General features: G+C 39.7%; 4 protein-coding genes across 8 annotated transcripts; 3 read left to right on the forward strand and 1 right to left on the reverse strand.

Annotated features, from left to right (window-relative positions):
* Positions 1-20,792: 20,792 nt before the first annotated feature.
* On the reverse strand, positions 20,793-136,745 carry TRAPPC8 (trafficking protein particle complex subunit 8). 3 transcript variants are annotated; one of them, XM_075213466.1, is made up of 31 exons: positions 136,359-136,745; positions 133,542-133,736; positions 124,144-124,227; positions 118,474-118,563; positions 116,293-116,467; positions 115,444-115,597; positions 114,742-114,832; positions 113,446-113,696; positions 112,931-113,046; positions 111,367-111,517; positions 111,074-111,174; positions 110,595-110,700; positions 107,333-107,464; positions 102,875-103,099; positions 101,351-101,459; positions 99,323-99,517; positions 98,642-98,802; positions 98,280-98,354; positions 97,925-98,051; positions 96,409-96,566; positions 93,677-94,119; positions 88,088-88,235; positions 87,912-88,008; positions 84,980-85,051; positions 80,707-80,765; positions 79,434-79,607; positions 78,179-78,280; positions 77,652-77,797; positions 76,987-77,076; positions 21,908-21,969; positions 20,793-21,039 (listed from the first exon to the last, which is right to left on the reverse strand). In XM_075213466.1, exons 1-31 carry the CDS (start codon positions 136,513-136,515, stop codon positions 20,942-20,944), a joined length of 4,344 nt encoding a protein of 1,447 aa, XP_075069567.1. In that variant the 5' UTR covers positions 136,516-136,745; the 3' UTR covers positions 20,793-20,941. The 3 variants fall into 3 exon arrangements, with proteins under 3 accessions (XP_075069567.1, XP_075069566.1, XP_075069568.1); XM_075213465.1 differs by lacking the exons at positions 20,793-21,039; positions 21,908-21,969 and adding an exon at positions 69,167-70,067 and having other exon boundaries at positions 136,359-136,743; XM_075213467.1 differs by lacking the exons at positions 20,793-21,039; positions 21,908-21,969; positions 124,144-124,227 and adding an exon at positions 69,167-70,067 and having other exon boundaries at positions 136,359-136,743.
* Positions 136,746-143,348: 6,603 nt separating this feature from the next.
* On the forward strand, positions 143,349-170,766 carry RNF125 (ring finger protein 125). Its single transcript, XM_075213468.1, has 6 exons — positions 143,349-143,684; positions 157,867-158,020; positions 159,564-159,658; positions 160,748-160,847; positions 162,799-162,903; positions 166,157-170,766. Exons 1-6 carry the CDS (start codon positions 143,551-143,553, stop codon positions 166,241-166,243), a joined length of 675 nt encoding a protein of 224 aa, XP_075069569.1. The 5' UTR covers positions 143,349-143,550; the 3' UTR covers positions 166,244-170,766.
* Positions 170,767-184,688: 13,922 nt separating this feature from the next.
* Positions 184,689-232,977, forward strand: LOC142157819 (E3 ubiquitin-protein ligase RNF138-like). 2 transcript variants are annotated; one of them, XM_075211352.1, is made up of 6 exons: positions 184,689-184,828; positions 187,857-188,000; positions 194,840-195,005; positions 212,404-212,522; positions 212,748-213,124; positions 232,847-232,977. In XM_075211352.1, the coding sequence occupies exons 2-6, from the start codon at positions 187,861-187,863 to the stop codon at positions 232,885-232,887; spliced, it is 843 nt and encodes a 280-aa protein (XP_075067453.1). In that variant the 5' UTR covers positions 184,689-184,828; positions 187,857-187,860; the 3' UTR covers positions 232,888-232,977. The 2 variants fall into 2 exon arrangements, with proteins under 2 accessions (XP_075067453.1, XP_075067455.1); XM_075211354.1 differs by lacking the exon at positions 212,748-213,124.
* An 8,352-nt stretch (positions 232,978-241,329) lies between these two features.
* Positions 241,330-259,467, forward strand: LOC142157821 (E3 ubiquitin-protein ligase RNF138-like). 2 transcript variants are annotated; one of them, XM_075211355.1, is made up of 6 exons: positions 241,330-241,519; positions 245,643-245,808; positions 247,701-247,813; positions 254,703-254,808; positions 256,450-256,557; positions 259,109-259,467. In XM_075211355.1, the coding sequence occupies exons 1-6, from the start codon at positions 241,413-241,415 to the stop codon at positions 259,175-259,177; spliced, it is 669 nt and encodes a 222-aa protein (XP_075067456.1). In that variant the 5' UTR covers positions 241,330-241,412; the 3' UTR covers positions 259,178-259,467. The 2 variants fall into 2 exon arrangements, with proteins under 2 accessions (XP_075067456.1, XP_075067457.1); XM_075211356.1 differs by lacking the exon at positions 247,701-247,813 and having other exon boundaries at positions 245,643-245,813.
* Positions 259,468-288,358: the final 28,891 nt, after the last annotated feature.

Below are 288,358 nucleotides of genomic sequence, written 5' to 3' on the forward strand. Positions count from 1 at the left end.
CCAACTTGGGTGGAGGTGTTTGGTTATGCTGGAGACACACCGATCAGACAGTCTGCCCAGTGGCATTGGCCAAGATATTCTCACAAGTCAGGACCTCTGGTGGCACGGTGTGGCTTCTCCATCTTGATGGAACACCGCTCACCAAAAAAGCAGTTTCAATTTATATTTAAGTAAAGTGCTCGGCATTATGTCCCTTGTGATTCCGAAAGTAGGGTAATTAATGTGTGAGATGATGTGTTTTGACCGATGGCGCATGATCAGTAGAAGTGTCCATGCACGCGCCGCACTACCCGCGCATGTGCTGCGGAACATTGTACGTGTGGGTGCGCGCACACCGCGACCCCCCTTCACAGGCCTTCTGTTGTTGGAAGCCCGACACTACATGTAAAAGTTACCTGTCCCTAGATTTGGTGGTGAACTAAAACAAAAATAAAGAGAGAGAGAGACCCCGATAATTTTCATTTCTCTCTTCCTCTCCATACCAACTATGGAGAAGATAAAAAAAAACCTCTTGTATTATTGGCGCACAACAGGATAAAACCTCCTAGAGGGGGAACCATAAAATCACCCTTTCCCCAAGGGTGTGAAGAGCAGGAGAGAAGAAAGAAAAAAAGGAGAGAAAAGAGAGACAAGAAAGGAGAAGAAAAAGTGAAAAAGCACAAAGGAATAATAAAAAAAGACATTCACATAAAGCAATTCGCGTTCCCGCAAAGTCCGTGATGCCCGCAAAGTCCATACCCCCATTCTCTTAATAGTTCATCATTTGTGTCTTTTAGCCTTCATAGGTTGTTCTTCAGTATGCCAGTTCAATGTGTTGTTTAGCCAGTCTTTTATTAAAACAAAGTACTTGACTAATACCAATATAATGAGAACTATTACGGGATTAATGAGAAGATGATACTTTAGCATCATGTTCCAGCTTGATTGTAGCTTGATTCCCAGCAAGTTTCTGCAGCATGTCGTCTTCCTTCCCGAAATCAAGCAGCCAATTTTTGAGTTCTGAACCAAAGCCAAGTGGAATTTTCTGAAGCCTCACAGGAGTATCTGGATGGGTACCTAGTCGCTTCTGTGGGGTCACTGGTGTTCTTCCCATCTCCTCCGCTACATCCACACGTAGGGGTAAATGTATCAAGCTCCGATTTTGAAGATACAGCAATTTACTCGGGAGAGTTGAAACTCGCTGATGTATGAACCTGAGATTTGAAGTAAAATCGGCAGAGATGTGTTTTTGTCAAAATCGCTATTTCCAAAATTGATAGAGATCAAAGTCCCGACTGTTTGCCACTCTAGTTATACAAGTCTCAAATGTATGAAGCTGCGATTAAGCAAACTCTCCTGAGTGCTTTAAAATTTGCTAGATACAACACGCTGTTTCCTAACTGCGTGATTAGTAAATACATCACTGCTACACTGTCTGTCTATACAGCCGGAGGACCGGCAACTGTCAAATGTTTTGAAAAAGATAAAAAAAAAAAAGCGTGGAGTTCCCCCGCCTGACCATTATTGACCCTAGTGCTGCTAGCCTACTGCTGGTTGTGTGGAAAAATTTGCGTGGGGTCCCCCCGATTTTCACTCAACCAGCACTAGGCAAACCAACCGGGGTGGGTGGCGGGAATTTAAATAATCGCAGCCTCTTCAGGATGCATCATTCCCCATTCCCATAACTCTTTGAGCACTGAAACATGCACCAGTGGTTTATTCTGGCTGTCCACGAATCCGCGCCTGTGCCAGGTATCCAAGTGTAGTGTCAGGGACCAAACTACATATGAACTGTCGCTATATATAGTAAGTGGTCCTGAAAATTGGAGTAATAAGGCTTCCTTTACTGCCTCCAATTCTGCCCTTTGTGCCGAAAGGTAAACAGGTAATTTAACAAGACTCTGAAGACCTGTAGTCTTATCCATAACCTGTCACATATTTTCCATCTGTGTGACACCGAGACCCGTCAACAAAAATGACTCTGTCATCTGGATGTGCTATTTGTCTAAACAAAGTCATTGTTTCATCATATGGCATTTGTCCACAGTCGTGTTCCGTCCCTGCTGTGTTCAGCAATTGAGACAATACATATTTGGCCTTGTGTCTCACTTTGAGATTGCGCCCACTCAAATCCATTATCCATCTCCCAAACCTCTGTTGAGAGACTCCAGGCAGTATGTCCCGGAGTAGTAAAAGGGTTAATGGAGAGTGTGGGGTTTGTATAGTGAGGGGTCTAAAACCCACAATATGTTCTGTCACTTTGACAGCATAATGTATTGCAGACAGTTGTTTTGCACATTCATTCAAAACCTCTTTACATAGGAGAAAGAAGTTTAGAGAAATACCCTATTGGTTTAGTCACAGATCCTACTTCTTGTATCATCACTGTTGATATGGACTCTGGGCCGGCTTGAGCCTGAATTGCCAGTTCACCCGCTGGATGTGGAGTTGCCAAAACTGGGGCAGAAGAGAGGTCTCTTTTCAGAGTAGAAAATGCCTCTTCCTGTGCTTCTGCCCATCCTTTCAATGAAGGTTCCTCACCTCTGAGCAATACATACAGAAGTTTTGCTTTTGTAGTAAAATCCTCTATGAACTCCCTCATGAAGTTTGTAACCCCAAGGAATTTGCGCAAATCTTGTAAGGTATTTGGTCTAGGTCATTTGACCATTGCTTCAACTCGGGCGGCCATTATGCCTTTTGTCCCATGAGTGATCATGACTCCCAGAAATATAACCTCTGACCTAGCCAGGTTTGCTTTGTGAGGACTCAGTTTGAGCCCTGTATGTACAAGGAGGGCTAAAAATTCCTGTAGGAGTGTCAAATGTTCCTCCATAGTCTCTGTATGGAGTAGTAAATCATCCACATATTGCAGCAGGCATTCTGGGTGTGAAAATACACTCAGTACTTGTAACGGATTACTGGATAACACTACTAATCTTGATTAGCGCTGGCTTACCTGAGGTGCGGAGTCTAACGATCTGCCCGGTATTCACCAAGAACCGCCACAAGGCGGGATGGGTTCGCTGCCAGGAGTCGCAGGTTGCGGTCCTCAGGTTTGCCCCAAGATGCAGTACAGTGGAATAGGAGCAGGTTGAGAGTAGTCGGACAGGCCGGGTCGGTTCACAGGAAGGCAATGCAGACAGAATCAGAAGGCAATCTCGGAGTCAATCAAACCGGGTCGGTACACGGGTCACCAAAACAGATGCATAGTCAGCTAGCCGGGTCGGTATACATGAATGGCAGATAAACGCGTAGAGAGAGGAACGTGAGACATCCGAGTCAGGAGCACAGGCAATCAGGGTGGTCAGCAAGCCGGGTCGGTACACAGGAGAAACGGAATCTAGAAGGGTCTGCAAGCCGGGTCGGTACACAGGAGGTCAAAAACACAGGGAGCAGGCACAAGGAGAAACCGGAATCAGGAGCCAGGAACAGGTAAGTTGCTTTGACACTCCTAAAGTGTCAGAGGGCTGTTTATATAGAGAGCCCCTGTTTGAATTTCCCGCCCTTAGGTCTGGCGGTCATGTGACCGCCGAACCCGGAAGTGCGGCTTCCGGGTCCAATGAAGCGGCGGGGGAGTGAGGAAAGGTAAGTATCGTTACAGTACTTCTGCTAATGCCTGATGGAAATATGTGGGACTTCTGTGAAAACCTTGGGGTAATACGCAAAACATGTATTGCGTATCTTGCATGGTGAACGCAAATTTGTATAGGCAGCTTTCTGTCAATGGTATCGAAAGGAAACCATAGGCTACATCAATGGTAGAGAATACCTACTTTTTCCATTTATTCTTGCTAATATGTCTGGCGTCTCTGCTACCACCTGTGCTGACATGGGGGTATATTTATTGAAAACCCTGAGATCAATTGTGAGTCTCCAGGTGTTAGTCTCCTTCTTCTTGACATGCATTAAGGGATTATTGCACTTGGAATTTCCCTTTATGACCACCCCCTTGCTTCTTAATCAGTCACCTCTTCTATCACTGGTTACATAGCTTCAGGGAAACAATATTGACGGTGTGGTGGTGGATCTGGTCCTTGTATGTCCACCTGAATGTCAATTATCTTTCCACAATCATTCTTCCCTTGAGCCCATAGCTCTGGGTATTTGTACACAATAGGTTCAAGGTCTGTGTTATGTGAGACCTCTGGCCATTTGTGTACAACCATTTTGACTGTTCCACCAATTTCATGTATGAGTGGTCTCAAATGATTTTTCTTTATCACACAGACCTTTGAGTTTCATAGGGCCTTCTATACCAGTTTGCTAGATCTAAGGTCGAGCCATTCTGTGTCATTACATCAGTTCCGATTATGTTATCAGAACTACATAGGAATTTTAAAGGTAAAATCATTGTTGATTTCCAAAGTGACTTCCTCAATTCTTTGGGTTATTACCCCCCCTTGTTGGTGATCAAATCCAGTCACCACACACTGAAGGCTGTCTGGCAGTAGTCATGCTCTACATTAGTGATTAAAATTTCTGCCCCAGTATCAAGCATAATTTTCAGTAATTCATTTTTTACTCAGGCCATTATGTGGGGTCTCCCTGAGGAATCGAATCCAATATGATATTGCTTATTGGTGCCAGATCCTTCGGGGTCCCTAACCTTCAATCTAGTTGCACAAGATTCCAGTAGGGACATCTGATGTGCGAAATGCTACCTGTGCTTTCTGCACATCACAATTGTTTACCTGTTCTAAAGAGTTCTGTGTCTGTAGAGTCACTGAGTTATGTGACTGTATAGGAGACTGTCCTGTTTGGCCAGTATGTGTAGTTGCAAGCGACACACATTTTTGCATCTGATTCAGCTGCTGCAGTTTTGACTGGGTATATGTTTGCACATCTAACTCTCCAACGTGAGACTTTTTTTAAAGCCATTGTTATTTGCCAAGTGTTCAGAGTCACTTATATACTCTTTGCGAACATCTGGTGGACAGTTATGTCTTACATAGCCAAACTTTAGGCATGCATAACATTTAACATTCACCCATTTCTCCTGTGGAGGAGCTGTAGGGGTAATATGTGTCTGTCTGCGCACATTGCCATATGTTTGTAACAGTTATCTTGTGGTCTGCCATTTACCACAACATATTCCATGATCTTCAGTGACTTCCTACTTTTTAGCAAATCTTGTCTGTACTCTTCTATAACCATTGCTGCGTCTGCAAGCGTTGGTTTCTTAGCTGCACTTAAGCGAATTGCTGTGTCAACGTATGGAAACTTTTCCACAAACCAACGTATCATGCCTTGTGAAACTTCTGTACCCTTGATCTTGGTTACTTTTCTATAAATAGCTTCAAACCTTCCACATAGAGACAGTGGCTCATCATGAATGGTTGGTTTAAAGTTAGATAGGATCTCTGGGGTAACTTCCCAATGACCAGTTGCCAATTTCATGAGGACAGAAAGTCTCTCTTCCTCATCGTGAAATGACCATTTTTTTGAGGAGTTTTTCCAGTTGCTGCATATGTCTGATTGAGGTGAGTGGGTAACGATAATTTAAACAATTCCATGCGATGTTCTGGGGTGACACTAAATTTGTCACAATGTCCCTCAAAAATATCACAAAAGGGTCTATACTGGGATCATATTTTGGAATTTCCTTACGGATTTTCAACAGAAATTGAGTCTTCTCCATGCTATAATTTCGATGGGGAACATGCAATTCTGTGCCATCACCTTGACTTGTTTGTGGTGTAGGAACGGTATGTAAGGTTTCCCAACTGCTGCCTAGGCCAAAAACTTGATCATCCAAACATTGTGCACGACTATTAGATCCATTCACTATAGGTGTTGTAGAATAAGTTAATGTGCGTGCTACAGGGTATCCAGGGTCAGCCACTGAGGCTATTTGATCTCTGTGATCTACCACAGGAGTAAGTATGGACATATTATGTCCCATACTCCCTGTTTCATTGCGTCTCTTATCTGTTATACATACCTGCTTTCTAGTAATGGATGTATTATGTGTTGTGGAGAAGGGTGATAACTCATTGATTATTTTTTGCATATTGTTTATCATCTGTGCTCTATTGATTTAGATGCTACCTTATCCCTGAATACATTGATCTCTGATAAGGAATTAGTTCTGCTAATTCCTTATCAAGATCTGTGTAATATTTTTCTCTCTCTAATAATTGAGAATTGAGCATACAAATCTGCCTTCCCTTATCTATATTGGCCATATCTTGTCCTTCAATTGTGCTTCAACATTGGAAACACTTTTAACCTTTTCAATGCAGCACTGACAATGAAAATTTCCATCCGCACCCTTTTTGTTTTTAACTAACATCTCAGCGAGTTCAGATGTCCAAATCCTATCTTCGTAAGCATGTACCAATTTAGATAACATTTTTTAGAGACGTTCAGTTTTGTTGTTGAACACGGTTCTCCTGTTAATACACAGCGTATCATATGTATAAGCCTGTTCTAAACGTGTTGCCCATAAATCTTCAGCAGATGTGTAGTTATTAGGTATCACTGGATTAAACATACTATTTGCTGACAACTTCTCAATGGTAATAAAATTCAAACTCGCCTGTCCAGATACAGAAGTAATTTTTGTTCTGTGTTCAGTGTTACTTCTCCCTGTAGTAATACCGGTCCCCTTAAGCTTCCGAGACTTAAAAATGCTGCTTCCAGAAAGATCCTCTTCAGTTCAGGAACGTCTTTTTCCTCTCAGCAGGACTCTTCCAAAGGACTGTTGCAACCTTGAAAAATGAATCCACGTTTCTCACAAACACTCACAGTGCAACAAACCGTTCCTTTTTAAAGAAAGAAATAAAACAACAAGTATCCAAGAAACTTTAAATTTTAACCTGGATTCACTGTAATTAATTGTATTTCTTCTAGGCCTCAAGTAAAACAATGTTATCTGTCCAAACCTTTTTTCCAGAAAAAGCGTACGCTAATAACACATAAGTATCACCTTCCTCATGTACCTATCCTATTCGTCCCCGCCCCTCTACTGAATTAGGTTTACAATATAACAATTTTTACTACTACATCCTAGTACAAATATCACAATTAAAACAGTTGAGCAAAGGGTCGCCAATGTAAAAAGACCTGTGGTTACGCCCTAAATGCGCACATTATCCTCTTATTCTGTTCTCAGATACACTTGTTATAAAACTCATACTTTTATAAAGTTTTCCTTAAACAATGTTGCCTTACTGAGTCTCTTGACCACACTAAATAACACTTAAGCTTTACAGAATTATTTATACAATAACCACTGTATCTCAGCAGTACTTCACAATATATATTCGTTATAAATAACCAATACTCACAACATATTTATGTATTCAAATCAAAGTATTTTACTGTTAACACAGAAAACCCTGTATTCACAGTTCACACATATATCATAACATTGTTCAACTGTCAGGCGCCGTCCCCGCACTCATCATCAGTGCCAGGGACGGACGCCTTCCTCTGTTGACAGCATGGTCCTTTGCTAGGCAGCTGGATGCCTCGGGATTGCTGTGCACACGTGTGTCTGTCTCGAGTCCCCGTTTCCTAGCAACGGGACTCTTCTCTTTACTTCCTGTCTGCAGTCAGCTGTTCGGACCTCCTCCTCCACTGCCACCAATCAGCGATAGGGTACCTCTATTTAAACCTGCCTCTGACACTAGGTAGACGCCAGAGTATCTAGGTCTTCCTATGCTCCAGCATTCCAGCCTGTCTCTCTGCTCTCTGACTTATCTCCTGTGTACCGACTCGGCTATCTCTGGTTCTGCTTCTGGATCTCCCTTCGGCTTGATTGCTTCCGCTGTATCTGACCTTTGGCTTGCTGACTCCGAATTGCATTACCCCTTGATACCACGTTTGTCAGTACGGTTTGACCTCTGCCTGCACGACCACGTTTGTTCACCATCCACTCCGCTGATAGCTAACTTGGAGGGTAGCTACCTGCACGTCCCTTGCAGCAAACTCCCTTGTGGGGGTCCCTGGCGAAGACCAGGGGCGTGTTTTGACTCTGCGCCTCCTAACTTAGCAGCGCAAATATCAGCAAGTGGCCTATAGTCCCTGTGACTCGTGACATCAACATAACATAGTATATCAATATAAACTTAACCCTAGGTTCACCACCTTTATTACTTACACTATCCTTGCACTATTTTCTTTACATATGTATCTTAAATAAGAATTAATATTTATAATTTTGATTTAACTATCACAGATATCAAATAATAACTACACTGTTATATGTATATAAATAGTTAAACCAACATTACAAACACATAACTTTATAGATATATATTATTATCAATAATAATTATCAAATCCTTGTATCCTGGATCCAATTCTTTGTCCACAATGTAGGGAACGTTTCTGTAGTATAGAGTCCTTTTCTGTAGCGTAGTGTATATTTTCTGTAGTATAGTGTATTCCTATCCTTTCCTGTAGTGTAGTGTATATTTTCTGTAGTGTAGTGTATCCCTATAGAATAGTGTATTCCTATAGTATACCCTTTTCTGTAGTTTATGTTTTCTGTAGTGTAATCCTTCCTTGATTCTTCCAGGATTGTAGCTCTAATAAAGACCTCTTATAGAACTCCTCCTCTGGGTTGTTCTTTTTGGAAACCCCATCTATAACACAAAATTCACAATTGGGCTCATGCGTAAAAGTTTACTGGCCATTCAGGAGTCAAGAAAACCTAAACCCTCCTGATCTGGTATTCTTGGTGGCCTTCTATCTGCTGCAATGTTTGAAAATTTGTATCAGCTTGTGACACCTACGCCCAACATAAAAGTCCTAGACATTCTCCTCTTGGTCTTTGACATCCTCTTCCGATCCCTGATCGCCTGTGGTTCAGTTTATCAATGGATTTTATCATAGACCTCCCTCCCTTCATGGTTGTCCTCAGTAAATTATTTCTAACTGTGCTGTTTAATTCGATTCACGCTTTTGGAAAGCTTTCTGCAGAAATTTGGGCAGAAAGTTACAATTCTCTTTGGCTATCATCCACAAACTAATGGCCAAATGGAATGGGTGAACCAGGACCTGGAGAATTTTTTACAATGCTTTTCCTCGGAAAATCAAGATAATTAGATTGATCTTCTACCCCGGGCTGAGTTTTCCCATAATATCCATATTCATCAGTCTTCTGGCTTCTCCCCCTTATTTGTGGTTTTCGGTACCCACCCCATCCTGCCTGTCTTTCAATCTGATCCAACTTCTGCCACTATGGCTGCTGATTCCTTGTGTTGGGACTTTTTCGCATTTGGTCTTTGACCAAGGAAAACTTGCTGAGATCATCTCTGCGTTACAAACATTTTGCGGATTGGCATCGAAAGTATTTTCCAGTTCTTCATAATTGCAATAAGTCTGGTTATCTATTCGGAACCTAAGGACACAAGTTCCTTCTATGAAACTAGCACCTCGCTTCATCGTTCCTTTTCCTATAGCCCACTTCATTAATCCAGTAACTTTCAAACTGCAGTTGCCTGCTATATAACACCTTTCATATTTCTCTTCTTAAGCTGGTAATGCTCAATGAATTTGTTAATCGGTCTCCCCGTCCCTCTCCTGTTTACACTAATTCTGGCAAAGATTTTGAGATCATCCATATTTTGGATTCTCACATCTCTTGGGGACAGCAACAATTTTTGCTCCATGGGAAAGAATACAGCCCTGAGGAGAGATCGTGGGTTGACAAAAAGACCTTCATGCACTACTATTATTGAAGAAATTTCTCAAGGCTCTTCCGCAACCCCAGAGGAGTGAGGGGGGTACTGTCAGGTGCCGTCCCTGTGCCCCTTCATCTGCACAGGGATGGGCGCCCTCTCTCCAGGATGTTGCACCTGATTGTCTAGCAACTGCACATGCGAGTCTCAATGCTAGATAACGGGACGCTATTCTGACAGCCGTTGGTGGCTGCTGATGTCACCGCCACCAGCGTTTCCCAATTCCCCTGCCTCTATTTAAGGAAGACTCTGGCACCATTAGGGTGCCAGAGAATTAGGTCTAGCTCCAAGTGCCAGGAATTTCTTTGGGGCATTTATCTTTGGTCTGACTTCCTGGTTCTGAACTCGACTATTTCTGACGCTCTTCTTGGATTCTCCCTTTGGCTCTTCAATCTCACTCTGGTATTTGATCCTTGCCTGCCTAAATATTCTTTTGTGTACTGCGCTGACTACACGGCTTGACCTCAGCATTCCTGACCATCTGATTATCTTTACCTATCTCGCTGATTACCCTCCAGGAGAACCATGACCTGCGCGTTTCCTGCAGCTAAATCCAAACTCTCTTGTAGGGGTTGGACTCCGTGCCTCCAGAGAGGGTAGCACAAAAATCAGCAGAAAACTGGCACAAAACTAAAGGTGATAATTAAGAGGAATAACAGCTTGAAGAATCTCTTTGCCCACAGTGTTTTGAAAGCAACAGCTAGTAAACAAGTGAATAGAACCTCATGGTTACCACTGATACCGAATGGATGTTTTAGATGTAACAAGAATACCTGCTTGACATTTACATTTATTGAAAATGGTGTTAAAGTAATTAAATCTACAACCAATGACACAGATCATAAGATTACACAGTTTATTAACTCGGGATAAACTAAAGTAATGTACGTACTGGGATGTTGACTTAGTACGTAGGGCGAACAACTCGTCCACTAAAAGTTTGATTCAGAGAACATATATTGAAAATTAATAAAGGTCTATTAACACACAGTGTTTCAAGACACTTTTTAACTAAACATGGGGCAGTTCATTTACAGTGAAAGGGGTAGAGAAATTTGGGCTAAACCCTAGAGGTGGAGACAGGTATGAAAACTTATGCCGAGGTGAAGCATCATGGATATTCAAACTACAAACACTATCCCCTGATGGGCTAAAGAAAGTAATAGATTGTAATGATTAGTATTTATAACTAAGGTATTTATTCTTTATTTTTTATGTTTGGTGAATAGAAATTCCTTAAAAGTAAGGAGAGAAAGGAGGAGAAGAGAGAAGAAAAAGAAAACAACTTTTCATCTTGATTTTTTATAATGCATATACAGTAGGCTGAATCTTATGATTCTGAGCTCTCTGTTTATTTCCATCTAGAAAGTGTTACATAAGCAATACAGGCATATTTGTGCATGTTTCTTTATTTACACCCAATAGAAGATACATTGTCATGTCCTTAGTAATATTATATATTTTCTTTTTGATAATGAAAGCTAAAATGTTTTTGACATGATTTATGTTTGGGTTGGCCTCAGCTGTTAAGAAGTTTGATTCTTATTTTACCTAACTCTCTGCTGTTGGTAGAAATTATTTTCTAAAAAACCTTGTGTATTTATATGTGATTTTTTTATGTATGTTATATTAATCCCTTAAGGGAAGTGGAGATGATAGATCTAAGGTATATCATAATAACAAGTCTAATGAGTGGAAATTGGAAAGATCGCTATGGTTTTATTTTAGATTTTCAATTTTTTTTTTAAAGTGATTGTACCTTTATTTCTATTTTTTCAATATACGTACTTAGATTAAGAGTATATATAATATATCATTATAATATACAGTACTGTGCAAACGCTTTAGGCAGGTGTGGAAAAAATGCTGCAAAGTAAGAATTTTTTCAAAAACAGAAGTGTTAACAGTTTATTTTTATCAATTAACAACATGCAAAGTGAATGAACAGAAGATAAATCTAAATCAAATAATTATTTGGTGTGATCACCCTTTGCCTTCAAAACAGCATCAATTCTTCAATTCTTGTAGATACACTTGCACACAGTTTTTGAAGGAACTCGGCATGGAGGTTGTTCTAAACATCTTGGAGAACTAACCACTGTGGATGTAGGCTTGCTAAAATCCTTCTGTCATGTAAACCCAGACAGACTCAATGATATTGAGATCAGGGCTCTGTGGGGGCCATTTCATCACTTCCAGGACTCCTAGAGCCTACATCCACAGAAGATCTGTGGTTAGTTCTCCAAGATGTTTAGAACAACCTCCATGCCGAGTTCCTTCAAAAACTGTGTGCAAGTGTACCTAGAAGAATTGATGCTGTTTGCTGTTTTGAAGGCAAAGGGTGGTCAAACAAAATATTGATTTGATTTAGATTTCTCATCTGTTTAGTCTCTTTGCATGTTGGTAATTAAAAAAATAAACTATTAACACTTCTAGTTTTGAAAGCATTCCAGTTGAATCCAGGACAGATTTTAAGCGGTTTAGGGACCCGGTCGGACCTCCCATTGGTGTACACTGGCCAGAACTTTGACCCGCAAAGCCTGTTCTGAGCCTTCCACTGGATGGATTTGGACAAAATTTTCAAAAGACTTTTAACAATGGATTTCAGAAGACATACTAGGGGGTGTAGGTCTCAGCTGAACCTCCAGTTGGTGTACATTGGCCAGAACTTTGACCTGGGGAGCCTGTTCTGGGCCCTCCACTGGATGGATTTGGTTTGTTTGCATTCAGACAGTCCTGCAACCGTGTCACGGATTCAGAGTCAAGATGGGCCTCGAAGTCTGCCCAGGTGGATACTACCCCCAGAGAGGAGCGGAGTCTAATGGATGAGAAGTTTTCACCAGGGATCCCCGCAAGGGGATATGGGCTTAGCGGCTCTCTAACAGCAGGTTGCGGTTCTCTAGGGGGGCAATGACCGAGACTAGATGGATGATCAGGAGATAAAGGTGGCAATGTGGATATGTCAGAGCGATGAGGCGGGTCCAACAGGTAAGTGGTAGCTCTAGATAGCAATAGAGAACAACAGTCTTTGGGGTGCTGCTGCACTGAGGTTCTGGTGAACAGGATGGCCCTGGAGTAGGATCGGAGAGGCACAACTGTCTGTAGAGAGACAGCAGCGTCTAGACTGCGGAGAAGGTGAGTCAGGTATGCACAAAAAAACAAGGCTGCAGGATGATGAAGCGCTGAGGTCCTGATGAGCTGCAAGCCCTGGAGCAGAATCAGAGGAGATGCTCAACGATCTGCAGATTGGTGGCAGCATCTTGGCTGCGGAGAAGATACAGGTATACACAGAAGAGTAATAGGCTGCAGGATGATGAAGCGCAGAGGTTCTGATGAGATGGATGCCCTGGAGCTGGATCAGAGGTAATTTGCAATGATCTGCAGAGTGGCAGAAGCGTCTTGGCTGCGGAGGTGATACAGAAGTACACAGGAGAGCAACAGGCTGCAGGATGGTGAAGCACTGAGATCCTGATAAGTTGGAAGCCCTGGAGCAGCATCAGAGGAGATGCTCAACGATCTGCATTGCGGTTGCTGAATCCAACGAATAACGAGATGGAAGCAATAAACAGGGGCCAGAGGAGGAGACATCCTAACAGGTAAGGAGACCTGAAGATTTGGCACCTTAGTAGGGAGACAGGTGCTTTAAATACATTGGCTAATTGTCTGTCAGCCCTATCAAGTGAATGCAGGAAGTTTTGAAAAGACCAGGTGTGCGCATGTTCAGTTCAGACCAGCAAGTGAATGCAGTAAAAGTGAAAACCAGGGGAAACAGGTAGGAACAGGGACCACAATGAATGGTTAACTGGTGTGATGTGTGACACACTGATTGGGATGAAACCAAGTGGTGTATGCTGGGCAGAACTTTGACCCGGGGAGCCTGTTCTGAGCCTTCCAATGGATGTATTTGGATGAAAACTTTACAGATCGTTAAAATTGGATTTCAGAAGACATACCAGCGGTTGAGGTCACTTCTGCAAAACCAGCAACATGTTCATGCTTTCTTAGGGATGTGTGAGTACTGTAGATCCTGAACACCAAGTTTTTTATATTGGCTTTCTAGTGCAGGAATAAGACCACTTCACTTAGCCCAAGTAGCTAAACTCGTGGTATTGCAAACACCATGTGAGTCGGCAGAGGGTAAATAAGTTAATATATACACTGACTCTAAGTAAGCTTTTGGGATAAGGCATGACAATGGGGCTCTATGGCATCTTAGGAACTTTATGACAGTGGCAGGCACACCAGTAGCGCACTCACAACACATAAAAGGACATCTAACAGCATTACAACTACATAAGGAAGTAGCAGTTATCAAGTGTAAAGCATACACATATGACAGGACCACATATCACTTAGTAATGATAGAGAAGATAAAGCTGCTATGAGAGCAGCTGGCTCAATCATAAAAACAAATTTAATCAAATTAATGACTTTTGAAGCTCTCAGTGTACAGAAATTACCGTATATACTCGAGTATAAGTCGACCCGAATATAAGCCGAGGCACCTAATTTTACTACATAAAACTGGGAAAACTTATTGACTCGAGTATAAGCCTAGGGTGGAAAAGAGTGCTAATTTAAAAACCTAAATAAAAATGATAGGTTCAATCTATGAAATCATTTTTAGCTAGATGACAAGGAACATTCATAAATGATTATAAAATCATTGGGTACAACCTAACCTAAATAAAGGGGTATATAAGGGGTAGGGATATAAATGTATGAACATAGTGGCTGTATTGTTTGTTCATTATGTAATTGCACTGTAAATTAAACAAAACAAAAAGGAGAGAGAGAGAGAGAGTGCGAGGATGAGAGAGGGAGAGAGAGAGAGAGGGACAGAAAAAGAAAGGGGTAAAAAGGGAGGGGGAGAGAGAGCGCATGGGGTGAGAAAATAGAGATGGTGTAAGGAATGAGGGAGTGAGAGAGAAAAAAATGAAGAAAGAGAATGGGGTGGAGGGTTGTATTTGTAACTTGAAAGTCTTATCCTAACTCAGCCCACAGTTTTATTATTTCAATGTCAATCAAACTGACTTAAGAAATGAACATATTTTAAGTATGGTACTTTTTTTTACTGAACACAGAAATTGCTATTTGCATTTGAAAACCTTTTCAAACCTGACAACCTATATATCTTTCAGGAACTTGCCTTACAGTTTCCCTTTCAGAGCAGGTACTGTAGATCTTCATTGTACTGACATATCTAGAACTATCGAACCAACCCGAGTAAGATACTGAGTGAGATCATCAGACCTATGTTGAGAGGTGATAGAACTTCTTACGCGCATATTAATAGCTAACACGATAGGAAATAAACGTTACCATGTTCTGGTAGGAGATGGGAGATGGCTGGGTGGGTCCTTCCGGGAAGCACAGATATTGATTCTGGAAGACGCTAATGCTGGAGTCTGTGACAGTGACAGGTTCAAGAGTGGCATCCAACAACAGCTGATTCAAATAACTTTCCTCCTGAGCTTCATAGACTGGAAACTGTCTGGTCTGTTGGTAGCTGGGTACAGATGGTGCAGGTTCACATGCTCTATACATTTCTAAGGATTAAGAAAAGGCCGCGGTTAGTTTTTAAGTATACATTGTAATATTTTTCAATTACCCGGCAGTGGAACGCATATGCGTTCCAACTACAGGAAGTTCGGCATTTGGAACGCAAGTTTGCGTTCCAAATGCCGAACTTCCTGTTGTTGCAACGCATATGCAGAGGTTGACAGCCGACGGACCGGACACCAGGTAAGTTCACCCGTGTATAAGCCGAGTGCCCTTTTTCAGCATACAAAAGTATGCTGAAAAACTCGGCTTATACACGAGTATATACGGTAATATAAATGCAGATTTTGTGACCCCCTACAGGAGAAGGCTGTACGAAAGTCGAAGGGATGTGGTCACGGGTCCTCTGGACTCTGGAAAGATGGACAAGGTAGTCAGTGACTCCCAAGGCATATCCTCCAAGCTTAGCAGAGGCCAGACATGGTCTGACTCTCATGGGTAAAGAAGGTATGTGCATATTGGTAAGAACATATTAGTGTGCATCGGGCTTCTCTTTACAGGCTATTAAGAGGACTATGTCTTGTTTTCTTATCTGCGAAAATACGGGAAGAGCTATATCGACAGAGCCGCCTCACATTCCTTCTACAGATAGACCTTTCCAAGTCATACAAATCGACTTCATCCAATTACCACCCTGCAGAAATCTCAAGGATGTGTTAGAGTGTACCGATGTTTTCTCTAATTGGATAGTGTTAGAAACTTACCTGCTCTTGTGCTGCTGATTACTCTGTCTCTGTATACAGCTCAGCACTTCCTGGTTCAGGCGGTCACATGATTGTGGCTGGGAGGCGGCATATACAATCTGCAGCGGATATAAGACTCACCTTGACATTACAGCTGTGTCAGAGCAACAAGTTACCACTTGGCATCTGGCTCTCCTTGTGCTGCTTCCCTATGTGTGACCTTTTGGCTTGTTAGACCTCTGCTTCTGAATATCACCTCTGCTGCCTGTGCTCCTGTGTATCTGACCTGGCTATCCATACCGACTACTCTGCTGCTTGTGCTCCTGTGTATCCAACCCAGCTATCCATACTGACTACTCTGCTGCCTGAGCTCCTGTGTATTCGACCCCACTATCCATGCTGACTACTCTGCTGTCAGAGCTCCAGTGTATCTGATCCAGCGACTCTCATGTGTGCGGTGCTTCTTCAGTGTATCCGACCCGGTGGTCCACTGATTACGGCTTATAATTATTCTGTTTGTGCTGTCCCACTTCAGCTAACTAATCCTACTTTGCCTTGCTGTACTACACTACAGCTACAGAGTCTGTTCTCCTTGGTTCAGCCCAATCTCTTGCCAACCGTCTTATCACCTATCACGTCCCTGGGCTGAACTAAGGGCCACAACCTGCAGATCTCCAGCAGAAAAATCCATCCCGCCTTGCAGCGGTTCTTGGTGAAGACCGGGGGGGTTCATTAGACCGTGCCTTGGGAAGGCCAGCGCTAACACTGACTGATAGAAATCTCCTGAGAAACGTAACAGATAGAGGCTTATCCAGCTGCTTCTAATACTGCTATTTTCACTGCTAAGAAAATCATTCAGGAGTTTGTTTAGGTTTGGTATCATTTAAAACAATTGGGGAACACATTTTACTGGTGCATGTTCTTGGGTATTGATAGTAAGTTACACACTCCCTATAGGCCACTAGCTAGTGGGAAATTAGAGAGGGTAAATAATACTACCAAGAACAAATTTAGTAAAATGATGGCTGCAACTGGATTGGTGTTGCTGCAAGCATTGCCACTAGTCCTAAACAGCATCAGAAGCACTCCTAGGCCACCTATTAACTTGTCACCTATTGAAATACTTTTTAGCAGACAAACTCACTTGATGGTAGATCCCCAAGATGATTTAAAATGCAACAATGAAGTGAGCAAATCTGATAAAGGGTGAGCAAACAGTTGAGACAGCAACAAGGGAATTTCAAAATACTGTCTCCTGCGGTGGTAGTCACATTTCCGACACTGATACGACGTTACAGATACAGATGAGATATTACCGAATACCTTAATTGCGACTAGAAATAAATCACGACAACAAAAAAATAGACATGAAAGTATCACTGACATTATTAAATTACGACAAAAATACTACCTACACAGTTAAAATATGGACACAATACATAGCGACACTATATATAGAGAAATGTTCATAAAAAAGACATACACACATAGGACACATATAATTCCTACAACAAAACAACATAGACCTGAAAAAGTTGGACAACCAAAAATACCTACTTATCTTTCAAAAATGACATACCAACCTTCCCTACACAGATTGTTCCGATAAAAAAAAAAAAATACTCTTTATTTGCCTACAAATATAAATACTGACAAACATGTCACATGACAAACAAGTTCCCTTAATAGAAATTCCGACATCTAACATTCTGACACAGTTAAACCGTCTACACTATTAATGTAGGCAATCACTATATTGCGCCCCAAATCGTAATCTATACCCCCACTTTAAAGTTATTTATTAAATGCATATATGTCCGATAGTCATGCTTTAACAATGTGCAGCTGTGTCACATAACCAAAAACTAATATTGTGGCCATTTTTTTCATACAACCCCTTCATATTACTTAAAGATATCAAATCAATTACATGTTATTGGTATTAAACCCACGTATAAATCACAGCATATAAAAATAATTATAAACAAAATTTTTAATAGAAGTAAAATTTTCAAAATTTATTTGAATTATATATCTTTTCTAGAACACTTGATAGCATTGTCATATTAATAAAGTCTTAATTGTTTTAAAAAAATGACCAGGTAGTTGTGGTCCTAACACAATGATGACATCACTGAAATACAAATATTTTAATGGTATCCTATCAGATGATGAGGATTAGCATAATATTGATACATTTCACGTCTGCGACCAGCTCCAATAAAAATGTTAGGTATGAATTTGTACGCTGCCATTTATAAGATTTTGCCAAGCTTGCTGGTTATTGTGGTGGATCTGGCTTTGCTGACCCAGTTCTTGGTTCCAGAATTCGTTTTTTTGTTTGACCTGAAATCGCAACAGGATTTCCTATATACACAACTGCTTGTTTCAAAGCAAATATTTATATTTTTTTACATTAACTGTTTAATATATAGTATGTCTAGGGACCGCAGGAGATGAGGAAGAGCGACAAATTGAATATTCCAGTGAGGAGGAAGAGGTTGTCCTCAGGCCAGAACTTATTCCAGTCATTCTCCTTTAAATTTATGAAGATTTGCATTTTCTAAAGATATAGAATCTATTTTATATTATGGATGAATAAAATACCATTTGCATTTTTATACCATTTGTTGTAAGTGTGATATCTGCCATTATTTGATTTTTTTAATATATATTCTTTAATTTGATCCTATTATTGGGCATTGGATTTCTTAGCATTGCTTCCCCATCCCTTTTTCTGTATAATACTTTTACTAAAATGTCCTTTTATTACAGTGTCACGATCTGCCTGCAGCTTGCTGCTTTGTATTGGCAGCTACTGTGTCCAGGACGATTAGACTTTATTATTTGTGTTTCTTTTTATGTGTTGCAGCAGTACCTCTATTCTAAAGTGGGAGGCACATATAGAAACCGTTGTAATTCCTACACCGTTCACCTGATTTGGATGTAAATACCCTCAAATTAAAGCTGAAAGTCTGCAGTTAAAGCACATCTTGTTAGTTTCATTTCAAATCCATTCTGGTGGTGTATAGAGCCCAAAATATGAGAATTATGTAGATGTCCCAATATTTATGGACTTGACTGTATAATCCAAGTAAAATAGCCATCAGGACAGCCAATGTCTAATATGATAACCAAAAATGGCCGTTGGGCTTGTTAAAGTCCATCGCACATTTTGTGTCCTTGGTAGACCATTCTAATAGGGTGTGCACATGTGCATTGAGTGGAACACTTGAAGCTATTATATTTGCTCATTAAATGTCTCTGATCTATTTCAATATGGCGCCCACATGGATTGAGTCCTCATATCTGAACTATATATTATGCGCAATCTAGGCACAAATTTTAAAATATGCTTTAAGATTTTAATATCTAATTACATTTTCCAATGGTTCATGTGTTTTATTAAGATTTTGTACATACATGGACTATTATATATATATTATATAGTCATTGCATATATTATAAATTGTTTCTTTGTTAAGCATATATTGTGTATACGTGGTTTTTAATGATCCCAGTGAGCACATAAGTAATGGAACCTCATTATCATAAATAACACAAAAGTACATTGGGATTTTATGCTATTGAGAAAGTCTAAAATAGAAGAAACATTCAAAGACCTATCTGGACACATCTCCAGATTGTGTGAACTTTCTTCTCACTAAGAACCTGGAACATTAATTGTGACTGATTGCTGCCAGAGAGCAGTGAGAATTTCAAGGACTGACAGATGATCTCTTGTTTTACTAATTTTAAGTATGTGCATATATCATTCTTTAATTTTTATTTTATTTTTTTACAATATCTTTATTTGTTGTGAAGTAACATAATATTAGAAAATCTGCTAACTTTATCTCTATATTTATGAAGGTGTGGTATTAGAGTGCATATTAGGAGAGGGAAATCACACTTCTGTTGTTAAGAAAGTAGATATTATGCTCAATTTGGAATAGTTTTCTAGATGGAGCTGCTTTGGGATTAGAGTGAACAAAATGGTGTACTTGCAGATACTGATAAAATTTAGTTTTGTGGAAAGAGTGTCTCTTCTGGATTTCTTTTAATGATGTTTAGGTAAATTCCCAATTATGTGGTGAAAGCAAGTTATCTCAGCAGCTTTGCAGTCATTTGCCATATCATGGTTTTGTCCCAGGGGAAGAGAGGATTTTCCCAGATAGGGAATAGTGGAGATGGGTGGACTGATAGGTGGAGATTTCTATTAATTCTATCCCAGGTGCTTAAGGTTAGATTCACAGTTGAAAGAGAAAGGGCTGTTTTTGGTCTAACTCGTGGCACGAGCCATGGGATGTACTCCAAGGAATTTTCAGTTGCTAGGTAATTTTCTATGTCTACCCATCAATTTTAATGTTGTGGGCTGTGCCACGCAATAAGCTTTCTGATACACATAGCATTCTAAGATCTTTGTAATAGGGGGAGCCCCAGTTCCCCTATCGCAGATGCCCTGATCAGGATCAAATTTCTTATTTGTGTTGTTTTTATATATACCACATTATGTAGTTTCCTCATTCCTGTTCTGTACTCTCAAGGATGGTGAACTTTCCATAAGGATCAAGGCTAAGGACCTCTGGACCTAATTTATTCAGATAAGCCTGAACTTTTATTACCTTTGGTGTGCATGCACCAGCTCAGCTGTTTATTAAGCTCTATTTGCACTTTTACAATTACTACACATCAGGCATCTGCATATTTTTTTTTTAAATCAGGTAAGACTTTATTGTATTTTTTATCTTTTCTTTACATTCTAAACACTACAACAAAAAAGAAAGCCCATAACAGAAGGCTAAAGCCCCAACTATATCCCACACAGTGATACAGGTATCGTAAAATACACATACACAATAGGATAAAAAAAAAAAAGCATTGACATTCAGATTTTCAAGCCAAGGTATGCACACCTTCCACATTTTCAAGATACAGTAAAATAATACATTTTTGATAATACAGAATATAATCGTTGACTTTAATGACATATTACTAAGTGGCTGGATGTCTGCCCCAAGCATTACATTAGGAGAGCTCCACCTCCCTCAATCCTTCCGTGACATATGGGGATATCCTCCATCTGTACCATATTCTCTCGTACTTATCCACTAGGTTCCTGGCATCTGCATATTTTAAATAAATGGAAAGAAATACAAAGTCAAATGTGCCAATTTCCCTACCCATATGTGTGGTTAAGTTAATAGCAGTTTTTCCCCATGTATGGCCAAAGAAGGAAATACAACATGCTGAGTTTACAGTGAATTTTCTATATAACAGAAGATTCCAAGTTAAGATGCCAACATCTACGGGATTTTATTCCAGATAAGCATGTTTTAAAAAATATTGCTTATCTTATAAAGTTGAATAATTTCCACATAGGTTATCTAATATAGTAAACTGCACTTTCTTGTTCTCTGTGTTTGCATTGTACAACAGGTCTTTTTCCGGTTAAGGACCATACATAATAGCAGCTGATCACTCATCAATTCGTTCCACATGGCATTACGAAACCCCCACTCTACATAACTTTAATATACCTGCCAGAAAACATTAATACCACCCTCCCTGCATAAAAATAATACACCCTGCAGAAAACATTAATACACACCCCCAGATAACATAAATAGAACCCCCCGTGGATAACATTTATATACCCTCCAGATAACATCAATAAACCCCTCCTCCATCAATAACGTTATTACTCCCACTAGATACAGACCTGTCCTTGAGTGTGGAGGAGAGCAGTAGTGTTAAGATAAAGAGGTAAACAGGTGGGTTGGAAGGGAGAAGGGGAAGGAACAGATCTTTGGTCCATATATTGTGTATTGGTGGCTAGTACTGGGGAAAGAACAGCCTCCAGGAAGCAGAGCAGTAGAGGGGTCGGACCCCTTTTAGGCCAAAGCAGACCCCGTAAACACAAAAGAATACAGAAAAAAAACATTGCTCGGCCCTATTAGGCCACCAGCCTAGTGGGAAAAATCCTTGTAATACCTGTGGCCAATGCGATCCTGAGAGTAGCAATACCGAGGCTAGGAAAATCCCCATCCAGCTTCCTGTCAGAAAGAAACAAATTTGCACATTTTAAAAGGGTTGAGGTGTCACAGTAGCTGTGTAACACAAGACTGTAATGTTTTAATGTATGAGGTCATTATATAGTAACTTTATGTTAATCCTTGTATTGTTAACATTTTGCAACCTAAAACAAGAAGTAAAATAAGTGAATTTTTGCCATTCCAAGGTAAAGTTACATTTAGACAGAGACAAGATAAGTTACTGTTTTTAGGTATTGTTCTGTTGTATAAATGGTATATATCACAATTTATACAACAGATAGATATATATACATATATATATATATATATATATATATATATATATATATATATATATATATATATATATATTATGATGTACAGACACACACACACACACACAATACCAGTCGAAATTTTTAGAACACCTACATTTTTCCAGTTTTTGTTGAATTATTTTATTTAACAAAATTTTATGTACATTTTTGACACTTCAATGTAGCAAATTTGCACATATAATCATGGCATTCTTTTGACAAAGGATATCAAATATTGTTCGGTAAGTTCTTTCCAACAGTGTTGCAGAACTTCCCATAAATGTGTTACACTTGTATATTACTTTTCTTTCACCTTTCTGTCCAGTTCATCCTAAACCAGCTAGATGGGTTTTACGTCTGGAGACTCTGATGGTCATTCCAGGATTTCAAGCCTACCATCTTGTTTTTTTGCTCAAAGGTAGTTCTGACATAGCCTGGAGGTATGTTTTGGGTCACTCGGTCTAGATTTGCAAAGACCTAGCAAGGCGCGGAGTCTAAACCCTGGTTAGACCAAGAACCACCGCAAGGTGGGATGGACTTAGCTGCTAGGGGACTGCAGGTCGTGGTCCTCGGTTTGGCCCCCAGACACGAGTGAGATAGGTGAAACTGACAATACAAGGAGTGGAAGTAGATACCTTTGAGAAAGCTGTGGTATTCACTGGTGAGCAGGTAGGACAAGCAGCACGGAGCAGACGGAGCGCTGGATGCGGACAGGTGGTACACAAGGTGGATAACAGGTGAGCGGCCTTTACAGTCAAGCTGGTTGGTACTCAGTTCTGAAGGCCGCGGAGTAATGAAGTAAGCAGGAGGATGGTCCGATATACTAGTCGAGTCGGTACACTTTTGAGAAGACTGCGGTGCAATGGAGTAAGCAGGAGAGTATTCGATTAAACAAGCCAAGTCGGTACACGGTTCAGTTGACTGCGGTGCAATGGAGTAAGCAGGAGAGTAATCAGTTAAACAAGCCAAGTCGGTACACGGTTTAGTTGACTGCGGTGCAATGGAGTAAGCAGGAGAGTAATCGGTTAAACATGCCAAGTCGGTACATAGTTCAGATGTCTGCGGTGAACTGGAGTGAGCAGTAGAGTAGTTGGTTAGACACGCCAAGCCGGTACATGGATCAGATGTCTGCGGAGCACTGGAGTGAGCAGTAGAGTAGTTGGTTGGAAACGCCAAGTCGGTACATGGTTCAGATGTCTGTGGAGCACTGGAGTGAGCATTAGAGTAGTTGGTTAAACACGCCAAGTCGGTACACGGTTCAGATGTCTGCGGAGCACTGGACTGAGCAGTACAGTAGTTGGTTAAACACGCCAAGTCGGTACACAGTTCAGATGCGGAGACCTCACGGAGGAGGATTGCAGGAATTGAAGCAGAAGCACCAAAGCAGACAGACAGTCTCAGAGAGCTCAGGGAACACAAGGGTAGTCAGAAGGATAACCTGTTGATCTGACACAGGTATGATGTCAGATCCTCCATTTATTTTGGATTCCCCGCCACAGGGTCACATGATGTTCCAACAGAATTACATGGGTTCTTAATCGCAACCCAGGCTAGCGACTGACATGTGCTGGAGAGAATACAGGTACGCGCTCTTACAAGGATGAATCCATGAACAACTAAGCGTAGACCAGAGGGTATTGCATGGTGCTGTCAAATGCCATAGTAGCCCTTTTGCTTAAGGATGCCAGTCACTTCGTGCAATTTGCCGACTGTGAACTGAGACTTGCTTAGTTCGACCACTGTTAAGCTGTGCCTTAAGCTATTGTCCTGTGAGCTACCTATCATGTAAGCTGTTCACTCTCAGAAAGGTGTCTTCTGCTTCTGTTGTAGCTGCCAGACCTCTTCTAATCAGAGTTTTCTTCAGTTTCCAAGTGCCTTTTGATGATGTAGGTTACTACTAATTGTCACATTGACCTTCTTTGCAATTTTCCTAAAGGAACGACCTACACTCTTAAGGGTTATAATGGTCTTTCTTCCTTTTGTTAAATGCATTTTTCTCACCATAATGATAGCAATAAACTACTTTCTGCAGTATAATATTGTCTAAATAATACCCCAGAGGGGGTAATAACAGTCTGTTCCAACACTGCTTTTATACAGACAGGAGGTTTGTAATCAAGTAATCCACAAAAGTTAGGACACCTGTAGGAAGTGTGAGCTTTCAAGACTTAGGGCTAGATTTACTAAACTGCGGGTTTGAAAAAGTGGAGATGTTGCCTATAGCAACCAATCAGATTCTAGCTGTCATTTAATTGGTACATTCTGCAAAATGACAGCTAGAATATGATTGGTTGCCATAGGCAACAGCTCCACTTTTTCAAACCCACAGTTTAGTAAATCTTGCCCTAAGTCTAGGGCTAAGGTCTAAGTTTAGTAAATATACCCCTTAATGTACTTCCATTGCTGCAGAACAGCTGTAAGTTGTTAACCCTTTACTTGTTCCCTGAAAAAGGGCTTTACTGCTTACCTTTCCATCGTTTCAGGTTAATCATTAGTCTTAAATTGCACTAAAAACTGGAAAAATGAGGGTAGTCTTAACATTTTTGACTGGTAGTGTATACTATATAGTATAATATACATATATTATTATTATTATTATTATTATTATTAATAATAATCTTTATTAATAAAAGCGCCACAAGGTATACACAGCACCACATATATTACAAACAATAGACCAGTATCAGTGACGGAGCAGAAGTTGTAGGTATAAAGACAGGAGGGAAGAGGGTCCTGCTCGTGAGAGCTTACATACTATAGGGAGGACAATATATACATATATATATATTATATAGACTAACTTTTCTTTCTGTAGAGCACATCTTTGCATATTTGGTATTGCCACTTACACATCATTCAAATGGCAATCAAGTTACTATCCATCAACATAAATGGACTCCCGTCTCCAAGGTCTCAAATTTTTCCAGACTTTCTTCACCTTTGCTGACTGTAAGAAATGGGGATAGGTGATTTTGATACATAGTAAGATCCCTGTTACTCAAATTAAGTCACTACCTGACCCAAAAGGACACTTCTTAATTGTGCCTGGCACTCTCTATTTCGAAACAGTTACCCTGGTCTCCATTCACGTTCCTAATCAAGAACAGGCTCCTTATTCACTCAGACCATTTGGTGCATTGATCAGATTGCACAAGATCACATCCTTATTGGAGGAGACTTTAATGTAATTTTAAAGCTGACATTATATAAAACAAGTCCCCCATCAGCGATGGCAGTAACCATCCACTCAAGGGACTCTTGATGATCTGCTCAGGTGGCTGAATCTATATGACTCCTAACATTTGGAAAACTCCGCCACCAAAGAGTTTTCATACTAAGTTATTCTCGTATAGATATGGTATTTGTCATACAACCTTAAAAACATGCGTTCACCGATTCCAGTATAATCCATCGCTCTCTGGACAAATCATGCAAGGATGTACTTATTTTTAGATCTAAATAAATTACCGCCTCATAGAGAGACCTTCCTACCAGGGTAGAGTCACTCAAAGGTCAACTTAACAAAGCCACTAATACTTTGAAACAATTGCAGAATCATTTTTATGGCAAAGGTTGATTTTTTTGTTATCTAATAAGCTAAGACAAAAGAGGATACTGGGCCTGATGGTAAGATTACAATGAAAAGGCTACACAAGAAAGATTCTGTTAAAATTCTAAAGAATTCAATACTGCTATGAATCCTTGTACAATTTGTATATTTTATATAACTAATGAAATATAAAATAAGCAACTTATATCTGTCATTTATTCCTTTCCCTTAAAATCATCTATGATAACCTACACAATGGGTTAACTCTCTTTTAGCTTGAGTAAGACCACAAAAGAATAAACAACCTCAGATGGCATATAGTGCAGCTCCTCCGTCTCCCTGGTGTCTTTGAAATATTTCCCAAACTGACTCTCAAAAATATAAACTGACAACATGTTAGGTTGCTTTGGAGTATTTAGAGGAAAAGGAATTAACAGTAAATATAATTTGCTTATTTCCTCTTCAATCATCCATGGTAGCTTACACATGGAATGTGTCCAAGCAATGTGTGACCAGTAGACTCAAACCCCCCCCCAAAAAACGAATCACTTGTAATGTGTAACTGAAATTTTTTATTGCGTGAGTGCCTGAAGAATTCTTCTCCCAAACTGGTCATCTGGAGATATCACATCCAGCAGATAATGGTTGGTGAAGGTCCTACAAGCCCATTAAGCTGCCTTTGCTGTCGTGGAGTAAGCTTTACGAGTTTTTGCCACCTTGCAGCTATTACTCTTGTATGCCTGTATGATGAATTCTTTAATCCACTATGCAAGAGTCTGTTTGTATGGGGCGAGTCCTTGACAAGGTTATATCGGAATGACAAAGATCTGGTCTGTCTTCCTTCTTTTGTTCTAGACAAATAGAAATTGCTCTGACTAAATCCAAAGTATGTAGTTCTTCCTCTTTTTATTTTCTGTTTGTGGCTATAGAGATGAAAGTAACATTTTCTGATTAATATGGAAGATAGGAAAGAAGGGTTAGTTCTCTATAATACCATGTCTGTTCAGGAAAGGTTCTTTACAGCATAAGGCATGTTATTCCACAATTCTATGAGCAGAGTAATTGCAACAAGAAACACTATCTTGAGTGCAAGCATCCTTAGGAAGACCTCTTTGAAAGGCTCAAAAGTATCAGCCACTAAAGTGTCCAGGATATTATTGAGATCCCAATGTGCCAAGAAATATCTGATAAGAAGCCGAATTCTTTTCAGAAAATTGACAATAAGATCATTAAATGCTAGAAATTTGGTTGTTGGGTAATATTCTGAGATGTTTGTGTCTCCCATAAAACAGGATAAAAATGCTGAATTGCTGTCACTCACCGGACCGTGAGTGCCTCCTCCCGGACATTTAGGAACCGTGGTCGTCCACCATCCTGAGGGTCTGCGCATGCGCAGCCCTTTTCTATACTTCAATGTATACCCCTTTAACTCAATTGGCAGATCAGGCAACCTCCCTATATTAAGCACCTGTGGTCAACACCACGTTGCCTGATCTTGGAGTCTCATTCCTCATGAGTCTCTGAAGGTGTTCCTGTATTCCTCGTGTATTCAGCGCTGCTGATTCCTGTGGTTTCCAAACCACTTCTATTCCTGTGGTTTCCATACCACTTCTACCATCAACTGTATCATCAGGACTGTTTGCTGATTCCTATCCGCTGCCTCCGTGCACTACAGTCTTCTATACCACTTCTACCATCAACTGTATCATCAGGACTGTTTGCTGATTCCTATCCGCTGCCTCCGTGCACTACAGTCTTCTAAACCACTTCTATTCCTGTGGTTTCCATACCACTTCTACCATCAACTGTATCATCAGGACTGTTTGCTGATTCCTATCCGCTGCCTCCGTGCACTACAGTCTTCTAAACCACTTCTACCATCAACTGTATCATCAGGACTGTTTGCTGATTCCTATCCGCTGCCTCCGTGCACTACAGTCTTCTAAACCACTTCAACGTTATTTTATATCAATGTGACTGTTTGCTCATTGCTATCCGCTGCCTCCGTGCACTCCAGCTTTTACTTCACTCACCTGCTTCTCATCAAGTCTGTTTGCTGATTCCTATCCGCTGCCTCCGTGCACTACAGTCTCCTGCTTGCAACTCGCCTGTGTTCATCATCGTGACTGCCAGCTGACTACTATCCGCTGCCTCCGTGCACTACGGGCTCCTGCTTGCAACTCGCCTGTGTTCATCATCGTGACTGCCAGCTGACTACTATCCGCTGCCTCCGTGCACTACGGGCTCCTGCTTGCAACTCGCCTGTGTTCATCATCGTGACTGTCAGCTGGCTACTACCCGCTGCCTCCGTGCACTACAGTCTCATCTCATCTTTGCTGTGACTTCCTCGAGACTGCCGCTTTCATGACCATCTGCTACACTTCGTGATCAACAGCTCCTGCCCTGCGCTGCACTCCTGTTTCCCATCGCTGTTGGTTCCTGTGGTTGCTACTGGTTACCTCCGTGTGCCGCTGAGCCCTGCTGCTGTGGTCAGCGCTATCGTCCATCTCCTGCTGATCCACTCTCCACGCCTTCACGTGTTCCACTGGTCTCTACCCTCCTGTCAGCACTGGATTTGTATCTCATCTACTACCCTCTGCTGGATCATCTCCATTCTCCTGGGTCTCCTATGAGTCCAGTTCCACGTGTTGCTGACTCCTGTGGATTCGTGTCCCTGTTGGTCTACTCACCTGTGCGCTGCACCTGCTAGACCTCTGCCTCACCTGTCCAGGGACTTTCTATCCAGTCGGTCTCTAGCCGCTCAGGTACCGCTACTATCCCATCTGACTGCTACTGCTGAACCACGGTATGCATACTTCTCATTGACTGTGCTGTGTATTGCATATCTTGCTGGACTGTGTTTGGTTCTCTCTGGAGTCTGCTATCCGCTGAGTCTATTGCCATCATTGACTGTGTTATCATTGTGCTGGACTACTTCAAGAGACTTTCTAGATTGCAGACCTGCTCAGTCATTTATATATATATATATCTATATTGTGCATATTACTGTGGATCGTGTATAAGGTGCCTGTGTATATCCTGTGTTGCAGTCTTCCCCCGTGCACCTCCTCACATATATATTCAGTGGTACAACTTGCTGATGTCAGACCACTGATCCCTGTTTCCGGTATCACCTGTTCCATCCTCCTCTCACATAGCAGTGGTACAACTTGCTACCGCAGACCACTGACTACCTGGATACCTCCACTTGGATTCCATTCCTTCACTCAGACAGCGGTACAACTTGCTACCCGCAGACCGCTGACTCTCATCACCTCCTTGTTTCTGTTGGACATTCCTCCTCACTATAGCAGTGGTACAACTTGCTATCGCAGACCACTGACTATCTTCACGTGTCCTTGTCCATACAGTTCCTTGTGTATTATTATCTCATTATTACCAGTGTTGCTAGTCATAGACTTTCCTGAGCATCTCATCGGCCATCATTTCATGTTCCGTGATCACCCAGCTACCAGAGTACCCTATTACCATCTACATTGCTCTGGTAAGCCTACCATCTGGTGATCCCTGGGTAAAGACTCCTAGTGCCCGTGACAGTAAGATCAGGCCATGACAGACCCAGATGCGGAACCTACCGCCAAAGAGATGCTGCAACATCTGGTTAGCCGTGTGGAACAACAGGATGCCCGCCAACAGCTGTTACTTCAGTGTTATCAGTCATTAACCTCCCAAGGAACATCTGGACAGACTGTGACAGCTACTACTGAAGCTCCTGTGCTTTCCTCCGTTTCCCCATTGCCATCCCAGGTGCCTACAGCTTCCACGCTTCACCTGCCTACTCCGTCAAAGTACGATGGAGACCCCAAAACTTGTAGGGGTTTCCTTAACCAATGTTCAGTTCATTTTGAGCTCCAACCTCAAAATTTTTCTACCCATCGTTCCAGAGTGGCCTATCTTATCTCTTTGTTTTCAGGACAAGCCCTGGCTTGGGCCTCCCCTCTGTGGGAGAGGAACGATCCAATATTACAAGATAGTGCCAAATTCATTTCTACATTCCGAAGTGTGTTCGATGAACCAGGTCGTGTGACCTCCGCTGCTTCCAGCATCCTCCGTCTGCGACAAGGATCTCATACTGTAGGCCAGTACGTCATTCAATTTAGGATCTTAGCCTCTGAACTTCAGTGGAACACTGAAGCCCTAGTTGCCGCCTTCTGGCAGGGGCTTTCCGATAAAATTAAAGATGCACTGACTACTCAAGAGCTTCCTTCGTCCCTTGAAGATTTGATCTCTCTATGCCATCGTGTTGATATGAGATTTCGTGAAAGAGAGGCTGAGAAAACGACTTCTGCTAAAGCACCTCTTCGCTCTAACCCTCAATTTCGTCCAGTGTCACCTGCTGTGATTCCCATGGAGATAGGACGTTCTAAGTTATCTTCTGAGGAGAGGAGACGAAGAGTCAAGAATAGACTCTGTATCTATTGTGCTGATTCCACTCATGTCCTCAGCTCCTGCCCCAAGAGATCGGGAAATGCCAGGCCCTAACTAGTTCTGGAGAGGTGAAGTTAGGGTCCCTGGAGTCCTCTCCATCGTCTATGAAATCTAAAGTCTGCGCTTTTGATGTGACTATTTCCTTTGCTACCAAAACCTTTGAGTCACAGGCATTGATTGATTCCGGAGCAGCAGGAAATTTTATTTCCAAATCGTTAGTAAATCAATGGTCTCTACCAGTGATTACCTTAAAAACTCCCATTACTGTGACGGCTATCGATGGATCACGTCTCATCAACGGTCTCATCACCCAGAGTACGTCTCCAGTAACCCTTCAGATTGGTGCTCTGCATCATGAAGAGATATCGTTTTTAATTCTTCCTGTTACGACAAGTCCGATTGTCTTAGGCCTTCCATGGCTTCAGTGTCACTCTCCTCAGATTGACTGGCGCACCCCTCAAGTCACGTCTTGGGGGCCTGAATGTCACCATCATTGCCTTTCCCAAGTCATTCCTCTCAAGGTACAGCAAGCTTCCATCTCAGCTATTTCACCGGGACTCCCTCCTCAATATGCTTCATTTACCGATGTTTTTGATAAAGCTCAGTCTGAACGTCTTCCTCCTCATCGTTCTTGGGATTGTCCGATTGATCTTCTTCCTGGCAAGACTCCTCCCAGGGGCCGGGTCTATCCACTCTCGTTACCTGAAACTCAAGCTACATCTGAATATATACGGGAGAACCTCCAGCGTGGGTTCATTCGACCTTCCACCTCGCCCGCTGGAGCTGGGTTCTTCTTTGTCAAAAAGAAGGATGGATCATTACGCCCTTGTATAGATTTTCGTGGACTCAATGCCATTACTATCAAGAATCGGTATCCCATTCCGTTGATCACTGAGCTATTTGACCGCATCAAGGGAGCCCGTATTTTTACTAAGTTGGATCTTCGTGGTGCCTACAATTTAATCAGAATCCGTTCCGGTGACGAATGGAAGACAGCGTTTAACACCAGAGACGGGCATTACGAATATCTGGTAATGCCTTTCGGGCTATGTAATGCCCCCGCTGTTTTTCAGGGCTTCATCAATGAAATTTTCCGGGACTTATTATATGTATGTGTCGTCGTCTACCTGGACGACATATTGATTTTTTCACAGGACCTGCCTTCTCACCACCAACATGTGGCAGAAGTCCTCTCCAGGCTACGGAAAAATTCATTGTTCTGTAAATTAGAAAAATGTTCATTCGAATTACCCCAGATTCCATTCTTGGGGTATATTGTTTCCGGAGTTGGTCTGAAGATGGATCCTGACAAAGTAAATGCTGTACTACATTGGCCCCAGCCAACTACTCTTCGTGCGATCCAGCGTTTTTTAGGTTTTGCCAATTACTATAGACGCTTCATTCAAGACTTTTCTTCCATTGCATCTCCAATTGTGGCCCTGACTCGAAAAGGGGCTAATCCTAAGCAATGGTCTACTGAGGCTATTCAAGCCTTTCAAACATTAAAAGAGTCCTTCTCTTCGGCTCCAATCCTTCGTCAGCCTGATGTGACACTCCCCTTTTTCCTAGAAGTAGATGCCTCTAATGTGGGCTTAGGAGCTATTCTCTCCCAACGCTCGGAACAGCAAAAATTCCACCCTTGTGCCTTCTATTCTCGGGGTCTCCTACCCACAGAGAAGAATTATACCATCGGAGACAAGGAATTACTGGCTATCAAAGCCGCATTAGAGGAATGGAGATACTTGTTGGAGGGAGCTCGCCATCCGGTGACGATCTTCACGGATCATAAAAACTTGTCATATCTCCAGTCTGCCCAATGCTTGAACCCTCGTCAAGCAAGATGGTCTCTTTTCTTTTCCCGTTTTGAATTAATAATTACCTTCAAACCAGCTGCCAAGAACAAAAAAGCTGATGCCTTATCTAGAGCCTTTGTTACGTCCTCTGATATAGAAGAGGTTTCCAACCATACCATTCTAGACCCCAAATGTATCTCACTGGCTGCTTCATCCACCAAAACGCTACCATTTGGGAAGACCCTCGTGCCTCCTACTCTAAGGAGGAAAATCCTTTCGTGGTTCCATGCCTCTCGTTTTTCTGGACACGCCGGTGAACACAAGACTTTTGAAATCCTCTCTCGAAGTTACTGGTGGCCTTCAATGAGGAGAGACGTCAAAGAGTTCATTGCTTCCTGTGAATTATGTTCGCAATTCAAATCCTCCCGCAGAACCCCAGCAGGGTTGCTGCGACCACTACCCATTCCGTCCAAACCATGGACCCATATTAGTATGGATTTCGTTACTGACTTACCACCTAGTAAGAACCATAACACTATTTGGGTGGTAGTGGACAGATTTTCGAAGATGGCTCATTTCATCCCTCTGTCTGGTTTGCCTTCCTCGTCTATCCTGGCTGAACATTTCATTAAAGAGATCTTCCGTATCCATGGATGTCCATCTGAGATTGTGTCTGATAGAGGAGTACAATTCGTGTCCAGATTCTGGCGAGCCCTTTGTAAAACCTTGGGCATACGATTAGCACTCTCATCTTCTTACCATCCACAATCCAATGGACAAACCGAACGTGTCAATCAAGATCTTGAGACTTTTATAAGGATATTTTCATCAGCCAATCAAGACAACTGGGTAGAGTTACTCCCTTGGGCTGAGTTCGCCCATAACAACATGTACCATGAGTCATCATCCAAAACTCCATTCTTTGTGGTCTACGGTCACCATCCGTCTTTTCCGGAATTTCCTGCCCTCCCGCCCACCCAAGTTCCTGCGGTGGAAACTGTTTGTCAGACCTTTAAAAATATCTGGTCTCAGGTCAGAACCTGTTTAAAGAAGACATCTGTCAAATATAAATCTTTCGCTGATAAGAAGAGGCGGGCTATTCCACCACTAAAAATTGGAGATCGTGTCTGGTTATCCACAAAAAATATTCGTTTGAAGGTTCCATCCATGAAATTCGCCCCTCGTTTTATTGGTCCATATAGGATCATTCAAGTTATCAATCCAGTATGTGTGAGACTCCTTCTTCCTAAGAGTCTTCGGATTTCTAATGCCTTCCATGTATCTTTGCTCAAACCTCTTATTATCAACCGTTTTTCAACTCCTCCCTCAGCTCCGCAGCCAGTTCAAGTTCATCAGGAGGAGGATTTTGAGATTACCGAGGTACTAGATGCAAAAATTTCGCGAGGAGTCCTCCACTTCCTCGTTCATTGGAAGGGCTTTGGTCCTGAGGAGCGCTCTTGGATCAAAGCTGAAGATCTTAATGCTCCTGCCCTTTTGAAGAAGTTTTACTCCAAAAATCCGGACAAGCCCGGTTCCAGGCGTTCTGTGCCCACCTTTAAAAGGGGGGGTACTGTCACTCACCGGACCGTGAGTGCCTCTTCCCGGACATTTAGGAACCGTGGTCGTCCACCATCCTGAGGGTCTGCGCATGCGCAGCCCTTTTCTATACTTCAGTGTATACCCCTTTAACTCAATTGGCAGATCAGGCAACCTCCCTATATTAAGCACCTGTGGTCAACACCACGTTGCCTGATCTTGGAGTCTCATTCCTCATGAGTCTCTGAAGGTGTTCCTGTATTCCTCGTGTATTCAGCGCTGCTGATTCCTGTGGTTTCCAAACCACTTCTATTCCTGTGGTTTCCATACCACTTCTACCATCAACTGTATCATCAGGACTGTTTGCTGATTCCTATCCGCTGCCTCCGTGCACTACAGTCTTCTATACCACTTCTACCATCAACTGTATCATCAGGACTGTTTGCTGATTCCTATCCGCTGCCTCCGTGCACTACAGTCTTCTAAACCACTTCTATTCCTGTGGTTTCCATACCACTTCTACCATCAACTGTATCATCAGGACTGTTTGCTGATTCCTATCCGCTGCCTCCGTGCACTACAGTCTTCTAAACCACTTCTACCATCAACTGTATCATCAGGACTGTTTGCTGATTCCTATCCGCTGCCTCCGTGCACTACAGTCTTCTAAACCACTTCAACGTTATTTTATATCAATGTGACTGTTTGCTCATTGCTATCCGCTGCCTCCGTGCACTCCAGCTTTTACTTCACTCACCTGCTTCTCATCAAGTCTGTTTGCTGATTCCTATCCGCTGCCTCCGTGCACTACAGTCTCCTGCTTGCAACTCGCCTGTGTTCATCATCGTGACTGCCAGCTGACTACTATCCGCTGCCTCCGTGCACTACGGGCTCCTGCTTGCAACTCGCCTGTGTTCATCATCGTGACTGCCAGCTGACTACTATCCGCTGCCTCCGTGCACTACGGGCTCCTGCTTGCAACTCGCCTGTGTTCATCATCGTGACTGTCAGCTGGCTACTACCCGCTGCCTCCGTGCACTACAGTCTCATCTCATCTTTGCTGTGACTTCCTCGAGACTGCCGCTTTCATGACCATCTGCTACACTTCGTGATCAACAGCTCCTGCCCTGCGCTGCACTCCTGTTTCCCATCGCTGTTGGTTCCTGTGGTTGCTACTGGTTACCTCCGTGTGCCGCTGAGCCCTGCTGCTGTGGTCAGCGCTATCGTCCATCTCCTGCTGATCCACTCTCCACGCCTTCACGTGTTCCACTGGTCTCTACCCTCCTGTCAGCACTGGATTTGTATCTCATCTACTACCCTCTGCTGGATCATCTCCATTCTCCTGGGTCTCCTATGAGTCCAGTTCCACGTGTTGCTGACTCCTGTGGATTCGTGTCCCTGTTGGTCTACTCACCTGTGCGCTGCACCTGCTAGACCTCTGCCTCACCTGTCCAGGGACTTTCTATCCAGTCGGTCTCTAGCCGCTCAGGTACCGCTACTATCCCATCTGACTGCTACTGCTGAACCACGGTATGCATACTTCTCATTGACTGTGCTGTGTATTGCATATCTTGCTGGACTGTGTTTGGTTCTCTCTGGAGTCTGCTATCCGCTGAGTCTATTGCCATCATTGACTGTGTTATCATTGTGCTGGACTACTTCAAGAGACTTTCTAGATTGCAGACCTGCTCAGTCATTTATATATATATATATCTATATTGTGCATATTACTGTGGATCGTGTATAAGGTGCCTGTGTATATCCTGTGTTGCAGTCTTCCCCCGTGCACCTCCTCACATATATATTCAGTGGTACAACTTGCTGATGTCAGACCACTGATCCCTGTTTCCGGTATCACCTGTTCCATCCTCCTCTCACATAGCAGTGGTACAACTTGCTACCGCAGACCACTGACTACCTGGATACCTCCACTTGGATTCCATTCCTTCACTCAGACAGCGGTACAACTTGCTACCCGCAGACCGCTGACTCTCATCACCTCCTTGTTTCTGTTGGACATTCCTCCTCACTATAGCAGTGGTACAACTTGCTATCGCAGACCACTGACTATCTTCACGTGTCCTTGTCCATACAGTTCCTTGTGTATTATTATCTCATTATTACCAGTGTTGCTAGTCATAGACTTTCCTGAGCATCTCATCGGCCATCATTTCATGTTCCGTGATCACCCAGCTACCAGAGTACCCTATTACCATCTACATTGCTCTGGTAAGCCTACCATCTGGTGATCCCTGGGTAAAGACTCCTAGTGCCCGTGACAATTGCATTCCACATTGCTCTGACTTCCAGAATGTTTACTTGTAGTTTTGTTCTATTCTGAGACATTGCATCCTTTACCACTCTTGTAAGTCTGTGGAACTGGAATCTGTTGTGAGAACTATTCCTTCAAATTTAGATCCTGCTGCCAGTTGAGGGACTCTGTTGTGATTCTTGTCAGCCAAATTACTTGATCTAGAGAGGCTTACCCGGGATCACATCATGTAAGTAATCCAGTTGAAGGTCTCACATATGCCACATTGCCCAATTTAGAATGCCTATGGTGGTGCAAAACATCCCCAGAAGATAAAGACAAGTCCTTATCAGGATCTGTTTTTTAGATTGAAGTCATCAAGCTAGAATATGAATGTTAGTTCGCCTTTCTTCTGGCAAAGATAGACTTGTGCAGTGACTTTTAGAACACCCAGGAACTTTAGCTGCACCAGATCACTCTTTGCCATATTTATGATCCAGCTGTGTTCCAACAGAAACGCTATTACCTAAGCTGTTCTGACCCAAATAATGAGTTCCGGCTTCCCTGTCAACAGATGAGACCAGAGAGTGATTTCTTGCTTCCTCAATTCTGCTTAAAGCTTGATTATGGTGCTCTGAAATGTAGCAAGACCCAGAACAAAGAACCTGAGGACTTGTTGGTGTTGCCGTACAACCAGGATATTAAAATAAGCATTCTGCATGTCTATGGATATGAGGAAGTCCCCTTTGTCTACTGTGGTGAGAATAGAGTTCACAGACTCCATGCACAAATGCCTGGTGTGAAGTAACTGATTGCATCTTCTCAAATCCAGAGTAATTAAAAAAACCCTGATGATTTCCTTACCAGAAACATCCTGGATTAACAGCCTGTACCTTGTGGGTGGAACTAAGAAGATCACCTGAGCCATCTGCACCAAAGGCTGAAGGACAATGCTCTAAACTCCCCTATTATCCCCATATTGGCAATACTGAACCAAACAATCTTTAATAGTGCATTTCCAAATGTTTCCATAATCTGCAGTCCTGCCTCCAACATAGATAATGTGGGCTGGTAGGACCACATTATAGTCCTGCCAGCTTCAATAATCATAGAGATGTCCTTGCCTCCCTTCTTTAGCTTTAAAAGCTCAAAAGGGATGTTTGGATGCATAGACACCACCTTGCTTACCAGACCTACAGCAAGGTGAGTAGTAAGCGCAATATATTGCCCTTCAATTTTTTGGTAAATGGTGAGATTTTTCCCCAGTGATCTTTAGGATCATAGTGGACCACCAAAAAGTAGAGAACCTTCAGGGAAATGCTGCTAAATTATTCTTTGAGTAAGCATTTGCTGCCCATGGATGAAGTGAGAGAACTCTTCTAGTAACCACTACTGAGGCCTTAACTCTAGCGGAAAAGACAATAGTATGTGATGCCTCACAGAGGAATTCAATAAATATTTGTATGGTATTAGTTTTTACTGTCTAGTACTTTTCTCTTAGATATCTGTATGCAGGGTATTAGCCCACACCGTGAGAAACTGAAGCAATTGCTACAATTGATTTCAAAATAGTTCCAGAGGAAACATAAAGTTTCTTAAAACAGTTTTCTGTATTCCAAATGGATGGTGGTCCTAGCTGAAAGGCTGGCTATTGCTGCATCAACCTTAGGGACTGAACTCTATTTTGCAGTCTTTGAAAAGATGCATGTGATCAGTTCTATTAAGGTTAATCTGATGTTTATCCAGTTGGTCACTTTCCTTGTAGCTAAAATCTTTTACTACCCAGTATTCTGGGAAAGTTCCACTTTTCTTCTTACGATCCTCAAAAAAAGAGTCTTGTAGCATTAAGAGGAGACTGATGTTTCATCAATTCCCATGGTTCCATTAATTTAAAAGGAATATCAATACTTTCCAGGTTGAATAGCGTAGAATCATTGTTACTCTCCCTGGACTCACTCAGCTATGGACCCCACAGACCTGGTAAAACATCCTCTAGGTTCAAATTTGTCTGTACTCTAGCTCTCTTCATTTCTGCCTCCATGAATCAGATATGCCCACTGCACTACAGAAAAAAGGCTGTCATGTCATGGAGCATTGAAGATGAAAACATTTATGTTTGAAAGATATGTAATCAAATATAACATCTACCAGACCCATCTGACTAATATTCAATGCAGTCTATTCTAGTGACCCACATACAATGCAGAAAACAATCTAGTATGTGATACAGAGAACTTCCTAATGATCTATTATATATATATATATATATATATATATATATATATATATATATATATATATATATATATAGTGCTATAGTGAATTATAGTGCTATCTGTACAATACAGAGAGCATCCTTATAAGCAAAACCCTTCCTGTGGTCCCTGCTGTCCCTCCACACACTTGATTTGAAGATTGCCTTTGCCAGGATACTGTCGCTCTTACTTACTAGCCTTAGGACCTCCTGACACTCTCATTGGTGAATGTCCAGCACCACCCACCAAGCCATGTTACCCAGTAACTGTGGGCACACAGGTCATGGGCACAACTGGTTGCCAAGAGGCAGAGAATACTCCACAGTTATTTCCATTAAGACACAAATGTCTGTCTTTTGTGAATTGCACATTTCTGACAAAGAGCACAAATTGTACCAGTCCAGCCTGGCCCTGCCTGCAGTCTTATGCTTTCATGGAACTCCTTCAGTGATTCTAGTATCCTTTTAATATACATTAGAAGTGTACATTGTCTTAGAAATAAAAAAAATGCCAAATGCATAATAAATACATTTTTTTACATAATGTTTCACTATTATTTCATACAAACTGTATTGTCCTTTAAATATATATGGTTTGATAAGGAATCCTTGCAGCCACCTGCTGTACATTAGTAGTACTCCAACATATTTATAGCATATTTATATTTACTACAAATAACCATTGTGGGGTTTAATCAGATTGCTCAGTTTACCACTTACAGATAATATTCTATGCAGAAGTCTCCCATTACATGAGTTTTGGCAGCAGTTAAAGCAAACTAAATCCCTATTCACTCTTTGGGCTAGATTTACTAAACTGCGGGTTTGAAAAAGTGGAGATGTTGCCTATAGCAACCAATCAGATTCTAGCTGTCATTTATTTAGTGCATTCTACAAAATGATAGCTAGAATCTGATTGGTTGCCATAGGCAACATCTCCACTTTTTCAAACCCGCAGCTTAGTAAATATACCCCTTTGTGTTTGTTCTGTATTTTACTAAAAAACCCTTATATGATTATATGATATGCCTACTTTATGCTCTTAAATTGGCACATGTTGTTTCTGTATACCTTCTATTGCAGAGTGTAAATTGTCTAGGAAGACATTTCCTATATGATTATCACATTACCTAATTGCATTGTGTCCTTTATAAAGCAACCCATTACAATTACAATTAGTTGAAGGAAAAAATACCAATTAGTTGGTAACAAATAAGAAACCTGCTATTATAGGACACTATACTTTTGAGACAAATGGTGGTTTGGACATTCACAATTACTAAACAGGAAATAATATTTTCTTTATTTTATATGGAAATATGACTATAGTTTCACACTGTAAACGGTAGGGTCCACACATTAAATATGCTAGCTGAACATTTTTAAAAACTAGTCCTGATTATGGCAAATAAAATATTTTTTTTCTGCTATAATTAAGTTACGTGTTTTGGGATTCACAGCCCTTAATCTGAGTTCAATGTGCAGTACACTTGGGTCTGCCCCTGTTTGGAAGTTCCAGGACCAGGAACTTAAAAACAAGAAGGATATGTTTTTAAATAAAACATATCCAGATCCATAGTCCAGATCTATGGTTTCACATAGACCTTCAGGTATGCAATGTTTAACTTAAGTTTTATTATCTGTAGGTGTTATAGAAATAAGGAATGTTATTAAGCAGTGAACTGCACCCCTGTCAATTATTGCTGTAATATTTTAAAAGAGAATACAAACAGCCCGTAAAATATGCAAAGCAAATGAAAGAAGAGGTTCCAGCATCACTGATTGTTCTTACACACATAAAGAAATACAAATAATACTTATATTTTCTTGAAGACTTTTTTGGTCTTTCTTCCAAACAATGGTGGTATTCACTCAAAGTTTTCAATGTGATTTAACATAGGTGAAAAAAAGAAAAATATAGACATAGCATAATACCGCTACATCAATAAAAATGTGTTCAAACACAACCCTTCAAAATATGTGAAGTGATTGGTTAGTATCCAAGTGAACTTCGTTTATCTTATTCCCCCATTGGGAATACACTTACTAGATTGAAATAAATTTCAGTGGCTTATGAAAAAACCTCCTTCTTTTCTATTGAAACACAACCTTCTTCCTTCATCATATATCACCCATTGTGAATGTACTTACAAACACTGGGAAAAAATTAAAACAATGTATTCCAAATTCATGGCAGCTCTGTTCCTATTGGTTACTGGTATGTTCCTCCCAATTATAACAGTTTGAAATGTGGTATTCTGTCTGATATTGTTTAAAATATCATACTTTAATAAAATTGGTGAATAAATATACAAAACAACTGAATTCCTAGGGCATAGTCACATATAGATGGCTACTTACCAGATGGAGAAGATGGTAAGCTCTTTATAAAACATTGGGGTTCCAGGGATTGTCACAATGTGGTCCTCCAGAAGATGGAAATCTTGGTAGCAATATTTTCATTTGCCCATGGAAAAACCTATAAATCCAACACATTTTAGGTCTTTTGTAAGGATAAAGGCGCCAATGTTAATTGACTTCCTTTTATACTGACAATATCCAGGTCTTATGTTCATCATTTCTAATTTACAGATATATACAACTCTGATACAAATTTATCTAAATGTATTTGACATTAACCAGATCCAGATGAATTAAACAAATTAACAAAATACATAGCATTCTATTTGTTTCTTCAGGTGAATCAGTGTGTCCGTTTGTGTTTATAATATATTCTTCCAATTTTGCTTATGGAAAGAGTATGTGTACACAATTATACTTCAAAATGAAGTTTGTTGCTTCTAATCAATAACAAAAATATATTAGAAGTGAAATATACTTGAAAGGATGTAAATCACCAGCCGGGAGTGAGGTAGTGACATTTGCATTCCATTGTGTTTTGTGGTTACTTCCAGTTTGCGTTTCAACCTCAGTAATTAGATGGATGTATGTATGCTTTCATCACTGGACTAATATACTTCTGGTTTGCAGTCCACATCATTCCGGTTTGCGTTTCAACAAGATGTTTGTTTTCTATATGTATATATATTGAAGTAACACAAATAGTTATTATGTTCTTACAATTTATGAACAGTATATTCTTGGATTTAGTACGGACTTAACTATTCAACCTATTTCGACATATATTTTTATGACATCACTCCATTGTACATATAATGTCATATGGAATGAATAATAATGCAAATGTTGTAAATATCAACGATATATGCCATGTGATGAATACAATACATTAAAAAAAACGAATATATTTTATACATGCACATCTATCAGTCACAGAAAATCTAATAAATGGATGCTAATAGATAACATGTTATGTATATCAGGCACAGAGGAAAAATCTAATATATGGATGCTGATGGATGTGTATGTGCCAACATATATTGTAGATATTGTATGCACATATTTAAAAATATCTACAAATAGAACTTGGAACGTGATATTTATCCATAAAATATGTCCATAGCGATGAATGGGAGAAGAGGAGTTATTAATACTGCAAAAAAGAGAAGAGGTAAAGGGTGGAAAATGGAAAGACAAGGTTAGCTTAAGAACCATTTTAATTCAAAATCCTTGTTTAATCCATATGGGACTAACATATTTATCTTGTAAATCCAAGTAATTTCTGATGTAGCCAACATTTTTTTCTATATTTATTTACATTTTCTACATTAATCGATATTTATAATTTATCATCTATAGTTCCAACGGTTTGTATGCCCCAAAAATGAACAAGGCTTCTCCTGGAACAATTGTGTATTTGTTTACAGTGGGGCGACACAGAATGTGTATATTTTCCTGTTTTAATGTTATAAAATGTTCAGATATCCTTTTTTTGAAAGGTCTTGATGTTTTATTTATAACAACCCATGACAACATTCTAAAATGTATATCAGATTTTTTGTATTACAAGTCATGAATTGGTTGAATTTGTACATAGTACCATTGTGGGTGAATTGAAGAATTTTTGAGTTATTATTTTTAATGGTCTTGTATCCATTACAGTCCCCACATAGAAAAAAAAACCTTGTGTTTTAATGGTTTTTTTTTTTCTGAATACACCTTAAGAGGTCCTTTTAACTAATCCTTCTTTCAAAGTAGGAGCTCTTCTATATTTGAAAGTGGGTTTGCACAGTAAAGTTTGATGAAGAAATGGATCTTTGTGTAAAAGTCCCTGGTATGTTTTCACATTTTTTTCCAATTATTTATAGTGACTGAATTGGGTGGTAAAAGAGAATTCAGAAATTTTGGAATTTCCATTTGTTAGATGTTCTTTTCTTTTTGTGAATTAATAGATCTGATCGATTGATTTTTAGAACTTTCACTTTACCATTCTCTAATTCTTTTCAGTATAGCCTTTTTATTGAAATTCAGATTTAATTTCTTCTAGCTGATCTAACAATATAGATTCATTGGTACAATTCCCCTTTACTCTAAAAATTGGCTGTATAGCACACTTTTAAGCCAATTCTCATGATGTTTGCTGTTTTTCAACAAATATGAATTAATATATGTAGATTTTTTTGTATCTTTTTGACTGAACATGCCCTTGGTCTATGTTAATATCTAAGTCTTGAAAATTTACTGTTTCCATACTAATGTAAAATGTGAATTGAATGTTGTACTCATTAGTATGCAAGTAAGTACAAATAGACTCTAAAGAATTCATATCTCCAGTCCAAATGAAAAAAACGTTGTCAATATAGCAATACTGGGACACCAGATTTGCCCCCAAAGGGGTTATGAACCCCTAGATTGTAATGTTAATAAGCCATAAATGAATTAGCATAACTTGGGGCAAACCTGGTGCCCATAGCTGTCCCCGTAGTTTGGAGAAAATAATTGCTATTGTAATAGAAGGAGTTGTTCTCCAAAATAAACCGGATCACCTCCATTAAAAATTCAATTAAGCTAGTGGAGCAATCTGTCTATTGCTTTTAACTCTTTTTTATGTTGTATTATCGTGTATAATGCAGTCATGTCTGCTGTTATTAGAATATAATGCTCTTGCTATTTCATCTTTGATAACTTATTAAGGATATCCCCAGTATCTTTTAAATAGGCCCGGGGTTTTTATTACCAATGGCTGTAGATGGAAGTCTTTAAAACAGGGGTGTCCAACCTTTTAGCCTCCCTGGGCCACATTGGAAGACGACGAGTTGGTTTGGGCCGCACATAACATACACTAACAATGATAGCTGATCATCCAAAAAACATAGAAAACATAGTTAACATATATATATATATATATATATATCACTCTTTTTTCAAATCCCCCTATACTTAGTTATACTAAGTATAGGGGGAGTTATACTCTAGTTATACTATAATCACTTTTTGTATTGTTTCGATGCAATATCAATAAAGTGCATTTAAGCCAGGCATTGTATATCAGGGTGCCCTGACCAGGCCTGCGGTACCTGACATATACACCACTGTGACCCCAAATTGTCACCTGTTTTGATAATTACACCACTATGTTAGTTAAGGGATAACAACTTATAATGGGCCAAAGAGAATAATATATAATGCCCCATTAGTAATACAAGTAGAAGTATGTAGCAGGGAGATAAGGTCCATGATGCTCTAGGACCAGGTGACTTTTATTCACTTGTCAGCGTCCCTTGAAATAATAAAAAAAATCCCCCTTAACTTACCTTTTAATTGGCTTGTTCTCCTGTCCTCTTCTCTTCTTTTCTCCAATTCTGTGCTGCTGATTGTTCTTCTCGCGCGGGTGTTTCCTCTGAGCTGCGCTCCGCAATGGATATTGGGCATGATGACAATCACTGCGAGCACCGCACGGAGGAGGAGACAAGGGGAGGGAGCCAGAGTACCAGCTGACATGACCGCGTCACCGCAATGTAAGTATTTTCTTTTCTTTTTGCAGGATTTTTTTTTTCCATTAACAGCGCTGCCCCCTTGCCACAACCAAAACTCCTTTTGGGCCACATTTACAGGCGCGCTGGGCCGCATGGACAACCCTGCTTTAAAAGGTGCTATCTATACCCGAGTTAATCGATCTACCTGGGGGCTTAATAGTAATTTTGTGTATCTATGGCAATATGTAAATATATAAGGTGGTAAGTTGAGGTACCTGTAAATATAATAATTCATCTTTAGTTAACACTTTTTTCCCTCATATTTTTGAATAAAGTTAATATATTTGTATTTTATTTTTAAAGAGGGATTGTGTTTGAGTTGACAATAAGTAGTGTGATCTCTTAATTGTCTCACTATTTCTTTCATATACACTCCTCAATCTAAAATAACCATACCCCCCTTTTATCTGAAGGCTTTATAATGATTGTATTATCCTTTTGTAAACTTTTCTAGTAAAATGATGGTTTCTTATTAAACTTAATCTATTATCTCTATCTTCTGCTTCAGTTATGGTTAGTTTGTTTCCTTTTATCTGTTTTTCTTTTAGATTAAAAAAAAAATAAAGTTAGTTTGCGAATGTATTTTGGAATGTGTATAAACTTTTTTTTTTATAATCAAATATTTTTATTCAAGTTTTGTCATTGCATAATATATTACTACTCTCAATATACATAATGTATATAACATTCAATGCAGTATAATATATATTTTGTATGTTTTCAAGTTGCTAATATAATAATAACAATATATGTGAATTTGACATTAAGGATTTCAAGCTGTTTGTTTCCAGCTTCTTACAGAAAAGAATAGCATATATTAACACAATATAAATACTAGTGTACACAATAACTTCTATTTAGTTAATTTTATTAAAGATGAAATAAATAAGCAGTAAGAGTGAAATGATAAAAATAGTATGAGTAATTTAGTGGTATATCAAGGGGAAGGAGGAGGGATAAAAGGGTTTCTAGTCAAGATCAAAATCAGCTGTTAGGGATCTTAGTGTGTATATATCTATAAATATATATATATATATATATATATATATATATATATATATATATATATATATACACACACTCTAAATGGGTTGGAAGTATTAGTTGGAGAAAATGTACGTCCTTTAAGAAGAACAGATGTTTCATTGTCTAGAACTTAAATTGTAGATTTTATCAGTTACAGACCTATTCTATTTCTGGCCTTCTCTTCTTATATCTCCTCCTCTTTTTTGAGAGTTTGTCTCCACTTCTTTTCCTCCTTTTCTTAGCTGGTATGGCTAATAATGAATCCCACCCATCTCTTTCTCACTCTTCTTAATGGGAGTGGTCTTTGATCTAAAAAATTGTTACAATACAATACAATTTCATATATATGTACTGGGAATGTGACAAAATTCCTCTATTAGAGTCCCAGCTAGTTCTTATTTGGTGGGGTTCTCTAATGGGGAAATCTCTCTTGAGTTCTTCTTTTAGATTTAAAGTTGGCTTTCCAGAAGCTACCCTCTTTTCAGATGAATTGTTAAGGTATTAGATGAGACTTTGGAGACTTATAGTTGCCCTCTTTTTAATACTTACTTTTCATTTCTTTTTGTAATTTAATTTTCATTCTCCCATTTTTTTATTTTTACCGTCCCATCCCTTTATTATGTCTATTGTATTTTCTTCTCTCTGTAGCTGTTTGTCCCATCTATACTTTTTTCATAATTTTTTATTTTATTAAATCTTGTCAGGAACTCCTCCAGCTAGCACAACAACACTCGGAGTCTGCTCTGACAGTCTGGTATTCACTGGAGCCCCTAGTGGTGGGGACAGACTTGGCCGCAGATTACAGAGGGTCGTGTGATGTGTACCAGCTGCGGGGAATCCAGGAGCAATGGCAGGCAGCAAATCCAAAGAACAGGCCGAGGTCAGGGGTCACTTGCTAGGAAGAATCGTCAGGAAACACACCAGGGGTCGAGGTCACGAGCAAATCAGCATAAACGAAGGTACAAGCCAAAAGATCAAGGGCACAGGCAAAAGACAAATCCAGAGGTCAGGCAGGGGTCATACACGGCAAACAGAGGTCCAAGGTTAAACACCAACAGTACAGCAGCAGGCAGCAATACAGGGGTCTGGAAGCTATAACCGGCAGGGAGGCTAAGCCCTCCCTGCCTTAAATAGTACAAGCAGCCAATCAGAGCCTGGCTCTGAAGTCACACAGCCCCCTGCATAAAATTAATCATTTCATTAATTAGCCCGCAGGCTGGTGGGGCCAATTTGCGCACGCACCCGGCTTTCATTCATTGCCGGGACGCGGCGCTGTGGAGGAAGCGTCCGGCCATGGCCTTGGCAAAGGTCGGGTCACGGCCGGGACTTCAGGGAGACCGGGAGACCAGGAGACGAGTCGCGGCGGAGGTGAGTGCCGCCGCGGCTCTTGAGTGGCGTCAAAGGACCCCATCAACCAGGTTTTCCAGGGAATTGTCTGAAAAATTCTTCGATGAGTTTGCGGGCATGCAAGAGTCTCCACGGAATCCAGGATCTTTCCTCCGGGCCACGATCTTTCCACTGAACCAAGAAGTGGATTTGCCCCTGGATTTTTTTGGGGTCCAGAATCTTCTCCACCAGGAATTTCTTGTGGCCCTCCGGGATGGCAGGCTAAGATTTCCGTAAGTAACGGAGCCGCCGTTGTTACGAGCCGCGGCTCGTAACAAATCTTTAGTGTTCTTTTCTATTCTATTTTCTATTGTGTAAATGGTTTCCATCGCATGTTCCAAATCTTCAAATGGGCTGATAAGTATCTGCAAATTTTGTATTTCATCATTCATTTGTCTCAACGCCATCCTTCTTTTTTTAGAATTAATTTGATAAGAGAAAAGGAACAGTCCTGGAGAAGTGAGTCCTCTGTAGAACTAAATTAGTGTGTTCTTTTAATCTTCAACCATTTAGGAACAATATGGTCCACTTAATACATTTAAAAGGTGACAATCTCCTACCATGACCTATTTTATTTTACTAGGATTTTTCCATCTTCTCCAGGATTGTATCTAAATCTTCATCAAATACATCTATTTCAATAGATCCTTGATTAAAAACTTCACTTGAGATTATTTCCCGCTGTTCTATGTAGAAACATGGCGCAGCTTAATAGGTGTGGTAAAACGTTATGAAAATAAGTAATGCTATTAAGCAGTGGACTACGCCCCTGTAAATTGCTGCTATAATGCTCTAAAAGGAACACACACAATCCCATTAAAAAATGCAAAACAAAAGAAACGCAAACCAGAACGATGTGGAACGCAAACCAGAAATATATTTAGTAATAATAATAGTTTAGGAATGGAAGAATATATACCTCCTGCTAACCATGGAGGTTGGACCGCAAACCGGAAGTAACCACAAGACACGGAGGAACGCAAATGCCACTATCTCGCTTCCAGCTGGTGATCCGTATCGCTTCAAGTATATTTCATTTCTAATATATTTTTGTTATTGATTAGAAGCAACAAACTTCATTTTGAAGTATAATTGTGTACACATACGCTTTCCATAAGCAAAATTGGAAGAATATAATGTAAACACAAACGGACACACTTATTCACCTGAAGAAACAAATGGAATACTATGTATTTTGTTAATTTGTTTAATTCATCTGGATCTGGTTAATGTCAGATTCATTTAGATACATTTGTATCATAGTTTTCTATATGAATGTGTAAATTAGAAATGATGAACATAAGACCTGGATATTGTCAGTATAAAAGAAGGTCAATTAACAAGGGAGCCTTTATCCTTGCAAAAGACCTAACCCAAGGGTTAAATCGTGTTGTGTTTTTTTCCCCATGGGTATACAAAAATATTGTTACCAAGATTTTCATCATCGGGAGGACCAAACATTGTGACATTCCTGGGAAATCCAGTGTTTTATAAAATGCTTACCACCTTATCCATCTGGTAGGAAGCCATCTCTATTTGACTATGCCCTAGGAATTCAGTTGTTTTGTATATTTATGCACAAATTTTATTAAGGTATGATATTTTAAACAATATCACACTTGATACCACATGTCAAACAGATATAATTGTGAGGAACATACCAGTAACCAATAGGAACAGAGGTGCCAAGAATTTGGAATACAATGTTTTCATTTTTCCCAGTGTCTGTAAGTACATTCACAATGAGTGCTATATGGTGAAGGAAGAAGTTTGTTTCAATAGAAAAGAAGTAGGCTTTTTATAAGGCACTGAAATTTATTTCTAACTAGTAAGTGTATTCTCATTGGGGGAATAAGAAAAACGAAGTTCACTTGGATTCTAACCAATTACACCACATATTTTGAAGGATTGTGTTTGAACACATTTTTATTGATGTAACGGTATTATGCTATGTCTATATTTTTATTTTTTCACATATGTTAAATCACATTGAAAACCTTGAGTGAATACCACCATTGTTTGGAAGAAAGACCAAAAAAGTCTTCAAGAAAATATAAGTATTATTTTTATTTATGTGTGTAACAACAATCAGTGGCACTAGAACCTTTTCTTTCTTTTGTTCTGCTTGTAGGTGTTATGCGAACAGCTATTTAGAACAAGTCTGGTTAGAGGAATTCACCTAAGCAGCCATTTTTCCTGTATAACTGATTATGTTCGGAGGTACTCAGATGCCCCCAGGACTTCACTCTTAAGTAGTAAAAGTTTATCAAGAATAACCATAGTGCAGGATGGAGGGTAACCAAATACAGAGGACAGGTACCAGAGACAGTCCAGTGGTCGTGTGTCAGTAGCGAGTAGGATAACAAGGAAACAGGCTAGAGGTCTGGGGAGGTTGCAAACAGGGGTAATCCAGTAAACAGGCAGAGGTCAGGGACAATCAGGGTTGTAGATCAAGTAGAGTCTGAGTCAAAGCCAAAGTCACAACAGGAATCAGGTCAAATGCAGAGTATCCACAGGACATAGCTGGTCAGCAATTGTGCAGCACACAGACACTATAACCGGCAAGGAGGCTAAGCCAGTTATATTGACCAATCAGGAACCATTGCTCCATAATAATAATTAGCCCCAGGAGGTGATTAATAAATTTACAACTAATGCGCATGTGCCCGCAGTTGCCGGGAAGCGGCTCTGATTAGGAAAGCATCCCGGTCGTTGCCATGGTGAAGGCCGTGACAGAGCAAGAGGAAAACCCTAGCCCTCAGTTTTGACCAAATTAATCTAAAATTTTCATAAACTGCCCCTCTCGCAGATCCCTAGTTAAAGCCCTGCCATATGGGACCATTCTAAATAGTTTGCATTGCAAGAGATGCAAGTGTTGGTGTTTTGTAGCACTATGTAAAAAGGGTGTATTTTTTCAAAAGTACATAGAGTATTATAAAATCTAAATTCAATTATTTAGGGACTTTTTTTTTTAACATACAAACCGTGGACTTCTTTAGCTTGTTTTATCTAATCCAATGGTTTTTATCACTTTCAAGCTTTTATGCTTCAGAATGCCTTTTTTAAACTGGTACACAAGGGTTAGTATGTTTTACTTTTCATATTATTTCAAGGAATTAAAAAAAAACCCTCATAGCTGCTCAAAATTTGATTTGATGTGCAGAGGCCTTCTGACATTACATTATTTCTCAGTGTATTTCCATCCTCATACAACAGGGAAAAAATTCCAATGAACACTCCTGAATTCTAGTACTGCATTTACTATGTAGCAAAAATTGAGCATGCGCAGGACACCAATGTTCAGGAGCAGCATTAAAATGGTCTAATGTTGATTCAATTTATTTTTTCTTGGTTTGAACTGACCACCTGTTTTCCACATTAAAAATAATGGAAATAGAGGGTGTTGGGTAATGGGACATGAGAGTGTAGTCACCAAGGACTTTTTTTTCCCACTGAGGAAGAATACAGCTGCTTTAGAATCACTTTGTTTTTTTTAATTTTGTTTAAAATTCAAACGTGGTTATTAAGAGCGTTAATGGTTTGGTGCCATTGGTCAATAGTTAACATTATTCAAAATAATGAGGTGCCCTTGATGCTGGGATACAGGCTTGAATGTTTTGATCAAAATATGAACCAATGCCTCATATTTTCATTTTGCTAGATACACATAGATATGCAGTGTTAAGGATAACAATTGTCTTATTATTAGCAATAATATCAGTGGTCCATCAGGGGCTGTTTGTGCACCATTATTTGGAAACTATAAAGAGGCCCAGTTTGGCTGATCCCCCATATCTGTGTATTTAGTCCTGCCACATCTCCTTGATTCTAAGGTGAAAACTTGCTCATAATGGAGTATTGCTATTAGCTGGACCTGTATTCAAAGATCTTTCATGAAGCTTTATTTTTCCAAGGCACAGCACAACAAAGTATAATAGGAATTCAATGAGCAATGATTGGTGTCATGATAGGGCTACAGGAGGTGCTACCGACTGGTATTGACACAACTAAACAAGGAGGCGCGGAGTCTAACGCACCCCTGGTATTCACCAGGGACCCCACAAGGAGGTTTGGACTTGGCTGCATGAAGTATGCAGGTCGGGATTCTCCAGGTTAGTCACCAGTGCGGTAGTGTGGAACAGGAATAGTCGAATGGTCCATGTCAGAAGCCGAACAGGAGTAGAGTACCCAAGGATAATGCAGAGAATGGTCAGAGGGAAGCCACAGGTCAAAACCAAATAGACGAGAATGGTACCAGGGATAACACAAGAGTAGTTCGGGGATAAAGCCAAAGGTCAATGCCAAAACACAGTGCAGGAACAGGAACTGAAGGCTGGAGCTGGTGAACCAATACTCAGGCACCACATACAGCCAGAAGGAGGTTTAAATAAAATGAAGTGCTCCCTGATAGGCAGGGGTGATTAGGCTATCAGCTGCAGCTGAACCGTCGGCAAGCAGGAGAAGCACTGCACATGCGTGCGCAGCTTGGCCGCCCGGTATCAGGAAGAGCATTCCGTTGCTATGTAATGGGACACTATCAGTGAGAACAGACAGGCGTCCATCCCTGGCACATAGCTGAAGTGCAGGGATGGCACCTGACAGTTGCTTGATGGAATGGACCGATTGTATAAGTTTCTACCATCTTTTTATTCTAAGTGTCTATTAATGCATTTCTGCAATGTGCATGATTGGTTAAATTATTAATTCTTACAAGTATATTTTATTAGCCTAAACAATCATCAATAAAATTCATGCCCGTGTACTAACCTTTTAAGGATCTGAGCTCAGTTTAACTTTCAATTCAATGGACTATTTGTTTACTTTATTTAAATATCTGATCTGCAACAACTCCTCAAGTGTCTCCTTCTCTAAATCAACTTTAGGCTGGGTACACACTACAGTGTTTTCAGATGATTATCGGGCCAATCACATGTTAAACGACCGTTCGGCCCAATAACGCATTAGTGTGCAACAATGAACGATTATCGCTCCAAAGCACATCGTATTGTTTCATATGATTTTTAAACCGGACTAAAAATGTCATTCAATGATGGAACAATCCTGCAGTGTGTATGCACTCACGACCAGCAGTGTACATAGATCTCTATGGAGTGTGCAGAGTCACAATCTTTTCAGCCGATGGTTGACAGATGAAGAGCACAGATCTAAAGTTAAATCGTGTAAAACATGTATAGTGTGCACACATGCTGATCGGGACTTTTATTTTGTGTTGTTGGTAAAATCGTTAAAGATGTCGCATTGGGAGAAATTATTTGTAGTGTGTACCCACCATTACCAAACACTCAAAACCTATAACCTTCGCCTTATCATCATTTGTTTATATAGTGCCACCAATTCTGCAGCGCTGTACGGAAAATATTTGCCACTCACATCAGTTCCTGCCACATTGGAGCTTACAGTTTAAATTCTCTAACACAAACACTAGTATGTTTTTTGAAATATGGGAGGAAACCCACGCAAACACAGGGAGGACATACAAACTCCACACAGATAAGGCCATGGCCGGAGAATTAAACGCATGACCCAAGTGCTGTTGAGGCAGAAATACTAACCACTGAGCCACCGTGCTGCCTTCTTACATACATTCTGCTGACTAAATCAAAAGTAGAATATAATTTAAAAATTAAGGAGTAATAAAGTATTCCGAAACAAAATGTAGTCGCATTCTATAGCAGTAAAAAGGGCTGGAGAAAATTCAGAAATGTTTCCAATATCCACACATTCTGGCTCTTTAGTGGTAATTGAAATCCCTTGAAGATGCAGGAACAGTGCAGTATAATAATATATTTACTTGCTCATCAATCTCGTTTGAGAGGCCAACCCTTATATTAGATTGGTTTGTCCCCCTACCCTCTCCCCGTAGGAGTCCCGCAGGGCTCTGTTCTTGGACCTCTACTCTTTTCGCTCTACACTTCCTCCCTTGGTGTTCTCATCTTCTCCTTCGGTCTTCAGTATCACCTTTATGCCGACGACATTCAACTCTATATCTCCTCTCCTGATCTTTCCTCCACCCTCCTCGCTCGGGTATCCGACTGCCTCTCCGCTATCTCCTCCTGGATGTCCGAGCGCTTTCTCAAAATCAATATCTCTAAATCTGGACTCATCGTCTTTCCTCTGCCCAGACTCCCATCCCACCATGACCTCTCTATTGTTGTCAATAACACCACCATCTCCTCTGTCACCCAACTTTGCTGCCTGGGTGTCACCCTCGACTCCTCTCTCACTTTTGCCCCCCACATTCATTCCCTTGCCCAAGCCTGCCGCTTCCAACTACGCAACATTGCCCGCATCTGTCCTTTTCTCTCTCAGGATGCCGCCAAAACTATCATCCATGCACTCATCTCCCGCCTCGATTATTGTAACCTCCTCCTCACTGGCCTCCCCCACTCCCGTCTCTCCTCCCTCCGCTTTATACTCAATGCGGCCGCAAGACTCATCTTCCTCTCACGCCGCTCCTCCTCTGCCTCTCCTTACACTGGCTCCCCTTCCCCTACAGAATCCTTTTCAAACTCCTCACCACCACTTACAAGGCTCTCTCCAACTCTACTGCCCCTTATATCTCTAATCTCCTCTCCATTCACACTCCTGCCCGCTCCCTGCGCTCTGCCAACGACCACCGCCTCTCCTCCACTCTTATCACCTCTTCCCACTCCAGAATCCAAGACTTTTCCCGTGCAGCCCCCCTTCTCTGGAACGACCTCCCTCGTTCCATCCGTCTGTCTCCTACTCTGTGCTCCTTCAAATGTGCACTCAAAACTCATCTATTCCTCAAAGCCTACCAAACATCTACTTAACCCCCATCTCCTCCCTTTAGCTCGTCCTCCCTTCTCTCCTCTTGCCTCAACTGGTTCCTCTTGCGCCTGGTCTGTTTACCCTCCCTTAGGATGTAATCTCGTATGAGCAGGGCTCCCTCCCCTTCTGTCTCCATAGCTGTTCTTCCGCTCCATCTTTACTGCATATGACTGGCCGGAGTTTCTGAAGTATTGGTACTTTTTGTTCATTGTTCTGTATGGTTTCACCCTGTATAGTCTACTGTCAGTATTGTGTGCGGCGCTGCAGATACCTTGTGGCACCTAACAAATAAATAATAATAATAGGAGTATATAGATCATATGCATTCTTATATGATACTCATACATCTGTTTTTAACTTGACAAGTAGATGCAAGGTCATTTTATAACTTGTGTGAGACCTTGTATTTTTTTGTTACCTTACTGTAATACATATAAAATTATAATAAAATGTTATATTATGATACATAATTTAGAGTATGTTACTACATTCAATCACTGTATATTCAACTTTGAGTAGTTTTATCAATTATTAAATGTATAAGCGTTGGGGAAATTTATGCATATAAATGAAATTAGGGCATATTCACCCACAAATGTCATAAAGCCATAAAATGTGCATGGGAAGAAGGATTACAGAAAAACCTGCAAGAAATACAGGAGAGGCAATAAATGCATAGAATATTTAAAATGTTTTAAAAGGTGTTATAAATGTTTAATGAAATACATAACAAGGAAGCAAAGCAAAAATATACAGACTTCTGGGTACAATGAACATTGAGATGAGCTAGGGAGATTTTTCAGCTACAGTCTCCATGGACAGTATGCAAATAAGATACACCAAAAGGATATTAGACATTTGGGTAATCATTAAAGGAAGCCATATGAGTCAATGATTTAACAACTTGTAATTCAGATCATGGGGTTATATTAGTACAGAATATCCACCTACAAACAGCCTGTTTTGCCTTTGTTTGGAGTCCTTGGTGCGATATTGGTTGTTTTGGACGGCACGTGAAGTACTAAAGTAAAACAATAAAAACCTTTTCATTCACATATAACTTTATAAATGAATATTCATCTTAATCTCTCAATACAGGGCAATGATATTATTACTACAAATGATAATACTGAAACTACACTATTAAAGTCAACATCGTAGATTCCTAAGGAACAACTTAGTTGGCTTAGAAGAAAATGCTCTAGAGACTCAGGCTTTTAAATCAAGCACAGATGAGGATGTCTAATTTGACATTACATGGCTATATTTATCTTCTACTCAAGGAAACCCTTGATTTTGCTACCAATTTGAGAAGAGACTTTATTAGTCCCCGAATCTGAAATACCAAATGCCTGTGAAAAAACTGGGAGAGCCAATACTATCACTGATAATTGGGTTCCTTTTAGATCAAAATTTAATCAAAATTAAGTAAACTTTTGAACAAATATGATTAGGTGTTGACAAGATAAAGAATACGTGTGAAATACTAAGAAAGGACACAATTTCATATAAAAATCTCTTATTTTTTATTATTATGAAGATACATATAAATAATAGATATACTGTGAAACACATGCTCCTAAGAAACATAGTATATTAAAGTGTTTTTATCTTCATCACTTAGTTTTCAGCTCCCTGAAATTTTTCTGCTAGCCCATCTAAAGGACTGATAAGCGATTTTTAATTAACACATTCTACTTTTTTCATTTATCTTTATATTTTAAAAAATATTTTGCCAGTTACTGCCTAGTCATTTTTAATTTAAGTTACTAATGGGAGTGATTTTAATGGGAACATATATGGATATAATGAACTAGGAGTGTCTACCCTTTCAACTGTATTTTGTATGGAAATATTTTGAGAGGTAAACCAAGAATAATTTTAGAAATAATGCCAACATAGAATCTTTACTGGCTCATAATAAGATTAAGACAATAATAGAGACACAAAATTCAATGGATAGGAATTGGCTCCTAAATGGACCAGCGGCAGGGCCATAACTAGGGCTGTGCAATAGGTGGGAACACCCAGGGAGCAACACTGAAGGGGTGGAGCAGTTTAGGAATATTTTACGTTCATTTGGTTAAAATTGAGGGCTTTGGGGGGCGGCCTTTGTCTTTCTCGACCCAGGTGCTAGAATTTACGGCTCTGCCCAGCGATATTCTTTAAATGTGGTGAATCGATTTGTTTATTCTGTGATTATAATAATATCAATAGGAAACATTGTATATTACCTCTTCTGTGAACAAATTAATTTTTCGGATTCATGATTTTATCAACTGTGAATTAATTTATGTTATAAGGGTATTGGAATGCCCCTGCTTAGTACAATATGTGGGTAGGATCACTAGGAGTTTGAAGGAAAATGTCAGGGAACATAGAAAAAATGTTATATATATATATATATATATATATAAATAAAATGCCTTCAAAACACATAGCGTATCCAAACATTTTTCCTTGATTCATAATGGTGATCCTAAGGGGCTTCAAGTCACAGGAGGGGAACGTGTAAAAAATCCAAATAGAGGCAGGGGCCACTATCAAAAATTATGTCAGAGGAGACCCTTGTTACTGATGCATGCAGTAAGGACTCACACACAGTTGACTGTAGCCATGTTAAAACAGAAACAGAACTCGAACACATCCAGGTCAAAGGTAAAGTCTGGTAATATTAACCAATAACATTGCACCACAGGGTGGGGCCAGACACAAGGATAACATCTGTAACATCTTTTTTTGTGTATTATAACAGCTAAAATTCTACAATACATCTATAAATTGAGTCCGTCAGGGGTCGATAACTGACGCCCACTCTGGAAATAATCAGTGCTCAGTCAGGCAGGGGTCTGTCTGCTTTAATAGGTGTTGATGAGTTGTACGGAGAAATCCACAATGGTGTGTGTGTAATTCTCTGCCATAGTTGAATGTACCATGTGTTTGTTCTGGCAGCTCTCTGGTATAATAACGTGGTCTTTTACCTTCCTGACCCGATAGTGGCGCCACTGGACTGTGTAGTACCACTGTCAGGCTAGGAGCAGAATGTCTGGCAAAACACAATTGCGCCTGTAAAGAGTACCTTCCACGTCCACAATATAGGAGCGTGGTGCAACCTCCCCACACAGGAACCTAGTCTCCAGCGGCCTATGCGATCTCCAGGAGGGGGCTTCATCCGGACTGTTTTGCCAATGTAAAGTTCCGGCAGTTCCTTGGCTATGGAATCATATCCCAATTTTTAAATCTGCTTCCTCTGCTGTAGTTTCTCTGGTACAAATTTGGCTGAAGTAATGTGTTGGCAACTGTCAAGGGTGTCTTAAATCTCTTTGACAGCAGGCGCTGCACTGGACTACTTCCTATACCTTCTGTTAGTCTGTTCCTTCAATGCAATATGGTCTTCCATGTCTGTATTGTCACTGTCAGCTTTTTTTGCATAGATTCTTCACTATCTTGACAGCCGATTCAACCTTACCATTGGATTTTGGACGGCACGGAGATAATGTGACATGTACAAACTCCAACTCAGCGGCAAACCGCCTAAACTATTCACATGCAAATTGTGGTCCATTGTCTGAAATCCCCTGATCAGGCTGGCAGGACGACTGCAGAGGCTGCGTGAGAAGGAAGAGGAAACCTGATGTTGGAACGTCTTATGCTTTGTTTTAGTTTGTTAGTCAGGAGTGACTTGTATATAGTTAGTGACGGACAGGCAATGTGGTTCTGTTGAAGGTTTTTTATTTTCTTGCTCAATAAAACTGGCTGAGGTCAGTTGTACCTAAAATCTTGGACTTGTGTTTATCAGCTGCTGCACACCACAATCAACTCAAGGTGATGACACCTGTTCCCCTACCCATGTCACAGTGTCAAAAAGACTGAAGTTAGCAATGTGCTTTTGCAAAATAATATTAAATTATTATTATTGTCACCACCCAGGAAAATCAAGACTATGTAATTTAAGTAGATATGCAAAAAAATGTAGTGTGATAAGCTGGCCTACATCAGGAGCATATATATTCACTATTGTGATGTTCTGATGTTCTACAATCGTAAAGTAAAAGGTACCGTTTTGTAAAACAAAATTACCTATCTGATGTGCTTCAGCAAATAGGAGAAGTAGAATGTTTGCGAACCTTTTGGAGGAGAGTAAAGAATTATTTGAATTCTTAAAGTGAGTTTCCTGCAAGAGAATAATATATCATGTAATTTGTAAATGATAGAGAATAACAACAACCTTTTTTGAGGAGAGTTTAGCCTTTTAATGTTCAACGAGAGAACATTGAAGGGCTTTTTTAGAGGTAGTTGGGCTTATACAAAAAGATTTTGTCGCTAGCTAAGATAAAAAATACTTTTACATATATTGAATTATCAATTGATATAGGGATTAAGAAGTATAGGTGTAATTACGGGCAAGACAATTTTCAGAATCCTCTACAATGAGGGATTGGCTAATGAATAGTTTGCAGCAAGTATGTAAAAGTTGTGAACTCAGAGCTGGGAGTAAAATAGGTGTATATTACCTTTTCTTGTATTTTAATGTTTCAATTGTAAGGGGGCAAGGGGTTGTTACCCTCGTGGCTTATGAGACCAATCACCCACAAAGTAAGTAAATAAAAGTATGTTGGGAGAGTTCAGGAAGGTAATTAGCTTCTCAAGAATCAAAGGGGAAGATAATATAGAGGGGTTGGTGATCACTAGAAAGTCCAACATAAAAAATGTGAGCAACAATTATAAACAAACATAACAACATTGTGCATGGTTGCAAGTGTGACAAAGATGAAGCTTTAGATACAGTTTAACAAGCTAACAAAGAACAGATATCTGTTACATTCATCAGTTACAATACCAGTAACAAGGTGATAAATTGTTTTAATGATTATCAGACAGTAAATTAAAGTAATATTCCTCAATTTACAGAGATAAAATCTTGTCAAAGGTGAATGTTCGGTAATATATGAGATCAGCAATTTCTAAAGTAGGTAAATGAACCATGAAATCTTTTGTTTCATCAGGCAAACCTCTTATTTATTTACTTGGGAATAGTTTGTGGAGTACGCGGTGTTAATACGTTCCTTCAAATGCGGGAGGAAGTAACTTAGGATGAAGAGTAGATCTTTACCCCCTCTGGGGTCTCGAATTACAAGTTTGTTTCCCATACCTACTATTAGTTTAAAGGGAAAGCCTCATTTATACTTGTATCTCTGAATGGAGAGCGCAAGTTGTATATATCAGAAAATGCTGTTTTGCAATGGCTGTTTGAGCCAGATCTTGAAATACCTGTAGTCTCGCTCATTTAAATAGTATATAGGGTTGGTTTCTGCGTGTCACTATTATTTTGTTCTTTACTTTGAAAGAAAACAATTCAGTGGAATTTGTAGTTCATTGTACGACAAAGCTGTCACAAGTTTTGGGCATTTCTTTTACACCAGACCAAATTTCAAAATGTTGTGCCGACATCTTGGTGTCTTGGGAAAGCTAAGCTTTTTGCCAGCTGCATTTTCCAAAGAAACTGAGGGAGGAGACATTGTTGTGTCATGTACCACTAAATCTGTATGTGGCTTTAACTTGAGCAGTTGCAGTGATGGCCGTCAAATAGGTATTTCCTACTTGGGACTATAACTATGGAATAAAGAGTCCTTAGGGCTTGACTTAGTTAAGAGGAGTTTGGGTATTACAATTAGAGATGTTCACTGATCCCTGTGTTTTAGTTCTGTATTAAGTTTGTATTTTGTAAAAAAAATTGCTAAAATATGCTAAAATTACATAAATAGTTTTTTTATTGTTCCTACATTATTATTAACCTCAGTAACAGTAATTTCTAATCAATGTTAACTACCTCCCAGGTCACAATATAATTTCCATACACTTTCGGCCACAGACTGCAGCAAGCTGGCTGGATGATAAGCGATAGAGCAACAACACAAACGCACGGCAGTTCATAGCACATCTAGGCAGGAGAGGGCTGCCAAATTTTAGCCCGGGGGGGGGGCAGGGGCGCAAGACTCCACTGAGCAGGAGCATTTTAATGGAAAAATAATGCTGGTGGCCCAGTGACCCAGCCAAAAGCTAGCCCACTGTGGCACATGCCCTCCTGGCCAGCCTGCCCCTGCATCCAGAAAACATAGCCACATGGCAGTGGCAGAAAAGAAAAGTGGTGCAAGATGGAATTGTTCTTGGTACCCAACACCCACCCATATGTTAAAAAGCTTTAACAAACTCACACAAACACAAGGAGTAGCAGGTTAACAAAGCAAGCATTTCAGCGACAAGGAGTGCCGCTTTGTGTTTGAAGTGCATGGTGTATTTGGGCCCCCACAAAACAAGCCAACTATGGGCTTGAGGCAGCTAAGCTAACAGTGCTACCAATGAACTGTAAGACTGCAGCAAGAGGTTGGTTAGAGCAATGGCACAAATACACAGCAGTTTATATCACACCTAGGATACATTACCAGTGCCACACAACAGTGTCATGAAAAAAAAAAAAAAAAAAAAAAAGTGTTGCATGATGGAATTGTCCTTATGCCCTCCCACACACCCTTATGTTGGTTATTAAAAAGGACATATACAGTTTAACAAACCAAGCACTTCAGCGACAAGGAGTGCCACTTTGTGTCTGAAGTGCTTGGTTTGTTTGGGCCCCCCACAAAACAAGCTAACAATGGGCTTAAGGCAACTAAGCCAACAGTGCTGTCAATGAACTCTACAATGGCAAGATTTTGTGGTCATCCTCAGTCTTATCGTCACACAATATTAATTCATCCCCACTGGAATCCAACATTACAGAAGTCTCTAACAAAAATGTAAAAAACGAAAATGTACAAAATAAGCTTTTACCTCTTTAAAGAAAAAAGCCCCTCTCTAATAAAGATGAAACTTTACTATAGAAAAACATAAAATTGTCAACATGCCATTATACCCAAAATACTAATAAGCATTACAGCATCAGCTAGCTTCCTTCTCTCAGCTAGATCCCATCACCTGCAATCTACACTCTCATCAACCTCAGACAATACTAATTCATCCCCGCTGGAGTCCACCATTACAGAAGGCTCTGTACATTGATGTAATTACCGGTAAAGGCCTTCTTCGTGGAATTTGTAGTTAATTTTGATGAACATCATCTTTCCCATTTATAGGAAGTAGCCTCCTACACTGATCGCCGACAAGGTTCCTGGCTGTGCTGTAAATGCTTTCCGTGTACACACTGAAGGCTGGGCAGCTTAAGAATTGCAAAGCAAGCTTGTACATGGGTCTCCAAATTGTCTTTTTCTTCCCAGTATGTAAAGGGACTGTCTGACGTGTTTATTTCTATGCTGTTCTTAAGATAATCCTCCACCATTCTTTGGATGTTGATAGTAGGATCAAGTGAAGTTACGGCAGAGGTGCCACGATTTTTGGGCAATTCTTTTAGACCAGATGTGAAAATGTTCTGCTGACTCATCTGCATCATCCCTGGGTCTCTTGGAAAAGCTTACTTTTTTCCTAGCAACAGTAGCCTAAGAAATAGGAGGGTACGCCGTCGTGTCACGTCACTTCAGCTGTCAACTTGCTCACCAGGATCTTGTGATCGGGGGCAGTTGGAAAGAAAGAGAAGACATAGCTCTTAAACCTAAGATCAAGCATAGTCTGCAAAATGTAGCGATCCAATTTAAAGATGTTGATAACTCTTCGGTCATGGCAAAGCGCATACTTGATCTACAAGTCCAACACACTTAGCATAATTGCTTTGTTTAATCTCCAATTTCTCAAGCGGATTTTCCAAAACTCTTATTAATGGAATTACTTTGCTCAAGGTAGCAGGGTCTGAACTCATTTCACAGGAGACTACTTTGAATAGTTTCAGCACCATGCACAACATGGACAGTATTCTGCACTGCGCTGGACTAAAATGCACTTCCCCTCCTTTTCCAAAGTCTTGGCTTGTGGAGTAAGAGTGGATGGCTTTTCGCTGTTCCTCCATCCTCACAAGCATATAAAAGTGTGAAATTCCACCTTGTTGCCACCTCTTACTTCAGTTGGTGGCAGGGCAAAATAAATTGTTTTTGCAGCTGCTGCAATTTTCTACATGCTGTTGCAGAATGCCAAAAGTGTCCCGAAATTTTCCAGGCAACAGACAGCATCTCCTGCACATCCCTGTTATTTTTAAAAAAGCTCTGTACCACCAAGTTAATTGTGTGAACAAAACAAAGGGAATGTGATGGAATTCACCCAGCTGTAATGCTCACAATATTGGTAGCGTTATCATAAATGACATATCCTCAGGAGAGTCCAAACAGGATAAGTCTTGTTGCAATGACATCCCTTAGTTTTTCTAACAGGTTGTCAGTGGTATGTCTCTTAGTGAAACCATTGATAAACAAATTGAGGATACCTGGCATTGTCGGGTAGTTTTCCCAGTTCCTCTTGTCCACACATCTGTGGTTAAGTGTACAGTGGGCAGAACGGCATTTTGTAGCCCAATAATTACATTTTTACGAACCTTCTGGTAGATGCAAGGAATTGCTTTTCTAGGAAAATGGTGTGGTGATGGAATTTTGGTAACGAGGACACAGGACCTTAACTGTCTAAAACCAGCTGCATTAATTGTGGATATTGGACGCAGATCTGATACTAGCATAGTCGCCATGGTGTCTGTGATCCGCTATGCAACTGGGTGACAGCTTTCATACTTGCTTCCTCTTGCAAAGGATTGATTGACAGTCAATTGTTGTAAACTACTTGATGTCTTCTTCTTGGTATACTTCTGAGTTGAAGATCCACCAGCAGAGGGACTAATGCTCAATAATTCTTCAGAGGAATTCTGGATAGGGCAGAAGTCCTCTAGCATTACCAACTTGAATGCAGAACTAACTCTGATCACTAGTGAGGATATTGATAAGAAAGGTGTTGTCGGTGTGGTTTGATAAATGGCTAGATAACTGTTGCCAGGATTGGGTAAAAATAATTCCACACATAAAAGGTGGATTTTTTGGTCTTATCTAGGTCAGAGTGATGTCCTCCATACTCAAACAGCACCCCATAGGTGGTGAGGCCACTGGAGATCATTTGACACACATGCATAAGTCACACCCAGATATCAAGTGAGGTGTGCAGGGGTTACGATCGCTGTGAGTGATAGACCTCAATCTGGAGTTCAGGAGTGTAGATCCCACTATGCCAGATGAAGTGCAAACTGGCTCTGCAGATGACCTGAAGCAGAGGTAAGCGTAAAGTGGGAGTTTAAGAGCTCCACTTCAAAATTAGCTTTTAGCAGTGGCAATATATAAAAAAGTGAGTGTGTGTGTGTATATATATATATATATATATATATATATATATATATCCATATCTCTCTCACATGGGGGTTTCCCCCTGCTCGATTTTTTTTTTTTACAAGTTGCCGTTATACATCTTGTAATTTATGTCAAAATTTTCAATGTCAACTTTAGAACCCTGTCCCCATTTTACACTTTAACTGTGTTGACATTATGAACTCGTACACATAAGGACTGTCAACAATATGGTGTACAAATTTTGACTGACAATTTTTCAACTCCATCCCGATCTTACTACACTGGGGGACACTGCGTTACATTGGGGTATAGTAGGTGGGACTGGAGTTAGGCACTTATAAACTTGTTTGTTTACCTGACTCCTCCCCCACTAAGCCCCTCCTTTGTAGCGGACTTCAGTTTTGCACAAAAACCCTGCATTTGTGAATGCAAAGGCATGCAACAAAGAAAACAATATGCAGCAGAAACAGACACTGCCACTCTGTACAACTGCGCCATTGAATGACGCTGTTATGGCGTACAAAAAGCTGCAACCATCCTGGAAAGTGCACTGTAAAAGTCACTGGAACCTGCAGAGGGGTACAGACAGAGTGTTTGTCGTGATGCAATGGCAAGAGACCACCTGGATCTTGCCCCACCTCCTACGCTCTTTAGCGCTAAAGAGGCTAAAAGGACATTAAATTCCTAAACAGGAACTGTGCGAACAAGAGCACAAACTATCTCCCATCGGAGAAACGTTACACAAAAAGAAGAGGCACAAGAAAATGAGGAAGAGCCATACACACTCTCGCCCCAGATCCCCTACGAGATGTGACATCCAAGGGAGCAGCCTGCATTGAGCTAACAACTCAATCCACTCAATGATATCCAAAGGATCACCATATACACTGATGCAACAGCTTAAGCCACTCAGCGATATCTAAGGGAGCACTGATACAGTGCTTAAACCATTCAGAGATAAACAAGGGAGCACTCATTCCATGAGCTAAATGGCTTAACTAACTCAGCGATATCTGAGGGAGCACTCATATAGAGAGTAACAACATAAGCCCGACATATATACCAGGAAGCACTCATACCATGAGCTAACAGCTAAACTAATTCAGAAAGTCACCGGAGGCCAAAGCAAGCCCCCTGATGACGAGAACTAGACTCCCTGGAAATTTACTACCAACCAAAGGTGGGCTGAGCATAAAGAAACCGCTTAAGCAAAACAATCTTCCGCTGAGCTAGACAGAGAGCCACGGAAGCTGCACGCTGAAAAAAAGTAGGGCGGAGACCCAATTGAAGCCAGCTGGTAAAGAAAACCTTTTAAAGATTCCTGAGTGGGACATGTGAAATTCTAGGAATTTACACCAATCGAATATAGTTTCTAGCCCAAAGAAAACAGCTGAGGAAGAAGCTCTACGGCTGAATTGAAGGTAGCAACCATCTCCCTGCAAGGATTCTCTAGCCCAAAAGGTTGGCCAACCGATGCCACAGCGACAAGCCAGATGATGAAAACAAAAAGAGCCGAAGAGATGAGGCCGCTCTGGAACCGGGAAAAGAGGGATGACAACACAAGTCCCCTAATCCAGTAGAACACCGCTTTGCGAGAAACACGGCGGACCACCACACTAGCTGGGATGTGCCCCCTCCTAGAAACTCTTGAATCCCCATGAGGAAATTGGACCTGTGAATCTCTTGTACACCCCCCTAAGTTCTAGGGAGACCCGACTTGGCTCTGGACAAATACACCTGAGGGTCATTAGATTGAGAGCCGATAGAGAAAACAGGTTAACATGTGAAAAGAACCTGGGCTCCCTCTCAGAGAGCCCTATGACCTAACCAGGAGAGCACAAAGGTATTACCCTGAGGTGACCCACTCTACCTGGTAAAGAAGTGATTGCTAAGGCATTCGGCCCTCAATAATAATAAGTTGGTCTAGCTTGGCCCATAGTATGGCACAAGGAACACCCCTCCGACCATACACAGGTCGACCTTTATCCTGCATTAGGATACGGGAATTGCATAAGTGCTACAAATATGCAGCAGCACTGCATTTTGAGACCAAATCTCTACAGGTTTTCTGACCCTCTGTACAAGAAGAACAACTGATCCACTAATAAAAACATTGTGACTAAGCACCACCCGAAAGGTAAATTAGTGAATCAGAGCAGAGGGGTGCTATGCACGTCCAAAACAAGGAAAGCGGCCTCCCTTGATGAAAATCTCCCTGTTGAGACATGGGAGATGTTACGAATAAGGAAAGCCAAAGATACAAGTAGAAACTTGGTATCCTATTTTGCAAAACAGAAACTCCTGTTACTGAAAGGAAATTCTGCCAGGAGCATTTTGTAACTGTGTAGAAGAGAGATGAGCGTGTTCTTCGGTAGGAAGATACTGAAAACTCCAATCTAGAAGATAAGGCAAAAGCCAACGCTTCTAGTGTGGTAGAATAAGCAAAGAGCTGGGTAGGCTCAAAGTGACCACCTGAGAACCCAATAATGCAGCCCTACTGCTTGCCGAGAGGCTGCAAGAATAATATTATGGCTGAAAACATCTAGCTGTAAGCCAAGCGTTGGATGTAATAAATACCTTCCACCTCCGGGGAGTGTCCCCAAAACTATGAATGTTTACCTGACTGCCACAGTACATAACTATAACCACCCTTGTAAGGCTAAGCCTGACTCGGGATGTGGCACCCTGACCTCAGATCAACAGAGAGGATGAACGGATTGAACACATAAAACATCATGGCCTGGTGTCGCAGACATAAAAAAAAGAAAGCACACCTACTGCCAGAAGCCTTTGGATACTCATTTGTAATAGTGCAAATTGAGAGTTCCGATATTGGAACGTAGTCCTGTAAGCATGTGGCTAACTATTGGTATCATAGCTGAAAAGCTGTATGCCTACCAGCTATGATGCTGCTGGGTGAATACAAACCACCCCATTAACCCTTAATGTAAATAAAGGCTAGAGCACTTCTTCTGTCCGAAAGCCACTAGATAAAACCCTTTACCAGCCCCTGCTCTGTGTAGGACGACTTCTTTGTCTGCTCCCGCCGGGGACAGCTGCATAAGAGAACTGAAGAGCCACAGGATTGTCACCAACAGGGATTACTTCCCTTGTATTGACTCTGGAGAGTTAGGGAATGTGAAAATATAGCCCGTCTATTACTGTTTACCTGGTCTTTGACTAAAGACAGACACCGAGTCTAAGATATGAGGTAAAACATTTTCCCAACTAGGGTGTCACTAAGGCTTAGGTTGAAAATTGAAAACCAAGTATAGACTGTTTTGCAAATGCGAAAACTGTGTACAGTTTAAGTTGGGATTACCCACCTCGTGAGTGTAATCAGCAAGAATATTCCTCTTGATAGTAAAATAAGATGGAGATAGACATCCTCTGGTGAGGAATGAACTACATCCTTATTCTGACTGTGGTAACAGTCAAAGATAAAATCCTCTCCATCTGTGGAAGATGGTGAACAACAGCATCTTTGTCTGGATGGTTTTATACCTGAACAGCGTAATGCCGCTTCTGTGTTAGCTGACAGATATAAGCTGTGTGGGTGCTTAACCAGCACAGTGTAAACATGTGTAGAAGCATGAAAAAGGGTATACTCACGTACCATTTCGAACTTAAAAATCACCTTAATGTGTTCGCGACAGTGATTTAGACCAGACCTGTTTCTGCAAAACAGCTGACACCGAAATGGGAGCACCCTGTTTGTAGACCCTAGCCCCGCAGTCTGTGCTGAGGCATTCGGGCTAGGCTGTGGAAAAGATAATTTAAAAATTACATTTCGCACATATATAATGTCACTCCTATTTCCCAGTTGATCCATTAGAAAACATAAGGAAATGGTAGACAATCTTATTTCCTGTTACTTTGCCTAACAATTATTTTGAAGACACATATACATATAGATATATATAAATACATATATATAAATTTTTGAGTGTGCCAACCAGCGAGTATTCTACTCCTGGAAGACTCACCTATTGTAACCTGATACAACAGCAAGAAAAAAAGACACAGAATAAATCTGTTCTATCTTTTAAACAGGTAATATATATATGTGCTATTAGGGAGACTAAACCCACAACACCATGTAATCAAAACAGTGTATACATCAAATGAGCCCCAGCTCCTGATGTACACATACATATATACATTTACGCACACATATACACATTGCAATACAGGCCAACCAGCCTACCACGGGATAACACTGTATATTATTTTTGTGCCACATAAATAATGTAGATCATATAAAACAGCTTGATTATTACCCCCTAGGTAATTCCTGAGACATACCGCATATTTGGAAAACTGTATAAAAGTTAACCACAATACTTGGGAACACAGGCTATACGTAGCAAAAGGGATTGTATATATACGGAACTCCCTTTACCAGACTTATGGAAAAAGTCCATCCCCAGTCAACATATGGAATATTATACAGATATGTATTCCCATATCAATGTATATCTGCCCGAAAAGCAAAATATGTCACAGGAGGATAGGAAACTACCATATTGTCTAATAGGTAATCCTATAATATATACAGCAGTCACAGGATCCTGAAAGAAAGGTCCTGACTGTGTGGCAAACAGGCTGACAATCGTTTAAAAATATAATTAAAAACAATACCACATTACCCGGTGAAGAGAGGCAGAGTCAGGAACAGCATGCACTTGATGTGTGCGCTCCGGATCCAAGATGGCCGCCGTCCGCGCCATTAGGGAGAGAGAGAGAGAGCGGGAGGTGTACTCCCCTCCCTTAACATGGCCGCCTCTGCTCACCACCGCTCAGCCCATATACAGAATATGGCTGCAGTCGGGGAAAGTGAGAACCGCCGCGCTGCCATGCCCAGGGTGCGTACGGTCTCACTGACGAATGTAATTGCCTCCAGAGAGAGAGATTCTTGTCCTTCTCCCCCGCTGCTCGTTGTCTAGGGGCGGAGGAGGGAAGGAGGCTGCCGGCAAGTCGGGCGGGCGGGGAGGAGAGGCAGAGACACCTTCACTCCCGCCCGCCTGTTTAAATGTGGCTGCGGCCATCTATAATGCTGAATATAATAATTATATGCCCCAAATAAAGCTGCCTTTAAAGGCATACTTGCAAATAAAACATGGCCCCTTTACCCCTAGAAAGAACGAGCAGACTGCCGGCAGAGGTGCGAGGGAAGCGTGCTTAAGAGCTGCTTACCTGCGCTGGAACTCAGAGTGAAGGAATCCCCGGGACTATTCACTCCTCTGGGTCTTGGCATGGAGTCCAGCGCTGCACCTGAAAAGGAACAAAAATAAAAACAGGAAAACCTAATGCTAAACTAAGTATAGGCAGAAGCCTATACAGAAGTGACCTTTCTCCAGAAGGCACTTACAACAACTGAAGTCAGCTACAGAGGAGGAACATAGTGGGGAAGGAGTCAGGGAAACAAATAAGTTTATAAGTGCCTAACTCAAGTCCCACCTACTATACCCCAATGTAACGCAGTGTCCCCCAGTGGTAGGATAGAGAAAAATTCTTATAGAACTCACAATAAGCTAAACAATTTGTAAAACATGTTACACAAGCATAAAATAGCCTTGATCTGTCAATTTTCATTTTGTCCTTCATTTAAGACTTCATTAGATAAGTCAGCGCACTCAGAATTTCAAATGTGTGGACCATAGTTTTTAAATTTATTCTATAGTAAAGTTCAACTTCAGAAGGACTAGGTCAAAAATGTGAATTTTGTGGTTCCATATATGGCAGCAAATATCATAAAAGGGACCAACAGAGGCCCCAAGATCTCAATCCCTGGATCTGAAAATATCACAATCCTATTTACCCTTATACAGTGTACCTCCCATCAGTACATTTTTTTAGAGCAATGAGCAGTTCAGATGATAGGCAGGCACTTTAATACTGGCCTGTCACCAGGATTTTTTTCTCCTTTGAAAAACAATGAATGATGTACACAACAATCCAATGAGCCAATGGACCATGTGATAATCATATATTATTTGATAGCTTCCTTCAACTGGCAGTGCTCAGTTCTAGAAGCTGATTTTCATAGCTGTTCCTTTGCATCTTGAATTATGCATACTTTATTGATCTCAATAGAGTACAGGTGACAATTATTAGCACATGATGACCATATACATTCTGAAAAAGTTCATTGTGCTAGTGAAGACTATGTTTAAGATCCACTATAACATGATGATAGCCAAATCTATGTGCATTATAGAAGGTAAGTACAAAGAAAGGGTGGGTGACACTACACGACTGCCTATTGCACTGGCACAATTGAGTGGCTCACTCAAGCAAAACATACCCACATTCTACCACAAAATGTGAGGTGATAAACGCCTTTAACATAATTTAGTTATATTTTGTTTTTTTAACTTTTTTAATAAGTTATGAAGTAGAATATCATATATATCTCTATATCTCTATATCTATATATTTTTTAGTTATTACCTTAAATGCATATATCAAGTTTTTCTATAAAAAAAAAAAATCAGATTCATTTATGTGCATTATAAAAAATAAGACAAATATAGTAAAAAATATTACAATTGTTTACTCAGACTTGTTAAAACTTTTAATGTACATTATTTTAGATTATTAACATACTTAACAAGTAGTATATATTATGACCCTTGATACATCCTATTATATGCAAGAAAAGTCTTTAAAACAGCAAATATGGTGTATGTTTTATTCTATTTACAATACATTTGTTATAAATATAATACATCATTTATTGAAAAGCAGACTTTTAATCATATTGAGGCGATCAACTGAATTGTTACAGGTTACAAAGTTACATAAATTGGAATAACGAAATTTGAATGACAAATGGTTGAGGAAATTAGTGCATTCAGTATTGAAATGAATCAAACTGCTAACAAATACAATGCAAAATATCCAATAGATGTAGCTTTTGCTTACACACAGTAAGTGTATTCAAAGTGTAAAACACTCCCAAACAAATCTAGTTATGGAAAAAAAAAAACTTGGAAACCCAAAATTATATTAATACCCAACATGAAGGTGTTTAAAGACAATAGTTATATTGAATTCAAAAAAAACTTCTGAACCACATTTGAAACCATTTAGTTTTGAGTTAGTATGAGGAAATGTCCTTTTCTCTGATACAATTAAAATGAGTTAACTGTACAGAACAAGTAGGTGAATTGTCTGTTCCAAGTTGCATAAAGAAATATGAAGTTGACAGTCTTAATGTTTACTACTCGATTCTATGGAATCTCTTGCGCATTAGATATTGAGGAGGAACTTGTTGAATGCTTCAATCATCCCAAAAACGTGGAGATTTACGTATTGATCCATATTGCCTTAGCATTAAGCAGTCAAATGCTATTTATGACTATGAGTGCTGGCATGGAGTTCTGCTGATTGGTTTCAAAAAGTGTGACTTGGTTGGCCAGCTTGGCAAACACTCTTGGAGTCCCAAGGTTGTAGATTCCAGTGTGGACAAAACATGCTTTGAGATGCAAACTGAACACTTCGTGACTTTTCAACTGAAATTTGTATTGGGTCTGCCCCAACCAAGTAAAAGAACCATGGATTTCTAACGCTTCAGGGCTGGAAAAATAAATAAATAATAAAGTTCAGCAATATGACCTTATATTGAGGACCATGTTTATATGTGAAGGGAATTTGGTTTTCTTTTCTTGATTGTACATGGAATTAACTGTTTGTTTTTAGATATTTACACTCATCATTACAGATGTCAATGCTGTATTCAAAATGCCAATTGCTCTTTCAGAGTTTATTATCACCTAGTAAAATGAGCAGCTTTTAAGTACACAGGTTAAGAGAAAGGAAGTATTCTCACTAAGAATATTCAATATTTGCAACCATGAAAATAGACTCTAGAGGATAATATACAGAAGACTATTCAAAGAAGCATACTGCAGACACAACAACATTATAAAGGAGAGAAAAAGGACTAAACTAAATAAACATGTAGTTTTCACAAGAAAGACCATAAAAAATTGTCAAGATTTTGGCCCTTATTTAGATGTTTTTACTTCCTCTGAAACAAAGAATTCAAATTACCCCAAGAGGGGGATAAACTATTGCTATACACAGATGTTTAGGAATTTCCACTTGCACAGCATTTTGAGTTAATGCTTTACCCACTGGATTTTTAGAGATTGTGCTCACGTATATCTTTCGAGTCTCTTTTGACCTCATGGAAACTTCTCACTGCAGATCATAATTTTCTACACAGCATATGAAATGTTATAAATGGTATAAACCAACACTCTTCTCCCCAGTATGAAAGTATTGTCCCTAGGGAGTAGCTTAAAGATCTCCCAAACTCTTGTCATTGCTTCACTGAGATTGCCTATACCACACGCTGACCAGAAATCTTGAACTAAAAAATATACCAACAAGGGTTAACAGTGTCTGTATCTAGATATTCTGTATGGCAAAACCCAGCATCATACTCTAAAAAAAACCAAAACCTAGTGGGTAAAGTATTGACTGAAATTGATGTTATGTAAATGAAATTAAATTCCAAACATGAAAAGAAAAAAAAAAAAAAATATCTTAAAGATCTACATAACTGATTTTTTAATATGTGTTTATTAAATCGCAGTGACCTGTATTTTCTGCTTTATTCTGAAAACACCAGCACTTTTGTTTAAACTATGTATTTAATGTCAATACAAGTTCTTGTGACATGCTTTTACTGTATAGAAATCTCCTGCAGGAGAAGATTAAATCACTTTTGTGGCGTTACGTTGTTTGCAAAGACCAGATCTTAAACAAGTTGGCAGTTTTATGTTTTGTTTTTTTCTTGTACAGGTCATGAATATAGTGACAATCAAATGATCATATTCCCCTTAAGTTCTGTCTCTAGCGCAAATAAAACACTCGGACTGAATTGTTTCTAGAACTGCACTACATATTCAATATGAGTCTATGCTAGCACTATATATATCTTGTTTCCAAATAAAGATTTGCATGTGTATTTAGTTAGACCAAATTAAAAGTGATTTTTATACTTCAGGTAATCCTCTTCTCTGAATCCACTGGGGGACACTGAGACCATGGGATATAGGTGCTCTAATTAGTTAACATTGGCACTTTAAAAAATGTCATAGCTTTTGCTCTTCCTTGTCTATATCCCAATCATGTAGTTAACTTACAGTCCAACAGGACAGAAATGAAGAGAACATAACAGAAACAAAAATCCTCATGAAAACAGTCAACATTAGAGTAAAGGAGTCAACCACTCGGTGTCCCTTAATGGATTTGGAAATAGTATTTAATGTAAGTATTCATCCAATTGAGGGACATGACCATGGGGACATCCCAAAGTTGCCCCTCTGGGTGGATATGCTCACAGAGTAGCGGTGCACAGCACACAACAAGCAAAACTGGTGTTCTGAGACATAAAAACCCTGTAAAAGAATGAACCGAATAGAGTGTCTGTCCAACACAGTTTCCTAGTCGAAGCATGTAGCAATCTGATAAAATGAGTCTTCACAATTTAAGGGAGATGTTTCCAACTTCAGTATAATTGAGACAAAACAAAATAATCCAACTAACTATAATCTGTTCAGCTGCCAGCCAACCGCTTTAGAATCATCATAGAGGACCAGATGATCAACAGACGTTGAATCATATAATGTTCTAAGGACATATCTTGGTGACCTGACAACATCCAGAAAAAATGTCACACAAAATATAGAGGAAAAAAGGCTCTGTTATGAAGGCACATTTGCCCTTTTAAAAGGTCAAACTCCACCGCACCGAGTGATAACCGCTCTATATGTATATAGTTTTATTAATATCTGAGTGGAGGTTTACCCACATACTTGTTAACATTCAAAAGGAGACTTTTCTATATCTTCTGATTCCCTCATTTTTCACTTCATTAATTGGCAGCTTTATTATGAATTACATTATATTCTTATATTAATGCTAATCTTTTTTTATTACACTCAAGTTAATTATGTTATCACTAATTTAATATTCATGGATTTACTTCTAATTTTTATTAATAGATTTTTTTCTATAATATGAGTTATTATAAGCTCTTTGTAATAGGCATATTTTTAATTGTACAATATTAAAATAGTAGTGAGCGCTCCCCAATGTAAATAGGTACATTCAACTCCTATATATAGACCATAGTAATAAAACAAATAGTAGAAGTGCAAAAAGGAGGGAAAGCCACTAGATTAGTTGCACTGTGACTGTAAAACTAAATGAAAAATATAACAGACAGCAATTTAACCACACTATAATCATTATCCAAATGCAATATCAGTTTTTTATTGGAATAGGTGGAAATATCATCGGCAGGCATATAGCCCCAAAAACATTTCCATTGATTGGAGTCTTACCCTATCGCTGTCCCTATATTCCTATGCCAATCCGCTGTTGAATTCTTCAGATAATTCTTCTTATAGTAGACAATGTTCAATGCATTCCCTGCAGGCGGCCCGAGAACCGCTTATCCTCCTTTATGCGCTTCTACTATTCGTTATATTTTTAATTGCATGCCAGGGTTAATAGGATGTGAACATTATAATATTAGCTGTTTTTGTACAGTGTCACAATGAAATAACTATAGTTATTGGTATCAATAATTTAGTCAATACCTAGTTTATTCTTCTTCTGGTGGAAATTACTTTCTATTATTTATGTGCTTCTCTACGAAACCTATGTTTATAGGGATTGATACATTTTACTTTCATTCACTGTTTACCAACATCACTCAACCAATCTGCAATACACAGAGGCAGGACCGTGGATGCTATATGCGGTTCCTTCAGCCGCTCAAGGATAACGAGATGTAATATTATGCACGGCTGGGCGGGATACGTCATTGTTGGGGGGGGGGGGGGTGTCCCTCACTATTTAAGACCAATCAAGGCATGCCATTGGGTTGCCTTGATAAAGCCTATAACGAAACACGCGTTGGAGTTTGCTGGGCTCGCTGTCTTTAACAAAATATCAAATTAATATCCAGCTGATTTACAACAGGGCTTGGAACGAAGAGTTATAATTTAAGTCCATGAAATTGACCAACTGATACGCAGCACATTTAGGGGTGTTTTGAAATAGAAGAGGATATTATTCTTGTTATCTAGTGAGGCTAATGTGATCTAAGGGGATTTTTATTCAGACATATTCTCCTCTATTGTGCAGCAATATAATGCATCATATTTATCCTAAGTTTAAGAGAAACTGGAAGTAAATACCACACAATATTTAATGTGGATATTTTCTCCTGCAGATTAGTGTGGTTAACCACGCTGCAGTTACAATATTATTTTGACTACCTACATTATAGCAGCACGATAAGGCAGTCTAGGAAATTGGAATTAGATATACCCTTGGAATACTACAATATTTAGATCTTTATTATACTCTAACCGGTTGTATTCATTTTTATTATATCTTTGCACTGTACTTGGGATATTACTTTGGGGTATCTATAGTCTACCAAATTTTACACCTATTTGGATACTAACCCAATATAGAATTGAGATCGTAATTACGAAATTAAACAGTTAAAAAATTAACGGATCAATATAATATATAATCATTGGGACAGCGAGTAGTTTTACTACCTTTTTAAGCAGTACTGGGTATTATTCAACACGTCATTATCATTTCTCCCTTTTTAACATTTTGCTATAATTGTTTTTACAGCATCCCAATAAAAGATATACTTTTTATATTGGATTATTATGTATGAAGAAAAAAAAAAACCAGAGTGCCCTAAAAACACAATTCTTCTTTGACTCCTTAGAAAAATCTTGCAAAAGGACAAATGTTCAATTTCAACAATAATTTAGGGGAGAATGAACAATTTTCTGCCACCTGCCCAATATCTCTTTGCTATGTACTGAGCTGTGTTACAAAAACATAAGTCCTTTCTTATTATATATTGCCCCTATGACCCATCAGTATAATTTTGTGATGTAACATATAACACAGTTAATAGGTTATTAATACCAAAATGTTTCTAAGAGGATTGGCGTCATATCTTTGTATTCACTACTATGTGTTTCAAAATTATTCCCCTCTTGTAACAGTCTCTCATATTAAGTTGGGGAGTATCACAAAATGATCCTCTTCTAGTGTAATTATAAACACCTTACAAAAATGAATAGTATTACTTACAATGATACATAAATTCCAAATTTAGGAGTGTAAAGTAGTATCATACATGAGAGGAGGTATCATGAATACTCAGCACTTTGAATAGAAGCATTGAAAGACTGAATGTAATCAGCATCATTATTCCATACCCCACCCATTTCCTTCTTGTGCTTCTAATTGGTTATATCTGGAATAAATGTACTTGTTGTTTCTTGGAAAATAGCTGTGCTTAATAGAAAACCCTTAATTATTGTTGAACTTCAGAGTTAACAGTATTTAGTAATGCTGCACTGCCCTGGTCTGTAATATGATCGCTACTTTCCTTAGAGGAGCTCACAGAGCACGAGCTATGTTGTTACTAATTTGTACTTCTATCTACACAGTTACAAGTAGTTGTATCAATTTGGATGTTTAAAGAGTTCCCCAGCATTGTGACACCATTATCTCTAACTGTGTTTATTTCAAATTAATGAATAGGCGAGAGCACTCTTGTGAGGGAGCAATTCAATATGTTTAGCAATAAATTTTGTACTTCAGAGCCACAGTGCTCTGATCATCACAGCTACTGCATTATCAGTCTGCATTATTCAGCTTATCAGACCCTTATCTTCTGAGGACTGACTCTGAACTAATGCTGGCATCAAAATCCATGATCTAAGCAGAATCTAGAAACTACCTTGGGCCACTCTCCTTAAAATGGAATCTTTTCAGCCTAAAACTCGTGAAAAAAAACCCAGATAGGAGGATCTGCAAGACAGTGCCTCAGAACCAACACCTACCAAGCTGAGGAAATGGCCAGAAAGAAAACGGTCAAACCACTGAGTGCAGTAGTTGAAAAGGAGCCTGTGTAATGCCTAAAACCCTAAACTGAAGTCTCAATGACCAAAAAGAGGCCTGAATGGTGATCTTAAATGTATCACCCTTTGTAATAAGGTCTGCAACTCCGAAAGAGTGCTAACCTCTTCTTGAAGAAAGAGTGTGCAGAGAACTGAACCATGAGTGAGTTGTGTATCAACCATGGACCAGGGCATCCTTAAAACAATAGGAGATTGTCCAGCTGAAAGAAGTAGGAAACCACCTAAACTTACACAAAACATTGGTCCTCCAAAACTCTAAGAATCATGGCTTATAACCAGCCATGTCAATCCCTTATTGCAAAATTGCCCTGAGGAACACAGATCCTTCCCTAGGAAAATATGGTGGAATGGGCCCACCTATATTGTGAGAATGTCATTGTACCACAAAAGTTTTGGCCAGTCTGTTCCCACAAACAGTTGAACCACTCTTTATGGAAAACACAAAGAAGCATCAACACTGGCGAAACATAAGAGATAATTCGATGGAACTGAAATGCCTGTGGATCCATGGTCCTTAAGCAAATTGTTCCATCTCATCTATTGAGACACTCAAATGTTGATGTTCGTTAGACCCAACAATCTACCAAAATTGTGCTGGCCAAAGACTGTTATCCCAAATACAGGACCTCTGTGATGAATACTGCCGATATTGTCAGCACTTCTAGCGCTACCCTATGCCTCATCCTGGTGGCCCCTTATGTAGCAAGGGAGCTCCAGCCTCTCTGATGAATAATATAAACCACTGAGGCAGAGTTTTCAGACTGGAACAGACCACTTTTCCATAGCCTGGTTGGCACAAGCCGAAAAGAAAATTGGTTCCAGAAAGGCACCAGTCTCTAAATAATATAGACTCGAGTTACCTATGCCTATTACCAAAAAGGTGGATGTTTCCATTATTCTCATCCCTCTGGCAATAGGTAAAAGATAAGGAGTATAACCTAAAACTTCCACTCACGTATAGTCCAAGTCTCATAGAACAATATATACTATTGTGTAGACAAGGAAAAAGTATTGTCACGCACTGTTGATTCCGCACTGTTCTGGATGTTTTGTGCTTGCTGCACAGTCTACATTAAATCATCCACCAGGAACTATTTTGGAGAATACTCATCAACACACAAAGAATGCACAATATCCAATTCCTCCGCCCGCACAGGCTGTCCGCTTCAGATGACCGCCCCAGCAGTAAATTCAAAAGAGCTGCAGTGGTAGCAGGAAATTTAAACAAAATAATGTTGCCTAAGCAGACCATAAGAAAAGCACCCTGTCTGTTGGTACTCTACAATAAAAATAAAACAGTTGTCTACAGGATGTGGATATAAAGAGGACAAAGCAAAAGCAATGGGAAGATTTTTTTCAAAGTGCCAGTGTCCTAATTGAAACTTCTATACCCCATCATCTTAGTGACCCCCTCCCCACCTCCCAATTGAATGAATGAGAACATCAACTATTTAAACTTTAAGAGTTGAGGCACCACTATGAATAAAATAAACTGAAAATAATATATAACTTACCTTGTTGTCTTATGTCTTAAATCAATAATTACATCAACTTCTGCTTCAGAACTATTGGAGAGCACAAGAGTAACTGGAACTAAACAAAGACTGTAAAAATAGACAAAGCAAAAAGTTTATAAAGTATATAATAAAGGCTTTTTGATTGAGATCCTGCACTCCTATACTAAGGAATTGTAGCAAGAATTATATATTTATTTTTTTAACTTCATAACTACTTCTTGCTGAGTTTAGATTTATCAACATCATATGAATAAGGTCTGACAATATCAAGTTCTATTCTCTGGAAAACAGATACATAAAAACAAAGAGTTACAACATTTTTCTTTTACACATGTCCTCCCTAACTACAGAACTGGGTGCTAAGAAAACACATTTTTTGATCAGAATAATCTTTTTGGACAGATCACAGCTTGCTCTAAAACTTCGTAAATGTCAGATCTACAAATATGAACCCACATAATACAAAGTATTGAATGAGTAGGTTTATGATTTGCAGCTACAATATTTTGCTGCGATTATGAAAATATGTGCAATCCGACAAGTCCTAAAAAATACAGTTTTCTCCTTTAGTTAATGTATAAAATCTGACATAATTATTACCACTGCAACTCCTGTACAAGTTAAATTATTAGACCTGAACTGAGCTGTTTTTTTCCATGTACCTTTTCTGATGAAAAGGATGATTAAAAGATTCTGGGTAGTGAAGACTTGCTTTTATAAGATTGGAGAGTTGCTCTGGTGATGGTCTCACAGCTACAGCCGTATTTTCTGACCTATTAAATTTTAGCAGAACCATTTCCAACTGCTCCTATATTGACAGAAATAAAAATAAAAACAAAAACATTTGTTTCTCTGGTGAATGAAAATAAGCTGGGTCTTAGCAAATTTGTAATCCCTAGAGAAGGAAATATAAGAAGACATTAGTTTTATGACTATGAACACCATGCATATTGCAACCATCAGTTACAGCGTTAGGAAACTTGCACTGTTAGTGAGAGTAGAAGACAGTTTAAAAAAATTCCACAAAAGTTAAATTAATTCTAAATAATAGGCAATGATTTTAATGAAGTATGATTTGATGGGAATAAAAAGGCAAGAAAGTTTTCACTGTCTATGCATGTAAATGGTGGCACATATACACAACAAACAAGATTATTGCAGTGGCCAAAAGTTGGTGCGAGAGGATCACCTGTTTTTGTGGAAAAGACAAAGCTTCTGTTCCAATTGTATGCAGAGTCACGTGATGTTGGCCTTCTAAAATTAACTGCTTGTTATCCTCAATGACATATGCCTGTAAATGAAAAAACATGGCATGATTATATACATTGTGAGAATCTTAGGCATAAAAAGACACTAGAACATTATATGAAGCCCGAAATCAAAGAAACATACATTTTTATGTATTTTACAGCCAAGCAAAGTGAATGGGTTAGGAGAAATAAAAGTAGATCACAATATTATTGTGATAAGAAAAATTAATACACAGAAACAAAGTTTATTGAGCTTCTGATACAAAGTGTATTATGCCTTAACATTTTTGTAACTAGTAAGAGGAGGAGGATAACATACAAGAAAATACTGGAGTGTTAAACGCTTGTACCTATTGTTCTTGTTCAACACTCTACAGCAGGTTACAATGCTGGAGGAATGTCCTTCTCTAAATAAACAAAACTGAGCGACAGCTCTGACAGACTAACAGAAATACACTGTGGATGGGCTGATTTCAAGTTAACACTGAAGAACGTACTTTACATTCAAGCATTTGAACTTTGTAGTCAAGTCTGTAAAATCATATGGTTATAACAATCAAAGAGCACAGTACAATTCATTTCAAAAATTGTGTATTGTGCTGGCTGCTGTTAGATGTGAATGTGCTCATCTAATGGTAGGAGAAATTCCACCCACTTGCCCCAAAATTTGCTGATTCATACATTTACAGTTTAATCCCAGATAAATTTGTTTTATAAGGCAAACCGATATTAATTGTATCCATACAGTCATTAAAGGAATTACTACTGGGGGGTCTAAATAGAGTGCAGCAATTTTAGGTGTAGGAATAACTATTCAAGAAGAAATGTTTTTGAATGTGCCGGAAAGTTACAATTATTAAGTACCTAGGACATACCCCTTGGGGTTTGATGGCAGACCCCAATCATCTTTCATCATTTAGAAATTGTAAAACAATTTGTGTTAACTTTTCAAGGCACAAAGTATATATTTGTTAGCTCCTGCTATGCTATATACAATGATTTCATCTATTCTGTTATCGGTCATGCCATGTCAGGTAAGACACAAAATGAATGGTGTGATTTGCAAAATAAATGGGTAAGCTCATTCATTATCTTAAAGACAGTGATAATATCAAAGTAGTTTAAAAGGGACAAATTAATGCATTCTAAAATCATCCATTATTTGCATTGGAAGAGTTTAGTTTTAGGACTCACCTTCCACAATATTATCATGTTAAGGTTTACTTCGCTGCACTTCTGTATTAACCTAACTGCTTCATCAGGTGTTGATTTCGCAGATGTGTCTGCATTTGGATGCGGACTTTTCTTAATATGGGATAAGCAGCTTAGAAAGAAAAAATCTGCACATGGAGTGCTTGAGCTAATTATCTGTAAAATACAACAGATTTAAAATTCATAAAGAGAAAAGAGTCAGATGAGAACATAACAAGGCATGTGATAAAAAGAGGTAAAACTGTTTTTCAAGCAAAAGTTTGCTAATATGCTATTGTGTCGTTTTCAAAAAGTAAAGTCCTACATGCAAAATTCTCTCTGTTTCGTAAAGGTTTTATTATTTAAAACTGCAACTGTGATGTTTAGTTTGCTGAAAAGTTTTTAGTACAGTTAATTAAAAGTGGTACATTATAATTGTAAACTGTGCCCAATTTCCCACGGCATTTCTGGTTTTTAAAGATTTGTCAACTAATTACCCCTATACACCTCGTCTTATCATTTATATTGAAATCGTTTATATTGAATTCTCTCTACTTATGACAAATTACGTTGTGCACAGTGCTGGCCTGAATGCATCCATACCTAGTCAATAGAAGTCTACCAGAAGAGGTATGGGCAGCTTGCTATACCAGCAATAACTCTGCAATGTTCTTACTACATATAGTTTCTGCCCACAGCCACATACAACTATGTAAGATAAAAATTAATCTAGAACTTGGATGTGGCAGTTTTCTTTTAATCCTGACCCTACATTCATCATCACCATTTTTTTATATAGCACCACTAATTCCGCAGCGCTGTACAGAGAACTCATTCACATCAGTCCATGCCCCATTGGGGCCTAAATTCACACACACACACACACACACACGTCAATTTGATAGCAGCCAATTAACATACCAGTATGTTTTTGGAGTGTGGGAGGAAACTGGAGCACCCGGAGGAAACCCACGCAAACACAGGGAGAACATACAAATTCCACACCGTTAAGGAAATGGTCGGGAATTGAACTCATGACCCCAGTGCTGTAAGGGAGAAGTGCTAACCACTTAGCCACAGTGCTGCCTACATTGGCAATGCTTTCAATTTACTGGTATGACAATAGTCTTTGAGGAGATGCAACAATAATGATATGATGTTTCTTGAAGAATGAGAAGTCTTAATTACTTAACAGTAAAATACTGTGAAATAGAGAACAAAGGTTGTGTTGAACAGAGTGGCAGTAGAACAAATAAAACCTACAAAAATATCTTACCTGTTCTCCTCCAAAAACAATGTCACCGAATGTGTATCTGTTCAATGACTGGTCCACATCTAAAACATTACAAAGACACACCCATTATCCAATCTATAGATATATATATAAAAACATATACTAGATTAACATATATGGTGTTAGGGTTAATTACAAAGAGCTGAACTGAACACAATGTTATGCTGTGGCTTCATCTTGGTTCATCTTAGATCGTTTGGTGTTCTGCCAAGTATCAGTAGTGTGTGAGAAAAGAGGATATGATGGAGAGACCATTCACCAGGATGAAGAGTATGCCTGCTCAGACCGCCTCATAATTTTCTACCCCTTAGATTAAAAATTGCCAATTCGGCCCACTGAAAACGTGTGTCCCTTTCATGGCTAAAGAACTCCTGGTGATGCCCTGATGACTGAGATATGCCATCGCCGTGGCATTGTCTGACTATCTTCACCGCCCTTCCTTGCAGCAAAAGTTCAGCATTGATCAGAGCACGAAAAGACGCTTGCAGTTCCAGTACATTGATTGGAAGCTTGGATTTCTCCAGAGTCCGAATACCCTGAAAATGACTGTGAAGATAGATGTCACCCCCAACTCGAAACCTAGTACCCGTTGTCACCAAGTCCCATCCCAGATCGAGAATGGGTGGCTCCAGCAGAGATTCTCCTTCTGTAGCCAATCAGGTTAGATCTGATCCACTTTGAGATGAGTTCCATCTAAAACTCCCATGCATGAAACTGATTAAACAGAGCAAACTGGACTGCCTCAAAAGTAGATATCATCTTTCGCAAGTACTGAATCTTGTCTGGTGGCAACACCAACCGCTGTTTGCAGGTGACAAACAGGAAATTTAAAAAAAAAAAAAAAACATCAGTTGGGATGAAGTTAATTTGGACTTCTTGAAGTTGAGGATCCAACCGTGGGACTCCAGAGTCTGTGCAAATGGGACAGGAGTACCGCAAGGGCCTTCAGAAGAACATTGTCCAGGTAAGGGATGATTGTAACCTCCTTGGACCGCGATTGCACAGCCATGACCGCCATTTTGGTGTACACTTTTGGAGCAGTGCAAGACCAAAAGGAAGAGCCCGGAACTGGTCCGATTGAAAGTCTGAGGAGGGACTGATGACACACCTAGATGGGAACATACAGAAAAGCATCCTTGATGTATAGAGACACCATGAACTACCCCTGCTCCATGCTGTGAATCACCAACCGCAAGGACTCCATCTGGGCACTCTCAGCTGGGAATTCAAAGATTTGAGGGTCACAATTTGCCTGAACAAACAGTTGGCCTTGGAAGTAGAAACAGGTTGGAATAAAATCCCAAACTTTTTTGAGATTCCTGCACCGGAATAACCACTCCAGAAGAAATTAGGGAGTGGATGGCCTCTCTCAGAGCCAGTCGCTTTGTCAGATATGCGGGAAGTCCCCTGGAAAAGAACCGTCTGGGAGGATACCTGAGGAGATCAATCCTGTACCCCCAAGTATATAATTCCCCATACCCAGGCATCCGATTCCAAATATAGAAGATGGGCTCCCACCATGGTGGACTGTAGGTGGGCAGAATGCCCATCTTGTTGACTGCTTATCTGCCAACCTAGCAGCTGGACACTGAGCAGACCAGTCCTGGCATTAACTCTGCAAACCACCCCATGGGGGAGGACGACTGACCTCTGGAGTACTGCCCCCGCAACCTGCCAGAGGAACAAAAGGAACAAAACTTAAACATCTTGGGTTTAGGAGCATTAACAGGAAGGAAAGTACTCTTAACTCCTAATGCTCTACTACAAATGGTGTCAAGCTCCGGCCCAGACAGAACACCCCCAGAAAAAGAGTGTGCTTCTAGAGCCTTTTTATACTCAACATCAGCCTCCCAGGACATAAGCCAGAGAGTCCGATGAGCTGAGACCACAGAGATCCATGTCCCTATCAGTCCCGCATTCAGCGCTGCCTCCCTTAAATAATCCTAAGCTCTCTGTTCTGAACTGCTTCCTTTGGTGGAACAAATTCACAGTCTCCAAGCCAACAAATCCAAGGAGAGCCTCAAGGAGGCACCCCGCTGTCACGAAAAAATTGACTTAAGGAAGCCTTCAACCTTACAGTCCACACCATCCTTAAAAATGATGGCGCTGGGAAGAGGGATAGAGGTGATATTAGCCAACCGCTCAACAGAAGCGTCCACCCTTGAAGGAACTTCCCATATAGCAAGGGCCTCTGGGAGAAACGGATATCGGGACTACAGTCGACGGGACACCTGGAACTTCCGATGTAGTGACAACCAGGGCTCACCAAACAGATCCTTCAACTGGGAGGAAGATGGTGAAACAGAGAAGGCTCTTCAGCCTCAGGGACTGCTGCATCCAGAACATCCAGCATCTGGGGCACAGCCTGCACCAAATCCTGACGGCTAGAAGGAACTTCCTCTAAAAAAAAAACAGGAGTTCTCTACATGCGACCCCACGGCCACTTCACCCTCCTCCTGGGAAGAACAGTCAGAATGTAATTCAATTCCCAGCTGGGGGAACCGTTACCTGCCTGTGCTTATGGGAGGAAGATGATGGCGTAACCAATTCCAACATTCTCTCTAATAAAAAAGGGAACGCAAACCAAGCGCTTAGGGCACTAACTAAAACTTAGGCCAAACCAAAAGGAGGTAACAGAGGGGAAGGAGCTAGGGTCAGGTATAAGCTTTCTTAAAGTGCTCATTTTCCTATCCCCTCTACACCATACCCAATGTACCCGGTGTCCCCCAATTGGATGTATGAGAAAGTATGACACACTCTCCCCCTTCACATCAGAGTTCATAGGTCTTACAAACTGTTTCCCGGCATTTAACATAGTCTGAACCACTTTTTCGGGGAGACCCTTAGGTCTCAGAATCATGGCTTCAATATTCATGCCGTTAAAGACAGACCAGCTATGTTCTGGTGTAGAAAAGGATCTTGAGAAAGATCCTTCCTTAGAAGAAGCCACTATCCAGGTTCTGCCACCATCTTTAGTATTTCAGTACACTAGGATCTTTTTGGCCAATCTGGCGCCACTATCAACTGGAGCCGCTTCCCACTTAGCTTTCAATGGGACACAAAGAAGCATGGCTATTTGAAAAAAACATTAAGCAAAAGTCGATAGCACTGTCGAGGGGCTGTGTGTCGACTAATCCCATCTTTACATGAAGCAACATATCTGGGTGGATAGACCACTCTCCTGAGAACCATATTTCTGCTGAGGAAATCCACCTCCCATTCCCTCCTCCCCCTCCCTGTATACAAACAGCTGATATTGCAGGGAACAGGATGTTCCATTCATGCCAAAATCTGGGCTGACTCCATCACTAGCCATGGCTCTAATTAAATGTGAATCAGTGTGCCAATCAGGAAAGACTCAGCCACCAAAGCAGAGTGTTGTGTTTGCCACAACTCTGATCTCTAGAATGTTGATGGGGAGCTCTGACTCCTTGCTGGTCCATAGACCCTGAAGCCACAGATGTAATGTCACTGCCCACCAACCATGAGGCTGGCATCTGTCGTTACAAAGGTCCAGTTCCAGATGCAAAAGAGTCGGCCCCTTCAGATTGCCTGCCCTGAGTCACCGCAGAAGGGACTGATGTGTCTGAGAGGAGATCTGATGAATTGAGTGGCCAGACACAAGTTGGATGTGGACTACTTTCTCAAAAGGTCGCTCTAAAAGTCTGGGAAAGGAAGCGTGCCTACTGTAGCACTTCAAATGTTGGCACCAATAGTTCCAGAAATTTCATGCCGTCCTGAAGACCAACCTCACCAGCTTCCGGATAAATACAATCTTCTCCTGTGGAGTTAAAAACTGGAGTATCCTTTAGTAGAGAGGTCAGGAGCCTTTTCAGTGATTAAGTTAACTCCTAAATGCCCAGCTTTAATGTTGCCTCTATATCCCCCTACTTAAATTGCCTTCCAGCAAGAATGAGAAAGAAAAACTTTCCTCTACACAGTGATTTTATATCACTTCTAATAATAATAATTTTTAATGGTATATAACCCCCTGTTTATTAACACTAGGGGTAGAGCCATCTAATTTGGAAGGGTTTACAAGGTCAGATCGCTCTATGATAAATTTATGTATATTTTGTTTTTAATAAAGGATCTCTGCTCATTCAACATTCTGTACCGTTTAATACATATAGGTTATAGTAATGTGACATTTTTGTGGAAATATGATAGTATGGAAAACTACAAGCTTGCAAAAGTAGATATAAATCTTAAATTACTAAAATGAATAATTATATAAAAGAAAATATTACCTTACCTAGGGATGAGGATTTGCACCTAACAGCTTTGAAACACATTTTGGCCCTCTCTCTGTTGGTTAATTTAGTATCTAGTGAGAAAAAATACAAACATGTCACAATATGATATCTTATGCCATCTTAAACATAAAATATACAGAATTCCTTCAAATACTCTTTACTTAAAATTTAAGTTTACCCTTTTCAGATTCTCAACCTGATTTAATGTACACAAGTCTGGAAATACACGTATAAATTCATATGGTACATTTTCTGTTTCTTTGATTAAGAATGCAATTAGCCCCAAACAAATCTTTTTTTCCTAACATACACATACTGATCCTACACTAAATGTCATATATGAGTCATACAGACTATGGGCCATACCTAAAAATAAGTCACAATTGTGGCTTTACATTTATTTTTTGAGTTGCAGCTTAAGATATGTGAAACTGCAAATAGGGTGTACAACTGAGGCTGCATCAAAAATGTACATCTTGATGAGGCCAGAGTAAAATTAAGAAACCTATCATCAATATCTTTAGTTTTTAAAAAAGGTTAAAGGTATTAAAAACTAAAATAAGAAAAGAGGCTCCTCACCAATAAAACAAGTAACCAGCAGCATTGCTATAAGCTTTATCACTAAAAACAGGGGGACAACAAGTGGACTAACCCTGCAAAAGCAGCAACCTGCACTGCAGCCTTGGGTCCCTCTGACAAGGTGACACCAGACAAAAAAAAACAAAAATCGAACACACACACACTTTCCCCCACATCGCAAACTTGCCATGTGCTGTGTAGCAAATGAAATATACATTAAGTATTATTGTGGAACTACAGGTACAAGCATGCCTATGGTACCCACAGCATGCTGGAGTTTATGGAATCTACAAAGAACTCGTGAACTTTGGTTACCTAGCCTATTAACCACATCATTCATTTGTGTTGTGCCTCTGCAAGAAGCAAGTACTGTTGTTCAGTTTTGTTTTTTTTGTTATTTTTCCATCCCTTTGGGCTACTCCAGGAAAGACAACAGAAGATTGCCTATCAATTTAGCTTTTTGCAGGTCTGATTTCCATAGGGAATTCTATACCTTTGCTTGGGCTTAATCCAAATTATGACAGGGTTACCCAATGCTATGGGTCTCTCCATATTAATGTGACCCGCCCAGCCTTGCACAGCCTGCTGCTGGATTACACTTTTGCAGGGGGACACCATTCTCGTTTTTCCCGCCTTTTTCAGTAAACCATATCAGACATTTGCTTTCATTATGTAATTTGTACAAAACAGCTAAAAGCCAAATGCTCATTGGTTGCTGTGATTCAGTAAAAATATTACACCTACATGCAATGTTAGTAGAGAATGATAAAGTTGAATTATGCAATGTACAAAATCACTTGTTTTCAGATAACACAGAATTTAAGGGTAATGCCACAACAAACAGAAATAGGTATAAATAATTCAAGCAAGTGGGGAACCTATACAGATTTTGTTGCTTAATCCCCTATAATGAAAGTGAGGTGCATGGCATCATACACATAAAAAAAGACAATATTCCACAGCACTCAGCTGCTTGTATTCATCAATTTCATCAAATTTTATTACCCTAACTGGATTTTCCTGCTTGTGATACATAAAAATATACACCGATCAGCCACAATCTTAAAACCACCTGCCTAATATTGTGTAGGTTCCCCCCACGTGCCGCCAAAACAGCTCTGACCTGCTGAGGCATGGACTCCACAATACCTCTGAAGGTGTCCTGTGGTATCTGGCACCAAGACCTTAACAGCAAATCCTTTAAGTCCTATAAGTTGCGAGGTGGGGCCTCCATGGCTCGGATATGTTTTCCAGCACATGCCACAGATGCTCGATCTGATTGAGATCTGGGGAATTTGGAGGCCAAGTCAACACCTTGAACTCTTTGTCAAACCATTCCTGATCAATTTTTGTATTGTGGCAGGGCACATTATCCTGCTGAAAGAAGCCATTGCAATCGGGGAATAACGTTGCCATGAAGCATACTTGGTCTGCAACAATATTTAGGGAGGTAGTACGGGTCAAAATAACATCCACATGAATTCCAGGAGCCAAGGTTTCCCAGCAGAACATTGCCCAGAGCATCACTGTCATTGCTGGCTTACACCTTCTTCCTGCAGTTAATCCTGGTGCCATTGCTTCCCCGGGTAAACAACGCACACACTCCCGGCCATCCACATGATGTAAAAGAAAATGTGATTTATCAAACTAGGCCACCTTCTTCCATTCCTCCATGGTCCAGTTCTGGCCCTCACATGCCAATTGTTGGTGCTTTCGGCAGGGGACAGAGCTCAGCATGGACACACTGCTCTGTACGCAGCAAGCATTAACTTTTTCAGCAATTTGTGCTACAGCAGCTCTTCTGTGGTATTGGACCAGACGAGCTAGTCTTAGCTTCACACGTGCATCAATGAACCTTGGGCACACATGACCATGTCACCGAGTTTTCTTCTGTCCTTCTTTGGACCACCTTTTGTAGTTACTAACCACTGCATACTGGGAACACTCCACAAGACCAACCGTTTTGGAAATGCTCTGCCCCAGTCATCAAGATATCACAAATTGCTCTGATCCTTATGATGCATTTTTCATGCTTCCAACACACCGACTTCAAGAATTGACTGCTCATTTACTGCCCAATATATCCCACCTGTTGACAGGTGCCATTGTAAAGAAATAATCAATGTTATTCATTTCACTTGTCAGTGGTTTTAATGTTGTGGCTGATCGGTGTATACAAATCTGGCAATTAAAAAAGTGAGTTTAACGAACAATACTGTAAAATGATATGCAAATATGAACAGGTGGAGAATATACATTTCTATCAACAAGATTTATGTAGAAGGCCGATCCCGACATGCCACCTGTCTTATTATCAACAGTCTGATACAGAGTGTAAAACAAACCATGCACCTTTGTCAGCCGTGGGATTCACAGACTTCTGCAGCATCCAGTTCTTACTGCTGCTTGAAACTTGCACTATATGAAATTCTTTCACACCTGCTTCACTCTAAAATAAAAAACAGGAAATGAATATATAAAAACAGAAAGGTGTAGCAATTTCTTAGTAAGTACAATACTATGCTTACCGTATGAATGTTTTCTACATCCACAAATACAAGCATATTTCCACCTTTGCTTTCCTCATCTTCTAGTGCATTGCTTCTGGAGACTGATGCCCGAACATTCAATGACTTACTTGTACATACAACTGCAGTGTGTCTTAAGACCCTATGGCTAAAAAAAAAAAATACAACTTTCAACATTTGATTTTAAGATGTTCTACAACTAAAGAAAACAAGAAAACACAACAAATATGTACATACTGCTGTAGCAAAGGAAGGTAAATGTGTCACTCAATTCAAGTTTACCATGGTGGTATGGTTGTTTAACTAGGGACACCTTGCAGTAGTCATCATTTGGTAAACCCTAGCTATTTGTAGCACAACGTCTGTAGCATACAACTGTTTTTGAAAAGCATTTAGAAACTTGTTTTATGTCTTGGAAAGCAGAAAGTCAAGGAATATTATATGATTTCACACAGCCAACAAACCAGAAGTGACGGTTACTTTATATGAAGAAACATGTGACATGCACAAGTTTCAGGAATGTCAGGTAACAGGATAACAATGATCTGTATGAAAACAGTTTTTTCAATCATCAATCAGATGTTCTATTCCTATGTCTAGTGAACAAAACATTAGAAATCCACTTACAGCCAATTACACAGGACAATAATTCTTACTTTAACAGAATAAACACAATTTCAAACATTCAGGGGAAGGGTCATGTGGTAACAAAGAAGAAAGATGATGAGAAATTGTGTAGTCACCAAAGAAGTAATGTCACCTCAGTTTTCAGGACTCCAGAAAGACAAGGTGGAATCGTTTAAAGCACAAACAGCTCTGTACAATGTTGTCAACTGGACAATGACTGAACGAGGGAGCTGAGCCCCTGGCTACAAGCGATTATCTCTAGAATAGTGGTTGACCCAGGTATGGGACCCCTGCTGTTCTGGTATTTGGGAAGAGGAATGCTTAGAGAGGACAGCACATTTTTGCATTAAAATTTACTTTAGGGTTTCTCTTTTTTTAGGACTTAAAAAAAAACCTTGTCAAAATATAGCAATGAACGTAATTATATAACACCACTGCATGTGTAGGCGATCATTGTACTAATTCACTATATCCGACTCCATAATGAGACCAATTTGTACAACGTATTTATATGTCTGACACACTGGGAACAACTTACTCTGTGTAAACAAGTTTAGAAGCATGAAAAACAATGTAAAGCAGAAACTGATCACACTGTTACTAAATGGGTACATTTCTGACAGTATACAGTGTAGTTTGTACCTGTGGGCATACGCTTGTAGAATACAATAGGGGGGGGGTTCAGTCCAGAAGATGGTGGATTTGAGGCTTTCACATTTCTATTTCATACATGCACAAGTGATTAAGTTATAGTTAATCGACTTTCACGAATTCAACAATATCAATATTTGCAGACACTTTGCATCCATTATGATCTTTCTCAAAGTCTACGGCAACAGCCTGTGAGACATATGGCATACTTTGCAAAAGGTCTGATATTTAAACTATAGAAAGGAAGTGAATGTGCTGCTGCATAGATCACACACTGCTAGATTATACGTTTACTTATTGATCTCATCGATGCCAGAGAGATTTGGAGAGCTTTTTCAAAGAAATAAGACATTGTGCAACTTCTACTATTAAAGAGAAACAAGTTAGTAAATTTTAGAGGAGCATGAACTACAAACAAGCAGAAGCTATATGTATTTAGTTAATATGTGTACCACTATTGCCTATTAATTTCCACCAAATAATAGGCTATGTCCTAACAAGTATCATTTAATGGCATCCCCATCATATTAATCACAAATCACCAGGAAACAAAATAATCCAACTAAGCCAAATAGTTGTCTATACTATCCTTTTACAGCACCAACAAATTATTAAGTGCTGTACAATAACAATATATTTATTCTGCCTCAGTGGAGTTTACAATCTACATTCCATACCACAATCACACACATGGGCCAATTTTAGCCAGAAGCCAATAAACCTACCAATATGTTTTCGGATTTCGAGATGAAACTGGATTTTCTGTAGAAAACCCATGGAAATACACTGAAAACAAACAAGGTTCACAAAGAAAGATCCCTGATTGGAATTGAACCCAGAAACCCAACGCTCAAGCCAGCAATACTATCGCCTGTGCACAAAAAGGGTTATTTGTGTTGAAAGGGTACACAAATATAGCTGCGCCCTGTGCTAACAAACATCATTTTACACACACACAGATTAGCAGCACCGCAAATTGGCAGATCATACCACCACTATTGTTTAAATGCACTTTTATACAATTTTCTGGAAGCAGGAAAACATAGCAAAAAAAAATAAAAAAAAATTGTTTTGGTGGTGCTAAATAGCAACAAAATAATACAGTACAGGACCTATTTATATTCCTTTCAATACATTGTTAAAAATAAAAATAGCATTCAAACGTGTAGTGATCTATCATGATAAACCACTGGCCATTTAACATATTCAGAAATATATATGTAAATGTTTCAGTACATTAGACATTACCCCTAGCATTGATACTGTACTACAAGAAGTGCTTGCAAATGTATTGTTTATTTATTGCAGTCACCAGATTTACTTCTACCGCATGAATGATCTCCAGATCAAGACAAGTAGCTGTACTAAAACAAAGCAAATAAACACAATTTTGTTTAATATATCATAGTTGACGAGACCTTACAATGTGCTCTAAGTGTGTAGAATACAAACAATGTAAAACCATGTTATCTAAATCAGGACTGCTCAGAAATCGGATTGTACAAGTTTATTCATTCTATACATACGCAAGACTTTTTAAAATACTGGTTAAATCGGCGGTTCCCATATTGTGCGCCGCGATGCTGGGTCTCGGCGCTGCGCGAATTGATAAGTTTTTGTGCTCTTTTTTTTTTTATGGCTGGCACGGAGCAGAGTGAGAAGGATCTCGGGGCTGCAGAGGGGGGGGGGGCAGCGTGAGAAGGATCTCGGGGCTGCAGAGGGGGGGGGGGCAGCGTGAGAAGGATCGGGGCTGCAGAGGGGGGGGGGGCAGCGTGAGAAGGATCGGGGCTGCAGAGGGGGGGGCAGCGTGAGAAGCAGCGTGGGGGGGGGGGGCAGCGTGAGAAGCAGCGGGGGGGGGGCAGCGTGAGAAACCAGCGGGGGGGGGGGGGCAGCGTGAGAACCAGCGGGGGGGGGTAGCGTAAGAAGCAGCGGGGGGGGGGGGCAGCGTGAGAAGCAGCGGGGGCGGGGGGGGGGGCAGCGTGAGAAGCAGCAGGGGGGGGGGCAGCGTGAGAAGCAGCAGGGGGGGGCAGCGTGAGAAGCAGCGGGGGGGGCAGCGTGAGAAGCAGCGGGGGGGGCAGCGTGAGAAGCAGCTGGGGGGGGCAGCGTGAGAAGCAGCTGGGGGGGGGCAGCGTGAGAAGCAGCGGGGGGGGGGGGGGCAGCGTGAGAAGCAGCGGGGGGGGGGGGGGCAGCGTGAGAAGCAGCGGGGGGGGGGGGAGCGTGAGAAGCAGCGGGGGGGGGGGGGGGGGCAGAGTGAGCATTTTTGCATACAGCCAAGTATTTCTGTCCTAACCTAAATACTTATTACAATTTTTTTTACCCAACTACTTCTAAAACAGGACTGCTCAGTAATTATTTTGGAGGGGTGCCTTGAAAAAATTTGGAGACTCTAAGGGTGCCGCGAACTGCAAAAGTTTGGAAACCACTGGGTTTAATGATTAATCATAATTAGATTAGAAATGCTGATCATGCGCAATAAAGAGTATATCATATTTAGATTATTTTATGTGTTCAGATCGTTCAATGAAGAGATATTTTACAATTACACTGTGACTAAAATTCATAAAATTGTTGCATATGTCGACAGCTTAATAAATGCATTTTTGTTTCACAACATCAAGGTGTGCCACTTCCTTTAATACTTTGTTGTCACACCAGTCACAATGTGACTGCTGAGTTGCTTAAATTATTGCACCACTACTGTAATCCCTGAATTGAAATTAAACACAACCTACTAAACAATTTTCACCACAATGGGGCAGACTAAATTTGGCGCAAGATGACACAATTTGTCTCCGGAATAGCTTCTGAGTTTTTACAAAAAGCTCCACTTATTTTCACTCTTGCCCATAGACATGCAAGGGAAAATGGGCAGAGACTTCTGTACCGTATTAGCTAGCTTGTGTGCAGCCAGACAATGAGGCTATGTCTGGGAGCACCTTAAAGCTAATGGAATCTGCCCCAATATTTGATACTTTTGTAGCAGATAGTAAATTTGAGATATATATATATATATATATATATATATATATATATATATATATATATATATATATATATATATATATATATATATATATATATATTTTTACACACACACTTATACACACACACTTATACACACACACATACACACACACATACACACACACATACACACACACATACACACACACATACACACACACATACACACACACATACACACACACACACACACACACACACACTTACACACACACACTTACACACACACACATACACACACACACATACACACACACACATACACACACACACATACACACACACACATACACACTTACACATACACACTTACACATACACACTTACACATACACACTTACACATACACACTTACACATACACACTTACACACACTTACACATACACACTTACACATACACACTTACACATACACACTTACACATACACACTTACACATACACACTTACACATACACACTTACACATACACACTTACACATACACACTTACACATACACACTTACACATACACACTTACACATACACACTTACACATACACACTTACACATACACACTTACACATACACACTTACACATACACACTTACACATACACACTTACACATACACACTTACACATACACACTTACACATACACACTTACACATACACACTTACACATACACACTTACACATACACACTTACACATACACACTTACACATACACACTTACACATACACACTTACACATACACACTTACACATACACACTTACACATACACACTTACACATACACACTTACACATACACACTTACACATACACACTTACACATACACACTTACACATACACACTTACACATACACACTTACACATACACACTTACACATACACATACACACTTACACATACACATACACACTTACACATACACACTTACACATACACACTTACACATACACACTTACACATACACACTTACACATACACACTTACACATACACACTTACACATACACACTTACACATACACACTTACACATACACACTTACACATACACACTTACACATACACACTTACACATACACACTTACACATACACACTTACACATACACACTTACACATACACACTTACACATACACACTTACACATACACACTTACACATACACACTTACACATACACATACAAAAATGTAAGGCTTTCTGGACTTACTATTGTTCCAGATAAACATAGAGTGGGACCAGCCAGATTTACTATGTACCCATAATTGATTATTCCATTAGGTTTATGATAAACCTACCGCATTCTTGACTGTTTTTCTGTGCTTTCATAGTAGAACAAAAAGTTTATTTCATGTACTCCTTCTTCATCAGGACCTCGTAACCACATTGGCAGCTGCACTGATGCACCAGGAGCTAAGACAGAGTCTGTAAGTGGAATATCTACAACCTCCGGCTGGTTTGGGCCACTAAAACCGAAGTCAACTGGAGTAACAGATGAAGTCTGCATGGGACACCCCGAGGTAGAGTCAGTAACAACAGTTTTATATGCACTACAGTTCATTGATGCTGCAGGACTTAGCGGTGTCAGTGCTGCCGTATTGCTGCCAAATGTAAAGAACTCCGGTCTCTTGGATACAACTCTGAGTCCTGTCAGTGGGCACTTGCTCACATTCACAAATTCAACATGTGCTTTTCTGATTTCTCCACAAAGTAGTCCAGTGGGAAAATTTATGAAGAACACCTGTTTGGTAAGAATAATATAGATAATATTAAATATCAAATAAATCTGAAACTTTGCACAGAAGTAAACCATTACAAGATATGCATTTTTTTGAGTCATACTAGAGCAGTCAGTCTTAAAATTTTAGGCAATTACCCAAATTAAAAGGATATTTCCTTTGTGCTTTGCAGAATCTGTGGTTCAGATCTCTGTTTAGCTATTGGCCCTCTCTAAAGCTGATCACCATGTGGTATTACACCCAATAACATGCAATAATGTGCATGGTTATCCATCAGGCTGCAAAAAAAGCTGGAAGTGATCTGGCTGTTGGACCAGAGATAAGCAGCTAGATGTTGTCCAATTTAGCCAAGGGGCAGGATTGTCTCGTGTGTGGCCATCATAACACCTGAAGTGATGTCTGCAGCCATACTGACCTGATCCATGTTCTGACAGACAGTGTCTGGTCTTTCATATTTTTTGACTGCACTGAAGGGAATCTACTAAGACATTTCCAGCTTTTTAAATGTATTTATTGGATAATGTAAATGCTATTGCAAATGTTTATTATTTATTCTTTATATTTTACTTGGTTTGTACACAGAAAGTTGTCATAACTGTAATTTATACCTGTAAACTGTGCTTCCCAAATAAGAATGCACAGCACAAGGATTCCACGACAGCTGCTGCATAGGTGCATTGGATATTGACATTTCCATTAATCATAGATTGCTCTGTAGCCAAATTCTAAAGTAAAACTAATAAAGTTTTTATCTAAACACCAACTATCTATCTTTCACCATGTTATTGACGGTGAGTAATAGAATTACAGAAAGTAATTAAATGTATCAAAGAAGGAAGAACGCATCAAGATATTGGCGCACTAACTAAAATTCCAAATCAACTGTTGGGAATAATGTAGGATGCCAAGATTTAATGGTCAATTATTAGCCTGTGTGATTAAATCTCAAGTGATTAATGGCATAAAAAACATAATGCAACCTTACATATTATGAGATTAACCGCCCAAAGCAAAAAAAGAACTTCTGTATTTCAATGAATATTTCCTACTGAGAACTGACTAATATCTCCCGATTGAGCAATTAGCAACTCAACCCACTAAAATATTTAAAAGAGATCACTTGAGTTTTATGTACTGAAAGAGATTAACATACTATAACGCAATTGTATGTGTTTCAGAGTGTATAGAAAACAATGGTCTACAAAACAAGTGATCTCTTTTTAGAGTAATAGCCTGAGATTGTGCAACTAAAAATTGCTCATGTAGTTTAGTCCTAAAATAGTCCGGTCAGATTAAAAAACAGGAAAGGAGGGTGGGAACAAGAATCATCCAAGAGGCAAATAAACAGTATAGTCAGAAATGAGAAAACATTTATCAGCATACCAAAAGTGGCTGCTGGATTAGAAGACTTCAATCCAAGTAACTGCCAACTGTGAGCATGCCTTTACTGCACAATCCCCAAAAGTCCCTGTTCAACATAACAAAAGAAGCAAAACTAAAGCTTTAATACCAATATTTTGAGCCAGTGGACTTTTGGCATTTTGTACGGTTTAATGCTGAAAAAAATCTAGGAAAATCCCTGAACCCAGAACTATGAAGCACAGTGGAACCTCTGCTATAGTTTGGTGCTGCAGGGCAGCAAACAGAATTGTCACTCTAGGATTTATTGGTAAGAACAGTTACAAAAAAAAAATGACAAAAGTGAAGAGACTGTGCTTGTGAAGACAATTTGTGTTTCAGCAAGATATCTCCCAAGCAAACACTACATTACATAAGGAAACATTTTGAGCATCACTGCCTTACAAAAAATACCAGTGCGATAAAAAGGTCCTTCCAATAGCCGCTTTTCAATCCCACTGAGCACCCACCCATAGCCAATTAATTCTTTACATGATGTTTTCAGTCAAATGTCTTCTGAAGACACCCAGAACAGCGTGATTCCTCATCAGTAGACGTTATTAAAGTGGGCCAACCAAGTACTTTAACTAATCTCATGTTACCTGTTTGTCCAATATTAACGCAATGTAAAAACTGTTAGTAAAAATTTGTTCTTTAATAGTACCTGCCCCAATGATTTTCCTATTATTCTGCAATGATATGCATCACAGGAGAAATATTTTTACACTTTCAGAGATCTTCCATTTCAATTGGTTTTAATGAATACTATATCCAACCAAGCAGTGATCCCTTGTGCCATATCTGAAATAACCAAATGTATCTGTGTGTGCAATATATATATTCTTTTACACTTCTGAATCACAATGCTTACTAGAATTTTAAATAAAGCATACCTCTAGTAAAGGCATTTGTGGGGCAATAATTGGATCTAAACGGCGGTCGGGTCCATACTGAATAGATGTTTTTTCTTCCTTTGTACTATTTAGCCGAGGGCCTTGTATTTCTAAGTCCTGTCGTCCTCTTACTGACATTCCATTTGAAATGAATTTTCCTAGAAAAGATTTTTGTTAAAAATGATAGACAACATTAATATATTATATATGACATCCGGTAGAGTCTCAAGCTACTAACTTTAGAAACAGAAGTTGAGGAGAACTTCGATGATTATGCTGAACTTAAATACTTTATGTTGGCAATATAGTAAGTAGCATATATTTAGTAAGCTACTGACAGACAGCGAAACCACGAACAACAAGAAAAAGCACAGCCTAATGCCACAATCCTATATGTACATGTTTGATGCCCCATGTTTAGGTGAGGAAGTACAATGAGCTTTCCCCACCAGCAGCTACAATTGTACTACTTTATACATCAGGTGTTCCCCACACCTCTTAGACAGTTAGCTCATTTAAAGGGGGCCATATTTACCATCTGTTTCAAGTCATTTATTTATGATATGATGCCCCCCAATGTAAAGCACTGCATAATAGGTCAGCACTTTATAAATAACAAAGATAGTAATAATTATTAAATGCATTTTTATGTGTACAGAGGATATGACATTTTTCCTAACAATTCTATTTGTTCTTCACTTGCATTTTTTGTTGGTTGCAAGGTCACATTAAGGGTGGAAAAAGGTCCGATACAAATTATCTTGATTTCTGGTTACATAAACACCAGCAATTTCATTAGGGTGTGTAGACTTTTTATATCCACTGTATAAAAATAAGTATATTTGAACTTTTAAATTTCCATTACATAAAAATGCCTACAGTTGCAAGACCGGGTATAAAAAACATTGAGCAAGCAAACCATTTACAATCCATTATATGTTTGAAATGTTTGTAAATGACTCGGGACTTTTGCTGCTTTACATTAAAAGTAGATGCCTCTCTCCCTCCACTTTGACTCTCTCCAAGGAGTCACAGAAGTAAGGAGGACAGTTCCTCTCTGTTTTTTACTACTGTTTGTCACAAAATCCTTATATAGTGACTGGAAGAGGAAGCTCACAGTGATTGGTCTGCATGCCACTGCAATGACTGTATGAGGAATGCAGGAGAGGAAGTAATCAGAATAGCAGACAGGAGCCAAGAACCTGGTCTCTGACTTGTAATCTGCGTCTGAAAACAGGTTCTTACTTCAACTCCTGGTTTAAAACAACCTAGCTAGAAAGAAAACTTCAGTCTTCAATCCCAAAAAAGAGCCACAGTAGATGCCTACAGGATAAGTCAAGCTTCAACTGCGGTGCTAGGTTGTGGAAATAATTAATACGGCTGACTGTATAAACTTAGCATTACACAAAATCATTCTGTTATTATTGGCAAAATGAAAGAAAATATTTGTAATCCAAAAGTAAATATTAAGCAAAGCATAAGGGTGATTAAAAACAAAAACTTAAAATCCAGTTACCAGTTGGTACACTGTTGGGAGGAGTGACTCCATCCAGGCCGCTAGTACTTTGGATAGTGCTCAGATTGTAGACAACACCAAGAATATGCAACTCCCCGGTTTGAAGAGGAAATAATTTTAACCTTACCTGTAAGAATAGCAATGCAAGTCAACAAGACAGAAGTGATTTAAAATTATTTTTCAGTTTTTAGCATTTTGCAAATCAAAAATATAAAAAAAGCATAAAGATATGCAATGTTCAATTTAATACCATGTTTTCCATTTTTCTTTTAAAAAACTGTTAAAAGTTAAATTCAAATAGCAATTTTAGCAACAATTATACATTCTGAACATAAACGTGTATTAATATACTTACAATTTTTGTTTCCTCGTTGCTGATTACAAACTCACGTATTTCTTCTGTGCCAATTACATCACTGAAACTTTTTCCCTAAATAAGAACAACAATTTAGTATTTGACAAGGGAAACAATTCTGTCTCCTCTATAACATAACTCCTCGCTCTACCGATATCACATTGGTAACATCTAGACCTAATGTTTCACCTCTTCTATAACCATTCTAGATTGTAAGCATTAAATAGCAGAACTATGAACACTATTTGTATAAGGATATATAGATGCCACTTAGACTAAATAGTTACTAATATAAGATCTAATACTGCTAATGCCAGCAGTAATAACTCTAAATGACCTAAAATAGTCAAAATTTGTAAGACCTTTGAAAGCAGATCCTTTTCATTACTGATTGGTTCTTTAACTTCTTCATCATGCCTTTGACTAAAGTCTTTCTGCTGAAATTTCCATAGGAGAGATAAGTCTGTCAATAATAGTGGGACTTTAAGTGGGTTCTTGAAGGACACTTCCACAGTTATTGGCTCTGTAAAGACAGAAATAATCGTTGTTAAACTTCAACTGCAAAAGGAAACAAAAATGTTAAACATCTGCTACATAAATAAGGAAAACATAACATAATATACTGTAAAGGCAATGGCATAAATAGCAGTATGTAATTCTTTAGTAGAGAAGCAGAGTTAAAAGGTTTTGTACATTAAGTACAAAATATTTTTAATTAAAAATTACATTTTTACACATTTATGTGGGTAAAAAGAAACTGGGACAAATATTCACATATTGTCACTTCATTCTTTTCTTTTTTGTGTTTGAAATTGTGTACAGGTTATTTCCTTATTTATTCCTATAGTTTCCATCACATTAATCGTCTTCTCTTATAAAAGTGATCTTAGATATGCACAGTAATTAGAAGAGAATGAAGAATTACACATGCCCATGCATTACAGCTGGTATTTACAGAAACCTAAAGAACATTTGCTTTACTTTAAGAGAGAGATTACTTTCCCTGTAAAGCACTACTTCAGTATGTCTAGTCTTCACCTTACCTTGCACCACAGCCAGAGGAAATTTGGAGTTATCAGAAATGCTACTTAAACAATACTGCGTTGGCTGAAAGTTGGGAGGAAGGACACCTCTATTAACTACAGCTACCACTTGTTCTTCTAGCTCCTTCCACTGCTGTGAGGAATCACCATCATACTCCTGGTCAAGACTTACATGAGTGGCTGCTTGCTTTTCACCTGCAAAACAATAAAAATCATTAAACAATTGATAAATAGCTTATTGCTCACTAATCATGTGTCACCTAAAATCCACATGGATTTACAGCGTTTTATGAAAAGCATCATAGGTTACATACACCTAACATGGGACACAATGTGACAACATGCATATCTGTCACACTGCAGCTGTCTAATGCTACAGCAGATATCATCACTACTCATCCAGAAACTGTACTAGGAAATGTGGTCTAACTTTGCAGAGTATGCTGACATTATATAGATGTTGCCAATTATTAGAGCGGCACAGTTGTTAGCATTTCTATCTCACAGCGATGCAGCCATGGGTTCGATTCTGACCAGGGCAGTATCTGTGCAGTTTGTTCGACGCTGCTCCGTTTCCTCCCAGTCTAAAATCATACTAGCAAGTTATTTGATTTTGGCAAAAAAAGTGTGTGAATGATTATATATTCTTTAGAAAGTGCAGGGTATTGTGGTGGTGTTATATAAATAAAAGATACGTAAAACAACTTTTCTTCTGTGATTTTCACAAAATATTGTTACACTATTGAAATAATAGCCAAAAGTACCACAAGGCAAAACAAGGGTGAAAATGAACACACATCAAAAAGGCATGTGAATGCTTTAAATGAAACATAAAAATAAATAAATACATGAATATACTGGACTGCAAGAGGAGATCACAACAACTTTGAAATAAGTGCAATAGTTGTGGAGCATTATTGACCAAACGGTGTCTAAGGTGATGCCATCATAGAACTGTGAGGAAACACATCAGCAGCAAAAGACGACAGTTGTTGGAAGCACATACTTCAGGATCGTGATATATCTGAATTAATTCAAAATACATGGCAAAACATGCCAGGAACTGCAGATCAATTTACTGCTGCTGGTATCACAGGCTGAAATTTGCCGTTTTCATCAAAAATGGTATGACAAGAACTCCATGGAGCAGGAGGATATCATAGTTGCTTTGTAGTGCTTAAATCACACATCACACCTGGCTATGTACGGATATAATCTCAGTGATACAAGCAACACAATGTACTAGCAAGCAGTGGAAGAAGGTGACGTGGTCATATGAATTATCATTCACCATGTTCTTGAAAAATGGACGCGTGCACATGAGGTGTGAACCTAAATAACTTTACAACCCTTATGTTGACATTTCATTTTTTATGTCCACTAAATGTAATATTGTAAAGCAAAAGATGTAAAGACATGCATATGTTGCACACCACATGCCATACAATTAGTCATCTTAAAATAAATGTTTTACAGTAGAAACATCAACAAAAGACAGTTAAGACAGAAAAGTTTGATAAGCAATGGAAATAAATGTATTACCTAAGAGATATTCAGCCAGTTAGAGGGAAAAAAAAACGACTAACTAGGTAAATAATTATTAAATCAGACATTTTACCATATACCTAATAATTATTCAAGGTTTTGCAATACACTATGTTAAAGAACAGAACAGGGGAAATAGCCAATAGTTATGGTCTTGCAATACGGTTCTTAAATCCCAGACTCCCAAAAAGAAATCATATCCTCTGGGGTACATTCGTTTATCAATTAAATTCATAGGCATTTCAACACTTGGGAGAGTACTAGAATAAAGAGTAGTTTGGGTGAAAGGTTTGAGCAAGGGTCTACTCCTCGCCCTTGATAATCCTTAGCTTAAATACCTGTTTGTTTCTTGAGAGTCTGGAGAAGTTGCCCTGAATTATTTGAGTTCATTAGATTTGTAAAATATTTTCTCTTTGCTGTGATTTGTTATTGTGTGATTCAGAAAATGCAAATGGATGCCTGTAAACTCCAGTATATACTGACCTTGAGCAGGCCGCCTGTCATGTCCAAAGAACACTCGAGTCTCAGAACTATTGATATACGGTAAAGGGAGCTGAGGTAAAGGGCTCTCGGGAGATTGTTGACATACATTCTGGAGAGAGAAAATATACACTTACAGTTAGAAATTAAAAGTATGTCACACAAATGTAATTAAAGACCTATTGAGCCTATTGTAAACATGAATGCTGAATGTCACTAAATAAATGCTTTGTGGTGTTGTAAAATACTTTAAAAAACTAGAAAACTAGCTATGTTTTAAAGGACACACTGCCTCACATATTCCAGAGAGGTATGACAAATTAAAAATCACTGAGAACATTTTTATTCCTTTCCAAACAACTGTTTAAAGTGTAGGCAACAGGTCTTAGCTTAGTTTTAATTTAATGACACCATCTCTGCTGTTAGTTTAGCGAGAGTAAACAAATAGAATACTTTCTTTCTAATGAAAACAACAAATTAAGTGTTAAGTGCCAATTTCAAGAAACAGGGAGAGGAAGATTATGGGTTACTGCATAGGTTTTGTAATGTGTGTAAGTTGCTTGAAAAAGGAAAGAACTGCAATGTCACATCTGGTGTGTGCAATGCACAGTGTAATCCAAAATAGCTACAATGCATTTTATTTGGCTGCAGTAGATAAATGCAGTACATGGAACTGTTAAATTGGTATATGTCACTCTCTAGTGGGGAATTTGTTTAACAGCAGCTAATTCATACTCAAGCCTCTTGTGAAGTCAAGATATAGAGTGGAAATTTAGGAACACTGGAGTACAGGTAACAAACAAAAAAACAGCTGTCAATCAATAGTGGCTAATCCGATTGTAACTGACATTTTGTACTACAATTTAAATAATGAAAGCAAACATCATGAGTTACAACATCAATTGCAGTGTTGCCTATACAGCAGTTTTCACAAATATCTCGTTTGTGAAAATAAGATGGACAAAACGGACTAAAAATCAAAAAAAATTGGTCCACCAGATCTGCCCCGGTGGGAAGTTTTAGTAATACTTCCTACTCCCATTGAGTGCTTTATGTCTCAGTGATATTGCAAGTTCTTAGTTTGAGTGAATTTTGCTGATTATTAGAGCCTTAAAGACCACCAGCAGTTAATTGGCGATAATACATTTTGCGATTGTTTCTCAGTACTGTAAAAATTGATTTTTAATGATTTTTTTTTTTTAATTGAAGGTTGACCTGCAGGTCATCAAATTTGTCTCTTGGAACACAGTAACAGTTTCATATTAAACTTCCTATTCTCCCAGTTTCAAAATGTTGAGAATTCCTGGAACAAATAGAGGTTAAGAAGTTTAAACACTAAGTTAAGATTAAACTACAAAAATGAAAGCAGTTTGATAAATTGTGAATAAAAATACAAGCCAATAAGGTGAAATTGTTATGGATAAACTGCAATACTTTCTGAGAGGAAAAAAAGCAATTTTCAAGTTAGAAACAATGAACATTTAACAGTGTGTTTAAATAATGTAGAACAAAGTTGAAAAGGTTTACCTTATACACATACAGATACTCTCGGAGAAAACTCCCTTGTTGCGATGCTGGCTGTTTGCTGTCATTGATTAAAACATGTCTGAAAGCAGAGACTGCATTGTCCAGTTGGCGTAGAGTAACTGACTGTCGTCCAATAGTAAAGTTAATGTGGTCTTCTGCTAATGACCAGCCTTTCCCTTTGTATACTTGCATTGCCTGGCAATAACACCTCAGGGCATGTTTCTTCTGGGAGAAGAGTTAAAAACAATATGAGAAGAGGCCATGAGGCATTACTACATACAAGACACTTCAGCAATTTTACATCAACAGGAATTTAGTAAACTCATTAATTTGGTGACAAATTAAATAAATTTATTTTTTTTTTTTCTGTGTACACCAAGGGTTCACAAGAATCTGCAAAATTTAAGAGACATGAATATGTTTTAAAAAGCCAGCCTAAAGCACCTCATGCATCCATTTTTAACACACAAACACCGCATCCCCCACCCACCTCACCAGGAGCACTGTGTAAATGACCTCCAGATGGGGAATATATCAGATTGTGATAACAATATTTTTACATAAGGTTTATTAAGCCTGTTTAAACTCTATTCAGAAAATAAAATAATATCATAATAGTCATTGTCTAAATGCTTCTCATTCTGCTCACTGATAATCAAAAGGGACTTTCCACTTAAAGCTTACACATTACTGCAGCTTGTTCTTGTGTACGTCTAGTGTCATGTTAATGCAGGTAGCTGGTGCTTGCTGTATGCTCAGGGAGAGCACATCTGTTTATTGCGTGTCTGTTGCTGTGATGGGCAACAGGTGGGCCAGCGAGCTTTCACTAGCGGCTCCCTGCTCAATGCCACCGCTCTGACTTATTTTCTGCTTTATAATATAAGGCCAAGAATAAGACTGAACAGGAGCAGTCTGCTTCTGCAGCACACAACCTACTCTACACAATGTAGTGAGGTCACACAGAGCACAAAGGAGAAGGAGGGAGTGTAGTATATTCTGCACCATATGATCTCCCTCCTCAAGCTCTGGACTGAAGGGTAGTCATTTTTAGGCTGTGATTAGGTTACTAGAGTGGCATGTGGGTGCTAATTGGGGATGTTTTGGAGTGTGTTTGAAATCTGACATCTTGTGGAAGCATTTTATGGCAAGCAGGAGGTCTGAAATAATTTTATTTCAAATGGGAGTCTGGTATGTGGAGGGCATTTTGGAGCAAGTGAGGGGCAACAAGTGGAATTTGCCCATCACTCGTATACTCGTGTCTGCAGTGTAACATCTCTGCTTCCCATGCTGAACACTAACAAATCAGTCAGTGTTGGAGAAAGGAGACGGGAACGCAGTTGGTCACAGGCACCTTAATTCTAGGCGCCCAGACTTTTTCTCACCCCTGGCATACACAATTATATAGATCGTTTATAAACTTTTAGATCTAGATGAAAATACATACAATGTTTTCCCACAATGGTCAAAAGCTGAAAAGGAGAAGAAGAAAAAAAAAAAGTACTTGGATCCAGTTTCCTGTAATGGCAATCCCTGGGCCAACAACATGGTAGTATTGATCAGCTTTGTTTCCTTAAATCTATCAATGCAGATCCATAGCCTAACCTAAGTGTCCAAGTACCTCAAGCACTAGTATTCAAAGGGAGGTTTACTGGCCCAGTGCCTCTGATTAAACTACAAACACTGAGAAACGTGTCAGGCCAAAAAGATTGTGATTTACAGCTTTTACTGACTGTTTTCTTGCTGGAGCCTTGTCTTGTATTATTCCTATGAATGCTGTTTTTCCAAGATCCTGTCTGTTATACTGACTGCTCTTTCACAGTGCAGCAGTATATGGCCGCAGCCAAACTCTCACACTGTGGTAGTTACTGAAAAAATGCTCCTAGATTTGCTTAAATAAGCGTATCTAAAGGATACCAGCAGGTGAATGACTTGTTTAATAATGCTAACATTATGAGGTTTGATTCACATTCTTATGGAACCTACCTCAGCTTACATTCAAGTTAGGAGTATTTTTTTTATATTCAGACAAATAGTTTGGAGAAGGTTTCATTCAGGACATTAGACAGGAACACCAACAGTGCAGAGCTACAGGACACACCCTACATTATATTATTTTGTAGTAGACAGGTTGCTTCTCACATTCAAAAAACAGTACAAATAATACATGAATGAAAGTAGTTAGTGGTCAGAGAGGCAGAATTTAACAGGAAACCTCTATACAATTACTAACAAAAGTGAACAACCGGTTATTTTGTTTGTTTATTTGTTTGCAGCAGTTGCACTGAGGTTCTAATTGGCACACCCAGGTTATAGTCAGAGGCAGAGCAGCCACACCAAAGTGTAATATGAATTTGGGAACAGGCCCTACTCTTTCTCCAATTTAGATCCAGATCAGTAGGAAGAATGATCTAACACAAACACTTAATACTTCCTCAGGCGCTATGGGACACAAAACAGCACAGTGGGTGCGAATTCCAGCTATACCCAGCCAATTTTTGAAATGTAGCAAGCTTCACACTGATAAATGTAAACAAAGGTACCTTTAAACTAGGGGCTCTTAAATTGGTGACCGTGGATAGACTTCAGGGGGTTGGCGAAAATACATCTTTATTTTGACTAGGTTTTCTGTGTATTTTTTTTTTTTCAGTTGTGTCTATTACCGTATTTCCCCATGTATAGGACGCTCCACTGTATAAGACGCACCTATATAAATCATGTGAAAAAATTGAGGATAAACATTATCCTCAATATTTTCACAGAGTATTTGTGCAGCTTATACAGAGGAGAGACAACGCTATAGTGAATTCTGACTTACCCTGTCAGATGATTCCTCTGTCTGGTAAAGTCTTCTGTCTTCTCTCTGTCTGATCCTTTCAGCATCAGGATCAGACAGAAAGAAGACCTTGCCGGACAGAGGAATCATCTGACAGGGTAAGTGCTACTACCCCTGTATAAGACGCACCCAGTTATTCGACCCAAAATTTTAGGGAAAAAGGCGCGTCTTATACATGGGGAAATACGGTAATCCTGCATTTTCTTCACATGAATAAATGTTAATGATAAAAAAAAAACCACATAAAAATAGAATAAAACTCATAGGGGCATATTCAATTAGCCACGTTACTTGCAAAAGTAATGCGGCGTTAAAAAGTATTACCGTTATTACGGTAATTCTAACCCGAATTTCAGCTCGCAGCTGTCAGGGAACTGGGTCCCAGAGCAAAAGAGATAGGTAAGGGTTTCAGGAAAAAGGGGAGGCCTCCAGGAAACAGGGATTTTAATCCTGCAACCCTGCTCAACAATATGTATAAAAAAAAAAAATAATAATTCTTTTTTCTTTTGAGAAACTGAACTCATTCCTAATGTAATGGAGATGGGGAGCTTTATATTAATAACACTCTCTCTGACACATTAGGGCTGTTTCAATCCTCCGTTACCCCACATTCACTTGCTGAGTTTCTATATTACAGGAGCAGCGCATCTACTTAAATGTCTATCACTGCTAACCGGAGGGGCGTCGGAGCTTATGTGGAATCCCACACTATTTCAGGATTTCCCTGGGTTTCCTTCAATGGCCCAGAGTGTGATGATGAAACAAGACGACATGTACTGTACCTAGAACAGAAAAGCACACCTGGCTTCTATATAAAAGAGTGGGAGCACGGAGACTTGCTAAAGTGCCAATGGTGTGTGTGTGAAAGATCCCAGTGTTCCAGGGGGGGAACCTTGCCCAGTAAATAGATTTCAGGCTTTTTTTGGTTTTAACAGTAAACGCTAAGAAATTCCTCAGTGAGGTTTTTCAGATAAAACCAAAATCCCTTAGGACAGAAGATTTGTGAATAAATGATATAGAGCTGATAACGTATACAGTACAGAAGAGAGTATAATCTATGTAATAAAGCAATTATCTGCTGTAGTATAAACATTACCCAAACTGCACTGTATTATGTACATTATTCACTCTATTATAGACATTGTGACCTGTCTTTGCTCTCTATCATGTATTGGCTAAGATAACATATATAATACAGGAAAATAACGGTCTGCTCCATTACATAAATTGTATTGCCTGTGTTATACTGTATACATATCTTCACACAGGTGATCTATTTCTGCTCAGTATACTCATTATATATATATACATAACCCTCATTTCTGGTCAATTACAAGTACTATCGTAGTGTTTGCACTTATTACATGCTAAAGATTATACTGAAAGTAGGGTATAAATTATACAATACAATATAGACAGTTCAATGTACATAAGACAATTATACTGCCAGTCCCACACAATACTACACCTTTCAACCTGACCACACCATATAATTGAGACACTCACAATATTTACCAAAACTACACTACACAGCAATCCTACCCATTGCCTGGAAAGTCACATTTATTCCTCTGGTACGGAATCTCTAAAATAAATTAATGTATTCATTTTTAGCCTGTACTCACCTGTCCTGCTTTGCTAAAACGATGGCCTGCTAGAATCATGTGGAAAGCAAACTTCCTCACCATTGGACTCTTCATGTTAATAAAGCAGTGAGCAGCTTGCTCAAGAAGAAGTGCACTCCGGAGGTCTGAGTCCTACGGTCAAAAAGTCACAGTTATACACAGAGTATTAAATTACTTGAATATTTGTGGATTAGAAAAATTCATTCAATTCATCAGTGGCTATCTATTGACCAGGTTGTGGAATATATCTAATAGAGTGATTAGTCTTACTAAACAAATTAAAAAAATAACCTTTGGAATTCTTCAAGCAATGTACTATCGTACTGTGGGTAACACAAGGGCATTTCCCGTAGTTTAATCAGACCATCAAACACTGATCTCAACCTCAAAATATTCATCTATTGGTCATTATGGACATGCTTTGTCTATAATAAAAGTCTGTAATTCACTCAAACACTAGGTGGTCCCTGAACCCAGCTTGCTTTATGAAGCATCCACAAAGCAGTCAGCATAACCAAATCATTTCTCATAGCAATCAATAGATCGTAACTTTGTGGTCTATTTAGACTGTATTCAACATACTTCAACTTACCATGAGCAGATATACAACTCTTAGGGGTAAATTTATCAATCTGCGGATTTGAAAAAGTGGAGATGTTGCCTATAGCAACCAGATTTTATCTATCAATATTTAGTACATTCTACAAAATGACAGTTAGAATCTGACTGGTTGCTATAGGCAACATCTCCACTTTTTCAAACCCAGAGCTTGAAAAATTTACCCCTTAGGCCAGTGGATCACAAACGTTCTCAGTTCGAGGCATCCTTAGGGTCTCCATAATTTTTTTCAAGGCACCGCTAAGCCATAATAATTACAAAGTAGTCCCCCACCTTGCTTACCACTGGCCCTGGCAATGGCACCCCAGGGAGCCACGGCACACAGTTTGGGAACCACTGCCTTAGACTATTAACTCATTTGGGCAGGGCCATATCTACCTGCTGTTTCCTGTCATAGTATGCTATTCATTTGTATCATGACCCCCTCAAAGTGCAGCAAGTTGTTTTAAATAAGAGTTCACTTCACCTTTATACATGAAACACAGCGAAAGACCAAATACTGTTTCGATAACAATAGGCAAACTAAAAGGTACTAAGGTTACTACGTAAGTGACATGATCTACAGCAAATTCAGAGGAAGTGATACTGAAAATGATAAAACTTCACAAAACTTCACAAAGGAATAAAGAATTATAAAATATTTCATTCCATGGAGCAAAAGCAGACAATTCCTGAACCTAGATAAATTACATAATAATGTCCACAAAAGTATATTCATATTATGTGAACTAAACACTGGAATTTTTATTTTTAAAGAAGCAGTCTAGAGATTGGTAAATTTAAAACTTTAATAGTGAAGCTAAAATTACATTGGAAAATTTGTATTTCCAGTGAAACCAAGTCTACACCTATTTTGTTAAATGTTTATTTTACTGTGACTTCAGTCAATTCTGTAAAAACACAGTTTTTGCCAACTGATGAGAACCATAATAATTTTTAAACGCGTGTGATGCTATGAAACTTATAAAGAATGCAAATAATATATTATTGTGGCCGGGCACGGAGTTCTTTAATTGTGATCCGGCATCGGGAGGGTTTATACGTGGCGCCACAGCAGTTAATTCACCTGTGCTGTGAACCAGGCGTGTAAAATGGGTATTTAAATGTATATAATAATAAACAATGTATTTTAAAAAGTGCACTGCAGTGATGGGGGAGTAATAATTGGCACCACAGCAGTGAAGGTGTTTAATCCCGGCGCTAGGGACAGTAAAAATGTATATTTAAATAAATGAATGGTAATATGTAAAGTATGGGCACTGCAGCGCAAGTAAATTACTGACGTGCAACGCTGAAAGGGTTAATTCCTGGTGCTGGGTGCGTATAAATGTATGGTATGTATAGTAAATGTGTAAAAATAAAAAATAAAAATGTGTTAAATGTGTAACATAAAAAAAGTGTTCTTACTATTCCCTGGTGGTCCAGTGGGAATCTGGGGCTCCTCTGGCGGGTTTCTGCCACAGCTCCGGTCCCTGTCCGTGGGATCAGAGTGACGTGGTGCCAAAGGGTCCCCCAGGGTTTGGTGGTCCAGCAGGGAACTGCCTCTGGACGAAGAAGCAGCCTGGGACTCCCCGAGAGTGAACCCCACTGGCAGCTGCAGCTCTGCAGCTGTCAGAGGGGACTTGCAGCAGCACCACCTGGATTGAAATTAGTCCAGGAGATGCAAAGAGCCATACTGGTGCATCAGGAACGGCAACCTGAGGTACTGATGCCCCGGGATCTGGCACCTTCTCCCTGGAGCCATATTCGGCCAAGGGGGAGAGCCAAACCCAGAGGCAGGGTACTTGGAAGTATTTTTAGGTGGAAAGATTTAAAGATAAATTTCCTGCCCTAGAGATACTGTAACCAGGGGTGAAAGGGAGGCTGAGCTCCCCCTCTCCTCGGCAGCTAATGGTACCAACTAAGCAGTCCAGCAAGGGAGTGAACTAACAGGGGGTGAACTAACTGCAATAGTTACCCAAAGGAAGCAATTCCGGGTGCCAGTGAAGGAGTCTGGAGGTGGCAGCAGAGCTTCCCTATAGCTGTTAGAGGGGATGTTTTTGGGATAAAGAAAGGGGACAGTGGCAAGGCAGGCCCAGGCGGTATCCAGCAAAATGACAGGATGGCAGAGGAAGTCCATCCTGTCACAGTTATCATAAAGAAACGTTCTGTCCAGCTCTGTCTAGTAACGTTGCTGAGTTTTCAAACTGAACTTTTTATGGTGTGCAGTATATAAGCGGAGTGAAGGATCCCATTTTATCTATTTTAATCTTAGGACCTAAAATGGCAAACTAAAATATTTATAAACATTGCATGTAACCCACAAATCAATACAAACCACACAAATATGGAATACCATCTTTAGTAAAGCTCAATTAAACTCAGTGAAATTTTTAATGAATTTGAGTGAATTTGTCGGTGCACATTACAACCATAAATAAAAATACAGGCAGCATAAAAAATTAAAGAGAAAATGCACATTCAACGTGTGTGAACGCATTAGCACAAAATCAGCAAATGAGAAAATTTCTCAATAAATATGTGCGCCATTACAGATGACAACAACATCATTTTCTACTTTAAAATACTTAATTATTTTGCTTAGACACCAAACCTTTTCCCAGATGTAGCAAAAATGAACACAAAACTATTTAAATTTTCTTACCTCGCTTGTCAGACGGATCAAAAGGGCAGCAGATTCTGAATATTTACCCTGACTTTTTAAAATTTCAGCACTTAACAGGACACATCTTTCTGCCAAAACCATATTCCTAGAGTAAAATAAAGTATTTAACTAAGAAAAGTACTGCCAAAAACCAGATGGACAAATTAGCTTGTGCAAACTTTTGTTAGAAACTATTTCATCGTCAAAATTAACTTATTGTCAATATTCATTAGAAAGTGGGAGGGGATAAAATAGATCTTTTGGATAAAAAAAAACACCACACATTTCGGAGATCAGAAAAACATAGAAAGTTTAACAGTACTGGTGGCTGACTGTCAAGTACTAGTTAATAGCCCCACTATTTTTTTCTAAATTGTTTCAGGGAATGAATAACCTTACAAACCAACAGATAGGCTGTACTTAAAAGTCACTGCCCTGCAAGTGTTTTCATTAACAAACAAGATTCATGGTTTTCTTACTTGCATATATCTCTGTACGTCTGTATTGCAGTGTCCATGTAATGAGCAGGGTAAGGTCTGGGAGCACCAGGCTGTAAAAAAGCAGATACTGCAGCCATTTCCTGCAAAGAAATGTATATAAGACAAGTCAGACTATGCAGAGGAAAAAATAATTCTGTACAAAATAACAAAAGTTGTTCATAGTCTCAGAAGTATATAAAATTTGTTATAATGTTAACTCTGAAATGAACATATGAACTGCAAATTAAAGCTACTGTTTGTATAAGAACTTGTTGGATGGAGGCGATACATACCAGAGAACCTGCAGCATAAAGCATTGCTTGGTCACTCAAAAAGTCCTTTTTTGCAGTGTGATAGCAGCTGTATGCCAGATCGTAATGTTGCACCAAAAAACACAAATCTGCCATTTTCCTAATCTGAAGTTCAGGAGCCTCTGGTGGATATCTAAACAAAAATATATAAACCATAAATATTTTAAAAAGCAAATGAAAATTCTACATAAGGTGTTATGACTTACATTCAGGTCTGGCGCTACCACAGGCAAACTTAGATGGTCGCCTAGTGCAACAAGGTTTAGGAGGCAACTAAAGGTTCTGCATAGGACCACTAGATATTCTCACTAGCATTGTAGTGAAATATTGTCAAGTTGACCACATTACAATATGATGAAGCAGAATATGAAATTGTGCAAATTGTGAACCACACAACCTTGTACTATCACATCTTGCTCACGATACAAAAATAAGTTGTTTTTAAATGACAAGACACAAAAAAGTTACTTCCTATACATCCTATATTAGCAAATAAGAAAAATGTTGATCTGCTCTACGACAAATGATATGGAGCAGACAGGTTTACATATTTTGTCTACTAAACCCTTAAAGCTGCCTGGAATATGCAAAAAATAATGCAATATAAAGTCAATAAAGCTATTTTAAGAACTGCAGAACATGCATGGTGGTATACATTTCTATTTGCACAAACACTCCTAATTTCTCACACATAACAAAGAAGCAGCACCACAAGTCACCCTCAACTTCAATTTCTGGAAGTACACACAGAAAATGACCTGTGCAAATATTGAGGGTTTGTGGATCTGGCTGCATATGCACATGTTGTAAAGTGTAAAAAAATCACTACTCCAATGCCCAGCCTACTTCCTCTTTAGGAAAATGCTCCTTGGTTAAGCCCCATTTATGTCCTAATTTAATAAAATTAACTCATGAGAACATTAAAAGGCCCGATTCATTAAGGAAACGAAGCAAAGAGTGAATTTGCACCTTGGCAAAACTATGTTGCATTCGAGGGCGAGTTAAATTTAAAACGGGGGGAGATTTGTTTTGTTGGGGTAGGGCATGGCCTTAATCAACTTTAAATAGTAAAGTGTAAAATAAAGCTATCAAATATGTGTGTGTTGCATGAAAAATAAGTATTTTGCTTACGTGCAAAATAATAAACTAATTTGCACTCCTTGCATTGTAACATGGTTTGTCCAGGAGCAAATTTACTCCTTTTTTTTGGCACTTTGTGTGTCTTAATGCATACTTGCCTACTCTCCCGGAAGGCTCCCGAAGAGTAGGCAAAACTCCCGTTTTCGCCGAAATTCACGGCATTGAATGGCAGGGGCGGGGCTTAATCCCGTCATTAAGCCCCATCACCACTATTCAATGCCGTGAATTTCGACATTTTATGGTGGGGGCGGAGCTATGGTGACGTGACAACATCACCATGCCCCCTCCTACCTCGTCACATGACTTCTCCCCCGGGGGAGAAATTTTAAAAGTCGGCATGTATGTCTTAAAGAATCAGGTCCAGAGTGTTTAATGTTATCAACCTGCAAAAACGGGGAAGACTTACAATAATCCTGAGGTATTCTTCAGCTCATTAATGCTTTTTTCTGGTACTTTGCTACCACTGAACCATTTCTTTGTGGCAGAAAACAATGAGCGGCTCAACCCCTTCCTGGATATTAACTGAAACGAAAATGCGATTGCAGAAAAACACAAAAACACAAATCAGCCATTTTCATAACCTGAATCTCAGGGGCATCTGGTGGAAATCTAAAACACACACTATTATAAATACTTACATACATAAATACACACAACACTCTTTTAGAAAGCAAGTATTAAATGAAAACACTACATAAAGATGATATCACATATATTCAGGGTAAGCACTACTACCAAGCATACTTAGGTGGTTGCCTAGGGAGCAAACGTCTAAAGGGCAACAAAAGTTCCTGAAAATACCCACTACACATTTATTCCTAGTAGTGTGGCAGTGGTTGAATAGCTATACTTAACATGGCATGCACCATTTAAAGCAAGTAGGAGCGCACAGAGAGATAAAAGCAGAAGCATTCTGCTAACCTGATCATTCAGTTGTCGGATGATCTTTTCTGTGTGTGGTATAAGTCCCCGGAAGGTGAATTCCTGTATGAACTGCCTAATGCGATCATGGTCAGTAAGAGTCAAACAACTGCCATGGGGAGTTCCAGTCACTGTCTTCTTTGTCTCATTGATTGGAATCGGTGGTCTCCCATTATCAAGTCCATCAAAACTACTACCATCATCACTAAGCTGGTCAAGTGGGTGTGTCTTTAAACTGTTTAACACAGATTCTATGGGGAAAACCAAGAAAACCAATCAGTTTACATTTAAAAAAACAAAAAAAAAAAAACCCAAAAAAACCCCCCAAAAAACCCAAAAACACAAAAATCCTCTTTTTGCCAATTTGTTTTACTCAACATAAAATCAATATCTCTGAAACTATTTGGAGGACACTGCTTACATGTGGTGGAGAGGGCACTGTAGAGAGCAGGCCAGAAAAGTCGCTGGCTTTTCAGTGCCTTACCCGCAGCACAGCACTCTCTAAACCCCATGGTAAGCAGTGTCCCCCAAATGGAATGAATGAGAAAGTTGAGAGAATCTACCTGCATGTAAAGCTGGGAGATACTGAACATCAATCCCTATGGTCACCTTATCTGTCCCTTCATATGAGAACATGACTGACACTACAACACACTCAGTTTGCTTATTTAAGCAAATTCGTCAAATAGTCTTATGGTTCACTGGATCTGACAGGCCTATGTGCAAATTTTAGTTTCCATTATCATCTATAAAGTCTTATCGATTTTCTTTCAACACCATCTTTAATAGCAGTCTCCTCGGTGGGCGACACCCCACAGCACAGTCCATGATAGGCTGCTCCAGGAAATGGCAAGAAGCAGGTCTATACAAGGTTAAATAATCTTTATTGCATGTGGCACCCAAACCAAGTCATGCATTCACTTCCACATTGCCAACCAAGAGAGAATACCCAAAATATCACTAGTCACCTAGCTCTGAAATGGTTTAACCCAATAGTTGGTCTCAGGCAAAGGGAGCCAAAGTGCTACAATGACCAGTTGATAGAAGGGGATGAATCAAAGAAATATTCTATGCACAAATATCCTTTACGGCAAAGAAGCCTAATGTCCCACAAAATCATTTTTTATTTTCAATACTGAAATAGTTTAACAGATGAACATAATTACAAAAAAACAAAAAAAAACAAAAAACACACAACCATGTCACCAAGAGAATACCGGTATATGCTGGCAGTGTTGAAAACACAACATTTACAGGTCATGCACCTAAACTTGAAAGATATTTAAATTTTCCAACCTTTTACAGTGTGTTCCAAACCATCCAGTGAAATTACATGATCCACATTCTTATTTGGTAAAACAGCATTAGAGCTATCTTCATAGGAATCCTAGGAGAACAAACAGAAAATTATTTAAGCAAATAATACAACCGGCTGGCATTATGAAGATTACTAAATGTGTGATATACAGCTTTTGCTTGGAGCGTGGGTTGTATTGGTTTTTTAAGACACTAATCTGTAGCTTCAAAACAAAAAGGAGAAAAGGGATTTGGAGAAATTACTGGTACTGCTGAGGAAAACAAAACAAAACAGGTACATTAGGTATGGCCACCACAGTGAAGGGGAGCGGTAACCAACTTTAATAGGCCAAGAGAAGTAGTGAGAGAGAAATGTTTAGCATCGTCATGTTTATTATCGATGGCGATATTAAGGTACCAAAATAAAGATTATTAATGGGATATTAACTCAGAAAAAATAGGGTTGTACACCTTATACTACAAAAAATAAAGCACTATCAGTAACCAAAAAAATACAACATTTACTGGGGTAGTTTGCAAAGTAAAAAGTTGCTCGTTGTGAAACCAGCACACCACCTAAATGTGAAATTTAATTTTGCCATTAAGGTATGAAAGAGGTTAAGGATTTACAGCCTGCCAAAAAAAAAAAAAAAAAAACAACAGTATCTAGTTTCACTCATCAAATAGCCTTTCATAACATACCTGATTGTGGATGCTGTTTTTCTGGATGTACTGACTCCAAGGATCAGGTATTTGTTCATCAGTTCCTTTACCAGACGTTCGAGAATTAATTTTAAGTAAGTAGCATCCCTGAGTCCCATACCGTTGTATCATTTCTTCATAGACTGAATCAGCCCTTGACAAAACCACAAATATGCCAAAATATAAAGTAAAAACAACAGCATGATGAATCAGAAGTACAATAAACCTAAATAAACTCTTAAAAAGTATAAATACGCTGTAACAGACATAGGGCCTGATGTTGCATAAGATGCAATTGCTTCAAAAACCTCAGATGCAAAATGTGGTCACATGCAATTACAGGAATAGTCACATGGATTTTTATTTTTTTTTTATATATAAATCATCAGCACTCATAGCCCAGGTTGGTAGTTGCAAAAAACAACATGGGATACCCCTGAAAAGCTGTTACCGGCACCAGGTTATAAATAGGCTAGGCTGGTGACACACCCAGCATGGGATCCCCTGTCATGATGTCACTCACCAGTAACCTTTTTTCAGTATGGGTCTACACATATAAATGGCTTTGGCTATTCTCCAAGCCATGTATACAGGGGTTGGGCCGACATACTGTAGGTCCAACAGCATGTCACATGTATGCTTCTGTATAGCTAGGGGACAACAGGCACTGGCATTTTAACGGATAATGGAGGCAGTCTGAGAGGAGTACTAAAATAAAAATCTTGTAAGAGCAACACTGAAATAGTCAGACTGATAAAAGTACACAGTGTTAACTGGGGGGGGGGAGGGTCTGTCCAATTCACACACCTTTTCTAAAATTCTATTAAAAAGCAAGGGTTCCAAGCTCACCTTTTCTCATCACCAATGCTGACATCATGCAGCAGCACATAATACTTGAGTGTGTTGGGTGTAAACCACTTAGGATAAGAATAGTCATTACTGTGTTGAATCCGATGTTGTTCCTGCGATAACTTAAGAAACTGTTCCACAGGTTCGGGTTCATGTGAAGAAACAACTAACATGCCTAAAGAGATTGTTAAGCCAAAATAATACAAGGTAGAATTCTAAGCTACACAAAGGATGAAGAAGAAGCAGCAGAACACCAGTGATCAGTTCATTAGTTCCCTGTTATCGACGCACATTAAACATAATTTACTGCATGAATTTAGTAGTATAGCAGGTGTTTGCAGTATCACATGATAACCTACAGTACTACAATTAAATTACTGACCATTACAAAAGCAAAGGATTAAAATTGACATTTGCACATTTTAACAGGTCCAGATTTAGGTGCCAGAAGTGCATTTGTTTCTGGGATATATGAATTACATATAGAAATTACTTTTTGGTGGCTTAACTTTCTCTACCCAGGAAAACTATGTCTCGTTATTATATGTACTGTTGCGTACTATTCCAGCATATGGTTTGACCCTGGGAAAGATTGATTTCACTGGAAATAGAACATTGGCGTGAGAACAATTTTATGTAGAACATATTATATGCCTTTACCATTGGCATTGTAGAGTTAGGTATTTTGAATACGATTCACTGAATATACAAGGTTAGGATTTTATATTATATCTACAGATATGAAAACATTGTTACATTTCGGCACAGATTAGAGAATTTGCAGCAACATTTCACAGGCCTAGAGCTTTGTGAAGGAAAAGGTTGTTTCAACAATGTATGAAGTTCTAGTAAAGCATTTGAGTCCCACTTTTCTTCACTATTCCACATTGTATATGTTAATTTGCATTTTGCAGAATTTACAGTCTATAAATAGAGGTGGAACAACAAGTTGAACTCATCTGTGATTTATTGTGTGGATTGGGTAGGACTGGTAAGTCTTAAGGCTAAATTCCACCATCGAACCATGCAAAATTCCAAATAGGGAATAAAATTAATAGCCTATCTAATGGAAAACTTCCCAAAATTTTGCTCATCTATACTGTTTAGCCACTGGAGGAAATAGCATGGGAATTATATGACAGTTTCCAGAGATATAAGAACCTAAAGCAAAACTCATCTTCAGGACAGCTACAATGAGAATATAAAGCCTACATTTACAAGCCTCAGCTCAATAAGTGGATCTAATCAACTTTTCATCATATATGTAGGAATGTCTACAATAAAAAGGGTAAAATGCTAGACTTAGTCTAACATGGTAAAATCTTCAGCACGTCGTCTACGGAGTATATAGTAAGAATGAGCTTCAACATAACTGTAGTTCCGGAGTTAACATGGTTGGTGTCATAAAATCCTTAAACCTAGTTGGTAGCCATGTCTATGTCTAAAGGAAAAGACTCAAGTGACTTTGAGAGGTTTATTGAAAGAACAATATTTAGAAGATTATATATAGTGACTAAAACTCCACAACATACTGATATAGCAGCAGTGGCCAAAGGGATATTGGCATGGAAGACTGAGGGAAAGATATCATCAAACAGGGGCAAATGTGGACAAACGCATTTCTCAACCCCGATGTCCATGCATTGGTTCAGCATCCATGGCAAATCATATGAGCAACTATTAATCAGTGGCTGTAAATATATACCCAGGATAAGAATAGTTAGTATAATCAAGTACAAAGGGAAACTATGATTGGCTACAGTTTATAAATCCGTTCCCATCATTAAAAGTGCACTTTTGTAAGTAAAACTCAGCACAGGGAGAGATCTATTGTACACCTCCTGCTCCTTGTTCTCCACACAAGGATAAGTAAATGTGTGATACACACCAAAATGCGGGATACAGGCTCAAGTGATGGTTTCCTTTAGGAAGAGTTCTAATGGATTTATTATGGTGCGGGATGCATTTACTGATCTTTAAGGATTTGGTCATATGTAAAGCATAATACAGGTAATTTAAAATGACTATTTTTGGTTTCTAAGAACCAAACTTTAGCACATGAATTAAGTGGTTAAAAAATGCCTTTACAGACATACAATAGGCGACTTGCCCAAAGAAACAATATCGCCTCGTTAAATACATAGCTATCAATGGCAAAATATATCACACTGAAAAGGATACACGCCAAATAATGGTTTAAGAATTCATGGTCTGAGGCTGGCATGCACTGAAAAAAGCTCTCCCGATAGGATTCAAACCAAGTTGTAGTTGCTGCAAGAGACAAAAAGAAAATATTAAAATTACACTTGCTGATTTGTAAATTTATACAAACACCTACACAGAAACTACTTGATAAAGGGAGATTTATTGAAAAAAAAAAAAAATTACAACAGATTTCCATAAAACAGAAGTGAAATGCCTTTCCTTTCAAAAACAATCTTTGGTACAGTCTGAAACTAAGTCGCCCAAGTAGATGAGGAGGTTTGTTACCAATGATATGCACATAGGGTCACTTAATTTCTACCATTTAAAATACTAGCAAAAACATACAAAACGCAAACACTCACAAAAGGATAATTCTAATATTTTCTTCATTATGTGTACAAATATTACACTTGAGGCTGGATAAGTAAAAAAAAAAAAAAATTATCGTAAACTTTTCATACAAGACTTAAAAGCACATTCACACTGGACTTGTTTGTTTTAAGAATTGAATTTAATGTATCAAATAATGTACTATTTTAAAGTACAAAAACTTAATAAAAGTGAATCATCCCCTCCCTACATCTCCAATCTCATCTCTACCTACACTCCTACCCGCCCCCTCCGTTCTGCCTCTGACCGCCGCCTCACTACTTCACTGATCACCTCCTCTCACTCTCATCTTCAGGACTTTGCCCGGGCTGCTCCCCTGCTGTGGAACGATCTTCCACGTTCCATCAGGTTAGCATCTACTCTCAAAAGCTTCAAGCGTGCCCTTAAGACTCATTTCTTTATTCAAGTCTATCAGTCCTCCTAACTTTCTTGTCCTGGCTCTCTCCCCTAGTTAGTACCACCCTTTATGTGTCTCCCCCTCCCTTTAGGTTGTTAGCTCTCATGAGCAGGGCCCTCTTTCCTTGTGTGCTCCTTCTACTGTTCTTTCACCCTCTGTACCTCTTGGCCTGGTTCGCTAGTCCTGTTTTCCCTGTTCTACTATCCCTTTCACTATCTGTCAGATATAATGTGATTTGCTTTACCCTGTCATCTGTGTTTGTATATATTTGTGTATCATGTTGTGTCTTGGTTCTGTTTTCTGTATATGTAATGTACGGTGCTGCGGACCCTTTGTGGCGCCTTATAAGTCAAAGATAATAATAATAATTTAAAAATTTACAATTGTAATTTTTTTTTTTATTTTAAGAACTCAGAACAAACATTGTTTCTTTCATATTATAGACAACAATTGTCACTTTAAATGAATATATACCCTATTGAAAGTGTGGAGAGCCACGCTCAGCTTTATAAAACCAGAAACCGCCAACAATAAAAAAAAAAAGTGGACAATATAAATTTACAGAGCAATATTAATGCTCTGAAAAGAAATATTATCCATTTTCACTGTTTTATTATTTTTCTGTAATTATTAAATCAGTGAAAACATTTAACCTAATAATCAAATGCAATTTGGGGCATTTTTTTATTTTTTAAGTAACGTTCCTATCCTTAACTTACAAAGCAGCAAAAATGCCTTACATTTGCAACTGGAGAAATACTTAACCCCACAAGCGCCTGTAACCACTACTGTGGCAATTTGAGAAACTTGAGTAAGTTGTCAATTCAGTTCAGTGCTCTTCCCGCACTTTGTCAGGTGCGCCCACCCTGGCACAAAACCCCTGCCGCGGGCTGAAAGGCAGTGACCCCTACAACTTCACAGCTTCACTTATGATGCCTTTCAGTTCTGCTGACTCATTTGTCTAAATTGTCTCAAATTTGGCAAAGCACAATGTCAATTTAAAAGAAATAGATCCCATCTTAGGGGGGCATTCAATTGACCGCGAGTTATTTTTTAACACCATGTTAAATCATTTTAACATATTTTTTCTTCATTTTGGAGCGCATTAACTTTGCCCGCTATTCAATTCAATTTTTAACGCACCATTTTTTTTTTTTTGTTAAGTCTGTCCTATCGCGCTCAAGTAGAAGATTTATTGAAAGTATAGGGTGTGAAAGTATAGGGTGTGCGAGAGGCAGCCGTGTTAAAAGCTATTCAATTATTTTTTAACGTGGTGCGTTAAACAGGCCAATATGCTGTTTTATCTCGCACCTCTTTGGGGTGTGCTAAAAATAAAAAAAAATGAGAAACTATTTGAAATCATGTAATAAAAAAAAGAAAAAAAGAAACTATGTTTATCAGTAATGCATAACATGAAAAAGTTGATTTTACTTTAAAAAAAAAAAAATGGGAAAAAAAATGAAAAAAAAAAAAACCCACAAAAATCACTAATTATATTTATGTATGTTTTTTGTACCAATATGTATGTACTAATGTGTTTTGACATGGTATAGATGATTCTATTGTAAAAAAAATAGTAAAATAAAAAAATATGCTAAGAGAAAGTACTGTATGTAGATATTATAAAATAGAAAGGTTGTGCAATGCAATACAATGTATGCCAATCCTTTTTTTTCCCCCCTTAGATGACCGCGTTAAACCCTCCCCTTAAAAAGTCACAAAGCACCAATGATTAACGCGTGGGGGCAGTGTTACCTGTTTTTCAATTGAATTGCACGATTTTTTTACGCGTGGTTAGCTAAAAACGGTTGCGCGGGGGACTTGAGGTCAATTGAATTCCCCCTTAGAATTTACAGAACTATGCATTATGGAATTAAAATACATACCACCTGCTTCTTATTTTAACAAACTCCATCTACATCTTGCTGGTGAATGGTCAGACCTTCAAATAAATTGTTTTGACGCTAATGCAATGCTTTTAAGACGAACAGCTATACATAGGCACAGTTATTAACCAGCAAGATTTCCAAATATGCCAATCATATCCAGTTTTTCAAGAGTTTTCTATAGAGACAGCCATGATCAAAATGAATCTTATGAGATTATTTTTGAGCATTATTCTAAAAATGGAAGTCCTGCAATCTTAGTTTGAAAAAGTAGTAAACTGGGCAGTTGCATCAAAATGGTTTCAGCTAGAGCCCTACAAAAATCTAGATTCAAAACTAATAATGCATACATGTTCAACAACAAATGAGCTCAAAAAATCTTTTTCAATTTGAACAAAAACTATTGGACCGACCATACCAGTAAGAATAGCTGAATGTGAAAGGGGGTTTTCTATTCTAAAACCTTATTAAAAACTGTTTAAAGGAATCCCGTGAAGCAGAGCACACTAATAAATCTGATGTTGAGTTCACTGAAGGGAACAGATCATACAAACTTTGAATACGGAAAAACTGCAGACAACTGGGCCTCGAAGAAGAAGAGAAGAATATATAAAATGATAATCTCAAGGTTAAATCAATACAAGGTCAGGATTTCAACGTTTAATTATTGCAAAGGCCCCCACCTGGCTACTTCTTGATGCCACCCAACTGGCAATATATTCATTTGTGCAGGAGAAAAAGGACAATTGATATGAAAATACAGTAAAGCTCAGACTCTCACCCACAATGTTATGCTTTATAAAAAAAAAAGTTCAATGTATGAACTTTGTTTAGTACCGAGCACATTCTATACCTGCCTTTATATGCAATGAACTAAAAAGGAAGTGAAAGCAACCAATTGTAGGGCTCCATTCAAACCAATGATCTACGTATCAATAGAACGTTATGCCTTTGATGCATTCAGTAGAAATCTGAAGGATTGAACTGTCCTGCTGAGAGCATGTGCATTTTTCATGCATTCAGCAGGAAGCCATTAATTGAACTGAACATGTTCAATTAGGATTATACTGGGCATTACTAAAATAAGATAAATGCCTACAAAGGGAAAAAAAAAAAAACACAAATCTATTTTTTCTACAGAAAGGATGGGTGGACTTGGAGGACTCCTTCCATCCCACATGCACCTCAAAGCACTTTGGAAGTGGTGTATTAAAATGGTCCCTGCGTGAGAACCTGGGGAGTAATGCAATAGATCTTCACATATCATTGGGTGGGGTTGGGAGGTACTTTCCAGCCTCATCGACGGTTCACTAGGCTGAGGGCATACCACCCAAGATTAGCTTCTATGACTCAACCCAGAATGCACTTGGGCTGGGAACAGGTTTTCCTAGAGTTTGTTTTACCCCAGCCCTACCTGTTAAGGCAGCAAGGAATGGAGAAAACCAAATGGTCTCCAGCATTATGCTAGGGACCCTGAACACTCACTCTGCTATATCAGAAAGTGTGGGGGTTGCATATGTTGCCAAAAATAATACAAAATAAAGATAAAAGAAAAAGACAGAAATCCCATTGTTAAAATAAACAGAAACAAATAAGAAAAAATAAAAACAAAAAATAAAATTTATTAGGCATTTGCAAGCCTCTCAAAAAATAAGGCTACACATAAAGCATCATTGCTTGGACTGCAGAATGAACTGCTATGAACTAGTTGAATGAAGACTACAAAACTACACATATAACAAAGACCGGAAAGTACTTTGGTAAAACTCACTGTGTGATAAAATAATGTGTCAGCACTTATTGTGCTAACATCTGATCTTAGTAGTAGAGACAAAGTGGATGCCATAATCTTTACGAGCTTTGAACAAGAAACACCAACTAGAAATGTTAAAGTCTGTATACCATTCTACGATTTGCACTATTCCCTCGATCTATTGTGCAAAAGCAGAAATTAAAAATGTAGAAGACAGTCACAGGACTTCTTTGAGCTAACAGTTTAAATTCCAGGAGTAAATACGTGACTTAATGAGAGATTACGGGGCACAATAGCAGAAATGTAAAGGACTTACCCCAAACTGTATTACTGAAGTTACACTCGCCCGTAAATATTTGTTTTTAATATTCAGAACTACAAAACAACTAAAATTTCACCATTCTAACACAGGCACGTGAATTATACACTCTCTTTACTACATCATTTGTCCCATACACTAACATACAGCCAAACTGAGGGAGCTCTTAGATGGACATATTTATCTCTTGTTCCAGTTTCCCACTATAGTGCCAGACCAGATAGTAGTCACTTTGGATGCTATGGTTAGAGTTAAAGCAGATGATTTATAGAGAGAAATTAACATTTAGACACCAATGGTTTTTCCTAATACTGCGTCTGATTTTCTAGTTTCGAGCTGTGCAACTGATGGTCATCCAACCACCAATATTCCCTGAAATCTTAGTCTATTAGATAAATAACCCACTTCACGTAAATAACTGGACAGCACTGCTCTAGTGAATTCAGGGATGAAAAAACAAATGTAGCCACACTGTGAAACCCAGAAGGACATTTGAAAGAGCCAGGGAAAACTTGAACTCTAGTAGATACAATTTTTTTTTTTTTTTTTAAAGTACCTGACTTCATTCACTCTTAAATTTCTTAAGATTTGCTGTCTGCCTAACAAAAAACTTTAGCTAACCATATCAAAGCTATTACAACAACAAAAAAATTATAACATTACATTTAGGGAACCAAGCATTTTTAGGGGGGTAATGTTAGTAGATTTACATAAAATGAGTCAGATCACAAATAACCATCACCATCAATTGCTTGTTTTCGACAAAATTTAGGAAAAATACACAACTAGATTAGGAGGGTGCTAGATAGTCCTAGCACAATGGTAAGGGAAAAGAGGACTAAAAAGACGGACATGGATTAGGTAGAGGGCAACTCTTTTTCAGCCCCAGTCCCAATACTACCTGAATAAAACTTGGACTTGTTGAGTTCCGTCAATGTGTCTTTCCAATTATTGTACCAAGGGACACTAGCTTTAAGAGAGCGATCTGAGAGAGAACATGACATTATTGAACTAAAATTATACATCAAGCCGTTTTCTACATATATATATAAAAAAAATAAAAAAAATAAAGACGCTTGATCAGGAAAAGAACACAAGTAAGTAGGTTACATTTTGCAAAACATTTCATTACTTTAGTCTCTAAAGAAGAAAATGATAGAAAAAAAGTAATTGAAATTGAAAATAGAAATGTTGTTTTTAAAGGCTATATTCAATGTAACAATACTACAATGAAATAAATAAAAATTGCTGCATTACAATTGTTTATGGAGGATTAATGATAAATCACCGTTTAGTTTAAACTTGCTCAATAGTTTGAGAAAAGAGAACATTGACATCTAATAAGGAAAGAGATACAGGCATATTCACTGCAAGACTAGAGGACAAATCATCATAAGACATCTGTGAAGGCATTCAATAGTAATCAAAAAGTAGAAAATGTAAGCAAATTAAAGGTGTTGTCCAAAAGTGCACAACTGCCCTCTCATGAATTTTGCCCCTTCCATGTATAAAATAGTTGTGGGATATCCCAAAATAATTTGCGCTCTGCTGATTACAACTAAAGAGTGTCCTACAGCGCAGTAAGCTGCAATAGCTGCTTGGCATCACTTTCAGCATCAGGAAGCACCAGTGGACACAGGCGAGGAAACCCACACACACAAACATTGCTACATGGGGGTTTCCAAAAATGGACAACTCCTTTAATGTATACTTGATATTTAGGTATTCGGAATATCTGGAAAACCTCAGCTTTTCAATAACCTCAACATTTACAAACCTGTTCAAAACTTACCAATTCCAAAAGGTATGCAAAAAAAATACACAAGTATTAAGCATTATGTAATAAACTTAGCTATATGTCAAAACTAACTGGGAACAAAAATTGTACATGCAAGAAAAAAAAAAAAAAATTGTTTTGCCAAGTAAAAACGAGGCATACATTTTCTTTGATGCCTGTGGCGCTTACACGACACTTTAACGATACAAAAATTAAAAAGTCACAATAAAAGTTTTGCACTTTATAGCACTCTATATGTAAACTCTTAGGATAAGGTTATCTCACATCTCTCTCAGTTTTAGTAATCACTGAATGAACCAGATGATGAAAGCTGAGAAAACAGGTAAATATAAATATTCCGCACTGCTTGGATATAGTATGAACTATTTCATAACGTTTACAACCAAGCTACCAAAGCCTATTTTCATGGTTTTGCCCTATGTTAACTTGGCAGGAAATTACTTTTTTTTAATGGCTCAAGCTACAAAAAATAATTTTTTGTTACTTTAGCACATATAGGGGCAGATTCATTTGGCCACAATGTTGAGGAATTATTTTAGTGATTTTTGCTCGCACCTCTATGAGGCGCAAGCAAAAAGGAGCGTTATTTCTGTAACAAAACAACAAAATCCGAGCAAAGTGTTTCACGGCCATTCCGGAGGCACCTCGCACAGATTTTTTTTTTTTACTATTTGAATTCCTCCCATAGATATTTTTTTATGGTAAGATATTTAAGCATATACCATTTTATTCTATATGCATTAGGTAGAGAAAACCTTGTCAAAAAGCCTTTCATTATTTTATTGTTACTTTTACATAATCTGAGCTATCCCAGAAAACAAGCTTGAAGTGTTTTTAGCCAGTTCTCCTGAGATAACAAATAAGTACTTTTAGTGAAGGTCTTTTGGATTTATAGCAACAGAAATAAGTTTTCTTTTTTGGATTTGGTTTACAATGTATTTTATTTATAACCAGGTGAGACCTTTAGGAGTCAGATATGCCAATAGATCTTCACTTCTTTACTACTAATAAATCCAATGCAAATTTGATTTGCAACTACATAGCCGTTATCATTAGATCCAAGTCAGCATGGACCTAATAGTAATGCCTTGCATGGGATAGCGGATTCTGCTGCACCAAGTGAAGACCCGGTCCTACAAGCCTGGAGGAAATTCTTCGTAAGGTTACATGGTGTCATCACAGGGATTTCCTGTTACAAATGTGGAAGCACTCCAGTGGAATCCCACTACAACAGCATTCATCAGCTGGTTGTAATGATTGAGGAGTCAGGAAACAAACAAAACAACACCGACTGCATATAAAGGCTGTTATTGACACTCACAGCAGATGCAACATTTATAAACATAATTTTGCGCAACTGGGCTAAATAATGAAATAAACTTAAAATGTACATAACTTTACAGAATAAAATGTGAGTCAAATATTAATGTACACAGTAAGCAACAAAAAGCAATACAGGTAAATCTGATCCACAGTGTATAGTAAATTGAAAGCTGGTGCTTCAATGGTTCTTGAATTAACTAAAAACCTATTATACTTAGGTTTGTATAAATATGCTGAGCAGCCCCAGTTGCATAATTAGTTTGGCTACCATGAATAGAAAACCTTGGATACTTAGGCTAGTGATAAATGCTTTGTACGCCTATGTATAAAAGTCGGGTTGTATTTGTATGGAGTTACTGCCACACCAGAATTTGTAAGCTCTAGCAATGCTGCTTGTAGGTGTTTGAAGACAGTGATTCAAGTACGTACAAATATCGCTAGTCTAAAGAAAGGGATATATTGTTAAGCCTGGTTCAGCAGAAGATAAAGTGATAAATATTGCTCAATTTATTGATATTCCAGCAAGCAACCTAAAAACTTATCTGAGTGGAGGGTTGTTTTTAGAGATTTGATGCACTTCATATACACTCCAAAAATATCCATTTGGATGTTGCCTAAAAAGTCTGAAGGCTTTAGATTACCATGTAGAACCAATAATGCAGACAGTCAAATTGTCATTTCAGATTGATGCTGACCCAACATTTTCTAAAGGCATATTTTGGGTTAAGTCTGAGATCTGCTATATACCTGCCCATTAACAACTTGTCCTATCAAAAATAGAAATAAAATAGAAAAAAAATGTGTAAATTAATAGATAATTGGGTCATTCCACAAAAAATCAACACATGCCTTCAAACTAACTTTTTCAAATTGTAATGAAATTTAGTACAATAAATGCTGCCATGAATCTTAGGCTGATGTGTACACTGGTTCTGAAGTTATATGGCTTTAAAGCTCCTTTTTTTAACAGAAAAAATTTGCTTTTAACAGCGAGTTGGACAAGGACTCATTTTAAACATCTTTTTATGGGTTTTCATAATATATAACAGCAGTATGTCGCAATAACAATAGAAATTGTAAAATTTTCAAAATCAAAATTTAGATTTTCTCCAAAAGCCATATTTTTTAATTTTTGAAAAACATATCAACAATTGGTCACACTGTTGTTAATAAATCCCCAAAGTTTTCTTTGGGATCATTTGCTACAAGAGTTTTAACTTTGAACTGTTTGTTAAAATAATGAAAATGAGAACTACCTAGGCCAGTTGATTACTTTTAAATTTATCTCCTTAAACATTCCCTTTGATGTATATAGTATGTACAATGTCACAGTATGTTAATACTGAAATATTTAAAACATTTGTGTTAGTTTTATGTCTCACATATATTTGAAGAAAGCTTACTATCACTATTTGGTGCTGGTGCTCTGGATGGATGGCGCTACTTGATGGGTTGGAACTGGCTGAAAGCTTCATTTTTAGTACTATAGTAATCCATAAAACATCTTGCTTCCTTGGGTATGATAAAAATGGTGCTGGAACAACTGTATGGAGGAATGTCACTTTCACTTCATCAATGTTTTCATCTTTCTCCAGAATAAATGCGAGCCACCATTTGTTGTCATGGATTTCAGTTACATACCCTCTGATGTCAGCAAGTGGAAGCTTTTCTTGGGATATTGTCACCATCTGTTCCAATGAATATTGTGACAAGGAAAAAGTCTTCAAAGATTTTTGTTTTTGATGCTGCATGTATGAAAGCATGACATTTCTGGGTCCCAGGAATTTTTAGTGTTTTTCAAACGATCATCTAGAAATATTGCTGTCTCAATATGTTCTTCTAGTATAGAGAAAGTAAAATACATTCCTGTAAGGTTTTCTTCTGCCCAGTCAAAAAATTGTTGACCCATCAGAGGAGTAGAAAATCTTTTTTTGGTGGTCAACAAATTTATGAGCTTCCACTGCATCGTTTCTAAAGTGTATCTGTCAACAGAAATCGATTGGGGGAACGTGACACTTTTTCATGCTTCCTCAAGTAAGGTCTTGATTTCTAAAGTCCCAGGACAAGATGTACAGTCCCCCATGTGGCAGCTGATTAATGCTGAGTTGAAAATCACCTTTGCAAGACAGTCTTTATATATCTAGCATTTCTATTATAAGTTTCATGTTTTGATGAATCACAGTGTGTGTGCCACTCTGACCTGCAAAAACACAGCTGTTTGGTGAAAGCTCTGCAAATTTTGAAAAACTGACTTGCATGTTGGGAACTGGTCTGTAAACAATCTGTATACCTCCATTAAATTACACAGAATGAGCCGCTTTGAAACAAAAATTTTGCAACCACTGCTATCCTTCGTTGATATTTACCAGGCATTGCTTTTACAGGGAATTCTCCTAGCTCTTGAGGAGATATGTTAAGAGCCTGAATTAGCTCTGAATCCTGTAATGTAAAATCTGGATCTTTCTCACAATCCGATATTGCAATATCTTGAGAACCTGAACAATGACACTCTTGCTCTTTCCGAAGTGTCCCAAGTTGCCTTCTGCAGGGGGCACAAACTTTAGCAACTTTTGGCATTTCAGAAAAAAAATTACACATCCATTCTGCAACAGTTCTCAATCCACTTAGCACTTCTGTCTCACAACACTGGGGTTATAAGTTCAATTCCCGACCATGGCCTTATCTGTGTGGAGTTTGTATGTTCTCCCCGCATTTGCGTGGGTTTCCTCCGGGTGCTCCGGTTTCCTCCCACACTCCAAAAACATACTAGTAGGTTAATTGGCTGCTATCAAAATTGACCCTAGTCTCTTTCTCTCTGTCTGTGTGTGTGTATGTTAGGGAATTTAGACTGTAAGCTCCAATGGGGCAGGGACTGATGTGAGTGAGTTCTCTGTACAGCGCTGCGCAATCAGTGGCACTATATAAATAAATGGTGATGATGTTTAGAAATAGGATTAGCTTTTTTAGATGTGTTGAAACAATGCAACATTAGGTACCTGTCACTTTCCTCTTTATTCTTATATCTTTATTCTTCTTTACTTCTCTAAAGCAATTTAAACATCAACCACTGCAAACAATGCTGTAAACCAATTAAAACACCAAACTAGGCTTGGACTAGGCTGCTAGGGAAATAATTACCATTAGACTCTGCTCAGGGCTGAGAGGAGTGATTGGAGGAGCCCATCACATGCTCCTCTGACCAATGGAGATCCGCAGCAGCAGCCTCATAAGTTTTGCCTTCTCTTCTCTGCCTGGTGACTGAGTCTTCTTCTTGTGAGCACAGTGCTTGTCCCAGTCTGCTGTCTCTCTCTCTCTCCCAGCACCTTTTCTCCAAACTACTGTTCCTCCCTGCTCCCAGTACACATTCTCCCAGTCTGATACCCCACTGTAATTAAACACTCCACTTTTGCAAATGTGACACAAATGGCCCAGAGTCATGTTAGGTTTGGGTGGGCTTAAATTAGTAACCAAGGGGCTTTTCTTCACTAATTAAAGCCCACCCAAACCTAACCTGTCCATGGACAACTTGTAAGGGTTTCGGTACATGTAAAAGGTCTGCCTATTCAGCGCAATTGAAATGTCTTTCCACGTAGAGTATCTTTCCACTTACATTCCACGTCTGCGCAGAAGTGGGAGCAGGTGCCGATTGTAGAATCTCAGCCCCCAAACACACCAGAAGAGGAACGTTCATTCCTCTAATGAAATGAACTTGAAAGGATATTGTTTTATTGATTTTCTCAGATGTGTAGTGCCTCAATAAACACAATTAAACAGTGGCTTAGTAGTTGGCACTTCTGTCTCACTGCACTGGGGTCATGAGTTTGATTCCCGACCATGGCCTTAACTGTGTGGAGTTTGTATGTTCCCCCCGTGTTTGCGTGGGTTTCCTCCGAATGCTCCAGTTTTCCTCCCACACTCCAAAAATATACTAGTAGGTTAATTGGCTGCTATCAAATTGACCCTAGTCTCTCTCTCGGTCTGTCTATGTATGATAGGGAATTTAGACTGTAAGCTCCAATGGGGCAGGGGCTGATGTGAGTGAGTTCTCTGTACAGCACAGCGGAATTAGTGGCGCTATATAAATAGCTGATGAATCACTCAAAAATGAACTATCTTGTAGCAAATGATCCCTTCATGACCCCAAAATAAAACTTCGGGAATTTATTAACAGTATGAACAATTTTTTTTTGATGTTTTTCAATAATTAAAAAAAAGGCTTTTTGAGAAAGTCAAAATTTGGATTTTGAAAATGTTACAATTTTAATATTTATTAAAACATACTGTCGTGTTATATATTATATGAAAGTCCATATAAAAGTTTAAAATTAGATCTTGCCCAACTGTCTAGCTCAATTAGGTGAGCTACAAATGCAGTTTAAAACAAATGTTAAAAAGCTAATTTTTTGTTATAAAATTGCAGCTTGAAAGACAACTTCAAAACAAATGCACATATCAGCCTATGATTTGGGCGTTTTCTTTACACCCATGGCAGAATTTATTATACCAAATTTAATTGAAATTAGAGAATGTAGATTTTTTTCTAAAATTGTGTTAATTTGTTTTGGAATGACCCAACTGCATATGGTCAATGATCTATAATATAAATGTCTAGTGGCGTGTGTTAGTCTGTCTGTCTGTGTGTAAAAAATAAAACCAAGCTGCAGTGCCACCTGCTCGGCGGAGTTATACACTGACCTACTAAATTCTTAGTGTGTGTGGAAAAAAAAAATCAGAAACGGTGAAATTTGGTATACTAAGATGTTTTTAATTTGTTAATTGTTAAAAGTGTTTATAAAGATTTAAAAAATATATATATATATTTCTTGAAGGAGAAGTGACAGTGGGGAGTGGTTGGTGGTTGCCGGGGGTGACAGTGGGGAGTGGTTGGTGGTTGAGGCCTGGGCTATGGCCCAAATGCATGACAAGAACCTTTTTAACACCTTAAGTAGCTTTATTTGACTAGAATGCATGAGTATCATGCACGGGTTAACTTGTTACAATATATGTAGTACAAATAAATCACAATCTTAAAGACGTAAAATTATGTTTTTATTTCAATATTCAGATTTTATTTCAAAATCAGAAGTCCTAAAAACTGCAATTTTATACCACAAAAGGATGTACTCCTATCTGTGTTATGGTGCAATGTAGTGAAAACATAAAAACAAAAAAGTTTTAAATGCATTTTTCATGTAGTGAGATTGTTATTATTGTAGAATATCGTATTTTTCACAATCTAAAATTGTTAACACTTTACTAGTAAAGTAAATCATTAAAACCCATAGGGGGGAATTCAATTGGCCGGGTAAAAGTAATGCGCCCTGCGCATTATTACCGTTACTACGGTTAAATGCGCTTTATTATCGTTCTTACGGTAGTTTCAAAGCCAGATTTTTGCTCGCAGCTCAGGGAGCAAATTGCCAGCTCTCCATTATAAATAATGAGTGGTAGTATGGCAGCTTTTAAGAGCATATGACCCCTTAAATAGCAGTAACAAAACACGTTAAACACTAGCTACTATTGAATGTATTATATGCGTGAATGCATGTTTAAGTTATGGTTTTCAGAGCATTGATGGGAAGAATATACAGGAATGACAGACTAGTGTGTTGTTTGACCGGTCCATTGCTACTTATGATTAGAAAGATGGATAACTAAACTCTCTAGTCAGTATACAGTCCAGGCACAAGTCTAAAATATAGCACTATAACTTTCAATTTTGGCACCATTATTATTAGGAAGGGTATTTTAAGTACCTAGTGTAATAGCTTTTGACCATAGTAATTACACTTTGCGCAATATGTTTCCAACAATTTTTGTTTTTACCAAATGAGTGTGTTCTGATATTGTCTGACTGGTTTCAGGGGGTAAACGAGCAGCAAATTACTTTAAGCATACAACTTGAATTTTTTTGGGTGGATTATGGTATTCTACACCTCCCCTTGGGGACTGTTTGCCATAAATACATTTGTGTAAATTCATTCTTGTTAAACTAAACTGGACATGCCTGCTCTTTGACAATTTGATATGCTTTTAAAAAAAAAGTTGCAAATTTAATGTCATTTGGGCATTACAAACTATTTTTTTTCTTAATGCTCACAAATATGTAAAAAAAAAAAAAACACTTCTCTAGAACTCTACATACTTCACAAAGGCTCTCAATTCAACTTAAAGTAAATCTTTAGTCTTATTTACAGTAGATACAAGTCTACCATAGCTCTGTCCAAAGATTAACACATTAGCTAGCCTACACTTAAGGAATGCTTATACACAATCACTGCAATACTATCAGTGAATATTTCAGTTACCCAATTTTCTCAAAATGGTAAAATGACTGTCAAGTCAATAACTGGGAGACTAAGCAATCAGAAAACTAAATAGCACGCAAAAAGAAACATACCTCACAATTAGGACATTGTCTAATACTTGCATCTGACATTTGTGTGTCAGACACACCATAAGTCTATGTAAATAGGGCCAGCTTTAATTCACTTGTGTTGCATTGGCCTGTGCATTTCTCACAGCACAAGTGGGTGTTCCAATGGAGGCAATTGAACCATATTAAAAACAGCCTGCCTGTACACATGACAATGTGAACTCACATTGAAGCCTGAAAGAATGAAAATAGAACACACTATTTCCATGCGTTCAAGCTTCACCAAACATTCACGCTGAATTATTAAGTCAACAATACTAAAAATTTTAAGATTATCCTGAGCATGGCAATCAGAAGGTATATCATAAAAGGATACATTGCCTGTAATAAATGAGATGTAAATTTGATACTAGAATGTTAGAAAAATGGATCAACCATCAACAAGGTCACGGCTTTTGACAATAAGCAGAGTTAACTGGTAGACTAAACATGTATTCAAAATAAATAGTAAACACACCAGTTGCCAATTACCAAATTTGTTAAAAATAAAGTTCAAATAGTAAGGCTCTAGGTCAATCACCTAATTTAACTTTTCTTAGAAAACAAAATGAAGCATTATCTTATTTCATTAACAACTGATCCGCGTAGGAGTAGAAAAAGAAAGGCCACAATAACTTCACAACAGAAGACTGACAGGTTTTGCTGCTTATGTATGAAGAAACCGTAAATAAAGTTCTTTGCGGCTAACATATACTATATTATTTTATATAACAATGCAGAATAAAAACAATCATATGCTTACCACTGATATTAAGGTCATAGTCTCCGGCAGTAATCACATTTGGTACTAATCCTTCAGCAGGTTGGCTGGAAGACACAACGTCATTCAGAAGCTTGCGGATTGCTGCTTGTATGGGTGGTTGAGTAACTATGTTGTTTACTGATATCTTCAGGTTTTTTATCACATGAAGTTGATTGCTGGGATCCCGCATATGCACTTAAAATAATAATAAAAAAAAGTTATAAATATTGTAAGTTTCATAATAAGCAACCTAGCTGCTAGATGAAGACAGTACTGCTTGCCACAAACACCATAGTTCCTAATTTACTAATATTGTGAAAAAGGCGGACACAATACGAGTCAAACACTGTACAACAGAGGAACGAGTACAATTTACACATTTCTTGTCTCCAAAATACAGTGCCAAAAAATCTAGTCCCACTGCTGCATTGTCTACCTTGGTTTTAATTTATAGGGGGAGATTCAATTCAGCGCAATGTGTCTCCAGAACAGTCCACATAGGAACATAGCAACAACATTGAGGATGGAATCTCTGTTCATTTTTCCTTGCATCCCATAGCGGTGGGAGGAAAATGAGCGGAGATTTATTACCATAAAGGCTGGCAAAGTGCGCAGCCGGACATCGCAACCAATTTAATATCCCCCAAATAAGAAATAAATCAAACCAGAGGTCAGTTGAATACAAGAACATTCCACCTTCAGACAATTTATTGCTTTGTATGTGCATAACTACAAATTTTACAAAATACATAGTTGCTTCTTTTTATGCTTTTCTACCATGTCTATAGACACAGGTGTTTAATTTTGTTACCCTAGGATAATGATTCTTAACCTTTTTGGCAGCCAGCAGCTCTTGGATTCTTAAAATATATTCTCGCACCCCCTTGAAAAATATGTTGGATCAGAAAAACAAATTTATTGCAAGACACTTTTACATACAAGTTTATTAAAGTTCTACTTAAAATTCAGACATAGACTTGATTCTCAATGACTATTTCGCTGTAGCTTATTATAATATTCTTGAAGTGGAGGTTCCTTTGAGAAATAGCCACAAGCAATGGGCTATTCTCCAAAGTGTTCTGCAGTTTTCTCCCAAGCACCTATTTCTCAGGGTGCTCCACCCGGCTGTTTTTACTTGCCATCAGACTTTTGGGGCCCTGGCAGGTGTGGGCAATAACCTCCAACATTTTTCAATATTACTGCAAATTATTACTAATGCTCCTACCCAGCTACTTCTTAATGCCGCCCAGCTGGTAAAAAATTTGGGGGAGAACACTGGCATGTCATCATTTGCATTTAGGTGGCTTCTGGTCTTTGTTTTTATATGCATAAGTGATGAAAATTCCATCTCTCATAAGTAGGTGGTGGCAAGTGGTATCAGTATATGCAACGCTGCCTTTACCAGTTCTATAAACGGTACTAACTGAGCACACCAGATTTGTTCCAAGCCTCTCTTTTTTTCTCTCCCAAACTCCAATTGAACGTCTGCATTTAAAATTATATCTGTCAAACATCTAGTGTGATGAGCACAGCTAGAAATGTTGTCTCACAACCCCAGAGGTGCACGCACCAATGGTTAAGAACCATTACCCTAGGAGATCAACATACAAAGGGAGATTGTGCAAAGTGTCTCCGGAACACCCACAAGACACTTTGCGGCTGAGATTTCTTCTGTAATTGCCGACAATGTGCAAGGCATGATGTTTGCGCATCACATCGCCAGCAATGGAATCTCCCCCACAAAGTTGGTCTCTATATGCAATTGCATCTAACACAGACAGCACAATAGTGCTATGCCATAATATTGAAGAACTAAAATGAACAACACTACCTGATGAGGCTGGGTGGCTACAAAGCACAAGAGTATAACAGAAATATAGAGCAAAATACTTTTAGTAAACATTGGAGGAGGGCATGTACAAACCAGTATGACAACCCCTTAAATATCAACTCACAAAATCATAAATCTGGCAGATATAACTGACCAAATAGTTGAAAAACTTTTCACAGCTGAAGTGCCCCTAATATGACAGAAAAACAGCATTTGCCTGTGCTGTGTATCACTTAAACAAGCTTCAGAGCACTACCTTTTTTCCTTGCCTATATCTATGAAATTCACTTGTCATAAGAGACAGTGGATAACAGTTGGACAAGGCTGATGTAAAATATCCCTGTCTTGTTCTATGGATTTAAAATTGTTGAAAAAAAACAAAACATATTGATAACTTTAATATTAACTTTACTAGATCCACAAGTCTATCAACTACTTGGGGTGACAAAGTAAGATGTTTTTAAATAAGAAACAAGCACCCAAAAAAAAACATAGGTCATCTCATACATGTGACACACACAAACGCGCACAGTATCCAACCTGCACACTTGCAACAGAAAGAAAAACAATATTCACACCATTAGCACAGCCAACCTGCAACAGAAAAAGAAACAATATTCACACCATTGGTACAGCCACCCTGCAACACAAAGAGAAACAATGTTCACACCACTAGCAGAGCCACCTTGCAACACCCACTACCCTGCAACACTCACCATACTCATCTTGCAACACTCACTACCCACCTTACAGCACTACCCTGCAACACTCACCATGCCCATCTTGCACTCACCAGCCTGCAACAAACATTATTGTGCCCACCCTGCAAACCAGAAGATTGTTCCTTTCGCATGACAAGGAGAATATGTTACTGTTGCACAACATTAATATAATATATTTAAGGTATTGATGTAATCCACGATATCTAATCTTCACATACAAGATGCCAATGATGAGGCGATCCTGTCCCTGCAGTAAACACTCACCCTCAGTGCTGAGTCTGCAGAAGGGCCGGACGAGCTCACAGAAGGACAACTGGTTTTTCCGGGCGAGTGACTCGGCCTCCTCGCTGCACAGAGCCGCCACCTGCGGTATGAAGGAGTCCTGGAGGAACTCATGTACGGAGAGCAGGCACTGCGCCATCCCAGGCCTGAGCACCGGGGGCAGACGTCCCCTCACACACCGACACTAGTAACACAGATCAGGGCCTACCGCACAGCATAGCACTGCGCCTCATACGGCCACTGTGTGACGGACAGACGTGTTGTTAGGTCTCCGGTACAGCGCAGCTTCCTCCTCCCTGACGCACTCCGCCCGCTCCCGTCAGCCGGTTCCAGCCTGTCACGTGACTTCCGTGCCTGTCACCAGGGCTGTCGAGAGCGCGCGCTCACAGGCTCGCGACCCTCGGTGGGCGGTAGCACAACCGCCGTGACGTCATGGACAACGCGGATGGCCCTTGCGTCACATTGTTGTGCTTTTGCTGTGAGAGGGACCGCGAGACCCCGCAGTGACCGTGGGTGCCCACCAGGGGGAGCAGCCCGGAGTTCTCTGGCTGTGGTGGAACTCAGTAACCTAACGATAACAGATACAGCGTTACAGGATGCGATAGCGTGACTTTTTATCATTATTGGCCATCATGGTAGTTTTGTGGACACAAGCTGCAACTCTACATTTAATTTCATATTTCAGGTGCAATACTTCATTTACAACCGTTTGAACTCTGCATGCACAAATACACTGGTGCACGAAGCAACCATTTGCCATTGGTCCTGGGCCTTAACTAGGGCTGTGTGAGAGGTGCAACTGCACTGTGATCTTGTTCTCTAGTTGGTCACAATAGCTTTTTTGTTTTAATTAGCCCAAAACAACTATACATACATAACATAACATAGTTGTTAAGGTTGGAAAAAGACACTAGTCCATCAAGTTCAACCTATTTTTGATCTGTGATGTGTAAAAGGATTTTCATTCATTCTTAAATTGCGGTACATAGCAGTCCTCATAGACATCTATTGGGACTGCTATGTATTATGAAGAAAAGTGCAAAGCAGCAGATATGCACTGTTGATATATTAGAGAAATACTTTAATTGGCGTCTATTTTTCGGGGAATTGACAGCATCACCGTTTATTTATATAGCGCCACTAATTCCGCAGCGCTGTACAGAGAACTCACTCACATCAGTCCCTGCCCCATTGGGGCTTACAGTCTAAATTTCCTAGCACACAGACAGACACAGACTAGGGTCAATTTGTTAGCAGCCAAATAACCTACCATTATGTTTTTGGCGTGTGGGAGAAAACCAGAGCACCCAGAGGAAACCCACGCAATCACAGAGAGAACATACAAACTCCTCACAGATAAGGCCATGGTCGGGAATTGAACTCATGACCCCAGTGCTGTAAGGCAGAAGTGCTAACTACTACGCCACCGTGCTGCCCATACATGAAAATGAGATTTAATAAATAGGCCCCCAAGACATAAGAAACCAACAGATACTACTAGTTACATACATTATGATAGTAATCATCACCATACTTGGTTAGATAATATACCACTTGGACAAATGAAGAGGGTTTGATGAAATTGCACTGAGTAATATGTTTTTGATGAACAGATCAAAAGCATGAAGACAGCTTTTATGACTAAGGACTACAGTAAGGAGGTGCTAGAAAAAGCAGAGAAAGAGGTTATGCATATCAACGGGGAGGAATTATTGATACCTAACGGAGAACAGAAGAGGAAGAATCCCAATATATACGATTGGACATTCATATCCCTATATAATAAAGATCATAAACAGATAGAAACGTTTATTCATAAGTATTGGGGTGTTTTAAAAACAGGCAATATAATTGGGGATTTAATTCCAGAAAAAACTGTCTTTATCTATAGGAAGGCCCCAAACTTGAAGGACAAGATAGTGAGGAGTGTTCTCCCTGAAGGCATAAGGAATTCAATTAGGACAGTTGGATTCCACAGGTGTGGTGTTTGTATTTGTATATACACAGTTGAAGGAATAGGATCTCTGTCATCCTTTCTGAAATAAATTAATTGAATGCGCAAATTACGACCTTCTCTGGCAGTTACAATACTGAGTGGCCTAATAGAGATACTAGTATATATGTAAATTCTGATATGTTGGTTATGCGCATAACATAATTAGATCCATTCAATAGACCTCCTGTGATCACACAGAAAGGCTTGCTAAAAAGCCAAAATAATTAGTCCACAGATTCCAGCAACTGAATTATAAATCTTCTTGTTGATATATAGATATTAGGACACAATGGTATCCATATTAGTAATGTTCAAATGGATAACGAACAACAGATCTTCTAGAACATGTCCAACTATCAACATAATAGTCCTGAGGACATCTATAACTTGAATAAGAAAGCTTGAATATACCCTTCTTATTCAAATTAATTTCAGGTTCTTGGATCTGTTTTGTAGTCCCTCCCCTGCATCCTCTAGCTCTAATTCTCGATTTATTTTCATCATGGTTAGACTTGAGCCCTGGGTTTGTTGAGCATGTAGGGGCCTTGGTGACCGACTGTTCTCTAAAAAAATCATATGACGTGGATGTTTTGTTACATCCAGAAATTTCTTCATCTAACCTTGGGATTTTAGGTCTAGCTCCTCTAGATTGATAGTCCGGGAGATCCTCATTTTCCCGTTCTTCCAACACAGCAAATCTGTTGCTGTGTGTAAAACTATATGATGAATTTTCCTCAACATCCCTAAATTTATTGGGCCTAGTTTCTGGTATAGGTCTATCTTCCTTAGGAGAGGGATTTCGTCGTTTTCTAGAATCATAACCATCTTGTTCCCTTATTCTACGTGTGTTAGGGGTTCTGTTATATACTCCATAGGGAATTCTCTTTGAAGTCTGATGGTGAGCATTAAAATAATCCCGGGGAAGTCTATTCTTTCTAGGTTTTGATTACAATCGTCCATCTCTACTTCTAGATCTATCATTATAAAATCCCAAATTCTTCCTCATTGAGACCTGTCTGTTAAATGTACATACTTGATCCTTTTGATAATCTTCCTCATCACGTATCATTTTACTTTCTTTAGTTTTAATGAGGTTATTTTCAAAGTCCTCTACTTTTTTATTAATTCTATTGTCTATTTCTTTGAATCCATATAGCCCTTCAAACGGTTTCAATAGTACTTGTGTCTTTTCCATCTCTTCTTGTATTATTTCAACCTTCCTAATCCTATATTTAATCAATAATTTCATTAAGGCGAAGGAACATACATCTAATGTGTCGTTCCACTCCCTTGTGAACTCTATGTCATCTCTAAATGATGAGGATTTATTAATCCTTAAACCCCTTGGAATCAGTTTTTTGTCTAAATACTTCTGCAAAGGTGTTTGGTCCCACCAATGCCTTGCCTCTGTGAGGTATAACGAATTATCAGCCTCCTTTTGAATAGGAGGCAACAATTGTAAATGGGAATAATTTCTCCTCCTTTCTACCCTATCTAATACACATCTCAGACCCGACATAATATCGGAGATAAAGTCCAAGCAGCCCAATACAGCAGCAAACATATAGATAACATATAGATTGTTTCAGTTAGATCTAAGATATATCCAATAGTGACGATCATATAGAATGTATAGAAATATATAGAATGCTGATTTATTTTTCAATAAGATCTATGATATATCCAACAGTGATGATCAATAAGATTGAGACGTATAGATATATAGTTATATATTCTACTCATCCTTTATGGATTGTACATGTTTACATATAGATAAGATGGAATCATGCTATTGTAGCAACATTATGATGAAGTCTGAATAATACTATAAATTTAAGAATATTACAATACATTCTGCTCAATGCCTCAATCCTAGGCAGGCCTGTTGGTCATCTTTTCTCTCTCGTTTTGATTTCACACTTACTTACATTTCATCCTGGATTCAAGAATTCTTGAGCCATTGCTCATTCTAGCATTATAATAACATACCCCTCCTCCTCCCTCACACTTACCTTGTTCCATCTGCTCTGTGTTGGAAACCCTCTGTTTGTGCATATATATATATATATATATATATATATATATATATATATTTATTCAGATTCCATTCTATAAAGCATTGCTGTGTAGTGTCCCAGAACACCCGTGAGACACTACGTTGAGAGGTGCGAGCAAAAGTAAGCGTTACTTTTTGCCATATAAACGGTAATATAGAGCGGCCAATTGAATTTTCCCCATACTGCAGTAATTTTTCAGCACTTATAAAATGTGCATAGTTCATCTGATGAAGTGCTGGCATGAAACATGTAGGGTGGTCATGCTGCAAGTTTTATTATCCTGTTACACTGGTTGGCCCGGACCTGTGACTGCACTTTATGTGACAAAACAGATAAGCTCTATTTTTATTTATTATTGTGTTTTTAACCATTGCAATAGTAAAATATTTTGGAAACTATTCCACACATGTTGTGGCCACTTGTTGTGGCTTTTTCTCTGCTCTTCATAGGAATTTAATGTTTGTTCCTTGGACTCATATCCTGATGTGGGACGACTTCAGGTGCATTACAGATAAGCCTTGTGAATTTTAACAATTGTACGCAGTTTATAATAGAACTATACACATTTTGTGTTTAAAAATTACTGCATTATAAGCGCTCTCCGGTTCTATTTGTGTTTCCATTTCTAGGTTGGCCCCTTGCTTGTTGTGGTGTGTTGAGCTGGAGTAGATATATCTCTCTCTCACTCTCTCTCTCTCTCTCTCTCTCTCTCTCTATATATATATATATATATATATATATATATATATATATATATATATATTAAAGCCACTGACAATTGAGAAAATGCTTTATTGAAATAATAATTTTTTCATTCATTTTGTCTGTTATCGCCATTACTGAGATGGCAATAACAAGGATTTGTGGCAGTAGTTGTGCCATGATCCTTGTTAAATAATCTTCCCCATGCTATCGCCAATAGTGACCCCTTGAGTGATAGGCGCCATATTCACCTACTGCTTTTCACTCCTTGATAAACGGACCCCTGAATCTTCTTGGGGGTAATGTCAGACATTCAATTTAAAATGCTGAATTTTTCTTATGAGGAAACTGTGATATCCTAAGCAATTATCCTCTCTGCAGTGTATCATGAAAGTATTTTCATGCCTATGGTGCACATTTATCAACACTTGCAAAATATGAAAAATAGTTTTCAATCCTTATCACATTGATAAGGATTGAACTATTTCTCATATTTATTAAAAAAAGCAACACAGGAACAGCTGTTCCTGTGAAGTGGAAAACATACTTATCACTGCTGCTTCGTTCCCGAAGCAGTATGCGGTCAACGGGGCTCCTCTTATTCCAGTGCGCATGCGCCGAGTGAAAGCCTCGGCATGCGCACAAACATCTTTGCTCTCTCTCGCCAATTTTAGTTACAGAGAGAGAGCGGTGAGTGACAGGGAGGGATCATGTGATCCCTCCACACATGCGCTGTTTAGCTCTGCTCTTCGGAGCAGTGCTGACAGCACTGAAACTTTTCATTTATGATAATGTACACCATATTCAGCTGACATATATTAACATGATTGAAAAGTTAATTTCATTTATTGTTAAATAGCATTACTGAGCACTCCATATACACTGTTATGTCGAGTGCTCAGTAAAACGATAAGAGATGCAAAGCAGCAGATGCTATAATCATAAATAGCAATTTAGTGTTTAATCCCTGAAAACTGTTGTTTTCAGGATTTTACAGGGGGAAAACCTTTGATAAATAGGCCCCTATTATGTGTGCCCATTTTATACTTGAAGCATCTCTGAATCAATTCCCCACATTGTTCTTTAGAACATGGGCCATGCACTATTACCATTCGCTACTGCCAGGGGCGGATCTAAATTTTTTTTTTACCCCGGGCGATTTAGGGGGGGGGAGGGAGGCGATTTAGGCCCCGCCCCTTTCTGCCATCTAAGGCTGCCGGCGGCTGACAACTATGTGCAGGGCCGTTCGGCAGTGACAATGTGCTGCCTGGCTGCTGTGATTGTGTTTAAAACACAATCAGAGCAGCCGGGCAGCACATTGTCACTGCCGAGCGGACCTGCACATAGTGTGCAGTCGCCGGCAGCAAGCCCCTGCTAGGGGAGGCGACTGCCCCGATTGCCCCCTCCCCCCCTGGATCCGCCACTGGCTACTACGGTAGTGTGTATAATTACTGTATTATTACTGTTACTACAGTATTTTCAACGCTGATTTGTGCTCGCAGCTCTGTGAGCCATGAGCAAAAATTACTATACTAATGGTAATGATGCACGCCCTGCATTGCTCTAAAGAACGTGAGCAATTTAATTTACCCCAAAGTATTTGAACTCCAGCTACTCAGCTCACCTCCTCTCAGTCCCTCTGCCCTCTGTCTCCTCTCGCTTCTCTCCGCTCCCCTCAGTGACTCTCAACCTGTCATCCGTGCCCACCCTCTTGGGCCAGAGTTACCTGCCTATACTCACTTTTCCCCTCCCTCCCTCTCTTTCATGCTGTGCCTGAGCCCCCAGAGTTATAGTGCTTACTGTTACTTGTACTGTGCTGTTTCACCTTGTACTGTGCCATTGTTTGTCCTTGTACGGCGCTACGGATACTTTGTGGCGCCCTATTAATAAAAATTATTAATAATAATAATAATAATAACTCAATGTAAATAATGTATTGACAATGTAATTGCGTAATAAAAACATGATTATCATCTGCCGTTATCCGATAGCAACAGCTCACACGTCACCAGGGACTATAAGGGAGATTATGCACCACTTGACATGTAGTTAATGATGATTAACTAAGTAGTCCTATTGACTACATCTTATCTATCATAGGACTTCTTTGTTGCTGGCAGAATTTGCTTCCGTATCAGATAGCAACAAGCACTGTATGGGCAGAAGGAGGGGGCGCAGACCCAGTACTCTGTCCTCAGTCACATATTATTACCCATCATGCTGTTTACGTTGCTGGACTCCTGGCACTAAACACAAGCTGCTTTCCAACAATAGAAGGTCGTTCTTATTGGTCAGTGCTGTAACCCGAGCTGCTGCTTGCGGGCTCTTCATATGCAAACTGTGGCACTCACAAAGAATCCAGACACTCCAGACACTTTCCCCAGCACTCTCCTTCAGCTGCCTCCTGCCCACTCCGGAGATGGGATCTATATTAAGTACAGATGGAAGCAAAGAACACAAGAACCTCGCCGTTGAAGATCCAAACCCAAGCTATGACTGTGCGGTGTGTTTGGAAGTCTTGAACCGGCCGACGAGGACACGCTGCGGGCATGTGTAAGTTCTGCTGTGATAATAACTAGTTACCATGCGCTAATCTTGTTTACTTAAACTAATCTTGGGTACTTAAGGAATCAACCCTTTATTGTTTTTTTTTTATCTATTGTTACTATGTAACAGTAAACGATATATTGTTTCACTGGTACTATCTAATGCTGTACTAGAAGTTTACTTTATCATCACCCCCTCCTTTTCTCTCTGTCCCTTGTATTTGGCCAGTCCAGTCCTACACACAGCACATCCCCCAAGACTTCTCACTCCTTTTCCTGCTCTGCCTGTTCGACAGGCTAAAATAGTTCTGATACAGATCACATTTACAGTTCATGTAACACTGATGTTTTTTCCCCTGTGATTATAGGATCCCTTTGTTTCTGATCACTTGCTCTTGAGATATCAGCCTCACTTGTTAACGATGTTCCAAAGTAACACGTGGTACAGCAGTGTTCTTTGTTCTTCACTGTGTTTTACGCGGCTGTACAGTATGGTGTGTTGTGGCAGATCAGTATTCACAGCATTGTCCTACATTCCCCGGGAATATCTGAGATTGTTCTTTGTTCTGTCATCTAACCAGGCAAATAAGACTTCTTTCACACATGTATTTTCCTTTTACAACTAATATGGGTCCATCATCTGTAACAGTTCACTTTTACTGGACTATTTCCAGGTCTTCACTGCATATTATACAATTATGCATATAGTTTATTTTTAACCAAAAGGTAGATGTGGTACAAAATGGGGGCTATTTAACAAGCTCCTAATCCCTGTGCTTCCCAATTTTAAGTATCCCCTGTATTTATAACTAGGGGGCACATTTATCAAGCATCGGCAAAACTGAAAAATAGTTATCAATCCTTATCGCATGGATAAGGATTGATCTATTTCTCAAATTTATGAAAAACGGATCACAGAAACAGCAGTTCTGAAAAACTGCTGTTTCTGTGATTAAAAAAAAAATCACACTTACCCCGCCTCTTTGGAACGCGATGTCCTCCAGGTCCTCTTCATTTGTCTTCACACTAGAATTGCGCATGTGAAGAACTGCACATGCGCACAGACATCTCCACTCTGTCTCTGCAACTATAGTTGCACAGCGAGCGGTGAGTGACAGGGAGGGATCATGTGATCCCTCCACACATGCGCTGTACAGCTTTGCTCTTCGGAGCAGAGCTGTCAGCACTGAAAACTTTCAATTATGATAATGTACGCCAACTTCAGTAGTGCAAAGCAGCAGATATCCATGATATCTGCTGCGATGCACCTTTAATAAATTTGCGGAGGACACATCGGGACCTGATTTCCACGGTAAGTGCACGATAGTGCACTACCGTGCTTTCTTAAATATGCCCCTAAGATACCAAAGCAGATTCCCACTGTTATCGTACGCAATAGCAGTCCCCATATGTTTCTAATATCTGAGCATGGTGTTAGCCAGTGAATCCTATGGGGAGAGCATTGCGGTAGAGTGATCTTTGGATCCCTCACCACATCTTACCTGCTCTACCCTCCGATCACTATCACAAAGGTGGCCACTTTGCGATAGTGACCATACGGAAGATAGTATTTAAGAAGAAAGAATAGAACTCTTGTGTGTTCGCAGGGACAGCAGTTTATTGTGACTGCAGTTCATGCAGTTCCCTCAGAACACTTAAAAAATGTTCACAATCTTTCATTCCTTATCACTGTGATAAGGAATGAAAATGATTGTCAAAAATGTGCTAGTTAATAAATATTCCCAATGACTTATAAATCAATAATGCCAATACTTTATTTAAATTCTAGATGTACTTATAGGATAATTTCACCTTCAGCCATACTATATATCAAATACATAAATTGGTGCAGTGTCCGACCTTATTATCATAAATGGATGTAATAATAAGGCAATATCACCCCTCCTTTCTAGAACAATATCTGAAACACTTGTTGTATTACTGGATGTATATCCTATGCTGTTATCTTTTATTTATATATTTTGGAATATTTTGTTTTTCAGATATAGCTAAGATAAAAGCTCAACATGAATATTTTTGTTTACCACAAATAATTATAAATATATTAAAAAACACAATTAGAGTATGTTTCATCTGCAGTAAATTATATGTGTACTGTGCCCCAAAGTCAACTATTTCATTTGATTGGGTTATATCTTGTATTGGAAATGAGACATCTGTGTTTCTGTTCCCTACACAAGTAAGCAGATGTAAAACAGCTGTCATGTCCATCCTGTTGACATGTTCCACAGGGCTCAGATTGATAATGGCATATATGCATCTTTAGTTACACAGAGTGGCTGTGCTGTTGCTGCAAGGAAATGACTTCATATGGACAAAAACATGACCCATTTCCTGAAACAAAACAATGAGAGTGGGAGAACAGTGTGGCTATGGATGATGCCAGAGAGATTATTAATATGAAAATTACAATGCACAATCAAGGGCAGTAATACAAAGAGCATAGCCATTCAAATCAAGTTACCACTGGGGTCTTGGCCTGTAATCTCATTTAAAAGATGTAGTTAAATACACATTAAGGGGAGTTTATAAAACCATTGTGTAAAATAATTATACCACACAGAGTAGAGTGCCATATCTATGGAGTCTATTGGCAGGATCCACAGAATGATATTTAGAAAAGGTATTTAAAATCTGCAGCTAAACAATTGTCTTGATCTAATTATTTATCTTCCATAGTAACATTAATAAGTGCTTTATTAGCACAGTTGTAATAATGTGCAAGGTTGAATACTGTAGTATTTGGTGATACTTTTTCATCTAACAGTCTATTTTTTTAATTCAAGGGACAAGTTTTTGAAATGTCCATTTGAGTATTTCCTGGCCTGAATAAGGAAGGATATCTCTCAAACACTCGCCATCAAACATGGACTGTCCAAAAAATGTGCTTATCTGCCACAAACAGTTTGAGAGATACTGGAAACAGTGGGGCATTGTATATGCTGTAAGCACAGAAATTAGTGTTGCATACAGTAAACTGTAAATGGTTTCTTAGATTTTGCACAGTGTGCATGCCTCATTCACACACAAATCTGCCTTTCAGTAAGTGTATAATCTCATTACTCAATTTGAAAAGTATTTTGTTACATTAACAAATAGAAATGTTTTTTACACTCAATTGCTGTGGGTTTTCTCTGGGAGAATTCCATGTTTACTTTTTCAAACATATTAATATTCTGTTGATGTGCATCATTTATAAATAGAAAGCCTATATCAGAAAATATTATATAGTGCGTGTCAAGATGTGTCTAAAATAACAATGTTCTGCAAATAAGAACTAGTTCAAATGCCTCAACACATTTCCTTCATATTTTAGCAGTATTTCTAGTCTTAAAGGGGCATTTCAGGCACTCAGCAGCCCTAGGTTTGCCTATGCAATATACAGTTTGGAGAAGTAAATATTTATGCTCTGTATTTTCTGCATAGTGTGACTTTTTCCCCTTTCTTGTTGATAACCGCTTATACAGATTATATTTGTATAGCATCACATATGTAGCTGCCAGTTTTCTAACATGGTCTTACATATAAGAGAATTTCATCTGTGTTTTCACTGTTATCTGTGACATTATTTAAAAAATGAGTCATTATCGTCATCATTTATTTATATAGCGCCACTAATTCCCAGCTCTGTACAGAGAACTCACTAACATCAGTCTCTGCCCCAACAGAGCTTACAATCTAAATTTCCTAACATACGCAGAGACAGACTAGTGTCAATTTGATAGCAGCCAATTAACCTACTATGTCATGCATGTTGTCAGGGCCTATTTCTTGAATACATTTGAGCTACATAGACTTGGCTAAGATCAATAGTCACTTTTCCCTTTGTCATAACACATGTATAACAATTTGCATGTATGAAAAACGCTTCATGTAGACACTCTTTTTACACCTACTTTTTTGTGCAGTGTCTCCTTTTATATACAACAACCTTTATAAGAATGAATATACACAGTATAGTCACTCTCAGTTGGAGCACATGAGCAAGGGGTTGTATTTGGAAAAGGAAGTTGATATGGAGCAAGTAGATACATGTATCCTGTACAGTGCTCAGTTACACTTTTTATTCGCTACTCTTTCAAACAACTTTCATTTGTTAAGTGCAGGTTCTAATTCCCTAATTGGTTACACAGTGGTGTTGTAAACATTCTAGTGCACAAATTGGCTATAAGTATCTCTGCTCACCACAAGGTAGCAAAATAATGAAACAATAGACATTTAAATCTAAGTGCTCCTAAGTACAAAAATGGGAAGATGGTCATTATTTTGGACAGGGGGAAATTAGGGTCTAGCAGGGCTCCAGGGTGCCCATGGCAGCTGTTCATGCATTTTTCTCTAACCAAACCAATTTACAGCCAATAGGAGATTTGATAATGTGTCCTGAACTGTTGCTTTCATATTGAGTTTCACTGCAAAATAACCTCCCCCCCCCACTAAATGGTATTTCCATGCACTTCATATTGAATTCCATTTTTCATTACTTCTGGCATTGCTATTTATTTTTCATATTGCTATTTGGAACCCCACCATTAGCTGGGACCTGCCACATACATAAAGATGAGACCTCTTGATCACCTTCGGTATTGCTCGATTCTCCCCATAGCAGAAGAGATCTGACCCATTATCTGTAACTGAAAGGTTTCAAACTACTCTGTCGGATTTCTTGTGCTACCAAAAGAGTGCTAAGCAGTCCTGAGGGTGAATGTCAGAGGTATCACCTAAGTGCTGGATCTTAATGCAGAAAATGGTGGGGTACCAATGGAGGAAACCACACCAAAGTACGGGAGGATATTAAGTAAAATTAATATTGTCTTATACTACCTAAATACACATTGTATTTTTAATATCTGAATATATATGTTTTGTATGGGTGGATTTGCCATACGAATTAATGTAAGTTTAAATACATTTTATTCATACACAGTGTATCTAAATCTGAGTTCTACATAAGGTCAACATGAAATGACATTTAATGTATGTTTAATTACATTTTAGTAGTGCAAATAGATTTTTTTTCTATTGGATACTGGATTTAATGACTTACAAACCACTTCTTGTTTTCATAAACTTGTACAGGAGATATTTTTTTTTTTTTGGGGGGGGGGGGGGGTTACATTTTATTAGCTTCCTAGATTATTTATTATTATTTATATAGCAACAATCATACTACACAGCACTGTACAAAGAATATGTAATCATTCAAACCAGTACGTGTCCCATTGGAGCTTACAGTCTAAATTCCCTACTGCACACTATGCGGTACACACATAGACTAGGATCATCATCATCAGCAGCTATTTATATAGCGACACTAATTTCGCAGCATTGTATAGAGAACTCACTCACATCACTCCTTGCCCCATTGGAACTTACAGTCTAACATACACAGACCGAGAGAGAGGTCAATTTAATAGTGGACAATTAACCTATTAGCATGTTTTTGGAGTGTGGGAGGAAACCCACGCAAATAGGGGGAGAGCATACAAACTCCACACAGATAAGGCCATGGTTGGGAATCAAACTCATGATCCCAGTGCTGTGAGGCAGAAGTGCTAAACACTAAGCCTCCATGCTGCCCAATTATATTAGGAGCAACCTACTAGTATATTTTTTTGACACATTCAACAAATGCAGCAAAAAATACAAAGTTCATCATCATCATCATTTATTTATAAACATCACACAGATAGGGCGCTGGCTGGAATTGAACTTATGACCCCAGCACTATGAGGCAGAAGCTTAATAAGCAAGTAGTTGTTTTTTCATTTTTACCACCACACAAAGTTCATCCTGTAATCTAATGAAATGACAAATAACGATGTGAGTTTGTTTTTTCCACTTATCATTTTCATTGGTGTGCATAGATGTCTCTTACAAGACATTTTAATACGAATGGTTTAATTGCTCAGTTCCACTTGACATATTCCTCTGTTTATTAGACTGACTCACCTGCTGACCTTTCATTTTCAGTGACAGGTTGAACTTTGATTTGTTTTCCTGGTGATTTGTGTGTTTAGACATGTGACTTATGCTTTTAGCTAGAGTTTTATTTGTTAGGTTGTCCATTAGAAAATTGACCAAACACATCTAATTTTTAATGTGCTCATCCATTTTAACACTTTTTATAATTTGGAATAGGTACATCTCAAATTTAAAATGTAGTTGCTTTTCAAACACTTATAATTATCTATTTCAAATATGATCACATATACAAACTAATTTCTAGTTTTAGTCATTCTGGCTGTGAAATTAATAGGGGAACATTAATTTAGGAACATTGTATGACCTTTCCTGATATAAGTGTTAATAATCTTTCATTACTTGTGTTAAACCAGCATGACCTTTTTTGGACAGTAATTTTAATGACTTTAATTTTTCCCTATACTGGCTCCCTGTGTCCTCCAGAATCACAATTACTCACCCTTACCTACAAAGCCCTCAACAACACCACCCCTTCATAGATCTCAAATCTCATATCAAAACACTCTCCCTCCCGCTCTGCTTGAACTAACTCTAACTCTGACCTGCTCCTTGTCTTGTCTCTGGTAACCACCTCTCACTTGTGCTTACAAGAATTCTCCCGTGCTGCTCCCCACTTATGGAATTCCTTACCACGCCCAATCAGACTTTCCCACAGTCTTCAAAACTTTAGATGTTCTCTAAAAACCCATCTCTTTTTAAAGCTTGCCTTATTCCTGATGATACTATTCACCCTAATACTCCCTCACAGTTGTCCCAATCTCCACTCTAAGCCACACTCGCTCCTCTTCTTTCATCTGCGCCCTCTTTCACTTAGAATGTAAGATCTCTGAAGAGCAGTGTCCTCCATACCGTTTGTTTTCATGTCTGTATTTATTTTGTCTTCCTTGTATATTCTTGTTTTATTATGTTCCAGTTTTATGTATGTCCTGTTTTCCCTACTGTACAGCGCTGCGGAACACTGGTGCCTTATAAATCTCTGATAATAATAATAAGAAGAATGATGATGATGAACGGTTGATTACAATTTGAAAACTAATCATAACTTGTATACATTGATATGTTTCTCATGTTCGTATACCACTCTCTGTGTTATAAGAGACCTACTTGTATTTTTAGTATGACCCAGACTGCAAGGCATTTTACAAAGTGAATTAGGGAAATTCTAGCTTGGGACCCATTAGTAATATACTTACTACAGGTTGAAAACTTATAACATGATGTTTTGAACTTTACATGAGTTTTCATATTCTCTGGCTGTCTTTTTTGGCATATGCCCAAAATTAAATCATCTTAATCCAGTATATTCTTTGGGTTGTAGAGGGGAAACAAGAGAGAACAAAAGCATTCCTCTGTTCATGAGAGCATATCCTACTAAAAGAAAAGAGTCTTTCAAAAGATAGGTCTGATTGTATAAGACAGTAAGTGTGAAGTAACAAATCAAGTCTTGGACTAATGAAGCTTCCAATTCACCCAAATGCTAATGTAAGCTTATAGTGCCCCAACTAGATCTTCAAACCTCTTAGGGGTTTACAGTCAATATTTTGACATCCATGCGTTTTTTCTAATAATGCACCATTTCTTCCAGACAATTGTTTTCCCATATGTATTTCTTTAGTTTGCAGTTAAAAAGTCAAAAAGAGCAGAACATTATACTAATTCGTTGCTAAGTTAACAAGGAGATCTTGAAAATTTTTAAAGAACAGCATTTTTAGCACCTTTTAGAAGTAAGAAATAATTCCATTTCAAGAAGGTAATTCTCCTTTACTTTGGAATTTAACTCAAGTTTGGTGGGTAGCAAATGACTGCAATATAAAAAGCACTCATTAAATGAACTTGAATAAAGAAAATGACGCATTGTCTTGTTTCGTGTGACTGTGTGTCATGGCAGAAAGAAAGAAAGCCAGAGAATTGTCTGAGGAGGTCACGTAGACGATTGTAGCCAAGCATGGACAATCTCCAGGTTACAAATCAATCTCCAGAGATCTTGTTCTTCCTGTTTCGAAGGTACTTAATGTTATTAGGAAGTTTATGGCAGTGTAGCCATCCTTCCTGAGCATGGCCACAAGTGAAAACTTGATCGAAAATTGCAGTGCAAGATTATTCAAATGGTGGAGAAAGCACCTTGATCAATGGACAGATTCAAGCTGACCTTCAGATACAATGTGCGACAGTTTCAACATGCACTATCCATTGCCCACTGAATGAAAGGGGGTTATATGGTAGAGGGTCCTAAAGGGCCGTACTACTAGGGGAGACATAATAAAGTCCAACTAGAGTTTGTCAAAACACACCTGAACAAGCAATATTCCTTCTGGGAGAATGTCCCGTGGACAGATGAGACCAAATGAAAGTTTTTGGGTAAAACACATCATCACTATGTTTAGAAAAGCAAACATAAACTTTAAAAGAAAAGAACATCTTCCCTACAGTTAAACATAGAGGAGGTGCAGTGATGATTTGGTGTTAATGTGCTACATCTGGCACTGGGTTCATGGAATCATGAAATCTGGAGATTACCATTCTATTTTGGAGCACAATGTTGAACCTATTGTCAGAAAGATTGGTCTTTATTGAAGTTTATGAGTCTTCCAGCAAGACAGTGACCCCACACACACTTCAAAAAGCACCCAGGAATGGTTCAGGACAATACACTAGACTGTTGTGAAGGGACCAGCAATGAGTCCAGGGGGTAAATGTATCAAGCTGACAGTTTTCCGGCGGGTTTGAAAAGCCAATCAGATTCTAGCTATCATTTAATTAGTACATTCAACAAAATTATAGCTAGAATCTGATTGCTATAGACAACATCTCCACTTTTCAAACCCGCCGGAAAGCTCTCAGCTTGATACATTTACCCACAGGTCTAAATTTCATAGAACACCTGTAGACAGATGTGAAAACAGCAGTTGGGAGAAGGCACCTTCAAATCTGGGAGAACTGGAGAAGTTTGTACAATAAGAGTGGACCAAACTGCTTAGAGAGGTGGAGAGGTGCACGAAGCTCATCCAATATAGGTTATAGGAAGTGGTTGATTGCAGTTATTTTGACCAAAGGCTGTGTTACCAAATTGGGTGTCAATAATTTTGACAATACCATTTATTTTCATTTTCTGATTTAAAAAAGTATATACAGTATTAAATTCAGAATCAAAAACAAAGGTGTAATATTAACAGAGAAATAGTTGTGAAGACCAAATACTGTTGTCAGTTTCAACTTATGTTTAGAGAAAATTGTGAGTTATTTGAAAAAAGTGCAAGGGTGCCAATATTTTTGACCACAACTGTATATATACTAAAATGCCTGGCAATGCGCACAGTCATGATGTGCTGGAAGTGTATCCACCAAGCTGTGTAAGTGCAAATGGGACACTGAGGGGAGAATTATGTGTTCTAGAAAATATTTAACAAGGTATTGTGAAATTGTGAAGGCAAGGTTATGAGGTCTCATACTTCCAAAATCCCTCCTTCCTGCAATGCAGTCACTGGGAATAGTAGGCATACTCAAAATAATAATAGTAGTAATAGTAATAATTTTATTTATATTAGCACATTTTAAAATTGAAATATACAAAAACACATTATAAAAAAAAAACATCTTGTGCACACTCAAGTTATGCGTGAAACAAATTACATAGTAATCGGATGAGATGTTAAATATGTACATAACTATTTTTATAAGTATATTCTTATTTAACCGTTTTATGCAAAAGTCAGCAATCTATAGCGAAAAAATCTAAACTAAATGCATATATTTATTACAACAGAGAGAGGGAAGAGAGGGACGGAATAGAGGTGGGAAGAAAGAGAATGGAGAGGGGTGTGAGGAGGACGAAATAGAAGGAGAATGGAAGGGAACAAAAAGAGAGATACAGGAAATTAGAGAGAAAGAGTATAGAGTATTTTTTTGTGATATAAGACTACTAAAAAAAACTTGATTCTCCACGAAAAGGCATCTTTAAAACTTTAATATTATTACAACATGTACACTAAATGAAACTGTTTCTGCCTAGTTTGGAAGTTTTATTGCTAAGTGTTTTTCCATTGTGCTTTTCAGTGTTACCCTACAATGTCACTCACTTGCATTAAGCTGGCCACATACATTGTGACATTGCTGATAACACCCACTAATTGCCATGATAACGCCTCATATGTGGCTTCAAACACAGTATGACTCCCATGAGTAACATAAGTCCTGTGAATCTAAAATGGATCAGATCAAAATATGCACAACACAAATAAATGTTGTTTTTTTTTTTTAAAAAAGCAATACCCGTAAAATCCATAATATGCTGTTAGAACCATGTAGACGGCATCTCTTTTCTTGTATATGTGGTTATCTGCTGACCACACTAGCAGGCCTATATTTGATCCAGTCACATGACATTAGGGTGTGCACACCTAGTACACCCCATGCGCACGCCTGTGCTTGCCATAGTGATTGTGAATAGGTCAACCGTGAATAAACACAGATTTTACAAGAGATGACGCTGTCTTCACATCTCCATGAGTAGATACTAAAGCACTATAGATGGATATACCATTACATGTGCATAACCTATAAGATGAGGTTTCTTGTGACAATGAAACATCTTTTGACTGGATTGGAAGAATTCAAAGATTTATATCATTAACTTGGTGGAAAACCGCCTCCACGTAGACTACCTGCTCGGCAACAATGTCGTCCGATAAAGTCATTGAAATATTGTTCTATTTGTTGAGTCAGCAACACCCGGCTCAACAAATTACCATAGTTATTGATATGAAACCAATAAAGGGTGTACTTACTTTTACATACATGGCTTCTCAATGTTGGTTTATTTTTGTTGAACCAATAATGAGAAAGTAAAATTTGTTAAGAGTTATTTGTTACGGTCTTGTAAAGGGCCACCATTAGCCCACCACTGGTATACAATAAGGGTCTGATACGGAGTTGGATGCATATGCATATAACTTTATGCACAAAACAATTGCATGTAACAAAAATGTACTGGCACGTATATTTTGAGCCTGATACAAATCAATATTGCAAGAGTAACATATGCGCCAGGTTTGTATCAAGCAGGCATCAGACACACAACCAACTCAACCTAGCATAAAGTACATTTGTTTGTGAATGCCATTAGTACATTTCTATTTTTATTTGTATTATGATTCTTATTACCTTATTTTGTATGGTCTGTCTTTGCGTATTGTACTATGAGAATTCTCTGTGACTGCCCCACTTGTGAACAATAAATAGTTTTTGACCTTGACAATTAACACCATATAAGGGATATATATTGTGAACTGTCACTGCCACTAATAACTCACATTGATAACAGTGTTTAATAATTAAATTCAACCAATTTATGTTCAATGAAACAGGCAGATTAAAACAGCAATAACAACTATGATGTGTATATACTTAGTGTAATATATGTCGAAAAATGATATAATATTTTTTATTTCTTTTTATATACTTAATATTGTTCATTTATAAGGTGTCACAAAAATGTAGAGAAATAAAATGCAAAGTAGTGAGCTATGTTTGTTACCTGATAATAAATGTGTAGAGTATGTCCACTTTCAACTGTAAACTCCAATTATAACTCCCCTGTATATTCATACTTTAGAGACATACTTCAGAGACAGGTTAAAGCCTTGACAGCCTTGCTAAACAAATGACAGGCTTGCTAAATTGTAAATACAATACACAGTTTAGGTTGCTGCAATGCGAGGTTACTCAATTAACAGTAAAATGAACTGACCACAAAGGGAGGTCAGACAGCACTTCCAAAAAAACAACTTTGTATATATAAGCAAAGTGGAAGCAATGCCTGTTGAAAATAGCAGATTTCTTTGTATTAATATTGGCAAAGACATGGGGGTAAATTCATCAAGCTGCGAGTTTCCGGCAGGTTTGAAAAGTGGAGATGTTGCCTATAGCAACCAATCAGATTCTAGTTATCATTTATTTAGCACATTCTACAAAATGACAGCTAGATTGGTTGCTATAGGCAACATCTCTACTTTTTCAAACGCCCAGTTTAGTAAATATACCTTTTGGTGAGGACTAAGCGATTGTTATAGCCTAATATATAGCTCAGATTTGAAGCGGGTGAGAGCTAAACGATTATTTTCATTTTGAAATGACTGAACATATTTGTAAATATTACAAATGTTGTTTTTTATTGCATTTATTGTACTGCCAAGAAGTATAAATATATGGCTACTCCCAGTCCAGCAATAGTTTATATGGGGTCTATTTAATAAAGAGGAAATAAGGCTTCTCCAACTTAAAATAAGGCCTCCGCATGGGGAAGCTTATTTAATATGAATTGCTGTCCTTCTAACTCTATCAGTGGGATACATAAGGAAAGGCTGAATTTATTTAAATAAAGCCTTTCTTTGAATTGAAATGCTCCGATTCAATCCATTTTTTATTTTTTTTTCTTATGAATTTTATACTGGAAACCCATGTCAGGCTTCCTCTTACAATGTCTGGCACACCAGTATCTCTGGGGAGGCCGGCAAATATTTTGCCATTTATAATGAGTATGTATAAGGTAATGTATATACAAAAATAAAAAATAGGTGTGTATATTTATGTCAGAAAAGAGTGATAGCTCATCATAACTGATAAACACCTTGTACAGAGCAACTCAATTTTAGGTCATGATTTTTAAACGGTCAGCAAACTTGTGTCATAAGGCTCGCAAATACGTAGGTTGAAAAACAATGCTTGTTAAAATTGTAGATAAAACTTTGTACTTTGTCCTTGCTTTTGACAGAGCTAAAGCTTCCTGTAGTATAGTGTACTACATCATACTTGCCTACTTTTTAAATACTACGGGAGATCAGAGTACAGATCATGTGACAGAGGGCAGGAGGTTGCGTGAGGATTTTGTTACATCGCTATAGCCCCGCCCCTACTATAAAATACAGAAAATTATTGGCATTGAATAGTGAGAGGAGTGGCTTAATGACACGATTAAGCCTCGCTCCCGCTATTCAATGACGAGAATTTCAGCATTTTACAGGGTCCGGGAGGTTTGCCTACTCTTCCGGGAGTCAGGGAGGACTCCCCAAAATTCGGGAGCCTCCCGGAAATTCCGGGAGAGTAGGCAAGTATGTACTATATTCATATTTAGTGTTAGCATAGTCGAAATTGACATAAAACAAGGCGGAACAATTGCTTGTCAAAGTGTATGTGTGTGTGTACAGGTACATTAATTTATTGGGGGTTTTTTGTCTACTGTTAACATGTGTTTAATAGGCTTTAAGAAATCCGCAATAATAGTGTATGTATAAATGCATGTGTGCAAACCCCAATAATTATCTTTTATCAGTAACATTAAAATAACCTTAACATGTTAAAGAGATCTAACCTGTCACTATTTTTAATGTACAAAACATGGTACAAAAAATATATTTATTTTATAAATAAGGAATCTTACTGAGATTTGAGTGCTGCTTGTATTATTTTTTTTTCTCTTTTGATGACTATGTGTAAGCAACTTTGAAGTAGGTGTTGATAAAACCAACCTTTATCTATCAGTACATAATAAGGCTGGCTACACATACAACATTATTGGCAGAGCTGTAACTTAGAATTCTAGTGCCCTTTGGCGAGAAAAACAAATGCTGTCCCCCTAGCCCTCAATTTTAATCAAATGAACCTAAAATATTCCTAAATTGTTCCCCCCTTCAGCATTGCTCCCTGGGCGGTCGCCCCTGTCGCACAACCCTAGTTACAGCCCTGATTATTGGCATAGTTTAATGCAGTTGACATCTACTGGATCATTTTCAGGCATACACCCACAGGCAAATACTGGTCATCTGCCGCTTGCACTAACAGATCCCCATGTGATATGGTCTCTGCCTGAACATAGAATGGCCCTTATCTGTCCAATTTAAACACATTGGAACACTTGATAAAGGGCTGTGTGAAGCCCGGAATGTTGATTTATCCTTTTATGGAATAAAGAATTTTGAGTGTATTAAAACACCAGAAACGATGGGAATTACAGCTGTAGATCATTCACAGAACTGGAACAATATGTAGCCAATCAGAGCATTGGAACTTTTAGAACAGGAAACTTTGACCACCCAACTGCATTAATAATCTGCAAGTGGTAAAGCCAAATGGTATATTGTGTACAAATAGATGTCGTTGATGTTATATCTATGTCTCCTTTTGTCTATTAGGTTTTGTCACACTTGTATAGAAGCTAGTCTGAGAAATAATGCATATGCATGTCCTTATTGCCGAACACAACTGTCATCTGAAGGAACACCTGCTGTGGACATTGTAAAGAAGATGAAAACTGTATTTCAGAATTGTGAAGAGTGTGAGCAAAAGGTAAATTAGTCACCAAAACTGAAAAGTCAATTACACTGAGCTTGATATGCAGAAAAAATCAACCCAGATTTAAAATTTCAAGATAAAGATGTATTAAAAACAGGTTTTCATTCCTCATCCTAAAATGAAAGTTACTGAGGCCCTTGGACCTGATTCATTAAGGATCTTAACTTAAGAAACTTCTTATTTCATTCTCCTGGACAAAACCATGCTACAATGCAAGGGGTCCAAATTAGTATTCTGTTTTGCACATAAGTTAAATACTGACTGTTTTTTCATGTAGCACACACATATCAACTTTAAATTTCAGTGTACAAATAAGCTATCAAGTATTTGTGTGCTACATGAAAAAACAGTCAGTATTTAACTTATGTGCAAAACAGAATGCTAATTTGCACCCCTTGCATTGTAACATGGTTTTGTCCAGGAGACTGAAATAAGAAGTTTCTTCAGTTAAGATCCTTAATGAATCAGGCACCTTGTTATTTAAAAGACAACTCAACTTTTGATGGTCATTCTAAAAATGTCTACTCCTACCCAACATACCTAAATAGTGGGGTGGGAGTTAGAGGGGATGCCCATCCTTTAATCAGTGGGACCTGTGATGGAATTAGGCCTCCACAAAGGTGGACCATATATCCAGTAATGGTCATAGGGCCCATCCATCATCTATGTAATGTAATGTAATCGTATATATGAAAGTCTCAGTACAGTAACTATTGTTGCTTAAATTTTATTACTCAATCATTGTTTCTCCTTCTCCTCCAGTACATAAACAACCACTGGCTTTGAGGACCTTTTGTTTTTAAAGAGTAAGGGGCACGCTTTAATTATTAAAAACATCTTCCAATGACATATATTACATATATAAGTATATTTTAATGTAGTGTGAAATCATAACACTTTAAGGTAATATAAAATGAAAATAACAACTGCTTGTAAATACTCTTCTTATTAAGGAGCACTAGAAGATCTGCATAGAAGATATCACTATATTTAGTTTTATTCACAGTTTAAGAGAAATCAGTGTATGTTTTCTACCTTCACCCGTGGCACAGAAAACTATGGTTATATCAGTAATTAGTTAACACACATGAATAATACAAGACTAAAAAATGGACAGACAAAAAGTAATATTATAGGTATGAAAGGTGTGAGATGTTATCAGTTAATACTAAAACACAAAATAATAATTGTATGGTTTATAAAATGTTTTAATATGTGTGCGTCATTAATTTCATCTGCTTGTTTCATCCAGTAGGAAAATATCTATTTTTATAAACTATTTAATGCCATTTTCAAACTGGCCAACTTGTTTTGTTTAATGTTATATGTTCAACAATGCTTCTCAACATACTTTATTAGTGATATAGAATTGTACTAGTGATATGAAAAATAGTGAAAATTCTGACTACTCTGAGTGCCATAAATCGAAATATCTGTGTGATTTATGTAGATTGAACAATTTTATAAAGTGACAATATTGTCCTGTATAATGTTCTTTGTGTGTACACTTTACAAAGTTATTTGTATGTTGTTTTAGATATGCCTAAGTGAAATGAGATCACACTTAAACATGTGTCAGCAATACATAGCAAAATACGGCCCTCTGGAAGAGCTGGGGACAATTACATACAGGTATGTTACTTTTTGTGCACGTGTGAATCATTTTTTCCACAGTATGTTGTGTTGTATACATCTATACTGAATAAAATGGCTGCTTCATGACACTTAGGTGTTGGGTTCAAAACCATCAGTGTGTAAGGTTTGTATCTTCTTCCTGTGTTCACGTGGGTTTCCTCTGTGTGCCCTGGTTTCTTTCTATGGTTCATAGTCATAGTGGTAGGTTAATTCTCTTTTAACTTAATTAGCCATTGGACGTGTGTATGTTTGTCTGTAGCAGGGGACCTTAATTTTAAGTTCTACTTGGGCAAGGACTGATATATCTGAATGTAAATAAAAACAAAATATAGACGAACCACTATGCACCCCATCTTTGTCTTCGCAGTCCCCTAAGTTGACTAAGGCTCATACACAGACACCAATAAGATGTTAGCTGTGCATAACTCTTCCAATGCACAGAAAATTAGGGTTCATTGAACCCTTTGGCAAACACTCACTTTGTAGGCATAGGCACACACTGTGGATGTGCATCTGATATTGGGCGCAAGGTAATGCTGCTTGAAGCGTCTGCGCATTTGCAGCCCATTGAAAACAACCTCAGCACGATACACAGCACACACCTTATAAGCACCTTCTTTGCTCCCTTGTGTACAAAGTCTAAATGACAATGTCAAGTCAGCAGTTAATTGCAATCCTATTTCACAGAGCAGAAAAATGAAGACAAATGTATGCATGTAGTAGACAAGCATGTGCATGTGATTATACAGTGCACAACTATGTGCAATATCATCATCATCATCATCACCATTTATTTATATAGCACCACTGATTCCGCAGCGCTGTACAGAGAACTCACTCACATCAGTCTCTGCCCCTTTGGAGCTTACAGTCTAAATTCCCTAATATACACACACAGACAGAGAGAGAGAGAGACTAGGGTCAGTTTTTGATAGAAGCCAATTAGCCTACTAGTATGTAGCATATAAATGACACCACTTTTATATAGTGTTTGTCTGTGATAAATGATCATTTTGTTTTTTAAAAAATATTATGTTCATATATTCTAGAAATGTCTCATGCTCAATTTTCTTTTTCTGTTTTCAGAGAGGAAATATTTACTTGTCCATTTTGTCCAATGCAACTAGAGGAAGATGACTTGGCACAGCATTGCTTTACCTACCACAGTGAAGAGAACAGGCTGGTGGTAAGGAATCTCACTAGATAGGCCGAGTAGCTATTTAAAGCCAGTAATATATATATACAAAAACACACATGCATGTGTCATTGCTATTGTTTGCAGGACTGTCACATAGATGTCTTGATTTTGTGCGGGAGCCCTATACATAACTTGGGGTCTGATTCATTAAGGATCTTAACTTGAGAAACGTCTTATTTCAGTCTCCTGGACAAAACCATGTTACAATGCAAGGGGTGCAAATTAGAATTCTGTTTTGCACATAAGTTAAATGCTGACTGTTTTTTCATGTAGCCCACAAATACTTGATAGCTTATTTGAACACTGAAAGTTAAAGTTGATATTTGTGTGCTACATGAAAAAACAGTCAGTATTTAACTTATGTGCAAAACAGAATTCTAATTTGCACCCCTTGCATTGTAACATGGTTTTGTCCAGGAGACTGAAATAAGAAGTTTCTCAAGTTAAGATCCTTAATGAATCAGGCCCCTAGTTATTATTCATTTAGTACATTCTACAAAATGACATCTAGAATCTGATTGGTTGCTATAGGCTACATCTCCACTTTTCAAACCCGCCGGAAAACTGTCAACTTGATACATTTACCCCTAGGTGTGGGTTGCCCTTATCTCTCTTATATAAGAAGTTTCTCAAGTTAAGATCCTTAATGAATCAGGCCCTTGATGTCTTACACAGTCACATCACAATCTGATACAGTTTATTGTTTGGTCCATATAAAATGGAGTAGTCCACAAACAATGCCTAACAGTTGCAATTTTACATCTTCAACCTGACCTGTTGATGGTGTTTGAGACTCACTGCTCTACAGTATGTGTGCCGGATGTGTCTGACTCTATAGGACTGAGCTGGCGACCCTCAGTCTCAGTGCCCTCTTTTATTGACAAATAGATACTAACAAACCCAGAATAGCAGTGTTTTGTGAATGTGCAGATTTGGTGACTTTGGGTTATGTATATCTGAATTACCCTGTGTTCTGTCTGGTTGGTGACTATTAATCAGCAGTACAAAATGTCTTATGCTCAAAGACCACAAAACATTTCCATATATAAATCATCCATTGTCAATAGCTCCTTAATTGTGTTTACATGACTCAGCCCAAGCTAAAAGCCTTTTTGCTTTAACTTATTAACTCCATAAATAGATTGTCCCTGACTGGTGCTATGAGGCAACTAATTGGCCACTAATAAACACTCTTATTGTAAATGTCATTTTGTAAATGTAATTAATGTTGGCTTGCCATATGCTGTTTGCTAAAACATGTTAGAAAGACAAAAATATTAAACTCCACGGTTGAAACTGCCTTTGGTTTCATGCACATTGGCAGTCAGCCCACATTGCTTCTTTGTCTTGTAGTGTTTCCTTCAGATAGCAATGTACAGTGTATCTGTGTGTCCTTCAGCTAGCATTGTACAGTGCATAATTCATCTCAGATGGGACAGAAAAAAAATATTAATATTATAATTATATTAAATATATTACAATTTGGGGTAATGAGGTGAGAAAGCAGTATGGAGAATAGACACATCTTTTACTATTTTTTCATTCTTTGCTCTGTCCTACATTCTCCTTGTATATGTGAATAGCCTTTGTGATCCTCATAGGGGACGATAAACCATTTCGAAAACCTTTTTTGACATAGTTTCTGATCTTCTCCTGGGGGTATATTAACAAATCTGCAGGTTTGAAAAAGTGGAGATGTTGCCTATAGCAACCAATCAGATTCTAGCTGTCATTTTGTAGAATGCACTAAATAAATGAAAACTAGAATCTGATTGGTTGCTATAGGCAACATCTCCACTTTTTCAAACCCACAGTTTAGTAAATATACCCCCTGGCTAGTTGATCAGATTCCAAATTAGATGAAGAGGTAACATAAGATTTCTGCATGCGCCCCTAAATTGTGAGCTAATGTTACTGACTGTTTTTCATCTCTTCTTAGGTGTGTCCAATTTGTCATCTGATGCCAGGAGGAGACCTCAGCTACACTTCAAGTTTCCTTAAACACCTGAATGCCAGACACTCCGTTTACTATGAAGACTACATAGTGAGTAACAATTTCTTAATTTAACCTGAAATTTAACCTTGAAATGACCTACTCTGTGGCTACTTAAGTTTTATTTATTAGAGCTAAAAAAGCATTGGAGATAATTTATGAAGTGTACTGGCTATGCATTGGCTTTGTACCAGTGCACCTAGATGCTCTGCTCTCGGTTAGTGCGTGGGTTTCACAAAAGCAGGAATGCCTTAATGCCTACATACTCTCCTTCTCTTAAAGACCAAAGTGGAAAACTAAGAGTTAATTTGTGTAGTGCACTAACAGATTTATATGTGATTGTCATCTGGTTTCATTTATAATCTATTAATTTTTTATATAAAATCAACACCATATTTAATTAATCATTAAAAATTATAATCAACATTTTTTCTAAAAGAACCTGCATATTAATTAAAATGTGTAATGCGTCAGGGAAATAAAAAATGTACACTGAGTGGCATTATTTCTTACTATACTGTTAAATACATCCAATAATTTGTTGTCATCTTAAATATTAGCAAATCTGGTTGTGGTTATCCTAGTTAGTATATTTCAATATAGTTCAGGTATCCATATTATACTTCTATTAATCCCTGTAGCTCTATTTTACCCCCTTAAAATCCTAAATAGAAGAGACATTCTAAGTCTATAGTGTCTAATTCCTATCACAAGAGAGGACGATCTTATTATATATCTTTCTATATATTATTATGGATGACAGTATAAGTATCTCATGACTATAAAACAGCACTTTGTTTAGTCGGCCACACAGTTATTGATAATTATTGCCCACAATCTCCAAATAACAGAGAGGAGTAGGGCTAATTATGTTACTTACTCCCTCCATATTCTGTTGTTACTATATATTTTCGAATACAATTATTAATGATATTATTATCTAATCTTAACTGTAATCACAGAGTTCTCATTAGTATATATGGACAATTACACTCAGCGTAAAGGCCAACATGCATTTTGCTGTTGAATGCTTTATCAAGACAAACCAATTGTCAGTAGAGGAGATATCTCCTGCATTAGATGGATCTTCAGCGCATCCGATAAGATGTTGTCTTTTTGATAAATGTCTGCGGTATATCATCCCTTATTGTTGCGATAAGGGATGATAATTAATGGGGTGAAATGCGGCCTATAATAAATAGGCCCCTTAAACTCCATGAGACCAATCTTAGGGCTACATTCTATCATATATCGGATTGTTTGGCTGCGTATCCAATTCGTTAACTCTTTCAGTGAAAGTTCACCATGATTAATATTTAAAGCACTGGATCTCATAGTGCTTGTAACTCAGTACCTCCCCTAGATTTCTTATCACTGTTATCACCGCAATAACTGTCTCTTATAAATGTAAACATGATCTTCATACGATTCTTAAAGTATGAATTAAATCTATAAAAATGTATACTATGTACTTAGTTCAGTACTGGATGGATCCCCTCATATTGAGTGAGTGGGAGGGTCAAGCAGGATTGCCCTAACATGCTGATGTGGGAGCTCCTCAGCACACTCTGGACACCCCCAGCTCACCCGGCTCTCAGTGTTCTCGATCTGTAGATAACGGTTGTAGGCAGAGTGGTATCAGCAGATGAGAGAGTTCCTGACGTACCAGGCATAATGGCCACTTGAGGAGTTTCTAGCGTACACTAGTAAAGTGTCAGAATGATTGCCTGCTTCGGGTTTCAGGTACGTTATCATGTCCATAATTGTCAATGTATAATAAAAGAAAGATGGCTAATGTACTACAGCCAATAAACCTATGTATTGACCCAAGTTTCTGCACATCTTTATATGGTATGTGGCCAGAATAATGTATACCTGTAGCAGGTAGTTCTTTGTAAGGTGGTGGCGGTGTCACTGTGACACAGCCACCTCAGGGCTGCAGTATCAAAAGTCAAAGAAGTTTGACTTAAAAGGCGTGTGCTTGGCACACTTTAATGCACAATTAAATAAAGAATAAATAATACATTACAAGTCAAACCAGATGACAATCATAATTAATCAGTTGGAGCACTATATCAATTAACTATATGGGGTATATTTACTAAACTGCAGGTTTAAAAAAAATGGAGATGTTGCCTATAGCAAACAATCAGATTCTAGTTATCATTTATTTAGTATATTCTACAAAATGACAGCAACATTATGATTGGTTGTTAAAGGCAACCTCTCCACTTTTTCAGACCTGCAGTTTAGTTAATCTAGCCCTAAAGCTTTTCACTTTGGTCTTTAACTGATGTAAGTTTAGTAGTAGCACATCCATGATGATAATATGAATACTGCTGGATACCAGGCTATAGAAAACAAGATAAGGGACCAACAGAAGATTCCTACATTATTGATCGAAATCTTGTGTGTAGTATCATTGTCCTTACTTATATAATCTCCATCCCTGTCAGCTTTTTCTGCAAAAGTACACCTCTTGCAGATCTTGCAGAAGTGCTTTATTTTGTCTATACTGCAGCAATAAGTAATGCGCTAACTTACTTGCTTTGCATTTTACTGCATATAGCAAAGTGTAGCTCCATAGATTTAGGCACATGGGGCCTGATTCATTAAGGATCTTAAATGAAGAGGTATTTTATTTCAGTCTCCTGGACAAAACCATGTTACAATGCAAGGGGTGCAAACTAGTTTTCTGTTTTGCACATAAGTTAAATACTGACTGTTTTTTCATGTAGCACACAAATATCAACTTTCAATTTCAGTGTACAAATAAGCTATCAAGTATTTGTGTGCTACATGAAAAAACAGTCAGTATTTAACTTATGTGCAAAACAGAAAACTAGTTTGCACCCCTTGCATTGTAACATGGTTTTGTCCAGGAGACTGAAATAAGATACCTCTTCATTTAAGATCCTTAATGAATCAGGCCCATGGTTCACAAACAGACTTTAATGACAATACTATGACACTTGCTGCACACCGGACTTCCAGGAGAGCAGGCTATTCTCCATCCTGAAGGAGGGGGGCCAAAATGATTCACAATGTCCAGCCCCCCATCCACACCTGCAATTCACTTCCGCTCCAGGATCTCTGGGATGATAAAGTAGTTAAACATGTATTATATTATGCATTATGGAATAGGAATTTTAATATTGTTATAATGTCTCTGACATTAATTAAGATGCTGTGTCAGAATTATGAGCCTGTTTCCAATTCAGTGGAATGTTTCACTTACTTTACTTGTGCTTCACTGCAATACTGCTCCTATGTTCTGACAATTTTTTTTTGTTTTCAAACTTAGGATATAAACATAATGGAAGAAGGTCTTATTGAAAGAGTTCTAGATATTTCAGTGATACAGTACGTCAGACATTCAGACAGTCCCTAAACATCAACGAGACTGGCAAGATAATCAACATGACGTTTAGAAGAATCGTTGATGTATTTGCTGGGTTCACAGATGAAGACTTTTATTTCTTTAAATATTATGTGATTGAGAGACCACAGCAACAAAAACCAAATGGTTGCACTGTTAAAATCAGGTATTTCTGTAAGCTGATTTGTGATCATAACATTATTGATCTTTTAATATTATTAAGCCTCTGTGGTTGCTGCTTTACAGCAGATATAGACAAACCGTGGCTGTCCCGCTGTTGTGGAAGTACAAGTCCCTCTGGCTGAGAGGGCATGCTGGGACATGTAGCTCCACAGCAGCTGGAATCACAGTTCATCGACTCTTAATTTAGAGATTTAAATAACACTATACTTTAAAGTTTCTATCACCAATAAGCTTCAAATCACACAAGTGGCCTTTTAGTTGCTCAGTCCTCGCATCATAGTGTCTGAACAACTGATACATCACTCGCTAGTTGGTAAAATGCAAGTGACACAGTCTGATAAAAGAGCTCACTGGAGATGGATAAACAGGGTGGAAGGAAATGAGTGTAAAATATTGTGGCGCAAAATGTACACACCTGGAGGAACAAGAAGAAAGAAGTCACACAGTGGCACAACGTATGTCAAGTGAATAGGTAAAAGCCAGCAAAAAGTAGAGTATTTTTAGGGTCTAATCAACTCAGTGTCATAATATATCACATCAGCATAATGGGTGATCATTGTTCCAAAGAAGTGTTACTGCCCTCTTGATTTTGATAGGAGCATTGCCCATAGCTTCCACAATATCATTGTATTAGAGAGGAATATTTTCTCTTGAATAAAACCCTGTTTTGAAAAGCTGGAAGATCTCAAGGATGGGGACCTGTGTAGCCTGGTGTCACTCCTTAGGCAGAATCCAGAACAATGTGTATGGGGAGATGAGGCTAAATAGGTCTGCCCCTGTAATGTCCCACATTCTGGTGTGGCAGTTTGTGTGACAAGGAATGGGTTGAGTTAGGAGCACCGCTAAATAATACTTCTGCATGTTGAGGAGGCCCAGTCCCCTGACCTTGCCGATCAAATGAACCATGATACGTGTTTCCAATGATTGATTGAAGGCACATGGCTTGGGAACCTGTGGAATAAATAAAAGTATTGGGGGTAAATATATTAAGGAGCGATTTTTGTACACCGCCGACATTTGGCGACTTTGATAGGCAAATTTAAAACGGCCATCTGTTTTAAGGCAAATCTTTTAAATTTAGCTGTAAAAAATCAGTCCTTAAGATGAATAAAATTCATCTTATCAGATGCATAATTGATCTTAAGGAGGCAAAGCGCTTCCAGGCTACATATAATGGAAGTATTTCTGTCTTGTCTGAGTTTAATTTAGAGGTCTCCATAAAGATGAAGCTCTTTACATATAAATGGCAAAGATGTATAGGGCTTAGTGACTTTAAGAAGAATGTTGTAGGCATGGATGGCTTATGAGCTCAGCTTTCACTGCAATATCGCAATAAGGCATCTTATGGCAGCCAATGGTTCCATTAGCAGCATGAAGAGCTGTCTTGTCTTGTGCCATTACTGATGAGGAATGAGCGAGAGGAGAAGCTGTTGGCCAACTGCTGTAGGGTAATAATACAGCAGTACTACTCAGTGTGTGAAGTGTTTCTAATACCCGTATGATGCATAAAGGGCCATGTAAGACTACTGAAGGCCTTTTCTGCATCTAAGGCCCTCACCAGCCCTGGGACAGGCAGATTAGGTCCACTGCTTCCTAAATTTTGCTTGATAGTTGGAGGTCTGGGATAAACTCTACTTGAAGTGAGGACCATGGCCAGTCTGTTAGCTAGTATCTTGGTGAGCAGTTTAAGATCAATGTTTAATAGCAATATAGGTCTATACCTGGCTCATAAAGTCAGGTCATGGCCATCTTTGGGATTACCACAACTTCAGCCCTGGTGGTTGCCTCATCAGTTTCTTGCTCCTCAATATGAAGTTAAAGAGCCTCAATAATAGTACCTCCGACAATGGTGTAAAATGTTTATAATATAGTTCTCTTATACTGTCAGGCCCTGGTGGTGCTGCATTATGGAGGAATTTAATGGCTTGTGTGAATTATTTTTTACATGATCTTTATTCATCAATGCCAACTGTAATGGTGACAAGTGAGGAAGGTGATAGGTAGATAAAGAGCTTTTGCTCTTATGAGCAAGTTGGCTAGGTGTGGTTACAGTTGGGCGCACAACATACAGTGAAGCATAGTAGGGGCTTTATGGCCTCTCACATAAAACGTTTGCTGTAGCCATTGGAATGTTCAGGCTGCCTTGTTGGAAAGCAATTATTTGAGCCAGCCCTTAAGAGCTAATAGCTTATAGAATGAAAAACCGTTGCTGTTGTGCTGGGAGCACAGAAAGGCGCAATTAAAGCTCTGCTATGTTTTCTTGTGACATTATCTTCTCTACTGAGGCCGTACCATGGTCATCATTATTTTTATGTGTGGTCAGTAGTCATTGTTGATTTATCTTTATTTGTTCCACCATGGGGCATTGTTTTTCCATCACACCCCTATTTGGTATCATTTATACATGTGATGGTCCTTTGAAAACACTTGCCAATGTGTACTCCACAATACTCCTCTGGCATAATGCCAAAAGATATTTTAAGGTGCTGTCCATGGATGTTGCAAGTCAATCTGATGCACAACAATGGAAGAATGATCTTTCTTCATGGCACATAGAGGCTCATATTGATGCAACAAATATTTTCCTTGATACATTGTATAGGTTCACTGCACTAAAATATTCTGTGCTGCTTGCAATTTTATTATCTTATTATATTTATCATTATATATTATGTTAATGCAGATATAATACATAAAGTTAATATTGATTCTAAGTACTGTGAATGTCATAGTAGGACACAGCTAGACACAGTTGGTACTCTGTTGTTGTAATAAATCTAGTATGCTCAAGTAATTAGTGGCAGTTAAAACCATGATGGAGGAATGTTTGGTAGAACACTAGTTATTTAAACTTTGTTTCTCAGGCTATCGGGACCACTCACCTAGATTAGGATAAGCTTTGAGATATCTGGTTTTCCATATATAGTTCAGAAACAGCTGTAGTTTTACTGTAGACTGCGCATACCTACTATTATATGTCTTCTGTATGTTGGTGAAAGTACACAGCCAATCAGGTATTTATAAAGCAAATATTATGAAAAATATAAATATTTATTGGCCAGAACCAAAATATTCTTCTGTCTTTGTAATCCCATCTTGTGTTCACAGTCTTGCATCTATCTTTTATACTATGCAGATATGGCATTCTGTGTGCTTTCTTATATAAGGTAATTATCTTTCTTAGCAAGCCTCAAGTACTTAAATGGGAAATACACATTGACATAAATAATTTAATCAAAGCATTGCATGGTCAGCCAATTTACCTATAGCAACTAGTTCAGGCATAGTCTCGGCCCATCAGCAACTGCAGGCTTTACCATCCTTGTCAGAGATGGTTCCAGCAACCTTTGATTAAAATATTCATATACAGCAGTGGTAGACAACCTTGGGCTCTCCAGTTGTTACATAATTACATACATAACGTACATTGCCCACTCTGCCGGAATGTCCGGGAGACTCCTGAATTCTGAGTAGGTCTCCTGCATTCCCAGGAGAGCAGCCTATTCCACATCCTGCCCACTGCCTAGTGAAGTAGGCGAGATAGGGGCCTCTATTACGCAATTCATTGCGATTGCATCATTGCATCGTGGGTCCAAACTGATGTGATTTACGGCGCTCTGCGCTGCTCTGCTTCGTACTCAATCTTCACCTCCCCTCTGAGATCTCTGAAAGGGGAAGCGATACATAGAGAGTGAAGCGGAATAAGGAGATACATAGTCAGAGTAGCAAATCCAAACCTTCCTAGTGTAACCATTGCCAATTTAGCCTCCACGATAGCTGTAAAGCCATAGGTAGCAAACACTGACATACATGTTTACTTCCCCATTAAATATTTGCATAAAATAAATAAAGAAAGGTAGGCACACTCTGCTGTTATTAATATAGACACAATGGGCCTCATTTAGACTTAGGAGCAAAGCAAAAAAGGACATTGTCTCTGTTCCTCTGAAGCGGGTCAAATTCTTCAGGATATCTACATTAAGGCATTGCACCTTCAGACTCTGGAGATTAAAATAAGCTGTTTTATATTTTTATTGTTTATTTATATAGCACAGCCAAATATACAGTGCTGGACAGAGAATATTTAGTCATTCACATCAGCCCGTTCCATATTGGAGCTTGTAGTCTAAATTATCTAACACTCAATCATTTTGTCAGAAGCCAATTAACCTACCTCTATGTCTTCAGGGCATGGGAGAAAACCAGAGCACCCAGAGGAAGACATGCAAACACGGGGGGGAAATACATAGCCCACACAAATAGGGCCCTGGTTGGGATTGAAAGCATGACCCTACCGCTGTGAGCCAGAAATGCTAAACATGCTGCCCATGTATATATATTACCTTTTTTTTTTAACTATATTTAAATTTGCAATTATACTACACTATATGGTCGCTACCTACACTATTTGGCTGCTGTCTGCCTGTATCCTTCCTTATTTCTTAGGAAATGTCACCAATTCCATAAGAGAGGATAACAAGGGATGAAAAGTGCTAATACAAATAAGCCTGATCTTTATTTCACATGGTATGTGGATACTTTGCACATTTGTTTAACACATTCAGCCTGATTCAGAGTGTAATGCAAGTGTAAGCAAAACTTGCATTTGAGAAAGTTGCACATAAATGAATGTGTATATACACGGTATTCAGAGTTAAAGATGCGTTCAGGTCTGAATGAGTAGCAGATGCGTCGACTTGACAGCAGACACACCCCACAGATACTTGTGAACATGTTAAAAAAACCTTGTATTTTATAGGTCACAAATGTAACAACTTCCCGACAGGAGTATAAATTATTTTTTTTTAATCTTTCCTACAACACGCTTTACAAATCCTAGTCTGTGGTGACTACTAAAGACTTAATAAGCATCTACCAATCATTTACAAACCTCTAATTACAAGCAGTTCACTAGTTCAGGTGTCACCATCATCATCATCTGAATACTTTCGCCTGCCCCTGACTACCCGCAAATAAAACACAGTTGCTCAAACACGAAACACAAAATTAAGCATTGCAAACAGGTGTACATTTCACTCAGAATGAGGCCCATTGTGTCTAAGTTACTACACTAGAGGGCGTCTACCTATCTTCATCTCTTTCAGGTGTTTTAACAACAGATGTGTTTGAGGATGGCTGCCACCCTAATATATAATGTATAAAAATTGTACTATTCTATGTAATTGGAGATTGCTTTGCATTACACATTTGATGTTTTTTGTACACTTATATGTTTGCATTGTTAGTGCCACTACTACACTATTCATTACAGACATTGCATGTTGTTAATTTATGATTCACATACTAAAATGTAAATATGTATATTAAAAAAAGGGCAATCGCTGTTGGTTTAGAAAAAAAACAAGTAATGGTGTGTATGCCATTTGTTACAATTTGTTTAAAAATAACTTTTGATTCCTATTAGCTTTGAAACTTTCCAAGTTGTTTGATATGTTTTTTTTACATAGTGTTACAATTAATATTTGGTATAATAAAGTTGTTTTGAGAAAGACATAGCATTTGTGTTTTCTTTCCTATATATATTTTGCTGGCACACATTTTCACACATCTGTAAATGCCATAGAAGATTTCATTGGATTCCTTTGTAAATATGTTCCATGGTACAGTACAGACAATCGCATGTATGGTGAGAGCTGCGTAATCCTAACACGTTGTGTAATATTTCTAAAAGCAATTAGAGTGCAATAAATACTCTTACGCTAGGCAAACAAATGAAAAAATAAAATATCTTAACAATCACTTTTTTGCTTTCTCCCTAAAGTAATATTATATTGTATGATCAAGCTTTGTGCCATCTTAATTCTAGTGGTGAGCAAAACACTCAAGACTTGTTTCACATGAGGTTTACCTAACAAAACACCAGTGATTGTTATTTAACAACAATTAGGAAAAGTTATTATTTATAAAAAAAAATGTGTAAAATGCTTACTGTTTATACATCATCATCATCTATTTATATAGCGCCACTGATTCCACAGCACTGTACAGAGAACTCACTCACATCAGTCCCTGCCCCATTGGAGCTTACAGTCTAAATTCCCTAACACACACACACACACACACACACACACACACACAGACTAGGGTCAATTTTGATAGCAGCCAATTAACCTAGTAGTATGTTTTTGGAGTGTGGGAGGAAACCGGAGCACCCGGAGGAAACCCAAACAAACACAGGGAGAGCATATAAACTACACACAGATAAGGCCATGGTTGGGAATTGAACTCATGACCCCAGTGCTGTGAGGGAGAAGTGATAACCACTAAGCCACCGTGCTGCCAGGAAATACTGTACACCAGGGGTGCCCAAACTCAGTCCTGAAGAACTGCCAACAGTTCATGTTTTCAGGATTTATTTAACTCATGCACAGGTGAGTTAATCTATTTGCTGGGTCAGTAATTTGCCCACCTGTTTCTACAGCCAGAAATCCTGAAAACATGACCTATTGGTAGCTCTTGTGGACTGGGTTTGAGCACCTCTCCTGTACGTTAACCTTAAGTTAGCCACACAAGGCCTGAAGGTCACACACAGACTGATAACAAACATCTTCCGGGCACTTTGTCTGATATGTCTAATAATAATCTTATCGCTGTCAGAGAATTATCAGGCATCCTGGTTGCCTTCAGCCGACATACGCTGCACTATCAGACCAATTGCCCGATACAGGCTGCCATATCAAAGCATGTGTGGGCAGCTTTGTATAGACAAGGACTGGCAGTATGTACTTCATTTTCTCCTTTAGTGTAAAATTATTCTTCTGTCTAGATTTTAGGATTAGGATGGAAGTGTGCCATAAAGCGAAGAAACCCAGAATTATATGATATATATACCTTTGATCTGTGGAGGAAAACAGTTTATGCTCATCTCTGTCTTTACAAGTACAAGTGTTTAGGATATCAATAATAACCATTCCTTTCAACCATTGCATTGAATATCAATAAAAATGAAGGTGATGGTAAAGTGATAAGTAGCAGGCTAATGTTACTTACCGATATCAATTTCCCACTAGCTCTCTATTTGTCCTCTTACTCCCCAGTTTGTGTAATAATATCCGTTTATGTTTTAGTGGACCATATGTCAGTGACACTAATGGGCATATTCAAATACAAATCGGGGCCGTAGGGGTGCGCACAGAAATCTGTGATATTGCGCTACCGTAATGACGCTTTATACGTGCAGCCGCGTGTAATCGCATCCGCGAATTGTAGATGAATATGCCCCTAAGTTTGAAGCAGAAGCAGCACTGTGCTTTCCTGCCACCACTAAGCACTAATATAATAACAATTATTGAAATGTAAGTCCATGTGATGAATACTTTAATTTGCTATTTTCTATTACAAAATGTTCACCCCACATTTACAGCCATTATATACTGGTATTTGTAGGAATTAAATTTTACCAAAACATTTATCTCATAGAAGGGCACATCTGTCATAAGGTAAGGTGAGCTCCATAAAGAGATGTGGCAGGGACAGCAGATGTAGACTTACATTTTAGTCTTGTTGATCTTGAACTCTAAAGGGTCCAAGGCAGTGAGATCAGTTTGTCAGAGTCCCTGCTGCCCATTATTTCCATTGATGTTGCCACTCAAACTTCTGCTGCTTCTAATGACATGCAGTAACATTCAAAAATATATGTCAAAGCTCCCATACCAGGAAAGTAGAAATAGAAGAAACTTGAAATATTTCATATTTATTCCATTCTGATAAGCCCCTGTAACACATATATTCTCTATATAGTGGTGTTTTAGCTCCTTTTCAGGTAGGCTCAGCAGATTTTAGCGGTATTAACCTTCAAATAATCCACAGGTAAAGGTTTAAAACTTTGGCATAAAAACCATGCACGTCTGAACTCTAACAGAAAAACAAATGCTAACTACCAGGGCTGGATTGGGAACTTAAAGTAGCCCTGGAAAAAATTCTTCAAGTGACCTCATGTGGGTGGGACCAAGTAAACTGTTGGTGAGGCCAACACAAAAGTAGGCGTGATTAGAACTACTGGAATTTGGTTGTAGTAACATTTAGAAAAACATGGATTTGATGACTTAATACACAGTGGGTCATCTCTAAGGCAATGCAGGGAATGCAGTCCTGTGCTATAAAAATACATGAATCCTCTTGAATGATCTGCGACTGTTTTATACTTCTGTGCTTAAACTTGTTCATTTGCCTACTAGCACATTGTTCCAAAATTCCCTTCATAGAAACATATCTGACTTTGTTTAGTAAATGTAACTATTATGAAACATGTTGGCACAATTGTATCAGTCTGTCAGAGCAGCATATGAGCACCTCACCGCACTGTTGTATCATCCCCTGACATCATGAGCTGCTCTCCTTAATGACTCAGGCCCAAAAGGTGTACTTAGGTCTGTCAGGATCTCTTTTGGAACTCCCACCATGGTAAACACATGAAAAAACTCCTTGGCAATATTTTTAGAAGACATATTTGATAGGGGAATTGCTTTCAGATAGTGGGTAGTATAATCAATTACAACTAAAATGTACTGGTGTCCCCTAGTGAACTTTACAAAGGGACCTACAAGTGCTACTAACGAGCTCTGAAAATACAGGAGCCGTCAACTGACAATCAGGACAGGATTTGCACTATTTCTAGACATATGTGTGCATCCCTGGCCAAAAAAACCTTAGGAAGAGCCGATCTCTGTTTTGTTTTCACTTCCTAAGTGTTCCCCTAACTCATGGTTGTGGGCCATGTCCAATACTTCTATGATAAGTACCACTAATTGTTCTATTACCTTGCTTTTTTTTTGTCTACCTGGTAAAGGTGATTAAGGTTTAGTGCCATATGAGTAAACGCTTTTTCAGCCCCTGGAAATAGTTTTTGATGTCCCCATGAACACATTTACCACCAACAGGCTCCAGTCCCTTTAAGCTTCCCAGAGTCCACCAGGCTGGCATGCACTAAAGTCACAAGAACAACTGGGGCAGGCAAACAAGGACAGTTTTATGGCTGCTCTACAGACCATTGGCTCAGTAGTGAGGAGACAGTTAGACAAAATATGGCCCGGTTCCTGGCATCTCCATCACTGTATGGAACTCTGGTAAAAGCTCTATTTCCCTGATGAAAATACAGAACAGTCTTACAGGGCAATTTGCTCCTGGAATTCCTTCGTTCATGGGACTTAAGTAAAATCTTTAACCTGAAACTTTTCTCCTGAGTTCAGAAGGTGTTCTGTGTTCTGGAAATCTAATTGTCTTACACAGCATTGAATCCTAGGTGGCAGAGAGCGAACATACTTGTCTATGATCACTTTCTCCAAAAGAAATGTACTAAACAAATGAGAGCTAGAATCTGATTGGTTTTTCAAACCCACCGGAAAACTCTCAGCTTGATACATTTACCCCCTGATGTATTATTGCAGAACCTCGTGCCTCATCATCGGTCCCATTCTCAAGCTATCTGATTTCCAGGGCTCTCAGTACATCAGTTCTCTGCAGTTCACCACGTCTCATTTGGTATCCTGTGTTACCTGTTCCATGATCAAGACCTGTGATAGTATAGCAAGAACCTTGTGCCTCATCATTAGTATAGTTCTCAAGCTATTCGCTTTCTAAGGACCTCAGCGCTTCAGTTCACTGCCATATTCCTGAACCTCTGCAGTCCAGCAGTCCTTCTCCACTCCACAATTCCATCTCACCCTGCTCTATTCCCCCTTAGAGGACCGCAAACTTCGGTTAGAGAGCAGCTAAGCCCATATTCCCTTGCGGGGATCCCTGGTGAATACCTCTATACCGTTAGACTCCGTACCTCTCTGGGGATAAGACTATCTAGAGAGGGGCTTCGAGGTCTACTCCTAACTCAAGTTTCGTGACAAAAATCTTGTGGAGGAGGATACAGACCCTGGACTATTTCCATTGACATTATTTCTTCCTGCTCACCAATGTGAACTTTCCAGTAGGAGGATACATTCTGTGTTTACACAGATGACCCTGACTGTAAATGTTTTATTACATATTTGTTTTTCTTGAATGCAATTTGTGTTTTTATATAACTTTTTAACTTGGTATGCTGTATAGCCTTAGGTTGGTAGGTTGAAACCACTCTAGGATAGCCTGAAGCTAATTGTGGTCCATAGAAAACCCTCAGGAGAGATTATGTATCCAAGGAAGGGGACTTTGTCAATTCAAATTCAGACTTTTCCAAGTTTGCAAACAAGTGATGCTTCTGGAGACTCAGAAGGATGTTTTTAACATGAAGCCAATGTAATTCTAGAGACAGAGTATAGATCAGGATATCGTCCAGATAAACAACAACAAAACACGAAATCTCAATGAACATCATTAATTAGATCTTGGAAAAACTACAGAAGCTTTACAAAGATCAAAGGGCATGACAAGATATTCATAATTTCCTGATTGGGTATTGAAAGCAATCTTCCACTCATCTCCTTTTTTAATAGGAATAAAATTATATGCTCCATGGAGAATTATTTTAGAGAAAATGGTAGCTCCTTTGAGTTGCTCAAATAAAACAGAGACCAATGGTAAAGAACAAGTATTCTTGATGAAGTTTTTATTAAATCTGCTAAAATCCATACAAGGTTGAAAACTCCCATCTTTTAGGAAGAAAAATTCTGCACCAGCAGGTGACTTGGAAGGCGCTATAAAGCCTTTACTGAGGTTCTCTTTGATGTATTTTTCCCATAGCCTTATTTTCAGGAGAAGAAAGAGTATAATGTCTCCCTTTCATCAGCCTGGCATTTGAAAATAAATCAATTGCACAGCCTTAGTTTCTGTGAAGGGGTAGTGAATCAGCTGTTTTTTGAGAGAAAACATTAAGAAAGTCGTGGTATGTATGTGGAAGACTTTGTGGTACAGCATTTGAACAGGTGGAAACATACGGCTGCACACATTGACCCCCAACTAATAATTTCACCATTACTCCAGTCGATAAGAGGATTATGATGAAATAACCACAAATGGCCTATGATAAGGTGAACTGTGGGGCAAGGAATCAAAAAAAAAAAGGACAACTTTTCTGAGTGCAGATTTCCGATGGACAGATGAATGAGCGGGTTCTTGTTCGAAGTCTACCCCCTACTAAAGGATTACCATCAAGACCACAGACCGTGATGACAGGGTACATGTTGAGAAAAGCAATTCTTAAGGCTTCCTATAATCCAATGTCCAGAAAATTTCCAGCTGCTATGCTATCTAAATATACTGAAACATCAGCAACATGGGTATCAAAAGAAATACGTGCATGAATAAGAAGATAATTTTTTTTAAAAGACCACCTGTAAGCCTAGATGAACCCCTTCCAAACCCACTAGGCTTTGTCTTTTCCTAGCTAATTGGGACTAGTGTGAGCCATGTTGCCTTTGCCTCCGCAATACAAAGTCCCAAAGAGCGTCTCCTGGATTTCTCCTACTATAAGCCCCAAGTTGCATGGGCTAAGTAGAATCCACAGTAACAGGAAAAGAGGCTACAGATGGGTTAAAGAGAGATAATGCCTTTTCCATCTTCCTTTCTTTGATGTACTTGTCAATCTTGATTGCAAGTTGCATGAATTTATCCAAAGTATCCAGAACTGGGTTTCAGACAGACTCATATGGAATTGGCTGTGTGATGCCGGATAATTCCACCGTCTGTGGATCAGTCTATTTTCTTCACAGTATTCCTCCGCAGTTCTGTGACCTTGCTTGAGGGACCGTAGATGAATTTCAGCAGAAACTAGACTGTCAGTGTCATCATATAGTAAACTCGGAGCATCAAAAGGTGTCATCTACAGTGAGTAGTGGTGAATGAATAAGGCTTCGACCAAAGGCCCATGTTTGTGGGTCATCTTGAAGTAAAGAAATAATAATACCTAATTTTTGCAGCTCTCTTTAAAATTCTGAAACACATTTTTGTTCCCCAGAGAAACAATCTGGAAGGTTCAATTTAGATTTTGCTACCTTTTGCACAGAGAGAGATATTGTCACAGGTACTAAGATAAGTTTATCACTTCTACCTGGTACAGCACACCCCAGGATATAGAGAGGGTAAACCAGTAACAATGCAAAGGGTCAAGGGCAGGCAGCAAACAAGAATTACCAAAGACAAGCCAAATGGGAGAGGAAGGCAGCGAGTAGAGATGGTCCAGAAAGAAATAAAAAGTCAAGAGGGGCAGTGAGCAGAGAATATCTAGAAACGGGCAGGAGGTGGGCAACAGGTAATCAATACAGCAAACATACAGCAAAAGGAACAGGTAATGATGTGCAGGCACAATTATATCACTGCCATTTAAAGCAGAGAGGGCTATTCAGCTTGCTCCATCAGGAGCAAGCCCACCTGCGGTGACAGGGCAAAAATGGTCATGAGACTTGAAAGTATCAGCACAGCGTCCCAGCTGCTAGACAACCAGCTGGAACGGAAGATGCAGTGTGTGTAGCCAATAATAAGATACTGCGTCCTGTCTGCCTAGCAACAGCTGGGGCAGAGAGGTATAGTGAGCAATGACGAGTAGCGTGGCGGGTCCTGACCAATGTGAAGGAGGAAGGGGGAGGAAAGGCAGATGGGCAGAGAAGAGGCGATCTGGGTTAGAAGTCTGAGTGTATGTTAGAGATTTGAAGTATGTTTGTTTGGCAACTGAAAGGATAGGATGAATTAATAGTTATAGAGGAAATCAGGATAGGAATGAGATTCGCTCCAGTTACACTCTGAAATTCAGGAGAACTTTTGCAGTTAGCAGGTTTGTTTGGTGTGCCATGGTTGGGGTTTAGATTCTCAGACACTGTATGTGGTAGCTGGAGCTGCATTGTCTAGATCTGAAGTGAGTGTTTTGTTGTAGAAAGAGGCTGCCTGATTAAAGCAGGATAGTGCAGATATAGGAGAAAGTAGTCTTAGTGAAAATGATAAGTCCATTAAGAGTACTTGTATGTGTGGATTTAACTGCAGAGGGGAGGTCATGATGTAAGGTGAGTCTGAGGGAAAGTAGGTTGTGGTTAAAGAGTGGGAAGGCTAATTTAGAGAAACTAGAGCTAGAGCAGTAGTGGGAGAAGACAAGGTCAAGGGAATGTCCATCACAGTGGATGGGAGAGTCCAAAGATGGAAGTAACAGTGACAGAAAAGACAGAGCTTATCAATGTGAATGTTGAAATCGCCCAGGGGTGGGAAGGGTCAAGGAATCTGGAAACTGGACTTGGGGGGCAATAAATGACAGGAACACGAAGGTCGAGAGAATAAAATAGATAGTGTGACCTTCAAAGGAAAATAATGAGAAGGGGGGGTCAGAGGCTATGACTCGGAAGGTGCAGCTTGGAGAAAGTAGAATGCCTACTCCACCACTTTGTGTCCAGGTCTGGGAGTGTGTCTGAGGGAAAGTCTCCCATAGGAGAGAGCTGCAGGGGATGTGGTGTCAGATGGAGAGAGAAGATGAGTTTGGAGAGAAGTATGGTGAAAGTGAATAGGAGAAAGTGTAAATTGAGAATGTGCTTGATGGAGATGTCACGGTCGTCTATTTTTTTTGATCCAAGTTGATCCAATTCAGGACCCTTGGGTTTTGCTGAAGCAGGAGTGTAACAGAAAAAGAGAAAAGGGTGTACTGTTGCACCAATTGTTGGGCGTTAGATTACCCTCAGTTACACGTCTAGAGATATTCCTCTTTTGTTAGCTATGGGATGCTACCATTAACTTGACATTGTTAATGAAATAAAGGAGGAAACAAGAAGTTAGTCAAAAGTAGTACACAGACAAAAACGTCCCTTATATTGATTATAGCTTGAATTGGTAATGTTTTATTTGTTTAAATTTAACTTTTAATGATGTATATTTGAATTAAATTTTGTGAAAACCAGCAAAATATAAAAGATAAAATATGATTAAAATTGCTGGATACACTTCAATCATCTCTTATATTAATAGAAGATTTTGTATTCAAAGTGATAGAATTTCTTGTTCAGAATCATAGAATTGGATTTTGTCCTGAGGGATAAAACCTCCCTATAAAAGGGCGATCCTAGGGTATGGGGTTCTAATATCCTTAATAGTCTTGCAAATGTATGGATGACCATTTAATAACATTACTTATGACTATTACTCCTTACAAAGGCAGTTCTGATTCAACCTAAGAAATATAGTTCTCATTTTCCTTTAAATCCACAGGACCAATATTAATATAATAACTTATGCTTAGCTCTTCAAGAAAAACTGCACATAAGATGTAGCTTCATTTAAAAGTTGTTGTATATTAATTAACATTCTAAATGTAAAACTTATGTATATATTATAAAACATTAGAGTATTTATACAAATGCAACAGATTTCATTTCGTACAACACATTGCATTCAATATAAGGGAGTTTGTGTGTGTGTGTGTGTGTGTGTGTGTGTGTGTGTGTGTGTCAGTTTTACCTATTGTTCCAGGTGTATGACTGTATGTGAATATTGTATGTTTCTCAACATCTTACATGGAAACTTCTAGCATCATAGCAAAGACATCACACTGAAGCCATTTTGTCCAATCATGCTAACAAAACATTATACTAAACAATCTTACCACTTCCTGAGCAATCCTATCATTTGCTATTCATCCAAGTCCTGATCTCAGCCATATTCTTACACAAACAGCATAGCAGGCTTCACCCTGTAACCACACACCTCCATTAGCCTTTAAACAGCTCACAATATTTAAAATGGCCAACCTCATAAAATGCTTTGTTACAAGTTACAAGCACATGTTAGCCATATACGCTACTAATGGTGTCAGGATTCACTAGGATGAGTGGGATCCTTCTGTTCTGCCTGGGATTGGTGGTACTTCACCCAGAGGCGTGGAATCTAACAAAGTGGAAGGTTTTCACCAGAGGTTCCCGCAAGGGAATTTGGGCTTGGCAGCTTCCACCCTGCAGGTCGCAGCCCTCTAGGGGAGTTCCCAGTGAGCAGTGATAGATAACCAAGTACAGAGAAGAATATAGGCACTAGATATCCACAAATGAGTAGGATTACTGAGTGATGTTCAGTGATAGTCCACAGAGAGATAATAGGTGATTTGCAGCAGCACACTTGGAGAGATGATAGCGATGATCTGCAGTAGTTACCACTAACGAGTGGAGTAGGTAATAAGTGATTTGCAGTAGCGCACTTGGAGAGAAGGTAGCGATGATCTGCAGTAGTTACCACTCACGAGTGGAGCAGGTAATAGGTGATTTGCAGTAGCGCACTTGGAGAGATGGTAGCGATGATCTGCAGTAGTTACCACTAACGAGTGGAGCAGGTTATAGGTTATTACAGCAGCACGCTTGGAGAGATGACAGCGATGAACTGCAGGAGTTGCCACTAACCAGAGGAGCAGGTAATAGGTGATTGCAGCAGCACGCTTGGAGAGATGACAGCGATGATCTGCAGTAGTTACCACTAACGAGTGGAGCAGGTAATAAGTGATTTGCAGTAGCGCACTTGGAGAGAAGGTAGCGATGATCTGCAGTAGTTACCACTCACGAGTGGAGCAGGTAATAGGTGATTTGCAGCAGCACACTTGGAGAGATGGTAGCGATGATCTGCAGTAGTTACCACTAACGAGTGGAGCAGGTAATAAGTGATTTGCAGCAGCGCACTTGGAGAGATGGTAGCGATGATCTGCAGGAGTTACCACTAACGAGTGGAGCAGGTAATACAGTAGGTGAGTTGCAGCAGCACACTTGGAGAGATGACAGCGATGAACTGCAGGAGTTGCCACTAACCAGAGGAGCAGGTAATAGGTGATTGCAGCAGCACGCTTGGAGAGATGACAGCGATGATCTGCAGGAGTTACCACTAACAAGTGGAGCAGGTAATAGGTGATACGCAGCAGAGTGCAAGAGCTGCTTCCAGGCCAGGATTCTGACGAGAAGAACCAGCACTAAGAGGAGCTGGGAGGAGCCTTATAAAAGAGAGGTAACCAATGGATGAGCGGGACAGGTGAACACAGGTGAGATGATCACCTGCGCATGTGCAGAGCCGATTGCTGGCCTGACAGCCGGGGAAGAAGCAGGGAATGAGGAATGACTGATGCTAAGGTTACCGGGTGGCAGCCGTGGGTGAGTGGCGTGTGACAAATGGCCTAATTTACTACCAATTAACAGGGCCCAGTTCTTATTAAACTGCATAAACCTCCAGTAACATTCTATATACCATACTTGCAAATCAACTAAAGACTAACACCATACAACTACCAATGAACTTAGTGGGCAACTGAACAGATGTTCTAACATCAATGACAGTGGAGCTCTGTGGGTCCCACAGCTGAACAGAGATGGTTCAGTAGATCGTAAATCAGCCTTGTATTTGGTATGTAAGTCGATTCTCAGCACTACTGTGATGTATGCCAGTATCCAGAAAAAAACAATGTTCTATATTTGTGAAAATTGTCTAGGTTTACATATCTGGCATTTTTTTTATGTAAACAACAAAGTACGTACATTTTGTTTATATTTGTCATTTATAAGACTGAGTGGGGTCTTTATATACCTACTAGGCTTTATACATTGGAATGCTAAAACTATACATATCTTTTTATATTTCATTCAAAGTTTGTACTATAGTCTATAACACATAATAGACTGAAAATAATATGACAGCTGAAACTCGTGTTAATGAATAGAAATATGCAGAGAATTATAGTTATATGTGCGGAAACCTTTTTGCTCATATGTGTCAGGGGCAAATGCAGGATTTGTAGAGGGGGGTTTCCACACCACGCCACCAATGGGCATAACCAGCGTGCATGGGGTCGTGGCTATAATATTAGACAGTGCTTGGCTGCTCAACTCTTCCTATCCCTATAATATACATAGGCAATGCTGCGTGCACTACTGTTAGGTGCACACAGCTCTCCCTTTTCAAGCAGAGCCGTGTGAAGTGGGGCAGGGTCCAGCCACCTCACTTATACAGTACCCCAGGCTTGTAGGTGGTTTCCAGGCACTAGGAACCCCCCCCCCCCCCTTGGTTTGCCTATGTGTGTTGTTTCAAAATTGATGGAAGATAACTTAAAACTCACAGTATAACATTTTCAACAACTTAACAGGAGTATAAATTGTGCTGCAGACAGGATACCTGAGTTACAAACTAATAGACTAGATGCCATGGCAGGATCCAATTATGGTGAGTGACAGGCTATATTTTATTTATAGTAATCTATCTAGTGCCTACATATGACACAGCACTTTACTGTTACAATATTCTCTGCCCCAGTGGAGCTTAAAATCTCTATTCCTTACAGACACACACAAGTTAATTTTGTTAGAAATCAATTAACCTACAACTATGTTGCTGGAGTGTTAGAAAAAACTGAGTACACCCACGCAAACATGGGGAGAACACACAAACTCCACACATATAGGGCCCTAGTTGGATTTGAACGCATGACCTCAGTGCTGTAAGGCAGCAATGTTAATCACTGTGCCACCATGCTGCCTATTGTATGTACACTATTATTAGTCTTTATTTATATAACTTCATCATGTCACTCTGGGGCATATTTAAGATGCACCACAAAAAATGAAAAATAGTTTTCAATCCTTATCGCATTGATAAGGATTGAACTATTTTTCATATCCATCAAATAACCTACATAGGAACAGCAGTTCCGATAAACTGATGTTCCTGTGAAAAAAACCCCCTGACTTACCACTTCGTAATACGATCCTGGGTGGCTTCTTTGTTCCTCCTTTCAATTCCTGTGCGCATGCGCTGATTGATATTGATTGACCAGGTGCACAGACATCCAAACAACACTAACTGAAGGACCTGGGTCATGTGACAGGGCTGCACATGCGCTCTGCTTTTCAGAGCAGAGCTGAACAGTGCTGAAAATTATCGGAAATGTGCTGCAGCCTGAGCTGGTGTACATTACTACATGTGTAAATACATTTTCGAAATTTGTTAAATTGCGGTACATAGCAGTCCCCATAGACATCTATGAGGACTGCAATGTAATGCACCAATGTGATGCAGCAATAATAAATTTTCAGGGTACTTAGATTTGCGGCTATTACAGGAAAAAAATGATTAATAAATAGGCCCATCTGTGCTTTACAATTAATGTTATTTATTTACATTGTAATTAGAATGGAGCTTACAATCTAATTCCCTGTGACAGGAACACAAACCGAACCTAACATTCTCCTAACACACATTTATTTCACATACTGTACATCAGACACCCAATGATGTTTTATGTAAGTGACATATGTTGTGAGCCCCATTGTTGCAAATCATTACAATTGATGAGGTCATAGTTCACTGCCCTTACTCACAGACCTGCAGGGAATATCTGAGTGGCAGTGCAGCAGGGACAGCTCTTAACAACAGTTTTCAGTAATGTCTTAAAGTAAAATGGATACGTCTTTTGTATTTAATTTCCTAGCTTACATCTTGGAAAAAACATCTGGCAAGTTGACTGCGTGAAAGGTACTGTAAATAAGTATTATAGAGTGACTTACATCAGTCCTATAATCTCAGCTTTGTTGACTGGGCATTGTCTGGCTGATCTTTGTGCTGCATAGGAGCAGATCAAAGAATATTCTTTGACATTATAGAGATGATTTGCTTTGTTGCTATTATTATGTGTACATGTATTAAAATAAGAAGCCATTAAAGAGTGCAGTGGAGCTACCTTTACTGAAGTCTCAACCTTACCAATTGGTTACTTATTTTGCTAGTCCTTATTCTGTCCTACAAATGCATAACTTGTGACTTCCCAGCTGTAGTGAAACTACAAGTCTAGTATGCTGAGACACTAGTACATAGTTGCCAACTTTTCCTTGTTGGCTTCAGGGAGATCCCGTGGGAGGTGGGCGTGCGGAGGCGGGGCTTGACAAATCGCATCATTTTGGCACCGCCCCCTAAACGATTGTCACAATTGTGGCCAATTCCAGCAGGGGGTGGGGCTAAGATGAAGCGATGTTTGCATCATTAAGTCCTGCCTCCGCCACTTATCTATTGCGGGGGCGAGAACCGGGAGGCTGCCCTGCTCTCCCGGGAGCCAGGGAGGTCTGCCAGAAGTGAGGGAGTCTCCCAGACATTCCGGGAGAGTAGGTAACTATGCGTTAAAGAAAAGCAGCTAATGAATCTCTAGAGACTGAAGTGTCTTTTACATTTCTGTCTCAAAAACTGAAGTCATGTTGTCTTACCTGTCAGTCTTTGATTAAATCTTGGTCTCCATGAAAATGGCCACCTCCATAGGCATCAATACATGGACATAGGACACAATCTCTGAACTGTGTCATCATGCCACAGATGGCAAAGCCAACCATGTCTTTTACTGACTCAGCATCAGGGAGAATGCCAGACTCTTCAGGGAGTGAGGAAGATCACCCCTATTTCAGGGAGTCTCCTTGACTTTCAGGGAGAGTTGGCAAGTATGCACTAGTAGTTTCACACTTCCACATAGTTCTATAATTCTTGTGACCTTAACTACAAATCAATAAAGCACAGAGAAGGAATGAATTTCTTCCTTAACCCTATGTCCTGAGAGCAGCATATACTGGTTAAAATGACAATATTTTTCTCTCATAGTAGGTATTATGAAATGTAAATTAAAAATAACTTTACTGGGTAACTTGCATTAAATATGTTTCACACTGTGTAATTGTTATAATATATATATTTTTCATTAAGAATCAATTCACTGTATATTTCAGATTGATATGTTATGCCCCACTCCCTTCTTTATCTCCACTCTGATAGTTAGTACCTTTGAATACAATATAGTGTTGTCAATATGCAGACTATACAAGTTACTACAATCCACCATGTTTTAACATTTGTAAATAACTTTTGAATGAGATATGTCTACCAGCAAAGAATGCACCTGAATTTGAATTAGTGGGGAGTGTTATATAAATAAATTATGATGATTCTAATACATATTGTCACAAACACGCTCCCAGCTGCTGTGACTTTGGGGGTGTTTGTTATATGAGGTCACACGATTCCAGCCCACAATATCTCTGTACATATCACACAGGTTATAGACCTACTGAATCACCCCCAAACAGCGGTCACACCCCCACACACTTCAGGTTTGCCACCACCTATTGAATACCGGCAATAGGACCCCCAATACACTGTCCCACACTGGCACACAAGGCTTCTAGCTGCTCACAGACTAGCAAGACCCACACCAGTGAACAAAGGGTTAACTCTTCACACCTCCAGACTGTTACACAGACTGTTACACAAATGTAAATGCAAGCACACACTAAGCTTGTTAATCAAATGTATCAACAAATCACACATTGGGTTAACTTGGTTGAGCTATTTCTTCTTAACAGGCTAATGGATTCGTTAGAGTATCAAGGACGCAACATATTAAATTATAGATTTAATATACAAAAGTACAGGGAATACAGATATAAAAAATAATTAACAAACAAACAATAGATTGAGATAACATACACCAGCAGAACAGTTTAAAATAAAAGGGGTTAACTTCAGAGTGTCACTTACATGAATTGCATACTCTGTGCCATGGGAAACTGTCAAGGAAGTTGGACAGCTTATCAATGTGAATTGATTTCCCAAAAAGTCTAACCCTTTGTTGTAACTGGTCTTACGTTTTTAAAGACACTTCCATGCCTGCCTCCTCCACCCAGGGGTTGTGTCTGTGATACTTTTTTCAATCACCATTTTAATGTTGCCTGATTTAATACCCAATTCTACTATGTGACCTAACTTTTCTGTGGAGCATCACACAGACCCAAATTTTATTATTAATAAATCCCTTATGATTTTGACCATCTTTTGATACCAAACATGATGACATTTTGACAATGTGACATACCTTTTCCAAAGATATGTGATTTTAGCTGTTTCTGGATACCACCCGTCCCTGTTATTCACAACCCTAGTGTGATTTCTGCTCCTCAGTATGGAGGACACCCGGATTCCCCAAAATATGAACTATGAAGACATTTTCCTTTGAAGCTCATATTTCTATAAACCTGTATAGGCCTTCAAAATGCTGCCTTGGGCTGCAAGGATGTCCACCTGTGACTGGCCCCACAAAGCCTATTCAAGTTTCAAAAAACTAACTTGTGTCTGGATATATCTCACAGCAAGAGTTCTTTGAAGCTGCCATAGGTGACACTCCTATCTTCTCACACTGGAATGTACAAATACGCATACAACAGACTTTCTGTCTTCACATTTTACACTTTAGTAGCTGAACTTATCAATGGATTCATTTGACATAACATATTTACACTAAAGTTATGATTTATCCCTTATAAAAAACTGTAAGTTCTCTATGTTCATGACACATAGTATTCAGTTAAACAAAACATTCCTTATCAATTAAGAGATTTAGCGACATATACAGTATTATGTTAAGCATTTAAGCCTCTGATAAAAAAAAATCTAGTTAGAGACAAATCTACACAAAACTGTAATTTTATTCAGTGCCAACGTGTATTTTATTTGTGTTATGTTGCTGTAGGTCAATGGCAAGTTCCTTCTCCTCCTCGTCTTCCTCTTCCTCTTCCTCCTCCTCCTCCTCCATCAATCAAGAGGAAAATTTTTCCTGTCCAATCTGTTTGGATGTATTACAAACACCGGTGATTGTCAGCAATTGTGAACACATGTGAGTGCAGCTTTTTCAGTATATATACATATATTATAGTATAGTGAATGGATGCAGTTAGAAATATGAGGAAAGAAGCCATGGAATATACATAAGAATAGAGCAAGTCTCAGCCTTGTCAGCCAGGGCTACTGATGCTTATTATCTAAAAGTAATAGGTCTTTTATTTATAAATCCACACATCACATGGGTTGTGCTTTGCTTGGAATTGGGCATAAGTGACTAAAGACACTTATGACATTTTATCTTTTTTTACATAACATACTTAACTAATCTTGTTCTAGAATTTACAATATGCTTAAATGTTTGTGTGTTTAATTGTATGACACTGTTCTACCCCTACGTGGGTTTCATTTTAACTTATTATTGTTAGAATTCTTAAATAAGATGTTTAACATTACAAAAATGTAATTAAAAAAAATTCTGAATTAAAAAAATAAATATATAAGGCATACAAATATTAAAATAGCTATTTTGTATTTGTGGGCCAGGAACCATGAATTATATCTGACTATTCAATATAGCTGTACATAAAATGCTATGTATGCATCATTCCAGATAGTTCACTTGCTATTTTAGAAACATCTTTTGAGTTATCTCCCCCTTTCTATCTTTAGGAGATCCATCTAAGACCAGGGGATAAATGTATGAATCTCCGGATTCTTCATCTCCGGCGTGTTCAGCCTCTTCAGCGCTTAAATTTAAAGCGGCGCTGCATTGTAAAGGGAAGTTTCCCTTTACAAGGCAGCGCCGCTTTAAATTTAAGCGCTGAAGAGGCTGAACACGCCGGAGATGAAGAATCCGGAGATTCATACATTTACCCCCAGAAGTATTGAGCTCTAGTGACAAAACAATTTTCTGTTTATTACACTATTTATGGAAGTTTATTTATCAAATTTACACATCGTGTTGATGTGTAAATTTTGATCTACACTTATAACTGCAAAATAACATTATTTTAATGCCGTGGCAGCTAAGGCTGGGTACACATTACAAAACTTTCAACCAATTTGTTATGACTAACGATTTTACATACGACTGTTCCAGTCTGTAGTTTTATGTGTGCATACTATACACGATTTACCTTTAGATCTGTTGTCGTCATCTGGTCTATGAGCAGTGTAGTTAGTCATTCCTGTCACACTGATTAACACACAAAATAAACTTTTCCACAATGTCATTATAAATTTCTTTAGCTTCTGTGACTCTGAAACGAAATATTTAGTCTCAGAATGAACGGACGAATCATTTCACCTACAGCACTCTCTACATTTAACATCATAGACACAGTAACAGGTTCCTACTCTATCTCTGGGCAGACAGTCTTGTGACTGCATACACACTGCAGGATCAGAGGGTGGTTGGAATGAGATTTTATGTTCTGCTGAACAATCAACTGAAACGACGATCGGTACTTGGAACGACTGTGTCGTTAATCGTGCAAGTATACACACTACTGTGATATCAAGCCAAACAGTCGTTTATTGGGTGTTTGACTCGACATTTGACTGAAAAACCTGTAGTGTGTACCCAGCCCAAGTGATACTCAACTACCACTGCAGACGCTGTACTGAGCATAGTTTAAGATTCCAACATATGGCTCTTGAGCCCTCATTCTGCTGTACTGAGCATAAAGATTTTGATATTCCAGTTCCAATGATAATAAAAGAAAAAGCTTTTATATAAAAATATACAGTAAATATAATATGTTACATTATATCTACTTTCCACTACCCTAACCCAGAAAATAATATTTATTTTAGCGCTAGTCATTTTAAAAACATTCAGATTGATTATAATAATTGATTTAATCAATAAATAACTTCTGTTAACACAATCAATGCAAATTGGATCAATTTGTCACTACAATAGTAGTTACTATTTGATTCAAGTCAGCATGGATCTAGCAGTAATACTTTGTCAAGGATATCTGATTCAGCTAATCCCTGCAAGGACACAGGCCTGCCAACTAGGAAGACAGCCGTTTTGACTTAACATGATTAATTCACTGGGATTTCCTATAACAATAATGAATTTTAATATTTATATAATGTGTGTCCAGTTATCCCTATTTTGTTTTGCTATATACTAAAATTACATAAGATATTAGAATCTGCCAGGATGCCCGATTATTTCAGGCATTAAATCATTAAGTGCTAATTTATCTCATCGTATAGATCTAAATTTACAACAATATGTGATTAAGCTAAAAACTTATTTGAGAGACTCTACCTCAGTACCACAATTGATTAAAAAAATTCAAGTAACGAAATGCTATGGTTTGGGTAACTATTTATGTACAGGCATTGTATATTTCCATCCCTCATGATAAGGGTATTAGTACAGTCAACAATCTGTTAGCAAAAGATTATGCTTTGTCACCATTAAAAAAAAGGGAGTTTCTACTTGAAGAGATAAAATATATCTTTAGTCATAAGTACTTTTTGTCTTTCAATGCGTATTCTTTTTACAGCTCCAAGGCACAGCTATGGGGTCAAAATTGGCCACTAGCTATGCCAATATTTTTATGGGGGGTTGGAAGGAGAATTATATTTCCAACTCTTTACAAATTAAGGACAAAATTAAGTTTTATCAGTGCTATATTGATGATTTAATATTAATTTGGAATGGCACTGTTGATAAACTCCAACAGTTTGTGATGCAACTGAATAAGAATTATTTAAATTTATCTTTTACATGTTAAACAAGTACCGTTACTATAGACTTTTTAGATTTAGTCCTGGGGATCAGTATGATGAGCCACATTTAAACAAGGATGTTTTTTAAGGAAGTTGATACAAACAGATTTGTTCTTTTCAATGGTTGCCATGTAAACAAATGGAAGACTAAAGTTTCATATTCACAATTTTTGAGACTTAGGAAAAATTATAGTGATTCTGCTGTATTTACTGAACAGTGTCAGTTTTTTGAAACAGAGGTTTTATGAAAGAGGCTATGATAAGCATTTGTTGGAGGCCGCCATTGTGAGGTCCTTACAATTTCGACAGTGAAAATGTCTACATCAAAATGTCTTAATGTCTACATGTTTATAAGGTCAACACAGTTAAAATGTAGACATGTAAAATGTGTACAGTGTTGTCTACAGTCGACATAAATCTCTATAATTAAAATGGAAATATGTGTTAAAATAAAACTGAAAGTAAATGTACAAATATACACAACGTGCCCCGCGAAACAGCTTAACCAACCCTAGTGATGTAAGCTTAGGCTGGTAGTAGGAAAATCAGGGGGACAAAAAACATGGTGTTCCCCCTATTTTACTATTACCAGCACTAGGCTTTGACAGCTTGGGCCGGTGACACTATAACAGGGAAACCCGCAGCATGGAATACCCCTATCATAATGCCAAACCAGCCCCAGGCTGGTCAGTACAGGGCTAGATTTCCTAGGGAGATTGGGTCTGCAAATAAAAATGCAGATATATGTAGACATTATGACTGTCAACATTATAACTGTGTTGACCTTATGACTGTAGGCATCTTGATGTAGACATTTTCACTATTGACTTATACCCAACACGTTCATAAGAATAATCCAGAAATATTAAATTTTAGAGGTTTTGATCATGTACCTATTGTGGCAAAGAGGCCTATTTGCCACACCTCTCCTGCATAGGGACAGGTGAGGTCCCGGTAAGTCTGCAGGGGAAAGCTGCATACAGAGTTAAGTTTTTACATACCAAAAACCCTAGGTTTAATATACACATGTGGAGAATAAGGTCAAATGGGTTAATTTAACCAAAGGGAAGAGCTTTGTGTATTTAAGCCTATATTTTCAGTTGTAAGATGTGACTGATGCTGAACAAGTCGGCCAGTGGATAGAAAGCTGGACTGTGATAGTTAACATTAGACTCACCAGGAGGTATAGGCAACTTTGTATTGCTTCAATGAAGCATTCAGATGTTGTTGCTGGTTCAAATTGTCTTTATTCCAGCTAGGATGGCAAGAAAAAGAATAAAATAGGTCAAAAGGAGAGTTTACAAACAGGTGTGTCTGAAATTCAATCACAGAAGGAAAATTTAGAAAACCTGTATGGGAGTTTGCAGAGTGGAAATGAAGTTGGAAAATCTGATGTTCTCTGCAAAATCCTGGTGTTGCCTGGGACAGATGATGTGGTCAGGGAAGAGTATGATTGTTTGGAGAGAACTTTTATAGAAGTATATGTGGGCATGGTGGAGTATGGTTGCATGGAGAAAACTTTTAGAGAAGAAATCTTCTGGCTTGAAAAAGAGTTGAGAAGCTCAAATCAACAGTTGTATGAGATAAAAAAAATGGTATGAGGAAATATAAAAACCTGTAGAAACTCTTAAAGAAACTGCAGATAAATTGCAGCAGACAGAGCAAGAAAATGTAATCTTTGAATCCGTGAAAGAGGAGTTAAAAGAGTTGCATAAATTGTACGAAGAAAGGGAAAAAAACAGTGGGAGCTCTTGAAGAGATAGCAATAGCGAATGACCTGGAAATTGCTGTTTTGAAACAATAGCTTATCATAGTTCAGCAAGAGGTGCATACATCAAGAGAGTCTGTAAAGGAACGTGTACAATGAAATTTAGAGAAGCTGCATCTGGCTGCAGAATGTGAAAAGCTTGAATGATTGCTCCATGAAGAGAAGACTCTTTCTGATAAGCATGCAGAGGAACGTGACAAAGCTGTGGCATTGGCATTCTCTCTGAGGGACTTGTTGAACACCAAGGATGAGAGCGTCCAGTTGTGTAAACCTGCTCGGTCTGTGGAGCCTCACAGCGCTGTTTGGTCAGAGATGTTTTATAGTGCTTTTGCTAATCGAGGTCCAGCTGTAAAGGTGTCTGGTCGGAGGTGTTTCAAGTGCGAAGAACTTGGACACATTAAAGCCATAAACACATGGACTGTTCACTTACCCAACTTGGGCCTGTTTTTCTAGATTACTGTCCCAAATGTTTCACAACCAGATGATGCGCTTTAGCTAAAGAGACTGTGTGAAGGAACCAGAAGGTTGTTCACACAGTTGTGGATTCTGAAAGTAAACTTACACTGGTCTCCAGCTCTGTCCTGGCTGGAGTCAAGGTCTTGTGGTTGCCCAGATATAAAGTGCACTGCACACATGGGGTAACCAAGACATTAAAAAGGACACTTTTGGCCATTACATGCAAAGGCGAAACTGTGGCGGTAATGGCTGCCATAGCGCTTATGCTGCCATATCTGCTTATTTTGGGATGAGATTCCCACTGTGTAAAGAGGTCTGCTGTGATCGGGTTCAGCAACTGAGTCACTGGTCAGAAGCCCGGTCTTAAAGAATCTGTCAGGGAACTCACAGTATGTGGATCTCGATCGTGAGGAGTTGCTATCCCGGAATGTTATCCTGGGGGTCACGGCAGGACTTCCACAAAGGTCTCATTATTCAGGCAAGCCTGGACAGATGAAAACAAAGTTGGCTGGTGATGTTGCAAATGAGCCATCCCCATCTGTTGGTGAGGGTATAGACTGGTCTAATTATCCAGAACTGTTGCATGTGACGAACTTTGCAAGAGACCAGGGGGATGATGAGACTTTACAACATGTTTAAATTGGCCAATAATGTTGGTGCTATTGTGGAAACCATCAACTCGACAAGCTGTATGCCATCATGTGTTGTTAAAAAACCATGGGCCTGATTCATTTAGGATCTTAACTTAAGAAACTTCTTATTTAAATGTCCTGAACAATGTTACAATGCAAGGGGTGCAAATTAGTTTTCTGTTTTGCACATAAGTTAAATACTGACTGTTTTTCATGTAGCACACAAATACTTGATAGCTTATTTGTACACTGAAGTTTAAAGTTGATATATGTGTGCTACATGAAAAAACAGTCAGTATTTAACTTATGTGCAAAACAGAATACTAATTTGCACCCCTTGCATTGTAACATTGTTTTGTCCATGACACTTAAATAAGAAGTTTATTGAGTTAAGATCCTTAATGAATCAGGCCCCATATCTGTATTGTGCAAGGAACACATCCATTAAAGTTTCTGCCTTAATGGTTGTAATTTCATTGCTTTTTGTTGTTCATATGGGAGAATTTCAATAGTTTTCTTATATTTTAGATTGTGTGTAAGAAGTATGAGAGGGCTTAATTGGACATGTAAGATTTTTGTCTATGAAAAAAGATAAAAAAAATAAATAAATAAATAAAAAAAATATAGATAGATAGATAGATAGATAGATAGATAGATAGATAGATAGTCGCAAGATCAGGTTAGCGGTGCTGTCTCCTGAGATAAACGACTGCACTTTACATGCACAGTCAAGTAATAGCACATCAGCCAGTGCCTCTGTATAAGTAGCTGCAGCTAGTTTTATTTAGCAGCATAAAAATAATTAAAACATAAATATAACTCCTAGCCTGTCCGGCTCTAACTAATACAATAAAGAGAATTCCTTCTCTAAGGTGGAAGGACCTAATGTCCCACACACATAAAATAACAGAACTCACAGGTAATAATGGCATTATCTATCAGCAAGGCTCTGACCTGAGAGACTGAGGAAACCTCATATTTTTTAATAGCACCTTATAGCTGCACTTCATGATTGGCCAGTAACGGGCTAGCAGGTTGGAAGACCCGAAATGGGCCTTATTAATGGAGCCCATCCTTATCTCTCCATTCATAACCCCAAGGACCCTTATACAGTCTGACTGAAGCTGGACCACTGTTTAGAAACTTAGTTTTAAAACATACACACTCTCCCTGGGGTTTTAAAATACATAAGACAGAAACCTGGGACATACAAATCTGTTTATATACACATTTGTTTATAGATAAAATGTTTCACATCTCACAACTATATTTCCCATGTGTTAGATTCTGTAGGAAGTGTTTTCGTACTGCGGTAAAAACCAGCGGACCACACTGTCCTGTGTGTCGAGGTCATGTAAGGAGACATGAGACAACTGTACCAATAAAAGCCATCGAAAAAGAGAAAGAAATGAATACGCACATTGGACCATGCAAAAGCTGTGGAAAACTGGTTAGTTGTTATTTTTTTTAAACTAATAATAAGGCTATATTTTAAGAGAAATCTATTTGGTGTTGTTACACACCTGTTGACACAGATGACACATGACTATTTTTTCCCAACACATCCAGCCTTGTATTAACACACATTTTAATGTGTCTTAACACAACAGTTGAGAATCACTAACCTGCAAGGGTGGGGTGCGGTAATCCGATGCTGTGAAAACCAACACCCAGTATATCTACAAAAAAAAGACGAACAGATTAATAACGATATAATTAAAATGTACCCTTACCTGTACAGCGACGGAGGAAATTACCGAATCAGGGGCGCACGGAGGATTGTCAGGGGGGGTTTCCCCCCTGACCCAAAAAACCCCCCAAAAACCCAACCCGCGCGAGAGCTACTGCGCATGCGTTCCTGCTGGTGTCTACTCGCCAGTCTGCATCGGATTTACGCCTCACTGCTTTCATCTCGTCTAGACCATCGCTACTCTTCAGGGTTCCCCAGGAGTCCAGTTCTGCATACTACTGCTTCCTGAGTATTTGTTGCTATCCCTGTTGGTCTACCTACCTGTGCGCTGCACCTACTTGATTACCGCTTCACCCTCCAGGGACTTCGCATCCTGCCGGCCTCCAGCCGTTCAGGTATCTCTGCACTCCTGTCTGACAGCCTGCTCCTGAACCACGGTATGCATACTTCTCATTAACTGTGCTGGTGTATTGCATATCTTGCTGGACTGAGTTGTTCTCCTCTGGAGCTTACTATCCGCTGAGACTATTGCCATCATTGACTGTGTTATCTTTTGCCCGGATAGTTTCTGTGACTTTGTATTATTGCAGTGCTGTTCAGTCATTACTATATTGTGCATGTCATTGTGGATCAAGTTCAAGGTGCCCGTGTATCCTCTGTATTGCAGTCTCTCCCCGTGCTCCTCCTCACTTATATATTCAGTGGTACAACTTGCTAGAGGCAGACCACTGATCCCTGTTCCTGTGTCACCTGTTCCAGTGTCCTCTCACATAGCAGTGGTACAACTTGCTAACGCAGACCACTGACTCCCCGGATACCTCCACCTAGATTCCATTCCTTCACCTAGACAGCGGTACAACTTGCTAAACGCAGACCGCTGACTCTCATCACCTCCTCGTTGCTGTTGGACATTCCTCCTCACTATAGCAGTGGTACAACTTGCTACCGCAGACAACTGACTACCCTCACGTGTCCTTTGTCCATTCAGTTCCTCGTGTATTACTACATATATATTACCAGTTGCTGCTAGTCATCGACTTTCCCGAGCATCTCTATCATCTGCTGTCTCCTGTTCCGTGATCACCCCGCTACCAGAGTACCATATTACCATCTATACTGCTCTGGTAAGCTTATCACCTGGTGATCCCTGGGTAAAGACTCCTAGTGCCCGTGACACATGATGGCGGCTGATTTTGACGTCACGTAAGTTCCCGATGTACCCTAACCCTAACCGCTAAGCTTAACATACCTGTTTAAATAGATGTCGGCGTCTTCAGTGACGTCAAAATTAGGTGGTGGCATACATCAGCTTCGGATATAGCAGCGGTCGCATACCACTACTTTCAGTAATCTTCACAGTCGCTGTAAAGATAAGGGTGTTTTCTAATTATATCATTATTAATGTGTTTGTGTTTTTTTAGTAGTTATACTTGGTGTCAGTATCCCGAGCATCGGGATACCGATTACCACCGACCTGCAACCATCTGAGTACACGCCTAGCAGCAGTACAGTCTCCACCAGTCTCTTTTTTGTATTATCTTTGGAGACATTCAATAGTCTCCAATTTTGTTGTGTAGATTTTAAACAAAGAAATTATAGTAGAACTCAGTGGTCAAAGTGGAAATTTAGAAGTAACAGTATGGAAATTCAGAAGTGACAGTATGAAAAATGAAATGGGAATGTAAGTGAATGGAATGTGATAGTTTTACAATGAAGGCAGTAGGAGAAGTGACGGTATGTCATACCACTGTATATGCCCACAGTTCAACCACTGGTTGAACTGCAAAATATGTCAAACTCCAGCTAGCAAGGCAACACAAACTCCACCTAGTTTCCCACCATCTTTTCATCAGTTTAGATTGGCCTCTTTAATAACAATTTCCAGGAAATCCAAGACTGAGAAGGTTGCCAAGATGTACACTTGATGGTAAATGTATTAAGGTCCGATTTCTGCAAGTTTTGCCTTTAAACTCATTGCCGTTTTAAATTTTGGCTGCAAAGTCGCCAAATATCGGCGATTTGCAGAAATCGGACCTTAATATATTTACTCCCTGGTGTCCAGAATATATTCAATAGTATATTGAATGACTATCCCACAGACATGCATATGATATGTTTAGCTTATCAAATGTCTGCTATATACAATACCTTTCAAGGGTCCTGATTCTTGTGGGACAGTCCCAATTTTTTGGAGGTTTAAAGTGTCATGACCTACTGGAAAGTGAACATCGTCTCACAGTAAACAGGTATTACATGGGAGGTCAGGGGTGACCTAACCTTGTAAGGGGTGTGACCTAATTTTACAGAAATTCGGGATTGGTTGCTATGGTATCTTTTCCTGAGCACCAGTTTTCATAAGTTTTATAAAGCCCTACTTGCTGAATAAATTATATCTGGGCAATGCTTTGTTCATACATTATTATTTTTAAAAACAAGGAAATATTCTGCGCTTTTTAAAGATAATTTAATTACATGGGGCACAGCTCTATTGAATCTATGGCTGATATGTTAATTTAAATTGACCAAGTAAACAATATGGCAGTGACCACTCATGCTATATATGAAAATATGCAGATAGTTTCAGTTCTCTGAACAAATTGATTTTGTACACTTGTTTTCTGCAAATATGAAAAATAATAAAGTGCAAACACTACTTATAAATGGGTTGTGTATATTTCTTATGAATTTAGATTGAGCCATAGACCTTAGTAGCTAGCAGGTCAAATTGCTTCTGACATTGCTTGCTATTTGCACTTAAATTTTTTACATGGATTTAAAATAAATCTGGAGTTCATTTACTATCATTACATTTAGGTGCAACATTTGCACTGAACCATAGCAATCAATCAGCAATTAACTTTTATTATTATTATTATTATCGTAGATTTGTAAGGCGCCACAGTGCTCCGCAATGCCGTAAAGTAGGGAAAATAATACATAGACATACAAAAAACATACATAAAACAGGGACATACAAGGTAGACAAGATAAATGCAGACATGAAAACAGGGTATGAAGGACCCTGCTCATTAGAGAGCTTACATTCTAATGGAAGAGGGCATAGCTGAAACAAGAGGAGTTAGCGTGGCTTAGGGTGGAGATTGGGATAGTTGTGAGGGTAGATTAGTGTGAATAGTGTTATCGAGGATAAGGTCACAAAAGAGATGTGTTTTCAAAGAGCTTCTAAAGATTTGAAGACTGTGGGAAAGTCTGATTGAGAGTGGTAGGGAATTCCATAAGTGGGGAGTAGCATGGGAGAAGTCTTGAAGACGGGAGTGAGAGGTGGTTATCAGAGACGAGACAAGGCGAAGGTCAGAGGTAGATCTAAGAGGGCGGGAGGGAGAGTATTTTGATATGAGATTTGAGATGTATGCAGGGGTAGTGTTGTTGAGGGCTTTATTTGAATTTGAGTCTGGAGGACACAGGGAGCTAGTTTAGAGATTTGCAAAGTGGTGCAGCAGATGTGGAGCGGTGAGAGAGGAAGATCAGTCTTGTAGCAATATTTAGGATGGATTGAAGTGTGTATATATGGGTGTCAGGAATGCCAGATAGCAGGAGGTTGCAATAGTCAAGATGGGAGATGATGAGAGACTGGATAAGAGTTTTGGTAGAAAGTTGAGAAGAAAAAGGCGTATCCTGACAATGTTTTTTAGGTGGAGTCGACAGGACTGGGAGAGAGTCTGGATGTCAGGAATAAAGCAGAGGGTTGAGACAAGTGTGACACCAAGGCAGCAGGCTTGGGAGACTGAGGAAATTATGGTGTTATTGACAGTGAGGAAGATCTGAGGGCAGGTGGTGAATCTAGCAGGAGGGAAGATAATAAGCTCAGTTTTGGACATGTTGAGCTTTAGGTAGCGTTGGGACATCCATATGGAGATAGCAGAAAGACAGTTGGTTACACAAGATAGTACAAAAGGAGAGAGGTCAGGGGAAGAGATGCAGATTTGGGTTTCATCAGCGTAGAGGTGGTATTGCAAGCTGAATGAGCCAATTAGTGCCCCAAGAGAAGAGGTGTACAATGAAAAAAATAAAGGACCAATAACAGAGCTTTGTGGGACCCCAACAGATAGTAGGAGTGGAGGGGAGGATGTGCCAAAGGTAGAAAGACTAAAGGAGTGGTTTGATAGGTAGGAAGTGAACCAGGAAAGAACTGTGTCACGAAGGCCAATGGAGTGAAGGGTGTGTAGGAGAAGAGGGTAATCAGCAGTATCAAAAGCAGCAGAGAGGTCCAGGAGAATGAGTATGGATAAATTACTCTTAGGTTTTGCAATAAGTAAATCATTGGTCATTTTTGTGAGAGAAGTTTCAGTGGAATGTTGGGGGCGGAAGCCTGATTACAGAGACTCGAGAATGGAATTGTCATGGGCACTAGGAGTCTTTGCCCAGGATATCACCAGATGATGGACTTACTTACCAGAGTAATATAGCTGGTATTATGGTTCTCTGGTAGCAGGGTGACAACGAAACAGGAGAAACAGCAGATGGTGAGAGAATGCTCAAGGAAAGTCTATGACTAGCAGCAACTGGTAATGAGTAGATGAATGTACAGAAGGATCCAGATGGACAAGGAAACGTGAGGAGAGTCAGTGGTCTGCGTATAACAAGTTGTACCACTGCTATAGTGAGGAGGAATGTCCAGGAGTAGCGAGGAGGTAGTGAGAGTCAGCGGTCTGCGTATAGCAAGTTGTACCGCTGTCTATAATGAAGGAATGGAATCCAGGTGAAGGTAGGTAACGGGGAAGTCAGTGGTCTGCGTGTAGCAAGTTGTACCACTGCTATGTGAGAGGATACTTGAAACTGGTGTCACAGGGAACAGGAGTCAGTGGTCTGCATCAGCAAGTTGTACCACTGCTATATATATGTGAGGAGGGGCACGTGGATATGAATGTAAAGCAGAGTATACACGGGGCACACAGAACTTGATCCCACGATGATATCCACAATACAACAATAACTGACCAGCGCTGCTTGAAGTATACAAAGTCTCAATAGCAATCCAGGCAATAGAAAACAAAGTCAATGGTAACAATAGCTTCAGTGGATAGGAGGCTCCGGAGAGGAACACAACTCAGTCCAGATGGATATGCAATACAAAAGCAAAGTCAATGGAAAGTATGCATACCGCGGTTCAGGAGAGCAGGCTGTCAGAGCGACGTGCAGGGATACCTGAAGGCTGAAGGCCGGCAGGAGGAGAGACCACTGGAAGGTGGAAGCGGTAATCAGGTTGGTGCAGCGCACGGCAGGAAATCCAGAATCAAAGAAGCAATACTCAGGAAGCAGTAGTAAGTGAAACTGGAAACATGATGAACACGGGAGAGTTGAGGCGGTCTGGTATCCAGTAGTAGTGGTAACGGAGGCAGCGGAGAGCTGACACGATAAACACAGGAGAGCTGAGACAATCAGGAACTCTGTAGTAGTAACGGAGTCAGCGGATAGGAATCAGCTGAGTGCAGGCACGATGAACACAGGAGAGTTGAAGTGAGCAGGAACTCTGTAGTAGTAACGGAGGCAGCGGATAGGAATCAGCTGAGTGCAGGCACGATGAACATAGGAGAGTTAAAGTGAGCAGGAACTCTGTAGAAGTAACGGAGGCAGCGGATAGGAATCAGCTGAGTGCAGGCACGATGAACACAGGAGAGTTGAAGTGGTCTGGCAACCACAATAGCAGTAAACAGGAATCAGCAGAAGCTGAATACACGAGGAACACAGGAACACCTTCAGAGGCTCATGGGGAATGAGACTCCAAGATCAGGCAACCAGGTAATGATCACAGGTGGTTTAAATAGGGAGGGTTGCCTGATCATCCAATCAATTAAAAGCAACAGGTATTGAAGGCTTGATAAGGGCTGCACATGCGCAGAACCTCAGGATGGCGGACGGCCAAGGTTCCTGAACACACGGGAAATGGCACTCACAGTCCGGTGAGTGACAGGAATGAGAGGAGAGAAAGTGAAACAGGTGCTTGTACACTAATCGCTCAAGTAGTTTTGGAGGCAAAGGGGAGAAGAGAAATAGGGCGGTAGTTGGAGAGAGAGGCTGGCTCAAGAGATGGATTCTTTAGAATAGGTAAAATGGGTGCATGTTTAAAGGAGAATGGAAATGTGCCAATATAGAGAGACAGGTTGAAGAGGTGAGTTAGAGGTAGGCATGCAGTGGAGGAGTGGGAGTAGAGAAGTTGGGAGGGAATAGGGTCGAGTGGACACGATGTAGGGTGAGATGATAAAATAAGTGTAGTGACTGAATTAATGGTGGATAGGGGAGTATAGGTAAAGAGGTTAGAGTGAGTGGACTGAATGGAATTTGGCATGAGGAAATATCTTGTCCAATGGTGTAAATTTTGTCTTTCAAATAGGTGGCAAAATCATGGGCAGTGAGGGAGGAAGGAGGAGGAGGTGCAGGTAGGCAGAGAAGTGAGTTAAAGGTGGCAAAGAGGCGACGTGGGTTAGAAGACTGGGTGGATATTAGAGATTTGAAGAATGTTTGTTTGGCAATTGAAAGGGCAGTGCTGTAAGATGAAAGGATGAATTTATAGTGGAGGAAATCAGGATAGGAACGAGATTTCCTCCAGTGGCGCTCCACAGTGCAGGAGAATTTTTGGAGGTAGTGGGTCTGTTTGTTGTGCCATGGCTGGGGTTTGGATCGTCGGAGACTATATGTAGTAGCTGGAGCTGCATTGTCTAGTGCTGAAGTAAGTGTTTTGTTATAGAAAGAGGCAGCCTGATTAGGACAGGACAGTACAATGCACTCATTGGAGAAAATAGTTGTTTTAAAATGAGAAGTGGATTGGGTTAAGAGTGTTAGGTTTCATTGTGTACATGTGTATTTGGGTTCAGGGGAAAGGGCATGAGGTAAGGTGAGGCTGTAGGAAAGGAGCTTGTGGTCGGAGAGCGGGAATGCTACATTGGAGAAACTAGAGATGGAACAGTAACCAGAGAAGACAAGGTCAAGGAAGTGCCCATCAAGGTCAAGGGAGTGTCCTTGACAAGGTCAAGGGAGTGCCCATGGGTGTGAGATGAGGTCCACTGGGAGAGACCAAAGGAGGAGGTAAGTGAAAGAAGTTTAGTGGCAGAAGAGACAGTGGGATTATCAATGGGAATGTTAAAATCACCTAGTATGAGTGTAGGCAGGTCAAAAGATAGGAAATAAGTGAGCCAGGCTGCAAAGTTGTCAAGAAATTGGAAAACTGGACCTGGGGGGCGATAAATGACAGCAACACGAAGGTGGAGAGGATAAAATAGACGGATAGTGTGGACTTCAAAGGAAGAGAATGAGAGGGAGGGTTCAGAGAGTATGAATTGGAAGGTGCAGCTTGGAGAGAGTAGAAAGCCTACTCCACCTCCTTGTCTGTGTCCAGGTCTGGGAGTGTGGCTGAGGGAGAGTCCCCCATAGAAGAGAAATGCAGGGGATGTAGTGGCAGAGGAGGTGAGCCAAGTTTCTGTAATAGCTAGGAGGTTGAGGGATTTAGAAATGAATAGATCATGGATGGATGTAAGTTTGTTACAAACAGATCTGGCATTCCATAGTGCACAGGAGAAGGGAAGAGAGGGTAGAGGAGATATGTGGATAAGATTGGCGGGATTGGAAGTACGGGATGGATGGAAAGGTTTGGGGTGGAGTGAGGAGCATGAGCAGATAATCGGGATTGTACAGGGCCCTAGGGTTAGGCGAGATATAACCAGCAACTATGAGAAGGAGCAGGGTGAGTAAGAGGACATGTGAGGAGAATTTGTGAGTGTGAGGTTTATTTCTGTTTATGTAGGCTGGTGAGTGTGGTGGGTGCAGGAGACAAAACAGTTCATGTGAACATACCAGCGAGGAGGGAAGTGTCAGGTGCCATCCCTCTGCTCCTTCGGGACGGCTGCCTGTTACTGCCCCCGTCGCTTCTGATTGCCAGACATCCAGATGCGATACTTCCGGCCGGCCCGCCGGCCCTGGTGCTCATGCTCGTCCCGTTGCCAGGCAACGGAACGCTACTTGGATCTCCGTCGGCGGCCGATGACCTCACGCCGCTGGCATTTTCATTGGCTACCTGCCATATTTAAACCAGACTCTGTCACCATGCTGGTGCCACAGTATTGGGTCATTCCTGCTCCAGCTCCCCAGTGTGTTTCTTGGCTTGTCCTGACTGTCCCCCTGCTCCTCTGTTTTTCCTATTGACCCGGCTTGTCTGACCTCTCTATTTGGATTCTCCCTGTGCATTGATAACGTTTGGAAGTTCCGACCCGGCTTGCCTGACCATTTTACTGGATTTCTCCCCGTGTACCTCCATTACTAGCACATTACCGAATCGGCTCACCTGACTACTTTCTCTTGTACCTCACTATACGGCTCAGTAAGGGACACGTTAGACTCCGCACCTTCTACTTAAGCTGCATTAACGTTAGCAGGTACCCCTCATGTACAGTTGTGACAGTATACTTTGGCCATGACTACTGAGGGTACAGGTGAACCGTCTGCCCGTAATCTTCTCCTTCATCTAGCACAGCGAATAGAGCGCAGGAGGCGGATCAAGCCCGGCTCCTTCAGTGTGTTCAAGGGGTTGTTACTCATCTAGAGGCGTTACAAAGTTCTACCGCTACTACATCGTCTAGTGTGGCCACAGTCTCTGCTTCCTCTTCTTCCAGTCTGCGTATTCCGCCTCCGGAAAAGTTTGATGGAGACCCTAAAAGATGCAGAGGCTTTTTGAATTAGTGCGCTATTCAATTCAAATGCAATCCCGGGGCTTTCCCTTCAGAGCGGACAAGGGTATCCTTCATAATTTCCCTCTTAAGTGGACAAGCGCTTGCCTGGGCCTCTCCACTCTTTTTCCAGATGTTTTGTTCCGCGGCTAGCACTCTCGTTTCAGATTTCGGTAACACCCCCGGAGGAACCCATGTGATAAAGGATTTTTTTCCTCCTTTTTATGGGTTTTAATCTCCTTAATATTCTGGCAAATGTATGTATGACCATTTAATACCGTTATATATATGACTATTACCGTCAACCAACTCCTCGCAAAGGTATTTCTAAATTAACCCAAGAAACACCATTCTTATATTCCCTTAAATCGACAGACTTCAAGAATAACCACAGCAAGATATAACTTCATTTAAAGTGTGTTGTATTATATTATAGAACAATAAACAGCATAACAATATTTTACACAAAAAATAGATTTTGGTGCCATATATCATTAATTTCCTGTTCTATAAATATATAAGTAATTGTGTGTGTAAATGTATTGTGTGTGAATGTATGGTGTGCTGCTGCAGTGGGAGGAGGGGGAAGACCCATCTGACCTGGGGTCGGGAGATCAAATACACACTCCATTCATGTCACTAAAAATCCAACGCCCATTTTTAACACATATTTACAACCAGATCTAGCTGCTCTACTTTCCCTTTAAACCAACAAAACGTTATATTTAACAATCTGATCACTTCCTGAATAATCCATCACTTTCTATGCATATACACTAAACTGCATAAAGCAAACTATTTCCATTCAAAAACTCCATTACAACATTAAACCAACACAGAATCACACAGGACTATTTATAACACCAATGCTTCCATGACCAAAACTTAACCAACACAGAACCATGTATAACACAATCGCCTCCATTTATACCAACAATCTATCACAAACTACGTATAACATACCGTATTTCCCCAAGTATAAGACGCACCCATGTATAAGACGCACCTTAATTTTGGGGCCCAAAATGAAAAAAAAGCTTCCTGAGACGACTGGGGTCTCCCACTGCCGGCTGGACGTCCCGCGCCATCTGATGCTCTGAGCATACTGCCCTCCTGGCGGTTTTCAGATTCCCGGGTGCCCCCGCCTTCTGAGAGTCCCCCCTGGCCCTGGTGGCTCCTAGCTGAGTTCCTTACCTCTCGGAGCGCCTATCACGGCAATTGTGGCCTGTTTCCGGTGGAGACCAGGGGCTGGAGTTGGAACAGCCGGCGGACCCACTACTTCCGGTTACGCAGCGGGACTTCCGGTTCACCCGGATCGATCGGAGTCAGCACCTCATCACTGGAGCCTCTAGTGCAAGTTACCCCCACTGCTCCTCTTAATCGCTGGGTTAAAGCTCGCATAGGGATGGCTCCTGCCAGCGGGGACACGCTGTTCCATACAGCCAGCGGGGACTCCCCTCTCCTCTCTCACATCCAGGTGCCGAGTTCTTCATTGAGGTAAGTAAGACTTGCAGTGTATAAGACGCACCTTTTTTTTAGACCCAAAATTTGGGGGAAAAAGGTGCGTCTTATACATGGGGAAATACGGTAAATGCTTTCATTTAAACCAACAATCTATCCCAACAAGGCATGCATTTATGTAACACTGTTCATACCAAACCAAAATCTTTCCAATTGCATTTACCATCTGTATTTAAACTTTCATATCACTTACAACAAATAATCATTCATTCTCATGTATTCAGACTCACTTACTCGCTCACTTTTCATTCCATTCAAACTTCATACTAGTCAGGGCCTATGTAGGCCATGACCTGCATGTCACTTCCCTGTATCACCGCTTGTCTGGTCAGTCCGGGCACCAAGCATCAAGAGAAAGCTTATTCCTGTGTGTAAAGTAAAAACCTTTCTTGTGGATGGAGACTACCTTTCACAGGAACCACACAGAATTCATATGTTAATTACTGACCAAATGCTCTAAACCTGATTATCTGGTATCATGTTCCCCAGTGGAGGAAGGATGGTGTGTTCCCAATCAGTGTGCTAATTCAATTGTGGCTGAATCTGTTATATGTTATAAAATGAAACATAAATAATAGATTATTTATGTACTCTTTATCACCATGCAAATTGGATATTCCCGTTTGTCACCTGAGGAACAGGAGAGACGATTCAAACAGCGGCTCTGTCTTTACTGTGTTGATCCTGGTCACCTTCTCAATGCATGTCCTAAGAGACCGGGAAACTCCTCCTTCTAGACAGTAGAAAGGAGGCCGCTTTAGGAGATTCTGCATCTGCTCCCTATTCCAAGGGGACTTCCAAACCTCTTATGGCAATCACTCTGGATACCCCCAAAGGATCTCATCCTACCACAGCTTTTGTGGATTCCGGCTCCTCCGGAAACTTCATCTCGGCGGCTCTCGCTTCTTGGCTCTAGATTCCTTTGCAATCATTGCTTCAGCCTCTCACTCTTACGGCAGTAGATGGTAGTCATGTCAGCAATGGTTCCATCTCCTACATTACTTCATGTCACAATACTCGTAAAGGGTACCTGCTAACATTGGTGAAGCTCAGGTAGAGGGTGCAGAGTCTAACGCTTCCCCTGGTCTTCTCCAGGAACACCCGCAAAGAGGTATGGGTTTCGCTGCTGGGGTGCGCAGGTCGCGGTCCCTTACGGAGCTGTATAGCGAGGTACAGAGGATAGTTAGGTAAGACGGTTCGGTAACGTGCTGGCAGCGGATGAAGCAAGGGGAAAATCAAGAAGAGTGGTCAAACTTGTCCAGTGAGGAGTGCAGGAGGTACAGTACACGAGGAGTATCCAATGGAATAGTCATACAGGTCGGGTCAGGAAACACAGAGGAGCAATAGCAGTCAGAATCAAATGGAGCTTACACAAAACACTGGAGCTAGGGGGACCTAATACTCTGGCATGGTACCAGAGTCTGACCTAAATACTGCTATGGGCCAATGAATGCCGGCGATCGAAGTGGCGCCCCGTTGCTAGGCAACCTGTATAGTGTAGCCGGAACAGAGGAGGAGGAAGGCGGCCGTCCCGACGGAGCAGAGGGACAGCGCCTGACACTTCACCTGTTTGGCTGATGGTAGGAGCTTTACATAGAGAGACGATCCAGTTTCTGGTGTTGCCCAAGTCTAGTAATCCACTTATATTAGGGTTACCGTGGTTTCGTATGCATTCCCCTCAATTTGACCTGGGTCGTGCCCAGGTCACTGCCTGGGGTCCCGAGTGTCTTCTTAGATGTTTGCCCTTGGTTTCTCCTCCAGCTGCTCGGGTCGTCTGTCACTCCATTTCCACTGATTCTATTCTTCCCTCTGCATACGCTTCTTTGTGAGATGCCTTTAGTAAGACTGAAGCTGAGATCCTTCCTCCTCATCATCCCTTGGATTGTCCTATAGAGTTAATTCCTGATAAACAAATTCCTAAAGGTCGGCTTTACCCACTCTCTCGGCCTGAGACTCAGGCTATGTCCCAGTACATCGCTGAAAACCTACTACATGGATTCATCAGAAAAACCTTCTCCCCGGCCAGGGCAGATTTTTCTTTGTCAAGAAGAAAGACGGTTCTTTACATCCCTGTATCGACTACCGTCCACTTAATTACATTATACTTAAGAACCGTATGTTTTGTTTATTTTGATTACCATAATAAAACTGGTTGAGGCCAGTTAAACCGAAACCCTGCATTCAAGTAACTTATTGTTGCTGTTTATTGCCATCTACCCTAGGATATGGTACCTGACCCTCTCACACGTCACAATATATATACATATATATATATATATATATATAATTTAAAGTGCTATATAACATAAATGAGTCTCTAGACTAGGCAGTATTTTGGGAGAAAAATGTGGTTCTAAAGTGGTTGTATTATTATTATTATTATTATTATTATTATTATTAATAATAATAATAATAATAATAATATTAATATTATTATTATTATCATTGTAGATTTGTAAGGTGCCACAGTTCTCCGCCATACAGTAGGGAAAACAGTACATACATAAAACAGGAACATAAACATACATAAACATACATAAAACAGGGACATACAAGATAGACAAAATAAATACAGACATGAAAACAAAGGGTATGAAGGACCCTGCTCATTAGAGAGCTTACATTCTAAGTGGAAGAGGGCACAGCTGAAACAAGAGGTGTAAATGTGCCTTAGAGTGGAGATTGGGACAGTTGTGAGGGTGCGTAAGTGTGAATAGTGTTATCGGGGATAAGGTCACCTCTAAAAAATAGATAGGTTTTCAAAGTGCGACTACAGATTTGAAGGCTGTGGTAAAGTCTGATTGAGCACTGTAGGGAATTTCATAAGTGCGGAGCAGCACGGAAGGAGTCTTGTAGGCGGGAGTGAGAGGTGGTTATCAGAGACCAGACAAGGTGAAGATCAGAGGTAGATCTAACAGGGTGGGAGGGTGAGTATTTTGATATGAAATTTGAAAATGTATCCTGGGGTATCAGCCTTGAGATCAGCCTTGCAGCAGCATTTAGGATGGATTGAAGTGTGGATATTGTTAGTATTAGGAGCGTTATCGCTCTGTCTCCTGCATTCTCATGGCAACCCTGTAGTCCCCGGTGGTCTAGGAGGAGAACAAAAGGTGGGGCAGGACATCAGCGTCCTTTACTTCCAGTCAGCCAGTGCACGGAGATAGTTGCAGCATTAGTTGCTGCATGCCTGCAATATAATATAAGTCCCATAACATCATAGGAAGATGACTGGAGGGTCCCTAACATATAAAAGGAGAGTCTTCTGCCCACAATAGTGATTTATGCACGGATGTTAAGCTAATTTTAAAGTTGAGGCTTAAAAGTCAAAATAGGCATTATCCTTATAATAATAAAAGTACCCAGAGTAATTCAATTGTTAAATGCACAATGATACAAATGTATCTCCATTCCTATATTTGTTCTCCAATCCATATACTCGATGTAAACAGAAGAAAATAAAACCAAAAAATCTCGTGCATTACCTTTTTCAAACTGATTTAATCACAATAAAAATAACACTAATCTTAAAAATATCAGCATATTGCGTAACATATGCAGTAAACCTGCACCAGAAGTCTGTGTCAATCTCAGCATATAAGAGACCCAGGACAAATGGCTTAACCCATTACAGCAATGGTCCTCTCAGAGCTGTTCAATCTCTCAGAACCTCTGGATATCAGGATGCAACCATAGCCAACGCGTTTCCACCCATACGAGGGTCTTTTTCAAAGCTGTAATCTAGTCTATTAGTCTAATACACAGCAATCCCATATACTACCGCCCCTTTAACTCCATATGTGTATCCAGTATTCACATTTCAAACCTCAAACCCAAAACGAGGCTTGGTTAGAAAAATCTTTATTCAATGAATGCATTGTCTCCTTGTTATTCCAAATCGTAGGTGATTTTGATGTACCCACTGTCTGCATCCACAGTCGATACCATAACAAGGCTTGATCCAAAACAACTTTATTTAGATTGATACAACTTCACAATGTTCTTTTTAAGGAACAGATTCCACTTATGGAACTAATAGATGCCATTCATCCTCTTTCATAAGCATGTTTGTTGTTGTAAAGGGTGGGATCACCTCAAAATAAAAATATGTTTTAAAAAACACAATATTGATAAATAAATTGCCCAATATGACAAGGTTAAAAAATAATAAAAAGATGTAATATCTTTGACTTATTAAAATAAATGTACCACACATCAATAAGAGTAAAAATGAATGAATGGCTTGTAGAAAAAAATTGCAAATAAAAAGTTATACAGAAAAACACAAAAAACAATAAATGTCTTCTCATAAGAACCATTTGATCTCAAAATCTGTGTTTAAACCTTCTGGCATCAATGCTTTCAAATTAGAAATCCATTTCATCTCTGCTTTTGCCAGACTACTGGCTAGATCTGTATTATTCCAGGACACTTCAACAGTTTGTATCTATAAATGGTGTATCTTAAAATGGTGAGACATATAATGTGTTTTTAATCCCTTTTTATGTTGTAAACATACTCCCTTAGCCTGATTTTTAAAGGACGCATCGTTCTTCCTACATATATCTTCCCACATGTACACTGTATCACATAAATCACATTTCTTGTATTGCAAGTCACAAACTGATCAATAGAAAGCTTGAAACCATTAATTTCCAATTCGGTAGTTTTCATTATTGTAGACCTGGATAACTTACAGGCCATGCACATACCACACCTGTGGAATCCTACCGTTCTAATCGATCTCCTTACTTCATCAGGTAAGTTACTCCTCACTACTCTGTCCTTTATACTTGGGGCCTTCCTATAGATAAATACAGGTATTTTGGGGATAATTTTACCCAAGCTTATTGGGATGTTTACTCTCTATTTATTCTTTTGGGATAAGAAGAGCCTCCCTATCCATTAATACAACTGCCTTCTCAGCATTATCCATCTTTTCATTGCTGTAACCTTTCTCTATGAAAGACGCCTTCATCTCCTGAATCTGGGCTTTAAAAACTTCTTCCTCTGAGCAATTCCTCCTTACTCTCCTCATCTGTCCCAATGGAATATTCTCCAACCATGAATGGTGGTGATTACTATCTCGTTGGATGTAACTATTAATGTCTGAAGGTTTTCTATATGCATTGTATGTATGACCCCGTCTTTAAAGTAAACCATTAGGTCCAAAAAATTGACACTCAAACGGCTGGAGACAAAAGTCAATTGAATATTAATATTGTTGTTGTTTAAGTGCTCACAAAATTTGCACAAATCCCCTTCCGTACCCTTCCAAATCAAAAACACATTATCAATGGCCACCAGGTTCGCTCCAAAGTCATACCTCCTCCAAACACTCAACTACTCCCACCGAGCCATAAATATATTGACATAACTCGGGGCGAACCTGGTGCCCATGGCTGTACCGACATGTTGAGAGTAGAAGTGGCCTTGGAACGTAAAATAACTATGCGTGAGAATAAAGGATATCCCCTCTTTAAGGAAGTTCTGAAGTCCCTCCGAATATGTGGAGCTCTCTAAAGTCTTGGAAACTGCCTCTACCCCTGAACTATGTTCAATAATGGTGTAAAGGGACTTAACTTCCGCTGTCACCAATATTAAATCCGGATCCCATGTTACTTGGGTTAACTTCTCCAGAAAACTCTCAGTGTCCTGTAAATATGACCTGCTCAAACAAGTCAAAGGTTGAAGATAAAAATCTATGACCTCTGATAAATTCACCGTAGCGGATCCTGTCCCTGATACTATGGGTCTCCCAGGAGGTTTAGAACTGTCTTTATGCACCTTGAGTAAGGTGCACAAAACTGGAGTCCTTGGATTCAGGATGATGACAATTTTCAAAATATCATCATAAGAAAATGCCCTCCTTTACATATTTGGTGATGAGAATCCTCGACTCATTGATAGTGGATTCTGTTGGATCAGTTTTTAACTTTTTGTATGTGCCACCCGAATTTAATTGCCCTAAAATCTCCTGAACATAATAATCCATAATCACCACTGCTCCTCCTTTATCCTCAGGCTTGATTACTATCTGCCTATTCTTCTTAAGGCTTTCTAGGGCACGTCTCCTTTTAAATGTCAAATTAAAAGTTCCTATTCTCCCCTGACCTTTCTCACCCTTAATATTTTTAATCTCCTCTGCCACTATTTTACTAAGAGAATCAATGAAATTACCCTTGACGTGAGAGGGAAAAAAATGAGATTCTTTTTGAACTTTGGGTTTTTCTCTAGTTCCTGTGACCCCTTGTTTGGTGACTGGTTATCTTTCATATGGAATTTTTTTTTAATAGTATTCTTTCTTATAAATTTTTGAATGTCGACAAACATGTCAAAATGATTCATCTTATTCGTGGGGCAAATTTTAACCCCTTCTCCAAGACCGATGATTCATCTTTGGTCAACACAATTGAACTAAGATTAAAAACACTAGATGGAGGATCTTGCACTTTAGTGACATCTTCCCCCACATTCTTTCATTTTTGTCTTTTCTTTTTACCTCCCTTCTTTCCCCTCAACTTTTTATTCCTATTGCTAAGGGTTTCTGACTGGTCTTTTTTTTTATATAAAAAAGTATAGGATGGTCCTGCTTCCTCATTTCTCCACCCATCTAATACTTGAAATTTATTGGACAGGGGAATCTGATGATAATCCCTTTCATGATTAATCAAACTTTCTCTCCACTCCTTATTTTCTTGGAAAATTGCAGGTCTAAATGTTCTCCTCCTTTCCTGCTGGTATCCCCTATAGTTCCTATATCTGGGGAGCCTATTCCAAAATCTCCGGTTATCCGTTCTCATATCCTTCTCAAATAAAGGTAGGCTTCATTAGGCAAAAAATAAGTTACTTCAAAAATCTACATATAGCAATGTATAAAATTGTATACATGATGAATACATTGTGTAAAATGTAGTTTTCAGTGATTCATATAATAAAAAATATTGAATTGTCTTTAACAGAAAAAATACTCTTTAATGAGAAGACATTACAGGACATGCAGGCAATACCAGGAAGAATTTGGCAAAAATAAGGCTAAAAAAGATTCAAAACTGAACATTCAAGATTCTGCAAGTGGCAGGTTTGTGTATTATACTTTATTTGGCTTAGAATTTGGTTAAATGAATGTAGGCACATGATAAAATGTGCTATAATGCCAGCAACCAAAAATCCATATGTAATTTCATTTTAATATTTAAATGCTTGAAAAAAAAAGCACCGTATTTCCCTATGTATAAGACGCACCCATGTATAAGACGCACCTTAATTTTGTGGCCCAAAATTTACAATAAAGTTCCACATTCAGTTATAGGAAGGCAGCGCTACTGACAGCTCAGAGAGAGAAGAGACTAGAGCGAGGGCGCGGGAGGTGCCTGAAGGAACTTTGTTCTTTTAGATTAATACCGGAACTAGGAAACAAAAAAGGATCGTATTCACAGAGCGAGCTGATCGGTTCTGCGGTGACAAGTACCGGGGAGGGTGAACGCTTGTACTTGTCTTGGATGAATTGCAGGCAGCGGAGCGTCAAGCACCATGTAGGACCCCAGCTGTGTAAATCCTTTCGCTTCCTGTGTCTCTGCCTCATTATCTCGGTGAGGCGGCAGTGGTGGGTCGGCGACTCCTCTCTCTTATCCTCATACCTCAACAGGGGTCTTCTTCTTCTTCTTCATTCTGGACTCGGAGGTAAATAGCGCTGGCACTGTATAAGACGCACCCAGTTTTTAGACCCAACATTTTTGGGAAAAAGGAACGTCTTATACATGGGGAAATACGGTAATATCACAACAAATAAAGGCTGTTTACTGCCATATTTAGTTCCATTAGAATATCTGTGCAGCATTTATTGAAGATACAAAACTGGGCAGCAGTGACAGTTTAAGATTATAATGTGCACTAGGTGGTAATCAATTTCTTGGTTGCCATCCCTTATCTGCAGACGAATCTCAATACAATTTAATCTTAAAACATAATGCAATATAATGCAATATACTAAGAACTATTCTGTTTTTGTCCTTACTATAGTCTTAGGACACTGGACACTCTTCAGCTATTGCTAAGCCACATGATTCAGTGCTGTAATTTGTAGTTTCACAACAGATAGAGAGCCACAGGTTGCCAAAACATCAACCGTCCAAATCTAGATGATTGGGATCTTACTGACTCTGAGAGGGGTATTCAATTGTTAGCTAGATCGCTAAAATACTCGCGCTCTAAAAATATTACCGTAATTACTCGCTGGATTTCAGCTCGCAACTCCCTGAGCTGCGAGCTGAAATTCAGCGAGTAAATTACTGTATTAACGGTATTTACGCGCAATATTACCGTATTAACGGTAATATTTTTCGAGCGCAGGATTTTAGCGGATCTCGCTAACAATTGAATACCCCACCTGAGAGTCAAGTCAGTTTGACTTAGAACACAGGTCTCCTAATCTCCTAAACACCTGACCATGTCTAACAAACAAAGCTGCTCAATTTGGCAATGTGCATTGATTATGAACATGAACTTGTGACATAACAGCGTTGTTATCTCCTAATAGGCCACATGTCAGAATATCTGCCTGTACTAACTGGGTGAGGGGCTTCAGCCGTAACCCTTGGTCACAAAGTATAACATGATTACACCAACTATATTGGTGCTGCATGGGGCCCAAAGCTTTAGGCACCGAACGACCACCCCAAACACTTCTATTATGCCAGTGAATAATAGTGAAGAATAGGTCATGCAAGCATTAGCCGTATGTATTAGTACTCAATGAAAAAGTGGAATTACTCTATTTGTACACATTTCTCCTGCAGCAGTGCATATGATAATTAAGTAATGCGAATTAGAGATGAGCGATTGGGATTTGGAGAAATCAGACAAATCCAAGATTTGGGGTCCAAAGTGAAACGGAGTAGCGCTAAATTAAAATTGGATCTGAAAAAGAGGCTTAAACATACATTTGCAAATGTGTGCAACAAAGACTTTTGCATTTTTATCTACAGTAGAAATGGCAGATCTGTTGCTGGCTATAGCAGTGTGCTGGGGGAAAAAATGTTGTGTGTATGTTCCTTGCAGGATAACCCCACCCTTTCAGCACCTGTTATGGCCTATAAATTGATTTGAGCAGCTTCCACTTTTGTATTTGTCTGAGAGGCATGTTGGTGTCAGTAGCTGAGGGGGAGTGCTGACATTGGATTGCTATTTGGAGGCTTCTGGGGTACCTCTTTGGTAAGTTAGCTCTCAATTTAAAAACACATATGTATGGCCCAAATATAGGGACTCTCATTGTTTAGAGTAGGACCATCCTATATGCAAAAGCGCCTTGGCGTGGCAGGATGGCTTAAACATACATTTGCAAATGTGTGCAACAAAGACTTTTGCATTTTTATCTACAGTAGAAATGGCAGATCTGTTGCTGGCTATAGCAGTGTGCTGGGGGAAAAAATGTTGTGTGTATGTTCCTTGCAGGATAACCCCACCCTTTCAGCACCTGTTATGGCCTATAAATTGATTTGAGCAGCTTCCACTTTTGTATTTGGAAGTGTCAGATTGTGCAAGTTTTAGATTTATATCTTTTATATAGAGACCTCCCTTGTGTTCTCATCTGACATTGCAGAACAGACAGCGTGTATAAGGAGGGTGTTAGCTGCAGTGCTCTGCTCTGAAAATCACGTTTAAACTAGGGATGAGCGCACTCGGTTTTATGAAATCCGAGCCCACCCGAACGTTGCCGATCCGAGTCGGATCCGAGACAGATCCGGGTATTGGCGCCAAATTCAAATCTGAAACTGAGGCTCTGACTCATAATCCCGTTGTCGGATCTCGCGATACTCGGATCCTATAAATTCCCCGCTAGTCGCCGCCATCTTCACTCGGGCATTGATCAGGGTAGAGGGAGGGTGTGTTAGGTGGTCCTCTGTCCTGGTAGATCTCGTGCTGTGCTGTTTAGTTCTGTGCTGTGCTGTTTAGTTCTGTGCTGTGCTGTGCTGTGCTGTGCTGTGCTGTGCTGTGCTGTGTTCTGCAGTATTAGTCCAGTGGTGCTGTGTGCTGTGCTCTGTCCTTCTGAGGTCAGTGGTGCTGCTGGGTCCAGTGCTGTGTCCTGTTCAGTCCAGTGGTGCTGTGTCCTGTGCTCTGTGCTTCTAAGGGCATAGTTTTTTCCCCAATATTCCCCTGTGGTTAATAAAAATAAAAAAAAGTTATTTAAAAAAATACCAAAAACTAATTTAATTTTTTTTAATTACCACAAAATTTGCACAACCAATCCTGCAGTATAAGCCCATTGGTACTGCAATATTACCAAGTTCACACATTCAGCAGTAAAAGTCCAGTGGTACTGCAATATTACAAAGTTTACACATTCTGCAGTATCAGTCCAGTGGTGCTGTGTCCTGTGCTCTGTCCTGCTGAGTTCCGTAGTGCTGCTGGGTCCTGTGCCGTGTCCTGTTCAGTCCAGTGGTGCTGTGTCCTGTGCTCTGTGCTTCTAAGGGCATAGTTATTTCCCCATTATTCCCAAGTTTTTAAAAAATAAAAAAAAAGTAAAAAAAAAATTACAATTAAAAATTAAAAAAAAAATATATATAATTATAACCAAATTTGCAAAACCAATCCAGCAGTATAAGTCCATTGGTACTGCAATATTACAAAGTTCACACATTCTGCAGTATCAGTCCAGTGGTGCTGTGTCCTGTGCTCTGTCCTGCTGAGTTCCGTAGTGCTGCTGGGTCCTGTGCCGTGTCCTGTTCAGTCCAGTGGTGCTGTGTCCTGTGCTCTGTGCTTCTAAGGGCATAGTTATTTCCCCATTATTCCCAAGTTTTTAAAAAATAAAAAAAAAGTAAAAAAAAATAAAAAATTTAAAAAAAAAAAATATATAATAATTATTATAACCAAATTTGCAAAACCAATACAGCAGTATAAGTCCATTGGTACTGCAATATTACCAAGTTCACACATTCTGCAGTATCTTGTGCTACATATAATGGAGACCAAAAATTTGGAGGATAAAGTAGGGAAAGATCAAGACCCACTTCCTCCTAATGCTGAAGCTGCTGCCACTAGTCATGACATAGACGATGAAATGCCATCAACGTCGTCTTCCAAGCCCGATGCCCAATCTCGTAGTACCGGGCATGTAAAATCCAAAAAGCCCAAGTTAAGAAAAAGTAGCAAAAAGAGAAACTTTAAATCATCTGAGGAGAAACGTAAAGTTGCCAATATGCCATTTACGACACGGAGTGGCAAGGAACGGCTTAGGCCCTGGCCCGTGTTCATGACTAGTGGTTCAGCTTCACCCACGGATCTTAGCCCTCCTCCTCCTCCCCCCCCTACAAAAAATTGAAGAGAGTTATGCTGTCAGCAACAAAACAGCAAACAACTCTGCCTTCTAAAGAGAAATTATCACAAATCCACAAGGCGAGTCCAAGGATGTTGGTGGTTGTCAAGCCTGACCTTCCCATCACTGTACGGGAAGAGGTGGCTCGGGAGGAGGCTATTGATGATGTAGCTGGCGCTGTGGAGGAACTTGATGATGAGGATGGTGATGTGGTTATTGTAAATGAGGCACCAGGGGGGGAAACAGCTGATGTCCATGGGATGAAAAAGCCCATCGTCATGCCTGGTCAGAAGACCAAAAAATGCACCTCTTCGGTCTGGAGTTATTTTTATCCAAATCCAGACAACCAATGTATGGCCATATGTAGCTTATGTAAAGCTCAAATAAGCAGGGGTAAGGATCTTGCCCACCTAGGAACATCCTCCCTTATACGTCACCTGAATAACCTTCATAGTTCAGTGGTTAGTTCAGGAACTGGGGCTAGGACCCTCATCGGTACAGGGACACCTAAATCCCGTGGTCCAGTTGGATACACACCAGCAACACCCTCCTCGTCAACTTCCTCCACAATCTCCATCAGATTCAGTCCTGCAGCCCAAGTCAGCAGCCAGACTGAGTCCTCCTCAATACGGGATTCATCCGAGGAATCCTGCAGCGGTACGCCTACTACTGCCACTGCTGCTGTTGCTGCTGTTAGTCGGTCATCTTCCCAGAGGGGAAGTCGTAAGACCGCTAAGTCTTTCACAAAACAATTGACCGTCCAATAGTCGTTTGCCATGACCACAAAATACGATAGTAGTCACCCTATTGCAAAGCGTATAACTGCGGCTGTAACTGCAATGTTGGTGTTAGACGTGCGCCTGGTGTCCGCCATCAGTGGAGTGGGATTTAGAGGGTTGATGGAGGTATTGTGTCCCCGGTACCAAATCCCGTCGAGATTCCACTTCACTAGGCAGGCGATACCAAAAATGTACAGAGAAGTACGATCAAGTGTCCTCAGTGCTCTAAAAAATGCGGTTGTACCCACTGTCCACTTAACCACGGACATGTGGACAAGTGGTTCTGGGCAAACGAAGGACTATATGACTGTGACAGCCCACTGGGTAGATGCATCCCCTTCCGCAGCAACAGCAACAGCTGCATCAGTAGCAGCAACTACAAAATGGCGGCTCGTGCAAAGGCAGGCAACATTGTGTATTACAGGCTTTAATAAGAGGCACAACGCTGACAACATATTAGAGAAAATGAGGGAAATTATCTCCCAGTGGCTTACCCCACTTAGACTCTCATGGGGATTTGTGGTGTCAGACAATGCCAGTAACATTGTGCGGGCATTAAATATGGGCAATTTCCAGCACGTCCCATGTTTTGCCCACACCATTAATTTGGTGGTGCAGCATTACCTCAAGAGTGACAGGGGTGTGCAGGAGATGCTTGCGGTGGCGCGCAAAATTGCTGGACACTTTCGGCATTCAGCCAGTGCCTACCGCAGACTAGAGGCACATCAAAAAAGCATGAACCTGCCCTGCCATCACCTCAAACAAGAGGCTGTGACGCGCTGGAACTCCACCCTCTATATGCTGCAGAGGATGGAGGAGCAGCAAAAGGCCATTCAGGCCTACACAGCCACCTACGACATAGGCAAAGGAGTGGGGATGCGCCTCAGTCAAGCGCAGTGGAGACTGATTTCCGTGTTGTGCAAGGTTCTGCAGCCATTTGAACTTGCCACACGAGAAGTCAGTTCCGACACTGCCAGCTTGAGTCAGGTCATTCCCCTGATCAGGCTGTTGCAGAAGCAGCTGGAGAAAGTGAGGGAGGAGCTGGTAAGCCATTGCGATTACACCAAGCATGTAGCTCTTGTGGATGTAGCCCTTCGTACGCTTTGCCAGGATCCGAGGGTGGTCACTCTTTTAAAGTCAGAGGAATACATTCTGGCCACCGTGCTCGATCCTCGGTTTAAAGCGTATGTTGTGTCTCTGTTTCCGGCGGACACAAGTCTACAGCGGTGCAAAGACCTGCTGGTCAGGAGATTGTCCTCTGAAGAGGACCGTGACATGCCAACAGCTCCACCCTCATTTTCTTCCACATCTATGGCTGCGAGGAAAAAGCTCAGTTTTCCCAAAAGAGGCACTGGCGGGGATGCTGATAACATCTGGTCCGGACTGAAGGACCTGCCAACCATTGCAGACATGTCTACTCTCGCTGCATTGGATGCTGTCACAATAGAAAAAATTGTGGATGATTACTTTGCTGACACCATCCAAGTAGACATGTCAGACAGTCCATATTCTTACTGGCAGGAAAAAAAGGCAGTTTGGAAGCCCCTGTACAAACTGGCTCTATTTTACCTGAGTTGTCCCCCCTCCAGTGTGTACTCGGAAAGAGTTTTTAGTGCAGCGGGGAACCTGGTCAGTGAGCGGCGAAGGAGGTTGCTTCCTCACAACGTTGAAAAAATGATGTTTATAAAAATAAATAATCAATTCCTCAATGAAGTACAGCACTGCCCTACAGATACTACAGAGGGACCTGTGGTTGTGGAGTCCAGCGGGGACGAATTGATAATGTGTGATGAGGAGGAAGTACACACTGTAGGGGGAGAGGAATCAGAGGTTGAGGATGAGGACGACATCTTGCCTCAGTAGAGCCTGTTTAGTCTGTACAGGGAGAGATGAATAGCTTTTTTGGTGTGGGGGCCCAAACAAACCAATCATTTCAGCCAAAGTTGTTTGGTAGGCCCTGTCGCTGAAATGATTGGTTTGTTAAAGTGTGCATGTCCACTCCTATTTCAACAACATAAGGGTGGGTGGGAGGGCCCAAGGACAATTCCATCTTGGACCTTTTTTTTTTGCATTATATGACCAATCAACAGTCGTTTGCCATGTTCAAAAACTAAAACCAAATTTAAAAAAATTCAAGAAATTAAACCAAAAGTAAAATGCCGTGTCATAATTTAAAACAAGAGGTATTGACGTGCTCTAAAACTACTGTATTGTTGTTTATATTTTATAAACACTACACTTGAAAGCTTGAGTCTTTCAATAAAAAAGTAACTGTCCATTGCACGAATATTTGCAACAGGGACAATTTTAGGGTTAAGAAAGTCAACTAATAACACTTCGACGCTGTCTGTCTTTATAAACACTACACTTGGAAGTTGGAGGAGGTATTGTGGCCCCGGCACCAAATTTACTACCGGGGCCACTCCACTGTGCAGTCCATATTTAGGTGTATCAGATATTAAACAACGGTGACAGTTGATGCCCAATTTTTTAATTATATTGTGGCCTCGGTACCAAATTGTGTACCGGGGCCACCACACTACGCAGTCCAGATACTTGTTTGGTGGAATTCAGACCAGTTGAGGGTTTTATTATTATATTGTGGGGACCACTCTATCTATACCACACTACAACTCTATACCACTCTATTTAATACTTTAATTCTATTTCATACTTTAATTCTATTTCATACTTTAATTCTATTTCATACTTTAATTCTATTACTAATTACCATAAAGAGGAACTGCCGCTTCTATTTAATACTTTAATTCTATTAGTAGTTACCATAAAGAGGAACAAAATAAACCAATTTTACCAAAAGTATAATATGACTTAGACTTACAAACACTACACTTAAAAGATGGTGCCTTTAAATGAAAAAGTCAGTCTTCATTGCACGACTATGTGCAACAGGGACAGTTTTTGGGTTTACAAAGTCAACCAATAACACTTCGACCCTGTCTGTCTTTAACATACTTGATGGGATCTCAATGACGAATTGTCTGTACCATGTTCGGAGGAGGTATTGTGGCCCCGGTACCAAATTGGGTACCGGGGCCACTCCACTATGCAGTCCAGATAGAGGTGTATCAGATATTAAACAACGTTGACTGTTGATGCCCAATTTTTTAATTATATTGTGGCCTCGGTACCAAATTGTGTACCGGGGCCACCACACTACGCAGTCCATACCCTTTTTTGGTGGAATTCTGACACGTGGAGGGTTTTTTAATTATATTGTGGCCTCGGTACCAAATTGTGTACCGGGGCCACCACACTACGCAGTCAAGATAGATAGATGCGTATCATAGATAAAGTACATTCAGTGGTGTGGGGCAAATTGAAAAATATTCAAAATGCACTGACATTATCAAAAACAAGAGGTTGTCACACGCTAAAACTCCAACATGTATATGATGGAGAGGATGGAGGAGCAGCCGTATGTGTAGTGTAATGCAGACCTGTTGAAGGTTTTTTATATATTTTATTGTGGTGCCCAGTGCCCACTCCTCTAGGCAGTCCAGGTACATTTATTGGTGCGAATCATAAAAGTTCAGGGTTTTTAATATATATTGTGGTGACCCACTCCTCTACGCAGTCCAGGTACATTTATTGGTGCGATTCATAAAAGTTCAGGGTTTTTAATATATATTGTGGTGACCCACTCCTCTACGCAGTCCAGGTACATTTATTGGTGCGATTCATAAAAGTTCAGGGTTTTTAAGATATTGTGGTGACCCACTCCTCTACGCAGTCCAGGTACATTTATTGGTGCGATTCATAAAAGTTCAGGGTTTTTAAGATATTGTGGTGACCCACTCCTCTACGCAGTCCAGGTACATTTATTGGTGCGAATCATAAAAGTTCAGGGTTTTTAATATATCTTGTGGTGACCCACTCCTCTACGCAGTCCAGGTACATTTATTGGTGCGATTCATAAAAGTTCAGGGTTTTTAATATATATTGTGGTGACCCACTCCTCTACGCAGTCCAGGTACATTTATTGGTGCGATTCATAAAAGTTCAGGGTTTTTAAGATATTGTGGTGACCCACTCCTCTACGCAGTCCAGGTACATTTATTGGTGCGAATCATAAAAGTTCAGGGTTTTTAATATATCTTGTGGTGACCCACTCCTCTACGCAGTCCAGGTACATTTATTGGTGCGATTCATAAAAGTTCAGGGTTTTTAATATATATTGTGGTGACCCACTCCTCTACGCAGTCCAGGTACATTTATTGGTGCGATTCATAAAAGTTCAGGGTTTTTAAGATATTGTGGTGACCCACTCCTCTACGCAGTCCAGGTACATTTATTGGTGCGAATCATAAAAGTTCAGGGTTTTTAATATATATTGTGGTGACCCACTCCTCTACGCAGTCCAGGTACATTTATTGGTGCGATTCATAAAAGTTCAGGGTTTTTAATATATATTGTGGTGACCCACTCCTCTACGCAGTCCAGGTACATTTATTGGTGCGATTCATAAAAGTTCAGGGTTTTTAATATATTGTGGTGACCCACTCCTCTACGCAGTCCAGGTACATTTATTGGTGTGAATCATAAAAGTTCAGGGTTTTTAATATATATTGTGGTGACCCACTCCTCTACGCAGTCCAGGTACATTTATTGGTGCGATTCATAAAAGTTCAGGGTTTTTAATATATATTGTGGTGACCCACTCCTCTACGCAGTCCAGAAAGATACCTTGTTGCAACGTTTTGGACTAATAACTATATTGTGAGGTGTTCAGAATACACTGTAAATTAGTGGAAATGCTTGTTATTGAATGTTATTGAGGTTAATAATAGCCTAGGAGTGAAAATAAGCCCAAAAACTTGATTTTTAAACTTTTTATGTTTTTTTCAAAAAAAATCCGAATCCAAAACCTTAAATCCGAACCGAGACCTTTCGTCAAGTGTTTTGCGAGACAAATCCGAACCCCAAAAATAACGAAAATCCGGATCCAAAACACAAAACACGAGACCTCAAAAGTCGCCGGTGCACATCCCTAGTTTAAACAGACTACAGCATTAGACAGGGTGCAAGAGGGAAATAGAAAACAATAGAATAGCTGTGATTATTTTGATGCGGTTGTAGTCAGCTAGAATAGTCTGCTGATCAATTGGTTTTCAGTATGTCAGAGTTTAGGCAGAGTAGTGGCTGCTGGTTGTTATTAATGCATATATAGTACTATATAGAGTTAGACATCATTCTGAACTAAATAGTATTTAGTGGAGAAAACAGTGTGCATTTGCTGCATGACTCATAGCAGCAGAACCCAAAAAACTTTTAGATTTATTTATTTTCAAATTTAAAGTTTTTCTAGTGAAAGTAATGCTGTGTGGGGCAAGTTGTTAAAGGTCATTCACTGACATCTATATTAAAAAAAAGGGCGTTTGCATGTGCGTGTCACTGCAGCTGCACACCCTAAAAAACTCTATATTCTCCATTTTTTTCACTTTTTCAATACCTGTGAAGTTGTTAAGGGTCATTCAGTGACATCTACTGTATATTAATAATGGGTGTTTGCATGTGAGTGTCACTGTAGCTGCACACCCGAAAAAACCTCTATATTCTAAAATTGTTACTATTTTTCAATACTTATGAAGCTGTTAAGGGTCATTTAGTGACATATGTATTAAGTGGGGAAAAAAGGATGTTTGCCGTATGAGCGCCAGCAACAGAACCCCTCAAAAAACATCTATATATTTTACTGTACGACCTCTACTAGTAAACAAAAGGTCCTCAAAATCCAAACTAATTTGTCAAATTCAAATTCAATCTCAAAGAGAAAATCAACTATTAATATCATCTATTAATATTAATGTAAGGAACAGGAGTAAGAGAGAAGTTTCTGATGAATGTGGAGATTTTTGTACAAAAAAGCGAAAATAGTCTATGCCCACTTTTAGCTAGTAGGGGTCCTGCTACTGCTGGTACTGGTAGACATACTAGAATGGCCTCTCCAAAACAGAGTGCCCAACACGGTCATGAATCTGTTAAGGGCAGAGTAGAACTGCTTGACAAGATGTTCAGCTTTAGCAGCCCACTTTCCGAGGAACTTGTTACATTCCACAGTACTCTGTTGCCCCCAGGACTTAGGCTCGGTCAGTAGCAGTTGTAGATCTAGCACCTATCTGGATGAGAGGACAGAACACTGTAGAAGGTAATGAGTAACCAGAATATATTAGCAGAACTTTGAGCCAGGCAGGCAAGGGTTACTGTGGAGTTGTCTGGCACTTGTCTGATAGAGTGGACAGCACACGGCAACAGGTAGTGTGCAACCAGAATTTGTCAGAAGTCAGAGTCAGACAGGCAGGGATCAGGAGTAGAGAAGACAGCGGAATCCTTTGAACAAGCCAAGGGTCAGGGAAGGTAGAGACATGAGCAGAAATCCATTTTAACAAAACCAAGGGCTAGATTTACTAAGCTGTGGGTTTGAAAAAGTGGGGATGTTGCCTATAGCAACCAATCAGATTCTAGCTTTCATTTATTTAGCACTTTCTACAAAATGACAGCTAGAATCTGATTGGTTGCTATAGGCAACATCCCCACTTTTTCAAACACGCAGCTTAGTAAATCTAGCCCCAAGAGTCAGAAGTGGAGAAGACAGCAATTCCTATAAACAATACGGGTCAAACACTGATAGCAGAACAGATCAGGATACAAAGGTCAAGCAGGAACTATCACCAGCATTGGTATGCTGTCAGGAAGAGGTTTAAAATGGCAGCAGCATCAATCAGAACTGCAGGATGATTAGCTGCATGAGTGTGGTAGGTGATTGCACACCTGAGGTTGCCAGACTGACAGCTGTAAGTAGCTTTTAAGTATTTGCCTATCAACCAGCTGAATCAGTGAACTGCATGAATGATCCAACACATAGTTGTATCAGTAATTGCACAGATTATAGCTCAAAGAAACAGGAGAGCTCCTATTTGTTAACAGCATCTTCCTTAACGTTCCATGCACCACCTGGTCGCTCAGAGTGTCTGTCACTATCACCTACAAAATAGTCAAACCAGTGCCTGCAAATAACACTGATGCTGAAGAACAACTTAGGTGCTCACAGAATCCTGAGGAGAGTCTAAGGGTATCCATGTATCCACATCTATATGTGAGTCTGAGGTTTCAGATTCAGACACTGTCATTATAGGGCATCCTCCTTTCAAAATTCCTCCACCACTTGGAAATGTGAGCATGAGTATCAGTAGTACTTAACCTGCTCACCCTCCAGTTTGTACTCGGAAAAAGTATTTAGTGCAGCTTGGAACATTGTGAGTGATCGTTGGAGGAGGCTACTTGACAAAAATGTAGAAAAGCTAGTGTTTATCAAAATTAGTTACAAATTGTATGAGGAATACCATTTTTTGCCGACAATTACAAACAGATTTTGTAGATTCCAGTGGGGATGAATTAATATTGTGTGGTGATGATGATCATGACATTGATGAGAATGATGATGAGGGTGATGGCATTGGCAACATAGAGTAAGATGACCACTGTTCGCCAAATGCCCATTAGTAATTTTTTAAAATTTCTATCTATTCTGTCCAGTTCATCAACCAGCAACCAAAAGGTTCTCTTTTTTTGTGGGCCCAAACAAATCAAGCACTTCAGCCACAAAAGTAACAGCCCCTGTTGCTGAACAGCTTGGTTTGCTAAACTATGTGCATTTCCTTTTTTTACATATAGGTGGGTGGGCCAAAGGACAATTTCATCTTGCACTATTTTACATATTGGCTATCATCTTGTGTAACAGTAAAATGCTATGCATTCGACAGCTAGACATTCATTTGGTCAACATTCAGAAAGTCAACAATTTAAGTGTCGACAGTTTTGTTAGGTCGCCAACTCACATGGTGGACAATATGATTAGGTGGGAAATTCATATGTCGACAGTTTTATTATAGGGTTTGGGATAGGGACAGGGATAAGGATAGGGATAGGGACAGGGATAGGGATAGGGTCAGGCTTAGGGACATGGTTAGGGTTAGGAACAGAGTTAGTGATAGGGATAGGGACAGGGTTAGGGACAGGGATAGGGACAGGTTTAGGGCTAGGAACAGGGCCAGGGTTAGAGATTATACTGTCTACATTTGAATTGTCCAATTAATAAATACTCTACATTTCAATTGTTGTTCACACAATACTGTCATTATTGTCGACTTCCCAACCCTGTCTATTAGGGTACCTTCCATATTATGTCAATGCAACTGTCGAACACATGTATGTATCACACCCAGGTGGGTGTGCCCAATGGTGTGATATTGGATCATTTAACATTGTACCCTTGGTCTCTGTTAATTGTCTACTGATGCCGCCGCTGACTTCCTAATGAGCTCTGATACTGCTGCTGCTGCTGTCCCTGCAGGAAATGTTAGTTCAGCCCAGATAAAATAGCATAGCATTTGATCATGTTAGGACTGACCAGATTGGGAAGACTTTGGCATGAGTTGGTCAGCTTAACATATATTGCAATATGTGGAACTAACATTCCCTGTTTTTAATATAGAACAGTATTTAGTACAGCATTAATTGTGTTTGGAGAGTGCAGAGTATCCCTGTTTTTATATGTGTATATATATATATATATATATATGTATATATATATATATATATATATAATGCATTACATATTATAAAATGCATATTTTTAATATACATCACATATTTATATACATTAATATAATACATTACATGTTTATATACAAGACATATTTAGACATTTTATATACACTACATAGTTATATAAATTATATATTTAGACATTTTATATATAATATATATTTACATACATGGGTCTTCAGGACTGCCTCCACCGAAAGTCTCAGGCAGTCCCCTTTACCCTGGGGTTGACTGAAGCTTCCCTCGGGGAACTGGTTCTTTAGCCTTCCCCATTAGGAGGTAGCTTCTGACAACAAGGGGGAGGGTAACCCATGGAGAGGCAATACCTAGCCCCATTCCAGTAAACAAAAAATAAAACAAACTGTAATTTGTGCACAGGCACCGTGGACTCAAAGCACCACCAGCCTTCCGGCATGAGAGCCCTTTCAGGGCGTTCCAAACTAACCGTATGCTTGATTAGCCAAAAAGGACAAATCGAGATTGGCATCTTAATCTCAAACTGCATGTAGATACTTAATGCACACTGCTGTGCCACTAGGGATTGTATCATTTATTAAACTGCCATGTATTTTTACCACTACTCTGTCACTAATTTTAGCTAGCCAACTCGCTGCAGACTTTGCCTAGTTTGGACAGTTGTGAAAAGATCATTAGTGTTATGCTCAGGGGAGTCCCTCACTCAGTATTAGCACTATCTTAGCAGGGCGCGGAGTCTAACAGTCTCTCAGGTCTTCACCAAGAACTGCCGCAAGAAAGGATGGGCTTGGCTGCTGAGAAACTGCAGGTCGCGGCCCCTACTAAGCCTACAGACGTGAGAGACAGGTAGACAAGCAGCAATATAATACTGGAAAGGTACCTGTAGCTGAAGTCAGATACACAGCGGAGATTCCTCCAAGAAGTAGTGAAGTACAGCTGGATATGGTACACAATAGCAGATGTCCGTAGTGCCAAAGGAAGATCCAATAGAATAGCCGGGTCTGGTACAAGCCAGGTCTGGTACACAGGAGCAGATGACAGTCAAGCCAAAGGGAAGTCCAACAGAATAGTGAGGACTGAGCTGGGTCTGGTACACAAGGAAGTCACAGGGGATGCAGTGAGAATTGCAGGGAGAATCACAGGGAGCAGATACAGGAAGCCAGGAGTCAGGTATGTAACCTGTTGCTCTGACACAGGGCTTGTGGCAAAGCGTGATTTATATACACAGGACAACAGGAGTTTTAAATTCCCTGACGGGAGTCACCGGAAATGACAGGTGGCCAGCTGTGCGAGGATCGTATAGCGGGTAAGTATTACAGTACCCCCCTTTTAGGGACGGACTCTGGACACCCTAAACGGCTTATTGGGAAATCTCTTGTGGAAACGTTTTAGAAGAAGAGGTGTGTGAATATCTCGAGCCGGGAGTCCAGGAGCGATCCTCTGGACCGTGGCCTTTCCAATCAATTAAGAACTGCAGAGTTTCTTTGAAGATGCAAGAATTAATAATCTCTTTGACCTTGAATTCTTGATTTTGTACAGAGATAGAAGAAGTTTTTTTCCTAAAAAAGGTAAATTTATTGATGACCACAGGCTTAAGAAAGGAGACGTGGAATACATTTGGAATCTTCAAAGTAGGTGGAAGTTCAAGTCTGAATGCTACAGGGTTGATGACTTCCAAGATCTTGAATGGGCCGATGAATCTAGGAGAGAATTTTCTAGCAGGCACTCGTAATTGGCTTTCGTGTGGACAACCATACCATATCATATCATACCCGGTTTAAGAAAAGGTGCAGGCTGTCTCCTCCTGTCAAATAATTTTTTACTGGAAAGAGATGCTTTAGTTAGATTTTGTTTAACTTGCACCCAGCGAGAGGAACAGTCTTGTAGTAAGGTATCTACTGCAGGAACCCCGGGATGCAGGAGATCAGAGAATGGAGGGAGTCGTGGATGGAAGCCCTGGAGGGTGAAGAAGGGTGACACAGAAGTTGATTTGTGAGAAAGGAAGATCAGTAATAAAATCTATAGACAAATGGCTCCAAGGACGATCAGGCACAGGAAGGGGGTGTAGAAATCCGTACAGACCTTGTCTGGGAGTTTTATTCTGTGCACAGGTGGTGCAGGAGGAGACATATTGTCGAACATCCGAGAGTAAGGTTGGCCACCAATAGCTGCGGAGGATAAGTTCTTGGGTCTTTTTGATGGCAGCGTGACCAGCGAAGCAAGAGGCATGAAGCCCATTTAAGAAGGTTGTCTTGAAGATGAAGAGACACAAAGGTTTTCCCCCTGGGAATAGCTTGGCAGGTGGGTGTAGTCGACAGAATACACTTAGGATCAAGAATGTGTTTTAAAGTATCTGGACCTTCTTGATCGTTGGCGTCAAAAGAAACGAGAGAGAGCGTCTGCTTTGGTGTTCTTAGCTCCTGGTTTGAAAGTGATCTGAATATCAAACCGTGAGAAAAACAGGGACCAGCTTGCTTGTTGTGGGTTTAAATAAGTGGCAGATTGGAGGTACAGCAAATTCTTGTGGTCGGTAAAAATAGTTATAGGAAAGGAGGCTCCTTCCAGTAGATGTCTCCACTCCTCTAAGGCCAGTCTCATAGCAAGTAGCTCACGATCACCTATTCCATAATTCTTCTCAGCAGAGGACAGTTTTCGGGAGAAAAATCCACAGCGGAAGAGTATATAAGGGGACCAGGCCCAAACCATATGGTTTCCACCCATGCCATTAACTATAGAGAGTAAAAACCTTCAAGAATTCAACAATATAACGTTTACATAAAGCAGTAACATCAGTCCTGAGAGTAATAAGATTCCAATACATAAGAGCGAACATAAAGAAGCAGTTCCTCTTACCAACAGAAAGCACATCTCATTTGAGATACAGTTTTCCCTGCTCCAACCGCTCAATTCAAATTAGCACACACTCTCTAAAGGGTAACAACTAGAGCAAAGAGAGTCGGTAAATAGAACATGGAACGTTGAGATCTGAAAGTTTGGGACCCTCCAGAGCAGGGGGTAATGAGTTAAAGGTGCAGAGAAAAAACTTTCACCGATCTCCCTCCACTTGCGACCATTCTCTCGATACCCGCGCTTGAGGAGTTGAGACGTTTGCCTGTAACTGAGTCCCCCAGGATGCCAGAAGTTGTGTGCCATCTTCGACTGAAGAGATTATATGGGTTGAATTATTTCAGTGGATGATGAGTTTAACCGGGAAGCCCCATCGGTATTGGATCTGATTGTCTCACAAGGCCTTTGTGATAGACTGAAAGGAGCGTCTTTTAGCTACGGTAGCTGGAGAGAAATCGGGAAAGATTTGCAGACCCTGGAGGATCTCCTCAGCTGCTGATGCTCTAGCCGCACGTAAGATCTGTTCCTTAATGTGGAAATAATGTAGCCGCATGATTGTGTCTCTGGGCGCAGATTCTAGGCCAATTCTCGGCCTCGGAAGCCTATGGATACGGTCCAGGAGCAGATCTTGTGCAGAGGCCTCTGGGATCAATTTTTGAAACAGCTCTCTCACAAAGTTTGATAACTCAGAATTGGATACTGATTTCGGGATGCCCCTCAGTTTAATATTGCTTCAGCGAGAGCGATCTTCGCTATCTGCCATCTTATACGCCATCGCCAGTACTTGAGCTTCAAGTTTCTCATGAGAAGAAATGAGGTTGTTATATCATGCCACCAATTCCTCCATCTTATCCTCAACATGGGAGGTTCTGCCACCCAAAGCTGCGACTTGCGTATTTATTTCTCGCAGTGAGGAGCACATTTCAGACACTAGCTCGGTCGTAAAAGAAGTGAGCATTTGCTGCAGAGTTCTGGCGGTGATCGGACCATCCAGGTCTACTTGTGGGGATGGAGCAGTAGGAGAGGATGAGACACCAGCTGGTGTCGGTGTTTCCATCTCTTCCATAGCTCTATGCTCCAGAAGGTGCGGCAGGTTGAGGTTTGAAAAATTTAACTGTCGCCGCCGTCTTAGAGGCCTTAATTTTCTTAGGAGCCATCTTGACCTGTAAATAAGGATTGGCTGCGAAGAGAATCTCAAAAGGGTATCGGTACCCTTGAGAGGGGCCGGATTGGCACAATGAAGAAAGGTCACGTTACATCTTAGTCAAATAAAGTATGTTGAGTTCAGAATGATGAATGTAATTAGGTATTTAAAATCTCAGCGGATTGTACCTGTACCACTTGGACACTGGTGGGCAGGAGTAGTACTGAAACTGCGTGCTGCATAGATCTTTATAAGATGACCCAAGTGAACTGCAGCGTTTGTACCTTTCAATACGGTAGGTAAAGAGTTCAATAGGACTCAGCCCAGTGTTATGAGGCAGTGCTTTATATCTTCCACTTTCTGCTTGCTCTATATCTTTGATCCTGCTTGATGATAAGCCAGAGATCTGATAAAAACTTGTGGGATGTGAATATGTAAACTTAATATTAATAGAAATTCACCACAAGATGGCAGCAAAGCCTCCGTTATAACACTGTGTGTCTGCCAGCAACAGAAAGGAATGACAGGCAGCTCAGTTAGGCGTATATCTGTATATGTCCCAGAACTTCATATACATGGGGGAATTCGCAGTGCTGCACACAAGAAGCCACCAAAGTCCCAACGCTGGAGTCTACCTCAATGATTAGTATCCCTTTGAAGGCTTGTTTTGCTCAACTCCTCCATGGTAACAAGGGCAGACTCATCCTCCACGCCTCAGGTCCCGATCTGCACACAGGAGCAGGAGGTCCCTCAGGCGCCACATAGGTACCGGACCAGCGCAGTAGTGTGCGGCAGCCTGATTCAAAGGTGTATGTCCAAAGTGCGGCTCCCTGGGTTGGCAAGTGTGCGGGCAAAACCGGAAGTGGCCGTTCATGATCTACTCCGGAGTCTCCAGGACCCGGTCAGCTCGCTTGGATAAAGTAGGGGGCCCACAGCAAGGTAAAGCGTCAGTCGGGCCACAGAAGAGGGGTAGAGGCAGCCTCAATCGTACCTGTGGCAGCCAGAAACAACAGGTCTCGGAGGTGTAGATTCCGCCTGCACTGTCCCAGTTTTCAGGTCCAACGATACCCACGAGTATCACAGAGGGTGCCAGCCACTGGTAAGCCACAAATGAGCCCCTCCCCCCGAGATGTTATTTAGGGGTCTCAAGCGTGAGAGCTCTACCTCGGCACGACTGCTCAAGATGGCGTTCAGGCCACACCCCCTGGCTGTGGACATTTTAAAGACTGTAAGCTGTCTTACAGTTCTACAACTTTGATAACAGACACATAAATTGCTATCAGTGTGTGTTTGCATACCACAGTTCAGGTTGTCATAAATGAACGTAATCTAGTTAAGAATCAAGAACTACATCTGAAAATATTGTTTCAGCGATGCTATCTTAAATATCAGGGATGTCTTACCATTTTGTGAATTGTGAATTGTGACTCGGCCTCTATAGGATTTTCATAAACTATTTATTTTTTGATTTTTCAATTACTCTGCTGATTGAAATGATCACCAACTATCAGCAATTGTTAGTAACGTCCCCCGTCACTCATAACTGCTGAAGCACACACCTGCACCTCTGGTACTCCTTTGTATATATCGGGCATGTACCTGTTGATGTCAGCAGGTACAAGGTTCAAAATTCAGTCCACACCCTCAGCCATTGACATTACCCACATGTCAGTTTGCTCAGGTGACGGAAGCTACTGATCCATCAGCTAAGCTGGATCTCTCTGAAGATGTAGGAAAGCAAGAAGCCAAGCAAAACCACATTATTAAACCTTGCAATGTCTGTGTACTTATTTGGAGTCACTTAAGGCTTCACTTGTTGCAAGTATCACAAGGGCTCGAGTCCATTTTAGTTACATAAAATATGCATTTCGGTAGTGCACATGGGTGCAAAATATACATAAACGTAACAAACTATGTAGACTGAGACGCATCTTACACTCGCTACTCTTTATGCTTAGAGAGGTGGAATGGGTTGGGGGGGGAGGCCAAGTAGAGTAAAGGCGTGTTCACTTACTTGCAACCTATATAGAGGCCAAGACATCCGCATATACGCCTGGCAGGAGGCGTAGCTGTTGCTGGTGCTCGAACCCTGGAGCAAAATACATGCTGCTGGTGATGATCGTCAGCACATACCTTGCAAATGTGTAAAAAAGAAATAAATACATTAAAAAAAGAAACAAGAAAAAAACAGCTTACCCCCATCTCCAGAGTGTTACCAGCACTAGCACTCATAGCCTTGGATGCTACTGGCAAAATCAGCTGGAGCCCTTGGGGCTGAATTCTCTAGGGGAGTTTGGACCCACAAAAAACACTGCTGAAAACACTATTTAATAAGGATTTTGACTTTTTGTCTTATTAAATCATAGTTAATAACACTCTTTTTTTGAGTTTTAAAGAACTCACATTTCCGATAATTGTTTGGTTTATAATAACATTGACTAAATTTGGTTGCGATTATATTTTGGGATCTGTTGGGTAGTAGCTGAAGACTTCCTAAAAGTAGCAGAACTTTGTGTCTAATAGTGTATTGCATAATTGTGGGGGATTTTTTATTTTGTTTTTATTAACCTTCCACACCCACATGTCACTCATGCCCAGGTGGGTCTTGATGTGACAATAACACTGACGGATGACCCACAAACTACATTTATAAACAGAGACTGTTCATGAATTATCTTAAGCATATTAATGTGTTGCTTTGTCTCCCTTTCCCTTAGTTAATACGCTGGACAAGCTTACCGCAGCGGTACAACTTTGAAAACAACAATAAATTGACAGCTGCAGGACATGGATGTAAAACAGTAACAGAAGCTTTCTGGTGAACAATAAACATTTGCTTAATACTCAACACCAGGTTCTGATTCTTTATTTCTCTGGCTTTCTAATGCTATGTTATTACATACTTTGCCCTGAACTCCTATTTCTCTTACACCCTTGTCTTCCTCCTTCATTACTCTTGACAGCTCATCTCTGAGGAAGGCTCCTGAACTCAAGGCTAGGGCAATGTTTACAGTAACTATCGACCATCCAGTGCCTTGTACCTGGATAGAGGTTGTGTTCCATTAGCTTTTAAATTCAAGAGACTGCTGCAAGATGCAGCACATGTGTAATAAGTATCATTATTCATTTGACTCCCTCTGATAGTAGAATAACATCACAGAACAGTATTTTCAAGTAGGAAATCAATTACCTGCTTCTGTCTCTGAAATGCTGTCTATTCCCTGTGCGCTATGAGTTGTTGCATTCCATCAATGTGATATAGCTGTCACAAGAGGGAGCCTTCTGAACAGTATACTGGTGTTTTAATGTTTTTGTTTTTTATTATGTCTGTTCTAGGAGCTACCACAAGTATGCCCAGACATCAGTCACATGTTCTGCCAAGAAACAGGTGCTGAGGATCTTTAAATGAATACACACCACTTATATTCTATGTGTTAATGAGGTATGTTATTTCTAGATCTACACTGAAACAAAGAATGAAGAACACATACACCAAAGTCCAGATATGAGTGTTTCTCCTGTAATTATTATGCACTCTGGGACAAAAAGTGTCAGGAGGACTACCAAAGCTTGATGACAGATTTGTCACCTGTAGTCAAATTGTTAACCCTCACAGAATAAATTTAAGACAATAGAGGTAATTTCCACAGTTTAAAACCTCTGCCACTGGTTCACAAGGAGCTCTGAACCTGCTGTGTGCCTGCTGTAAACCTAGACTTCCACTGAGATCCATGGTTTCAAAGAGCAAGATTCTAGCTTGTGTAGAGAAGCATAAGTTATACAGGCTGAGGGAAGGAGATGGACAGAGTTTAGATGTTTCTAGCAAAGTATAGAATTGGAGCAGAAGTATTGAAACAGGATTTCATTTTGCAAGGTGAGGTTACTGAAAGGAGTGGATATAACGGAGATATACTTTTATAGGGGTGAGAGGTTGGACATTACTCCAGTACCCTAATCTCTGCATGATATTCAGTTCTAGCTTGCAGAAGTGTCTCCTGAGAGCAGAGACAGCTTTCCAGTGCTTCTAGTTCATAGCCTTCCACTTGTGGCAGAAAGAGGAGAAACAGAATATCAAACACTGGATACGGCTCCTTATTTTTTACACCTAGACCTAAAAATGATAAGGGGGAGGGCAAACCTCCTGCAATTTAAGGATTTGGAACCATTAGGAAAGGCAATAAAGGAATGATTATACCTAAGAAGGGAAGAACTAAAAGAGTCAATTGATATAGAATGTTTGGAGAAGCAAGCTATGAAGGAAGAATGGTCCTCCTTTAAAAAAAAAGTATGTAAAAAATGTACCCAACATTAAAGAAAGGGACAACATTTTATGATTCAGCACACGTGGTAGACATGGTAATCATGAGGGCTACTAGGTGAAGTTCTCTGGCAGTGGCTAATGGTACATTACTCTAAGATCTGTTGGACCACAGGCTGGACCTGTTCTAAAATAGGGAACATTTATTGGCAGGAATAGGGCTCAGGACAGCTATAGTCATTTGTGACCTCTACGGAGTGATGTAAAAGACTCTATTTTCATAGAAAGCACAAGAAAGATTATTATTGACTCCCATAAATACATTGAGACTTGCAGCACATGTATCATGATCTGCATAGCAGTCAGGAGAGATCTCTGGTTCAGGCAGCGAGAGGTGGACATACTATCCAAACACAATTTGTGTCTGGTTTTGTTTGAAAGAGATTTATTCATAGGACATAAATTGGTCCTGATAATTGTGAAAAATAAGGCAGGAAAAAGTACCTAATTACCTCAGGCCAGGAGGTGAAGCAGAACACCTGTTCAGGGGTCAAGCTGGTCTGTGAATTAGCTAGACATACAAAGCAAATTAACCATATTTGCAACAGAAAGGGAGTTGCTTTAGGGACTGGATAGCCGTTATAACTCATGTTTGCATCCCAAGGTTCCTGGTATACAGGAAAATGCTCAGCTGGGTATTAGGCAAGAATTTTCAATACAAAATCTATTGCAGCATTGAGTACAAGGTCTCCAGATATTTGGATGACATTTTCCTTATCGTATTCATTGCAAGCAAGATTAAAAAAGTATTCCAGCCTTAATTATTGTTTATACAACACCAATCACATTATGCAGTGCTTTACAAAGTATACGTAGTCATTCACAGCAGTTCTGCCCCACTGCCAGGGACACTAGGGGTCCATTTTTGTCAGACCATCAGTAATATTTTTGCATTGTGGGAGGAATCCAGAGCACCTGGAGAAAACCCATGCAAACATGGGAAGAGCATACAAACTCCACTCAAATAAGGCCCTGGTCAAGATCTAACCCATGACCCCAGCTCTGTGAGGTCACTATGCTGTCCCTATACCTCAAAGGACCAAGTTTTGTGGCACAAGTGGTTACAACATCCACTGTAAGAAGATTTATACAATCATTCACATACCTTAAACCACAAATTAGACATAATGGTGACCTGCCATTATTAGGTATTGACAGACATTCCTCTTTGAACAGTTAAGTGCCATATGATTAAAAGAGCCAATGTTGAAAATGGTTTTTTGTTTTTTTTTAATAGCAATTACCTGTGCTACATGAGTATGTGAAAACCAGGTGTTGAGAACCTTATATAGGGAGACTGGGCCATTCTAGACAAGATGCAAATTTTCAGCCTATAGTGCTACCAAAATTTCATCTTAACCAGGATATACCGCTTAATACCCTCAAAGTTCAGACCGGATAATATATGGTGTATATCAGTGGTTAGGAAAGAAGTGCTAATATGGAAAATTAAGTCAATGAGGGGGGGCTTGGGGTTGCCTACGCTCCCCAGAAGCTTTAGGGCAGAGGTGTCCAAGCTCAACAGTTCATGTTTTCAGGATTTCTTTAATCATGTACAGGTGAGCTAATCTATTTGGCTGGGTCAGTAATTACCCCACCTGTTTCTACAGACAGAAATCCTGAAAACATGACCTGTTGGTAGCTCTTGAGGACTGGGTTTGGACCTCTGCTTTAGGGAATTTGACAGTGCAAAATTAATTTTAGATGTATTTTAACACTAAAACATAATAAATGATGGTAAACTATCCATCCTGTGTCCCCACCTCTCCTGGGTCCAACTACCTCTCCCTTGTGATCCACCACCTCTTCCTCTTGTCTCTTATGTAACTTCACCCTTATCTAATGTACCTGTGTACCCACGTATAATCTGTGTACATTCTCCCTCGCATGACTCTTGTGTCTCTTCAACTTCCCATAACGCATCCCCTGTGTTTTTTCACCTCTTATGTATTCTATGTGTCCCTTCTCCTTCACCGATGTTCCCTTAGTCTGTCAACTCTCACCCATGTCCTCATCCAAGCAAATTCCTTTCTCACTCCCCACCTGCTCAGGTCAGCAAGCTTAATCTACTCTTGTCCCCCGCGCTAAAATTTGCCAGCCCTTCCCTGCAGCTCTACCTACAACACTGACGGACCCCCCCCCCCCCCCCCCGCACCATACTTGGAGCATCTACTTTCTGCTGGGGTACTAGTGTAGTAAATGTGTGCTCACATTCTTTGCAAGCAAGATGCCTGCCTGCAGAGTGTGCAGAATCTCCAGAGGCAGTGTCAATTTAGATGTGCTGGTATATCATACCGACACATAACAGCCCACTTAGAGCACTGGTATATGTGATATAAAGAATATACCTGGAGCAGACAAGACCTATGATAAAGTAAGATGCTTTGTTCCTTACATTTGATGGTTTAAAGTCTGGACTCTAGACTCTGGAGAAATAGTTTCATAGAGATTTATTGCCCATTGGATTACATAGTGCATTAAGCAAGACTGCAGTCATAGAGCAGTATAAGAACCTTAATTAAAACTCACTCCTCAGTGCAATATCAACTTCTTGGACAGCTGTTCCTAAAGCATCACCTAAATATAAGGTGGTATTTTTCAAATATTGTATGTAAATCGTTTGCTTCAATTATTTAAAGCTCTTTCCAGCTAAAGGAAAGAATTACAGTGCGTATGAATAAAATTTCCTCTTCTCTTCCATTGGCTTTCCACCTGGCAGAGCCCCCTCTCCTGTCCCGTCATCATTCTGATCTTTTGCGCTGTTCTCTCCCAGCCCAGCATTCCTTCTGCTCTGTCTGTCTCCTTTCTCCTTCACTCACTTGTATCCTGTGTCTAATTCTCTGCTCTGTCTCAATGCGCCACCTCAATGAATACCTCATTTTTTCTTTCCTCTCCCTTGTTATCTGCTTCCCCAATCCTTTGCATCCCAGGCTAAGGAGCACCCAGTTGCTCACATCTGGCTGCCCCCTCATTGTGCTGGTGCCACTCTGTTTTCTCCCCTAACAGTCGCAAAAAGGCCTATGTGTCCAATTTTGCAGAGCAAAAAGTAGATTTTATTTGCAGATCGAAATTATTAAAATTTAATAATGGGATGATTAGGGTACCGCTTTTCATGTTTTGCAGACGAATGCACAGTTATTAATCCTCAGAAACCAATTGAATTTTTCAGCGGTTGTAAACTGTTGAAGATCCTGACTCTTCCTATACTCTAAATTGGGCGCACCAGTGGAAAATCAAAGTAACTTTTGTGTTTTAATTTTCTATCTGCTGCAATCTATCCTTAATTTACATTTCAGCAACATATTCTCCAGCATTTTACAATAAAATATTTAGATTTTTTAATATTATCCTTTATTTTTGACATATTACCTGATGCTGTGTATTGACAGCATCATGAAACAAATGTAAAAATGGCACTGCCCAAATGAGCTTACATGGTAAGGCTGCAGGGAACAAGTGATACATAAGGTAGTCAAATAACAATTGTAGATCCTCCCAGGTTTGCCTATGAGGAATCAGCTGCTTATATATGTTTGAAATTGCACCGGGGGCACTACTGTGTGGTATAATAAGAACTAGGGGTGACAGGATGGACTGCCTAAGCCACCCTGTCTGTTGTTGCTGGGAACCGGCTGGGCTTACTTTGTCATCGTTCCCTTTCGTTATCCCAAATGCGCCCTCTTTCCGCAGTAGGAGGGGCTTAGAAATGCTGCCACACATGACTCCTTACCGGGATCCAGTACCGGGTTTCTTCTGGGTAGTTGATGCTGCTAATGTACCCCTTGCTGGTGTAACTGGGCTGGTACTCCTGGCCTCTTCCGATTGATCAGGGTTGCTGTGGATGCAGGGGCAAACGCAGGATTTGTAGAGGGGGGTTTCCACACCACGCTGCTCATGGGCGTGACAAGCATGCATGGGGGCGTGGATATAATATTATACAGTGCCCCAGGCTTGGAGGGGGTTTCCAGGCACTAGGAAACCCCCTCTCGGTTTGCCTATGGGATGGATCCCTCTGGCCTTTTACACTGGCCAGAGCTGCGGGCAGAGCGGTGGTACTGGAGAACTGGGTCCAAAACTCAGACAGCCGGAAACGGATTAGATTTTGGGTCTAATCTGTAGGTCACAGGATTTACAGCATAGAGAAGTTTTCAAGCAGGTCTTTGAAGCAAACAATGTTTATTTTCTCACACTGGTTGAAGGTACCAGGAGCAGGTCAGATGAAGCAAGAAAGAACAATTTTCAATACAAGACAGGGCTTTTTATACCGATTTAAACACAGCCTCACAGGCTATTTTTAGAATCAGGATGCAATTTGTTTACCCAAACATGGTTTTACATGCAATGCACAGCTAACAATATCTACACTTCTCTGTTATGTGCTAAAACTTGATGCTTGCATTATCTGAGATCCAGTAATGCCAGACAGCCAGGCAGCGCCCCTCTGCTGGATATATACAGGCTAAACAAGTTTTTGTCACTCCACATAAAGACTAACTTAACATTTCCTGCTATCAGCAAATGGAATTCCTCTAGCAAAGATACAAACCCAAACAATGACACTTGCAGGCAAAACACATCCCAATGTAACACGATAAGTGCATTTCAAATTATACATTGGTGCCTGCACCTCTGTTTGAAATACATTTCTACAATAAATTATTTCTACATGATCCAGGCACAAATAAGTTATTTATCAGTGATCCAGTCACACTAGGGGCACTACTATGGGCATAATATGAATTGGGGACACTACTGTGTAGCATAATATGAACTAGGTGCACAAATATGTGGCATAACATGCACTGGATGCACTACTATGTGGCATAATATGAATTGGGAACACTATTGTGTGGCATAATATGAACTGTGGACACTGCTGTTGCATAATATGAACTAGCGGCACTACTATGTGGCATAATATGAACTGGGGACACTACTGTGTGACATAATAGGAACTGGGAGCACTACAATGTAGTATAATAGGAATTGAGGGGAGTACTATGTGGCATAATTTGAACTGGGGGCATTACTGTGGTATAATATGAACCAGGGACACTACTGTGGAACAATATGAACTAGAGGCACTGCCATGTGGAATAATATAAACGTTTATTTCTTGGTCCTATATATATTATATATTAGAGATGCACAGTCTTTCCGAAAACCGAACCCCCGAACATCGCCAATCCGAGCTAACTTGGTACTTTCCTGTCTCCTTTGTGCTCAACCGAGGCAAAACATCATTGTTGCGTCGTCGGATTTCAAGGGTTTTGGATTCCATAAGTACCTCCCTCCCCAGGAGATCTAGCACCATTGCTCACACAGAAACAAGTGCTCTTGTAACTCTCCAGTGCCATTGCTTAGTGCCAGTTCTTGTCACTTGACAAAAATTTACTGGAAATTACAGGAAATTAATTTTGTTGAGGTTAATAATAATGTAGGATCAAAAAATAGCCAAATTATGTGATTTTAGGATTTTTTTTAAAAAAAATAAAATTTAAAAAATACAGATCCAAAACCAAAACCAAAACACGTGAGGCCAGTTTTGCCAAAACGAAAACCAAAACAAAAACACAGACTTAATACAGATCCAAAACCAAAGCGAAAACATGTGAGGGCGCTTTCCACAACCAAAACACGAGGGTCAGTGAACATCCCTAATATATATATATACTTGACAACTTTGCCCACCCAAAATGCTGCGATTCTCAGGGAAACGCGGCATTTGAATACGTCCCCCAATGTAAATTGATATGTCATTAGATTACGGGGCCAAAATGATGCAATTTGCTGAGCCATGCCCACCTCCCCCCAGATATAGTCTAGCTTATGCTGTTGATTGTCATCATTATCAGTGTGTATTTTGCACCAGAGGTTGAGCACCTGCAAGAGAAAGGCCTCCTAACAAGTGTGTTTGTGTCCAGGTCTGACACATTTACAAGAACATGCCCTTACTGTTCCCTCCCTGGTCTGCCTCTCTAAACGTAAGATGTCGTAACTGGAAGATGTGACTATATCTGCATACAGACAGAATCATAAGTCTTTTTTGTGCACATGGGTGGTACGAACTTTGCTCAAGAAAAAGATGCAAACTTTCAAATCTATGTGAGGCCCTTTAAGTCCATCAGCTGATTTGAGTTGTTATTTCAGTAGATCTTCCAAACAATACTATCCTATGTGTGTTGACACTCCTTGGCACCAAATTGTAATATCCCTCTGCCTTCACAAATATTTGCCTGTTTTATATTTGTGAGAAGATGATTAAGTGGGAGGTAGGACACAGAGCTGATATAAAGTTCAGCCATCTGTAACTACCATCTGCATATCAGCTATTTAAGTATAAACTGTCTTCAGTTAGACAGACAGACACACAAACACTTAATCAGAAGCCATTTAACATAACAGTATATTTTTCATGGGCGGACACCTGTAACACCCGGACTCATGTGAATATGCGGAGAACATACTGTACAATCCTGGTTGGAATAAAATTCAAAACTTCAGCACTGTGCTACCATGCGTTACCAAAGACTTATTTTTTCAGATGTGTCTCACTTTAAATTGCAACACTCAGCAGAAATAATGTGGCTAAATAATGGCACTTCAGAGAAGAGTCAGAATTAGCTCCTGATCTAATTACAAAGTGTTAATTTACTTTTTTTTAAGAATTGAAGCAGGTTGATTATTAGTATGGTTGGGGTCAGAATTAGGATTAAGTAATAAAGTTTAAATAAAACCACAAGCCTGGAAAGAAATGTGTATTCACTCTACAAATCATGACAGTCAGTCCCAGTTGTTAGTAATGATCTTATAAGAAACAGGTGATATAAGACTGGACTGTGAGACAAACAGCTCCTATTCATGTTCTGCTCCATACTGTCTGTAAATCTTAACAAACAACCGCCACATCCTGGTTATAAAATCATACATACATACATTTGAAATCAAATAGACTGTTGTCCTTGATGGCAGAAGCAACAGCCTCAACATCTTGTGAGAAGGAGGATTTCAGCTGTCCAGTTTGTCAGGAGATCTTTCAAACTCCAGTGAGAACACAAAGCTGTCAGCATGTGTGAGTGACTGCTCTCAACCTTTGCAACCATTCTTTACTAATATTGTGTTTGTTTTGAAATGTTTTATGATCAATGTTTGTATTGTGTATATGAAGTTTTCCATGAGGCATGTACAAATCAGAAAATGAAAATCCCCTATACACGAATTCCATTCCCACCTCCTTGTTTGGTAATAAATGAGAATTTTCAGGCAGATGTAATATTTTTCCCCCCTCTGTAATATGCCGATGGATGAGTGTTTATTTGGTTGATTTCTGTCCTTTCCACAGGGTAATATTGATATGATTTTTCCCATTTAATTTCAAAGTGCAAAATACTATACTGAAGATTTATTTACTTTAACATTTAGCTATATTCGCTGATATCCACAATGTGTGTTTATTTTTTTTTATTTTTTTTTGGAGAGCCATGATTTTCTGACTTGGAAAACGCAGCGTTTTAAAGTTAGGATTAACTCCGACAACATAACGAATAAAGTATGCTCTTTCCCCTATTAAACCATAGACGTTCTTCTGCCAAAATCCTGCATGCAGCGTTCTGACTGTAAAATCACTATGGTATAACTGAGAAACATTCCCTGTTTACTCTGATGTAAGAGTAGAGCATGATTATAGAATACTGTGGTTTCCTGATCAGAAAGACCTTCTAACACCCCCATCTGATACTCTTCTAAGTCTGTTTTCAAAGTGATGTACTATCAATGGCTGTTAGTCTACCTATAGTTTTACTGTCTCACTAACTTGTTACAAGTCACTAAAGGTAATTTATGATTGTCTTTTTGGTCACATGCTTAATTGATCACCTAGCACATTCACACAGCCACATTCCAGTGTTTGGAGCTGCCCTATAAAATCCGTCTGCAATTTTGTGGGATTGCGATCTGACTTGAAAATGCACATAGTGGAACCAGAAAAGACATAATGCTGCTCCACTTTAGGACGTTTATTAACTGAAACATTTCTGTTTCTCCTAAAATATTGGTTTATAATGGTTTAGCAAAGCGCACATTAGGGTTAGCTTTTTATGACTTGTGTTACTTTTGTGTGTTTGTATATATTATTACATTGGTCAGAAGGTGCCTAGTAATGTGCCATTCTGCAAAGGTGCAAGAGGTGTTAGATTCAATGTATAGGCTGACTCCTTGCCTGAAATGGCTACGCTTCCCCACAGGGGCATTTGCACAAAAATGGGCACAAGATTTCACAAAATGGCATTTGCATATTTACACTCTTGCATATTCATAACTGATCCTGTGTTTTGGGGAATAATAATCTGATATTGTTTGTAATAAACGACAGTAATATTTGAGTTTTTTAATGGTTTTGATTATCTTTATGGTGATCCTATTTGGTGTATATGCTTTGTATTGTTTTGGGTTATTAACTACATATATTGAGAAACAATAAGTGACACCTGCACCTTCTAAGAAAGTATTGCACAAAATGAAATACTGTGGGGAGTAGTGACTGCATGTTGTACGAAGTTCAAGTTGTATTCATCTATCAGGTGGCAGCCTGGCCCATATGAAGAAACCAGTCACCAAATTTAAGGAAGAGAATTTAGGCCTACTTGACCAATGTGATGAATATATGCACTCTGTCCTCTGTCCTTAGGGGCCAGTCACTAGTCCACTGACTGGGAGGCTTTCAGCAATCTGTCTGCTGACTTCACTTGGTTTTAGGCATTGGTTCCCAAGAGGGAAGTGCTGCCTTTCCCCAGTTCCACCAGAAGGCCCTCTGGACCCTTGGGCTGTTCTCCCACATAGCCACTAATGTTAGCGTATGTGTTTACATGTCCTAATATAGCTTAGATGTCACTGACCTGCTGTAATATATTTTTTAAAAGAAATGTAATCTAAAAGGTTGTTATAAAAGAGAAAATGAACACGCGTGATCTTCAAAGATTTATTTCGGCTCACAAAATATGTGAGCCTAAATATGTGAAATTCCTACAATAGATAAGATTGCACAATAATATTAGGAGTATATTAAATGGGTTAAATAAACTGTGTAAAAATATAAGAATGGTCTTGTGAGCGTTTTACAATACAACAATTTTCAGAATATTTTTTGCTCATCATAATATGGACCAAGAAATCGCTACAGTGTGACAAGGGAACAGCATTGTCCATTCACTTTACTGAGTGAGCGTATCTTAACGTATCCTTGCTTTAGATCGCTACAATTTCCCTGTCCGAAAATAAATGTAACAACGAATGTGCTGATGTTTGTTTTTCTTTTTCTTTGTCAGATTTTGGTGTTTGTTTTTTACCATATGAAGCTCCTAAATTAGAGATTTACTTATCTATGGTACCTGGAAGGAAGTTACATCTGCCATGAGTGGGGGCATTACAATCTAATTTGATTTTTGTTTGTTTAATTTTCTTTGTAACCAATCTATTCTCGGACAGATGAACAAATATGAAACAAACGTCATGGCCGCTTGAGACAATTTGCACAAGCCCCTTACAGTACAGGGGGCTAATAAAATAGTTTAGCAATTCTATTTTGTAAGCTTGCCAGTAGGGCCTTGTGACTGGATCACTTATAAATGACTTATGGTATAAATTTATTTAAAGGAAATAGCGCAGAGCGCTTATTTATATAATTGCACATGCCCTGATTTTTGATATTGTGTATATTTTGATAAGGGAAATCTTTAATTTCTGAGACATGGGGAGAAAATTAGTTTTTTCTGTTTTAACCTTTCTTGAGGAAATGTATTATTTCTTAAGGTATATATCTGATACAATAGGTCTTTGTGGATGGAAGTCTTTTGTGTATTGTGATGTGGGGAAATGGCCTGTTTGGGGGTTGTGACATTCTGTGGAAATGTGTATTCTGAACTATCTGAAGAAAGTTCCCATATGTTAATTAGATCTGTTGATGTGTGAAGGTCCAACATTGAAGGCAGGACATGCCGGCATTTCTAGAATTTAATAAATAGGTGTAAATATTGTTGGCTTTGCAATGCATGTAAATTCATGTTTGTGTAAACAGGTTACATCCTGATTCTAAAAAATAGCTCAGACTTCAAGGAGGCTGGCTTACCCTTTGAGGCTGTGTCCAAACTGTATAAAAGGTGAGCTGTTTGAGCATGTAATGTTCTTCTGTTTCATCTGATCTGATCACTGGTACCTTTTATTTGCTCTGAACCAGTGAAGAGCAAATGAACATCACTTGCTTCAAAGACCTGCTTGAAAATATCTTCCATGCTGAAAATCCTGTGATCTACAGATTAGACCCAAAATCTAATCCGTTCCCGGCTGTTTATGAAGTTTGGACCCAGCTTTTCCAATACCACCACTCTGCCTGCTACCCTGCAGCTCTGGTCAGTGAGATAGGCCAGGGGGGATCCATCCACAACACCCCTAATCCATAGTAAGAGGTCTGGAGTACCAGCCCAGGTACACCAGCAAGGGGGTACCACAGCAGTGACAGTTATCCAGAAGGAACCCGGTACTGGATGGCGATAAAGGAGTCCAGTGGTGACAGCATTGTAAGCCCCTCCTACTGCTGAAAGAGGGCGCATTTGGGATAACAAAAGAGAATGGTAGCAAAGTATCCCCATCCGGATCCCTTCAACAACAGATAGGGTGGCATAGGCGGTCCATCCTGTCACAGGCCTTCTTACCTCTTTGTCTGTATTACTCAGTACTGTTTTATTACTGTGTTTGTCCCAAATTGTAAAGCGCTATGCAATTTGCTGGTACTATATAAATTGATGATGAAATATTGCCCTTTTGCTTTCCTGTTTTATGGATGAAGGTGAAACCTCTTCCCACTTAATGGCAGTACTTTTGAACCGATCTAGCCCCGGGACTGGTACTTGATGGAGCCAGGTTCAAGAGGCCTAGATTGTACGCTCATTGACTCTTCAATGTTACATAGGTTTTTTTTTGTTTTTTTTTTGATAGTTCTCCTTTAAGAGACCATATTGAGCTTCATGCAGGATTGCAGATCTTACAGAATCCGGTAAACTACATTTATTATTAATCATACCATGTGTTTGCCAGTCATGAATTATATCACAGGTCTGTACACAGTTGGGCACTAAAATAATTGGTCATGTATTAAAATCTGTGCCACCTAATAGATGCCTTTCAGTTTGTATGTCTTTTAGGTTTTGCAGGAAATGCCTTTTGATGGCTGTTAAAGCAAGTGGTGCACATTGTCCTCTCTGCCGTGGGGCCTTATGTAGATGGGAAAGATCTACACCAACAAGAGCATCTGACATTGAGATGAAGATGAGAAGCTGCTCGGTGGGGTGTATGTACTGTGAAAAACAGGTAAGGTATGTTCTTTATCTGCTTTCTGTTTCATTTAATGTAAAAATAACAATACCTAAATAATGATTTATTTGGCTGCTGGTGTAAGCAAATTTTCTTCAAACCTGGCAGTCTGATCTTTCTCAGGAACATACTGAGCATGCTCCTGCCAGTACATTGGTTGTTCTCACTCATTGATAGTCCTTAATTTTCATAGATGCCAAGAAGATGGCTAACTTCATGCAGACATTTAATAAGGTGGATACAGAGCAAGCCGTAAAGCGACACACAGCAAATGTATCCATGTGTTTAGTTGTATACTGTTCAGATATCTGTTTAAATGTGAGAGAGTTATGTAGGTGAGAGATATGCTTTAGGGTCATGCAAAAAAAAATTAAAAAAATTGCAGGTCCCCCAGCACATATGCAGCTTGGTAATGTTGTGGATTACTAACGATTGGGGCAAAATGTTGCTCTTTCTGATAGCAGTTGCTGAGTACATCTCGGTGTTCATAGTAAAATTTGGGCTATGTGCAGGATTGCATTAAGTATTATGAACACATACAAAAAAAAAAGATCTTGTGTTGGTTGTTGAGACCTACTGTATATTTAAGTAAACTTTAAAGAATGGAGATTGTGAATAACTATGCATCCCAACCAGGCACGGGCTGGGAGAGGCGTGGCCGGGGGGCACACAGGCGGCCGCATCACATGAAAAGGGATGCATCCCCTGTCATGTGATGCGGCCGCCTGTGCGCTGATGCGGCCGCATCTGATCAGAAGTATTGTATTTTGCATCCGGGGGGCGGCCGGCCAGCCTACCCCCCGGCCCTAATAGCAACCTGAAAGAACGGCCCGGATTAAGATTTTTCACGCATCACCCGTCTGCCAACATGACCTTCCTCCACCTTTGAAACACTCTGCATGAGACAGGCTTCTACCAAAGGTTTAATTTCCACACTTTATGCTGAGCTTTCACAACCTGGACCTCTGATAGGAGACACCCAAGAAGTTGCATTGAAGTCTGATATCTGTGAAACCTTAGACAGAGAGGAATGGTGTGAGCTATGGGAATGCAGTGCATCCAGATCTGTATGCATAAAGATCAAGAAAAATACAAACAAATTATTATATCACTGGTACTAACCTAACCTTAGGGTTAGGCGGCGAACATGACAGTAGCACTTTTAAGGGAAGTCAAAACGGCGTCTCAGCATTTCTTCTTTTTGGAATTTATCTCAACCGTGTCTGTTGCAATGGCTGTCATTTTTATGGTCAGTCTATATTTATTTAGGGCCGGCCATGTAAACATCAGGTTTTTTTTGTCGCTATAGTAACTGTTGGGCTTATTATCTGGAAAATGACTACCACTGCAATTGCTACTGGACTGTGCTGCAACTCCTACATGGGATTTATGCTCGGGGCAAGAGGATTTCTTAAAGTTTGCCTTAGGCAGCCTGCACACAGGGGCAGGGGCTCATTGAAACCATAGTGGGCTACCTCAGGCTGGATCACTGGGCCACCCACATTTTTTCCCCCCTTTTAAAATGTTCCTAATAGGCTGCTGAATCAAGTCTTGCCCCCTGGGCTAAAAGTTGCCAGCCCTCCCCTGACTGCATGGGTAAAACATCTATGAACACAGCAGATGTGGTAAGTCGTGGGGGAAATGTGAGGGAGACAGATGCAGCTTATATTTTGCCCAGCTCGTTTAGCTACTCTGTTGCTTAATTGTGAATGTGCTCTTGTTAAATGTTGTGTTCCTATGAGTAACAATGATTTTGCTATTCATTTTTGAGTCTAGAAAAGCTACCTGTGGCATCTAAATTGATTATTGTTTGGTCACCTTTTACTTGTATGACTGACTTATTCTAAAATTGCAACTGAGATGATATTCATTAATGTATTAATTTATAGGTGAAATTGTCCTACATGCGACTCCATTATAAATCCTGTAGGAGTTATCAGGAGGAATTTGGGACTACATCCAAAGAAGCAAAAGTGCAGAGCAACATATGCGCTACTAACCCGTAAGATTAAATTATGATAACTGTTTTATTATTCTGGAGGGTTGTATTGGCAACTTTTTATTTATTTATTTAATGCTTATTGGAAGACACAAAACTAGAATGCTGCACCTTTTATAATGCCTATCTGAATTTAATTACCCCACTAGCGTTACACAGATATGGGATCTATTATCTGGAATGCTCTTCCAGATAAATGGTTGGTTTGTATCTTATTTTTGTAATTGTGAGCACAAGGGGTTATATTTATTATAGGGAGAGAAGTCCTTTGTCTCTCTGGATGCTTTCATCAGAAATAGGGCTTCTCCCTATCTATCAATTGCTACCGCCCGTACAGAATCTCTGGGCTCTCCCTGCAAAAGCTTATCCATGCAAAGTATTTTTTATTTTTTTTTAGTGGAACTTGAAGCCTAAGTTAGTGCTTGCAATTCAAATGCACATGTGTGAATCTGAAAACCCGTCGTACTGATGCGCAAATGTGCCCAAGACTGGACAGACAGCTATCACCCTGCTGCTCTGGTGATATTGTGTCAATAATTTATTTTGTGGCTGTGAGCGCAATTGAGAATCTCTTATGGCTGCATAAGAAAATATGTCTTACTGTTCAAATTGTAATCCCCCCTAATGGTTCTGTTCCACGCAGACTTTTTTCTTATACCCCAACCACCCCGCAGAGCAAGTTGGCAGTAGTGTTAGCTGAGCTCTATTTATAGATTATAAATTCCACTAAATGTACAAACACAGTAAAGAAAACCATGTGTGTAATGGTGAAGCAAATGTTGACCTTGAAGACTCCACTTTACACCTATCAGGACCAGACTTTTGGACATGCCATCTAAATGCAGGATTCCTGACAATGGCTCTTCAAAATGGGCTGTTTTGTTTGAAAATTTGATTTGCGCAAAAGTTTGCCACAATTTTGCTCTTTTGCTCGCCATCTCCTTAATGAAGGACCTTGAGTTGTAACAAGTAGTGGTAGAAACCGTCTGCTTGTCTGACTGAAAATAAATAAATTAGGAGGGGTACCTATGGCAGTTCCAGGAAACTGGGGTTCCAACTGTCCAAAATATACATTTATTAATAACTAAATAACTAGGGCACTTATTTTATCATGTATACATTGGAGCCACAATGTTTTATTTATTATTGAGTAAACCTATCTATGATTTCCCTAGTACTCACCTGCCATGGTTACAAGGAGGTACCCAGTGCTGCATAGCATTGGGCTGGACATTTCTAGCAACAGGGGCATGATCGTTTGGTTGAATCCCACCTAGAGGATCTGGCTCAATGCTGACTAGCACCAGTTGTTACAAAAGGGGAGGAAGAGGTTCTGTTCCCCTTCCCCTGCAAACTGCAGGATAATGGAGCCTATGCTTTGGGGATGAAAACTGAGTGGTGATTTGAAAAGCTCCAACCCCCCCCCCCCCCCCCAAGAGAAAACAAAAACCAAGCAAACATATGCTTTTAGTAAATCTTCACCTCATATGTTTTAATGTTTGTTAATCACTTGTCCTAACAAGCATTTTATTTTATTTTACTAGCATTTTTACTAGTAAGGCTCCACCCCAGCATATGGGGTGGAGCCCGACTTGTCTTGTATAGTTGCTTTTTGTTTTCATTTGTTTGTTCCCCCCCAAACTTTAGGATGGCTGTGTGTTTATAATTAAAATGATGCTTACATATGTTTTCCTATTCCCATCTTTTTGTGCAATTTATCAAATCTATTTAGTACAAATTTTGCAGTGTGGAGTTACTGGAACGGACATGAATTAATTGTTGATATACACTTGTTAGTAGCAAAATATTCTTAAAAATAAGTAGTGTAAGGGATCTGGCCCCCCCCCCCCCCCGGATGAGGAGGCCTGGGAGGACATGAGACTGGGGATAGCTAAAAGCTCCATATCGACTAAACTAAAAGAAACCTCCTATAAAATCTATTATCGCTGGTATTATACCACCACCCGTCTTCACTCAATGTTCCCCTCCTCGTCACCGGACTGTTGGCGGGGTTGTGGCCACAGGGGATCAATGTTACACATCTGGTGGACTTGTCCAATTATCTCTCCCTTCTGGGACGCGATCCATGGCTTTATCAATAATCTATTTGAGGCTCCCATGGCGAAAGACCCTTGGATTTTCCTCCTTTGTCATCCTCCTCCAAACCTTGATAAATTTTCTAGAAAACTGACTGCACACATCCTCACAGCCGCTAAATTCCTTATAGCCCTTAATTGGAAACGTAGCTCTTCTCCATCTCTCTCGGCCCTTAAAAAGCAAATCTGGCACGTGGCAGCCATGGAAGAAATTACTTCTTACTTACACAATAGAGGTTACGCTTTAAACCAAGTGTGGGCTCCTTGGCAGTTCGCAGAACGCTCGCTCCCTTCTGGCCTTTAACAACTCCGTTGTGACTCATGTGCGGCGGGCAGGACTCTGCTCCTGCCCCGCCATCTCCTGATCCCCTAACATTCATATTCTTACCTTGTCTCCGATTACACTCATGCATCAACCTTTGTGGTCTTCCACTCCTTCGCCCTCCTAATTTTCCTTCACCCCCCCCCATTCTACTTTTTCCATTATTGTCTTACATTTATACAAAAACAAAAATGAAAATATGGTCAATATATCTTTCAAGTTGTCAAAAGACGTTTTCTTTAGAATCCATTACAATGTTAATGTTCCTCCATGTATACATTACAAACGTTTGACTTTGTATTGTAAAAAAAAAAAAAAAAGTAATGTAAGTAATCTTGTCATTCCACATGAGTGTATTATATAAGTGGGAGATTTCATATTTCGTTCATGAAATCCAGTAGAATAATACTAAACTCTAGACTTATTATCAAAATCAAGTGTTACTTGCAATACCAAACACTAAATGGTTTTAAATAACTTGCCATGCAGGCATGAGGTATCCTTACAGTAATCGAAAAGGTCTAACATTCTGCTTCTAAAAGTCGAAGAACTAAAAGTTGATTTATAATACACAAGAGGAAGTATGTTATCCAATAGGTTACACACGTTCCATGATGACCTCTTGGGGTTGGTATGTATGGTGCCCTATGTCCATCATGATGCACTTGTGTATAGAAGCTTGGCACCAATGTCTCTAGAATTCATATTACAAAGTTGGCAGCAATAATTCACATTCTTGTTAAAAATATAAAACACAGTAGTCCACACAATTACATGGATACCTGTTGTAAATGTATGACCTGGCAGGAAGTGAGGTCATTGGCTAGGCATGCTGGGAAGTTACTATTTTCTGTTCTGCATTTTAGTTATGCTGTGTAAACATGTTAATGTGTAAACAGTCAGAGTCAATACCATGGAGGCCGAGTACATATCTGGACTTGCCAAGGTGATATTGTGTTTATATATCTGGTCACTGAAAAGGGTGAAATCTTTACTGGCATCTGTGTCAAATACAGCAGAAACATACTGAAAATAAAAATTGAAACTGGTGCCAAGTTCATTGTCATGTCAGACTCTTCTGCACAGAACAAACTCACAGGCACTAATTATTCAGACAGAGCCAGTATATCTAGTGGCATCTGGTGGTCAAATCATTAAAACTATGGGCACGGCCACTCCTAGAGTTCATGTGTGTGCCACTGCAGTTTCACATCGTTGATTGTGACTTCAAACCACTGCTTGGACTGCCTGACACCTGGGAGCGAAAGTCCACATGGTACAGTCAGAGGCTCCAGAACTGAAGGAATTCAAAGATCTGTTTGACTGTGATGCCATTGGTAAACTCCCTGTCATTTACCACATGCAACTGGATGAGTCAATTGTCCCCACAGTTAGTGTACCCTGACGCATACCAGTTGCCAAGAAGGACAAAGTGCTTGCTGAACTAGGCTGCATGACGAGGCTCCGTATAATTACACTGATAGTGGAAGAAACACAGTGGGTCTCAGCCATGGTAGCTGTAGTGAAAAAAGACGGGTCAGTCAGACTATGCATAGACTCCGGGCACCTAAACAAAGCACTGCTGAGGCCTTAACACCCTTTGAGAACACTCAAACAAGTTATTCCTGACATGCCTGAAGCAAAAATCTTCAGCATACAAAATGCTAAATGCGGATTTTGGCAGATACTTCGGGACAAAGTCGTCCAGACTAGCCTCATTCATGACATCTGCTAAACGATATGTTTTGCGCATGCCTTATGGCCTAGCACCGGCAGTGAAGTTTTGCAACAATGCATGGAACAGCTGTTTGCAGGATACTCATGTGAAATCATTGTCGGTGATATCCTCATCTGGGGTTGCAACATGCAAGAACACAATGAGCTCCTCTGTCAGGTGTTGGAAAGGATCTGTGCCATAAACTTAATGCTCGACTTGTATAAATGCAGATTCCAGGTGCCGGAAGTTCCATTTGTGGGTCACCTCTTTATTTACAAGGGGGTCAAGCTAGACACTGAAAAAAAAAAACAGTGGCCATTCCCCGAGGACAAACTCACTCTTCAGTTATTCCTGGAAATGACAAACTACCTGTCGAAATTTCTTCCCAACATTGGGACAACTGCACCACTAATACAGTTCCTATACCCAGGTGCAGTTTGGTACTGGCAGGAGCCACAGCAGGCTGAAACTGAGACTGAATCCTGATATGCACAGATCAACATGGTCTATCTCAACAGCTGCAGGATAATATATATATATATATATTATATATATTATCCTGCAGCTGTTGAGATAGACCATTAGCCACTCCTCACCATACTGAGAGAGCCTCTGCATAATGCTTCTGCCCGCATACAAGGAATGATGCTCAAGTTAGAGAGATCATCTGGATGTTGTATGTAAGTGTGGCAAATAATTATTTGTGGCTGATGCCCTCTCCCAGGACTACTTACCTCACACTGAGTGACCACAAGTTAAGGATGAATATGACATCATGTCTTTGCAAATACTATGTGAGAGCTACAGTGGGAATCCTTGATGTACAATCTGTGCCAATGGCTGTCTGAAATAATTTTACAAAGGTGGCCCCAGTCCTCTAGGATAAATCTCACAAGCTCCCCTTCTTTGCTATGAGATGAGGTCACGATGCATATTATTGTACACTCTGCAGAAGTAATTTGCAAAGCCGCACAATCAGCGGTACATGGGCCTTGAAGTCGTCAAGCACAGGGACAGAAAATCTCTATTTTGGTTCCCCATGTTCAGTGACATTGCAATAGAAGTCCCCATTTGTGGCCCCTGCAATGCTCTCAAAGCACATCAAACAAAGGAACCTCTGCACCTACACAAGATTCCTTGCCCTGGTCTGTTACTGCTGCAGACATTTTTGAATGGAGAGGAAAGGAACATCTAGTTTTGGTGGACTCCTATTCAGGGTTTTTTGAGATAAACTAAGTAACCAATCTCCTCAGCGCTACTGTTATTGACAACCTCAAGAGACATTTTGCTACACATGGCAACCCACAACAACTCATAAGATAATGCCATACAATTCATGAGTAGAGTTCATAGAGTTTGCAAATACCTGGAACTTTCAACACCCTACCAGCAGCCCCCACTAGCCTCAATCCAATTGGATAAAAGAGCTGTCCCCTCAGCCAAACACCTGCTGGAATAATGCACACGTGATAAGATATCTTTGCAGCATTGCTAAACCTAAGAAATACAACTCTGGATGGTTTACCATCACCTGCCCAGTGGCTATTGTCGCTCCGCACCAGGGCTCTCATCCCTGTTACTAAGCAACAAATACAAACATAAGTACAAACGGTACTTGCCTCAAAGTGCCTGTCCAACAAAAGAAGTTATGACTGTACAGCACATAGTCTTCCACATCTTGTTCCAGGTCAAGCTGTTCGAATGAAAATTCCTTGTGGATATGATAGGCCTCCCACCTTGCTTTGAGAATCTGCTCTTCCCAACAGTTACATGGTATAAGCTGAGGGTGCCACCTATGACCGTAGCAGTCCCCACCTGCTAAGTGTCCCTGAGGATGTTCCTCCAGCAACCAATCCAACTATGGTTGAGCTCCTTCACCGGAGTCAAGATCTGATGAGCCCATGACCATACATTCAGACTCAAGACTATCACTTGACCTGCCTGAATGCTCAGGTGGACTTTTGGGAAATCCTCAACCAGTAGTGACTCTTCCCATCTTCACAAGGTCTGGTCGGGTGTCCAAGCCTAACCTGATATTCCAGGACTATGTAATTTGGTAATGGTAATTCTTCAATGGCCTTCTCTCCCATTAGCTTGCCGCCCCATCCTACCCCACTGCCACTTTATGCTTAACCGGTTATCTGTATTTTGAAGGGAAGGATGTAAATGTATGACCTGCCAATGCCTGGTAGAAAGTGAAGTCATTGGCTAGGCGCATGCCAGGAAGTTCCTGTTCTCTGTTCTGCATTCTAGTTATGTATGGTAAGCTAAGTAAACACATATTTCACTGCTGAGAGTTGTTACTCCAGGTAACCTACACCTGTGACCTTGAAACATTGCCTATTACTGCTCCTCAAGGCTGAGTACCTCTATGCTACAGTACAGTATATGCATTTATACGTGAAGACGTTTTTTTGGTTTTTTTTTGCACAGAGCTGTAAGATGGATGTCTCAATTGAGAATTTTCTACTAGAAAATTCGAAAGAGATTTTCTGATCAGATTTGCTTATTCCAGAGATACAAAGTCCAAAGATTATATCCCAAATAGGTTAAATGGGGAAGTGACCTATTATATCTACCTAAAGTGTAGTGTGTTTGGAGTTTATCTCTATTAGAAAAATAAAAATTGCCAAGTCTACTGTGCTATTCCCTCTTGGACTCCATGGACCGCTGTGGTGATCACTTAGGAATACTGAATCTTCATCTAGCACATATCATCCATTTTATTTATGAAATATGTAATTTGATCTTTTTCAGATTGGAATCCACATATAATTGTCCTCTGTGCCCACAGCAAAGCCTGGACAGAAGAGCCTTGCTGGACCATTGTAACTTTCTGCATTATTTTGAAGTCATGGAAGCGGTAATATTTAACAAACTCCCCCCCCCCCCCCCCCCCTAAATTCTTCTGAAAGTCTGTATATTAAACATATACATCAAAGTTGCTGCTATATTGGCACACAACCATTTAATACATTTAATCAAATGAAGGTCTAGATTATTCACAAAACAAATCATTAACCAGGTTAAGAAGGCTTACAGTATGTCATGTTCATTCTTATTTTTTAAGGATCTCATTCTGCTCTAAAGCAGATATTTTCAAAATTATGTAGAGCACTGCAAACAATGTCCTATTGGCTTGTTGAGCCTTCAATGTCTGCCAGCTGTGGAAAAAGACGCAGGGCTAAATATATCCAACTGTAGTGCAGTAGCATAACACAGTATTTCTCTGAATCTGAAGTACAAGGAGGTTAACGCAACCTCTGCGGTGTACATAGTTAAACATAGTAACTGAATTAAAATCAGCATGTGTTATCTGCAGAATTTACCACCTGTAAACGGTAATGTTGAATTTACGAAAGTTTGGATACCCTGTCAGTACTCTGTAATACCTCCTTCAGCCAAAATCACAGATTCTTCTTTTTATTTTATCAGCCTGTGTGCTATAAAGCTTCTGGCTCATCTAAGTAGTGTTTTGCATGCTTGTATTGTTGACTTTGGAGAAGATCCTAGGTTGACCCATCCGTAGAAAGTCTTACTAATGGTGATTACTGAGAGAGAATGTACAGTACTTTAGATATTTTTCCACCATATGGGAAAACTCAGTGAGCAGTAACTGAGGGATCTGTAGATTGAGGGGTCACTCAACTGGGCTTCCTTGACCTCTGGTCTTGTATGGCAGTGAGAGATGTACCCGTACCTGTATAATGCTTCAGTGAAATGTCTGACAACCATGGTTGTTTGATCCTTGGTAGGGCAAAGGGTACTACACGCTCCCCATATCCTTATTACCTAGTGTAGTGCAATAAAGGGGTAACAGGAATAATGGAGAGTGATACCCACCTCCACTATCTGTGATGCTGCTACTCTTCAATGTCTGTGACCGACTGGGACTGTGGGAAGGTGACATGACCTCACAGCACATGGAAACCCTCCCAGCCTACTGACACACATGAGCCACATCACTCCACAAGGTAGGAAGCATACAGGGTGCCCTAAAGTTAATTTAAATTCTTAAACACAGCCACCAATGTTCCTAGATCAGGTCATCAGGGGGTGTGTTTAAATCTCTGGTGCAGTCAGGACTCAATGCAGGGGTGCCACAGTAAAAAAATGAAAACCTAATGTCATTTATTCATTACTTTATTTGCCCACAACATGTTGGCACTCTTTGCGAATGCCTTGGTTGGCCTAATGGTAGTGCAGAACCTCACTGTTACGGTTGTTGTAGGAGATTGCAGGAAGAGGTCATGATTGCATCATTTAGAATCCCAATTAAAAGGCTTTAATAGCAAAATACTTCAATCCTAAATGAACAAATTAATCAATAATTATTTGTATCAGCTGATATTTATGGGAATGTAAAACTGTGCCGAAGCCTCTACCACAGTATACACACTTTTTTTTTCTTTCCAAGTCAAGTTTCAGAACTATGGTGTATTGTGCTTGAAGTATAGAGAAGATGTGTGTTTGTTCATCACTGCATTTTATTCTGCTTTCATAGGTGTGCCCGATTTGCTCTTCTTTGCCTTGGGGAGATCCTAATCAAAGAACTGGAAATATTGTTGGACATCTAAATGTCAGACACCGATTTAACTATGAAGAGTACATGGTAAATATTTTTGTTGATGAATGTTCTCCCAAGTCTTATACTGCAGCCTTCTATTAGCATGGACATTATTTATTCTAAATATATAAACATTCTGCCCAAAGCAGAAGAGCAAAAGCACTTAAAAGGTTTGCCAGATTAAGTATCACTGAACTTAAGTTGACCACTTTCAAATGGCAAACGAGAGTGGGTGTGAGCTTATGGACAAACCAGTAGCCACCATCTCAGTGGCTGAAGATTTTCATTGGTCTTTTGCCCATCAGCAGCATAAAACAGCCCTGGTTTTCAGCTAGGGCTGTAAAATGTTTTCCCAGGTCAACAAATTTTTTTAAACTACTTTTTTTATTTTGTATCCTGCCTGGGAGTGCAAAACTAAAATAAAGTATACAGTGTTAGACATCTGGATATCTCGGACCATTGGCCAATAAATATGGTGTAGAAGAACATCACCAAGTCGTAATCTTCAATCGCCACTTTTAATCCAAAATACAGAACCGCAAAGCATTCCATGAAGTGAGAAAATGACTTAGATGCTCATCAGATACAGAACATTTTTCTGATAACCTGGTATTTCACTAGTATTTTTATATATCTCTTTTGTGAAATTATGTAAACATCGAAGGCTATTAAAAAAACAAAACCAAAACATTCGTTCTTTACATTTGAGTGGTCAGTAGAAGTACAACTTGTGTAACAATACCTGCAGATTTCCTATACTTACAATGTATGTCAATGGACTATATGGAAGAGGGATAGTTTGCGGTTAGTCCGGCTCTCTTAAAGAAACTCCTTTTTCTGAGAGTCTGTATTGCATATCCTGTTTTATGCTAACTGGTCGTGTTAAACTCTATCACAAGAATACTAACTATAAGTAATTATTTTTGAGAAATTTAAAGATGCTTTCATGAAAATTGTAATATTGCAGTATTCATATCTTTATCCCATACCCCATCTTGAAGTTCAATTTAAAAGCAAAAAACAAAACCACACAATTATTTTAATCTCCTCTTCCTCACTCCATTCACTGAATTCATCAGTGATCCTGCGGTCTCATGGACCACACTCTAGCTTGTTTCAAACATGCCAAGAAGGAAGTGGTCAGCTGTCTATTCCCCTACCCCATGAACCATCCAATCGCCTGATGTGGAGAAAGACAGACGCTTTTTTAAAAAAACAAAACAAAACCCCATCTGAAATGCAGTTTTTTTTTTTTTTCGTTTTTTTTCTTTGCTTCCTTTAAATATTCAGCGCTTCCTTACTGTTGCTAATGCTGATCACTGAGAACTGCTTTGCAGTGCTGAAAACTCTATACTTTATGTTCCTTTAAGTAGAACAAGTAAGAGTAGTCTCTTATTTTCTATGACTGCAAGTTGTGCAGACTGGGCTAAACATTCTGCGTGTTGACCCTGCTCTACTGCCTGCTTTTTTAATTTATTTATTTTTTATCATTTATTTACATAGTGCTACTAATTCCACAGTGCTGTACAGAGAACTCGCTCGCATCAGTCCCAAAAGAGCTTACAGTCTAAATTCCCTAACCTTTTTACCCACTCCATTCCAAAAAGGACACCTGTAGTGTATCTTTGCTATACAATGCAATTTACGTAGAAGAGTTAGTGCCATATCCTGGAATAAAGTACAGCAAGATTGGAAAGTTTAAATAATACAATTCACCTGTTTGATTTAAGGATTTCCTCAAAACATGACCTCTTTGCAAGAGTTGCGATCCAGGGTTGGAGAATCCCTGGTGTACAATGACAAGAACAAAAATAATTTTCCCATTGTAGATATTTCCTGCAAAGAGAAAACATGACTAATAGGCGAGTGTGTATTTAGATGTGCCAAACGTAACTAAATAAGTTACTGGTCTTTAGGGTTTGTTTGTTTTGTTTTTTAAAGATATGTTGTGTTTTATCACTTATTGGACAGTCTGGTCATAGGGACAATGTCTGTATCATCTACAGTCATGCTGAGTAATGATACAATGTGTTACAAGTGGCAAAAATCACTCCATTTAGGCAACTGTTTTTATATTCAACATACTGTTTTCTCTGACTTATTGACGTGTTCAGATAGAATATTAGCTCCGTTATCTAAAACCTGTATATGTGAATGAATGCAAAAGATGACTTGTGTGCATCTCTTAATTTGGTTATAACATGCAGTTTTAAAGCTGACTGCAATTAGTTTTATTTTGTCAGCTGGTGGTCTATGACCTCTACTGCAATATATCAACTGTACTTATGAAATTGGTCTATAATGGAGAATTTTTATTTTATTTTTATTTTTAAACCGCCCTCTGACTTTTCAGTATCCATAGTACGTCTCCTGCCACAGATATTTTTCATAAGGCTCCCAAAACCCATAAACTGCAATGCTGTGTTTTTTGTAGGGACATAGGACACGAATGCTTTTAAAATGTCTCTAAACATAGAGCATTACATTCTTACTACAGGAAACATTAAAACTCATTTGTTGTAGAATTTTTTCCAAAATGTTTGGTTACCAGAATTAATGTATTTCTTTTGTGTCTTACTGATTACCTATCTTCCAGAATATCTACCTTGATGAAGAAGCTCAATTTAGAGCTGCAGTTGAGAAATCCTATCAAGCTTTCAAATGACTACATGAAATGTTGCAACAAGAGTCCTTACCATCTTACACGTTTTATCTTCTCTCTAAAGTCTTAATAAAATATTTTAACTTTTTGTATATTTCAATATTGTTTTCATTGTAAAGGAAATGGCACATATGTCTAAAAAAGCCTGAGGATTCTCACATGTCTCTAGACTATACTAGCTTAGTTATTACATTAATATTGAGATATACATAACTCTTTTTAATTTGCTTCACTATAGTAAAAGTATTTTAAGTGACCAAGACAATTGGAAATAAAAAATTGTTGTGCCTGGAGTAGCATTGTTTAATTTCTGTGTGTGATAATATCCATCTTTTTAAATTTTTGAAATGCATGTATACACTTAAATTCTTCAATTCATCATAATTTATTTATATAGCTCCACTAATTCCACAGTGCTGTACAGAGAACTCGCTCACATCAGTCCCTGCCCCATTGGGGCTTACAGTCTAAACTCCCTAACATACACATACACATACACACACACACACACACCAATTTGTGCTAACCACTAAGCCACCTTGCTGCCTCAATTGACTAGGAAATGATGTTTGGACATGATTACGTAAAATAGTGCGCAAGACTTCACGTGTTTCTGTGTCTTTTTTTTTTTTTTTTTTTTAAAAAAGCTCTTCATACCCAGCTTTAAACAATCTTGCCATATATAAATGGCAGCAAGGACCTTGTTCACTCTGATTGCATTAATCAGTATATTCTAATACATTTTCTGGTCTGTAATGGGGTCTAATATAAGCATTTTAAGCAAACGCACTATTTATACCAACAACTCAGACAGTGTAGATGAGATAATTAACGAGACAAAAACAGATTGGTTGCTATGATTTTGATGCAAATTTGCATCCCTTGCGCAATGTTTTGGAGCAACCTTTCTTGGATTATTTAATTATAGAGCACTGGGTACGTTTGGGATGGCTTACAAATAGACAATGTTTATTATCTATTCTGCTTCTCACAGTCAAGTTCTTTATTAGTGAAAGCTGAGAGATCTTTTTAAAAATAACTTTGGAGAGACTATATATTTTTACACTAAAGGCTAATAAATAGTCTCTATTTTTCAAAAGACATTATTTAAAATCAATAGTTAGGCGCTCATTGACTAAATGTGTTGATAGTAGGATCTTTAATGTAGGGCTGATTGACCAATTGGTATCAATTCCTCTAAATATGGGTGCTAATCTATTTGTTTAACGTGTTTAATTCAACACGATTGCCTTACACATAAAACAATGCTATTAAAATCCTGACAATATCTAAATGACATTGCCTTATATATCATAAACCAATCTGACAATATCCAATAAACAATAACTTATATAACATAAAACCACATAATCACTTGAAATACATAAATTGTGCATAAGTGATGCATCCATGTTGAATCATACCTAAATCAGAGGAAAAATTCAGCAAATTGTCCAGCCAATGGACAAATGAATATATTTGACAATGTATTTCCGTGCAAATGATAGTCCACTGTAGATAATACAGTATAGTAAATAATGTCTTGGGTTGAATGATCCTCTTTAGAGCAAGTTGCCAGTGGATGGTCTGGCTATTTCCTGTTCAGCTGTGAAGTGCAGGAGTTCAAATACCACAACCTGGGTACATATACATCTTCAGCCCTGCCACATATCTTTTTGAGGCCTCTAACTTATTTGGTTCCTTCTTGAAGACAGTCCTCATGTTTTGGATCTTCCCTTTGACCCAATATGCAGTAGCCTTTGGATAATGGGGAAGAATCACTCTCACCATGTCCTCATAAGCCATCATTCTCTTCTGCCTGTCGGAGTAGTCTTTTTACTTGGATTTCCACAAGCACAGAATGGATCTGTAGGAATTAATGAAATCTCTCATGAGCTCCACATTCTTCTCAGATGCCATGATAAAATTTCTAAAAAAATGATAAAACATATATTGTAATATTTCAACTCACACAAAAATGCCTATAGCAACCAATCAGATTCTAGTGGTCATTCTGTAGAATGTACTAAATAAAAGATATCTAGAATCTGATTGGTTGCTATAGGCAACATCTCCACTTTTTTCAAACCCGAAGTTTAGTAAATTACCCAAGACTCATGTAATAAAGTACTTACCATCCTATAATAGCGATGGAATTAGGTACAGCATTTGTGTAATCAGGTCGGAAAGTACCAAAACTGTAATCAAAAGTCTCAATGCTGAGCAGAATTACTAATGCGGACGATCGCTAATGGCGAATGAACGTTCACCCACAATGTTCCACTCTGCAGCTAGAGCTGCCATGATTGGACCACACCAATTGCTAATGCCCACGTATGCACGAGTATCGTATAAATAAACAAGGAGGAGCCGGACTGTTGCAAGTAGTACGTGACAACATGAAGGGAGAGAAAGAAAAAATAAAGATATTATTATTATTATCCTTTATTTGATAGGCGCCACAAGAGTTCCGCAGCGCCATACACAGCACAAACAGTAGACTATACAGGGTGAGACATAACTGAACAGTAAACAATAAATACCAAAACTTCAGAAGCTCCAGGCAGGCTAATGCAGTAAAGACGGAGCAGAAGAACAGGTATGGAGACGGCAGGGAAGAGGGCCCTGCTCAAATGAGCTTACATCCTAAGGGAGGGTGAACAAAACTCAAGCACAAAGGGAGCCAGTTGACGTATAAGGGAGAGAATAGGGGCAGGGAGGACGGGTTAGGTGGAAGATTGGTATTGAAGATGTTGAGGGGAAAGGAGAAGAAGGAATGCCATTGGAAGAGGTGAAAAGAGCAAAACCAATGACTCAGATAGACATGGAGATGATGGTCAACATACCGAAAAATAAATTACAGAAAGGAAATAATAATGCAGAATTTGATTAACATGCTATGCGAAAAACTTGGTAAAAGGAGAAGCAACTTCCAGATACAAAAGCAATAGTCGGATTTGAAGAACAAGGAGCAAGACAAACTGAAGAAAATATGAACGAACATTAAAAAAGTGAGTATTAAAATTAGTAATTAAAACGTGATAAAACTTGTTAGTAAACAGTGTTAGTAATTAACAATAACGATTAGTATGATTAGAAGAACAGTGACATCTATTTACAGAAAGAAAATATGCAATCAACTATCTACAACAACACAGAGAAAAAAAAGAGAAGATGCCATAGCCAATGTGGAGATAAAAGAAGTCATCACAAATATAGGAATTGAGAAAATTAAAGAGGAAATGAAAGACGGTAATTTAACTGCATTTAAAATGTAAAAAATTAATTTGTACCATGTGTCTATATGTTAAAATTTCTCATCTATATTTCAGTTGGTATAGACCATTACGACCAGGGCTGCCAAGAGGAATTCAGTGCCCCGGTACAGCAACTTCATTATAGTTGAGCATGGTAAAAAAAAGTGGGAGTGCTCGTAGAATTTGGGTAGTGGCTGTGCATCATTGGGAACGTTTCTAGCAGGTGAAAAACAATAGGCCACTATCCTGCAGAAAAATGCTTTAATCACACATGCACCTCTCTGCCCAGCACCTTTAGTCACACACGCCCCCTCTCTGCCCTGCACCTATAATCACACATGCCCCCTCTCTGCCCTGCACCTGTAGTCACACATGCCCCCTCTCTGCCCTGCACCTATAGTCACACATGCCCTCGCTGTACCCAGCACCTTTAGTCACACATTCCCCCTCTCTGCCCAGCACTGATAGTCACACATGCCCCCTCTCAAGCACACCTTTGTCTTACCTTCTTCTCCACTGCAGAGCACACAGGATGGGAAGATCTCCAGCAGCCCGCCGACACTGAGTACTATGTGACCACTGCAGTCACATGACCTGTTCACCTGACGTATGAAGGTACCTGGGGATTTAGTCACTAACGACCCCCCTAAATACGTGGGTGCTCGCGACACCCACGAGCAAAAAAAACCAAAAAACTCCTTCCTAGCTTACATCACTGCTGGCAATCTAAGGGCTAGATTTACTAAGCTGCGGGTTTGAAAAAGTAGGGATGTTGCCTATAGCAAGCAATCAGATTCTAGCTGTCATTTTGTAGAAGGTACTAAATAAATGAAAGCTAGAATCTGATTGGTTGCTATAGGCAACAACCCCACTTTTTCAAACCCGCAGCTTAGTAAATCTAGTCTCTGTAATTATAATGACATGTTCATCTTGGACGGTCATCGTGACCTTTTACGGTGCCAATATTTCTTTGGCCATATCCGGCGATATTGTGCAATAATGGAAATTTACTAAAAACATGTCTCTTGTTATGTAATATGTGTATTGTGCAACATTCTCTTAAAAGCACAGAAACAAAATTCACGTTCATTGGCTCATTCTATTGAACTAATTGGTAATATAGGGTTTTTGTTAATTATTACTTCGACAGTAACCTCACGGGTGGACCAACCATATGATGACACCACGAGAAAAGGGGGGTAGTGACCTATGACAAGAGGAACCCAGCACCATAAGCACACCTACCGACTGCACTGCTCTTCTACCCACGCCGCCAACTATATACATATATGTGGCCCGCCGTCAAACAGGCCTAACCACAGCCCTCAACTTCCAACACAACTGGTCTATAAAGTACAGGATCCCTTCATCAGAGAAATGCACCCCATCTGATCTAAACAAATAGGCATACTCCGCTTTAAACAATGGGGGGGGGGGTACACCCGCGCCCCCAAGCGCCCGGACAAATTTACTGGCTGACTGATTTACTTTGCTAAAACTGATGCTATAGTGACAGCGGGAATACTCGACCTCCATTGTCGACGTGGAATTATGAATGACCAGCACAATCTAATGTTAGGCCATCTATGGGCAATAGCTGACATGTCCTCACGTACACTAATAATGAGGTCCAACGATTTAACCTGGCCTACATCATTACCCCCTAAATGTAAGACCAAAATATCAGGAATACCATGTTTGTTAATTTCACTGGAAAAAGGAGCAGCATAAATTCGACCCACTTCATGCCCCTCTTTCCTATCCATCTGACTTTGGCATAGGCAAGCAACCAAGGACAATTCTGAGCCATGTCATTCTAACTTGCCCAGTAAACATAAGAATGCCCCAAAAAACAAATAAACATCCTCTTGTTGTCCACACCTATGGCAGAAAATACGAAACATGTGTAAGGTTTAAACTGGAAGATAAAATTCCCTAACCAGAGGACTACCAAAAATACTGCACAACCGACTAATATGTTCTCACAACTAGCCTAACCATGTATAAGGCAAACCAATCACTTCCTGAAAAAGAAGTTTGGGGTGTGTGTGTCAGGGGCGCACACAGGATTGTTAGGGGGGGGGTTCCCCCCCCCCCCACCGAAAAGAACCCAAAAAAAAACCCCAGCGAGAGAGATGCTGGTAGGACCGGTGTGAAACCTGGTGAGATCATGGTAAGATCATTTGCGCACCCCACAGGCACTGAGGATGATGGCTGGGCATCTGGTGAAGCCAAGACCCCAGTATTGAAGTTAAATGCTGGCCCGCTATTCGCCGAGGTCACCCCAAGGAGGCTATTCTTGCTTTTTGCAAGAATAGCAACGTGACATATAAGCTGGGAGGGTATTATCTGGCCCACCGGGAACTAGGGGAATAGAAAGGCTACTCTGATGGCAGATGGGCGGAACTGTGACACCACGCTGAGGGGTGCCAGTGGAAGGGGGATCCCAAGCTGAGAACTCGCAAAGCCTGTGCCCCCTATTGGGAGGCTACCACCGGTAGGGGTGTACATAAATCCATGCCTGTCTGTGCGGGCAGGGGTGTCCCATATCACAGGCCCCAGGCCCCTGTAAGGGGAGGATATGCCCTGATTAAAATTGGATGAAGGAGTCACATAAAGAGAGGAGGCTGAAGTGACCTCCCAGCTCCTAAATAAATTGCTGGTTGCTGAAACTGAAAATGTAGAAGAAGGGGTGGTGCGGGGGGGAGGGAGAACCCACACTAGATGCCGGCTGCTGAACAATAAAGGAAGCACCACTCGGGGCAGAGAAAGATTTGGGACCCTACAGAGCTACAGGAAGGGGAATGGCAGCGTAGCCCCGTGACCACTGCCCCCGTGAGGCTCTCCTAGAGGTACCTTTGAGAATGGAAGGAGACATGCTGCCAGAGACCCTAGCGGCGGAACCGCTAGTGCTGGGACCCGAAGCAGAGGACAGGAGAGCGGAAGGGGTGGACGGCAGGGAGCGTGATGCAGGTAAGGACTCTGCATAGCGGGCGGGAGCTACAAACCCTACTCGGATGGGACAAAGCTAAAGCAGGTAAAATTTAACAGGGGGAAAGAAAAAGATAGGGGAAAGAAAAAGGGAGGGATCCTCTAAATACAGTAGAAACAGAGAAGAGGGAAGGGAAATGTTTGAGGTACGCGGATGGGGGGAACGGGAGATTGGAAATAAAAAAGAAGAAAAAACGGAAAAGAGAGAGGAGAAAAAGGGGGAAAAGGACAACAGGTAAAAGGAAAATATGTGTTTGCAAAGAAAATTCTGGGTTCTTTATTGGAATTGCTTGACATTGCTAGTTAAACAACCTAACATAGCCTAACAAGTATATGTCAGGTCCGCCCTTCATTCAGAGACCTGCAGTGGTCGAAGTGGAATTTTATAAATGGCAGTATAGAAATTTAAAAGTGGCAGTATAGTAAATGTAAGTGAATGGAATTTGATAGTTTTACAATGAAAGCAGTAGACGTGGCAGTATGGCATACCACTGTATATCACCCTTTTTGACCACTGGAGACCTGGATATACATCAAGGCTGAAAACTAAAATAAAATAATTATTTGTTAATAACTTGAAAACATGTAAATATTCTGTTATGCTCTATCATTAAAAGTTAATAAATTACCATGTGTCACTCACCGGACTGTGAGTGCCATTTCCCGTGTGTTCAGGAACCGTGGCCGTCCGCCATCCTGAGGGTCTGCGCATGTGCAGCCCTAATCAAGCCTTCAGTACCTGTTGCTTTTAATTGATTGGATGATCAGGCAACCCTCCCTATTTAAATCACCTGTGATCATTACCTGGTTGCCTGATCTTGGAGTCTCATTCCCCATGAGGCTCTGAAGGTGTTCCTGTGTTCCTCGTGTATTCAGCTCCTGCTGATTTCTGTTTGCTGCTATTGTGGTTTCCAGACCACTTCAACTCTTCTGTGTTCATCGTACCTGCCCTCAGCTGATTCCTATCCGCTGCCTCCGTGACTTCTACAGAGTTCCTGTTCACTTCAACTCTCCTGTGTTCATTGTGCCTGCATGCAGCTGATTCCTATCCGCTGTCTCCGTGACTTCTACAGAGTCCTGTTCACTTCAACGCTCCTGTGTTCATCGTGCCTGCATGCAGCTGATTCCTATCCGCTGTCTCCGTGACTTCTACAGAGTTCCTGTTCACTTCAACTCTCCTGTGTTCATCGTGCCTGCATGCAGCTGATTCCTATCCGCTGTCTCCGTGACTTCTACAGAGTCCTGTTCACTTCAACTCTCCTGTGTTCATCGTGCCTGCACTCAGCTGATTCCTATCCGCTGCCTCCGTTACTACTACAGAGTTCCTGTTCACTTCAACTCTCCTGTGTTCATCGTGCCTGCACTCAGCTGATTCCTATCCGCTGCCTCCGTTACTATTGCAGAGTTCCTGATCGTCTCATCTCTCCAGGGTTTATCGTGTCAGCTCTCCGCTGCCTCCACCTCTACTACTGGATACCAGACAACCTCAACTCTCCCGTGTTCTTCATATTTCCAGTTCCACTTACTACTGCTTCCTGAGTATTGCTTCGTTGATTCTGGATTACCTGCCGTGCGCTGCACCAACCTGATTACCGCTTCCACTCGCCAGTGGTCTCTCCTCCTGCCGGCATTCAGCCGTTCAGGTATCCCTGCACGTCTCTCTGACAGCCTGCTCTCCTGAACCGCGGTATGCATACCTTCCATTGACTTTGCTTATGTATTGCATATCCACCTGGACTGAGTTGTGTTCTCCTCAGGAGCCTCCTATCCATTGAAGCTATTGTTACCATTGACTTTGTTTACTATTGCCTGGATAGCTATTGTGACTTTGTATATTTCAAGCAGTGCTTGTCAGTTATCGTTGTATTGTGGATATCATCGTGGGATTAAGTTCTGTGTGCCCCGTGTATACTCTGCTTTACATTCACCTCCTCGTGTCCCTCCTCACATATATATAGCAGTGGTACAACTTGCTGACGCAGACCACTGACTCCTGTTCCCTGTGACACCAGCTTCAAGTATCCTCTCACATAAGCAGTGGTACAACTTGCTATACGCAGACCACTGACTTCCCCGTTACCTACCTTCACCTGGATTCCATTCCTTTACTATAGACAGCGGTACAACTTGCTATACGCAGACCGCTGACTCTCACTACCTCCTCGCTACTCCTGGACATTCCTCCTCACTATAGCAGTGGTACAACTTGCTATACGCAGACCACTGACTTTCCTCACGTTTCCTTGTCCATCTGGTTCCTCGTGTACATTCATCTACTCATTACCAGTTGCTGCTAGTCATACACTTTCCTCGAGCATTCTCTCACCATCTGCTGTTTCTCCTGTTCCGTTGTCACCCTGCTACCAGAGAACCATTGTACCAACTATATCACTCTGGTAAGTCCATCATCTGGTGATACCCTGGGCAAAGACTCCTAGTGCCCGTGACACCATGGTTATTCATTTACAAAATGTACTTGATTCCTTTATCGAATAGTGTCCAATTTTGTTCCAGTAGGAAGATGGTTGAGCTTATTGTGTTTCATAAGTTTGTTTTACTGTCAGGATCATGTGATCAGTTACTATGGTGTGCATTCCAGCAGGTCATGAGTTAAAACACTTTCAACACCTTTGCAGCTGGTCCTGTAATCAAGGAAACAATATATTCTGACACTCCCTTAACATCATTGTGTTTAGTGTGCCTGGAGATTGCATTATCCTGTTTTTTTCCTGTATTTGTTATTGATTTCTTGGACTTCTTCGTTTGACTTCTACCTGATGACTTCTGCCCTGCTATGGATATCTTGCATGTGTTATGGTTTTGGACTTACATTTGAGTTTCTATTTTTTTACCTGCAATTTTCAGCAAGTATTATCATTTTGTGTTTTTTAGAATGACTGTTACTTTCTTGTTTTTCTGACACCTTTTAATACCCAGTCAATATAATCGTCTCAGGATAAAAATCCTCTATTATGAATTTTGTTTGGGGTGCAACCATAAATGCAAATATAACATAGCACATAAAGAGAACAGGAGTTTGTTGACAAGGTACACTAAAAATCCCTTTAAATATCAATTATAAATATAATAGAGCGTCTTTTTAAAACTTAACTTTTATGGGCAGCACGGTGGCTAAGGGGTTAGCACTTCTGCCTCACAGCACTGGGGTCATGAGTTCAATTCCCGACCATGGCCTTATCTGTGTGGAGTTTGTATGTTCTCCCTTTGTTTGTGTGGGCTTCCTCCGGGTGCTCCGGTTTCCTCCCACATTCCAAAAACATACTAGTAGGTTAATTGGCTGCTATTAAAATTGACCCTAGTCTCTCTCCGTCTGTGTGTGTATGTTAGGGAATTTAGACTTTAAGCTCCAATGGGGCAGGGACTGATGTGAATGAGTTCTCTGTACAGCGCTGTGGAATCAGTGGCGCTATATAAATAAATGATGATGATTAATTACAAATCTTAAAAAATGACCATTGAAATATAAAATGGTATAGTGCTAGTGAAAAAAAAATACATGTGAATTAAAATAACTGGATGTCCTCAATCTGTTCTCCTGGATTATGCGGGGTTAGAGATATATGGCAGGTTCTTAGCTTTTAATTTATAGTCAGTGTAAATAATTATATATAGTATCAATGTTGGACAATCTGCTACTTGTAATACCAAAAAACAAATTGTTCCACTGACAGATGTAAAGCAAAGATACATTAAGTATAATAGGTAGGCTTGTCCCCAGGTGTCTGTATAAATGATTTATCATACAGAATCGGAAGGAGGTAGCTTGCTATCTGCCTTCTAATTGGCCCAAACTTATTTTGATTTTAATGGAACTTCTATATCATGAAAATAGCCCCATCTATATAGACTGATTCAGCGCTGATAAGCTGTATTATTTATTCGTGGTCCGTTGCTACCATCTATGGGGAGTGAATTGCTGCCTGTCTCCTAAGTGCTCCATATTACAGAGAACCAGGTGCACCCAGCAAATATACCAACGCGTTGCCTAGAATAAGCACCATCTAGCGAAACGCGCGTTGGCGTAATGTCACAAAATCTGTATCCTTTACTCTGTTTGCAGTACCCCGAGCATGGACTGGGAATTAAACTTACTTTGCTTTTCTTTAGGAATATGTGCATATGCCTTACAGCCGAATACACAGAGATGGTTGACACTTGACTTTTTACCGGACCACGCTTTAAGTGGCTTTTTACCTTTCACAGCTACTGTGGGCGTTTGGTTTGTAAGATAGACTGCAGTGGACACTGCTTCCGCGGAAAAACTTTTCTCCAGAACTGCGTTATTTAACATAGTCCGTGCTTGTTCAACAATTGTTCTGTTAGCTCGTTCACTCATACCGTTCTGTGTGTAGGCAATCATTGGTTGGTGCTTCTCAGGATGAGAGCATAAATATAATATGATGAAATAGAATATTGAATGTCATGGCCCAAATAAAACATTGCTACCTAAATAAACCTGATTTTCAACTCGGATAAATGTTTGACCAAATGTTTTTAAAAAGGAAACAATTAGCCCAATAAGAGGTAATTAGTTTGAGGAGACCTGCTTAAGATATTCAGATCACAGACATCCATTGTTTTGATCATTTATTCCAATTCCTAATTGACTTCCTTTCAATAGGTAGTTTAAACACAGCGAACCACTAAATGTAAATGACAGAGCCATATGCCTAGGTGAGATCCTTGTAGACAAACATAACATTTGAAGACTGCCTATGAAGACATATAGAAATATGAGCTTCAAAGTAAAAAATGTCTTCATATGTCCTATTTTGGGAAATCTGGGTGGCACTCCATACTGAGGAGCAGAAATCACACCAGGGCTGTGAATGTCAGGCACTGGCAGTATCCGGGAACAGTTATAATTACATATCTTTGGAAAAGGTATGTTATATTGTCATAATGCCATCATGTTTGGTATCAAAAGATTGATTTATTAATAATGAAATTAGGTCTGTGTGATGCTCCACAGAAAAGTTAGGTCACATAGTAGAATTGGGTAGTAAATCAGGCAACATTAAAATGGTGATTGAAAAAGTATCACAGACACAACCCCTGGGGGCGGAGACAACAAACAACAAATTGTCAGACTTTTTGGGAAATCAATTCACATTGATAAGCTGTCCATCTTCCAAGCCAATTTCCTTTGGCCAGAAAAGGCAAGTCACATAACTGCCTCTCTAAATGTGACTCCTTTTATTTTAAACTGTTTTGCTTGTTATGTCAATCTATTAATTGTTTATTCATTATTTTTTTTATATCTGTATGTATACTTTTGTATATTAAATGTATAATTTAATATGTTGCGTCCTTGATACTTTAACAAATCCATTAGCCTGTTAAGAAGAATATAGCTCGGCCAAGTTAACCCTTTGAATGCCAGTGTGTGATTTGTTGATACATTTGATTAACAAGCTGTGTGTGCTTGAATTTACATTTGTGTAACAGTCTGGAGGTGTGAAGAGTTAACCCTTTGCTTGCTGGTGTGGGTCTTGCTAGTCTGTGGATAGCTAGAAGCCTTGTGTACCAGTGTGGGACAGTATATTGGGGTCCTATGCCCGTATTCAATAGGTGGTGGCAAACCTGAAGTGTGTGAGGTGTGAGCGCTATTTGGGGTCGATTCAGTAGGTCTTTAACCTGTGTGATAGGTAAAGAGAGACTGTGGGCTGGAATTGTGTGACCTCATATAGCAAACATTCCAAAGTCATGGCAGCTGGGAGCATGTTCGTGACAGTGCTGTATGCCATATTTTCTTAAGAATTCAGCTAAAGTCCTGTTGTCATATTCTCCGCCATTGTCGTCAGATCTCAAAGCTTTTTTTTCAGACCCGTTTGAGTCTCTACAAGGCTCTTGTATTCCGTAATTTTCTCTGCTACTTCACTCTTAGCTTTTATGAAATAGACATATGTCATCCTAGTTGCGTCATCAATGATGTCAGAAAGTATCTGTAGCCACTGACTGATTTCGCCTCCATCGGACCACATACATCAGTGTGCACTAGAGCTAGGGTTGCTTCAGCTCTGGTTGCTGACTTGGGTAAGGGGCAACGAGTTTGCTTACCTGTTATGCAGCACTCGCATGTCGGTCTCTCAGAACTTTTCACAGTGATGCCTGTCCCCATTCCATCAGCGAGCTTCTGGACATTGTCATATCCCAGGTGACCCAATCTCCTATGCCACAGCTCCATTGACTGACTTTTATCTGAAGAGTGCCATCGCTGCTAATTACAGTACCTTTCTGGGTTTGAACCACACATTTGCCCTCTGTGAATTTGACCTCGTAACTTTTTTTTCAAGGATGCTTATAGCGATAAGGTTGGTTCCCAATTCTAGTACATACAATACATCTCGGATATTTGTGACAATGGCTTCATCTTTTATATTCAGGCGGACTGTGATAGTCCCGACTTTGTTGCAGTAAGAACTTGTCCACTGATTCCTTTTACTGTAACTGGATCACTTGGTTTCAATGAACTGAACCATTCCTGATTGTATCTAAAATGTCTTGTGGCTCTCAAGTCCATATACCAGCAGTCTTTCTTATGACTATCTGCTACATTCAATGCTGACTCATTAGGTTTTTCACACTTTTTCTGTTGCTCACCACTTCTAACTTTTAGTCTCCAGTCAGATGACTTGTGCCCCATCTTATGACATATGAAGCATTTTGAACTTAAGTTTCTTGGACTTTGTACCTTTTGAGAGTAGAGCGGTACTCTCAGCATTTGCCTCGACCTGACCTCTGTTTGAATTGCAGCAGCTTAGCTCTCACGATTTCTGCTGTTAACTTGGTATCATTAGACTCCATAGCTATTACTAGGAAATCATACTCTGGTGTGAGATTCTGCAACATTGCCTTCCTCGTCATTCACTTGTGCTCCCACAGATGCCAATTGCTGGGATATCAACAGCATTTTGTCTATGTACTCATCCATGTTGTCACAAGTACTTAATTTAGTCTCGTACAGTGTACGCCTCAAGTTTATCCTTCTCATCAGACCTCTGTCCTCATAGGCATTTTTCAGGGCAGTCCACATGTCACTTACTGAATCTTTATTATTAATGATATAATACACATGCTGTTCCACAGCTAAGTCAATGTTGCCCATGGCTCTAGTCACTTCATCAGCATTTGGACTGGCGTCTGGATCTACTGTGACTTTCCACTACTTTTCCCGCATTAACTGCATTTTCATTGCAAATTTTCACATTGCATAATTCTCAGAACCTTTTAATTTCGCTTTTATACTGGTTCCTGTGCTGTGCATTGTTTTTTTGTGTACTGAATAAAAAACTATTCTGTAATATATCAGCTTCCTTTTATTCTCTTGTACTTTTGTTATCTTTCTTTATGTTTAAGCATTTACTTTAACACATGGTGCCTAGGCGCATAACCTGTTAGTTATACCTTTTGATGTTAATAAAGGTGTTTAGCAGTATTACTGTGGATGTTGAGCCACAACGCTTTTGTAACTTAAACAGTTTCAGTTTATTAAAGATGATAACAACAGATGAACAGCAGTAGTTTAACAGTAGTAACAGTTTGAATACTGTTGAACTTAAACACTTGTGTATACAGAAGCAGGCAGGTTGGTAATGCATCTGGTGGTCCTCTGTCTGTACGTCCGTTCAGGTTATTGTGGGCATACAGACTCTTTTATTTATATATATATATATATATATATATATATTTATATATATAGTGGGAAGAGCCCGCTACTGCAGAAGCACACGCGAACAACTTCTTCCTTTTTATGGTGCTTTATTGTCAGGATGGTAAATGTTTTGACACTGTATACTTGCACAGCAATCATGGAGACAATAAACACTAGCTATACATAGTCCAGCTCTCTCTCAGGACCAGCCAGCTCACCCAGCGTTGGTCTCCCTGAACAAATGGCACAAACAAGCTTCTATACATGTTACTCCTCACCCAGCCTTAGCTTGATGGACAGGTGAAACACCCACCTTCTCTTTAAAAGAAAACACCCATCAGTGGCTCTGTTTGCACAGACACACCCTGTCTGTTTGCTGAGAGGAAATCATGTAAGTTAACAAACTTTAAACTACACATACGTTTTTACCTGGTTTAATCTCAACCTAGGTGCATAACTGTGCCAACGTTTTATTCTGTTTGTATACTTTCTCTGCCTCTTGTCAGAAAAATGCCTCACTTTGTTACACATCCCTCCCCCTAGCGTCTCCAAGTAGGGGGGCGCGGACTTCGTGAGGAGCGCATATTTTCGTGACAATGCATCTGCATTCTTGTGCAGAATCCCAGGTCTATGTTCTACTGAGAACTTGAAAGGTTGCAGTGCCAAGAACCAGCGGGTTACCTTGGCATTTACCTCCCGGTTGTTCTGCATCCATCTTAATGGTGCATGGTCTGTTATTAAGGTGAACTCTCTGGGTAGGAGATAATAGCGCAGAGCTTCTGTAGCCCATTTTATGGCGAGACATTCTTTCTCCACAGTGGCATATTTTTGTTCCCTTAGAAGCAACTTCTGACTTAGGTACAGGACAGGGCTTTCTACTCCATTCTTCTCCTGTGACAAGACTGCACCTAAGCCAACACCAGAAGCTTCAGTTTGGAGGAAGAACCTCCGGGTAAAATCTGGTGCTTGTAGAAATAGAGAGGAACAAAGAGCTAACTGAAGATCAGACCAGGCGGTTTCTGCAGAGTCAGACCAGGTTAATCTATCTGGACAACTTTTTTTTAACATGTCCGTAAGTGGAGCAGCTCTAGTGGCGAAGTGGCTTACAAACCGCCTGTAGTAACCTACTAAGCCTAAAAAGGTTCTTAACTGCGACTTTTTTTCTGGTCTTGCCCAATTTTTGACCACCTCCACTTTGTCTAGCTGGGGTTTTACATGCCCTCGACCAACAATGTACCCCAAATATTTGGCTTCTCTCATGGCTATGGCACATTTCTCTGGGTTAGCTGTTAATCCTGCTGACCTTAATGAAGCTAAGACCACCTCAACTTTGGCTAAATGTGATCCCCAGTCTGGGGTATAAATCACTATATTGTACAGGTAAGCGGCTGCATAAGCTGTGTGAGGTCGTAGCAATTTATTCATGGCCCTTTGGAAGGTGGCAGGTGCCCCATGCAACCCAAAGGTTAGGACTTTATATTGATAGAGACCATCAGGGGTGGAAAATGCAGTCTTTGGCTTGGCCGTGGAAGTCAGGGGAACTTGCCAATAACCCTTTGTTAGATCAAGGATTGTTAAATAATTGCTACCAGCAAGATTTTCCACTAGTTCATTCACACGTAGCATCGGATAGGCATCAAACTGCGACATACTGTTTATGCGCCTAAAGTCATTGCAGAACCTAATTGTCTCATTGGGTTTCGGGACTAGCACAATGGGACTATTTCATTCACTAGTGGACTCTTCAATTACATCTAACTGTGGCATCTTCTCAACCTCCTTCCTCATGTCCACCCGTCTGGCTTCTGGAATACGATAAGGCTTCTGCTTTACAATGACTCCTGGCGCAGTGACAATGTCGTGTTCGATTAAGGTAGTGCGCCCAGGAATGGATGAGAAGACATCCCTGTTCCGGTGAATCATTTCTTCAGTCTGTTGTCTCTGCTGAATGGGCAAAGCTTGCTCTATGGGCACTTCAGACTTTTCAATGGCAGTACTCACTACCTGAGGAGAGGTTTCCTCATCATGAAAAGGTTTAAGCAGGTTAACATGATATATTTGCTCCTCCCTTCTCCTACCTAACTGGCGGACTCTGTAATTGACAGGACCGACAGCCTCTAGAACTTCATATGGACCCTGCCAATGGGCGAAAAGTTTGCTTTCCTGGGTGGGAACCAGGACTAGGACCTTGTCCCCAGGCTTGAAAGATCGAACAACAGCACTTTTATCATAACTTTTTCTCTGTCGTTCCTGAGCCTCTTTTACATGTTGCTGCACAATGGGCACTATCTTTCCTAGCCTCTCATACATTTGGGACACAAATTGGACCAGATTTGGCTCCCTGGGACCTTGCTGCTCCCACCCTTCTTTTAACATATCCAAGATACCCCTGGGCTGTCTCCCAAACAATAACTCAAAGGGACTAAACCCTGTTGAAGCTTGAGGTACCTCACGGATGGCAAACATCAAATAGGGAATATGAGTGTCCCAATCTTTTTTCTCTTGAGCCACTGCTTTCCTGAGCATGTGCTTTAATGTGCGGTTAAAGCGTTCCACCAAGCCATCTGTTTGTGGATGGTATACAGAGGTGTGAAGCGCCGTAACCCCTAGCAAATGGCACATGTCCTTCATCAGTTTAGACATGAATGGAGTACCCTGATCTGTGAGAATTTCTTTGGGTATTCCCAAGCGTGGAAACATCAATACAAGTTCCTTAGCTATGGTGCTGGACTTTATGTTTTGTAGTGGAATTGCCTCTGGATACCTGGTTGCATAGTCAAGCACCACTAGTATATATTGGTGCCCACGTGCAGATTTTTCCAGTGGCCCCACAAGGTCCATAGCTATCCGTTCAAAGGGAACTTGTACTATTGGAATTGGAATGAGAGGTGCCCAGTACATGGGTTTGGGACAGGTTCTCTGACAAATGGGACAGGACCGGCAATAGTTTTTCACTGCCATGTGTACACCGGGCCAGTAAAACCTAAGCAGAACTCGTTCCCGTGTTTTATCCTCCCCTAGGTGTCCCCCACAGACATGTGTATGTGCTGCTTTTAACCCTAGGGTTACATGGACCTGAGGAACCATTAATTGTTCTACTTTATCCCCCTGTACAGTAGCAACTCTATACAGGAAATTATTTTTAACAATAAAATATGGTATACCTTCTGCAGGCTGGGCGGCTTTTGCTACCCCATTTACCTCAGTCAAACATTTGAAGGCATGTTCCAAAGTGGCATCATTAAGTTGGTCTCGAGCAAAGTCCTGCAAAGGAAACAAAATTGGTATTGCGGACCAGTCCGTATCCTCACTGACAGGCGGGATGGGCTCATCTGCGACATCACCAACCAATGCTAGTTTGGACTGTCCATGTTTTCCCCGCAGGTGGATGCTTTTGTGGAACTCCTGCTGTGACTCCCAGGATGGCATTCCGGTTTGGCGGTTCCCAAAGATCGATGCCCAGATGTTGCGGATTCTTAGGCGGTTCCTTTAAGACCGGGCTTCCGACCGTTGCATCAATTGCCGGCATGTTCGGCCGGATCCGCTCACCGAGGACATCCTTAAACCGTGGGAAGTCTCGCCCCAAAATGAGTGGATATGGGAGTTTAGGTGCTATGGCAGCTACCACCATAACAGTTTTGTCTTTGAGTGTGACTGGTAGTATTGTTCTTTCATACTCCTCTGTCGTGCCATGTACGCAAAGAACCTTCACCTTGGGCAACTGAGAAGTTATGGTTTCGGGTAAGGCAGAGCTGGAAACCAATGAGAGTTCACTCCCCGAGTCAACCAAGGCCAGAACAAGGTTTTGGTTGATTAGCACAGTCACCCGGAACAAACAAGGACTTCCTGATGTGAGACTCATGGTAAAACAGCTTGGAAATGCAGGCCCAATATGTGCCACGGAACAGTCCATGGGTAGTTTAGGACACTCTGCCTTAAAGTGACCTAGCTCACAACATTCAAAACACTTCAGATTAGACAGCTTTGCACCTGGCCCTCTGTCCGTAGCAGTTTTGCCATTGGGCCCTGTAGCAAGGATTGTCAAACCTGGCTTTTGGCGTGGCAGCGGCTTTGGCACAAATGCAGGTTCTTTAGTCATTTGCTCTAGCTCACAAAACCTTTCTACCATGGTGGCAAGCTCTTCATAAGTTTGTGGGTCTGATTGCAGAACCCACCTTTGCAAATCGCGGTTCAGCCCCCGGATGCAGTGAGCTATCGCCAGAACTTCAATAGTCCGAGAAGGTGAATTCTCCTCAGGCTGCAGCTATTTTATTAAAAATTTTAGAAAGATCAGCCACTTGCTCTCTGACCGGTTTTTGTTTATCATAGCGCCATTGGTGATAGCGCTGGGCTCGCCCTGGCCCAGAAACTCCAATGCGAGCCAATATCTCAGACTTTAGGCACAGATAGTCAGAGGCCCGTTCCTCATCTAGATCCATATAAGCTCGCTGAGCTTCACCAGTCAGATATGGCTCCAGCCTCTCAGCCCAATCTTTAGAAGGCCATTTTGCCCTTTTTGCAAGTCTCTCAAAGGACACCAGATACGCTTCTATGTCATCACCTGGCGGCATTTTCTGGAGAACTGGACCAAGTGGTTTATTTCTGTCTTGCCTCACCTGGCTTAACTCTTCTCTTAAGAGCCTTGTGTTTTCCACCTGTGCCTCGGCAACTTGTAGCATCTGAGCTTGCTGTTCTTGCTGCGCAGCGGCCACATTCGCGAGGGTTCTAAGTACTTCCTCCATGTTGATGTCGGCGTTGGTTGGATAGCGGAAACTTGCTTCCCGGAGCATCCCACTTCTGACACCACTTGTGGCAAGAGCCCGCTACAGCAGAAGCACACGCGAACAACTTCTTCCTTTTTATGGTGCTTTATTGTCAGGATGGTAAATGTTTTGACACCGTATACTTGCACAGCAATCATGGAGACCCTGAACACTAGCTATACATAGTCCAGTTCTCTCTCAGGACCAGCCAGCTTACCCAGCATTGGTCTCCCTGAACAAATGGCACAAACAAGCTTTTATACATGTTACTCCTCCTCCCTTAGCTTGATGGACAGGTGACACACCCACCTTCTCTTTAAAAGAAATCACCCATCAGTGGCTCTGTTTGCACAGACACACCCTGTCTGTTTGCTGAGAGGAAATCATGTAAGTTAACAAACTTTAAACTACACATACGTTTTTACCTGGTTTAATCTCAACCTAGGTGCATAACTGTGCCAACGTTTTATTCTGTTTACATACTTTCTCTGCCTCTTGTCAGAAAAATGCCTCCCTTTGTTACAATATATATATATATATATATATATGAGAGAGCGCAGCTAACAATACAGCGCCCGTTATTTTTACTTTTCTGGCAGGATGTGCCGTCCAATTCCTGTTTCCTCACTATACCACCTGGGATTGTGCTGCAGTTGCCATAGCAACGCATGCAGGGGAAGACTAAGCCCAGTATGGCTGTTGGGGATCGTGTTTGTCACCCCCACCCTCTTTGGTTTCCATGGTACACCCAGATTTTCTGCTCCCGCCGCCCAGGCCACAACCCAGGCCCCTCTGTGTTAATATGCCCCTGTTTTGGCCTTCCCCTGACCCTTCAGGCCCTAGAGGTTATCCCTATTCCCCTGCCCCATGAGGGTTCCTCTTCTTCCCACCTTCTCTCAACTTGCCACAGCTGGTTCACCCACCCCTTGCCAGCCACCAACAGTGAACTTGTCACTGGGTTATCCACACTCTGCTCCCTCCATTGTTAGCCAGTTTGGTGGTGATCGCCCATATCTGCCGACCATCACCTGTCCCCTTCCCCCCGGGTGTTTCCCAGCTTTGCACAGCAATTTTATTTACCCTGCCCAGCTTTTACCCTTGCATGTCCCAGTGGCCCCGGAGCACCACAGGGGTGCATACCTCCTTAGGTGGATTATTTTTTCCCTCCTATGCACAGGTTGAGCTAGTGTTTCCAGCTCTCAATGAGTGTTCCAGATCACCCTGCCACCCCGGATCCTTTCTTGGCCCCATCTCCACTTTTTCAAACCCATAGCTTGATAAATTTACCCCTAAGTGTTTAGGGAGTGTTTTTTTCACAACCAGTATGGACAGTGCTGATCACAGATTCACACTTCAAAGGCTGGGGATTTCATCTACTTACAAAAGTAGGACAAGAAGTGTGGCTCTTAAACAAAAAACATCTAAATGCAAATATTCTAGACATAAAAGCAGTAGAGCATTTTGAAGCCATCCTAAGCCCCAAACATCTCAGAATTTTTTCCAACAATTGGAGATAGCTACTTGAATAAAGCAAGAAGCAAGACCATGATGGAAGAAGTCATTTCTTGCTTTGCACACAGAGGTTTATCAAGCTGTAAAAACAATTAGACCTCATATCAAACCTTTTGTAGAACCTTGGGTTCTTAATATGGTACTAGCTACTCTAACATCTAATACGGTTGTGCCTCTGCAGGAAATATTTTTCAAATGGCTGACATTTAAAGTGGTATTTCTCGTACCAATCACATCTGCCTATTGAGTAGGAGAATATTGCTATGCTTTATGGTGTCAGGAGACTTTCTAAATCTATATATGGACAAAGTGGTACTACAAACCAATATTAATTGTCTACCTAAGATAGTTTCCACTTCTCATATCATTCAGGAAATTATACTTAATTCCCTCTATCCACAATCAACCAATGATAGAAAAGAACAATGACATACCATGGACCTTGTCAGGGCAATCTCAATTTACCTTTACAAATGTAAGCTCTCTTAATTCGGTCTACAGAACACTGTCAATGATATGCTTTATCTAAAAATAATCTCACAAGACGGTTCTAGGATGTTATAGTGAAAGTTTACCAGAGGAATGTACTTGACAGTAATAAAGGCACAATCTCAAGGGTGGTAGGGACCTCTTGAAAGCAATTTATGCAATGCAGTAGGGTAGTTTTTCTTAATAACTTTACCAGACTTTATGTTCTGGATGTAACATTTTCTACTGAAGCTTAATTTGGAAGGAAAATCCGGCAAACAGCTTTAATAAAAAAAATAAAAAAATTTGGTTGCAATACTTTCCTTTAATATTTTTGATTATAGTACCGCACCATTCTCATATACTGCTGAGTTACATCCCATACATTAAGACTGCCATGGAGTTTTGAAAAAGAATACAATAATTACAGTTCATTCTATTTCTTTGAAGACTTGTTTATTAGGAAGATTCTCAAAGGGAAGGAGCCATCATATTATAACTTCCAGGGATGTTTCTTTTCCTGTTTCCACTCAGTGGACTAAGGAGTTAGCCCATATTGTACAGCTCCCATGGAGTCTTTCATAGAAATGAAATAACATTAAAAATTATATTTGTGGTTCCTGCTCGCAAAACTCTGAATCACAACAGTCTATTTCCAAGAAACAGTCTGCTGCCTTTACTACAACTCCTACAATGTTGAGCACCTCCCTGCTATTGACTATAATCTCCTGACTCAATTATTAATCAGCCTGTCTGCCCATCAATAGGGAAGAGAAATAAGGGATTTCCTAGATCCTGTTCACAGAATTCAGTGACTGAATCACATTTTCCATGCAATCGTCTGCTGTCTGTGTTTACATCCAACACCTCTGGTCTCTAAAGATTCATTCCAATCCTGCTCCGTTTTGATTCAGGGCTGCTCCAGTCTGTATTTTTCTCCCTCCGACACCTGTCAGTTTGCGGTAACTTCAGGAATTCTCTGAAGTTATTGATGAACGTTTGGCCATCCGGGCAGCCTACCATACTTGTTACAGATGGGGTCCAGCCTCCTGAGCTATGGATACTCACAATGGCATGTTGCTCAGTATAGACCAGGGGCCGGCACGCGGACCACTTCTGTCTGGCACACCGACGCTGCAGCTGTCTCACTAAAGCAGCAGATGACGGCCGAAACGGAGCTTCTGTGCATGCGCAGAAGCTCCGTTTCAGCCATCATTGGCTGCTTTACTGAAGCAGCGCCCGGGTTTCTAGAGAGAAGATGTGTCTCCAAAGGTAAGTAAGAGTTGCACTAAAAATAGAGGGGCACATCTATGTGGCATACTATCAATAAGGGACACATCTATGTAGCATACTATCAACAGGGGAACAACTGTGGCATACTATGAATATGGGGGATACTATGTGGCATACTATGAGTAGGGGAAACAAATATGTGGCATACTATGACTAGGGGAGACAAATATGTGGCATACTATGACTAGGGGGGATGAATATGTGGCATACTATGAATAGGGGGATGAATATGTGGCATTCTATGACTAGGGGAGACAAATATGTGGCATACTTTGAATAGGGGGGATGAATATGTGGCATTCTATGATTGTGGGGGACAACTATGTGGCATTCTATGAATTGGGGGCACAACTGTGGCATACTAAGAATTGGGGGCACAGCTATGTGTCATGATATGAATTAAGGGCACAACTATGTGGCATGATATGAATTGTGGGCACAACTATGAGGCATAATTTGAATTGGGGGAACAATTATGAGGCATGATGTGAATTGAGGCACTACGGTGTGGCATAATGTTTATTTGCTGGTCCCATTACTGTTAATATGATATTAGCATCATAAAATGATACATAATTTTATATATATATATATATATATATATATATATATATATATATATATATACATATATACATACATACACCCAACTGGCACACCTAGGCTTCACTGGATTTTAGCCAACACACTGAAGAAAAAGGTTGCCAACCCCTGGTGTAGAGCATAGTCTCTGCCTTGAGCCATGAGAGCGCCCTCATGTGGGCAATCACCTGTGCTGCTGATATCTGCTGTCCAATTGGATCTTGCATCTCCTCTCAAGTCTCCTTTTCAGATTTCCACAGTAATTATTTTTTGGATGGGTCTGGATGTCGTCTTGTCTAGGAGGGTCATACTAACAAGAGGAGTACTCAAGCGCTACACTTAGTTATAATAGAATTCAAAATATATAAATGTTCATAAATAATAGTGTATTCTTATAGCCAATTGTGAATTGAAATTCATAGAATAGGCATGGATGGTGTTACTTGACAATTTGTAAATTTAAATCAATCGGTGATGCATAGGAGCTTACAATTTTGAGTTATCAAACATGCATGACATAGTAGAATACAATGTATAATCCTGACCCTGAATATAAAGCCAAAAAACTAAATTCTTGTTAAGTTATAAAGCAAATATGTCCAAAAATAAGGATAGGTCCAAATTTTATTGAAATTGTTATCAAGTGTTAAATGGTACTTGATGGTGTATATGAACGTTATTCAGAGTTGTTCAGAGTTTAATCAGTTGCAGTAAAGAGAATTGGTGTCCGAGAGGGATAATTTACCAAACATACAGATGGATCGTGTGGCTTAATAACTCTCAATAGGGTCCTATTAAAAAAAGTAATTATCCTCTACATACGCGGCTACTGATGATTATCAGGACGGGGTGATACAGTCAGGATACTGATTGTTACTGCATGTAACTATGGTTTGAATCCCAGGAGGCTAGGAGTCAAAGCATTTTTCACACCTCTGCAGCTGGTCCTGTAATCAAGGATACTACATAGTCTGGCTGAGCCTTACATTCTCTGCCAGATCATTGTATTTATACTACCCGAAGAGTGCATTTTCCTGGGTCCTGGTGTGGCCTTATTCAAGGTGCATTTCTTGGTCTTGTCACTTGTTTCTTGGACTTCATTGACCTTCTACCTGATGACCTTTTACCTGCTCTGAATATCTTGCATACAGTTTTGGGCTTACTTTTGAGATTCCATTTGCTCCTGCATTTGTCAGTAAGTGTTGTTGTAATTTTGCTTTGTTTGTTTTGCACACTTTTCCCTCTGCATTGTATTTTGCTTCATGTTCCCTCTTGCATGTTGTGTCTTATTTTCTTGTTTTTGTTCTGGCATCTTTTGAGTAAACCTTTCAAATCACATTATTGCTGTGTCAGATAGTAACTACTACTTTCTATTACAATAGTTTAAATTTTTCTCTTCCTGCAATGGTCAATGGAATTTTTGGGAAATAATGTTACATTTCAGGCAGTCAAATTAAGTCTGTAACATAATCTGCATTTTGCTGGAAATTTCAAATCATAATACAGCACAAAGTAAAGAGTATGGGGTAGATTTGCTAAAAATCATGTTTGGTGGCCGCTACACATTGCCGGTGGTGTAATGCTCCAAACTGCTGCATTTACTATAGAGCAATGTGAGGCTGGGATGTTAAATGGCCGGTGATGTGTGGTGGATTCCAAACAGCAAACTGTCAGAAAAAAAAAATGTTTTTTTTGTTTTTGGTGTACCTGCTTCTGATTGACTAAATAACTCAAACATGCTGTTTTAGTTATTTAGTCAATCAGAACATAAGAAGAGGCACCATTGACAAAAATGATTTATAATTAACTTATGGGGCACATTTTATTTGCAATTATATTAAGAGGGTAATATGAATATATATTAAGGGAGCAAAAATATTTGCTTGCTAATGGGGGCTATAATTTATGATAGAGCAACACATATTTCATGAGGGGGGGTCAATTTATACTGCACACATGGGGCACAACAAATGCCAGCATGCATATTGGTGCAAGTGCATGCAGGTACTTGTAGTGCTCCATTAAGCCGAGTCAGTGAGTATGCACACACAGGAGATGGCCAAAATCATACAATGCTATCTGTGTGGCAAAGCTTATAAGACTGTACATGTAAGCAGGGACGCATTGGCATTCTGTGCCACAGAATTAGCTATAACCATAACATTGTAGGGCTGTCTGAGTTATTTATTGTTACTTTAATTTTCCCTCTCAAAAACTAAAAAAAATATGGCGATAGGAGTTGTTGGGGATCTGGCCTATGGGGTATTTACCTCTTTGGGACAGACCACCTTATTGTATGCATCCAAGAGTAGAGGAACGGATTTGATCTTTCCTTCCATTCCACCAGGGGCAGGCTGGCCCGGGGGGCAGGGGGGCATGCGCCCCCCGGGCCGGTCAGAAAAAGTGTGTTTTGGGACGGTCTCTCCTGCTCGGTGGCTGGTCCCGGGGAGAGACCAGCCACCGAGCAGGAGAGACCGACCCCCCCCTCCCGCTCAGTGATAGGCCAAACATTTGGCTTATAACTGAGAATTCTTCTGTCACATGGGACGCGCACCATGTGATTGGTGCCGTCCCATGTCAAAAGAATGAGAAGTGCAGAGCGCGCGGCGCGGAAGGAGAAAGGTAAGTCTGGTGGGGGGGGGGTATATTAATAGTGTGTTTGTGTGTGGCAATATACTGTGTGCGTGTGTGAGGGTCATATATACTGTGTGTGTGTGAGGGGTATATATTCTGTGTGTGTGTGTGTGTGTGTGAGGGGCATATATACTGTGTGTGTGTGTGTGGCATATATACTGTGTGTGTGTGTGAGGCATATATACTGTGTATGTGAGGGGTATATATTCTGTGTGTGTGTGTGTGTGTGAGGGGCATATATACTGTGTGTGTGTGTGTGAGGGTCATATATACTGTGTGTGTGTGTGTGTGTGGGGGGGGGCATATATACTGTGTGTGTGTGTGTGTGAGAGGGGCCATTGTAGTGTGTGTGTGTGTGTGTGTGTGAGTGAGGGGCCAGTGTAATGTGTGTGTGTGTGAGGGGCCAGTGTAGTGTGTGTGTGTGTGTGTGTGTGTGTGTGTGTGTGTGTGGCCAGTGTATTGTGTGTCTGTATTGCTTTTTTATTTGTGTTGATGGTGAAGCAATTTAATTTAATAGTGGGGCCTATGAAGTTAAGATGGTGTGATTGGACCTTTAATTTAATGCTGGTGTGGTTTGTGATCTATTAATTGAAGGAAGCGCTGTTTGGGGAAAATGAGGTCTATTTATTAAAAGTGATTATGAATTATTTAATGCCTGGGATGGTTGTGGGAAATGGTTATATTTATTAAACGAAAATGCTATTTAATTTATTGCTGGGGCTTTTTAGAGGGAGGGAAATAGGTTTATTTATTAAATGGGAATACTAATAAATTTAATGTCAGGGTTAGTTGGAGGGAAATAGGTCTATTTATCAAATGTAAATACTATTATTGGTTGGAGTTTTCTAAATTTCATGTACCCATTTATTTCTCCAAATAGGGCCTTCAATATTCCAGGATCCAGACAAGCAGCAAATGAGCTAAAGAAACCTGCAGCCACAAGTGGTGACAGTGACAAGAACAGGTAGGAGATAGCATGACAGTCTGCCAACTGTCCTAAATCTAGTGGGACAGTCCTGAATTTGGGTGACTGTCTCGCTTAAGACAGTTGGGAGGTATGTCCCGCTTCACCGTGTACTGCTCGTGAAAGCAGAATTGTGTACACCTAACAGTAGTGCACACAGTATTGCCTGTCTATTTGTCTAAAATGATAACCATGTTACATCATAGGGGGTTACCCTGTCTAAAGTGCAAAGTCTAAAGTGGGCATAAATATATATATATATGGATTAAGCAACACTAAAATAGCCTCTTTTTATATAGATAAATATATATTGTACAAAAAAACACCCTTTAAGGATGGGCCGCTAATTATGGGCCAGTGCTTTGTGCTTGCCCACCAGGCTAAAGTCTGCCAGCCGTCCCCTGCATTCCACTCCACTTCCTTTTGCACATTGGGGCTGCACAGCAGGCCAAAAGGTGTCTGCCACCCTAGCATTTCAGAACCAGTGTGTTGGGGGGATTAACGGTATGTTGGGGCTGTTTGGTGGGTATTAATGCACTGTAGGGAATCTTTTTTTAAGTGTGGTGGGTATTCTAGTAATGTGTATTTGGTGGGAGCTAAAGTCTATGATGAGAGTATATGTATTAAATGCAAAGGCCAATAAGTTAATGCTGGGACTAATTGGGAGAAAGTTGAATACTACTGACATTGGGCTGGTTGGAGGGGAAAGAGGTGTTATATATATATATATATATATATATATATATATATATATATATATATATATATATATAAAATTTAATGAAGGTGCTGTTTGGGGGGGATATAGCTATTAAATGTGGGTGGTGTTCATTTAATGTTGTTTAATGTTGGGGAGAGTGAAGAATAGCCTGTTAACTCATTGCTCAGCTTTCCAGGAAGAGTAGTACCTTTTCTTTTGTAAACAGGGCTACAACTTTCCAGGATCCAGATAAGCATTCCCAGAGCTTAAGAAACCAGCAGGTTCTGAAAACTGTCAGAACAGCACAAGACTGACTGTTAATTATCCTGATTTTGGTGAGACCGTTCTCACTGTATGGAAACGTCTTCCAAATCTGCACTTTGTCTCAAATTTATTTGTATTAGATTTTGAAATTATGTAATAATGCATTGTTATCATTATTCTTTTTTGATTCCTTGCAATACACTTCCCTCATTCCCCTTTTATGATGGGGAAAAAATGTATGCTACACAATTAAAAATTAGGTATAGCTGACAGTATTTAGTGTCAAACCCAAGGATAAATACATTTGACTAGTCATAATCACTGATGTGGAGTTGGACCTACACTTTTTTTGTTTGGGCATAAAATCTGCATTTCTTTACTGCGCATGTGTATCAAAAAAATGTGTATGTATATGTTAATATGCAGATTTGGATGCGTATTACTTAATTGTGCTATAATCAGAGGTGGATGAGTGATTGACACCTGGGGGTAAATGTATTACCTACTCTGCACTGTCTGCTGAAACGGACAGTAATTAACATTGCACTCATTCATTGTGGAATAATTTATTATATCCACTATTTGGATCTATCTCAGGATTTACAATTTAGGGTCTACAATGGGTGGAGGACTTTCTTACCCTTTTCTATGAACCAGATGTTTGCATCAGTCATTGATATAGTGGACTATTGTGAAATCACCTGTTATTGTATAAACTGCATTGTTAAAATTGTGATTTTATGTCCCCACTGTATTTACTGTGTTGAACTCTTTTGAATTTGGTATACTGTTCTGGCCAGAACTACCTACTTTTACTGATTTCAATAAATATTCATAATATATTTCACAGCGCCGAGGTATTTTCCACTTATTGATACAAATATTTACTTAGGGATAGGGGTTCCCTATTTTCCTCTGGCTGCTTTTCATATTACAGTTGTACTGTACTACACCTTTATTGTAAATGTATTATGCTCTGGTTTTTTCATCTCGCGGGAGATCGGCGACGTTGCATGTAAAATTTAAAGTGGCGCTGGCTTGTAAAGGCAAACTTGCAAAGGCCTGCCTCTCTAATAATCCTTTTTAAAAAAGGGAATCAAAACCCAAAGTGGTCCTTGCGCCTCCCCTATTTTTGGGTCTAGTGATGGAGTTGAAATCCCCACCATAGACCACCTGACAGGCTGTAAAAAGGAAAGGCCTTATCTTACTGAAAAGACAATTTCAATCCCACATTGTTTGGGGACCATAAATATTAATAAGCCGTAAATCTAGCCCTTTCTGTTTGACGTCCAAAATCATACATCTTCCTACTTGCAACTCTATAAACCATTGAATGGTTACCATTCCAGTAAAAAGCACTGCCAACCCACCGTATGGCTCGGGTACAAATGTGAGGGGAGAAGAGGTCCCTCCTATTGCTGTGACAAAGCTCCCTACCCAGCTCTCCTGCAAAAAATAGAAAATCAGCCTCAATCGTGCTGAAAAAAAAATCAAAGGCCATGTAGCGTGCTTGCTCGGAAAGTACACTTTAATGGTGGCATATTTAATGGATTGGGATCCATTATTCAGAGTGATAGAAGTGGAACCAGTTCATCTTTTTTTTTTTTTTTTTGTGTCTGTGATTGCTCATTGGAGGAGCCACTCCTCTTAACCATAATACCATATTTGCTCCTTGTCACGGTTCAAATACAAGTACAGTTCAGGAGCCAGGAATGAAGTGAAAGAACATGAAGTTTATTGCTGAATATACAGGAACATGCAGGAATAAATACCGGGTAGATGGCTGATGAAGGTAAGTGGTAATATGGAGAGATCCAGGCAGCATGAAACCATAAGCACAGCAGAGCAAAGGAACAACAGGATGGGACAACAGGTCAGCAGAATGAATGTTGAGATCCTAATGCAGTATAATCACAGGAACAAGGCAGGAGGAAGAAACACAGGGTGTAACAACAATAACCAGCCCTGTGTGCTGGGAGTGACAGGTATATATAAGGAGAATGAGACACACCCAGGTGCATAAGATAATTAGTGAACAGAAAGGTTAACTCCTCAAGCACAAGAATAAAGCACAATAGCAG

This window comes from Mixophyes fleayi, chromosome 5 (assembly GCF_038048845.1).
Source record: "Mixophyes fleayi isolate aMixFle1 chromosome 5, aMixFle1.hap1, whole genome shotgun sequence".
Taxonomy (NCBI): Eukaryota; Metazoa; Chordata; class Amphibia; order Anura; family Limnodynastidae; genus Mixophyes; species Mixophyes fleayi.

Bases quoted from the DNA above. Each gene is read 5' to 3' on its own strand.
- TRAPPC8 (XM_075213465.1), bottom strand. From the start codon at position 136,515: ATGGCGCAGTGCCTGCTCTCCGTACATGAGTTCCTCCAGGACTCCTTC. The intron at 116,468-118,473 runs GTATCCTTTTCA...CAATCTCTTTAG, and splicing joins CTTAAACCATTATTTGGCGT to GCATGTTAGTTGTTTCTTCA. The intron at 85,052-87,911 runs GTGCATGGTTTG...TTTTCTCACTAG, and splicing joins GAATCCCACGGCTGACAAAG to ATACTAAATTAACCAACAGA.
- RNF125 (XM_075213468.1), top strand. From the start codon at position 143,551: ATGGGATCTATATTAAGTACAGATGGAAGCAAAGAACACAAGAACCTC. The intron at 143,685-157,866 runs GTAAGTTCTGCT...TTTGTCTATTAG, and splicing joins AGGACACGCTGCGGGCATGT to GTTTTGTCACACTTGTATAG. The intron at 159,659-160,747 runs GTATGTTACTTT...TTCTGTTTTCAG, and splicing joins CTGGGGACAATTACATACAG to AGAGGAAATATTTACTTGTC.
- LOC142157819 (XM_075211352.1), top strand. From the start codon at position 187,861: ATGGCAAGTTCCTTCTCCTCCTCGTCTTCCTCTTCCTCTTCCTCCTCC. The intron at 188,001-194,839 runs GTGAGTGCAGCT...CCCATGTGTTAG, and splicing joins GTCAGCAATTGTGAACACAT to ATTCTGTAGGAAGTGTTTTC. The intron at 212,523-212,747 runs GTTTGTGTATTA...TTCCACATTCAG, and splicing joins CAAGATTCTGCAAGTGGCAG to TTATAGGAAGGCAGCGCTAC.
- LOC142157821 (XM_075211355.1), top strand. From the start codon at position 241,413: ATGGCAGAAGCAACAGCCTCAACATCTTGTGAGAAGGAGGATTTCAGC. The intron at 245,809-247,700 runs GTAAGGTATGTT...ATTAATTTATAG, and splicing joins GTATGTACTGTGAAAAACAG to GTGAAATTGTCCTACATGCG. The intron at 247,814-254,702 runs GTAAGATTAAAT...GATCTTTTTCAG, and splicing joins AACATATGCGCTACTAACCC to ATTGGAATCCACATATAATT.